The sequence below is a fragment of the Micropterus salmoides genome, unplaced genomic scaffold, assembly GCF_014851395.1.
Source record: "Micropterus salmoides isolate LMB-PRFRI ecotype aquatic unplaced genomic scaffold, ASM1485139v1 Ms_hic_scaffold_1, whole genome shotgun sequence".
NCBI lineage: Eukaryota > Metazoa > Chordata > Actinopteri > Centrarchiformes > Centrarchidae > Micropterus > Micropterus salmoides.
In genome coordinates, this window is record NW_024040040.1 from 26996327 (window position 1) to 27284684 (window position 288358).

General features: G+C 40.7%; 2 protein-coding genes and 4 long non-coding RNA genes across 7 annotated transcripts; 3 read left to right on the plus strand and 3 right to left on the minus strand.

Moving 5' to 3' along the window:
- Nucleotides 1-215: 215 nt before the first annotated feature.
- On the plus strand, nucleotides 216-830 carry LOC119905879. Of its 2 annotated transcripts, none has more exons than XR_005444899.1 (2): nucleotides 216-240; nucleotides 559-830. It is a non-coding gene; the product is annotated as an uncharacterized LOC119905879 (long non-coding RNA). The 2 variants fall into 2 exon arrangements; XR_005444901.1 differs by lacking the exon at nucleotides 216-240 and adding an exon at nucleotides 446-465.
- Nucleotides 831-23194: 22364 nt separating this feature from the next.
- LOC119905917 lies at nucleotides 23195-39424 on the minus strand. Its single transcript, XR_005444905.1, has 2 exons — nucleotides 39172-39424; nucleotides 23195-23251 (listed from the first exon to the last, which is right to left on the minus strand). It is a non-coding gene; the product is annotated as an uncharacterized LOC119905917 (long non-coding RNA).
- A 21525-nt stretch (nucleotides 39425-60949) lies between these two features.
- reck (reversion-inducing-cysteine-rich protein with kazal motifs) lies at nucleotides 60950-162977 on the minus strand. The gene is made up of 21 exons (XM_038723327.1): nucleotides 162794-162977; nucleotides 134887-134945; nucleotides 120619-120693; nucleotides 113463-113499; nucleotides 108804-108889; nucleotides 108643-108690; nucleotides 107972-108005; nucleotides 106174-106371; nucleotides 103703-103967; nucleotides 103390-103563; nucleotides 98396-98608; nucleotides 97103-97239; nucleotides 96546-96689; nucleotides 96266-96454; nucleotides 84464-84586; nucleotides 80302-80473; nucleotides 78042-78231; nucleotides 74609-74819; nucleotides 74421-74494; nucleotides 71240-71395; nucleotides 60950-63409 (listed from the first exon to the last, which is right to left on the minus strand). The coding sequence occupies exons 1-21, from the start codon at nucleotides 162864-162866 to the stop codon at nucleotides 63188-63190; spliced, it is 2880 nt and encodes a 959-aa protein (XP_038579255.1). The 5' UTR covers nucleotides 162867-162977; the 3' UTR covers nucleotides 60950-63187.
- Nucleotides 102759-124280, plus strand: LOC119905931. The gene is made up of 5 exons (XR_005444908.1): nucleotides 102759-103006; nucleotides 110354-110475; nucleotides 113023-113108; nucleotides 115573-115682; nucleotides 121511-124280. It is a non-coding gene; the product is annotated as an uncharacterized LOC119905931 (long non-coding RNA).
- Nucleotides 162978-176387: 13410 nt separating the features above from the next.
- On the minus strand, nucleotides 176388-176914 carry LOC119899689. The gene is made up of 2 exons (XR_005443891.1): nucleotides 176673-176914; nucleotides 176388-176578 (listed from the first exon to the last, which is right to left on the minus strand). It is a non-coding gene; the product is annotated as an uncharacterized LOC119899689 (long non-coding RNA).
- Nucleotides 176915-204266: 27352 nt separating this feature from the next.
- Nucleotides 204267-215094, plus strand: LOC119905933 (cytochrome c-type heme lyase). The gene is made up of 8 exons (XM_038723349.1): nucleotides 204267-204381; nucleotides 205417-205534; nucleotides 205650-205697; nucleotides 206016-206149; nucleotides 206499-206647; nucleotides 212075-212194; nucleotides 212416-212502; nucleotides 213697-215094. Exons 2-8 carry the CDS (start codon nucleotides 205426-205428, stop codon nucleotides 213893-213895), a joined length of 846 nt encoding a protein of 281 aa, XP_038579277.1. The 5' UTR covers nucleotides 204267-204381; nucleotides 205417-205425; the 3' UTR covers nucleotides 213896-215094.
- Nucleotides 215095-288358: the final 73264 nt, after the last annotated feature.

Sequence of the window (288358 nt, forward strand, 5' to 3'; positions counted from 1 at the left end):
TAGACGTTCTTTTGCCCCCTTCTCTGTTGTCACAAAACCTGGCTGAGGTCAGCCCCGAAAATACGTAGCAAACTGGTGCAAACTGTTGGATTGAACTCGCCCCATGTGCAAAGTAGTCGCCTTTGATCGGCTAATCAGAATTCAGCAAAAACGAGGACCAGTCCAAGTTGGGAGTTGCCACTCGTATCCCCCATCAATATTGAAAATAAGCTGATTGTCGCGGTGGCAGCCCGGCTGTTGGTGAGTGTCCTGTTTCTCCTTTCCCTCACTTTCTGGTTTCTCCTGTGCCCTCTCTCTCTCTCTCTGTGTGTGCTCTCTCCCTCCCTGCTCCGGAGCCCGGCTGGCTACCCACACCTGCACCTCGTTAACCTCCATCCCCAGCCGCCGCACCTGCCAGCCATCAGCCTCATCACAACCAGTATATCTACCCCGGCTTTCCACACCTTCCTCGCAGCTCCAGACCTGGTGTCGCCGCTTCGTTCTGGCTCTTTCTAAAATTCCCTCTTGCTTCACGTCCCCATTGCCTACTAACCCTGTCTCTCTGTTTCCCCCTTCCAGGTTCACTCACCTCTGCCTCCCAGCTCGGCCAGCCGGGCTCGCTCGCCTGCCTCCACGACGCCCTCCGGCTTCCCCTCTCGCACCCCGCCTGGACCCCCAGTCTCCGCGCCCTCTCCTATCCGTCTGCCAGCCTCCCTCAAGCCTCCAGCCTAAGTGCCCTCCGTTCCTCCAGCTTCTCGGTTCCCCGTGTCCTTGTCAGCCTCTCCCCCTCCTTCCACCCGCCCTCGCCTCGAACCCCCTTCTCCTCAATAAACCTCTTTTTCTAACCCTCAGCGTTGCGTTTGGGTCCGTTCTGTCTCCCACCGTTACACTGATTAGTTGGCCAGCGTGATCGCGGATCATTATAAAACATTAGAAACTGAAGAATGGCAGTATTTAGGGACATTAAACTCGTTTAATGTAAGAAAAGACATATGAAACTGTAGGGTAATTAGTTGTTCTTCTCTTACTTTTCCAAAATCTAACGTTAGGACAAAAAAAAAAAAATATATATATATATATATATATATATATTTTTTTTTTTTAAGAAAATAATAAATGATTGTAATATGTTTTAGGGGTGCTTAGATTAAATTTACTTCAGCACCCCTAAAAATGGTCTACAATTGCTCCTGGTTTGCAAAATTGTAGGGATCTAGGGTGACATGGAGCTGTAGACAAATGGCCGCACACAGTGAAATTTCCTCTACGCTGCCTTGGGACATCACAATGGCTCTCTGTCCTATTGTATTTTAGCTCCGACATCTGGTTTTAGCTAGCTTGAATCCAGCTTCATTGATGAACTTAAGAGGCTGTGCTGTTGCATCCATTGCCTCATTTATAAACGGTTCGTACGTACACAACAGGGCTGGAAACGTGTGTACGCAACTTCCCATGCAAAGGTTGTGATCTATAAAAAAAACAATCTTGACGAGAGACTATGCGGTCCTCCGGTGCTGATGTAGAGCTGGGTGAACCGAACTGCAACCCCTCCTCACCACGACTACGCCTTGATATCCTGTCCATGAATATCACAAACAGGACTGGTGACTGTTGTGGTGGCAGCCCGGCTGACGGTGAGTGTCCTGGTTTTTTCTCCTTTTTATCAGTTTTTCTGCTTTTTTCCTTGGTTTTCTGTTCCCTGCCTGCCTCCCTGTGTTTTCTACCCTGTGTGTGCTCTCTCTCCCTCTGCTCCTGAGCCCAGCCAACTACCTGCACCTGCATCTCATCAGCCACCTCGTCAGCCTGCCACACCTGCCAGTAGTCAACCTCATCCCAGCCTGTATTTCAACCCCGGTTCTCCACACCATCCTCGCTTCATCGTCGTTGCTCCATACCCGGTGCCACCCCCACGTTCAGGCTTCCATGTTTCTTGTTTTTTCACATTTACCCTGTGCCTTGTCGCTATCTTCCCTAACCTTGTCTCTCTGTCTGTTTCCCTCCCAGGCACACTCACCCTCGTCCTCCGTTCGTCTGGGCTCATCCACTGGCCCATTCCTCCTCGGACTTCCCTCACGGCGTCCTCCCTGTTCCCCCGCCTCTCCTCGCTTCCTCGGCCCCTGTGTTGCCCGGCTCCCTGGCCCCCTGTCTCCTTGGTTCCCCGTGCCTGTGCTTCCCCGACGTCCTCCTCTCCCTCCACTCCAGTCCCTCTCACCCTTTTTCCCTCAATAAACCTCCTTCCCTCAGAGTGCTGCATTTGGGTCCTCTCTGTCCACACACCACGCAATCTCACAACAGTGACCAAGCGCAGCCCTGGCAAAGGCCAACCCCCACCTGGAAAGAGTCCGAATACTCGGACACAGCTCTCGCTTTGGATGTACAGGGATTGGATTGCCCTGAGAAGGGCCCACCTCACCCCATACTCCCACAGCATCTCCCACAGTATTTCCCGGGGGACCCGGTCATACGCCTTCTCCAGATCTACAAAGCACAAGTAGACTGGATGGGCATACTCCCAAGCCCACTCCAGGATCCCTGAGAGAGTATAGAGCTGGTCCGTTGTTCCACGACCAGGACGAAAACTGCATTGTTCCTCTTCGATGTGAGGTTCAACTATCAGCCGAACCCTCCGTTCTAGCACCTTGGAGTAGACTTTACCGGGGAGGTGTGATGCCCCTGAAATTGGCACACACTCTCTGGTCCTCCTTTTTGAACAGGGGAACCACCACCCCAGTCTGCCACTGCTTGGGCACTGTACCCGACTTCCATGCAATGTTAAAGAGACGTGTTATCCAAGACAGCCCCTCCACACCCAAAGCTTTTAGCATTTCTGGGCGGAGCTCATCAATCCCTGGGGCTTTACCACTGTGGAGTTGTTTGACTACCTCAGTGACTTCCACCAGGGAAATTGACGCGAAAATTAGCCTCCAGCTCTGCCTCTACTAGAGAGGGCGTGTCAGTCAGTTGAGGTCAACAGAGTCCTATCCTTACTGTACACAGCTTGGACAGTTCCCCGCTTCCCCCTCCTGAGGTAGTGGACAGTTCTCCAGAAGCACTTTGGTGCCAACCGAAAGTCCTTCACCATGTCTTCTCTGAACTTCTCCCACACCTGCTGCTTTGCATCTGCCACAGCAGAGGCTGCAGCTCTTCGGGCCTGTTGGTACCTTGCAACCGCCTCCGTGGTACTCCACAGCAACAAATCCCGGAAGGCCTCCTTCTTCAGTCAGACGGCTTCCCTGACCACCAGTGTCCACCACAGTGTTCGAGGGTTACCGCCCCTTGAGGCACCTAAGACCTTGAGACCACAACTTCCCACTGTGGCTTTAGCAGTAGAAGCTTTAAAGATGAAGATCTCACAGACAGGGGCCTTCTCCAGACATTCCCAGTTCACCCACACTACCCGTTTGGGCTTACCGGGTCTGTCCAGAGTCTTCCCCCACCCCCTGACCCAACTCACCACCAGATGGTGATCAGTTCACAGCTCCACCCCTCTCTACACCCGAATGTCCATATCATGCGGACTCAAATCAGATGAAACGATTACAAAATCGATCTACGGCCTTGGGCGCTCTGGTACCACGTACACTTATGAGCATCCTTATGTTCGAACATGTTGTAGACAATCCATGAATGGCACAGAAGTCTAACAACAAACACCCACTCGGGTTTAGAACAGGGGGCCCTTCTTCCCAATCACGCCTTTCCAGGTATCTCCATCATTGCCCACATGCGCGTTGAAGTCTCCCAGCAGAACTATGGAGTCCCCTACTGGAGCCCCATACAAAACTCCAGTCAGGGTCTCCAAGAAGGCAGAATACTGAACTGCTATATGTACATATCCACTACCCCAAGGCATAGGGAGGCGACCCTCTTGTGCACCGGAGTGAACTTCAACGTAGCGGTGCTCAGCCGGGGGCTTGTGAGTATCCCCACACCCGCCCGGTGCCTCACACCCTGAGCAAATCCATAGAAGAATAGGGTCCATCCCCTATAAAGGAGTACGGTTCCAGAACCGAGACTGTGCGTGGAGGTTAGCCCCACCAGATCTAACTGGTAGCGCTCCATCTCACGCACAAGTTCCAGCTCCTTTCCCCACAGAGAGGTGACGTTCCACGTCCCCAGAGCCAGCCTCTGCCTCCCAGGTCTGGTCCGTCGAGGCCCCAGACCTTCACGGCCACCCATGTGGCAGCGCACCCGACCCCTGTGGATCTTCCTATGGATAGTGGGTTCAAATGATGGAGTGGGGGGTGCCATGTTGCTTTTTCAGGCTGTGCCCGGCCAGGCTCTGTGGCAAACCTGGCCACCAGGTGCTCGCTGGCGTGCCCTCCCTCTGGCCTGGCTCCAGACGGGGGCCCCAGGCTTCCTCCAGGCAGGGTCTCTCCTCCTCTTCCTCAGTTTTTCATCAGGCATCTTTTTGAACCATTCTCAGTCTGGCCCCTCACCTGGAACCACTTTGCCTTGGGAGACCCTACCAGGAGCACTAGGCTCCAGACAACACAGCCTCCAGGCTCACCGGGGCACGCAAACCTCTCCACTACGATAAGGTGATGGTTGCCGGAGAGGCAGGAGGACAAATTACATTTAAATATATGCCGTTTTTGTTTCCTCAGTCAAGCAAATACAAGTGAATAGTTTCACATATTGTTATCACATGTTCATTGCCTCACGGTATTTGGGCCAAATGCTGTACGCTGTGTGGATGTGATGCCAAAAACACGGTATGGAAAAATATATCACTGTTCATCCACCACGTCATTTCTCAGGAGAGATCCCCTTCCTGCAGATCCGTTATAAGGGGTGGAGCTCCGGTGCCCCCTTTCCTCTGGTGCAAGCGTTGCGTGAAAGTACGTTTTTTACCCACCAAACAACATGCTTCAGCTTCACCAAAACGAATGTCAGTGTCACACTGGGTTAAATTTATTTTTGTAGCTTTTCTATCTGAAAGTAGGCATTAATATTAATGAAGGGCGTTTCCTTGACCATTTATAAGCAACTATAGGCGTTTAAAGGGTCATCAAGAAACTTGCTCACATACGCCACATTTCAAGTTGATTGTGATTTATAAAGGGAAATCGGCATAGGATGTGTGGGCACACTGTTTTATAAATCAGAATATGTTTGTGTGAATGCACTTTCTGTATTTTGAACGTACGCAAACTTTAGGAGTCTTTTCTATGTACAGTTTTATAAATGAGACCCCAGGACTGTCTGTAAATAGGGGTTTGACAACACATTTAGCTCACGAGACAAGACTAGGTCCCTGATCCTCGGTGCCCCCAGTCAGAAAAGCGCTATGAGTGGTCGGAAAGACTATAAAGGCATTTTTGAAGTACAGACCATTTACCATATTGTAGAGTAATGCACAATGGCGTGCAACAATTACAGGTACTGTACAGTCTGTGCAGTGTAGAAAGTTGATGACACCTGTCTAAATGTCTGTATTATGCCGTGTAGCAACTTAGGGTGGGGATGTACTCTCTGCCCAGCCTCCCTCATTGTCAGGCCATGATGGATGACATCGTCCACCAAAGTGGCCCTAATTTCATGAGAAATGTCTGTCGATTCCTGTGGCCTGTACTACGAAGCGGGGTAACTGGCTTATCCAGGTAACTTCAGGAGTGACTTCGTGATGTCGGGTAGTAACTTAACCCATACTATGAAAGGTATTACCCGAGGTCTGTTGCCATGGCAATTTATGCTGCATCTCTAAACTGCTCCGAGCAGGTTTTGTTCATGGTTAACTCAAGGTTACCCTGCTCGTGGACTACAAAGCACATCTGTACTCAGTGTTCATGATGAGAAGTAGGATATTAATATACACCACTTCATAAAATATGTTTAGATTCCATCCTGATTTGTTCCACTGCGGTTGAAATGAAGTTACACAACAGCATTACGTTCAGACATCGAGCCCTGCAGCCTCTGTGATTTTAGAGAGGAATCTTAATCAATTAACGGGATACTTTCTTAGATGTAGCCCATCTGTAGACTATAATTAATTCTCCTGAGTGTTTTCACATATTTAGACTATTTTACGTGTCCAAAAATAGGGAGCCAGGGTCGGGATGAATGAGAAATTTACAAGAAGAAAAATTTCCCTGAAATTAATGTTGTTTTCTTCCAAATATGCCCAATCCACGGCAAAGTCTCTAAAGTGCTTTTTACTTGTAGATTAATCTCGGAAATTAAATTTTCTCTCGGATTATTACCCCTCTCCGCTGGCTCCTTTTTTCTATTACAATGGACCTTATGTGCAGTTGTACCTTTACATCTTACATCTCTCAATCATATTACATGTAAAAGAAGAGCCCATAAAATAGGCCTAAAGCTTCCCTGGCTTTGTTGCCCACCACGATATTAGATTTTGCCATTAACTTGTCTTTCCATTCATAATTTCCTGACACTACCAACATGCATTCCTCTGGAGAAATACGGAGCATGCGCCGTTGCGAAAAGCTCTGCCTGCACAGCTGAACACACCCCTTTTATGCCAACGTGCACCAATTCCAATTAAGTTAACACGGACTCAACTAACCAACATCTTATCCACCTTCGTTGTACCGTTTAACTCTAGTGTAGGCAGTCAGAGTTTCTGAACCCTGAGTTTGCCTGATAACCCCGAGTTAACTCTGTGTAGGTTGAACTCCGTAGTACAGGCCACTGGTCCCCTTCCTTTTGTTGTTGTTGTTTTTTTATGATTTATTTTTAAGTCATGGGCAGCATCAGTACAATGAGTACCAATAGGTATGGTTACAATATGATGGGACAAAATAATTCAAATGCCAGCCATGTAGTGTCCTTATTGAATACAAAAGAAACAACGAAAAAGGAAAAAAGAAAAAAATAGATATGCACATATGTCTGTGCACCCGAGCACATATGTGCTAATAATCATAAACATATTCATATGTACATAATTGCGCACATTCATAAGAACAAAACATGAGAGAACCATGGGGTTGCGAGTAGGTCGGCACTGATTACAGCAATATGGTCATTGTTGTTTCTTAACCATAATATACAAGGCATTAAGGTAGGCTATCACCTCTTCTTGTGATATAGGTGTTCCATTTTTCCCAGAGGGCATCATCTTTGTCCCTTTGTAATCTAAGACTTAAAGTCAGTAGTTCCATAGTTTGGATGTCTTTAATTAGGACCTTCCACTGATTAACTGTGGGAGGTTCTGTGTTGAGCCATCTTCTTATTATGGAATTTTTGCTTGCTGCCATGAAGATGTTTAGGAGGTACCTGTCTTTCATTGGTAGTTCAATGTCCCTATTACTCAGGTAGAATGATAAACAATTAAAATTAAAATAATACAATACTTCTCCAATTATGCTTTGAACTCCTCCCCAGAAGGATTTAAGAATGGGACAGCTCCTGAAAATATGTGTGTATGATCTGCCATACTGTGTCCACATCCTCTCCAGCATGTAGTTTGTAATCCTATCTGTTTAGACTTTTGCTTTGGTGTTTTGGTAATCTGTTACAATTTTTCCAGGAGAAATCTGTCTCAGTTGTGAGGCCGTAGTGGTGATTTGTTCAGAAGTAATTACAGTTCCCAATTCTTTTTAAATATAGTTTTTTGAGTGACCCCTTAATTCAGCTATATGTCTATATAGTTCTCCAATGATCTTTCTGGACAGTTTTGTATGAGTGAAGCCTCCATCACTCATACCTGGTTTGAAATCTGGATTGTGAGTTGGCCACATTAAAAATTTCTTTCTGAATGTTAAGTTGTTTGACCAGGCCAAACCAGATTTCTATAGAGAATCTAACCCGCTGGCCCTGGATATCATATTGTTTAGCCAACACTGGGCTTCCTAATAAACTCTGTTTAGGTCTGTGTGACAGTGATAACTCCACCGCTTTCCATTTTGCAAAGTAGTCTTTATTGCACCCGAGCAACAGAGGTCTTATTTGTGCCGCTAAATAGTAATCTTTGAGTCTTGGAAAGCCCATCCCCCCCACTACATTTTGGCAGATGTAAAGTTTTATATCTCACCCTGGGAGCTTTGCCATTCCAGATAAAAAGGGACATCATCTTAGTCCATTCTCTAAATTGACTGTCAGGGACACAAATGGGTAAGGACTGAAACAGATAAAGCAATCTGGGTAAAATATTATGTATTTAAAATTCTGTTGCCAAGTTCCAGGGGCAGGGAGGCCCATCTGTCTAGATCTTACTTTATCTGTGAATTAATACTTGCATAGTTTTTCAAGAATAACTGTGGTATGTCCTTTGTTTATTTAACACCCAAATATTTAATAGAGGTAGAGTCCCAGTTGAACTTGTGCTCTAATGATGGCACAAAATTGAGTGTCAAGGCGTGTGTTTTTAATCAACATCAAGGGTGTAGCCTGACAGGGTTCCATACATCTGCAGGAAATCCATTAATCTCAATATTCCTGAATCTGGATTCTTTTGGCTGACCAAGATGTCGTCCGCTTAAAGACATATTTTGTGTTGTGGGATTGCGTGGTGTGGGGACAGAGAGGACCCAAATGCAAAGTTCGGAGGGAAGGAGGTTTATTGAGGGAGAAAGGGGTAAAGGGACTGGAGTGGAGGAAGAGGTGGATGTCGGGGAAGCACAGGCATGGGGAACCAAGGAGACAGGGGGCCAGGGAGCCGGGCAACACAGGGGCCGAGGAAGCGAGGAGAGGCGGGGGAACAGGGAGGACGCCATGAGGGAAGTCCGAGGAGGAATGGGCCAGTGGATGAGTCCAGCCGAACGGAGGACGAGGGTGAGTGTACCTGGGAGGGAAACAGACAGAGAGACAAGGTTAGGGAAGACAGCGACAAGGCACAGGGTAAATGTGAAAAAACAAGAAACATGGAAGCCTGAACGTGGGGGTGGCACCGGGTATGGAGCAACGACGACAAAGCGAGGATGGTGTGGAGAACCGGGGTTGAAATACAGGCTGGGATGAGGTTGACTACTGGCAGGTGTGGCAGGCTGACGAGGTGGCTGATGGGATGCAGGTGCAGGTAGTTGGCTGGGCTCAGGAGCAGAGGGAGAGAGAGCACACACAGGGTAGAAAACACAGGGAGGCAGGCAGGGAACAGAAAACCAAGGAAAAAACAGAAAAACTGATAAAAAGGAGAAAAAACCAGGACACTCACCGTCAGCCGGGCTGCCACCACAACAATTTTGTATTCTATATCTTTTTATTGTGATGATTCTGTATCACGGCTTGAGCAAGAGGTTCAATAAAAAGATTAAAGAGCACTGGGCTGGCCGGGCAGCCCAGATGACAGCCGTGTTGCAAGTGAATGGTTCCTGACAGGCCTCCGTTTACCTTAATTCTGGCTATGGGGGACGTGTAAAGTGTTTTGATGCCTTTAATGAACTTCTCATGGAAACCAAATTTTTCCATAACTGTATGAAGAAATTCCCACCCCACCAAATCGAATTTTCCGCATCCATGCTAAGTAGGGTAGCTCCAATTTTCTCTTTACTTTAGTAAACCCAGTTTGATCTTCATCAATAAGAAAAAAGTATCACTTCCTCCATTCGTTTGGTTAAAATGGCTGCATATAATTTGTAATTTGTAAAACACTGATAGGTCTATAAGATCCGCATTGGTCTCCCTCCAAGATGAAGGGAGAATTCCTTCTCTCAGGGTTTAATTCAAGCTTCTATGTAGTATTGGTATTAATTGCTCCCTCAGTGATTTATGACATTCTCCTGGAAATCCGTCTGTCCCTGGAGATTTAAAGAACTTCCGGGAGGAGATCGCCTTATCAGTTTCTTCAGCTGATGTTTCTTTTATCAGTTTTCATTTTGAAGGATGGCAGGTCCAATTGGTACAGGAACTCAAATGGTGTGGGTTGGGTTTAAAGGGTCTGGTAAAATGTCTTTTAAATGCTTTTTTATACCCTCTAGTTTAAATGTAACTTTTTTAGTGGGAGGGTCCCTAATCTTGTAGACTGTGGCTGCGTCTGAAAAGTCTTTTTTGCTTTGGAAGGTTCCTAACTGAGTGAAGTGAACCGGAAGTATTTCAGTGGCAGCCATGATAAGAGCTGTTCAAATTCTCTAAAAGCTGAGGAAAGATGCCTCAATGCTTCCTTTCATATCTCCTTTACCATAGGGTACACCTGACCATCCTTTACGAAAGGAAAGGAGAGAATGCCGTCCCACAATTCCTTGCGGCGGCAACATTTAGTTGTGGCGCACATTCTCAAACTCAAACGATAAAATCCATCAACCACATTTAGCAAGATCCTTGCAATACAGACGCACATTATGATACTTTAATAAGACTCACAATTACCTTCTTTCTTTAGGTTTGTTTTCTTTTGGCTTTTTTGTAATCTAATACTGTTTCAACACCGTTTTATGTTTTGGTTTGTTGAAATAAGCCATTAAGTGTTTTCTACAATAAAAAAATAAATAAACCAACCATGACAGATAAAGGAGGTTGATCACCATGTAAGTTACCATTGGCTATTAAGCCTTTTCTCTCTTATACCATAACTTGCTAATATGCATATATCTTAAACTGTCAACAATAACTGAGACCCACGCAGCTGTCTTGTAACGTGATCAATGTGAGGATAATGTTGCAGCGTGTAGCCTCACGTTACTGCAGCCTTCAGCAAATTAATACTTCAGTCACAGATGCTGACACCCTCGCCTTAATAAAGGCAAAGATCAAGCTGGATAACCTCTACAGAAGGCGTTTCCCACACACTGATTTGTGGCGGCCTGCCACATTATCAATGCTGATTTTCGCTTGATTTAAAATGGGTAAAATCGTATTTGATGACAGAGCTCCGCGCAGCGCATATAATCTCTCAGCATCTCCTCTCACCCCCCCCCCCCCTTTCTCGGCACAGTTACGAGGTCATTCTGTGGGAAACACTGTATTTACATACAATTGGGATTCATGTTGATAAATACGCCTATGGGTGGGCAGCAGGGTGAGTGTGAGCATTCTCAATGTGACAACCCTGTCCATTATTTAGTGACTGGTACCTTATCTGCCTTTTTGCTATCTTGGTTATTAAGTAATATATTCCACCGTGTTGTCCACCTTTAGATGGCCTGCATTACAACAACATGGGGCGCAGTGTCAAAGATGCGCTTTTTCTTCAGAACATTGTAGTTTTATCATGGCAAACCACAACAGTAAAATCCGCCATTGCATAATTACGTCGCTTAGAACAGAAGAGTAGTCGGATTCTCTTAGACCCGCCAAAGTCCTTACGAATTTGCCTTCACATCTTTCCTTGACCTCATAACGTTTTCCATCATGGTCAAGGAAAGGTGGTTAGGAAAGGAGATTTTTTTGACTTTTCAGATGCAGCCTGTATTTTCTGATTGCAAGCTAGCAGCTTGGATGCTTTGGAGCCTGCCTCATAGTGTCTCTGTTTTGTAAACCTGAGATTTTTCTCCATTTTCTTCATCACAGTAAATCTTATTTGTTGTGGGTGTTAATTGTGGGTCTTTATTCTTAATATGTTGTTGTTCCAGTTCTGTTAGCTATTTATGCAGGTTTAAGAGTTTCTGAGTTTTAATTTTTTTAATGAATGCAGATTCTGATATAATTTTCCCTCACTGGACTGCTTTGAGTCCCACAGCATCATTGGATTCACATTCCCATCATCATTGTAATCCAAATATGTTTTTAATTCTTTCTTTATATTCCCCTTAAACACAGGGCTATTTAACATGCTTACATTTAATCTCCACGTTGTCATTTTGGGTCTAGTATCTAGATGTAATTTTAAGTGGACACTGGAGTGATCTGATATATCTCTCTGGTTTATCTTGCATTCCTTTAACCTGTGCCTCTCCGAGTTATGCATAAATAGATAGTCAGTTCTTGAATATGCATTGTGACGGTTTGAGTAGAAAGTAAACTGTCTATCTTGATGGTGGAAATCCCGCCAAACTTCTATAACACCTAGATCTTGAATTCTCTCTTTCAGTGGGGTGATTTTCCTTTTTTGATTAGTTGTGTCCAATTTTGGGTTCAAAATTATGTTGAGGTCTCCTGCACAGATTGAAACTCCAGGAGATTGGGATGCTATTAAATCAAATATTATCTTGTAAAATGTTTTGTTGCTGCCTAGGGGTGCATACATATTCAAAAAGGTCACGTCCTTGTCATCTAATTTGTCCTTTACCATAATAAACATTATGGTCTTTAATCTCTGACTGGAGTTCAAAATTAACCTTATTTGGCATCAAAACAGCCACACCCCTCTTGCGTCCTGTTTTAAGGGATGAATAATAAGTAGGTATAAACCTCATTTTCTTTATCTTGTCGTGTTTCTGATCTGTTAGATGGGTTTCTTGAAAGAATATAATAGGGCTGAAATGATTCATCGACTATTAATAAAATGCATCGACGCAAATTCTGTGCATTGATACTTCGTTCAATCCAACTATACAGCACAATGTTTTGCACGGACATTTGTTACTGTTGTGAACACAACGTGATTATGATGGTGCTGTTTGGCGCTGCCAAGCAAAAGGACTTCTTAAACAACGCATTGATGAATTGTTGAAATAATCTATCGAAGCTTCGAATACTAAAATGATCATTAGCTGCAGTCCTAGAATATAATTAGTGCCTTTTCTCTTTTTATTTTTGATAACACTTCTCTTGACAGGAGTCGACAAGCCATTGTCATTTAGGGTGATAACCTTAAATTCTTTGTTAGTCAGCTATAGACCAGCATTATCCTAGACACTCCCCTAAGAAAAGCAAATAAGAACCATGAACAATGATAACTGAACAGTAACAGCAATAAAACGTGACAGTAAACAAAAAATGTTCTTCCATGGAAAAGGTTATTCCTGGACCTCTTATATTGGGGGATGTTTCAGCCGCTGAGTGCAGGCCCCCTCAAGTTATTTTTGTGGGTGGCTGTTATTCAAACACTACTGACCGACTGCCTTATTCTGAAATTAAAGTGATATTAAAGTCTTGGGCTATGGAAATTAGCAAGTAGCCTACTGTATTATGATAAAGAACACCGCATGTAAAATAAACCTTTAAGGGGTGAAGTAGGTCCAACCCAACAATATTACTGATCACCAATGTGGTATTCAGTGGGTAACCTACTCTCATTGAAAAAAAAGGTGCTCAATAGTGTAGTTAATCAACTTACTATAAACTTTATGGCTTTGAAGTAATACAGGAGTACAGTTTAGGATGTATTGAAAGACACTAAATTGGAACACACCATTTAGAAGAGATAACGGAGTTAAAGTTATTCAGATGGTCTGAGAGATGCAGCCTACCGTCTTTATCCAGTGTCAAATAATAAAGATGGAAAGGTCACCAGTTGGGAGAAGGTTGTGCAAGAAGGTTGTGAGTTCAAACCCCGGTTGCCCCGGCCTTTCTGTGTGGAGTTTATATGTTCTCCCTGTGTCCGCGTGGGTTCTGTCCGGGTGCTCTTTCTCCCACCATCCAAAGACATGCAGGCTAGGGTGATTGGTGTTGATTGGTGTAGGTTGAAAATTGTCCTTAGGCATGAATGTGAGTGTGAGTGGTTGTCTGTCTATGTGTGGCCCTGCGATGGACTGGCGACCTGTCCAGGGTGTACCCTGCCTTTTGCCCAATGTATGTTGGGACTGACTCCAGTCCCCCACAACCCTGTACTCAGGATAAGTGGTTGACGATGGATTGATGGATGGAGGTCACCAGTTGTTCAGGGAAGTGAATCATGGAGGTGCCCCCTTCAGTTGGAGTTGAGTTCTCTGCATCTGGTTGAAAGTTTCATTCATTTCCATACTGAATGTCTCCACCTTTCCTACCCGTTGCTCGGCTTGGTTTCACTTATGCCGTTACGGATGGAGGCTAATGAGACCATCTCACCTAGCAAAGCCTAATTGCTGCAACCTGCGTTTTCTGTGTTGGTTTTCCTTTTTTTTGTGCCTCACACGACATACTGAGGCCGCATTCATCTCCCACCGACATTAGTATCTTAATTACTTAAGTATTTCAAGGCAAATCTCCTGCATTATATGGGGATTTATGGCAGTTCGGTCAGGAGCAAAGTTCTCACGCAGCCATCCCCAACCTCGTGCTACTGGAAGCCCCCTTCCTTTTGTTGTTGTCGTCCTCCTGTCCCTCTCTCTCCAGTTTCCTCTTCCTCTTTCTGCCTCCATTTTTGCAAATTTATCACAAAAGAGGTGAGCTTACCTGAGGTCTACCTGTAGTGCTACAGCTGTGACTAGTTGGTGTTCACTTACTGTTTAAGTGTTTCAATTTTGGTGTGTTGCCAATTAAGTGTGTGTTGCATTTTGAATGGGAATGTTTTCCCAATAACTGCAAGAGTTTTAATTCCTGAACAAAGTGTGTAATGTAGAAAACTGGTTGTAGTGTTTTGCATCGTGTGTGTTGCAGAATTGATTACAAAGTGTAAAGCTTGTACTTTTGGTGCTGTGTGTAAGGCATGGTTGCATAAGGTAAGGTTTTCATGCTTTGGTCTAAGAATTGACTTTTATTGTGTTAGCAATTGAGAAAAACAATTCAGTAGAACAGTTTACTGTATGTACAGAAATCACTACAAAAATGACTTCAATTGCTTAAACATATTTCTTGAAATTATGCTTCTTATTCTCGAAACTCTAAACACAAATCCACAACTTCTCACCCAATTCCCCAAACATCCTATTTTCAGGTCAAAAAGAAGCGCTCTACTCAAAGCCATTCATCCTTGCTTAAAAACCAAACTTTGCCTTCAGACAAGATACACAAGTCCTGAAAAACACACACACCACATAGCCTTACACACTACTGAGATGAATTCAAAACAATACTACAGAAACTAATAAATTAATGTCCCTTTCACATGATGAAACCAACAAAAGAAACAACAAATGTATACATTTGCACAGTTTGAGCCAAACGCTCAAAATGACCTGCAGGTTTTCATACCAAACATTGTATGGTGCCAACAAGTATGAGGAGGGATCTGCCACTGCATTCAGCTAGCATAGGGTTTTGGCACTAAACCTGCTGACTCATGGTTCTGTGTAGTACATAGCTGCCATGTGCATTGTTTTGCATTCCACAGTCTTTAATAAACTACCAACAAAAACTCAGATGAGAGAAAAAGGCTGAAATCCCAAAAGGGTTCAAGAGAGTCACACACATCCAGAGTCACACTGTAGCTCGCTGCCGGGACATGGGTGGAGGGGCATCCTCTTATCAGCCTCCCACGCTAAACAAAACCTTGCTGCTGGATACTCTCATTACCAACAGTGATCCTATCGACTTTTGTTCATTTGCTTTCAGATATAAAAGGAACACACTGTACCAGCACTTATAGGCCAAATAGACAAAGATGGTTCCACTTCAAGATAACAGAACCATGGTTAGCTGCTGAACTCCTACTGCTGGGTCTTTCCATGTGCTGTCTGCCATGTACTAACCACAATGAGCTCTGTCACTGTGATAATGAGCTGATGAGTGAAATAAATGGAAAAACTGCTGGTGTAGAAAAACACCACAAACTCCCTGTAAATGACAGAGAAGCTGTTTCCTTACTCTGACAGGGGCATTGTTATAGCTGACAAAAAATGAAAATGATTTAGAATCAAAATTAAAGTGTCTGCCGTCATGGCAACAGCTGCTCCATCCTCCTGTCTTCCATTTTCTGCCTCGAACTCCTCTGATTTATGTCTGTGTTGTGCATACTAACCTCTCCTGTCATTCCAGACCTTCACACCTGTCCACCAGTCACTATTTAATTTCCCACCTCATCTCATAACACACGTTTGGCGTAGTGACAGCGGAAGCTAATGTGATCAAATAAAATGGGCAACAGGTCAATGGCATGTCCCAACAAACTGCCATGTGTCGACATGCAATGTTGCACTATAGAACCGGAAACTTGGACTGGTTTTGTTGGCTGTACACAAACTGGTTTAGCAAGAACACATAAAAAATACTCACACACTCACACAGATACACACATAATAATTATTTTTTTGAACTTTGAATCATGCAAAGCTGCTGGGTCTCCTTTAAATGGGCCTTGCCTGGGTCCCAGGGCATCCGATAGGTTTTCTCTGGTGAAGCGATTGTCACGGTTTTAAAGTCCAAGATGTTACCCTGTTAACATTTATCATTGCCAGTGATTTTAATTTAAGTTGGATGTGCAAAAATATATACTTCATTACATGACATTACATTACAAGACATGAAATAATATAGTGGTGGTGGCACTTATTTTAGCAGTTCATTCAACCAGTTGCCAGAGATTCTACATTAACTGTCAAGACAAAGAATTTTTGACACTATTAATTAGTGGCCTATTATTAAACACAGTTTACTTTACATAATAATAATAATGATTGCACAATTGACCAACAAAAACATTGGTCTAAAGTCGATGGCACAGTGCTATTTAAAGGGCACATTGTTCAGAAACCTTATGTACACTCTTATCTACACTCTGGAAATCAGTCACAGTTGGGGGGTGCTGAGTCAGGGTATAAAATGATTTCATACTAAATGGTGCGCGCTATTCATGTTTTTAAACACAACACACTTAAATGGCCAGGATAACTTATATCTTGTAGTTTTGTAGTTAACAATTTGAGAACATTTTACACTGCAGCAGACTGAAAAACCTACATACTGAATGTCAAAGCAGCCACAGCAACTACATAGTCAACAACAGGAACTAATGCATGAGAACTGAAAGAGGTAAAGAGGGAGAGAGCACGTCAGCACGTATGGCACGTATCTCATATGGAAACCTTTACTGTTGAAAAGAGGGGAGCAAGCCACTTCAGGTCTGGAAGGTCAGTGAAGGACTTTATTCAAAACCCCATCGAAGATTCCACAAGGTGAGTGTTTGTGAATGTGGGGAGACAAGAATGTGACAATCACAGTTTTAGTATCTTTTATTTACTGTAACATCTAATGTGAATTCTCATATATTAAATGTGACCTACAGAGTCATGTCCTTGTATGTGAACTTCTGTTTGCCACTTTTCAAACTCAAACACACATTTACAGTGTGTCAGCAAAGCAGGTTTTTGATGAAACACCACAACAGTATGTGATGAATAATTTCAAAGTAACTGAGAACATATTAAACTTTCATTCATGTACACTGTAGCTCTGCACACTGCAGTGGCATGTGGATATGTCTTAACTTCAGCATTACTCTTGAGGCGCAATGCACCACAAACAAACTTTTTACATCAAAGACAAATATTACATGTTTTAGTTTGATGTTGCTTTTTGGAAATTATGGCATTAATCTGAGGCTCAGTGATGCAAAATGGATGATAACCACTGGAACAGGGCATAAATTTAGATAATTTCTGTTATTCCTTACCTGTCACCCCTCAATGTGTGTGTTGGATGGAAGAGAATTTATTAGGCAATAACAGGCTAGTCTTTAAGTACAGTTTTCTGTGAGCTGTGATCTCAGCAAACACAGTAGGATTTCTAAAGTGTTATTCATACAGAACAAACAGTAGAAAAAAGAAAATAGGCTTTCTGCATATACTGTAAAGAAAAAGTTTCGGTCTGGATTTTTCATTAGTTTTTATTTTTATTTGTTTTTGAACAATGCAGAGCACTGCCTTTCCCTGATTGTTCATCAAACATAATTAAATCCAAGAAAGGCTTTAAAAGATCTGAAAGCCTCAGAGCTAGAGAGAGATGCTTTTTAACTCACAATAATGCTCACCATGTTTCATACATAAGTAGGCCTACTTAACTAATGGGAATAACAGGCTGCATATAATATAAAATACATATATAAATATTTTATCTAATTAACTAACATTACACTGTATATTACACTAGCAAATTAAATGTCATAAAATTGCAAAAATAGAGTTTTGTTTTGACACAGAAGGGGTAACAGCAGATTGTGGAAGCTGAGAGAGTTTTTAACAGCAATAGTGCCAGAAGGCAGGTGCAAGTTCTGCACATAATATGGCTTCAACCCAGTTATTAGCTTCCTATAGCCGCTTTTCCATTACCAGAATCAGCTCAACTCGCCTCGCCTGGCCCCGACTCTACTCGACTCGGTTTGGCTGTGCTCCGTTTTCCACTGCAGATACTCAATGTAGCGGGTCGTCATAGCCACAAACAGCTTTCTCTTTATTTAAGTTAAAACTTTTCAACATTCCTCAGAATGCAAACACAGATAAGCGGTATGAAAACCTTACAGCTGTGTTTTCCTCTGCCGTTGTTGCTGCAGCGGTCTCAGTGACAGTGGGACCAGAGGGCTCAGTGAGCGGGCGGCTGGCCGGCTTCACAAGCACCTCCCGCGGGTTGCCGCAGGCTTGCCCTGCCGCCACTTGCGGAGCTCCTCAACTCTGAAAACTTTCAAGCACATTTTTGTTTCGCCATCACTGTTTGTAAAACTGTCAATATTTGAAATCTACACGGTTGATTTCTCACCTCAAAACTTTTCAGAAGTGAATTTAGTAATGAAATATAAAACTTTCTGTAGCTGACTTCTGTCAAGTGCCGGCAATGATGATGCAGTGAATAGTGTTCTCTCTCTGACCAGTCAGCAGTCTGCTGCGCTTTCACGTCACATTTTAGTATCGCCTCAGCTCGCTTGGAACCTCGACGGAGGTGATACAAAAAAAAGTACCTGGAAGCAGGTACAGGTACAACTTTTCCACAATAGAAAACCAAAGAAAGACGAGTAGAGTTGAGTCGAGCTGGTATTGTGCAGTGGAAAAGGGGCTTTTGGTAGCAGTGCGTGCCTACCCCTTTGATATAAACACAAGTCAGAACCGTATTGCCACTGGGTGCCTGTCAAATAGGTTGACATCCCAGCGCTTTAACAATCACGTCTCAAGGGACAGATATACAAACAATGACTCACAAAGCAATGGGACTGTAAGGTACTTTCCAACTGAGTTAACAAATGAGTAGAAAGTAAGGTAACTGAAAAATTGTTTAGAAGTACAGAATGTGATGTATTAAAAGTAACAAATATGATGTAATCAATTAATGTACGATTTTTATTAACTTTGAAATGGAATAAAGTAAACAGTGAAAGACAGTATAGATAAAGGTTGTATGAAGAATAAGAGTGGAAAAGAATCATACTGAGACATGTTGAAATTATTGTGAAATACTGAGCTGGGTGTGACGATCTTGTGACTATGAGTCATTGGGAGAAAAGGTTCAGCAAGGGGAATGAAACGGCCAAATAAGGACATCTTTGGCCTAACCAAGTTTGCAAAAGTAAAATCTATGTGGCAGTAGTTGTTATGATGTGGGGACAGAGTGGACCCAAACGCAACACTCAGGATGAACAGGTTTTATTGAAGGAAAAAAGGGGGTGAGGGAGTGGAGGTGAGGGAGAGTGAAGTAAGAAGGCACGGGGAGGAGCTGGGAGGACGCCGTGGAAGAGGTCCAAGGGGAGAGGGTAGGGTGGCGAGCCCAGCTGACGGAATGGAGGACGGAGGTGAGTGAACCTGGAGGGGAGACAGACAGACAGACTGGGTCAGACACTGGGGAAACAAAGTACAGGTAAACAGAAATGACACAGAATACTCAAGCGCTTGAGTGGTGAAGTGGCACCAGGTAAGGAGCAACGACGATCAAGCAGGGGTTGACTGGAGAACCGGGGTAGGATTGCTGGCATGTGTGGCAGGCAGAGGAGGTGGCTGACGAGATGCAGGTGCGGGTTGTTGGCTGGGCTCAGGAGCGGAGGGAGAGAGAGAGGGAGAGCACACGCAGGGGAGGAGACACAGGGAGGCAGGCAGAGTACATATTGTGTAATGAATGAAAATAAATAGGCCTACTAGGCTCCTCTCTACTTTGACATTTAAGATTAGCTTGTTTGATCCACCTTCATACACATGTGACATTACTGTACAACTTGAGAAAGGTGAGTTGTTTTCTGCTCCAGCCTGCCTAAAAGAAAAGCGTTTTTGGGATTAAATGGACTTTATTAGCTGCTGCAGTGCAGGATGAACTCAGAACAGACCCATTTCTCACCTTATTATTCTAAATCATGCAACGAAGAAAAAGAAATGCATAATAAATCCTGGGACAAAATCTGTCCACAAATACTGTACAGCATGTAGTCTGTAGTGAACAACGGTGTGGATTTGTGCATTTTACATTGAATACATTTGGAGCTACCCTAAATTCCTTTCTCCTCCCCAGAGAAGAAGGGGAGGGGTCAAAGTTGCTTTCTCTAAGTGCTATCCCGACCATAAAACTGGCACCTTTTTGATTCCGAAGCTGATAACGCGGGGCCTGACTGTTAAACTGACAAAGGGACACGAACCAGCCATTGGCATTTCCCTAAACAGCCTATCAAAACTGGCCCCCCACACGTTTCCGTGGCAACTGACCTTATTCTTTGTTTTATTACCACATCAAAAAAAAGGAAAACCCCTGTCTCACCCAAGTGTGACATGGTCCAGACACCGAACTTTGAATGGCTAAGGACTGCAGTCTCCAAAGACTCAAAGCATTTGATTAAGTTTAATTAAATCTTTAGTTACCTGATTACGTTTGCCTCTATTTGAGTAGTTATGTTAACTGTTGTTGCTATCTGTTGTTGATATTAGTGCTGAAAAGAAAGTTACTTGTGCAGTGTTTTTATTTTCAGCAAGACACTCCTTCATCTAATGTAATCAATGCTTGTTCATAATACTTTCCTACAAAATTCCTTTAGAAATGATGACTAAGGAATGTTATACTATACTCTTAATCGCCAGCTTGAATTTAAGGATGAATCAACAATATTTCCAGTTCCTAAGGAGAGATGATCTTTGATTTAATCTAAGCTTTCCTCATGTAAACTGAGCTCCCCCAAATGGACGAAATAAGTATTACATGCCCTCGTTGGAAATGCCGTTAAATGTATAAATATCCTGACCAATAATGTGACAATTGTTTCCTGTTACCAAATGCTTAGAACAGTACAACCGTTCAACCATTGAGGTTCGATAGTGGAAAATATTTGATTATAATACGCGCAAATAGATTTCTTTTAGACATTAAGTTTAGAAAGGCAGTCCCTCGGGAAACCTGAGACGCCCCCTGGGGAACCACGCCCCAGGCAACAAAAGAGCGACACGCGACCTCGCTCTCTTCTCTTCGCTGTTGGCTCTTCCACTCTGCTCAGCCCTCTGGATGCTTCGGCACGCGCATGGCGTGCCTCGCCAGGCAACGCCCAGACTCGGCCAGCGAAACAAACAGGCCTTTTGTTCGCCTGAAGCTACACACCTGAAGTGCCGCGACATCGATCTGCCTTCAGTTTGTTTTATTTTCTTTATTTCTTTTGTTTGTTAAAGTTATCAGTCCGTTAAGTTACACTGGACTAATTCAGGAACGACCAAGTTCCATTTTAAGCCTTTTTCGTCGAAGCCAACTTCACCGAGGTCAGACCAAGCCACGTGGTCTCGCCAGCTACAACGAAGGAAACCTGAAAACAGCCGAATTGCCAGACGGAGGAGGCGGTTTCAATCAGACACGGAGAACCCGGAGAATCCCTAGCAAAAAGCCAGGATTGGGCAGCTAGCGTGGGACCAGCAACAGGCCAAAAGCAGACTGTCGACAAGCAGTAAGACTCAACACACGTTCTGTGATCAGATGCCCATTTTAACTCCTAAATTATAGCATTAGTTTACTTTCATTAGCTCTTCTATGCCGCATGAGTCAAATGCTTCCCACAATCGAACCTCCAGGCTCTTTGTTCAGCAAATGTTTATGTTCCCTGTAACCAACCATCTTTTTATCACCTTAGTTAGAGAATAAATTCACTGTAATATAATCAAGAGCTGTGTGTGTTGCCTATTTCTACGTCCCTGCCGAGAGAATTGACCCTTTAGATATGAGACTGACTGACTGATTTAAGATAATTGAGCGAGTAATAATTGTACAATTATTCAAAACTACCTAGAGGTCCGGAGACTCTAGGATTATAACAACTCCGGTGGTGCCCTGAAACGAGGAATAAAATTTAGATTTTATGAATCTTCAATTATGAATTCATAATTGGGTATCAATTCTCATAAATTTATTAAATTGCATGACTAAAATTTAAGTCTGCTACAAGTCTAATGAACAAGACTTGTGTTATAGCTGACTTGGGCGTGAAATGTTTAATTTTTTTAATTCATGTGGTCATAGTTGTCCACAACTCAAATCAGAATATAAGAAGAAATGTTTTATACCACCTCAAGAAGGCTTCCTATCAGAAAGGTAGGAAGGTATTTCAAATGTACAACTGCAGTACTTAAATCTAAGTAAAGTAATTTCCCTGACATTTTTGTGTTACTTTACTTTTAATAGACGCATGTAACAGGTTTTATACTTCCTGTGAGTATAATCCAATCAATCTTATTTTCATACTGTATATCCGTTGTGTAATTTGATAAATTGTGTTGTATGTGGTGCTTGCATCGAGACTTCATTGCCCTCTTCAGAGAAGACTCTGACTGCAACATGCGTCTTTGTAAAGAGAGAAACAGACAGAAAAAGTCTCTAACTCTGCCTGTCAGCTCACTCTGCTCTGTTAAAACTGAATTTACCATACAGAATTGAATACGAGTGCACTCCACATTTAGCTGCAGCCAGCTGACCGTGTGCTTCTCCCTATACTGCAGTTCTGTGTCCATGCATGCAGCAAACTGAAAGCACTGTCTGTCGGAGCGTCTACGTGAAAAGAGAAGGAAGACATGGCTGGGTAGTATTGTCTTCAGAGTTGTTAAACACCTCAGCGCACTGAAGGAAGCCATCTGACTGTGTGAGGGGCAAGATCGTTGATGTCTGCAGGCAGAGTAGGCCTAGAGCTCTCCTGTCTGACTGGTCCACCAATAGCAGAGAAGATGACCCCTTGAGACACAGCCCCTCCCCATTTGCATAGTGAGGCAGAAATGCATACAGAAATTTAAAAAGGACAGGCAGAAATAAATACCATGGGTGAAAATAAATAAGGTAAATAAATACAAAGGAAGAATAAAACAGACAAATATTAAAACACACACATAAATAAATACATTAAAAAAATTAGTAATAAATAAATAAAGTTGAAGATTATAACGGAGAATAAATAAATAAGGTAATTATAACAAAGGTGAATAAGTAAAGGCACTAATTAAAATATATACATTTATGTCTCCTTGTATAATTTAATTACAACCTACATTTATTATTAGGGCCCGAGCACAACCGTGCGAGGTCCCTATTGAATTTGCCTTGAGATATATATATATATATATATATATATATATATATATATAAAATATTTTCTGCAAAGTAAGCTCCATTTTGGGGACCTGAGCATACTGGAAAACTCACCAAACTTTGCACACATGTCGGAACGTATTTTATGGGTTTCGCGCATGGGCGGGGCAAAATGACTCGCTAGCGCCACCTAGAAAATTGGAAAAAATTAGCCCCTCGTTCACGTTCAACCTACATGCACGAAATTTTCTGGGGACATGTATCATATCAAGACGCACAAAAAAGCCTCAAGAACCCATACCCTAAACTCAACAGGAAGTCGGCCATCTTGAATTTTATGGCCATTTTTGAATGATTTACACACTTCGTACTTTAACGAACTCCTCCTAGGGATTTAGTCGGATCTACGTCAAATCTCTGCTGTGCCTTCTAAAGGCATTGACGATGAAAAGTTGTGCTATTTGCGAGTTTTCATCAATGGGCGTGTCTGTGGCGTCGATGATTCGCCATGAAAAAGGAAGTTGTTGTAACTTCAGTGTACATGCTCACATCTGGTCCAAAGTGTACATGTAGGATGAGAGTCCTGCCCTGAACACATGTACATGCCGACATTCACCCACAGTCATAGCGCCACCTGCTGGCAACAGGAAGTGACCTTTAACGAAGCAGCCCCCGCCGCACGTTTCACCTACGTGCATGAATTTTCTGCGGTGCGTGTATCTTGTCCAGACGCACAAAAAAGTCTCTTGGAGGGAACTTTACGTGCTTGATAACTCTCCCACCCTGCTATGGAGGACCGATCCTGACACAGTCAGAAATAAATACAGAAATAAATAAATGCTCAATAAATAAATAAGCATCCAATTAAATACACAAAAAAATAAAGTAAATAAATAAATGTTGGTAGTAATTAAATTATACAAGGAGACATAAATGTATATATTTTAATTAGTGCCTTTACTTATTCACCTTTGTTATAATTACCTTATTTATTCTCCATTATAATCTTCAACTTTATTTATTACTAATTTTTAATTTTAAATGTATTTATTTATGTGTGTGTTTTAATATTTTTGTCTGTTTTATTCTTCCTTTGTATTTATTTACCTTATTTATTTTCTTTCTCTTTTATTTCTTCCTGTCCTTTTTAAATTTCTGTATGCATTTCTGCCTCATTATGCAAATGAGGAGGGGCTGTGTCTCAAGGGATCATCTTCTCTGCTATTGGTGGACCAGTCAGACAGGAGAGCTCTAGGCCTACTCTGCCTGCAGACATCAACGATCTTGCCCCTCACACAGTCAGATGGCTTCCTTCAGTGCGCTGAGGTGTTTAACAACTCTGAAGATAATACTACCAGCCATGTCTTCCTTCTCTTTTCACGTAGACGCTCCGACAGACAGTGCTTTCAGTTTGCTGCATGCATGGACACAGAACTGCAGTATAGGGAGAAGCACACGGTCAGCTGGCTGCAGCTAAATGTGGAGTGCACTCGTATTCAATTCTGTATGGTAAATTCAGTTTTAACAGAGCAGAGTGAGCTGACAGGCAGAGTTAGAGACTTTTTCTGTCTGTTTCTCTCTTTACAAAGACGCATGTCAGAGTCTTCTCTGAAGAGGGCAATGAAGTCTCAGTAGTACCCGATGCGAGCACCACATACAACACAATTTATCAAATTACACAACGGATATACAGTATGAAAATAAGATTGATTGGATTATACTCACAGGAATTACAAAACCTGTTACATGCGTAACACAGTAATGTCAGGGAAATTACTTTACTTAGATTTAAGTACTGCAGTTGTACATTTGAAATACCTTCCTACCTTTCTGATAGGAAGCCTTCTTGAGGTGGTATAAAACATTTCTTCTTATATTCTGATTTGAGTTGTGGACAACTATGACCACATGAATTAAAAAAATTAAACATTTCACTGCCCAAGTCAGCTATAACACAAGTCTTGTTGTTGCATGATTTAGAATAATAAGGTGAGAAATGGGTCTGTTCTGAGTTCATCCTGCACTGCAGCAGCTAATAAAGTCCATTTAATCCCAAAAACGCTTTTCTTTTAGGCAGGCTGGAGCAGAAAACAACTCACCTTTCTCAAGTTGTACAGTAATGTCACATGTGTATGAAGGTGGATCAAACAAGCTAATCTTAAATGTCAAAGTAGAGAGGAGCCTAGTAGGCCTATTTATTTTCATTCATTACACAATATGAATGAGCTATGCAGACAGTTGTAAAGAAAGAACATCTTTTTCTTCTGTTCTCTACTTGTTATAGTTACACAGTATTAGGGGTGTGGGCTGTATTAAAAGTATCCACTGTTCTCCATGCTCTAACACACAGTAACGATGAAATGTGTGCTGTTCTCACATTCTTCTCACATTATGTACACATAAACAACAAGGCAGGGAAATATAAAAGGAATTTATTTTATTGTTTGGGTACATTATTGTTCAGTGTACATGCTCACATCTGAAACAAACTTTACGTGCTTGATAACTCTCCCACCCCACAGACATCTACACACCAATACCGATTTATATTCATAGCGGCAAGTGCCATGTAGCTCCACACAGGGGACACAGGAAGTGACATATAACACCTTCATGCGGCATCAGAACCGCGTAGCAAATTCACAGCCGCACCGGCAGAGCTCCAGAATATGCAACTTGGCCGGCTCACACCCGGAAGCGCAGCAAGTGTGAGGGCCTGCCAACGCTGCTTGCAGCTTTAATTCTTCTTCTTTCTTCTTTTTCTCCGCTAAAAGTGTTTGGACAGCAAAAGCTGCTGGACAAAAACTCGCCAAAATTGGCACGTAAGTTGCAAATTCCACCCACTACTCAGGCAAAAAAAATGGCCCTTATAGACCTCATGGTGGCGCTATAACAATCAACTTTGCATTTTTGTAATTATCTCAAATACAGCGTCGATTAGAGTCAATCTTCTTTCATTATTTTAATCTCTGGATTCTTCTGCATCTTTGCTGTAATGGTCTTCTGCTCTAAAAATGTCAAATTATACAACTTTTTATTACTTTTTTCTAAAACTTATTTTTGCAAATTCGTCCCAGACGGTTTAGCCAATCGACCTAAAACTTTGGCGGGATCATCTACGGACATCGCTGATCAAATGATTTTTATTAACTTTGAAATGGAATAAAGTAAACAGTGAAAGACAGTATAGATAAAGGTTGTATGAAGAATAAGAGTGGAAAAGAATCATACTGAGACATGTTGAAATTATTGTGAAATACTGAGCTGGGTGTGACGATCTTGTGACTATGAGTCATTGGGAGAAAAGGTTCAGCAAGGGGAATGAAACGGCCAAATAAGGACATCTTTGGCCTAACCAAGTTTGCAAAAGTAAAATCTATGTGGCAGTAGTTGTTATGATGTGGGGACAGAGTGGACCCAAACGCAACACTCAGGATGAACAGGTTTTATTGAAGGAAAAAAGGGGGTGAGGGAGTGGAGGTGAGGGAGAGTGAAGTAAGAAGGCACGGGGAGGAGCTGGGAGGACGCCGTGGAAGAGGTCCAAGGGGAGAGGGTAGGGTGGCGAGCCCAGCTGACGGAATGGAGGACGGAGGTGAGTGAACCTGGAGGGGAGACAGACAGACAGACTGGGTCAGACACTGGGGAAACAAAGTACAGGTAAACAGAAATGACACAGAATACTCAAGCGCTTGAGTGGTGAAGTGGCACCAGGTAAGGAGCAACGACGATCAAGCAGGGGTTGACTGGAGAACCGGGGTAGGATTGCTGGCATGTGTGGCAGGCAGAGGAGGTGGCTGACGAGATGCAGGTGCGGGTTGTTGGCTGGGCTCAGGAGCGAAGGGAGAGAGAGAGGGAGAGCACACGCAGGGGAGGAGACACAGGGAGGCAGGCAGAGTACAGGAAAAACAAAACACAAGGGTAAAACAGAATCACAAGCAAAAACAAGGAGAAATTAAAGCTGCAAGCAGCGTTGGGCGGGCCCTCACACTTGTAGCGCGTCCGGGTGTGAGCCAGCCGAGTTGCACATTCTCGAGCTCTGCCGGTGCGGCTGTGAATTTGCTACGCGGTTCTGACGCCGCATGAAGGTGTTATATGTCACTTCCTGTGTCCCCTATGTGGAGCTACATAGCACTTGCCGCTATGAATATAAATCGGTATTGGCGTGTAGATGTCTGTGGGGTGGGAGAGTTATCAAGCACGTAAAGTTTGTTTCAGATGTGAGCATGTACACTGAACAATAATGTACCCAAACAATAAAATAAATTCCTTTTATATTTCCCTGCCTTGTTGTTTATGTGTACATAATGTGAGAAGAATGTGAGAACAGCACACATTTCATCGTTACTGTGTGTTAGAGCATGGGAGAACAGTGGATACTTTTAATACAGCCCACACCCCTAATACTGTGTAACTATAACAAGTAGAGAACAGAAGAAAAAGATGTTCTTTCTTTACAACTGTCTGCATAGCTTATTCATATTGTGTAATGAATGAAAATAAATAGGCCTACTAGGCTCCTCTCTACTTTGACATTTAAGATTAGCTTGTTTGATCCACCTTCATACACATGTGACATTACTGTACAACTTGAGAAAGGTGAGTTGTTTTCTGCTCCAGCCTGCCTAAAAGAAAAGCGTTTTTGGGATTAAATGGACTTTATTAGCTGCTGCAGTGCAGGATGAACTCAGAACAGACCCATTTCTCACCTTATTATTCTAAATCATGCAACGAAGAAAAAGAAATGCATAATAAATCCTGGGACAAAATCTGTCCACAAATACTGTACAGCATGTAGTCTGTAGTGAACAACGGTGTGGATTTGTGCATTTTACATTGAATACATTTGGAGCTACCCTAAATTCCTTTCTCCTCCCCAGAGAAGAAGGGGAGGGGTCAAAGTTGCTTTCTCTAAGTGCTATCCCGACCATAAAACTGGCACCTTTTTGATTCCGAAGCTGATAACGCGGGGCCTGACTGTTAAACTGACAAAGGGACACGAACCAGCCATTGGCATTTCCCTAAACAGCCTATCAAAACTGGCCCCCCACACGTTTCCGTGGCAACTGACCTTATTCTTTGTTTTATTACCACATCAAAAAAAAGGAAAACCCCTGTCTCACCCAAGTGTGACATGGTCCAGACACCGAACTTTGAATGGCTAAGGACTGCAGTCTCCAAAGACTCAAAGCATTTGATTAAGTTTAATTAAATCTTTAGTTACCTGATTACGTTTGCCTCTATTTGAGTAGTTATGTTAACTGTTGTTGCTATCTGTTGTTGATATTAGTGCTGAAAAGAAAGTTACTTGTGCAGTGTTTTTATTTTCAGCAAGACACTCCTTCATCTAATGTAATCAATGCTTGTTCATAATACTTTCCTACAAAATTCCTTTAGAAATGATGACTAAGGAATGTTATACTATACTCTTAATCGCCAGCTTGAATTTAAGGATGAATCAACAATATTTCCAGTTCCTAAGGAGAGATGATCTTTGATTTAATCTAAGCTTTCCTCATGTAAACTGAGCTCCCCCAAATGGACGAAATAAGTATTACATGCCCTTGTTGGAAATGCCGTTAAATGTATAAATATCCTGACCAATAATGTGACAATTGTTTCCTGTTACCAAATGCTTAGAACAGTACAACCGTTCAACCATTGAGGTTCGATAGTGGAAAATATTTGATTATAATACGCGCAAATAGATTTCTTTTAGACATTAAGTTTAGAAAGGCAGTCCCTCGGGAAACCTGAGACGCCCCCTGGGGAACCACGCCCCAGGCAACAAAAGAGCGACACGCGACCTCGCTCTCTTCTCTTCGCTGTTGGCTCTTCCACTCTGCTCAGCCCTCTGGACGCTTCGGCACGCGCATGGCGTGCCTCGCCAGGCAACGCCCAGACTCGGCCAGCGAAACAAACAGGCCTTTGTTCGCCTGAAGCTACACACCTGAAGTGCCGCGACATCGATCTGCCTTCAGTTTGTTTTATTTTCTTTATTTCTTTTGTTTGTTAAAGTTATCAGTCCGTTAAGTTACACTGGACTAATTCAGGAACGACCAAGTTCCATTTTAAGCCTTTTTCGTCGAAGCCAACTTCACCGAGGTCAGACCAAGCCACGTGGTCTCGCCAGCTACAACGAAGGAAACCTGAAAACAGCCGAATTGCCAGACGGAGGAGGCGGTTTCAATCAGACACGGAGAACCCGGAGAATCCCTAGCAAAAAGCCAGGATTGGGCAGCTAGCGTGGGACCAGCAACAGGCCAAAAGCAGACTGTCGACAAGCAGTAAGACTCAACACACGTTCTGTGATCAGATGCCCATTTTAACTCCTAAATTATAGCATTAGTTTACTTTCATTAGCTCTTCTATGCCGCATGAGTCAAATGCTTCCCACAATCGAACCTCCAGGCTCTTTGTTCAGCAAATGTTTATGTTCCCTGTAACCAACCATCTTTTTATCACCTTAGTTAGAGAATAAATTCACTGTAATATAATCAAGAGCTGTGTGTGTTGCCTATTTCTACGTCCCTGCCGAGAGAATTGACCCTTTAGATATGAGACTGACTGACTGATTTAAGATAATTGAGCGAGTAATAATTGTACAATTATTCAAAACTACCTAGAGGTCCGGAGACTCTAGGATTATAACAACTCCGGTGGTGCCCTGAAACGAGGAATAAAATTTAGATTTTATGAATCTTCAATTATGAATTCATAATTGGGTATCAATTCTCATAAATTTATTAAATTGCATGACTAAAATTTAAGTCTGCTACAAGTCTAATGAACAAGACTTGTGTTATAGCTGACTTGGGCGTGAAATGTTTAATTTTTTTAATTCATGTGGTCATAGTTGTCCACAACTCAAATCAGAATATAAGAAGAAATGTTTTATACCACCTCAAGAAGGCTTCCTATCAGAAAGGTAGGAAGGTATTTCAAATGTACAACTGCAGTACTTAAATCTAAGTAAAGTAATTTCCCTGACATTTTTGTGTTACTTTACTTTTAATAGACGCATGTAACAGGTTTTATACTTCCTGTGAGTATAATCCAATCAATCTTATTTTCATACTGTATATCCGTTGTGTAATTTGATAAATTGTGTTGTATGTGGTGCTTGCATCGAGACTTCATTGCCCTCTTCAGAGAAGACTCTGACTGCAACATGCGTCTTTGTAAAGAGAGAAACAGACAGAAAAAGTCTCTAACTCTGCCTGTCAGCTCACTCTGCTCTGTTAAAACTGAATTTACCATACAGAATTGAATACGAGTGCACTCCACATTTAGCTGCAGCCAGCTGACCGTGTGCTTCTCCCTATACTGCAGTTCTGTGTCCATGCATGCAGCAAACTGAAAGCACTGTCTGTCGGAGCGTCTACGTGAAAAGAGAAGGAAGACATGGCTGGGTAGTATTGTCTTCAGAGTTGTTAAACACCTCAGCGCACTGAAGGAAGCCATCTGACTGTGTGAGGGGCAAGATCGTTGATGTCTGCAGGCAGAGTAGGCCTAGAGCTCTCCTGTCTGACTGGTCCACCAATAGCAGAGAAGATGACCCCTTGAGACACAGCCCCTCCCCATTTGCATAGTGAGGCAGAAATGCATACAGAAATTTAAAAAGGACAGGCAGAAATAAATACCATGGGTGAAAATAAATAAGGTAAATAAATACAAAGGAAGAATAAAACAGACAAATATTAAACACACACATAAATAAATACATTAAAAAATTAGTAATAAATAAATAAAGTTGAAGATTATAACGGAGAATAAATAAATAAGGTAATTATAACAAAGGTGAATAAGTAAAGGCACTAATTAAAATATATACATTTATGTCTCCTTGTATAATTTAATTACAACCTACATTTATTTATTAGGGCCCGAGCACAACCGTGCGAGGTCCCTATTGAATTTGCCTTGATATATATATATATATATATATATATATATATATATATATATACTTATACTTTGCACACATGTCGGAACGTATTTTATGGGTTTCGCGCATGGGCGGGGCAAAATGACTCGCTAGCGCCACCTAGAAAATTGGAAAAAATTAGCCCCTCGTTCACGTTCAACCTACATGCACGAAATTTTCTGGGGACATGTATCATATCAAGACGCACAAAAAGCCTCAAGAACCCATACCCTAAACTCAACAGGAAGTCGGCCATCTTGAATTTTATGGCCATTTTTGAATGATTTACACACTTCGTACTTTAACGAACTCCTCCTAGGGATTTAGTCGGATCTACGTCAAATCTCTGCTGTGCCTTCTAAAGGCATTGACGATGAAAAGTTGTGCTATTTGCGAGTTTTCGTCAATGGGCGTGTCTGTGGCGTCGATGATTCGCCATGAAAAAGGAAGTTGTTGTAACTTCAGTGTACATGCTCACATCTGGTCCAAAGTGTACATGTAGGATGAGAGTCCTGCCCTGAACACATGTACATGCCGACATTCACCCACAGTCATAGAACATCTTTTTCTTCTGTTCTCTACTTGTTATAGTTACACAGTATTAGGGGTGTGGGCTGTATTAAAAGTATCCACTGTTCTCCCATGCTCTAACACACAGTAACGATGAAATGTGTGCTGTTCTCACATTCTTCCTCTGTATGTACACATAAACAACAAGGCAGGGAAATATAAAAGGAATTTATTTTATTGTTTGGGGACATTATTGTTCAGTGTACATGCTCACATCTGAAACAAACTTTACGTGCTTGATAACTCTCCCACCCCACAGACATCTACACACCAATACCGATTTATATTCATAGCGGCAAGTGCCATGTAGCTCCACACAGGGGACACAGGAAGTGACATATAACACCTTCATGCGGCATCAGAACCGCGTAGCAAATTCACAGCCGCACCGGCAGAGCTCGAGAATATGCAACTCGGCCGGCTCACACCCGGAAGCGCAGCAAGTGTGAGGGCCTGCCAACGCTGCTTGCAGCTTTAATTCTTCTTCTTTCTTCTTTTTCTCCACTAAAAGTGTTTGGACAGCAAAAGCTGCTGGACAAAAACTCGCCAAAATTGGCACGTAAGTTGCAAATTCCACCCACTACTCAGGCAAAAAAAATGGCCCTCATAGACCTCATGGTGGCGCTATAACAATCAACTTTGCATTTTTGTAATTATCTCAAATACAGCGTCGATTAGAGTCAATCTTCTTTCATTATTTTAATCTCTGGATTCTTCTGCATCTTTGCTGTAATGGTCTTCTACTCTAAAAATGTCAAATTATACAACTTTTTATTACTTTTTTCTAAAACTTATTTTTGCAAATTCGTCCCAGACGGTTTAGCCAATCGACCTAAAACTTTGGCGGGATCATCTACGGACATCGCTGATCAAATGTTATAAAAATAATTTTGATATGTAAAATCCTTTTTTTGTTTTTTTTCTCAAATTTTTTCTTTTGTGTGTTTACATACATAACTATAATTTTACATTAATGCCGTGATTCAAAATTGGCTTAAGCTATTGTAGCCAAACTTGACGCGTCCGTTCAGATGCTCGGCCCGAGCTTTGCTGAGCAGTCCTGGGATATTCTTCCACTAGGTGGCGATACACTTGCAAAAAGTTTATACCTCGTAATTCGCTGCATGGATTCGAACGAAATTCGATTTATACCATCTCAGTTGATGTATAAAAATTGGTAATGATTACGCAAAGTGGGCGTTGCTGATTACAAGAAATGTAAATTTCTAGACATTTCTCATTCCTAACTTCAAAAAATGTAAGAAAATCATCCGTACATCCTAGAGAGCTGTAATTTTTTCAGCACATCCACTGAAATGGGAATAACGTTTGTCTCACTGCAACCTATGGTCAATTCAGAAGTCAGTCACTCGACAAGAGTCATTCTCCACATTGCCAATATCAAGTGTTTCAAAGGGTTTTCATATCGGTCAAATGGTGAGTCTGCAGTGATATTCAGTATCTTGCTGTAACTTGTACAGTATGCACAACTCAGTTTTGGATCAAATGCCACCAAAATAATTCACAACACACCCAAAACCGGCAGAATGATGCATGATTTTTTTCACCAACTTGACAGTTGTAAGCATTTTAAGTTTAAACTGACAAAACTATCCAGGTCTGGCACATGTGACATCACTACCTGAATTTGTGACAAGGTGTGTAGAATCAGCCTTTAACCAGTAGCTCAGTCAGTAAGTCGCCTACTCTGGAGCTCTGCAGGTGTAGGGTTCAAATCCCCAGGTGAGCCAGTCAGATGTGCTGACAATGGGGGTGTTCAGATCATAGTGAGTTTAAAATTTCATATGTTGCATTTTTTGCGACTGGTTTGGATCCCGGTCATTGCTGCTCGTGGCTATATATCCTTATTTTAATAGCATATGTTGAACATGCAATAGTTATTTTGTTTTTGTAATAAAACCTTTGTTCAAAGAAAAAACACATCTCTGATTTTTTATGTGGGCTTGGACAAATTTAATTCCTTAACATTTGGGTGGAAGTCCCTATTGTCAATCCGTGGCCATTCATTCCTCTTTTCCATGTCACTTTCCTCTCTTCATTTCCCTGTTTTTCTCCTCTCTCTTGTCTCTTCTTCCTCCCCTCCAATGTGCCTGTCTGTGATGGTGAAGGATGGCGTCCAGGAGGCACAAACAGTTCCTGATGGGACAGATGGGGATGCTGGTCCCATTAACACTCACGGAAGGGCAGACCGCCTCCTCCCCCAGTCACCTGCATGGATATTGGGCACACAGGTGGGTAGAGGAGAGAGGAAAGACGATGATGATAGATGATGTAAGAAGAGGAAGAGTAGAGTGGTCATGAGATGAAACTATTATAACCCCAAAGGGAAGTTGATTCGTGGCCCCCTGATTGAGAGAGGGGAGGGGCCACTGAAGGTGTAGTGAGTCACTGACTTTCATTGTCCTCTACAGCAAAGCAACATAAATTCAACTTTATGCTTGGAGGTGTCTGGCACAGCCTTCTGTAGATAAAGCACATCTAGCCTTCTTGCCAAACCGTCATTGTCATGTGTACCACACAGGGTTCCAGAATTTGGTAACAACGGTAATAGTAATAATGGTGTACAGTATATCACTGTTTAGCTGCTTCTGAACCAACAGAGAGATTGGAGCACTTGTTTTCACAGTGCCTGAATAAAACAACTTTAGATGTGCAGTGTTGACATAGTAATTGTTCTGCTTTGTCACATTTGGTATCTAATGCATAAACATGCAGGATGCCATTGCTTTATTTCATGTCCCTCACATATATCAGCACTATGTCATCAGGACACCTGATTGGTTATTCACTTAATGCATAGAATACCATAACTAATTATAACACCACACCCATTAATCAGTGACATTAATATCTCCCACTATCACAAACTATGTTGAATCAAGTGAATTAAATCAGGAAGCACTATTATGCCTCCGTCTCCTTAAATTGTAATGATTGATGACCACCTTAAACTTACAAGATCATTTTCTAGTAATTATGAGATCTTTTGTCATTTGGTGAATGCATTGCACTTAATGTGTAAAGTGAATGCACATTTGTATTTTCTTACAACTGAACCCAGAGCAGAAAAAGTACAAATAAAGTACAACATGAAGTTATTGGGACCTCAGCGAATTTAAGTTGCCATTCTTGTCATCATATATGACATGTTCCCATAAGTCTCGGGAGAATGATAAAAAAAGAAATGTAGCTGTTGAGCCATAATTCTGTCACTTGGATTTCACATGGTTGGCTCAGTCAGAAGGCTCAGTCGCACAGGTGCTAAACTGACAGCCGCTGACTAGTGTGTGTGTGGGAGTTAAACATCCTATGATCTTACGATACATAAGATACAAACCTCCTCATATACAAACAGAAATTATATCCTCCTTCTATTACTAACTTACTTTTTAGAATTTACATATTTTATACCTAAACTTGGATATTTTGGAAGAATATCACTGGTGAAAAGTACTGTAGTTTTAGGTACCTGTGCTTTACTTAAAGTAAAGCCTTTTCTTTCAGTCACAGGAGACATTTTACTGCAGAACCAGTACTTTTGATACTAAGTACATTTTGCTGATAATACTTCTGTACTTTTACGTAGGATTACATAGGATTTTGAATGCAGAATTTTTACTTGTAGTTTTACATTGTTATATTGGTACTTTTACTTTTAAGTAAATGATGTGAATATTGCTTATAATCACTTTACACACTTTCACCATGGAAGAAAAAATGTGAATATATGATTTTTTTTTTAAAGAATATCTTTATTGCAGGTTATTATTGGCATCTATTGTTTGTCAAATGCTTCTGAGTAAAAATGAAATACAGAAATCCAGACTGAGAGGGAAAAAATGTCACAACTTTAACAAAAGGGCTACTGTATACAGTGAAATGTTATCATTCAGATTCTCCAATTTTCAATTTAAGACGAAGAAGAAAAAAATGTACAAAAGTTTTAATATATGGGCAGTGTGTGAGGACGTTTTTGTTTTGACGGAGAGAAAAGGACTTGCCAAGGATATAATTGTCACGATGATTGTTATAATTATTACAAAACTTGGCATCAATAGAACTGGTAAGCATAATTTACCAGTACCAGAGTGTGCCAGGGTGTTTAAATGTGCAGCCCAGTAGTCTGTAAGCCCGAAAACCTCCCCCCATTTTAGCTTTACACAGGTGTGTTATTTGCACAGATTTATACTGCCAGATAAAGGGTATTATAATAGAGCCTAATTTTGATACCCGATTCTAAAAGGACCCTGTTCCAAACTTTCTCAAAACCCAAAAATCAGTAAGGTCTGAGCTTATCAATACTGCTATCCAGATCAGCGGGTCCTGTAATGTAACGTTATGTCTCGAGCATCAAATCTGGTTTAACTTGAAATGTGATGGATAAGAAAGCAGTGTTTTTTAATGATGGCACCGAAACGCGGTATTAAAGAGGCCCTGGACTGTTTATCATCAGTCTGCAGCCTGCTGCTCTCTGTCGGCTCCTACATACACACACACACACAGCAGCCGGCAGAGACAGACGCCATGCCGTCGCAGGAGAAAAAGTGAAGTTACGTTAGCTCCAAACTACTCGAGTTGACAACAGCTACGCTCAGTTACTGCAAGTTACATGCAATAAAACCTTTGTGAGTAAAAAGAGAATACTTTATCGATACACCTGTCTGTAGAAAGGGTTCATTTAAACTGTTCTGTCCACAGTCTGTCATCCTGTATGTTTTATAGAAACACAGCTAACGTTAGTTTGGCAGTTAGCCAAATGTTACAAACAAGCTAAATGTCTGTCTGGAGCACAGACTGGTTTGGCACATTGTTGTAAACTCAGCTGCTGGCTGAGACAAACCAGCCGCTCCTTGGGAGGAGGAGGAGGATGAAGAGGAAGATGCGGACTGATGTCTGAGTTCTTCATTCTTTCTTAACATCACTCAGTATTGGGATGTCAGATATTGATAATTAATTAAAAACAACCAGAGCTAATATGCATACTTCAATATTTTTTTATTTATCACAAGTCATATGTCATCTCAATATATAACAATGTTATTGCACATTGAATAATTTCCTCATACTGTGCAGGCCTAACTCATGCCTGTTGGATTGCGTCTTACCAAAAAATTGTCACCAAATAATAGTGAAGTAGTGATAGTGGTATTGATAAAAACTCGATCGCTCAGCAGTCTCAATAATGGTCAATATAAACAAAATTTGACGATCCCAATCCCTACTAATTCTGAAAGTAGCTTTGTGGTATGCATGATGGGATTGACTGAAAGAGATATGCAAATCGTGGGAGAACCACCATCTTCATTGCATTTAATCTCTAACCAGTGCCTGTTTGTATGAAGGAGTGGGCGTTTCCCAGGTTAGGAAGTGGTTGGGTGTGTTGAAGGCGATGCAGCTGTTCCTCATCAGCTCATCCCGGAGGGGTTATCTACTATTAGATAACCTCAAACATTTTATATTCCCAGAAGTGATCATTTTATTTACAGTAGTCTGCAGTACACAGATAAAACAAACAAACAAAAGTACTTATGGAAAATAACTCACTGAAGGCTAACGAAAGGCACATGTTGGTAGCAGCACAGCCTCACCTCTTCATCCCCTTGGGAGCACAAATTTCACTGTTTATATAGAGTGTTCGATTCACATCCATAAACTGCTTCAGCCCATCCCATCCTGATGCAGGTTGATCTACTTTTTTTTGTTCTATTGAGGTCACTAAAGTAATTGACAAGCATGCTCCCTTTTAGAACAATTAGAGTCAAAGGTAGACATTTGCCATGGATCGGCTCACATCTGATTAGACTCTTTTAAACAAATGGATAAAGCCTGGGCTAAATATCACTCTTCTTCAAATGCCACAGATTGGGAAGCTTATAGATATCTCAGGAACTTATGTAAGACTAAGACAAGGAATGCAAAATCTACTTATTATAGAGATAGCTTTTCACAGGACTTTCGAAATCCCAGAAGATTCTGGAATCATTTGAACCGTGTACTCAATAAAAATAATAAAAACTCAAATTGATAATGTCATTATTTCGGATCCTTTACTCATTGCTACTGCTTTCAATCAGCATTTTTCTTTGATTAGTAGTTCTAAAATTGTAAATTTAAATTGTGATACAGCTAGTCCTTCCAGCATGATCTGCTCTACTGGTGCATTCAGTTTCAGGTCAATCATGCCTGTTGATGTTTTTCATGTCATTTGTGAGTTAAAAGAAAGTAGCAGTGCTGGTCCTGATGGCCTCGAAGCAAGATTTATTAAGCTTGCTGCTCATGTGCTAATGTACCCACTTGCTGATTTATTCATCCTGTCCTTTTCTACTTGTACTGTTCCCTCAACTTGGAAATGTGCACGAGTTACTCCTCTGCTCAAAGGTGGAGACCCATCTGATGTGAACAACTATCGACCAATTTCTATTATCTGTTCTATTGCCCAAATTTTTGAGAAATAAATTTTCAATCAATTATCACAATATCTAAAATCAGTACAATATCTAATCTCTAATCAATCTGGCTTTAGACCTGATTTTTCAACCACCACAGCTCTTTTAAAGTTCACTAATGATGTGTTCTCAGCATTTGACAAAGGCCAGCATAGTGGTGCTATCTTTATTGACCTTTCCAAGGCCTTCAATATGGTTGATCACTACCTGCTGCTTAATAAGCTTTATTCCATTGGTTTGCTTCAAAATGTTCTACTCTGGTTTAATGCTTATCTTCACGGGAGGCATCAGTGTGTTGTTTTCCACGGTTCCCAGTCAGATTATTTACTGCTTAATAAGGGAGTCCCCAAAGGATCCACTTTGGGACCCCTCCTTTTTTCTATTTTCATCAATGATTTATCAAAAATCGGTAAAAAAAAATTGCTCAGTGCATCTGTATGCTGATGATACAATTATTTACAACTCGGGCTCAGATATATAAAAAATACAGAATTCCTTACAAGCAGATTTCAATCTGATACAAAAGTGGCTTCACATGAATAAATTGGTAATAAATAAAAAAGTCTTGTAATATGTTGTTTGGAACAAGGCGTTATCGTCTTAGTACTTTCCATATGCATACTAACTTTGAGGATGGGTCTCTCATGGATGAAGTAGATTCTTTTAAATCTTGGCTTTTGGATAGACCCTGAACTCAATTTCAAATTGCATATTGACTCCATCCCCGCGACCCTGTATGCAGGATAAGCGGTTGACGATGGATGGATGGATGGATACTGACTCTATTACAAAGAAATCTGTGGCTGTTTAAGTTATATTTACTGATCTATACATTGTTTTACATTTCAAGTCAGGAAAATAATTATTACACAGTTGATACTGCTGATTATTGATTATGCTGATATCATCAATATGAACACTACTGACACCAATCTTAGGCCTCTCAATGTAGTTAGGGCCCGAGCACGACCGTGCGAGGTCCCTATTGTATTTGTAAAGATTTTTTTTTCTTTTTTTTTTTTTCTGCAAAGTAAGCTCCTTTTTGGGGACCTGAGCATAATCGAAAACTCACCAAACTTTGCACACATGTCAGAACTGGTGAAAAATTTCGTATTTTATGGGTTTCGCGCATGGGCGTGGCAAAATGACTCGCTAGCACCACATAAAAAATTGGAAAAAGTTAGCCCCTCATTCACGTTCAACCAACATGCACGAAATTTTCTGGGGACATGTATCATACCAAGACGCACAAAAAAGCCTCAAGAACCCGTACTCTAAACTCAACAGGAAGTCGGCCATTTTGAATTTTACAGCCATTTTTGGATGATTTACACACTTCGTACTTTAACGAACTCCTCCTAGGGATTTAGTCGGATCGACGTCAAATTTCTGCTGTGCCTTCTAAAGGCATTGACGATGAAAAGTTGTGCTATTTGCAAGTTTTCATCAATGGGCGTGTCTGTAGCGTTGATGATTCGCCATGAAACAGGAAGTTGTTGTAACTTCAGTGTACATGCTCACATCTGGACCAAAGTGTACATGTAGGATGAGAGTCCCGCCCTGTACACATGTACATGTGAATGTCATTAGTTCATATGGAGTAAACCCTGTTTCCTGATTAACAGAGCTCCTTACTGCCATGTTGATTCCTTCATGTGTGAAATTCAAATTAGGTGCCTCTAGCACTTTGCTGAGCTCTCTGTTGTCTCAATGATGTCATTGTAAATGTCTGAGAGTTCACATAGGCCACTATACTGTGAGATGTGAGTACGTGTAGAGGGTGACAGAGACAATGTGTGCCGTTTTCTGAATGATTTTTGCTACCCCTGCAGCGTGTTGAGTGCACTGTGGGAGTCTTTTTTCCATGTTGTCCAGCATTACACTTCACATCACTACATCAGCACCCTACGTTCTCCCCCTTTTTTCTGAAACAGTACCCCATTTACCACCCCCTCTGTTTCAGAAACATCTGTGATTTGGGGCCACATTGTTCAAAGCCACATAAGGGTGAGGCACAGGAATGGTGGGTGTGGTGGAGTTAACGCACCTCAAATCATGCATCCTACGGTACTTCCCTGTGCCTGCTTCCTCTACAGGTAAAATGGGAGTGTTCCAGGGTGACTGTGAGGGCTCCAGGACCTATCAAACCATCAATTGTCACTGCTATCCCTTCCTCCGCAGCTGGTTTGTGTGGATACTGCCTAAGCCAAAAAGGTGGCATAGATTGAATGGTAAAAGAGATTGGGTTACAATCAGTGAGACCCACGTCCGTGGGACCCTCACAGTGATTTGGGGAGAGTGTCTATCAAAGGTCCTGTACTAGGGTGATCCATCTTTTCCCTGCCATGATCTCTAGGCACCATCTCTTGTTGCAGTGTGACTATGTCTGTGCACTGCAAGTGAATGCAATAAGTTTTGCAGCTGGGGGAAAAAGACACTTGTGGGAACTGGGTTGGAACCCAGTCCCAGCAGGCCAACGACCTCTTGACCATGGGTCCTAAATCTTTGGCTTGATGTTTGGGGTGAAGTGCCAGAGAAACATGTGGCACAGCTTCCTCTGACATCTTATACCACTCAGCCTATTCTGCAGTTAGCATGGTAGCTGATGCAACCCCCTCCGGGCCCACATGCAAGTTCTGGGAGGTTATATCCCACTTTTTCCCGTCAGTTGTTTCTGCAAAATGTTGCTGGTACCACTGGGTATTGTGTCTGTCATAGAAGAGCGTCACATGGGGAGGGTCAGGGGGAGGAGTGTAGGGTTCAAGCAAGGAGATCCACAGTTTCCACATCAGTAATGAGCTCATGAGTCCACCTCCTGTTGGTGTTTCAGGTTCTAGGAGGCCCCAGTAAATGTCAGCAGATTCACACTGAAAGGGCTTCAACAACCACTGTCCAGGGCCCGTGTAGGAGTGACCACAGAGGAACAGAGTCTCATCTGACAGAGTAACTGCCAGTCCATCTGCACTACAAAGAATTGTGGCACCAAGTTTGATCAACAGGTCCCTCCCTAACAGGTTCACAGGAACAGTGGATGAGAGTACGAAGGGATGGAGTAAGCACTGTCTCCCCAACTTTGTCAGCAAAGGTTTAGTTAATGGCAGCTTCTGTCCTACCCCAGAGAAACCTACCACCTCTACAGTTTTTGCTGAAATGTCTTTCTTCGGTTGGCTTTTATTAATGGTGGAAAAGGTAGCCCCGGTGTCAACTAGGAATGGCATTTTTCTGTTGTTGACCTCTATGGACAGCATGGGGTCTGCCTTTCCCCCGCTGTCTAGGTCTCTCTGTGGGGTGTTTCATAACTGAGCTCTTTGGTCTGGGCTCTGTCCAGACCAGTCCCAGTTGGTCAGGTCCCCCTGAGGGTATTGTCCTCTGGGTGCGGCCAGTGGGTTTGGTGCCACTACTCCTCTTGGAGGCCCTCCTTTGCCCCGCCCTCTGGGTTGTGTTTGGTGGTGCTGTTGCTGTTGGTTGTTAGGGCATTCTCGAGCCCAGTGACCTTCCATGCCACAGATGAAGCAAGCTCCTCCCCACTGAGGTCACCATGGGGGTTCATCTGTCTCTCCCCCATCCTCTACCTCCCCTGGGAGGCCCCCACGGTTGTCGGTTCCACTGCCCCTGATGGGAGTGGTGTGGATCTCCGATGGTCTCCGAGGGCCAAATTCTGTCCTGCTGTGAGCTTATCTAGTTGTCCTAACCACAACCCCCTGCCCTCCATTGGTGGTGGCATTTTGTCTACCAAGGCTTGTACCTCCCCTAGTGTCAAAGGCTTGTACCTCTCTCCATATCCACCCCCTAGCTGTATCAGAGGGAAATTACTGTCTGCTGCCCTTGCCCCCTCTCCTGCTGTATGCCTCAGCTCCATTCCATACTTACCTGCACTCTTCTCCATCCCTTCAAGTAATTGTTCTGCTTCCGCCTGTTTCCTCGCAGATTCCTGCAGTAGTTTCTGCACTGTGATGTTCCCTTGTTCACTAGAACGTGGGGTCCGGACTGAGAGCAGTTGGCCCTGCTCCCCCTTTTTACTCCCTTGCCCCGTGTCCCGCTGGCTGTCCTGCGGTGGCCATTGATCCACTGCTGTCCACAACTCACTTACCTCTGGCTCCTCCTCTTCTTCTTCTTCTAGTTCACTATCCTCATCTTTCCACTGACCTGAGAGCTGACCCCACACTTCAACCTTTTTTATTCGAGTTCCGGGTTTCTTGGGCCCTTGTTCCTTTTTTGTTGTATTTTGTTCTCTCCTGGCTCGAGCTCGGAAAGGTTCATGATTTCCCTCTCCTTGGCCTGATATGATCCTACTGACTTACCATACATGGAGCTGGTTTCCTCCTCCTCCTTGTGTTTTTCATGTTTAGGGGTGATCCGTCTGGATCCTTTATTCTCAGGCTGTCTCCACCTGAAATGTGCCTCCTGTCACCTGTAATGTCGGATACATACTTACCGGAGGTGCACTGGGCGGTGCACTAGGCATTGCTCCATTTTTTTATAAGGGGGTGGTGCCCTTGGTGTCTGGTTTCCTTGTTCTGCCAAGATGTCTAACTGCTTGGCAATCTACTGCCAGCACGAACCATTTCTGTCTCTCCTCCTCCCATCTCTTTTCTTCTTTTCTCCACTTCCTCTTGTGCATCAGCCCTGCTGTTGCCTTCTGTTCGCGCGCTTCGTCCAACTTCCACTCACCTTCTCGTATCTTCTTTCATACTACACCGTGCAGCGCACCCACCCCTTCTGGTCCAGGTGCTTCCTCTGCAACTACACTCTCCAGTTTGCGCTTTGCTTCCTCCTTTTCTTTCTCTATCTTTTCTCTTATGTCTTATGCCTACCACCACTACTGCATTTGCAATTTGTTCTCCCCACGGCTTCCATGGCCCCCATCCCCCATCATCAATTTCTCTGTCAAACTCTCCATCCATCCTTACCCTGCCTGTATTGTGTACTAGCCAGTCAGTTTGTATGGAATTCACCCGAGCAACTGACCCAATCAAACACTACTTCTCACTCAACTTCCTTTATTCACTTCGTTGTCACCGTTAGGTATCCGTGAAATAAAGGGGAGGTTTTTCGTGTTTGAGACACTAGCACCCAATATTGCCCTGGAGAGTATCTTTCACACACTCATACAATTCATTCACTACCAACACTTCATGTAAATCACCTTTTATCCTTAGAATTCGGGGGTCCTGAATTCCCCGGGCCAGTAACCCCGCGCTCTAGGGACTTTAACCCTAAGGGACCTGAGCCTTCCCTCCCCGTCAAGAGAGAAGTGGATATGCCAAATCAAGGACACAATATTCACTTTTTAAACCCTTTTACCATAACCAATAATCTCCTCCAGTTAATGCACTTTCTCTTTTAAACGACGTCGCACTCAGACCGATTTAGCTCTAAATTTGGATCAATTCAGGTCAAATCTGCAGATTCGTTAAAACAGGTTCTGCTCACCTTTTTAAGATGACCGGTCCGAACTACTTCGTTCCTTTGTGCTCAGTCAAGGGCCAAATCGATGATTTCACTCTCATCCCGGACGAGCCCCCAAATTGTTGAAGTAAGTCGACTTCACCGGGTTGTTGATGAGAAGAGATCAGATGAGACAGTGCCTTAAGTTTCGAGACCTTTATTACCAAACCAAAAGCAATTGCAGATATGTATCTGGAGACTCCTCACACCACCACAGAGTCTACTCTGAAGCAGTAAGCAGAGGAGTCTGTCTCTTCCTATGCAGCCTGACAATTTATTTATTTATTTATTTATTTTTAAACCTGTCCTGCCCAGCAGCCTGGTATAGAGTATAATGACCTGGATACCATATTGTGCCAGACAGATTTTACTTTAACAGACACGGGGATGGGGGGGCACAAACTGACAGCACAGAGAAAGGACAACACCTGTAAGAGAAGGGGGAAAGGGGGATGGAATGTGGGGACAACAGGGAAAAGCAGTAGGAAACACCAATTGCAGAAAGCAACAAAACCTGGAATAAAACAGAGAGGGGGGCTTGGGGAGGAGAAAAACACAACAAACACAAACAAAAACAAACAATAAAAATAATAATAATAATAGTAAAAGACAACCAGCCGAACAGCAGCAATGAACAGCTGACATAGTAAGACAACTAAGAGAAAAATGAAAACAAGAAAAAGTCACACACACTAAATAAGCAACACAGCACAGCCACGAGAGCTGGAATAATAATTAATTTAAATAAGTAACTGAAAGAAAAGCATCAGGAATAATTCTATCAGGGACAACCTAAATTTGTTTGTGTCTATGTGTGAGACTGATTGTGTCTGTGTGCGTGTGGGTGAATGTGTCTGTATGTGTGTGTGTGTGTACATGTGTGTGCGCATAAGCCTGTTAAAGAATGTAGTTGTTAGTGAGAGTGGGATGCCACGACTGTGCCACACCTACCCCAGCAACAGGCAGGCAAGAACCCCAGTAGCCAATAGGGGTGGGAGAAAGAAAAATAATAAATCAAAAAAAAACCAAAGACTCCCAGACGCACCGCGATGCAAACGCGGAAGACCCCGAACCAAATGCCAGTTGACAGCGAGCAACCAAAATGCCCAAATGCCACGCAATCATCAACACCAATGCACAAGTGACGAGCCCAACGCGCACACTGCGGGAGCATGGCGACACCCAATGCCCAGCAGCCCCCGCGAATCCCGCGTGCGAGGTCGGGCAAACGAGAGAGAGCAAACTGTCACACTCTGCCTGTCTGCCATGCGGTGTTTTGCACTTTTGTGTTTAGTTATTTTGGTCTGTTGGGTTTTGGGGGTCTGTCTTGTCTTTCGTCTAGTGTTCGGTAACCCTTGTCATGTCTGTTACCCCAGTGATCCCTCTGCATGTCTGTCTCTGTTTTCTCTCTCACTCTCTCTCTCTCTCTCTCTCTCTGCCTCGTTAGCCTCATGTCTTTCACCTGTGTTGCTCCTGCCCTGCTCGTTAGTCCCTGTGTATATATACCTGGTGTTGCAGTTTGTTCTCGTGTCTCCAGCCTTACTCACTGTGTCTCCCTGTTACCCTGCTCAGTTTTGGATTCTGGTTTTCACCCTTTTGGATTTCTGTTGGACAGTCTTTGTTTTTGGACTCAGTCAATCAGCCACTCTGTTTGTAAGTGTGCTCGCCTTTGTTTGTTTATTAAAACCCCTTGAACTGTACCTCCTTTGCCTTGCGTCCTGCATTTGGGTCCTCCAACCTGCTCAACCCTGCCTTCACCTCAAAACTGTGACACAAACGGAACAACACGACAGCGAAAGCCAGCGGAGAGAAACACCAGCAGCAAGTCCCAGCCTGGCAGCAAACGCGCCGCACAGGTCACCGTGCACCCGCCAATAAAAGTCCGCCGTCCCCCCAACCGCCGGAAAAAACTAAAGCTGCCGGCACCAGCCCCCCGGCCGCCGTGCAAGACCACCCAACCCAGCAACGAGGCAAAATCAACTAGCTCAGCTGTATGCCAACAACCCACCCACCCGTCAAGCACCCACACTGCACATCCTGAAAACTAACTATATACCTCAGTATCCAGAGGGGTCCAACAACTGGCCGACAGAAATGGGGAAGCACGGATCCGAGGCCAACGAAGCAAAACAGGGACGCAAACAGGTCCCTCCAAGCCAACGAGGAAATGCTTCCCCCGGACTCCAATGCACAAACTAAACGCCCAGCAGCCATTCAGAGACCCTGCCCAGGGAAAAAGCACAATGCATCAAGATGCATCGACAATTGCCCCACAATCCCACCGCAGCCCACCAAACCGCAATCAGCCTGACAATTTATAGAGATAACTGTACCCAGAGTGGTGTGTCTGTGTAGTGATATGGATGTGTGTGCTTGTGATTGGGTGTGGATGATTGAATCACTATGTATGTGTTTGTGTCAACACAACTTCCTCTTATCTAAGACTCACTAAGTATTGCAACACAAGTTACATAAGATATACAGAGAGCATCATGTACCCTTCTCACACAAGGTACGACAGTTTTGGGAAACGGTCGTACTTCAGATGTTTGTTAGTTTAACGATGCATCGTACCAAGATAGTTCAATGCTACCTTCCGTGGTTGTACGGGAAACGCACCCATGCATGGTGGAACTGAACAAAGGAACAAACAATTGTAAGTATTAATTCAGGGAAACAATGAAACAGTGTTTAAACTTGACGTAATAAAATGGAACTGAAACTAACTAATGACTGTGTTTACTTTAACTTATCTTGCTTGGCTATAGACTGTAACATAATGCGAAAACACAATTACCCTGGGATAGTAAGTGGTGCACTTGCCATGGAAAAACAAAGACATGTATAAACTAGAAGTTGTAATGGAGATAATGACCTGTATGAGAAAAGTGGTGAGCAAACCCACTTTGTCACACACACGTTTACTGTGGTTTAACGTTTTAATTTTATCTATTTTTATTTACTCAAAAACACACGGGTGTTTACCCACAACCTTCTTGCTGTGAGGCAACAGTGCACCACCGTGCCACCCAACATTCATGACAATAAAGCAAATTTGAATTCAATTGAGAATGTTTTTTCTTTTTTTTTTTTCATTCTTGTCAATATTTTGGCATGACTGACGAAGATATAATGTGCACATTTTGTCTCTCCATCCATGCCAGATTGGAGCTGTTGGCTGACCCAAGGGCTGATTTGGAGCCAGTTACAAGAAGGAGTCACGCAATACCGTCCTGTCTGACACAAATTTTAAAAAACCTTTAACAAGGCGTTTTCAAATGTCCAGGTGCATACTCCTTAGCTGTTGCTAAATCTGATGTTGAGTGACATGGGAGTGTGATCGCTTATCAAGGTATTGTGATATTGTTTGGCCACAACTCTAGAGATCTGTTTAGAGTCCAACAGCTTGAGATCAATCCTAGAATAGGATTTATGAACCATTCAGGAAAAGGAATAATCCCTGGTTGTAGTGTTACGTAGCCTCGAGATGTCGACTAGATTTAGCTTGTGCATAGCCTTTTTTTTCCTTGTTTGCAAAGAGCAAAAAAATACACTGAACAAAATTATAAACGCAACACTTTTGTTTTTGCCCCCATTCATCATGAGCTGAACTCAAAGACTCTTCCATGTATACAAAAGGCCTATTGCTCTCAAATCTTGTTCACAAATCTAACAAAATTTGTGTTAGTGAGCACTTCCTCTTTGCCAAGATAATCCATCCACCTTAAAGGTGTGGCATATCATGATGCTGATCAGACAGCAGGGGAATTGCACAGGTGTGCCTGTGCAATTCCCCTGCTGTGCAATTCCCCTGCTGTGCAGGCATGTCGGCTGCAATAATAATGCATGCAATAATTTTGTTCAGTGTAGTTTTAGGGGCGAGAATTTAAGAAAGTCTGTTATCATTGGAGGTTGATCCAATTGGTTAAACTTTAATCCATAATTAAGGAGAGATTTAAGTTTTTGATATTCAAGAAAGCTGTTATTGCTAATTCCATATTGTGCCACTAGAGCCTGGAATGGTTTAAGTTACTGCCCTGGATGACATTCTCTAGATGTCTTATCCCTTTATCACACCACAATGAGGAATTTACCGTTTTCTTATTTTGGAGGATGTCAGGATGGTTCCAGATTGGAGTAAGTCTGCATGGGCGAATGATGAATGGCATGTTGGAAATTTTAATTTCCTTACAGAATGTTTGTTCCGATTGATCCATTTTGAGATATATTGTAGTCTGTTGGCCATGAAAGTAATGATGAAAATTTGGTAGTTCTAAAACACCACAATCTTTTGCTTTTAAAAGTTAGTTTGTCGCGGTGACAGCCCGGCTGTTGGTGAGTGTCCTGTTTCTCCTTTCCCTCGCATTCTGGTTTCTCCTGTGCCTTCTCTCTCTCTCTCTGTGTGCTCTCTCCCTCTCTGCTCCGGAGCCCGGCTGGCAACCCACACCTACACCTCGTTAACCTGCATCCCTGTTAACCTCCATTCCACTCCATCCTCGCTCGATCGCCGCAGCTCCTGACTTGGTGTCGCCGCTTTGTTCTGGCTCTTTTTTTTCCCTTTGCTTCACGTCCCAGTTACCTACTAACCCTGTGTCTGTTTCCTCCTGCCAGGTTCACTCACCTCTGCCTCCCAGTTCGGCCAGCCGGGCTTGCTTGCCAGCCTCCTCCTCTCACCGCCTCCACGACGCCCTCCGGCTTCCCCCTTTGCACCCAGCCTGGTCCCCAGTCACCGCGTCCTCTCCTCCCCGTCTGCCAGCCTGCCTCACACCTCCAGCCTAAGCACCTTCCGCTCCTCCAGCTACTCGGTCCCCCGCGTCCTCATCTGCCTCTCCCCGTCTTTCCTCCTCGTCCCCCTTTTTCCTCAATAAACCTCTTTTTCAAACCCTCAGTTTGGGTCAGTTCTGTCTCCTATCGTTACATAGTTTTTAAACTGATTTGTGGTGTTTTATTAATAAAAATTTTGAAAATTTTATAGGTTGAGTCCAGTGACTTAAACCAGATGCCTGAGGGGTGGTGGTGGGGGGGGTATCATTGAAAACAGGTAATTGATTTTGAGCAGGACCATCATTTTTATGGTGGCAGTTCTTCCCATGAGTGATATGAGCAATGTCGTCATCACACAAGGTCATCCTCTATTGATTTAAGTAGAGGTGTGTAGTTTAGCCATGACAGTTCTGACAGCCTGGAGGAAATAGTGACATCTAGATATTTATTATTCCCTGACTGTAGCTGTGTGGTAGATATAGTCATCACACATTACATGTAACACAGTGGATTTACTGAAATTAAGTAGTAGTCTGAGATGGATGAAAATGTATTTGTAAGTGTGAATTTCTCAGAAAGAGAAGTTTGTTTAGGAGGAAAGGTAATACATCATCTGCATAAAGGTTTATCTTGTGGTCACATTTTCTATTTGAATTTGTTTAATATTTTTATTTTGTCTGATTGTGGCTGCTAATGGCGACTAGCGAGGGAGAGAGTGGACAACCCTGCCTGGTGTCCCTTTGATCATTTATTCTGACAGAAACTCCTAGAGAACTATATAATGTTTTAAATCCAGTCTATGGAGGAGTTACCAAATCAAATTTATGTAAAGTAGCTAATATAAATTTACAATTTACCCTATCCAATACTTTCTCTGCATCTAAAGAAACAACTGTAGTTTCCAAGTTATAGTCTATTATATTAAGTAGTCTGCGTGTATTGTTGGTGTAGTTCCTGTCCTTAATTAAACCTTTTTGGTCAGGGTGTATTATACAAGGAGTGACCTTCTCTAGTCTTCTCTAAACTGTAATTGGTTTGCTAGGAATATGCTGGATTTATTGCCATGTTTATAGTTCTGCAAGCGTGGTCTTTGCAACTGGAATTGGAATCTTATTATCAAAAATTTAATTTAATTCAAGTTTTAATTTTCTCAGATTGTTCAACACATCTTCCTGCGGGGAGACAGTATGGGCAGTTTAATGTTTTTATATTTTTTTTATAGCTGTAATTCATGGAATCTCTCTTTCTTTTTTGTATGTATCCAGGTCTTTGAGCAATAATGTATTAGGTCTCCAATTTCTAGTTGGTGGTGACTCTTTTTTTAAATTCAGTGATAAAAACCGGCGAGTGATCGCGGATAGTGAAAGGATGAATCTGAGTCTGATGCTCAAAATTGAGCTGCTAACCATTGAATACGCCAAACATCACAAAGACCAAATTCACTCATGTATTTTTTTAGGGTGTCTGTGGATTTCCAAATACGGTGACTGCCTGCTGTATTGAAGTCCCCTCCTATTATAAGAGCTGTGTCAGAGTGAGCAGAGAGTGAGGTGAAGAAGGAATGAAAAAGGGCTGGCTTTTGACTCACAATCCACCAGTAGATCCATGGAAGAAAGCTAGTTTGATCCTTAGCATATAGGCTGTCACTATCATGCTTTCATATACATGACAGATGATTATTAGATACATTATCTGTGTTTGACTGTTTACCTAACAATTTGATCAAGCAACTGACTCAAAATAGAATTTAGAAACATCCAACTAGATTTGAAATTGAACTGAAGTATGTTACAGTTACTGCAATACAGCTGGACTTCAGCTGGACATCCTCACCAAATACTGTAGGTGTGTGGATTAGCTCTGCAAACATGGACTATGTTCTGTTTGCGCTATTGAAGTCCCATATGAGTTAAGCCAAACTCTTCTGCTAAACATTTCATGGCTTTTTAGGGCATGTGAAAAGAGTTCACTGACTCAGTCGCCCTGATTTCTTCAGGCAGGCTGTTCCAGAGCCTGGGGGCCAATTAGCAGAAAAACAACCTGCAGGTGTAATCACAACCTGCTGCATTATTTATTTAAGGAATAGCAGTTAAGGACCTGTGTCCACCAAAGTTTTCTTTCTTTGTCTTTTTTCAATTCATTGCAATGGGAGCACCGCATTTTACAACATGGTAAAAACGCCAGCAGCGTGATGAGGCGCTGAGTGTCTTTTCCGCGTTGAATGCTTTTTTCCGGTCGGAAAGGGCGGAATTGCATCACTCCTTGAGCAATAGTCTTTGAACAGGCTATTGAAATTTAAACTTTGTTCCAATATCACAGACATCTGGGGCAAGTACTAGTCTGCTCTGTGTTTGTGCGTTTTCGTGTTTGAGAGATGGAAATGTTCAATGACGTTATAAGCAATGAGTTATCTCTCTCTCTCTCTCTCTCTCTCTCTCTCTCTCTCTCTCTTTATTTATTTAATTATTTATCTCCGCTGGTAAAATGTGATCTGTATCAGATCACATTTTAATACCAGGTGTAATTGGGGCTTGAGAACCCTGTAGGTACCAAATCTGTGCTGCCCGCCGGTTCCCTATCTGCACACGTGCAAAAGTGGTCCTGTCTGTCAAAGAAGGTTACACAAACCAGAAAGGCTGACAAAGCGTTATTTGATCGTATTTAATGCAAAGGGTACCCTTCAGTGTGCATATGAGACACCCCCGGGCGCATCTGTTTGAGACTCCCTGTCTAGACTGGAAGCCCTAGCAGCTAGCAAGGTAGCTAGCTATGTTAGTGTGAAAGGTGTTGACAGCTTCCCAAAGCCCCTTACCCTAACCATGACAGGGGTGTGTGCCTAAACCACAGTTAGCGATTGTATGCATGTCGACCGGCTAACCCTACAGCTGTGCACATCGGCCTGCTAGCAGCTAGGGTTAGCCTCCTTTGTGTTGCAACTTTGTTAGATTGTTGTCATTATTAGAAATTACTGTTGAATAAGGTTTTTCATCTTGAGTTTACATACTATTACATCATAGTGAACACTTTATCTCCAGTGATTAAAAAACATTTTGTTATCTTGAATAGGCACATTTTCGTTAACCTTCTTTGACTGACAGAACCTTTCACACGTGCAGAACGGATCCGGCAGACGGTACAGATTTGGCACTGACAACCCCCACAAAACTCAGATTATAACTCGAACCCTCTTTGTTGCAGAGTGATACGGATTTGTGCAAAGGAATTCGATGTCATTGCATTGTATACGCTCATTATATCACTACTATGACCAATCAGATTGCTTGATTTGATCTACCCATTTTATAATAGTTGTTAGTATATAGGGTAACTCGCAATCTAGAAAACTCTTACATGTTTATATCCAACAAACGGAATATTTCTTGACATTATTTGCAGTGTAGAAGGTTGAAAATTTAGAGGCACAAGTTTTCCAAAGGATTATTTTTGTCAAGGTTTTCAGACAGTATGACTTTACAATTCAGTTATTCAGTTATAACTTTATTGTTTTTAAAATCCAGAATGTAAACATCCAAAAGAGTTAACAGTCCTCTGGAGACCATATATGTGTGCACCAAATGCCCTCTCAATCCATCCAGTAGTTTTTCAGATATTTCAGCCTGGAGCAAAGTGGTGGACTGATTATTCCAATACTCAACAATAGAGACACCCTGTTTAATGTATATGTGTGAAAATACTTTTCAAATGTGATGTTGAAATAGATCTCAGCTTGTATCTCTATCAAATTGTTCAGCAACAGATTAAACATTAGCTCTTTATACTCTCAAAAACATGTACAGCCAAAGACTGATACAATGGTCTTTTATATTACAGCAGCTATACCGACTGCTGAAGGCTGAGGGGAGAAGAGAAGAGAAACGATTATGAAGCGATCCTTGCCCTAAAGGACTGTGTGACACCAAGCACATGTTTTTTTTTAAATACAAGACATAAGATTATCTGCGGTCTCAGAGTTGAAATCTAATATTTATTGATAAAGCACTGGTTTGGCTGAAGGCCACACATTACATTATTTTTAACATAGTTATGGCAATGTTGGTCAGTTAGTCCGCCACTTGAAATATCTCATTAACCACTGGAGGGATTAAGATTAATTTTTGTACAATCATTCATGTAATGACTTGCTCCCACCACTTATCCTCTAGCGCCACCATCAGGCTTGCCATGAAATTTGTTACAGCCTGTCCAGATGACAAACATCAATGAATTGGTGATGAAATGAAAATTATTGACAACTATTGGATGGATTGTTGTGAAATTTAATACACACATTCAGGTTCTCCACAGGATAAATAATAACGTTGCTTATTTCTTAACCTTTTCTCTAGCGCCACCATCAGGTCAATATTTTGATTTGTCCAATACTTTGGTTTAAGACCAAATACTTGCTTGCCAAAAACTCACAATCTGTAATGTAGAGTGTGCTGCTATTAATTGCATTTCTTTACCTTGTGCTGTCACTCTCTATACACTTATGTAACATACTTTTCATCAAAATGTTATGCCAATAAAACTTAATTGACTTTAACACAGGTATTATTTTTCTTTCAGAAGAGACTAACAGCCCAAGTAGATATTAGATTCTCATATCTTTAGTGGTTAACGTTTGAATGACAAAACATTGGAAATACAAGGACAATTTAATGAACACTCAGTTTTTCTTTTGTACTTTAAATGTCAGAAAATATCTCCACTTAATGAGTACCATTTTTAGTGGAGGCACCTTACTTTCACCACTTTAATTAGTGAGCTTCACCCACTGCCTACTGAACGCTATACCCTAACTTCTGTCGTACTTTTCAGATTTGTGATGAGAATGACAGAGATTAGAGGTTTGAGATCAGAATAAATGACTAGACTGTGTGTCAGCACCAATACTCAGTGCAACTGCTCACATCCTAAATGGAATATTTGATTAAAGAAAACAAAAAGATACAAAACATTTCATCTTGAGAGTCAAACTAGAAGCCTTTGTGACAGCAGTCACAACATCCAACAGGGCAAGAAACTACATTAATGATATATGTTCTCTGTGTTCACTGACTTGGCACAACAACTAAATTCTCCTTCATATCATTGTCAAATGGGAACATCATTAGGCGCAAAGAAAATGCACTCATATACATGGACTCTGGACTCAATAACCAATACTAACAGCTGTGTTCGGCTGGTTTTAGGTCACTGGCAAATAAATCCATAAATGAAGAAAATGAAAAAGCCACAATAACAAGTAAATAATTAAGGCCAGGCTTAAACTCTGCTTGTAGAATAATGCACATTGCGTTCCCTGATTATTTTAAAACGGCTTGCGTGAACCCACTTTTAAAGAAACCTGGTTTAGATCCCTCCCTCCCACATAATTTTAGACCAATTTCAAAACTGCCTTTTATTGCAAAGATTCTAGAAAGAATTGTGTCCAAACAGCTGCTCACTGTGCTGGAAAATAACAAATTATTTGAAAAGTTTCAGTCTGGTTTTAGGAAGTACCACAGCACTGAGACTGCCCTGCTTAAAGTCACCAATGACCTTTTAATGTCTGCTGATGAAGGTATGTGCTCAGTCCTGGTACTCCTGGACCTTAGCGCTGCTTTTGACACCATTGATCACAACATCATGTTAGACAGACTGAGGCACTGGGTGGGGATCTCTGGTACTGCTCTAGAATGGTTTTCATCCTACCTGTCAAATAGGAAGTTTTGCGTGTCTGTAAACAACTATGTCTCTTCATTCTGTCCAGTTAAATATGGTGTGCCTCAGGGGTCGGTCTTAGGACCCATTTTGTTTTCCTTGTATCTGCTTCCCCTTGGACATATTATCCATAAACATGGCATTTCTTTTCATAGTTATGCTGATGACACACAAATATACTTGCCCGTCAGATCCACAGACCCTGGAATGCTGAGTTCACTTAACAACTGCCTTTGTGAAGTTAAAAAATGGATGTCAAATAATTTCCTCCAGCTGAACTCAGACAAAACAGAAATCCTGGTCATCGGGTCCCAGCAGATGGCAAATCAAATACTGCCATCTGCTGGTTCCCTAGTAAATCACATTAAGCCTGTGGCAAAGAACCTTGGTGTTTGGTTTGATAGTAATTTAAATTTCGAGCAGCACACCACAAAGCTTGTTCAATCATGTTTTTATCAACTTAGAAATATAGCAAAAATTCGATCTATGTTAACTTTTAAGGACACCGAGACCATTTTACACGCCTTCATCTCATCACGCCTGGATTATTGCAACAGCCTTTTCACCTGTTTAACCCAAAAATCTATTGATCGACTCCAGACTGTCCAGAACTCAGCTGCCAGGCTTTTAACCAGAACAAAGAAATATGACCACATTACTCCTATTTTAGCTTCATTACACTGGCTCCCAGTATGTTTTAGAATTGACTTTAAAATTCTATTGATCACTTTTAAAGCTCTTCATGGCCTCTCGCCTTGTTATATTTCTGACCTTTTAGTCCCATACGCACCAGCACGTACCTTGAGATCCTCGGGCAGAGGTCTGTTGTCTGTTCCAGAGTCTCGACTGAAAACTAAAGGGGACAAAGCGTTTGCTGTCAGGGCCCCGAGGCTCTGGAACAGCCTGCCCGAGGAAATCAGGTCGGCTGAGTCGGTGAACTCTTTTAAGTCCCTTCTTAAAACATACTTTTATAGGAGAGCTTTTCCCGATCTTATTTGACTTTTTTTTTTTTTATCCCTTTTATTTTATTGTATTTTACTAATTTTATATAAAATTTTCATGCTCTTATCTTTTTTGTATTATTCTTTACACTTGTTAAAGCACTTTGTAACTTGTTTTTGAAAAGTGCTCTACAAATAAGGATTATTATTATTATTATAAAGAAGCTAATTTCAGGGGTAAATTTCTACTCTCTTGTTAATGGGGCAATATGTAGTTTTCAGCGGCCACTAGCGGTGCGGTTTTAAGATGGCAACCAGGTGTGTGCTCATACACATTCTCGCTTGAGCATAATCCGAAACACAACTGCTTTCATACAGAGATCCCGCAATAGATGCTGACACACCGGCACGCCAGTGTGGCTTTTCACCTGACATGTTCAGGCTCTGTTACTTCAACGTTCACTGAGAGGCAGCTCAACACCAGTCCCGTACTTTTCATACAGTGCAGTGAGCCGCATATTGACACAATCGTCCCGGAAAAAAGGCAGTGAGAGCGGCTATAGACAGACATGGATACCGCTTCACACAACATGCTGGAAACTCCCACTGCAACGTTACAGTTAGATTTTTATCAGCTTGAGGTTGAACTAATCTATGCTTGTTCCATGAACGTTACATTTACAGCATTTAGCCAATGTGATAAATCGTTAGCTTGCCTGTCTGCTTTTCAGTAACTATCATTAGTAGTTGTGTCTTTCACTGGAGGCTCCGCAATGTGAACACAGCTAACTTACATTTATTGGATGATAACAAAACATTTAGTGAGCTAGACTGAATATTATAATTCAATTCAATTTTATTTATATAGCGCCAAATCACAACAACAGTTATCTCACAGCGCTTTTCATAAAAGAGCAGGTCTAGACCGTACTCTGTGATGTTATTTACAGAAGCCCAACAATGAGATAGTGTCACACTTTATAACAGTTACACAGTAAGTAACTTTCCTATAGTGGTAGAATAACATTAGTTCTTCCATTGTGTTGTTGTCCTGTGCGTTATGTTGCATTGTTGTATATTATGTGGGTCACGTTAGTTACAGTGTACCTGTGTACTGTGGATCGGTAAAACCAATAAATCTAAATTGAACGTTACGAAGCAAACAGCGGCAAGGACAAAGTCCTCATAGGCAAGTCACTCGGGCCACCATCTTGGCAACGCCTCCGGGCAGCTATTTCGGACTAACAAGACCAGGTTCCTATTTGAATGAATGGGGACAGAGCCAGAACTGCAGGTGCAGCTGGTCACCGGGACATAAAAACAACATGAATAGAATCAGCAGTAAAATCTAATAAAAATCGCTGAAAAAGTTTGACGACTTTGCCCCAAAATAAGGTTTAAAAAAGCATTTTTCCCAACCAGTTATACTTCTACTGCGCATATGTGGTAGTGGTAACGCATGTGCAGTAGAAGTATAACTGGTAACGTAAAACAGACCCTTAAGTCAGTGGAACCAGACGATTTGGCATAGCTCAACCTGTAGGGAATAAGCAGGGAGGTAGGGTCATGGGTGTCAATTACTCTGGGGACACTGGGGACATGTCCCCACTGCTTTTTGAAAGCATTTGTTAAAAATGTAAGAAATGTAAATTAACAAATGAAAATGCTTTGAGAAAGGTGCAGGCCCCAGGCCTGCCCTGCTGACACGTCTGTCACGTTCACCCTGAGAGGTAGCGAGAATCGTTCCACTTGAACAGTCTACTCACCAAAAAGAGAGTGTTGCCAGCCACCAGGTTCTTTGTGGATCACAGCGGTGAGGGAGCCTCAGACACTCAGGCGTCAGGCCCTCAACGTCTCACCCGTATTTTGGAGGGGAGGTTTGAAGTCTCAGAGTGTCAAACTCTGGCCGTACGGTTTTTCACCTGCAGCTCCGAGTGTCCGAGTCCTCTCACGCGTGTGACGAGCCGACAACGCCAAAATTGTGGTGGGAATTGCGTGTTTAAATAAACAGCTCAGGCAAACACTTGTCTTTCTGTGAATTTTATTCAATTCTTCTACAGAAGGAACTCACGGGGACACATACACATCAGAGAGTATCACCCGAGTGAGCTCCCATGTAACAGCTCATGCAGGTTTTATCTTAGTCTCAGGGTCGGAGTACTATCTCATCAAAGGAACATGGTGTCTCTCAGTGTTCCCTAGGGGACACTCAATTTGGAACTATAGGAGGACACTCCTGTCCAAAGCACATGTGGTGAACAACTTAAAGTCCTGACCCCTCTGGAAGCATCACTCACATTTACCTTCCATTGACCCCATACCCAAGAGGCAGGTGAGATTAGTTACATGGCAGTATCTTAAAGATGGAATCATGAAATTCCCGTCACAAAGGTTTATTACCACAATAAGAAAACCTGCAATGCAATGTAAAAATAGAAGAAACATCTGTGTTGTCCAAAAAAAGTTACTGAAGCTAAAAAAATAATAAGCTTCTGATTATTGCATTATATTCTGTTATATTTTTATATTCTGACTTGTCACCTGCCACCTGAATTTTGTGTTTCCCTCAATATAAATAAAGACATTTCCACCATAAATTGGTGCAGGAATACAGGAAATTAAGTGTTTAATCCTTGCTAGCTTCAGTTTTTGTAGCTAGCATAGTTTCAGTGTGCAGTCTTAACTTTGGCTAACTGTCCTAATGGCTGAGGTGAGATTATTTTGTGAAAATGACTTGTAGGCTACTTTTACTTGAGTATGAGTTGGTCACCTCTGATCACCATGAAGTCACTAAATGAATGCGAATGAGTACACTGATTCACTTGCACTGGTACACTTATCCACAGCACATACCACTCAGCTGGTTTGGTAGAATATTACAGTAGGTACACACATTATATGGAAGGATGGTGCATTGGTGAGGGGTGTCCGACTGATTATGGTGGCCCAAACTGGGCCTAAAATGCCAGGGCCAATTTTTTGTCCCAGTCAAGCCCTGTAAGTTCAGTGTTTAGTTATTGCTAACTTGTCAATAATCAAAGCGAGAAAACTACCAAAAACTTTAAAAAACGTATATTTGTATACAAATTTGGCTTGTTAGTCTGCCATCCTGGCAATTTTTCGTAAGATGCCGGAGCCGCGCTGGTTTATCTGTAATAGGCAGCATCAAGTCAGCATCGAGGCTGCCTTGGAGCAAAGTGGCATTTCGGTGTTTTCAGATGAAATGATATAATCCAATATTTACAAAAATGTGAGGGGTGTACTCACTTGTGAGATACTGTATATTAGTGCAAAAATACATTAACTTAAGATAAAAAGATGCTTTAGCAAAATGATATAATTCTTCCACCTTATGTTTGTGTTTGGAACTCCTGTACCATCCCTCTAATCTAACCGCGACACATAGCTTGATACAGTGTACAGCACAGACTGGATTTACACCTGATTGGTTTCATCATTGATCATTCACTTCAGGTGCTAATCTGAGAAAGTGTGTGTTAATGTAACATCCAGCTTGTTTTTGTATCTCAGTGGGTTAAAGATTAATGAATTGGTTCTCGGGCACATTTTGACTTTATTCAACTTATATTTACTTATTTGATTTTATTTATTATTATTTTATTTACTTGTTTTTTAAAAAGTTTGTCAGCTTCACACAGAAAAACACATTGTTGGTTGTGGTATTGCTTTTTTTTAATATTTCATGAAATATGCATCCTGCTGACTTTCTTCCAATTCTTTTTAAAAATTCATGGTGCTTTTACAGAGTCAAACATAGTGATGATGCAAAGAGGAACACACAATGAGCCAACACCATAGACAATTTGGTAAGAACAAATGAAACATGATATAACTGAAAAACACAGGATGAGTGACAACAGCCCTATGTGTTATCATCATAAAAACCATGTCAGCTGATTGGACAGACTCCTCTGGCCTGCCTGAGGGTTTACATGCTCAGGACAGCCGAATTGTTACATCCAGAATAATGCATTTACATCACATGGAAAGACAGGATAAATGAGCTCCCTGATAAAAATACTGTTCCGCTCAGCTTCCAGAAGGCTGCTAAGGAAATTTGTGGATTAACTTCCATTCTGAGAGTGAGGTGAGAAAATCGATATCAGTCTCGTGTTGGTGTATTAAATATGGAGCTGGAATCAAGGCGCAGCTTAGTTTAGCACTAAGACTGGACGTAGTGGGAAACAGCTAGTCTGGCTCTGTCCAAAGTTCAAAAACACACCTACCAACACCTCTTAAGCTCACTGATTGACTTTAACATTCTTGTCGTGTATAGATGAATAAAATAAACCAGATATTGGGTGTTAATTAATCAATTTTCTCAAATAAAAGTCGTTAGTCAAATAATGGCTGAAATGTGGTCATCACAAACAAATAAAGGCCGGTCCCAAATACAGGCTGGGGGGGCAAGGGTGGATAAACTCCCAGTGCCTGTTGTATAATTGTGCATGTATAATGTACATTTCCATCGCTTTAATTTAATAAATTCAACTGTTATTTTCAACACTTTGTTGTTCTGGATTGCTCATCTAAAGTGATATTGTCCTGTTTCAGTCACTGAACTTCCAGGGTTAAAGCTAACAATGTCTACCAGCTCTGCACTATACAGACAGTAAATCTGTATCAATCTTCTCATCTCTTGCTCAGACAAAAATGATTAAGGGCTTTTCTTATTATTTTGGGCTATTTAGACTTTTAGCTAAGAAAGAATTCACCCGGATACAGAAAAGTTTAGTCTTTACAATTTCTGCTAAGTTTGAAGGTGTGATCTTTCTTTTTTTAAAGTGACATAAAATCAAATGAAACACTGAAGAAAAAATCTACCGTAACAGTAACCGAATTCATGTTGGCTCCAGAAGACATCAACATAACAATAACTATATTCATAATAATAATAATAATAATAATACAAATAATAATAGACGGAGGAGCCATGGTGAGCAATCCCTGCTACAGAGCTGCCTAGCACAGTAATACTGTTAGAGACGAGGACATGTTGTGCTGTACAGGCAGACAAACACATAGAGACAGGACACACTATAATACATTCTGGAGTAAAAACACTTCATAATTGTCATCATGCAATAAAGGACAACATGTATTTGTTTAAAAAACATGGCACATAGGTGATCATTATCAGATACATATCAAATATAGACATTTCTTAACAAATATAATTATTGCAATTTCATTATTACTTCATATAAGACACTATATGCGAGGCATACTGTGGAAATCTTCTTTACCCAACGTGGATTGTGGGTAGTGACAAGCTGATTGTCCTTTGTTATTAAATGGCTTCTAGTTCATATGTACAGACAGGAAGCATCCCTTTAAATGCTTTTCAGAGCTACTGGCCTCACATAAAGGGAGTGGTGATCCAGGCTTTTCTGCTGTTTTATCAGAATGGACCATTCACCTGCTGCTGGGACATCCTGGTAGCACTTTATTAGAAGTTGTTTATAAGATACCCCAGTAAAGTATTTCCCTAAAGGCTTATGCAGACTACACGATTTTCATCGTCGGCTGATGGCCGTGCTGTTCACTCTACACAACTTGCCGTCTTGTGACAGGAGTCCTGAAGTCGTTGTGGCGTTCACACAACGTGACTGATCGGTGACAGGAGGTCACACACTACATGAGCTGACAGTGACTCTGTCACCCGACGCAGGTCTTCAAACCCATGTGAAACGGGAAATGACGCGAACCTACACACGAAACAGCTGTTGTTTGTTATTACAAAGATACCAATTAAAAAGTCAAAGAATCTGGGTGAAAGGATGGATTAGCACATGCAGGTAGCAGGGATTGTCTAGAGCTACAGAGAGAGCTGGAGGTGAGTAAAAAGCGTTTTGCTGTGAAAAAGTAGCTGCCTGCTGTCATTGGCTGGATGTGGATGTCGGCCGACTCTGCCAGATATTTGGCATGCTAGATATCAGGCGATGTGTCAGAAATGTGTCGGGGAGCCGTTTTGATGCGTCATTGAGTAGTTCACACATAACGACTGGCAACCGCCGTGGTTATGACGGTCGCCGAGCGGCAAATTGGGCTAAAAATCGTGTAGTGTGAACTAGACTTAACACTCACAACACAAGCACACATTCGTTGAGGTCAGTGTGATGCCTTTGCTGCAGATTCTAATCCTGTTTGAAACAAAGACGGTATAATATTCCAACAAGGTATGAAGAAAAATGGTTTATACAGGCATTACCATGTTTACACTTGATCACAGGGAGTACTACTCAGTCTGTGAAAACTGTTTTACTGGCTCTAAGAAAATAACGCTGATGATGTCAAGATATTTTCCTAATTTCCTTTCCCTATTTTCTATCTTGTTAATCATCTTATGGTCAGATTTATCTTGTGACCCTTTAGGAGGTGCCAACCCGAGGATGGGAACCACTGGTCTTAAACCACTATTTTCTGACTATTTAAAGACTACACTAAATTAGTTGACCAGTAATCAAAACATTTTAATCATTGTTAGTTGAAGCCCTGGTTGTGAAAGGAGCTGCAAAGTAGGAAATCCATCTAGACAGTGATGTTATGTTTTGGAAAATGCTCAGCAGAAATGTACAGAAAAGCACACATGACTTTTAGTTATCAGGCTACGGTGCAGAATAACAGTGGTATGGTCTTTAAACTGTTCTTTTGTCATAGAATTAATTATACAGTTCCACCATTAAGTGTTTCTATCTTTAAAGTTTCTGTAACACATTATTCACATTGTGAACAATACGTCATGTTCTGATATTTGTTTTCATGCACTTGGAACGTGCTCATAATATATTAATGATACTTAATGAACACACCTCACATAAAGTGTTACCAGGACTGTTTTGGAGAAAAGCTTCATGTTATCAGTAAAACTGACATATACTCAATATCTAAGATTGATTTAGATCCCAGATCACCATTTCAGCTCTGATCTGCTTCACTACACTGCAGTGTGAAACACACAGAACTTGGGCTCCCTTAATACTTTTTGATTGACTTTTGGGCACTTTATTTGGTCAGTAGTTACAACCAACTTTGGAGGCTAGATTAGTTTCATATGAGCTGGCTCAGTCCATGAGCATGGCACTAACACTGCTGAGGTTAGAGGTTCAAACACTAGGTCCATATATACCTCACATGTATATACATCATGCGCTCTGGTGCAAGCTGTGCATTCTCATTTACTGGAGGCTTGAAAAGTATCACTTCAATGCTGATGAGATTACACCTAATACGTGAGGCGTTTTTGGACTTAACAGTTCTGCGGAGCTCCCCTGACAACTGCATTACCTTCCAGGGTTTTTTTTCTGCTTGGATTCGCACTGCCAATAGGAATGAGTGATGTAAGTGGCTGGCGGTTGGTATGGCAACGTCCCTTCTGTGTGACTTCACTGTCGGTCCATTTGTCCTGTTTTGTAAAATTTTTCAAGCCTACTTTTCATGATCGTGTTATGCATCCATGCTATGATACGATATGAGCTTACGGCTACATTTTACACTTTTAAGGTTTTAAAAAAGGCGGTTGCTGGCGCTGCATCGGCTCATGTGTTTGACCAATCAACATATACTTTTGTCTGGACCAATGACCGTACACTTACATCACTCAAGGCTCTTATTGTGCTGGGAGAGTACCTACTCTGAAGTAGCGTCTCAAAACGGCGTTCTAAGAACTACAATCGATCCCAGTTCTTGCAGTGCGGACACAATAAACAGGGGGGTGGGTGTCCTTTGACTGTTGTTGGAACTATGAATAAAAGCTCCTCTGGTCCAAAGTGTGGATTTAGTGACACCACTCTTTGTGCGTGTGAAAGTGTGTGTGGCCGAGGGAATTTTAGGTAATTTGTCAGACAGATGTACTGCCACAAAGAGATGTTTTGTCCTCGTTTGTCTCCGAAATCCACACACGCACACGCCCGCACACACACACGCGCGCGCACACACACACACACACACACACACACACACACACACACACACTTCACTGAATAACACTGTTCATACAAAAGCTTTCCATAATAATAGCTTTTCCACCGCCTTGATTGTTTGACGCGCAGGTGAGTCAATAGGAATGATTGTCGGAAGACATCACCTCTGCTTCTTCCTGCTCCACGAACACACTCACCTCATGACACCTGCGTCCTCACATGGGGGGAGGGGGGTTACTTTGGAAAACTCAAGAGTTAGTGAGGGAGGGGCTGGGCGGAGATAATAAGCACTTAGAGCTGGTGGAGGACAGGGGCTGCGGTGATGAGGAGGCCTAGGAGGAGGCACAGGTCAGGGGGCAGAAATGAAAGCAGAGCGCACCCGGACGAGTGGATGGAGGAGGTCTTGATCTCGGAGGTGAGGAAGGCGGAGAGGGGGACGTGAGAGACCAGAGTTGGGCTGGCATAGTTGATGAGGGAATCGATCTTCTCTGCCTCCTTACTGCAGGCTTCGATCTGGAAAATACAAGAGCACGCTCAACATTTGGATTTCCAAACTCCATCTGAGTCAGCACAGGACCACTGCCAGCCTGTCTCTGTTTATTAGGGCCCGAGCACGACCGTGTGAGGTCCCTATTGAATTTGCTAAAATTATTTTATTTTTTTTACGTGCTTGATAACTCTCCCACCCCGCAGACATCTACACAACAATACCGATTTATATTCATAGCGGCAAGTGCTATGTAGCTCCACATAGGGGACACAGGAAGTGACATATAACACCTTCATGCGGCGTCAGAACCGCGTAGCAAATTCACAGCCGCACCGGCAGAGCTCCAGAATGTGCAACTCCGCCGGCTCACACCCGGACGCGCTACAAGTGCGAGGGCCCGCCCAACGCTGCTTGCAGCTTTAATTGATCTTGTTATTCATTTTTTAAATTCACCTTGGTTTTATATTTTCATTACAAACTGGATGTCCGCAAATAAACTAAAATATAGCCTTGGAAAACAGATCAAACTAATCTGACGATTTCAATACCTTTCATATTCAGGCATGCACACAGCTGGGAGCAAAGCAATCCAAGCCCACTGAAACCAATATGCTATGTTTATCTGGATAAGGATAGACTCATTACTGCAGGCATAAATTCAACAAATGCACACTGGATGTCATGGACACTAAATACAGTATGTCTAGTTATGTTTGCTTCATTTCCTTTGTCAAGACATTTTTTCAATGAGACACTTTGGATGGGAACTGAGAGATACAGCCAGGAAGACGTGGATGTTCATTTCAAGTCAATCATTTCTAATGCTCTTTAAAGTATATTTATACTTAACATCCACATATAAAATAATTTTCTTCTGTTAAAATACTGTTGCTATGAGGTCACAGGGTTTCTCTGACTGTTCACCAGGACAGAAGGACCTTCGTCTAAAATAAGACAGGACCACTAATATCTGTACATTCCTCCTACAAGCCAAGGTGATTTCACAATGTCCTCAGAAATGACACGACTGATACAGCCCTTCTTGGAGATACATTCCCCCTGTATGGATGTTGTGGACTTTCTGCCTTTCTAATGTTGTTCTGCTATAAGTGATGCTTTTAGATGCTGATTTTTTGAGAGGAGGTGCTACTGCATGTTACTCTGAAAGGTGCCAAATAAAAAAAAATTTTTCATGAGGGCTGATCGGATGCAGTTGGTTGAGATCTCTGATCACTTGTATTTTTGCTTTGTTTGAGGTGTTATAGAAGCATAACTTTGAAACTGACTGGACAGACTTTGACTGTACAACTATTCTAACTATTGTCTTTTCATTTAAGAAATTGTCTTGATGTTGGAATCGATATTGAGATTTTTTTCTGATAGCGGGAAGGAATTTTTATGATTTCTTCTTTCAAACTAATTTTCAGTTTATTGCTGTTTTATTCTCTCTCTTCACTCCCTTTTTTCCCACCCTTTAGTTCTTCCACAATGCAGTATCAGTCTATCAGCAGCTTTTTGTATGAAGCATGTTCAGTGCTTTTGGGCATGAACTGATTCTGGTCTAAGATTAGATAAGATTGCTAGCAGCAGCAGCAGTTAAACACCAGCCTGAAGACTCTCCAGATAGAGTGCAGCTGTACTTCAGTGTTTCTAACCCACTTATTAGGTGACACACATAAACCTCTTCCTTTTAGATGACTGGAGGGTACAATATGGGCCAAAATATTCTACTTTTTATGTCATTTACAATTATAATAAATTATGGGATCACTTCTCTAAGGCCATAGATATGGCATACACTAAAGAGCTTGAATAAAAACTGAGTGACGCTGTTAGTAGAGGATCCTGATGGAGCATTGCAAACCTTTGTAAAATTGATGCTGACGGCTGACTTTTGGAGAATATTCAAATCATGTTGAGTATTTTACAGCCTTGCACAAGGATGAACTGTCGGAAATTGCAAAGACCAATTTTAAATTATTAAAGGTAATATTGTACTATATTGTACTATATTGTACTATAATGCAATAATAATAATATAATATTAAAGCTGCGCACAGTGGCTGGAAGGCCCTGAATTGTCGTGCGTTTTGGACCAGTCACGAAGGACTTAAATGTCACTTGGTGGCGCTAGACAACACCCGCTAATTATATGTTGTGCAGCAGTAGGTGAAGTGTGGACCACGCTGTGAAAATGCCATGTAAATCAAATCAGAAATTGCTTTCTTCCTGTAACCAGTCGGTGGCGCTATGACGCTGAGTGAATATTTGCATGTAGATTTGTTGAGGGCTGGACTGTTATCAACCATGTAAAGTTTGGTACAGATCTGAGCATGTAGTCTGAAGTGATAATAACTTCCTGTTTTAAGGCGAACCGTCGATCTTTGACGCCACGGACACGCCCATTGACAAAAACTCACAGATAGCACAACATCATCAATGCCTTTTCAATGCACAGTAGAAAAGTTGATCCGATTAATTCCCTAGGAGGAGTTTGTTAAAGTACGGACCTTGTAAAAGGCCATAAATGGGTTGTAATCACACATTCAAATCAAAATGACTGACTTCCTGTCAGATTTCAGGTATGGCTCTAAGAGGTTTTTTTGTGCGTCTGGGGATGATACATTTACCACGAAAGTTTCGTGCATCTTGGTGATTCAGTGCGCGGGGGCTGCATTGTTGAAGGGACACTTCCTGTTGCCAGCAGGTGGAGCTATGACATTGAGTGTTTGTTGGAATATGGATGTGTTCAGGGTGGGACTCTCATCCTACATGTAAAGTGTGGTGCAGATGTGAGCATGTACACTGAAGTTATAACAACTTCCTGTTTCATGGCTAATCATCGAATTTGGACGCCACGCCACAGAAACGCCCATTGAAGAAAACTCACAGATAGCACAACTTTTCATCGTTAATGCCTTTAGAAGACACAGCAGAAAATAGAAGTCGATCCGATTAATTCTGTAGGACGAGTTCATTAAAGTACACATCCTGTTAAATGGCATTTTCAATTCAAAATGGAGTTTAGGGTATGGGTTCTTGAGGATTTTTTGTGTGTCTTGGTATGATACATGTTCCCCAAAAATTTTGTGCATGTAGGTTGAACTAGGCGCGGGGGCTAATTTTTTCCAACTTTGTAGGTGGCGCTATGGAGCCATTTTGCCACACCCATGTGCAGAACCCATAAAATACGTTATTTTTCGCCACGCCTGACATGTGTGCAAAGTTTGGTGAGTTTTCGGGGACATTTAGGCCGTCAAAAGTGCGATTCATTTGGGAAAAAGAAGAAAGAAAGAAAGAATAATCATTACAATTTCAATAGGGTCCTAATAATGCCATTACATTTTACAGAATTGCTACTGCAATTTCGTGATGTATTCAAGAGTTTTTTAGGCTCAGCAAAAAAAGGAATATATCAGGTTTGGTGAAGATTATATAGGATCAGAGGTGCACAAGGTGCAAAAAAACACAAAAGCAACATATTTAGTGATGTGCAACTAGTGACCTACATAGAGAGCTCAGCTCTCCTGAAGGGGACATTAGCTCCCCAGAAAGCCTCATTTGAGAAGTTTATGGGGAGCTGTAGGACCACTGGTGCCACTGGTTTATTTCTGTGTACCTTTCTAATTTCCTGTATATTTAGGTTCCTAAAATAAATAATGGGCTAATAGTAAGGTGTGTTTATTCTGACATAACAATCTATGATAAATGTAGGCACAATACTGTTACTGATGAGGCCGTTAATGCCTGGGGGTGTATGTTCATAATTGTAATTGGACGCAACCTGGCAGTCTGGTCTGTTTAACAAAGTAAAATTGCCTATCCACTGTGCGTTGCCATTGTCAATGTTACTCGGTGGAGAGCGATAAAAAAAACATTGCAACGGTCAATCATCTCTCTCTTTCTTTGTTGTCCCAGGCTAAATATTCATGGAATACATGGCACATACAGTGGGTACGGAAAGACCCCTTTAAATTTTTCACTCTTTGCAGCCATTTTCCAAAAATCTAAAAAGTTCATTTTATTTCTCAGTAATGTACACTCAGCACCCCATCTTGACAGAAAAAAACAGAAATGTAGAAATTTTTGCAAATTTATTAAAAAAGAAAAACTGAAATATCACATGGTCATAAGTATTCAGACGCTTTGCTCAGTATTTAGTAGAAGCACCCTTTTGATCTAATACAGCCATGAGTCGTTTTGGGAAAGATGCAACAAGTTTTTCACATCTGGATTTGGGTATCCTCTGCCATTCCTCCTTGCAGATCCTCTCCAGTTCTGTCAGGTTGGATGGTAAACGTTGGTGGACAGCCATTTTCAGGTCTCTCCAGAGATGCTCAATTGGGTTTAAGTCAGGGCTCTGGCTGGGCCATTCAAGAACAGCCACGGAGTTGTTGTGAAGCCACTCCTTCGTTATTTTAGCGGTGTGCTTAGGGTCATTGTCTTGTTGGAAGGTAAACCTTCGGCCCAGTCTGAGGTCCAGAGCACTCTGGAAAAGGTTTTCGTCCAGGATATCCCTGTACTTGGCCGCATTCATCTTTCCCTCGATTGCAACCAGTCGTCCTGTCCCTTCAGCTGAAAAACACCCCCACAGCATGATGCTGCCACCACCATGCTTCACTGTTGAGACTGTATTGGGCAGGTGATGAGCAGTGCCTGGTTTTCTCCACACATACCGCTTAGAATTAAGGCCAAAAAGTTCTATCTTGGTCTCATCAGACCAGAGGATCTTATTTATCACCATCTTGGAGTCCTTCAGGTGTTTTTTAGCAAACTCCATGCAGGCTTTCATGTGTCTTGCACTGAGGAGAGGCTTCCGTCGGGCCACTCTGCCATAAAGCCCCGACTGGTGGATTGCTGCAGTGATGGTTGACTTACTACAACTTTCTCCCTTCTCCCGACTGCATCTCTGGAGCTCAGCCACAGTGACCTTTGGGTTCTTCTTTACCTCTCTCACCAAGGCTCTTCTCCCCCGATAGCTCAGTTTGGCCGGACGGCCAGCTCTAGGAAGGGTTCTGGTCGTCCCAAACGTCTTCCATTTGAGGATTATGGAGGCCACTGTGCTCTTAGGAACCTTAAGTGCAGCAGAAATTTTTTTGTAACCTTGGCCAGATCTGTGCCTTGCCACAACTCTGTCTCTGAGCTCTTCAGGCAGTTCCTTTGACCTCATGATTCTCATTTGCTCTGACATGCACTGTGAGCTGTAAGGTCTTATATAGACAGGTGTATGGCTTTCCTAATCAAGTCCAATCAGTATAATCAAACACAGCTGGACTCAAATGAAGGTGTAGAACCATCTCAAGGATGATCAGAAGAAATAGACAGCACCTGAGTTAAATATGAGTGTCACGGCAAAGGGTCTGAATACTTATGACCATGTGATATTTCAGTTTTTCTTTTTTAATAAATTTGCAAAAATTTCTACATTTCTGTTTTTTTCTGTCAAGATGGGGTGCTGAGTGTACATTACTGAGAAATAAAATGAACTTTTTTGATTTTTGGAAAATGGCTGCAATGAAACAAAGAGTGAAAAATTTAAAGGGGTCTGAATACTTTCCGTACCCACTGTAGGTGGGTGCTTCATGTATGTGTACAGTACCCTCCCACCCCTGAATAAAGAAGAACAAAAAGCCACGATGAAATACGAACAATGCCTACACAGATAGATGTCAGTACTAGAAAAAAATAATCCACAAAAGTAATGGGGCTCCTGTACCTTCATGAGTTCGTGAGTTATATTCAAAGTCTTTTTAACTCACAACTAGTCACACGATGACACTACTGGTAAAATGTTTCAGTTTGTTAAGCCCAGGGGACACCTGTGTACTAAGTATGATTTATTTTAGCAGGGGTAATACTTACTTTTCTATACAGTCCCAAAGACCACTATTCAATATATGTTTTTAAATTTGATAAAAAATGGACGACACTGCTGCCACAATCACACTAATTAAATAGGTCATTGATGCTTTGGTGCATTATGGGTATTTTGGAATATTGACAATGATGAGCAGTACTTACTTTAACTACTCGCATACTTCTCTCTGATTTCTCCTCTGTTAGAGGTAACTAGATATCAGTCATACATAGACATTTTGCAAATTAGAATGTATAACAAGATAATGCAAGTGGAAAACGGTAAAGTGAGACCTTGAAGGAGACAGATGCGTCCTCCCCCTCAGTTTACCAGTGTACACATTGTGCATGAATATTTATATCCAGAAGGAGTGAGGTGGGTAATTAGCAGAGTTAAACTCTGCTGTGTCTGGGAGTTTCTTGAGCCTGTGTGTTTATGATGTCTGTGTAAAAAGAAATGGGACATGAAAGAGCTCCTGTTGTCAGGCAAAAACTGTGCAACCTGGAAAGTTAACTTCTTCTGTTATTATGGAAAATAGTTAAAATTAATGAATATTTATGATTAAGATGTATTTATCAATTCACACAGTAGAGTTTAGTGATATTTTCAAGAGGCTTAAGGCTTTGGCTCTCCCTCCACCAACACTTTAATGTTGCATGTAGTATGCATATGCAATGAAGGTTACAACTGCAATTGATCATAGCTGCGAACACCATCTTGTCTTATAAAATCAGTTATAAATCTCTCTCTGATATTAGTATAAAAGTGTTTTCAAAACTTGTAAGAATTTTTTTACTTTGCCATAATACTGGGTTGGAAAAAAATACATTTAGATAGTCAGTGATCCTACCTTTAGGCCACAGTCACATTATTATGCAACTGACATCCTCAATCTGATACAATTTGAAATTTGGTAGGGAGTAAATGGATATGAACATGTTTTAGCCTTGATCACGGTCACCAGTGTTGCTCCCGCCCCGCTCGTTAGTCCGTGTGTGTGTGTATATATGCTTGCTCTTGTCTTCAGTCTGGGTCACGTCCTGTGTGTATGTGCATCTAATGTTGAGTGTTCCTGCCTGTTCCTTCGTTTTTCCTGTTCTGGATTATTTCCCTGTGGTTTTGGATCGTTCCTTGTTTCTGGATTACCTTGGTTTAGACTTTGCCTCAAGCTCCTTGTAAGAATGTTTCAGTTTAGTTTTGAGTTAATAAATCTCCTTTTGAACTGCATCCTCCTCTCGCCTCGCCTTTGTCTGCATTTGGGTCCTTACCTCAGTCTGCACTCAGCACCCCGACCCGTGACAGGTGTTTTTCAATATTGTTCTTACTGTCAACAAATCCCATGAAAAGAACCAAACCAACAACATGTTAATCTCATGTACTCTCTGACTTCATCTATCCTGTCTGGTTTCATTTTCTTTTTAAAGGTTCAGTAATTTCCTACACAGCTGGACACTAGTTTCAGACGTGGCCCATCCAGGAGGAAAGGGTTCATCTGTTGGACTATTTTCAGCAGTGGATGAATCCACATGTGGTGCTCTAGTGAATATCAGGGGCAGCAGGACGGTGTATGAGGGACTGAGTCAGAATAAACTACAGTGCGTGTGTTCATGGTGATGAAGGAACATGTGACCCAGGTCAGCAGTGAGGCCCACTGATGGGTTTAACAGTTTCTGGACAACAGTGGAGCTCTACGGCTCAGACTGGCTGTGCTCAGGCTGTGATACCAGTGTTTCCCACATATAGACCGAACTTGAGTGAGCCGCTCAGGTATATTTGGCGGATCATTTTAGCATATTACAGAGAGAGAGAGAGAATGAAGTAGAATTAAAATTAGTGAAATAAGTGACTAGAAATAGAAAATATATCCCGCTAACACTAATGTTTAACACACTGCACTGAAAAGCTGAAAAATTTCATGAAAGATATGAATGTGCAATTAAATGGCCAAGTGACTGAGTTAACTGTGTGTGTGTGTGTGTGTGTGTGTGTGTATTACCTGCAGTGGTGTTGGCTGCTGGTCCACTGGAGCGATGAGGACCACCAGCTCGTGGTCGATGCTCAGGTAGCCAAAGACGTCGCACTGTGGCACTGAGACATGAAGCCGTAGGATCTGCAGGATGTCACGTACCGTCACCGGCTGGTTCTTATTCAGCTGCTCGCAGAGGTCAAAGGTCAAAAAGAAGGCGGGCCATCAGATACGGTTAAATTACTGTTGCTGTCCAACTCTCAAGCGAAACTTGAGTAAGGTTAAGTCAGTAAAGACATAATGCATGATGAGTGCATTTCAATCAAGCATAAACACAATAACCGTCTTCAGAACAAACATCTAACCTACAGGTAAAGGCTTGATCAATTATTGTGTCAACTACTGTTAGCCAATAAAAACAAACAAGGAATATTATAAATTACTTTTAAATATCAGTGATCTTTTATTGTATAGACATTTCCAAAAACATTTTTGAACACTGTTCAGAAAGAGAAATCAGACATTTTGAGGAAAAGCTGTAATGCTGTGAGAAAAAAAAGTCACTTGAAAAAAGTCTTAAAAAAGTAATATATTTAGATCTCATGTCTGCATCACAAATGAGAAAAAAGTCACAATGTTTTGAGAATTCAATCAAAATATTTTGAGTGATCAGACTCGTAAAATAACAACGTAAACCTTTTTCATAATATGACTTTTTAATGCAAGCCTTTCGTGTAGCTGCATCATTATTTGGCTCAGAAAGGTCTGTGTTGCTTTTTGAGTAATTTCTTTAATTTAAATGAAAAATGTCATTCAAACCAAACAAACTCAAAATGGCTTTTATTTTTTTTCAACCTCTGAGCTGACCTGATAAAGGATACAGGAGCCTCCATGTAAGAATCAAAAGGTGTGTGTAGTTAAAATATTTTAATGAAACATTTATCTCCTCAGACTGCTCGGGCTTTGATGCGTTTGAACTACTTTTGATATTTGGAGGTTGAAATTTCACTGAGCAGCGAGCATGACTAACTCTCCATAGTGGTTAGACACTAACTAGCCTGGCTCCAGACTCTAAATCTCTGAAAGCCCCATCTCTGAGGTTTTCCGTGGTAAAAAGGCTTCAAATCTAGAAGCAAGTAGTTGCTGTGAAACACGGCAAAAAACAACAAGGCAATGAATCGAGTGATTTTAACGACTTTCCCTTTTCCTCCACTCTCACTGCTGTGGTGCTGCAGTAATTTGTCTCCATCTCTGGTGCTGTTTCTACTTTGATTTGAATGTGGAGCCTATGGTTTTGTTGGAAATGTGGAAATTGGAACAATTTTTGTATTTTATGTGAATATTATGATTTCAGTATGTGTTTGTAGTTTCATCTTGTGTTCATTTAAGAAGAGCTGCTATAGGGAACCTATATGCCTGATTGTGTAAGCAGCATGTAAAAATGCTCCATTACAAGTGTCTATTCAACATTCTCACTTAAAGGTACTTGTTCAGAAGTAAAATGTCTACTGGGACTGATATATTATCATATCTGACATTACAGACTGTGTGACGGCCCCTCTGCTGTTCATATGCTTTCTGTCTCAGACCTGAAAGGCAGGATAATTAGCAGCATGGGACACATCTGAACCCGGTTTGCCCAGTGCATATAAGCCAGAGCAGCAGTCAGTCTTGGTTGGACCTCCTCATCTCACAGCTTGTTTTGTTGTTTGGTTCTTGTCTGCTTTTCACAACATCCATGCAGCACATTTTCACCCATCCACTCTCTATACTACTGACTTTACGGATTCTTCCCACTCATTGGTTTTGCTTATTTTCATATCAATAAATCATTTTGTTATTTCGTTTACTCGTGTGTCTTCTGTTTTTGTTACAGTCCAAGAGCCGGGCTGTGACAATTGTTAATACAGCTGCTCGCGGTGGAGCTAGTTTTAACTGATTTGTAGACAGTTAGTTTTGTCCAGTGGCTCCCAGCGTAAGGGGCCAGCTCTCTGAGAGGTTGTGAGATGAGGAAACGAGAAAAAAATAAGTTCTGCAACACATCTTTTGGGCTTTTCTCTAATCTTTACTTTTTGCAGGAGATATTAAAATATTATAATTTCCTTGTTGGGTCTCAACTATGTCAAGGTGTTAAAAAAAAGTTGTGTCGGACTGATTTAATCTTTAACACTGCACTGTATTCTATTAACATAGTTGTAGTGAAGTAGAATATTTCCCTCTGAAAGGTGTGGAGTTGAGCTATAAAGAAGGAAGAAATGGATATACTTGAGTAAATGTATTTAGTTACTTTCTACCCCTGGGCAACTTATCAAATGGACTCCTTTAGTTATGTCCCTTTCCAAGTAATGCCTGGAGAAAGCCTTAATTTGAACGCTGACATAATTTTGACTATTTAGTTAGCATTTTGTCACTTCTGCTCAACACTTAATAGTTTCCATTTGTACTGATCACCTGCAGAGAATATCTAATATATTGGTTATAATAGAACGTAGATATAGATAGATCTGTCAACATCTTGTGTGTGGAATACTGCCAGGCTACATTTAGTCAAGTCGAGACAGGACTAAGCCATTTTAAAAGGGGCTGCATTTCCTCCCCTATAGCAGACTTACCTCGGAAGTTAACAGAGTACATGATTTTATGAGGAAAGAAAGAAAAAACATTAAAATTATTTTAAGAAGGGTACACAGTGAAACACTGCTGCTGAAATTGTAGTAACACTAAGAGCACTGTGTTCTTTTGTGTAGGATATTTATTCAGTCCGCTGGTAGCTTCTTTAGGGCACTTGGACTTGGATTTATAGCTCTCCCAAGTGGCTAATACTAGTAATTACATCTAATACCACCAGCAGTTTCCAAACAGAGAACACTATCTCACCTCAGTTTAATCTAAATCTGCTTTTAGGTTACTCAAATCAGCTTTCTTTATTGTCAGTTTTCAAAAACATATTGTAGAATAATAATAGGTTTGACTATAGCTCCCAACATAGTTTTTTGTTGTTGTTTGTTGTTGAGCATTATGGTGCTGAAATAGTTCTTTGGGATTGTATCTGCATACAATTAAAACCTTACAACAACACTGATGATAGACTACAGCACTTCTGATATTCTCTTATATAACACTATACTATTTATGAATTTATGAAAGTACACAGTGAATAAGTGGCAGCTTTATGACATAAATGGCCCAGCACAACTGTGCCCATTCATACCAGAGAGAAAATGTTCATCTGCTCTTTGTTCCAGAGGATCTGCAGCATGCTGGCACATATGGGACAACAGGCTCCTGGAAAGAGGTCAGAGGTCATGGATTTGTAATTTCAATACAACCGCCAGAAACGCTATGTACATGTCAAAAGGAAAGACCAATCATGTGAGGTTGTCTGATTGTGTGACTCACCAGGTGGGGTGACAGGCAGGCAGCCTGGAGTGGACAGAGGGGGGCAGGGAATCACACTGCACGCAGAGTCTGGGGCCAAGTCAGACATGGCCCCCACAGCATGGCAGGGGCCCTCATAGTCCACAGCTACGCGGTCCGAGAAGGCATCACATACTGTATTGTAGGTCTCACCATTATGGCCACAAACTTGCTGAGGCTTCCTACAGGCATCCTGAACAGAACACACCAAACAAATATATTTCTTGAGTTTTCACCTCATGGTGGCTGGAAGGTTTACACCATTCGCTGATGAAAACCACGAGATGCTACTAAAAGCCTTGTGGCATATTAGATTAATAACTAATATGACAATGGTGAAACAAAGTAAAATTTGATTTAGTACCCTTCATACATCCAGGTTACATGTAAGCCTACAGATTTGCTTGCTCTGTAATTTAGTTGAGAAAATGAAAGTTATCAATGTGTATTTCAGCTGTTGCGAACGTTTTATTTATCCTACTATATTCTGCTTTTGCATTGAAGTGGTCTTGTTGTTAGCTAGCTTTCTGCTGTGTTATCATGATGAAATCATTTGATCAGTGACAGAATGTTGCAAATAAAATGTATTTTGAGACACGACAATTTCAGTTCTACCAAGGCTCGAGCAGACTACATGACTTTCAGTGTCGGCTAATGGCCATGCTGTTCACACTACACAACTTGCCGTCTTGTGACGGGAGTCTTGAAGTCGTTGTGGCGTGTGATCGGTGACAGGGGGTCACACACTACGAGAGCTGACAGCGACTCTGTCACCAGACGCTTGTCCCCAAACCACATTTTGTCAAGAAAACACACGTGAAATGTGAAACGGGAAATGACGCGAACCTAAACGAAATCGTGTAGTGTGAACTAGGCTTAAGTTTTAGGCTGGACACTGACTAACCACCATAACTGATTTTACCATATGATTCCTTTCTTTTCTCTTTTAACTACCCTTTTAACTGGCTAACCTAATTCTACCAAGACACTACTGAGTTGCATTATGGGAAATGTAGGGCCCAGTGTTTTTGGAACATGACCCATACTATGGACTGCAAGTCACAATATCTCAGCCTCTGCTGCTTCAAATTAATTTTTTATTTGTCTATAACGAGTCCCCCAACTTAATGAAGTGTAACATTAAGATTCCTAGATTACTATTTTAATCATGGCAATATGGTTGTAGTCAAGATGAGACAGGCAGTTGTGTGCACATGTCATCCTTCATGGGTGCAGGACAACAGATTCAATGACAACAATACAGGAAGAAAGTACAGCGTCCTCAGACTGGGCACACTGGACAACCTCTTTGACTGAAAATAGCAATTTTTCGACCCTACCCGCTCTTCACCAGGCAAATGGCCTACAAAACAAGGAGCAACGCTTAATGCCATTAAGTGTACAGTTAGAGATAGGTCCAATACATCATCAAGAAATATTCAAATAAGGTGAAAAACGAGGGCGCTATCCTGAAGTTGTCAAGATACCTTGTTCTGGGCCAAACAGACTGTTACACACTCCCCCTGCTGGTTATGATGTGCATTTAATTGTGACTCAAGGGGCCTTTCTCATTTTCTAAATTTGTGCCTTCACTCCTCAATCCTCAAGCCTGTGACCCTGAAATCAATCTCAGGGTGCCATCTTGAAGGACATCTCAATTCCTAAAATCCACCTCGAAAATCAAGGAGGCTTGTTGGTGGAGTTATAAGCGAGGATACACCATTGTATCTTTTGCGGAAGTCTTTTCAGCCGGTGTGATGTTTAAAAGAGGCGTGACTCTACAGGGTTCCTGTTGTATTCATAAGTGGTGCTCTGTCTGTTCTGTCAAGCTTATCTGACAGAAATCACAGCTCAAATAATGGACAGATGATGCAGCTGAGAAACATGCCATATTTAAATGACATTGCTTTAAAATGATGGATTTGAGACTAGGACATCTCATTTCGTTAAATGCCTGTTTCCTCAACTTTCCAGGCGTCTCCTCCTCAACTCCTCCAGCTCTCATCTCGGGTGGGAGGGACTAAGAAGCAATGCGAGGAGTTCAGGATTGAGGAGGCACAAATTTGGGAAATGAGAAAGACCCATGATGTCTTCTGTTCTTCCCTTGTATAGTGTATCAAGTCTGGACTGATTGAGGGAAAATACTATACATTGTACAAATTACTATACATGTCTTGCTCAGGGACACAGTGGTGAATGTGTCACAGTGGGGGATTAAACCCGGGTCTCTCACACCAAAGGCACGTGTCTTATCCACTGAGCCATCACTTCTCTCCCCCTTCTGGCCTTGGCAGCAGCAGTTTGACTGTGACCTGTGTTTTCTGTTTTATTTGTGTTCTGATGGGTCTGGTAGTCACTGGCGACCTGTCCAGGGTGTACCCGCCTTGCGCCCGATGTCAGCTGGGATTGGCTCCAGCCCCCCCTGCGAGCGGTTGACAATGGATGGATGGATGGATGGGTCTGGTAGTCTTGTTTCCATGGCTTTATGAAGGTTGGTTTATGGTAGAGGGAAGACTCCAGATCCTACTGTCCTTTGTGGGCTGGTCTGGATGGCTTGCCTTTCTTTTGTTAATTTTGGCCAGCTAATTTTTATAGTTCTGGGTTGTTATTTGTTGTTTAAGGTGTTTTGTCACTTTTCATTGTTAATTGTTAGGCTACTTCTGTTTATACTACTTTCTGGAGTCAGCTTGGCAGACGCCTTCCACACATGCGCAGTAGATCTGTTGGTGCCCTGGTAGCATTTGTGGGTCACAAAAATTGGAAGGCACGTGGATCTCCACACAGAGCTTACGTGTAAACCCTTTTGAAGTTTTTTATGTCACACGGACCCTAGCAGCCGCTCGCGGAACACTTGCTATAGACCTCTTTTATAATGAATCTTTCTGGGGGGTCGTTACATACAAATGGCTCTTCTGACAAAATTACCATCATTCCTCTGCACTTTTGCAAAACAAGAATAAACCTACTGATTTGATTTACAGCTTTCCTTTTAGTGGCACTAACAGGTTAATACTTTTGCTGTTCGTCTGTGACTGCTCTGTCCTCTACCTCATATCGTGTAGTACTGAAGGCATCAGCTAACTGAGAGGCAGAGATGCTCAAAAGTCTTTGCAGCCAGCTATAATAATTAACCTGGTGGCAGCCAGCAGGACATAATGATTATGACTACCACAAGTTTGGCAAGTAAACAAACGCTCATTTTCCATCTCAGATGAGAGGATTATTAAACTGTGATGGAGATCTGCACTTTGAGTGCTGAAAGCTGGACATGGTTTTGCTCCCAGGTCAGTACTGCATAGATTTTATCAAAAAAAATGACAGTAAGGTCTGCACTATGTACAGCAGTTAGTGTTTTTTCTAGATGAAGACAGCGGCCCCTGAACCCTGCTTCCTCCAGCTCTCCTGTGCAACTCACCTGGCAGTGGCCCATATAAGCCAGGGTTTTCCCAGCCTGCTGCAGATGGCAAAGGCTGGGGTGGACCAGGCCGTCAGTATCGCAGGCCAGGTCCACACTGTTCTTATCACAGGCTGCAGGCCGGCCAACACACTCATACTGCAGGCAGTCTGACGAGTCACTCAAACACACACGATACTTTGGGATGCACCTGGAAACACACACAATATGACTTTATATATTCATCCATACTACTCTTCTTTCCTGCCTTGCCTTATGTGAGGAGACCAGGTGAGAAGCTTCAGGCTACTAATAGTTTGTACAGATTACCCTACACTACATAGTATGCATTAGGTTCATATACACACCACCCACAATGTGTAAATCAAAAATAAATAAATGACTCAGTAAATAATGAATAATATAAAAATAAATGTGACATAAATTGAATACATTATATGTATGTATTATTTTCCCAACTTAATTATTTGCCGAGACTTTTTTCTGTTTACTTTTTACATTTCTTTATGAATTTCTGTTTCATTATGCAAATGAGGGGGCTGTCATTCAGGGTGTGTCATGGAGTCTACTTTTCTGCCTATTGGCTGATCAACATCAGAGTGCATGGATCAACTTTAAATGCCTTGCTTCCCACTGGACAGTGGTCTCTGATCATATTTTATGGAGAAAATATTAAGTTAATTTATATAGCACATTTCAACAACAAGGCAGTTCAAAGTACTTTACATAAAACATATAAGGAAGATAGGGATATAAAAAAAACACATATAAATAAAATTTTTAAAAAGCGGTAAATAGAAATAAAAACCTAATTTAACCGGTTTTGTAGAATGTTCATATTTTTTTGTGCATAATTTCTATAATGGCTGACAAATAATCAGGCTTTTCACCTTCCCTTGTTTTGTTTTTTGTAATTTTCCATCTGTCACATCCAGCAAACAATATTAATTTCCTCTTATTGTCACTGTAAATTCAGAATGTTTGCGCCACAATCTTAGTAAGAAGTAAAAATGTCCTTAGAATTCTTCTCTGCCCTCCTCAGACCTCAAATCAGTTTCAAGCTGATCACTGATATTTTAATCGTTCTTTCTTGGCTCCACAACAACAATTAGCGCTAACGCTACTGTCCACCGAAGGTTGAGGCAGAGCGGTTGGCAGTTGACATCAGAGGGACATCCATTAATGGCATATTAATTTAGAGTAATTGATTTATTTTTTGCATTTTTGATCCTCCATACCACAACACACATTCGCACAATGAAGGAGGTAAACAGCACCTATGAGTATATTTTGGCAAAAAGCTGCAATAAAAGATCATAGCAACAGGAGAAATCCTTTTCATACAAAGAAACCCTGCTCTGTCACCATAGCAACCACCAAGTCTCCACACATACCTCCACTCATTAGTGTGTGTGTGTTCAGTCTTTGAACAGAGAGCCAGGAAAAAGGTAATGAAAGTTTATGCTGTTGGATAACAGACGTCATCATAGGGTGTGGGTGAAGGTGGTAAATCTGCTTGTGTCTGCTCGCGTGTGTGTCAGATAAATGTCTTCCAGACTACATCACTTAGTGGAAAAATGAATCAGCACCACAGGGTAATCTCATGCTGCTGCTTTCACGTTGTCTTTTTAACTTGTAATTCTATTTTCATTCTTTAAATTATTCCAATTAAAAAAACACGGCAATACGCCAACAAAGGTGAGGGAGAATGTAAGCTAGCACACATGAATGCAAACAATGCATGTTTCAAATTATTTAAAACGTGTGCTTTGCAAATGTTACAAGGAAAGGAATGCATTAACCATGTATGTAAAGGATACAAAATACAAGAATACTCACGGTACACAGGGTACTCTTACTAGACCACCATACCCTTGAGGTGCTGGAAAGCTTTTAATGTGAAACATAAATGACAGGATGTTTTCATTCATCATTCCTTTATAACAATAAGTAATGATTAAGTTCCCTCAGACAAACATTCCAATCAGGGTGGAAAAGCCACTGAAACAGTATTTAGACCATGGGTGAGGGGTCAAAGCTTATGGGAGGAGTACAGGGAATGATGATTATTCTCGTGGCCTGTTAACCCCTCTTATCACAACCATAGCCACATGAAACAACAACTTGGCTGTCAGTCAGAAGGAGGGAGAAAGAGTAAATAAGAAAGGGAGGGAAAATGTTGTAATGAGTTTTTCCTTGCTCTTAATGAGTTGGTGCTCGTTGTTACCAGCAGCTACACTGACTTTACAGCTGAACTTACCTCTGGTTTCTCTGGCAGGGTTTGTTGGTGCAGGGGTTACTGAGGCGGCACAGGCCGAAGACAAACTGATGGTCCTTGAATCCCATACAGCGAGCCACACAGGCACTGGGATAGGTCCGCCCATTAGAGGCACACACTGGGACGAAGCGGTCCGGACAGCTACAGGGAAGACCTGGAGACGAACAGGGGGAGATGACAACTAGTATGAGGGAGGAAAGTATTCATGGTATCAGCTGTGATGGAATGAATTCTGGCCATTGATCCTATTGGTTACAACAGAGTCTTCACCAAAAAATCTTATCATAACTGAACAAATGACTAGAGCTATGAGCAAACTTTTTTTGCAGTGTCTTATTCAACAACCTGCATGTATCTGCCTCCCAAAATATATCTTGTTCGAAAGTTGATTCAGCTGCTTGATCTGTTGCACTGCTGTTAATGAGAAGCATTCTGCATTCTGAAACGTTCTGTCTGTCAGTAATGTTGTCTGATGTTACTGGTTCTCGAAAGACACAGATTTATGGACTAAGTTTATCTACAATCCACTTAAAATTATAATTAGACCAGAAGCAGCAACTAAACAGCTGAGACAAATTAGGATAACATGCAGGCAGCACACTGGCATTTTGGTTAGCTAACTTAACAGTGCTATGGATGTGGATGCTATCTTTAGTGTTGCTATCTCTCTAATAAAGACGGAAATCTGTGTGTGTGTGTGTTTGTATTTCAATTATGTCCATTCATCCAATCGACGTCAAACATGGTGGGTGTGTTGCTGCGGACCCAAGGGATTGCAGTGTTGTGTTTAGTGCAATTTAATCACGCAACACGTTCAGAATTAATAAATGCAGTAGAGCAGAGCACCAGCCGCTATCAAAGTATTATTAGTCTATTTATCTACTTGGCCAGTGTACTGCCTCTTGCTGACCACTGCTGTAGGTGAAACCAAAGTGAGCCACACATTTTGAACAAAAAGTGCATGAAGGTGTCACATCGGCCCCTGTGAACGGGCACTGCACTAGTCAGATGGAACAACATTTTTTAAAATTTATTTCATATTGGAAAACGAGGGGGGAGCGGGTCTGCACTGGGAGATTTCCTGGCGGCCTGAGGGCTGTTTTGGCCAGGCATTAATTGTCAACTTGACCAGCGGCAGCAATAATATAGCAAGGTTTTTTTTTAATATAGCAAGCAGGAGAATCCACCGTGTTCGCATCTCTCTCTCTCTCTCTCTTTTTCTGCCAAATATATTAGTGACTGTTAATCAGTAATAAATCGGTATTAAAAGCTTCCATGCAGCTGGCCACATTTTGTAGCGTTTGTGTGTGTCTCAAGGCCTCTGCAGACGGGTAACCATGACAATGGCTTCTGTGTGCTGCAGAATCTCTCCCGGCACAAATATAGTTTCTTTATAGACTAGAAAAACATTCAAATATCATAAAGCAAACCTACACAAAAATATACACATTCAGTTGAGTGTGTTTATTTTTGTGTTGTTTGCTAGATATATATTATATCTAGCTAGGTAGACTTATTTTGTCACAATATAACTCCCTTCTGCTACATAGCAGACACTATACATTTATGTAGAAGCAATTATGAAAAACAGAAATAAACTATAATCACTGGAGCAGTGCTGAGGATGAATTTGAGCTTAAAAGTCTTAGCTTGGGGGAAAAAGCTGCTCTGCAGTCTGGTGGGGTGGCAGCTGAAACTTATATATCTCTTCCCAGAAGGCAGCAGGGTGAACAGGCTGTGGCTGGGTCGGCACTGTCCTTTATTATCCTCTAGTAGAAATTATTAAAAGATGGATGTGTTTATTTTTGTGTTGTTTGCTTTATGGACACCAGCGAGTGAGCAATGTAATCAATAATTTGTTTGTAGGCTATATGTGCTTTTTGGACTTTTTCATTATAGGACTAATGTTACTTAGCCTGCTCTCATTGTTTTAGCTTATGTTCAAGTTCAGTGAAGGTGTGTGTGTGATGTTTTTTGATACTTTTCATATGATTGATGCTTGAATATGAAGATAATGATTTGAACATTTAAGCAAAGTCTTCTATATCTCATTATCTATGTGTAGGCTAATTATTTTAGTGTCTAGCCATGTACGTATGTGCTGTGATTGGTTTAGGCTATTTCTCAGGAATTTGCGGAGGGTGCACCCATAGCCACCCTGAAAACTCTCTTTATATAGGCTGCATTAATTGTCAGTCCTAAATGTTTGTATTTTGTAATGTAGATACCTTTTTTCCCAGTTGAACATAGTGGCCAAATCTATACCTAGTGTGGTATAAATCACCAAATAGGGTTAGTTTACAACATTAGCAGTCTGGTGGTTTCCATGAACAGGTTAGCCTGGGATGGAGTTAAATTCCTGGCCTGAATTATTGTGCCAGTCAGCCCTTGGCTGAGGGAGTTTACATGGAATAGATTTAGCAAAAACACCAACACCATGAGCTGCATCTGCTGCATTAGATTGTGGTCCACAACATGTGGGGAAACCGTGTTTGCTGAGGCAACTGGCACTGTGGAGATTAAACACGACACCTTAATGAAGCACAACAGCATCTTAAAACAAAAAATATAAAGAGACAGATACGCAAATGAAATTGCTACTTCCAGTATTTACATTTGTTTAAAGGTTAAGTACGATTTAGTGGCATCTAGCGGTGAGGTTGTAAATTGCAACCAACTGTCTAGTCTATAACCCCCCCCACCTTCAAAGAGGGTAAGATAGCTACTCAGAGAGTAGCCAGTCAAGAAATTAGGTTTCTTGAGGTATTCAGTTATTCAGTAAAACTAACATAGCATGGAAAATGTAAGAGTGTGTAATGTCTCTGTTTGTGCACCACATTCCATTATGAACCACATAATAGAAAAAGTTTATACAAACACTGACAAGGGAATCATATTCATTCTCTCTATGATTATGGACCCTCGCCAAAACTGCCCGCCGGCAATAATATCTGGCCCGCAGCCAGATTATGGTGCTTTGACAGCTGCTAATAATTTAAACTGATAAATACTTTGATAGTGCTGAAATAGGTCATGGCAGCAACAGTTACTCACATAATCACTTTAGTGATTTTGACTGCAAATTAAAAGCATGAGAACGATTCATGCAGCAATGCTTTATTTCCAGTTTAATTGAGAGCTTTTACTTTTAAAAATAGTCTGTAGTCTGCTTGACACACCTCTGAAAGAGCTGTCAGAAAACGTGATTCCCTCTGCCGGGAGATACTGGGGAAATGAAATTGGATAGTGGTTACAAATAATGATGCCCATGCAACGCTTTGTATGGCGTGCAGGCCGACAGCCTACGTCAGCTGGTTAATTTGCCTAATTTTCACAGGTCTTTAGACCATGATGGAAACGCACACAACAGTGTGCTGAAGGAACATTTTAGTTCCTTGAAAAGAGATCCAGGGACTTAAAGGTTTGATCGAAACGTGGCTATAATCAATTTGTTGAAGAGGGGAAAAAAAATTTCACCTGACGTGGGATCGAACACATAACCTTCGAGATGAGAGTCCTGCACTTTACCAACTAAACTAACAGAACACTGTAACATAAAGCTTAAAAGTTATATCTTATATTCTCATCCACCATCTAAGGCAAGGATTATACTTTCCGCATCCGCGAGGGACCGCACGATGAAAAAATCGTCATCAGAGCATAGGGTTCGACTAGGCACGAATAGCACTACCAGGGCAACAACCGATCTACTGCGCATGTGTGGAACGTGTCCGCCAAGCTGACAGCAGAAGGTAGTATAAAAAGAAGTAGTCCACGGGGTCCGCAGCTGTCCGCGTCCGCACCAGAGTATATTCGGGGCTTAATGGTTGAAAAAAATGCTCTGATGCAAAACTTATTTGCGGACCCCTGCTGTTTTTAGTACTTCTTCATTCAACATAGTGACGAGTGTCTACACTACCAGAATTCTACAAGAAGAAGACGAAGAAGAACGCACTGACGAACCGCACTCTGTAGCGCTGTTTCTCCATTTGGGCTCTTGTTCAGGGACAAAGCAACCCTCCATTTCCTAGACCCTTTAAGTGGTTAACCAACCTTATCTGAAATGGAAAAACCTGTTCAAACCATTACAGTGTTAAAAGACAGATGCAGATATGGCATGTAACAAACAAACACACAGACGGACCGGTAAAGTGTCGGCGGTCCTCATCGGAGCTGTCGAAGCCGAGACATTGTCTTGTGGAGCAAACGGTGTCACCAGCGAAGCAGGAACAAGTGTGGCAGTCAACCCTGAAAGATGTCCCATGGCCTGGTGGTAACACACAACAACACACAGCAAGACAGGAAAAGAACACGTGAACAACATGTTACTGTATGATTAGGATATAATGATTTACATTCCAAAATAACAACTGAAACAAGAGCAGGTTGGAAGGCATTTATGGTAATAACATATACAGCTAATTAACTAGTGAAACTACAGAAGAATGTTCAAGAAAACAATGTCTGATGACTTGGCTGCTGTTGGATGCATGACAGAGAAGAGGGTGAACACTGGCATTTTGTCGGTCAAATCACTGCACTTTTTTAGCTGTATCATTGTACACCAGGTTCCAGTTTGGGTTCCGGAGGCAGACACCGTCTCCACATTTAAGAATAGGCTTAAGACTTTCCTCTTTGATTTGATTTGATTTGATTTATAAGGATCCCCATTAGCTGATGCAAAGAAATGCATCCGCTACTTTTCTTGGGGTCCACACAAAACACATAACAAGAATAAATACACACTACACAATCAATACACAGATTAAGAAATTACAAGAAAAACATAACCAGTAGACAGAACAAATATCCAACATAATAAAACAACAAAAACAGCAAATTTTCAAGGAATACAAAGATAAAAGAATGTATGAGAGGCTCTATTTACTAATATAAGCAGACATGAAATATTCCTTTACTTGTTTTTTAAAACCAATATTATTTTGAGTTTTAACAAGATGACCTGGAAGAGAGTTCCATTCAACCAAAGCTCTATACAGCACTGTGCTTTGTTTTGAGTTTGTTTTGGATTTTGGAATAATATATCTACCAATTATGGCATGATTTCTAATATATGTACATTAGAACTCAGAGTAAGTTGCCTATACAGACAGTCAGGAGTTTTCCATACATTAATTTTGTTTATAAAGCCAATAAGTGATACTTTTAACCTCTCATCAATCTTTAACCAGAAGAGTTTACAGTGCATTTTGTTAACATTAGCCCTTATTGGACAACCAAGGGCTAAACGAGCAGCTCTATTCTGAACCCTTTGTGGATTCCCTAAGTTCATCTTTGTAGTTCCTGACCAAACCACAGAGCAATAATCTGTGATAAAACTAGGGTCTGCAAAACATGTTTAGTTAGATATGGGGTTAAAAACGAAGAACACCTTTTAACTACAGATATATTTCTCCCCATCTTTTTCACCACTTCATCTATATGTCTTGACCACGACAAATTATAGTCTAAGGTTACCCCAAAAAGCTTTGTTTCCTGTACCTGCTCAACAGCAACATTGTTTAGTACTAAATCCAACATGGACCTTATTTTTAATGAATGTTCAGTTCCAAATGGTCTTGGCTATATTCAGGACAAGTTTATTATCAGTAATCCAGTTAAATACCATCTGCAAATCGTTGTTGAGAGTTGCAGTGATTTTTTTCTAAAGCTGGTGCAGGCATATAAATATTATTCGCATACATAGACACAGATGCTCTTTTACAGACCAGTGGGAGATCATTCGTAAAGATAGAGAAAAGCAATGGTCCTAGTGATGACCCTTGTGGGATCCCACATGCTATAAGCTATAAGCTTTAATAAAGCTTAGAGCTTAGAGCTCTGGCTCTGGAGTCTAGATCTGTGGTTGTGGGTCACCTGCTGCCCCCATGTTCCTGCTCGACACCCTCTGCTAAAATTATTGTTACTAGTCCTATTGTTATTATAATTAACATTACGATTATTATCATAAACATTACTATAAATCTGCACCATTATTCATTCAGTGTGTACCAACATTACCTTCACTGTCTGTATTTCTGTGTGGATATTGGGTTGGCCGCTTCCCCTAACCCCCTGTTGGGCCTTGCAGTCTGGTAGAACACAGAATGGGCCTTGTGACATCCTACAGGCCTGACCCTGGCCTGTTGAATTCCACAAAGCCTGAATTGGAGTTATTTCAAACAAAGGACTGTAAAACAGGCGCCAAAGCCCGTTTCACACCTAGGTGCGAAATAGTGACTCAGACTTAGAAGCTTAGCCACTATTGGCTGCGCTTGTAATCTTGCAGGTCCCCCCGGTAACGCAGCCGGTGCGCCCCCCTCAGGTATAAGTAGACCTGAGCACAGACAGCACATTGTCTTTTCCACAACTGCGCGAGCGGTGATAGGAGACACAACTTTCTCAGCGCTGAACTTTCTTTGTTCCTGAATACAGACTTTACTCACTGGACGAGGTACTCTGTTTTCTTCTTTTTTCTACCTCTATTATTTTTTTGTTTGCGTTACCAACACAATTTTGGATCACTAAGGAAACTGTTATACACAAGATAACATTTCATGCCTGCAGAAGAAGACGGATAAACTCTTAACTGAGAGAAGATGACCTCTGTGTTCTACCTTCTCAACCAACGTCGACTTCACTGATTCCTGTTGCTGCTGCCGAAGAATCAGCAGTGCCGTTGAAACTACTGGCATTGTCAGAACCGAGCCGAGAGTCTTTTCAAGAAATCCAGCTGAGTTTTTCTGACGCATCTACTAGCTACCAAAGCGACACATAAGAGGCTTTAGTATGTCTGGGCAGCAGATAGTTCTCAACTTTGTTACTGTAACTTACTTGTAGAAGCTTCATGTGGTGAACTTCTGTTAAGAAACTCCAAGGGATATTTAAAGACCGCCGTGTCTTGTTTTATTGCTGTGTGTTTTCCGTGCTACGCACATTGTTTGTGTCCGGCACCACCCGCTAGGCCTGACTGTTTTGTTCCTATTACTGTGTGGAAACGTATCAGTATTTTTATCAAGCCAAGCCAACACAGTTGCTGAATGCAAGTTCACTACCGTCCCCTCTCATTGATAAAGTTGTAGCTGAGTCTTTACAACAGTAATTAGGATTCTTGGTGTTTGTTTCTGTTGTTGTTGTCTAATCCAAAGTCAGCAACTGCTGCTGAATGAATCATTCACTGCTGGTGGCTGCAGGATAGACTGTGGTATATTGTATATACAGGTACTGGTCATATAATTAGAATATCATCAAAAAGTTGATTTATTTCATTAATTCCATTCAAACAGTGAAACTTGGATGTTATATTCATTTATTACACACAGACTAATATATTTCAAATGTTTATTTCATTTAATTGTGATTAAAACTGACAACTAATGAAAATCCCAAAATCAGTATCTCTGAAAATTGTAAAATTACTGAAGACCAATACAAAAAAGGGATTTTTAGAAATGTTGGCCAACTGAAAAGTATGAGCACTCAATACTTAGTTGGGGCCCCTTTTGCCTGAATTACTGCAGCAATGCGGCGTGGCATGGAGTCGATCAGTCTGTGGCACTGCTCAGGTGTTATGAAAGCCCAGGTTGCTCTGATAGTGGCCTTCAGCTCTTCTGCATTGTTGGGTCTGGCGTATCGCATCTTCCTCTTCACAATACCCCATAGATTTTCTATAGGGTTAAGGTCAGGCAAATTTGCTGGCCAATTAAGAACAGGGATACCATGGTCCTTAAACCAGGTACTGGTAGCTTTGGCACTGTGTGCAGGTGCCAAGTCCTGTTGGAAAATGAAATCTGCATCTCCATAAAGTTGGTCAGCAGCAGCAAGCATGAAGTGCTCTAAAACTTCCTGGTAGATGGCTGCGTTGGCCTTGGACCTCAGAAAACACAGTGGACCAACACCAGCAGATGACATGGCACCCCAAACCATCACTGACTGTGGAAACTTTACACTGGACTTCAAGCAACGTGGATTCTGTGCCTCTCCTCTCTTTCTCCAGACTCTGGAACCTTGATTTCCAAAGGAAATGCAAAATTTACTTTCATCAGAGAACATAACTTTGGACCACTCAGCAGCAGTCCAGTCCTTTTTGTCTTTAGCCCAGGCGAGATGCTTCTGACGTTGTGTCTTGTTCAAGAGTGGCTTGACACAAGGAATGCGACAGCTGAAACCCACGTATTGCTGTGGCCGTCTGTGCGTGGTGGTTCTTGAAGCACTGACTCCAGCTGCAGTCCAATCTTTGTGAATCTCCCCCACATTTTTGAATGGGTTTTGTTTCACAATCCTCTCCAGGGTGCGGTTATCCCTATTGCTTGTACACTTTTTTCTACCACATCTTTTCCTTCCCTTCGCCTCTCTATTAATGTGCTTGGACACAGAGCTCTGTGAACAGCCAGCCTCTTTAGCAATGACCTTTTGTGTCTTGCCCTCCTTGTGCAAGGTGTCAATGGTCGTCTTTTGGACAGCTGTCAAGTCAGCAGTCTTCCCCATGATTGTGTAGCCTACAGAACTGGACTGAGAGACCATTTAAAGGCCTTTGCAGGTGTTTTGAGTTAATTAGCTGATTAGTGTGTGGCACCAGGTGTCTTCAATATTGAACCTTTTCACAATATTCTAATTTTCTGAGATACTGATTTTGGGGTTTTCATTAGTTGTCAGTTATAATCATCAAAATTAAAAGGAATGAACACTTGAAATATATCAGTCTGTGTGGAATGAATGTATAAATTATACAAGTTTCACTTTTTGAATGGAATTACTGAAATAAATCAACTTTTTGATGATATTCTAATTATATGACCAGCACCTGTATATAGCTTTTCCCTGTGCCTTTCTCTCCTCCTTCTGCTTACTAACCCTACATACACACACCACGTGATCTCTGAAGCTAACCAGACCTGTGACCCACAGCAGGCTAGCATCAGAGTGTGTCTCCAATTTTTGTAGTTCAGGGGAGAGATTTTCCGCCACCTTGATCCTGAAATCACATGGTTTGAACTGCCATCTTGATTCCAAAATCAGCTGGCCTCAAGCCCATTTTGAACCGGATCTGCGACCACCCACATGGTCGGATCCACCCCTCTCTCAGTCTCTCCCCCTCCTTTGTCTCTCACTCACACACACACCTACACACACACACACACACACACACATGCTTGCTGGATTGTTGTATCTTTTGTATGATTTGTTTATTGACTTTATTTCATTTTTGCTAAGAATAGTTAATAGTGATTTACTTGCTAAAGTTATTGATCATTGATCTTTGCTTGATTTGAATAAATCCTATTATAATTTTAAGAAGTCGTTGCCTGTGATTATTGGTGTATAATGTTGTAGTAAGAGTTGGTTGCCACAGCCAGTGTACGGACTCACCCTTCTCTGTTTGCCATCTATAGGTGGACAAACCCTCTACAAATATGAGCCAAATATGATCAGTCTAAAGACTGATCATATTTGGCTCATATTTGGTTATTGGGCCCTTGATTCCAGGGTGGTGCCCCGTATTTATTAATTATAATTAATAATTTTAAATATTAATAGTTTTATTAATATTTCTAGAATATCTTTGATATTCAGCTAATAACCAGACCTGACCATATGTTGAAAACCCCAACACCCCTCAACCCTCTCTCCCTCTTTATTTCTCTCTCTCTTTCTGTTTAGCTCTCTCTCTCACCCTCATCCCCATCCTGAACCATGGTTCTGCTCGAGATTTCTGCCTCTTAAAAGGAAGTTTTTCCTTGCCTCTGTCGCTCTTTTATGAAAAGCGCTATGAGATAACTGTTGTTGTGATTTGGCGCAATATAAATAAAATTTAATTGGATACACAGAGTGATGCAGGAGCGTCAGCAAGATAGGCTGTGACGTTAAACCTTACAAACCTAGTCTTACCTTCTCTGCAGCTGTGCTGAACATGGACTAACTGGGCAGGGGTGGGAATAATAAAGTTCTGATATTTGTAGTTATGGCGTACTAAAGAAAAAAAACGTCAGTAATCATTTTTACATTATCTTACCAGTAACCAACTTGTGTATATCTCTTGAACATGTATACTGATTGGCTACAGCATTAAACTTTGGTTAAAACTGTATACAGTACATACAGTAAGTCCCTGTCAAACCACACTGTGTTGTCTCTTCATTTCTGTTTGAGTACGGATTCACTAGCAAGGACCACAAAGAATGTGTGCGAGACTTGAACTAGCAGTACAGCTTTGGAGTGCTACTGCCTTTTGGGGAAGCTTCAATGATGTCAGTGATGTCAATGATGACGTTGGAATGACTGGGAACATGAGCTGTGCGAAGAAGGTACTGGTGAGTAACAGAGTGCCAGTTTAGGTGGGACATGAAGGGCATGATGGATGAGGCGTCGGAGCGACCTTTGTTGATTACGTCGATGGCTGCAAAGTTGTCAGGGTATGAGGATGGACTTTCGGGACCATTCGTTGCCCCACAGAATAGGTGTGGCTATTATGGGCAGATTTTGAGAGCGTGGAGGAAGTGACTTGGTGTTCACTTGCGAGCTCTTGAGGTCATTCTGCTGGCAAACCATCTTCCATTCCTGAAATCCCATAAACCATGTCGTGTGGGTGCGTCAGTTGTTCATCACAGAAGAAGTTGATCCAGTTCCGGTTTGGCAAGTAGGTTGAGCCAAAGATGGAGTGAAACAGTTTGCGTCAAGAGTCATTCCTAGCATTTAAAGAGTGGCTACAGTCCAGTAGGAAATAGGAAATTTTAGATGAAGGAGATGAGAGATGGAGAGAGAGGAGAGATGGAGTAAGTTAGAGCTGGACACCTGCTTCCTGTACGGCTTTGGGATTGTGGAAAGCAGGGTCTCAAGCATGGAGGCAGCAGAGAAGTTTCAGGCTTCTTATGCTGGGTCTGCTGACATGGGTTGAGGAAAACTTCCCCCCGCAGTCCTTTTTCGTCTAATGGGGATAGCATGATGGAGTCTATACTCAAGAGGTAAGTGGATGGATGAAGTTGCTTGTAGTAATTCACATTATGGAATGGTAGCTTACCATGGTCGAGGAAATGTTGCTTGGTCTTGGTTCTGGTACAGAATACAAGAGCGATGAAAAGGAGATGGGTTAGTTGGGTATTTACAGAAATGCCAAGAGTGGCATGATTGAGGTGTAGTACAGCTCCTGAAAATCTGCTAGAAGGCTCCAATTAAACAAATGATGTACAGCTTGGAAAGAGCCAGGCTAGCCCCTGATTCCAGTCTCTATGCTAAACTAAGCTAACCATGGCCTGACTCCAGATGATTGATTCAAGGTGATTCTTCAGCCTTATTATTAAGCACTATACAACTGCAGAGCAAATGTAGTGTGATGAAAGGCGGCGTGATCCAAACATCAGCATTCTTTATTTCAAAATGAAGCATATATGGTAGCATCTATGCAACATATCTCCATCCAAAATGAAACGTCAACTGTGTTTAAATGGGCTTGACTGTCAACTATTCAATGCCAATTACATGATAACATTTATTGGATGATAACGAAATCAGTTAGTGAGCTAGGCTGAATAAACACTTAGACCGTAGTAAGTAATATTACTGTAACTTACTTTTTGTATATTATGTGCGTCAAGTAAGTTACAGCAAATGAGACAAACTAAAGTGTAAAATCACAATATGTTTCACATGCTTTGCAGTAATGTTAGCTTACCTTTCCAATAGAATGAAAGCCAACTCTGGGTCGGTTTTTATATCCAAAACAAAACGGAGGTCTCTCCATGACACAAACACAATGTTAAACGGTGTTTTCGCCCGACGTTGATCTGATTCTCGTTTGGCCTGACAGGCTTCAGCAAATAAAACTTTGTTGGTGTTTTTATCCTTACGTTTCTGTTGGAGTCTGTGTTGTGCTGGGAGCCGGTCATTTTATGGTGTTAGCGGACTCCATTTTGTTAGCTGTTAGCAATTCAGAATCAGTAGGCAAGATTTTCGGGAGCGCACGTGCAGAAAATCTGACCCGATTTTTGCACATATGTAGCAGAATAGTGGCTGTTCCAAGCAACCAAGAAAACAGGCGTGTGGTTCATTTTTATGTGAAGGACCAACCTGTTCACAAATAGGCAATAGAAAAGTTATTAATTGATAAGTGATTTCATTAAAAAAAAACTACATATAGCACCTTTAAAGCGCTTAAGCCTGTTGTCTCAAGGTCCTCTTTCACTTTCCAGCAGCTTTCAACCACTTCTTACTGCCATTATCAGTGATTGGAGTTGGCTCAATTGTCATGGAGTTGGTTAAGTATTTATAAACTGGAAGTTTTTTAACTGATACCTTACAGGAAATGAGGGGAGAGAGAAATGACTAACTACATGAGACAAAAAAGCACGTAGTTGTTCTTTATGGTCAGCACCTTAACCCATCGGGGCACCCCCAAAAGAACATAACTTTTATAACATGATGTTCACAGTTATTTAGATCTACAGTTCAGCTGACAACACACCTCCACTAAGCACCTACTTTTTCAACAAATATTCTTTCTCACTTTCTGATGCCACCTACCACGGTGTGTGGAAAATGGCAGAATAAACTACAGAAACCTCTAAACGCTACAAGCAAAAATATGCTACTCACAACATGTCTTACCTTGCTGTCAAGAGACAACAAGATGACTACAGAATTCAAAAGATTTAATTCAGAGGAGAGAATAAAGAAAAAGCATGTAAAGTTCTCCCTTTTAAATGTCACCTCTTAGAATAAGTCATTCATTTTATTAATATAAACTGCTGAGAAATGTAAACATACTAAATTTAAGAGAGGCTCTTACGGATTTTGAAAGAGTTATTCTGCGATGTGTCTACCAGCTATTAGGCAAAAGCACATTAAATTGCTAGACTTTTGAACGGAGTTTGGCTCTACACAAAATAGAACAGCATGTGTCCAATTCAAACCAAACATCTGCCTTCAATAAGAGGAGAGCAGCTCCTTAGAAGTGCAGGCAAAAACAAACATAAAAGCACAATGCTTGAAAAGCAATAAACCTCTGTGGGTAAAGAACCTGAGTTGGTGAGGTGAGAGAGGAGGGGGTGAAGTGAAATTGGAGTATTTGTCTTTGTAAACAACAGAGAGGTTGATTATTATTTCAAGAGTTTTAGGCAGGTGTAGAAAAAATGCTGTAAAGTCAGTGTTAAGACAAAGGGTGGTCACACCAAATATTGACCTGTTTTAGATTTTTCTTCACTTCACTAACGTTTGTTAATTGCTAAATATAATATATTACAATGTCTATCTTTGAAAGCATTCTTTCTGTACAGCATTTTTTTCAGTACCTGCCTTTTGCACAGTACTATATACACACTAGGGCTGAACGATTTTGGAAAATAATGTAATTGCGATTTTTTTTTACCAATTTTGCGATTTAATATGCGATTAATTTGTAAGCTCTTTACCTCCTGTATTATTCAAAATGGACAAGCAGTAAATCAGTGTATACTAGGACCAACACAATATTAGCTAGATTAAACATACACTGTTCTTTCTTGTGGGTTAGGCCTGTGTTATGATGTAATTTGGTGATTCACAATGGATAAGACACATACCTTTGGTGTGAGAGTCCCGGGTTCAATTCCCCACTGTGACCCATCCACCAGTGTGTCCCTGAGCAAGACACTTAACCCCTTTTTGCTCCAGAGGCGTGTGACCTCTGACATGTATAGCAATTGTAAGTCACTTTGGATAAAAGCATCAACTAAATGAATAAATGTAATGTAAATACATGAATTGCAGGGATAATTATTATGAGCTATGGTGGAGAAGAAATATCAAATTTTAATAATATGAGAAAGATAATTTGAGAGTCAAGTCATGGCATTAAATTTATATAATATCATCAGCCTACCTACAGATCACAAGAACAACTAGGTTTACCACAGTGTGTTATACAAAACCCACAGTTCAACCACCAATTAATGAGTCCTTATCTCAGTTCAAATCTCTTAGTCCATCTTTCTGTATCCTAGTAAGCAAACAAAAAATACTCAGTTTGGGGTTCAATTCAAAAGTTGGCCAACGAAAATAAAACCAAGTGACGCCTCTCGTGTTTAGTAATTCTCCGACAACACCGGAGTCCCCCACCCCCGCAGCCTGCGATGCTGGTGGGCTGTAACTCGGGACAAACTGCGCCTCTTTCGGACGTGTGAGTTTGGTTTGAAACGCTGTTTCACAGATATTTCCTATCACCTCACTACACGTGTCTTTCTGTTGTGCATTTTTCCTGTCCGTCAAAACGGGGGATGGCCCGAAGATTTCACCCACCAACACCACCACCCAGTTACCCGCGGGTGGCGGCTGCTACTTTCATTCCCTGTATGACACCAAAGTTTCTGTCGTGTCAGCTTCTGTCAAGCGTAAGGCCATTGTACAAAAACAAGTCAAGGTACAGCATAAGGTGGGAAGTTGATGCTTTGTCTGCAGACTTCTTTACTCTTGGATGTCATGTGACCAGAGTGTAATCGCAGCCTTTGCGATTAGAAAATCTCGTTTTCTCACATCACAAATGCCATTAATCGTTCAGCCCTAACACACACACACACACACACACACACACAGAGTATATATATATATGTACATATATATTAAATACAGACTAGATCACTACGATTTATTGCATTATTGTGTGGATTGGAGGTTTTGAATTCAGTTTTATTCTACTTCAGTATTTGTTTAGCAGAAGCGCATACAATCTTAGTCTGGTAATAAGTATGACTGGGTAGATGGGTCATCTTTATGGTTAAGACAATAAGATTCAAGATTAAACACTGAGTTTACTGATCTAAAGAAGTGAGCTGAGTTCTGAACCTAGAAACCATCAGGTAAACGTTTGGTTTTCGTCCTACTTCTTAGTAACTTCAGACTAGTTAAGTTGTATAGGTAGCTAAGAAAATCAGTGAGAAATATTAATTCACAAAACCTAAACTGTTTGCTCATTTAGTCTGTTATTAATGTAATTAACATGTTTTGAATTTTCAGGTAAGCTGTGATATTTTTGCGAAATCATTATTTTAAAGTATCATGATCAAGTGTCAGGTTGGAAATATCAACATTTTAGACTCCCCAATCTAAACGAGTCATACCGTATGTTAACAAGTTTGTTTTACAGTAGTTTCAATCAGTTATGCAGCAGTTATACCTGGAAGCTAGTAGATGTAAATAAACAGAAACAACTTGTCTCTAGGTAGGAACTAGTTTGTGTGTTTGTGTAAATCTCCATTTAGTAAAAACTTACATTATAACACGGGTAAGTTAAAACTGGTGCATTCAACTGCTGGACCTGAACTGCTAGAGCCATGCTGCAATGTCTCTATTAATGTATAATGTATAATCAATATTATTACATGTCAAGCAAAAAAATAGACATATGGGTTCATGATGTGCTGCTATGCATGGTGTTAGTGTCTTTTAATTTTGTTGTTCTGTAAAGCACTTTGGTCAGTCATTGGCTGCTATAAAATGTGCTATATAAATAAAAATGAACTTGAACTTGAACTTGGGTTGATATTAATGTGACCAAAATAAGTCAACACTAGCTAAGCTCTATCCAAATATAGACAGACAGACAGAATTTTGAGAAAAACTGCAAAACAAAATGCAAATTAATACGTGTTTCCATCCATGACCGATATGTGATTATTAGGAATTGGTCAAATAAAGTGCTAGTAGCGCTAATTCCCTAGTGCTTGCCAGTAAACCACAGCAGAAGAAGAGGGAGCAGCAGTCTGTTTCCATTGCACTTTGTCACATTTAACTTAACCCACTTTTCAACCTCAGCCAAGCCTAAAAACTTTTTTGCAATAGTTTCAGATTCTTTCCAATTTTTCAGAGTTGCAGAGTGCTTACACGTTTATTTATGCACAAATTAAAGATGTGCATAAAACATGTTGGATGTACTCAGGAAACTCTTTGGACATGCAGACAGACAGCAAGGAGGTCTTACTCTTCCTCTGTCCTCCTACAATGCAGGGCTTGTTGGTGTCCACACAGGGCATCTCAAGACAGTTCTCCAGACGCCCACTGGGACCACAGCTGCAGACCTCGTAGCACCCAGCATGACCAGCACGAGTCGGCACCTGGATATGAGCGTCCTGCTGCACCAGAAACTCGGAGGCCTCACCCAGTTTACAGCCTGAAGACACACACAGACCCATTCAGAATTACTGCCACGCTGCAGGTTTTAGACTCTAAAGCAAGCAGAGTAAAGCTGTAGTTGGTCGTACCTGGCACACAGAGGTATGGCTGACAGTTGAGTTCATCAAGGCAGCCCTTCCTGTTGACCTGACATAAGTGGTTGCTGGGGCAGGGGTTGGGGTTGCATGGATGGATGACCTCCTCAACGATGGTGGTGCCTAGAGAACTGGGGGCTGGAGGGAGTGTGTGAAGAGGTAAAGGTGTAGGTGAGGGGTGGATATGGAAATGAAAAACATCTGTTCCATCTGCCAATTTACTTGCAAATAAAAACATCATAAAGCACTGGGGAAACATTTGCTAAAACTTATTAAATATCCATCCTATATCTTTCCTACAAAATAAATGTTTAAGTTGTCATATTTTTTGGACCAATTGCGACCTGAATCAATACGGAACATAACAGGCAGCTAGTGTAAGTTTTGGAATTTGTTTCTTTCCAGTTACAATATTGTTTCTTGTTGATATTTCCATTTGTAAGTGTGCCCCTCTACAGTACATCTCACTACAGGGAAGAGTGAGTGCTCTCAACGTTTGAAGTGTCTCAGACATTCCCCCTGAGGAATATGAACGGGTCGTTGTGACTCACTGAGGTATCTGTGGAGGGGGATGCAGCGTTCAGGGTCATCAATGGGCGACAGCAGCTCACAAATTCTCTCTGGAGTTTGTCCTTCATGGAAACGTTTCCTGTCTCCACACTGGGTCAGGATGTCCACACAATCTGACCTGAGGACAGGTAAGAGATAACATTACACTAAAAAAGCCAGTATAAATCTGCTGGAAACAAATCTATCATATTAAAGTGGTCATGTGTAACCTCTCTGTCTATAAATGTAGACATTTGGAGGTAAGGAGGGTTGTAAGCTGGGCTGGGTGCAGAGTGTGAGGCTCTGCCAACACACACAACCTGTAATGGCTTTTTGCAGAAACCTTTTCAATCTCATTTAAATGGGAAACTTATTCATCCGGACTGGGGGACCAGAGAAGCAAGATTTCCCCAGCTGGATTTCTCCTGGGGAAAGCTGATTTGTGGACCATCTATACACTTAGCTGGGTTTATAAGCATCTATGTGGAATAAAGTGTCCTCTACTACCAGAACTGACATGTTGCTAACACATCAATCTGTGCACTGCAGCTCTAGGGTTGTGTTTGAATCTCGGCCTGTGATAAAATATAGCTATAGATAATAGTTAAAAGTTATTGGTATTTTAGTGGTGAGGCAAAGATTCTGTGTGAGGTGAATTTAAGTCAGAAATCAAACTGATTTCATTCAGTGATCAACAGAGAATACCAGTACCCAACAGTAGTTAACATTACAGCATTTACAGTACCTTGCTTTTTTCGTAATTTAATTATTTCTGTCATTGTCTTGGTCCACAAATAGGCCTATATTTTGGTGTTAGCATGTTTCCAGATTTGCACAAACTGAGCTAATAAAACAAACATAACAATAAGCAGCTCTTTGTGCAGAAAAAACTCAGAGATCCACTTTAAAATACGACAATGTTGCTCCAGTTGTAATTTAAATGATAGGAGGATCAGCGACAGAGTTCACCAAAAAGTCAGTAGGCAATTGTGCCTATAATTATTACTGGTGTAGGGGTGAAAAATGATCCACATTACACCCACCGGATGGGATACAAATCACTGACTAGAATATGTAATGTTAAAATCCTGAATGGGGCTTATCTTGTACTTTACATTTTGTTTTGCTGTCTGAGTAAATCTTGATAATTATTTCAAAATATCAAAAAAAAAGTCAGTATTTCTAATCAGCCAACTTTAGTTTCCCTCCACATTTTTTCTCCTGGTCATGTGCGACCCTGTTGCTACTTCCTACTGGCTGGTAACTTGTCCCTTTAAAGATGGTAGTAGACCTACTTGCATATGACGCTCCCTCTGGACTTGCTGTGGCAGGGTTTGATCTGCAGGGAACAGGCCACGGCCTTCCACATGTCTGGCAGACACTTCCTGATGTCCAGCACAGGGATGTTCATGAACGGCATCTTGATCGTCCCATTGGACCACAGCTTGATGTCATTCATGGCGCCCTGGTCTGACTGGACGTTACAGCTGCGGAACAGCTCTGTGGGCCTGTGGACAGAGACAGACAGAGGTGAAGTCAAAGTGAAATAAAAGGTGGTTTGTACCTAAAACATAAAACATTAAAAAAATTAAAGCCGCAACTTCCTGTTGCCAGTAGGTGTAGTCCTAATTGCCATGTAGATGTCCTGAGGCCAGGAGTCTTACCAAAGCACCTTTAGGCTGCCAGTAATATAATTCATTTGGAAGAAAAAAGAAAAAAATAGGGTCCTGGCACATTTCATGCTTGTGTCCTACTAAGTGTGCTCAGAAAAAAAGCAACAATCATGTGGTTAATACTAGCACTAGAATATGGCTGATAGCAGAACAATGTGCCCTGAAACTGTGTAGAAAGAGTTATGAGGGTTGTTTTCCCCTTCCACTACACCAGAATCTTTGATGTCTGATTGGTGGGTTTGGTCTCAAGTTGAGTCAGCTAATTGATGGTTTAAAGGGAGAAGGTTCCAGGCAGAGGTTCTGGGTGTGGTTCCATCATTGCATTTGCTGCTGATGAGTGGATGCTTTGTTTATCTTGAAGCAACCGTGTGTGTGTGTGTGTGTGTAAAACCACAGACCAACTTGATGTAATCCCAAAATTGTTTTCATCTCAAATCAAAACTCAATACAGCCACCGGTTGATTTTTATTAAGAGCAACTTACTACACACTCAAAAAAATCAGGAGTCATCATCTTTTTTTCCCCCCAATCAAAGTACCAAAGCAGAAATATAATCTATTTTCAGGTTTAGAAGAACAAAACCCATCTTTCACAACTTTACTGTTCATAGGGTTAGGATCAGCCTAACAGTGTTATTCCATCAACCATTCTTTTATTAAAAGGGACCTGTTATGCTCGTTTCCAGCTCTAGAATTAAATTTTGCTCGATTATGGCTGTAATTATTACTGTGTTCGCCGTCATCTCCATTTGTACTGTTCATTGCATTAAGAAACATTTTTTTTTAAGCTATTGTTGTCCAATAGGGTATCCATTAGTTAAGTAAAGAATTAATGACTGAATGAACGAAAGAATGAATTAATGAATATGTTAGGGAGTTACTTTCTGGATCAGTACGGTAAGATGCGTTTAAAAACTATCCAGTTTTGGGATTTGTTTCTAATTTAAGGTTCACTGCCTTCCACCCACACAGGCACAGAAACATGCATGCACGCACTGTTATTAACTTCATGCTCCTTTGGCCTAAAACACCACCGCTAGACCAGTGTTTGTCTTCCATGCTGCTCCCGGCTACACAGCCCAGTGTTTGAACCCCTCAGGGGAGGACAAACCCATACAAGGCTCTCCTGGAGCCCATCAAAGGAAACTCAAAGGGTCTTAACCACAGTTTGTTTGCCTGAACTTCAAATCCCACAATGCCACAGCATGAGCTCCCTGCCATCATGATCTGAAACCACAATTTGTCACAACAAGCTTAAAATCCACTAATATGAATAACACACTCAAATACTTCAGAGGGGGTATCACTGCCTCAGCTCATAATGCTGTTCACTCTGAGAGAAGCTTCAGCCACTGGAATCTCATGTCCTTCCAAGTGTTGTACATTTCTCTGGTAGTCTGTTCTGGTAAGTACTGTGTTCTGTATGTGCTGAGGTAGTTTGGCATATCAGACTTGTATGGGCTGGGAGAAAATTGCAGTGTTTCATTCGTCCCGCGTTTCAATCGTCCCGGCTCTCCCCTAATATGATGTAACCTGAAGTTCTGGTGTGGCTTCTGTCACCATCAGAACCATTCCTCTGCTAAATAAAGAAATTTGGACCCAAAAGTCTGTGACTGTATTCCTCACAGATTACTCTAGTGCACAACTGTGTTTTAAGTGCAAACCTCACTCATAGTAATATCCTTATTTAAACGTCTGTATTTAAATAAGTGTAAACGTCAATGGACCCTTTCCAACAGACAAGATTAAAGGTACATTTCCCCTGTGCTGAGCAACATTTGTTTCAAGCCTCTAAATAAGAGGGAGTAAGAAGAGGAACCCAAGAAGTGTTTCTTAATATGTTTGGCACCTTCAGTGGTAATTATTATTAATAGTATAGAAATTTATTGGAGCAATTATAATAAACACAAATACCAAATGTTTCAAAAAACTATACAGCATTTTTAAAATAAATGACTTCTATTTAAACTGTTTGTTACTCCAATCCAATTGAATCTGTGTGATAAAACAAAGTCACATGCAAAACATGATCTAGGCTTTCCAGAATGCCCTCCAGAATCAAGTGGCTGTGAGCTTTTGTGGTTGCCTCACTCACTAGGTGACCTGCAGACCACTGTGTGTATGTATAAAGTATATCTGAGTTTGTTTTGATGTGTGTGTGTGTTAGTGTGACTTCCCAGTGCAGCCTTTGAAGCCGTTCCATTTAGCCTTTGCACCATCTGTAGACAGTGTGTAAAACATGCTGTGGTACTGATAACTCCAGGGTCACACTGGGTTCAATATAAATCCGTCTCTTGTTTTCCCTCTCTGCCTCTTATTTTTCTTCAGGCTCTAAATGATGCATTTTCAAACAGATGTTCAGAAGCACAGTTAAATGATTAAGAAGTGGGTTTTCTGAAGAAACTGTAAGTGTGCTAGCTTGTGCTGATTGCTAGTGTAAATACTGTAAAACGATTTAAGTTTGAATTCTTTGCATGTCAAATATTGTATGAGAGTGTCAGTTTTGGAGTTTAGAAAATTTCTGAATTTCCAGTTGAAATGTAAGCACTGAATGTGTCTAAAGTGTCAGCTGAAGTGTTTGAGCTGAAAGCAGTTGAAAGCAGTTAAAATGAGTTTAAGTGAAATGGCTGACAGCACAGTAATTTTGGTTTCAACTTCTACAGTAAAAAACTGATGATTCCTTGCAGCATCATCCAAACGTGAAGCATGAAATACTGTAATTTATAAAGTATAAAAAAAAATCTGATTACTCATCAAAACACACATGTTCACTTGCTTCTAAAAGCATCTGGTCAAACAAATCTGTCTGAGAAAAACAAGTTGTCAGACTGAGAAGTAGCTTCTGAAGGCAGTAAAATATTTTTGTAACCCTGAAGTGAACCTGTGTTGTTTTGAAGAGTGTTCAGATCACTAAGTACAGTTTTAGTAGGCGTTTTCACTGACATGAGAGTTAGTACATAATGTCAAAATATAATTTGTGGGTAAAATAGTCCTCGCAGATAAAGACAAGAACCGAGAAGGGTAGTGTTACTTTCGTCAGACAAAACTAAACGAAATATGTTCATCAACGACCTTTTTTCCCCTGACAAAAACGAGACAATGACAAGACGGCGACAATGTCCATAAACACTGACTGTGACTACGATAACGTGCAATATTGTTGATGAAAAATGACGAGACTAAAATGTAATTCATAAAATAATAAACGTTAATAAAATCTCTCTTTGTTTTTGTCAGTATAATGAGGACACAAAATATTAGAGGCCATATTTTCTCCCTCTACATTTTCACTTGAACAGTGTTCATTCAGCTGCTTTTCTGGAAAAATGTTACTGTGGAGGATGTGAGCTCTGGTGATGAACACAACATGCTAGGGTGAAAGAGGCGCTTCGATATTTGGTCCCATTTCAAATACAGTGGCGGACAAAAAAGCAGAGTGCCTAATTAGATCGGACAGCCAGCAATGTGGTTTTAAGATTCCTGGAAAAACACTACGAACTTGAAGCGGCATATCAAGGCTAACCACTCAGAAATTGAGATAAATTTTCTTCTTTGCAATAAAAATGAGAACAAAACTGTTATGACTTAAGGATTCTGGTCTTGTTTTGGTTCCATTTTGTGTGTTCTATTGTTTTGTCCATGTTTGTTCTGTGTTCTATTCATTCTGTTTAAGTCTGTTTTTGGTTCTGTGTTTCTCTGTGTTATTCATTTACATGTCCTAGTTTACTCCCGTATCTGGTTTCATGGTTTTGGGTTCTGTGTTTCTATAAGCTTTATTTGATCTTGTCATGTTTAGAGTTTTGTAGCAAAGTTAGTTCTTCTGTTTATCTGCATTTTTTTACCTACTCGACTCCCTAGTCCTAGGTTTCTATGTTTTAGTGTAGTCCTGTCTCCTGTTTGGTCCGGTCTCAGTCCATGCCCTGATTTTGCAGTCTTTCCATGTTTTGTGTTTTACTTTGGTAGATCTGTCCTAGTGTGTTCCTGTGTGTTTTACTTCCTGTTTTACTTTGTAGTATTCAGTACTCATGTGTCCTTGTCTAGCTTTGCTGCCTGTTTGATTACCTGATGTGCTTCAGCTTCCCTCCCTGCTCGTTTGTCTGTGTATACAAGCCCTTAGTTTAGTCCCTATCTGGTCCTTGTTGTTGTCCAGTGTTGAGTGTGCTGCTGTGCCTTGTTCCCTGTGTTCTGAGTTCCTGGTTTGGATTTCAGCCTTGTTTGGATTTTACCTGCATCTGTGAGTCAGCCTGAGTGTTTCTGTTTGAGAATAAATCTTTTGTTAAACTGCATCCTCTGCCGGTGTCTGTGTTTGGGTCCTCACCTAATTCTGCACTCAACGTACTCCATGACACAAAACTATACAAAAGAGTTAGAAAAGACTAAAATGATGGTTAATGAGTAAAACTCAAAAATCAGACTAAAACACCCAGACTTTTAGTCAACTAAAACTTGATTTAAAAAAATAGTATACAGTGGACTATATTGGACAAAAACTAACAAGGACATTTGACCCAGGACTAAGACTAAATTTGAAAAAGGCTGATAAAATTAACACTAGAGAAGGGAAGCAGACAACCATGAAAACTGAGTTCAACCCTGGTGAGTATCCAGAAGTCTGACCTATTGTTGAAGTTGGTGCAGTAGTTGAGGTCCTTGCAGCCCAACTGGCAGGGCTCCCTGACATCAGCCAGACAGTTGATCAGCTCCGTCTCCCCTGGGTTATACTCACAGAGCTGGTCAAAGTCCTGCCACGTCTGGCTGCCCCAGTTAGTACTGATCTCCTGACACATGTCCCTGTCAGAGTACAGACTGGGTTATAATAAGAAAAACAAACACATTTCACCTCAACCTGTACTCTGTTTCAGAATATAGGACATTAATGTACTGGCTTCCACTAAGCAGTGGATGTCATGTGCTAAACAATGTGCAGTACCTGCAGATTGAAGTGTTTGCCTTGGAGCAGCAGTGCAGCTTGGCACAGTCCATCTTGCCGGGATGGGGGGTCTCCTCTTCAGGTGGGGAAGGAGGGTGGGCGCTGCCCAGAAAGCACTGCCACATAGGGTCCTGAGGAAGAGGCTGGGATTTACACTCCTCAATCAAACCCTCCATGATCTCATTCTCTGTGCTCATGGTGCGAAGGATTCGCCGGCAAGCCATCTGGCAGTGAGTAGCCTCTGCCCGATCACAGCAGTATAAACCTGGAAGTGAGGGACAGAGGGACATAAGTGCTGTACTATATCATCATACATATCACAGTCCCACAATAGAAAATTATATATACTAGAAAATTTTATCCATAACGCCAAGCGGGAACCTGACAAGTGAAACCAACACTGTGCCTTAAACATGCATTACTTCTAACAGCCAGCAGGGGGAGATTCCACTGGCTGCAAAAATAAGTCCGATTGTATAGATGTCTACGAGACAATGAGGCTACTTCTCACCTGAATAATTACCTCAGTAAACACTTTCCTACTGAGTTTATGTTTTCAGTTGCTAGTTTCAAGTCTTCTTCAACGCAGCATGGTGTAAATGATGGTAAAAAAAAGCAGGGTATGCTTTAGGGTGCAGCTACCTTGTGATTTACAAGTTGCTCCCACGGGGACCTGTCAGGCGTAGCAATGTGTATCTTTCCCCAGCACCGCCCTCTCATCCAAATATTTTCATTTCATTTCACAAAACATTATGGCAACAGCCAAATTGTAAAAATTGAGGCTTCAAAACGGTAATCCACAAACCAACGGGTGACATCATGGCTACATCCACTTCTTTTATATAGTCTATGGTCACCCACTCCTGTTTCCATGTTGAAAATAACAATAATAATCCATCAAGAGTGTCTGTAGTTCAGTCTACTCTTGATCAACCTTTCACACTTTGGACTTAAGGAGCTGCCTTACATTTTCTAAGGTTAGTGGCTGACCTGATGATTGTCATAATTATTAAGTAACATCTTGCTTTTAATGTGCGTTTGAAGAAGTTACTAAGTTTGTGACTAATCGTTCCACTCTGACAGCCGAGGTTAACAGTATTTTCCAGAAGGAGGCTCCCATCCACTGTCTTTCCCAAGTGAAGTCAATCAATAATGGAAAATGTATAAAAGATACATTAAAGTAGTATGGATGGATTTAGAGAACATAACATCACAAATTAAATGGTATTTGTAGGACATCACAATGACTGTCCAAAGGTAATGCTGTAAGATTGAGTAATAACCACAGGGGATCAAATGCATGGGGAATAGCAGTAGTAGTTAAGAGCTGAAATGAAGCAGGCACTGGTTATAAAGTCTTATAAAGTGTTATTACTGAGTAAATAGGATTTGACTTATGACCAAGAAAATGAATCGAACATTGAAAAGGAAGAAAATATTTTACTGTAAATATGATCTTGGGATGTAAATATCTCCGCCACAACCCAAAAACATTAAGGGGCTTTTAAAAGATTTCTGCTGTTTTCATTGTCTTAAAGTAATCCTCCACTAAAGATCTATCTTTACGGGTACGTTCTCGTTTGAGTGGAAGAGCCCTCAGGTGCATGCACTACATGATGCATTACAGTCTTTCTGCTGATGACTGGTGACCCTGAAGTCAGAATGTAGAGAACTGGCAACTGGTCATTTTCATTGATTTACATATTGGTTTATTTATCTTTCATCTTGAAATGTATTTAATCTTTTCAATCTTTGCTATATTTTGCAATGTGATATTTATGACGTGCTGACTGTGTGTGGGTGACCGTGGGTGGGAGAATGTGGTTGCTGTCATAGGTATTCTGTACAGACAGACATGTACTTTATTTTTGCTCCCCGGGGGGGATTCTTATGTCACAACAGCAGTACACGCACAAACTACACAAGAACAGTGCGAAAGAACTAATATCAAAACACAAGTACTAACATAAGAGTTAAAATAAAGTAAAGAAGTATGCCGTTTGAACATGTGCATGCACATAGTGTGCAAACTGTTGTAAGGAATGCAAAATGAAAGTAATTACATATGTACCATTCTGTGTGATGAATAAGAAATATTGTTGTTTTTACCACAGCATAAAAATGCAGCACAGCGCAGGAGTCCAGGTCGCAGCAGTGCTGTGCCACCGGAAGCCGTGTTGTTTTATTCAATAAAACATACTAAAAAAATCCATCTTTTGAATATCAAACATACTGCACAATTCTCCCTATAAATTTTTCTACTTCTGGTAGAGAACTGCATCAACAGTTTTCAATGGAAGAAGTCGTCCCAATAAAATCTCATAATCCAGAGAGTCAGGGACGCTGTTACTGGAAAGAACTGTAGAATGTTTTGATGCTTAAAGCACCACAAGCAAAATTCCATTCACCTCTACTGTATGGGAACATACAGAGATGTGTACATCTGCAGTATAAAGTGGAGATGGACTTACTTTCTATAGGGCTGCGTATGGGGTAGGACTTGGTGAAGTTGCTGACACAGCTGAGCAGCTGAGTGCTGTGACTCTGACAGTACTCTTTGACAGCAGTGATCTGGGACACAGTGGGGGTCGAGTCAGTCCTGAAGATGGCTTGGCAGTACTCTCTACAGGTGGTGTGACGCCCTGCATAGCTGCAGCATGTGGAGCCCACTGGAGGAACAGACACAAACAAACACACACACATGTTAAATACCTAAATACACATCAGTGCTTTTGTGGGAAATCAGCTAAAGATAAGAGTTTACTTATCATTTTTCAAAGTATGTGTGAAAAAACATATGACTTTCTGAAAACATCCATCAAACCATCAATACATAGGGGGTGAACCTTTCATCACTGACCCATCATTGACTTTTGACATGATTGCAAAACCAAAATGTTGTTCACTGGTAAAAGGGCTCCCATTATAAAGACTACCAGGACATGGTAAAACCATCCAGCCTGACCCATCCACTACATCCTGCTCCTGCCAATCAACTTGCTTTTCAGTCACTATGAGGGGGTCCAGCTACCACTCAACCAATTCACGGCCATTAAGCGTATTTGATGTTGATGTTCTTACATGAATCTTGCTATTCTTGGGATGTATCCACATGGTTGAAATGTACTTGTACGTGGCTTTGGATAAAAGCATCAGCTAAATAAATTTAATGAAATGAAAGTGGCCATATGGTGTTGAGCTTATCAGCTAAAATGCTACTTCTTAATGGTGTTGAACACTAATATGTGTATAGAATTTTAACAGGTACAGAATTATTTCAGGTGCATAGGAAAGTTGGTACTAGGGCAAGCACGTGAAACTAGTAAATCCAGACAAATTGTGTGGCAAGGACGGGCATGAGCATTAAAATTAGTCTTTCGATTGAATGATTGACTGAATTGGAACAAAACAGTGTTCTCTGTCTGCAGATCAACATGCTAAGTCAGATGAGACAGTAGTGATGAAGGTTTCACTACTGTTCCTTGAAGAACCACCAGAAGCTTTTTTGAAAGGAGCATTGGAGACCTCTGTCAATTCTAGGACAGCACGGAAAATACACAACATCATGACAGTTCATTGTTGTCTCTCTTCGCTTGCATTGTACTGTAGCTGCCACAAAGCAAAGTTTGACGCAGAGCCGAATATTACACGGCATATAGAGTGAGAGTGGGTGTTGCCATAGTTTTGTTTCTCAGGGATTTCAGTATTTCTTTATTTTGAAGCATGTCTTAGGTTGCCAGCTGGTAAGACTATATATATTTGTCTGTTTATTGATTGTATTTTCTAATATGTATTTAACACTGCCACTGATGATTTATGATAAAAATTCACAATCTAAGTATTCATTTTCTTTCGGACCTGAATATTGTTTCATTGACAATGACTGGACCCATGTGCTGAACCCTCTGGCAGATAAACACACCTCAGCTTTCGTTATTCTGGCTATAGTTGACTGACATTAGACCTCTCAGCAGGAAGTCACTGACCTGACATCCTGCCAGGCAAATAACATGGCTCTGCTTTGTGTGTGCATCGCTGTATGTTGTGTATCTACAGTATGTGCGAGACAGTCCAAGAATGAGACAGTGAGAGAAACATAAACAGAGAAAGACCAAAACAAGCCCATCTATTGGTCTGAGAAGATAGTGGTGTGCTCAGGGGGTTTATTTATTTATGGAAGGAGAAATGAGCTCGAGGTTTACAAGGTTTGCAATTATTGGCATATTCTCTGTCCATCTTGAATATGTGTGTGTGTGAGTAACAACTTACTTTCATTTTTGGTGATGCAGCTGTAGAGTGAGTTCTAGGACGAGAAGAGAAAAGCTGTGGTGATACTGACTCGAGCTGTTCAGCTAACTCGCAATTTTAACACAGTATAAAACAAAAAGGATACTGAAGCTTTATCTCAGTGGCTACCTACGTTTTTGGTCAATGACTGCTTAAAATGTCTAAATGGACAGATGTGAGTGATGTTTCCATCTCAGACTGTTTCATCTAAGGCCTGACAATGTGTCAAAGTTCTCAGAAAAAACAAGACACACAAAATATCATTTTGAGCAGCACAAATCTGTTTGGTTTTATCTTTCTGATTCCTGAACTATCTTGTGATCCCTCAGATTGATTTTGGTAGGAATCCATTAATATTTCTCATCTTAATGAGAAAAGTCTTCGTTAATTTTGTATTCATTCTTTTTTTGAACGTATTTTGTTGTCTTTGAATTGTTTAAAATGTTAGTTTAGTTTTCACTTAAACATAAAATATGTAAAATAGAAACCATAAAATTTAGTATTAGTATCGTATTATGTTTCACAGTGGTATCAGAGGTAGTAGCAGCCACCTCAATTGGTGAAACGTGTAGTAGAAAAAGTACAGGTATTAGGAATAGTGGTAAATATATAGCTTAAGCTTAATTTTACTTCTCTGAAATGCTTGAACTTACCTCTGTGACTTTTTTGCATACTTTTGTTATGCCATTTTTAGATGATGCCTTCAAGGGAAAAGAAAAGAAATTCTTTAACACAGAACAGGAAACACAGTGTAGGTCGGCCTAACTTACACAACAATTAAGGTCTGAGTAAAACGTTATTTACGATATCTCACCTGTCTGCATTCCTTGCGACACTCAGGGGAGATAGCCAGCTCACAGCAGCCCAGCCCCACCCAGCCATCTGGCTTCCTGGATACTCCTGCAGACAAATCAAACACCACAGACTCAACTATATGTTATGGTCATCTATTTTATGGAGGTTAGCTTGATCCGTTTGTGGAGACTGATTTATTTATTGGGACAATACTGGCCTTTATCAAAAGCTTCATATATGTGTTATCTTTTGTTAATGTGGGGTTCAGGTTCACTTTTCTATCTTTTTGTTACCTGGGCCCAGTTGTTCAAAAGTAATCTGATCAGATTTTGGCTATTGGATTGTATCAAATCTTGAAAATGGGTGGTTCAAAAGAAAAAAGGATTTGTCCCTCATCCAAAAGACTTCTTCGCTTCTGACTGAGTGGTAGGGAACCTCAGTTATTTAACCTCTGTGGAGGACAGAGGAGGGGGTCTACGCCACCACTTATCCCCCACTTACAATGCTGTGCTTTTATCGCTTCCCAGGAAACTTAACAAACGTAACCTATTGGCCTCAGGTGAAGATGCCAACGATGGTCGTTCAGACTTCGCCAGGGGTGGTTCTAACGATCATAACGTCTGTCGTTACCACAGACAGGAGCACTAACAAACCAGTGGTATCAACGATCCTGGCAAACGATCCCACAGAGGTGAAATAGCTGAGTTTCCTTACCAGTCATTCAGAACTGAAGAAGTCTCTTAGATGAGAGATGAAATGTCTTCTAGTATCTTCCACCAATTCCAGTTGCCTTTGACTTTAACCTTCTTTGGAGAACTATGACCTGGATGACTGAGAATCTTCACAGATATCTGGATCAGGGTGATACAGCAGTGTTTCCCACAGAATGACAGTGTAACTGTGGGGCATGGGGTGGGGCACACACGTGCAGTGGATATTGACTACCAGCTATATACAGCGTGTTAGCCTTGAAAACCCAGCTGTAACATTAGCTTAGCTCTCCTTATTAGTTAGGCTCCTTACAGGCTTGCTAATAACTTTTTTAAAGCTGGGTCTCCGACATCGACAGCGTTGTCGGACAGATTTGTGCAGCTGTGTTCATGAGGGAGAGGGAGAGAGAGCGAGAGGATGTGCTGAACATGCGCTACGCCGCTCTGCAATCAAATCTGATTTTAATTGGGCTTGTAATAAAAATTAAAATCAATCTGATCCAGATTAAACTTTTCACTTATCACAGCTAAGAATGCACTCAAACAACCTCAATCATCTTCCCCCTCTAATGCTTCGGCAGCCCAGTAAGCTACAGTTGTTGCTGGAGTTTTGACCTCAGCTAAAACATGCTAGTCAGGCTCAATATGGCGCACACAGACAAATCAGAGCTGAAAGAGCCTCTAATGTAATTTAGATCTATTGTTTGGAATACTTATGGTTTCTTAGAAAGTTAAAGTTGTCTAAAGCTCTGTGTTGATCAGTGTAACTGAAGTTGGGTGATGTCATGGTTTGAACACACAATTAAACATGTAACTGTAAACCATTTGCAAAGGCATTAACTGAATACATCTGTTACAGCTGCTGTTCCTGCCCCATATAAATGAGCACCAGCTGCAGTAGTCCAGGAATTATCCACTACCCAGTGACACTCACTACTGATGATGCATGGACATCCAGGCCTACAGAGAGCTGCTAACTCTGTAAGACTTGTAGAGTGATTCTTGACTGACTTCAATGTTAAACATGTCAAAAAGATTTAACTCTAGTATTTGGTTTCAAGTAAGTAATTATATGTAATTGTAAATTTTACTTTATATTTGCTCATCTACAGTGGAGTTTTCTGTAATAACAATTAGGCAATACTGATAAACTGATTTCCTTTGTTCTTATTAGCCATATGCCAACTTTATAGTGTGTTCATTTTTACAGCAAGATTTAAATAGCTGCCATTTAATGTTATTTATATTATATATTATATATTTTTCAAGATAATTCACAAAAAAAATTCTCTTCTTATTTCTTTAGTTTTCCCTGCTGTGCCAAAAACATACAGAGAGGTGGATTGTGTGTACCATTACAGCCTTATTATTAAATGTGTTATATTATGTTGAGTTCCAAAAAGTTCCACTGCATTTTGCAAGAGTCGATGGAAGGCTCTCTGAGAAATGAAGGAAATCATTAATTGAAGTTGTCATGTTTAGGAGAAGCGGTTACACCCACAGAGTAAATCCATAAAAGCTGCAGGAATGCAGTAAACATCAGACAACTGATGATATCTCAGAGTCTGAGAGGATCTGAGGGCAGCTTGTTCCTTAACAGGTTAAATCATCACAGACTAGGCTGTCTTGATGCCACTGTTTGGTGGGTACAAAAAGGCAAGAATAACAGAACCTCCCAATCTGGAGGCTATTAGGCTTCTGACAGGTAGATTTGTTCCAAGCACAGGCAGCAGGATTTAAGCCTTTGATCCACTGCCTGCTTTCTGCTCTGGTCAGCCTCTGCTCTGCTTGCAGCTTTAACAACTTCACTTGTTACCATCTTCTCTCATGCAACCAGATTCACACAGTAGATACAGCTTTGGTTGAAAGTCTCCTTTTGATTTATAATAAAAATAAAAACAGTCAAGTAAATATGATGAGCTCTCAGTCGGGAATGCTGTGAAAAAAGTTTGTCTCCGCAGCCATTTTCTGTGACCCTTACAATAACAGACACATTAAAGTTTTATTATTGGAATAAATATGAGAATGAAATCTAAAAAAAAATCACGACAAAAATGTTTTTTTTAAAAACACACGTTAGTGTGTTTATATTTAAAACCCCTTGAGTAGATTTTTTTTATCTGATTATCATGTCTTTAAAGCTGCATTAATATATCTTGCCATAACAACACATGTTTGACACATGACAGCCTCATAAAGTTGAAATGGCTAACATGTTTGTTACCGCAAAATGCCAACTAGCTGATAAACCTGGCATACACATGTATTTATGTAATCATCCACTCGGCTTCAGATGTAAGTTGGTAAAATACACAGACTTTATTCTACAGATGCCCGCAATGTTTCTTATCTATCTATCTTAAATACAACTCAGGAAGTGTATCGTCTCGTCTCAGCTCGTCTCTTCCTCTTTCTCTGGTTTAACAGCTAACAACGCAACCTGAGAAAGCCTCTCTTAAAGTCGCGGTACTCAATTACCAGAACAAGCATAATGTAACAGCCTGCTCTACACCAATAACAGTAAAAATAAATAACTAAGTCAAATGCAATGCAAAACTAAAAAATTAACTTTTAAATATTTCTCTATTTTAATATATTTTAACTCAAAATATACATCTCACATAGTAAAACAAAAAACTATGTGAAAAATTATAAGCTCACTTGCCGCATACAATGTTAACAAAAAGTTTTCTATTTATACGCCCAACAGCCATCATTAACCAGTATTCAACCTCCTTTTATGGCGCTTTTCCATAACCAGTACCAGCTCAACTCTCCTCTACTCGACTCGGTTTGTCCGTGATCCGTTTTCCATTGCAGATAGTACTCAGAGATATAGTAGCCCTCAATGTAGCTGGTCGTCATAGCGACGCCACACACAACTGCCGCGACATAAGGTTCAATGTGACACCAGCGATCCACACAGCTTTCTCTTTATTTAAGTTAAAACATTTCAACATTACTCAGAATGTAAAGACAAGCTCAATGATGATGCAGTGAATAGAGACGATTCTCTCTGACCAATCAGTAGTCTGCCATGTTTTCACGTCACATTTTAGTATCGCCTCAGCTCGCTTAGAACCTCGACAGAATTGATACGAAAAAAATTACCTGGAAACAGGTCAAGGTACACCTTTTCCGCAATGGAAAACCAAACAAAGGTGAGGCGACCTGGTACTGTGCAGTGGAAAAGAGGCTTTAGCTCTGTTTTGGTCTGCACCAACTCCTGAAAAGAATATTGACTCTTTAGTTGCTAAATGCTCCACTGTGTTCACCAGTTAAGCAAAATAAAGTAACGCAATTACAGTAATGTATTGCTTTTTGCTGTAACACAGTAATATAATGCATTACCAAAAACAAACGTAATATTATACCCGTTACAATCTCAGTAGAGGCGTTACAATGCATTTTAACCCAAAATTAAGTGATGTTTTGTTTTTTTAATAAATCACCAACACACACACGAAACATTTTGGCACCAGTAAAACAAATCCATGAGTAAAAGAGTAACATTATTTCCTGTTGCAGGAATCCGATGGTTGAGATTGCAGGCAGGGTGCAAACTACGGGGGAGCTCCTCTTAACAAGACGGTAGATCACCTGATGGATCATGGGTAAATTTTCTATATGCCATGTGTTTTTGCTTTAACGAATTACTTCATGATTATAGAGGCTGCTGTCAGTTCTTCCTGACCGATCTTGTCGGAGTGTCGGGAGATTCAAATGATCAATGACGTTATGCTGCTGTACCTCCTGTGTAAATGTGCACAGCGTCTTTCTTAATGGGAAGACGATTCATCCTATTATAATAAATTAATATAGCAACAGGCTGAATCAAAACAGTAATGTTTAAACAGCTCAAACTGATTGATGTGGGGTCATTTATGATACTACTCCTAAGAGATGCCAAGGTCAGAAATTTTCAAAAGCTAAACATACAAGGTTTAATATTAGCACTCTTCTCTTACCTGGAAGTGTAGAGTTAATGCACGTCCAAAGTTCATTCTAGAAGACAAAGGAGAAAAAACATCAATGTCAGATGTCACTTATGGTTTAAAAATATGTCCTAACAGCTTTTACAGTTTTTGAAGCAAAACTCCCAAAAATAACCAAAAATTCCACATTTGTTTAAATTGGAGGAAGCCTGGTTGGAGCTGAAGTGAGACAAAGAAGTGATACCCACCACAGTTGACTTAGATAGGCAGAAACCTCTTCAATCAAGCAAACAAGCTCCAAAATGTTCTGTACCACTCTTTAAGCCACTATTTTCTTTTGAGAACCAGTATCATTTTAAATCCCAATGATGACACACAAAGAAGAAGAGACAGTAAAATGTCTCATACAATAAATAAATGATTGACTTTTTATTGTCGTCATACTCTCACGTGCATCCACAAACCTCTGCAATTATGTAATTGCAGCTGGTGAGCTCATCTGCCATGTAGCTCTCCAAATTTGAAATATTGCGGCCCGTGATGATCGGCTCATGGTTTGTGTGACCAACCATCGTAATCAGCTTGTGGTCACAGAAGAATTTTCTTTTGTCTAGGGAACATAACCTTAGACATGCTGTATATTTTTCTAACTGGGTGACAATTTGAGGGTTCTCTATAGCAGATATGTCAAACAAACATCCAGATGTATGCAGGTTAAATGGTGGTAACAGTCCAGACGCTGGTATATCCACCTTTACCAAACATAAGTATATCTTACAGTAAACTGTTGGTGCACTACTATATACCTAAAAATGTAACATCTAAGTACACATTTAATATATCTACTAGAGATTTGGGAAAGTAAACTGTTGACATGCTATTTAAAAACTGCTTGCCCACAACATACCTTTAGTTCACTTTTTAGCCCTTTTTCGGTTCAAATGTTCCAAGTATGGAACCACAGAAAATAAACTCAGGAACTTAACTAGGTACAAAATTTCGAACATTCATATTTTTGAGTTTCTACCGCTGCGGAGATTTGACAAATTAGATGTGTGATGGATTTATAAACAATGTTCAATGCATTTAAAATGCAATTATCCAGGAGGAAACAACAACACTGTGATTCTGTTCTTTGTATTTACTGTTGTGAGACTATTGTTTGAGTGGGATTTAATAAATGAATGAAAAGGAGATGTCTGTGAAGGTTCTCAGTCATCCAATTCATAGTTATCCAAAGAAGGTTAAAGTCAAGGGCAACTGGACTTGGACTTTAACCTTCTTTGGATAATGTAAATTATGTAATGGATAATGTAATGCCAAGCTGAGGTGGGAAAGGGCACTGAAAACTCCAGAAGGGCTGTCTCCAAAGCAGACAATCCGCTGCGTGTTTGAAAATAATGTATTTCTGCTTGAAAACTAAACCTCCATGAAACAATCAAGTTCTCTCATCACCGCACCCTCTCTTTCATTCACGCACTAGCTCTCTCCACCTCTACTCCTTCTCAGTTTATTCGCACTTCTTCTCACTTTCTCTCTGTCTCTCTCTTTCTTTCAGTATTTTTTTAATTGAGCTGGAAAGCCTAACTTTGTGTTTAACATTAATAAGCAACAATAAATGTCCACCCCTTGTCCTAGGTGCACCCAGTACTTCCTTGTTTCAGCTCCTGCAGTGTCTGTGTTTGACCAACAGTAAATTACTTTTTAAAGCTTAAGTTTCTGATCATGTACACACTAGAGTACATAGTAGTTTAGTGCTTTTTTGGCACAATATATACCTTCAGGATGCTATCACACTTGCAGTTGGGTTCATTTGGTCCAGACAAATCAAATTATGATGACTGACAGCAGCTCAGCCTGCACTTTATTTCTTCTAATGTGTATATGTATGTTCTCTGGTGTCAGAAAGAGCTCACACAGGAACACGACAAGCAGTCAATGTGAGTGACTTTGTGTTACTCAAGAGAAAAGGTCCATTTTTTTTCTGCGACTAACTGACCAATGAAAAAGACTCCTTTCATCGATTAACGGTTTAGTCAACTATTAGACGGCAGCCTAAATATTTACTAGGTTTTTGCAGGGGCAATTTTATGTCAACTTTTCAGGTGACTTTCCGGTCTGCTTGGTGTACATTTGTCTACAGCGCAAACTACAATGGGAATGCCTGAATCCATGGTTCTGGACAGTGGACACACTCCATTGGCTTTCGGCTTTCAGCAGTGGTCAGTCGACTCTTGGCTCCAGCTCTATTAAGTAAGTATCACATTAGTACTTTACTTTTACACATTAAGCACTAATGTCATTAAAAATGACTAATGTGCACATTTAGGGTTAGTGTTTGTGGCATTTCATTTTCTGGAATGTGGTGAGAAACCCTTTGGACTAGGGTAAGGGGCAGGCTCATTATCCTGTCAGTAATAAATTATACTCAACAATGGATTGAACTGTTAAGATGAAGAGAAGCTTCTCTAATTTCACAGAGAACAAACATTACATTCCTTGGATCAACAGTGTTGAAAAACAGGAAAACATATGAATGTTATGAAACTCCCGCTGGGTTTGTGGTGAAATGTTGTGGGATTAATCATCACAAACAAGCTCGCCTGTCTCCTCTGTCTAAGGGACACAGAGATACAGATAAAAGAAAGAAAGACACGGAAAGAGAAGTGTGGTAGAAAAATAAATTCTTTTATGCTTTTACAGGACAGTCATTTGGTAAAATTTCCACGTTACTGTTAACACTCCCCCGTGTTTCTTGGCTGGGGAACAAAGGTTCCTGTCAGCGGGCGTCAGCATCATTTACAAAGCAGGCTGAGGAGTAACAGTGTCTTTACATGAAGCATAAAAATGATTTGTGACGAAGCAAGGGCCAATAAGGCAAGGACGTGACAGGAACAATAATGTTGTTTATATGAGCCAAACCCCTCCAATCTACATCTACCCAGAGAGCCAGGGCCTTTGTGTCTGTAAAAAGTTTTTTCTCTCTCTTCCCTTTCAGGCTGATAGGATTGAAATTTCAATATCTTTACATTACACCAACTAAACAGTGTTTCTGTCACAGTCAGAAGATTATAAAAAAACTATGAATAAAGTTTAAACATTCAGTACATGTGCATAGTTACATGGACGTATGGAATGAAGTCTGGATGCCTTATTACCATGGCTAGATTAACCTGTTAGGGTTTTCAGCGTCTTCCTCCTCCTCAGTGTACAGTTTTCCGTATTCTTTTTAAAGTGCCAGTTTAACATTTTAAATACCTTGTTGAAACATGATTTAGCACTTTATTTTAGCACTAATAGTAGTATTTCCGGAGAGTTTGATGATTCTCATAACTTGAAGACTCTGGTTACTTGTTCTGTCAGTCCAGCCACTGTGATGCTTCTGGAGGTCCCTGTTGATTAATAAGTATCCATCCTAGTCTGAAATCAGGTCTGGATTCTCATCATCCACTCATTGTACCTGTTGTCCCTGAATTCCCCCAAGACCAGCAACAACTCTTCATCTTTATCCTCCTCCTCATTAACAAGGTTAGAGTTAATGTTAAGATACTGGTCAGTGGGTTTCCTGTACACCGTGCTCCTATCAGCCTGCACTCATGTCACATGATGACAATTAAATCATCTCCATGACAACTGAGCAAACTGAGCTATGATGTTTTCTTTTAGTCAAACTACTGTTTTTAGAAAGACTGAACTTTCCCGCTCATCACTATCTACGTCCTTTACCTCCTCTTAGGCCTGGACAATTAAACATCAACAATAATTATTGTGATATAATTTTTTTCAATAACAATTATATATTATAAATAATTTGTTTAATAAATATTCAATAAATGTTTGAATTTATTTACTTGAATCATACACAAATTATGTCTTACTCATGCATATTTGTTGACAAAGAGTTTATCATAATTGTTTTGAATGTTCTAACTCAGATTTGTGAAGTGATCCACTGTTTGGAATCAAGTGTTGACCATAAGGAAGAGTTTAACTTTTTATTGTTTTAACTAGGGCTGAACGATTAATTGCCTTTGCGATATTATCGCAATGTGATAAAACGAGATTTTCTAATCGCAAAAGCTGCGATTACACTCTGGTCACATGACACCCAAGAGTAAAGAAGTCTGCAGACAAAGCATCAACTTCCCACCTTATGCTGTACCTTGACTTGTTGTTGTACAATGGCCTTACGCTTGACAGAAGCTGACATGACAGAAACTTTGGTGTCATACAGGGAATGAAAGTAGCAGCCGCCACCCGCGGGTAACTGGGTGGTGGTGTTGGTGGGTGAAATCTTCGGGCCATCCCCCGTTTTGACGGACAGGAAAAATGCACAACAGAAAGACACGTGTAGTAAGGTAATAGGAAATATCTGTGAAATGGCGTTTCAAACCAAACGCACAAGTCTGAAAGAGGCGCAGTTTGTCCCGAGTTACAGCCAGTGCGCTGCTCACCAGCATCGCAGGCTGCGGGGGTGGAGGACTCCGGTGTTGTCGGAGAATTACTAAGCTTGTCTATTAAACACGAGAGGCGTCACTTGGTTTTACTTTTGTGGCCAACTTTTGAATTGAACCTCAAACTGAGTATTTTTTGTTTGCTTACTGGGATACAGAAAGATGGACTAAGAGATTTGAACTGAGATAAGGACTCATTAATTGGTGGTTGAACTGTGGGTTTTGTATAACACACTGTGGTAAACCTAGTTGTTCTTGTGATCTGTAGGTAGGCTGATGATATTATATAAAATTAATCGCATATTAAATCGCAATATTGGTAATATTGGATTATTTTCCAAAATCGTTTAGACCGAGTTTTAACATTTTTGGCCATATTGTCAAGCCCTACCTCGTCTTGTTATTAAAGCCTTCTCTAGTTTTCCATAACAGAAGCCATGTGTTGTGTGGCTCGGTTGGAAGAAAACAGCTTCAGGTAAATTCTTTGCCTTTCTTTACTTTGTTGGTCTTTCTGTTCTTCTCAGTGTGCTGACAGCAGTCTTTTTTATCACTGCTTCTGAGTGTTTCTGCTTTTTAGGATCAGTATCAAAACATATCCATTATTCATGACTAAGGACCAGATTTACTAAGAAAATGGTGCTCTGCAAATGTGCACTGCAATTTTCATTGAGTTATGGGCCACAATCTGCATGTAAATATTGGTACTGTGACAGCACTAAGCCCTATTTCTAAAACTGCAAATATAAACCTAACTATCAGTTACATCTTAGGAAATCATATTTCCATAGTTATATTAGAATATCATCTGAAATAAACTTTTACAGATGAATATTTGCATAATTTTAAGCACTATTTTTATTAAAGACGTTTAATGGGCAACATGTAAACAGCATATAATTCTACATGCATATGTGACTTTATCAGCATACATGTGCATCATGCATGTACTGTAAATGTGTGTAAATAGTTTACAGTGTTTTTGCAACAGTTCAGCTAAATGAGAACAGGACACATCTTTAAATGAGAGCAAACATTTAAGACTGCCTAAGTGTAATTACTAGTGTGGTTCTAATAGGCTGCTTGGAGAGAGACAAGACGAGCACCAAACCAGCCTCTCTGCTTTGTAATTACCATGGTGGGATGAAGGAATGAGCTTGTGTGTGTGTGTGTGTGTGTGTGTGTGTGTGTGTGTGTGTGGTGAGAGAGATTGTGTGGTTTAACCAGGTGCTCACAACCAGAAACCCACTTCCTTTATAAGTCTAATTAGAGAGTTGATACTAATTTTGTCTTAACACTGGCCAAGAGATTACCATCAGGAACACAACAAAACATCAGAACATTACATTTGCTCAAAGTTGAACCATTTTCCTTTCATTTCCCATTAATATCATAAATAATTACTCACTCTCAAAAATATGTTCAATGTTTTAAACAACAGATTAAGATTTTTGTAGTTTCAGTTATAATTTTTACAATATGCGGCAATGGATAAAACACACTTTGATCCAGCAAATTAAAGGTCTCTTTCCACCAATGCCCAACTAATGACTGAGCTCTTCTATGTTGGTTCCCTCTATTACTGAAAAGGCATGCAAATTGGGTGCAAATTCAGTTTTACAGAGAACTGCATTGAATTGAACTGTTTGAAGAAAATGTGTTACTGTTATCTAATGTTAGGTAATTGTTAATGCAAGTGAACAGCTATCTAACATTAGCTCAGATCAACAGCGTAACTGCCAACAACCTTTAAAATACTGTTTAATTTGTTTTTGCCATAACTGGCATTAGGTCCACTAACAGTGTCTAAATCTGTAGTATGGTGACAGGACAAGTTGGTATGTGCTGCCTAAATGCAGGAGTTGTATATTTACAAGGTCAATGGATTATGGATGGAATACATTTAAAAAACCTCTCTACAACACAGTGACTCAACATTTGGAAACGGACTATATTTATTGTATTTTCATTATGATTTCCTTTTCATTTATTTTTCAAAATAATCAGTTATTTGTTTTGTATATAAGTGGTGAAAAATCAGGATTTTATACAGTCCAAACTGACTTCAGAGCGCTTGTTTTGACTGAAAAAGATTCACTTTTAGATTACATAAGAGATGGTAAAAAGCAGCAAATCCCCATATAAGGGAAGTCTGAACCAGTAAATGCTTGCTATGTCTGGCTTGACAAATGACATAAAAGATAAAGTGATTATGAAAATACTTTTATATTATTATTTTTTAAATGATTAAATTAAGAGATTTCGTCTCTAAAGATCATTAAGAAAGGTCAGTGGTATCTTGTTGGTTTAGCCATCAGTAAATTGATAGACCAGTTAATTACCTATTGGGGTTTAGATCAGATTTTCTGAACATAACAGGATCCAAGGAGCAGGTCAGGAGTAAAGCCTTGGTAAGTTTGTGTACAGGCGAATACCCTTCTGAACACCGAACCACTACAGCATAACCAAGACACCAGAGGTAACCCCTTAATACATAATCTTTCATTCAGTACATCTAAGATTAATTTTATCATGCCAAAGGTTCTGTATGATTGCATTTAGACCTTTCTTGATGCAATACAAAGCAGCAAGATGCAATGCTATGAGTCCCAATTCAGGCTGTTTCATCTCACCACATCCATTTGAATTGGTAAATAATAGCACTCCAACCAGGTTAAGAAGGGAGTTGTCTGTGCATGTAAATATAGCTAGTATTGTAATATAGGTAGTGGACTCACCAAAGACTCTGGACAGTAACCTGGTAACCTCTGGAGGAGATGCTTTAGGCGAGACTCACTCTTTATAGTTGCAAGCTGAAAGACAGTAGCAAAATACAGAATTAATATAGCACATTCTACATCCATGGATGTGTGCCTATGCATGGCTTTTGAGCAGAAGATAGAAAGGTTTTACACGTCATTGTGCTATTTTCCATCAAGGGGTGGGATATTGGTGTCTTCAAATTCCAATTGGTTGAGTTGAGTTGTGCAGAACAGTATAAGATAGAATGTGAGCTACATAAAACTGAAATGGGGGTTCTACAAGTTAAAATTGTTCCTTTTCTGCATGGCCCTTCAGGGGCCTTAGGCAACCACATGTGAAAACAAATTCATTCTTAAATGGATGAATGATTGAATAGAATTTGTCACATTTAACAATTTTCTTGAATTTAGAATTTGGGAATATTCTAGTGGTCTTTGTTGAGCTTTTTCTGCAGGTAAAGAACACCTCACATACAAGCAAACCTCACAGAAAAAAAAGCTAAATAAATTCAGGATAATGATACAAATAAGTCAAAACGTAGGCAACTATAAGTAAACATCCAATCAAAATCCAAAGCAGAGAATGCATGTGAATGTTGAAATGTGGAAGTTGAAATGAATTGACTAAAAGGGCTGAAAGAAGAAATGCTTTGTGCTTTAAACAATTATAAAAAGTAGAAAAAGCAAATATAAATGTCCTTAAAGAGCATAACATTTTGACATTTGAACAGTTTCTGTAGTGCCTTCTACATACTCAATCAATATGTACTGCATACTACCTACTAAATGTACTATTAAGTATGCCATTAGACTGAAGTATACTCAAACAATAATGATGTAATGTAATATTTTTCATTATTATTTTAAGGCAAACGCCCAGTCCTCATCGCTGCTCAGCTCTACTAAGCTTCCATTTCCTCCTGGTTTCCTGTCAGTGGCCCAGCCAACACCTGTTCCTGCTTCACCAATCATCAGCCAGGCCATCTCCCGATCCTTGTTCCCAGTGGGAGCTACAGCAGTGACCAACTCCTGTGCCACAGCAGTCACCAGTTCCAGAGCTGCAGCAGTCTCCTGTTTCCCTGGCTCCGCTGGCTCACCTGTCAGACTCCCAGTTGTTGCCAAGGAGCTGAACAAACACAAAACAATCCCTGCTACCTGCGTGTGCTAATCCATTCTTTCACCCAGATTCTTTGTCTTTATAATTGGTATCTCTATAATAACAAACAACAGCTGTTTTGTGTGTAGGTTCACGTCATTTCCCGTTACACATTTCACAACCGTGATGTTTTAAAACGCGGTTAATAGTGAAATCCGGTAATCGCTGCACCCTTGGTTACAGGTTTATTGTTGATCATGTCACATCAGGTTGACTTACAGTAAGCTGTCATTAATTGCATTAATTGCAGCTGTAAAGCAGCCTGGTTTGAACGTAGCAGGTGATACAACATTCATGACTGACTTGAGACTTGACTTGACTCTAGCTCAAATACTTGTGAGCATCTCTAGGCCGATGCGATATGCATCTCGATGCATTGCCACGGTCCGGTACATTAAAGACACATATGAAGCAAGTACCACTGTGGTACAATACAATTTACCCCAGTGTGATTCTACACAAATTTATTCAACACAATGCGATAAAATGCCATATGACACGATGCAAAAGAATGAGCATAAGCTATGCAATTCAATATGGTACAGAGACTTTGATTTGATTTGACTATATTAATCATACATTTACTAAATCCTAAATTACATCACATATGTGTTTCTCTAGTACTGCAACAGTATAAGCATCTCACACAGTTTCTGACAAATAAAGCTGGGCCTGGACCTTGCCTCTAACAAGTCCTTCTTTCTTGTTCTCTCTGCTCAGTTACTATATCTGTAAAAAAAAAAACTTGGGGTTTGAAATCGTTTTTTTTTTATCTTAAAAGTGATTTTTTCTTTTCCCAATTGGTTTAGGGTCGAACCACATACCTTGCAGTTATGTGGTGCTCTGTCTACTCTGCCACTACTTGCCCAGGCTGTGAAACCAATAACCTGAATAGAACTTTAACAGTTCAAATTCAAGCAACCAATTTAAAGCTTAAATAAAATATGGTTGAAAGTATGCAGAGGTAGAACAACTTCAAAGTGGATTAGGTTGAACAGAATTTGAATATTTTCCCCATTTTTTTCCATTATAAAAAAAATACAAAAAAGGCAGAATACAAGCATAAACGTCCTTAAAGAGCATAATGTTTTAACATTTGAATGGTTTCTGTAGCTCAAAGCATGCAGAAGTAGTAGTAGTAACAATAACAAGAGGTCAAATTAAAGATGAACAATAGTCAGCATTCACACTAATTCTATCAAAAGACTAAACCATGTAGATACCCAATAAAACATTTACAAGTTTAACACAATAAAAAGCACACCCTGTCTCTGAGAGACTTAAAGCTTAACACACAGACATCATTAACATCACACCCTCCTGGAATCAGGGCGACTCATTCTTTCCAGCATCTCCAATGTCCATTATTGACACATGTCCATAAATCTTGGAACAAAAGACACTCCTTAGAACTTCAGATCTTACCTGAAGATCAAGGTGATTGTTGTCTGTAATGCAAACAGGAGCTGCTGGAGCTACAGCAATGACTTTTAGAGAGCAGATTCACCAAATGGCAAAAAAAATAAAAATAAAACTCTGCTCACTGTCTCCTTGGCAATATTATACTTTCTGTTTACATTACCAAAATCATGATTTGGACCCTGGTATGCAAATTCCAAAAAAAAGGGGCCCCCTAGGGCTGTGTGCTGACCTGTTTACAGCCTGTTCACCCTGTAGCTGTCTGGTAAGAGGTACAGAAGTATCTGCTGTCGCACCACCAGATATCAGAACAGCTTCTTTCCTCAGTTGAGACTCCTCAACTGTATGTTCTGTGTGTGTTCTGTAAAGAGGGCTACAATTTACATTTTTATTGTGCCGACCTGTGTTGTAGAATGCATTCTACATCATGTCATATGACAAGTAAATGTACCCTGAACCTGGAAAATAGCTAAATTAATTTTTCCAAAAGAAAAAGGATTTACAAAATCCATAAATTAAACTTCTTTTTGTTTTTCGCAATCAGCCCAATTTTTTTAAAGAACTAAATCTCATTTTGTCCCATCAACATGGTTCCTGTGTCACTGCACGTACTCTCCCCTATTCACTGACTTATATTGAAATTTGCCATTTTTTCAGCATATGGCAAAGATTTGTGCAAAGATTTAATCAAAATTATTTTAAATTGCATAATAACTATATAGTATAGTACAACTTACATGTTAACTGATGGCATTTAAATTTTTCTGGAAATAATCATAATATATATCATGTAACAATAAGACATGTCACTGCTGTAGAGTGAAAGTGAGCAAAAGAGAAAGAAAGCCTAGATTTAAAAGAGTAAAATCATAATGTGGACCCTGGTATGCAAGTGCCAACACAGGAACCCCCCAGGGCTGTGTGACCCTTCAGATTCTAGCTCAATTTTGGATGACTCAGGCCCCATCCACACACCACACTACTCGTATTCGTTTTATCTCCGCCCACACCAGCTTTTTAACTATGTATCAGAATTGATCTACGTTTATATTAAAACTAGGGCTGGGCACGTTAATGCGTTCACTCATTAACGCTGACAATTATTTTATCGCATGTTAACACAGTTTTAAATTATTATTAGGTTATTATTATTTTGAAAGTCTGTTGCTCACTGGCTCTGAATACACATACAGTCAAACCCTGGGTCACAGGAGGGGCGGAATGTTGATCAGCCTTCAAATCACCCACCCAAACAAGCAGCGGAGGGAGGCTTCGACAGACTACACTGGATGCAGCGTGTGGGAGAAGTAGATAAACATCTACGCGGGCGTGTGAGGCAAGCACTTCAACTCACTCTGACAGAGACAATTCCTACTGAACATAGACTGTTTATGCTGCTCCCTGATAAAAGAAAAATGTTTCCAATGTTTCTGTTTTTATATATATTAACCTGTTACTCAGAAGGTGGGGCCAGTTGCAAAAAAGTTTAACGTTGAGTCCTGACATTAATGTTTAAGTTGAGACTTACAAGAAATATTTTATTGCCACTGTATAAAGGGAATACTGCTGGTATAAAGCACCTTATTTGTTTAATGTGTTTACAAACCACATGTTGTTCCACTTTGGTGTAGATAGCAGTACATTTAAATTAAAAGTGCGCAATACACTACTTTAGAATTCATGATTCAATTTTTAACAAGTGTAAAGACAATAATACCCAAGAGACAATAATACAAAAACAATACAAGATAAAAGCATGAAAACATTGAAAAGACTAAAATACACGTTTAAGATAAATATAAAATTAGTAAAATACAATAAAATAAAAGGGATAAAATAAAGTCAAATAAGATCGGGAAAGGCTCTCCTATAAAAGTATGTTTTAAGAAGGTACTTCTTAAAGAGTTCACTGACTCAGCTGACCTGATTTCCTCCGGCAGGCTGTTCCAGAGGCTCGGGGCCCTGACAGCAAACGCTCTGTCCCCTTTAGTTTTCAGTCGAGACTCTGGAACAGATAGAAGACCTCTGCCCGAGGATCTCAAGGTACGTGCTGGTGTGTATGGGACTAAAAGTTCAGAAATATAATAATAATAATAATAATAATAATCCTTATTTGTAGAGCACTTTTCAAAAACAAGTTACAAAGTGCTTTAACAAGTGTAAAGAATAATACAAAAAAAAGATAAGAGCATGAAAATTTAATATAAAATTAGTAAAATACAATAAAATAAAAGGGATAAAATAAAGTCAAATAAGATCGGGAAAAGCTCTCCTATAAAAGTATGTTTTAAGAAGGGACTTAAAAGAGTTCACTGACTCAGCCGACCTGATTTCCTCGGGCAGGCTGTTCCAGAGCCTCGGGGCCCTGACAGCAAACGCTCTGTCCCCTTTAGTTTTCAGTCGAGACTCTGGAACAGACAACAGACCTCTGCCCGAGGATCTCAAGGTACGTGCTGGTGCGTATGGGACTAAAAGGTCAGAAATATAACAAGGCGAGAGGCCATGAAGAGCTTTAAAAGTGATCAATAGAATTTTAAAGTCAATTCTAAAACATACTGGGAGCCAGTGTAATGAAGCTAAAATAGGAGTAATGTGGTCATATTTCTTTGTTCTGGTTAAAAGCCTGGCAGCTGAGTTCTGGACAGTCTGGAGTCGATCAATAGATTTTTGGGTTAAACAGGTGAAAAGGCTGTTGCAATAATCCAGGCGTGATGAGATGAAGGCGTGTAAAATGGTCTCGGTGTCCTTAAAAGTTAACATAGATCGAATTTTAGCTATATTTCTAAGTTGATAAAAACATGATTGAACAAGCTTTGTGGTGTGCTGCTCGAAATTTAAATTACTATCAAACCAAACACCAAGGTTCTTTGCCACAGGCTTAATGTGATTTACTAGGGAACCAGCAGATGGCAGTATTTGATTTGCCATCTGCTGGGACCCGATGACCAGGATTTCTGTTTTGTCTGAGTTCAGCTGGAGGAAATTATTTGACATCCATTTTTTAACTTCACAAAGGCAGTTGTTAAGTGAACTCAGCATTCCAGGGTCTGTGGATCTGACGGGCAAGTATATTTGTGTGTCATCAGCATAAATATGAAAAGAAATGCCATGTTTATGGATAATATGTCCAAGGGGAAGCAGATACAAGGAAAACAAAATGGGTCCTAAGACCGACCCCTGAGGCACACCATATTTAACTGGACAGAATGAAGAGACATAGTTGTTTACAGACACAAAACTTCCTATTTGACAGGTAGGATGAAAACCATTCTAGGGCAGTACCAGAGATCCCCACCCAGTGCCTCAGTCTGTCTAACATGATTTTGTGATCAATGGTGTCAAAAGCAGCGCTAAGGTCCAGGAGTACAAGGACTGAGCACATACCTTCATCAGCAGACATTAAAAGGTCATTGGTGACTTTAAGCAGGGCAGTCTCAGTGCTGTGGTACTTCCTAAAACCAGACTGAAACTTTTCAAATATTTTGTTATTTTCCAGTACAGTGAGCAGCTGTTTGGACACAATTCTTTCTAGAATCTTTGCAATAAAAGGCAGTTTTGAAATTGGTCTAAAATTTGTGGGAGGGAGGGATCTAAACCAGGTTTCTTTAAAAGTGGGTTCACGCAAGCCGTTTTAAAATAATCAGGGACACAACCAGTAGATAGGGAGCTGTTGAAAACAGAGATCAAATGGGGCCCAACAGAATATATTACTTTAGTAAAAATTTTGTAGGTATTATATCAAGTGGGCTGGAGGACACTCTCATTTGTGATACTGTTTTTAAAAGCTCAGACAAGTCGATGGGATAAAACTGGTTAAAACTCTGTTGTTGCTGGTGAGGAACCTCTGAGTAAGAGGCCACGGGGGTAATAGAGGCTCTGATTGACACCACCTTATTGGTAAAATAAGATAAAAACAATTCACAGTCATCATTACTTCCAGCTGAGGCACAAGGAGGGGTTGGGTTTACCAGCTGATCCACAGTCTTAAACAGAAACCTGGGATTGTGTTTATGTGTAGTAATGAGTTCAGAAAAATAGGTGTTCTCGCATCCTTAACCATTTATTGTAGTTAATTAATAAATCCTTCAGACTGAGGTAATGGACTTGGAGATTGGATTTTTTCCATCTGCGCTCTGCTTTCCTGCATTCCCTTTTTAGACTGCGAATGCTGTCATTTATCCAGGGTTGCTTACTAGCTTTAGACGTAGGCCTAACCTTTAGAGGAGCAGTAATATTTAGTGACGACAAGCAGATATGATTGAAGTGATCAACCAGATTGTTGGTGTTGGAATCAGACAGGTGTTGGCTTTGGCTCTGAAAGAATGCGCAAAACTTTGAAACACTTTGTTCATTAAAGATGCGACAACACACGGAGCTTGGTGAGGCGGCATGAGTAACAGGCGAATCGCAGCTAAAAACAATACATCTGTGGTCAGATATGGTCATGTCCACTAATTCCACAGAGGAAATGCTGACACCCAGGGTAAAAACCAAGTCCAGTGTATGACCACGGTTATGTGTTTGCCCTTTGACATGTTGTTTGAAGTTAAAAGAAGTGGCCATATTTAAAAAGTCAGTTGCATTAACATTGGTGGGGTCATCAACATGAATATTAAAATCGCCACAAAGAACAATTCTGTCATAATTTAAAACCAGAGTAGATAAAAATTCAGGAAGTTCTGATAAAAATCCTCCAGGCGGTTTTGGGGGGCGATAAATTATAACAAATATGACAGGTTGCAGCCCTCCAACTTTAAGAGTGAGAACTTCAAAGGAGCTAAATTCATCACAGCGTACTTGACGACATTTAAAATTTTTCCTATACACGCTCACTAGCCCACCACCACGACCACTGACCCTCGGTTGACTAAAGCAATCATATTGAGGCGGACACAGTTCAGCTAGCTGGCTATAGTCATTCATTTGCAACCAGGATTCAGTTAAAAACATAAAATCTAGATTTGCAGACAAGATAAAATCATTTAAGATAAAAGTCTTACTTGACAGTGATCTCACATTGAAGAGAGCCATTTTAAATGAGTTTGTTCTGGGTGCTGGAGTTGGTGCAGTTGTCCTAATCCTTAAGAGATTACTAATATTTCTGTGTGGGATGTGCACATTTCGGTTTACTGGTCTATGCGTGATGATGACAGGAATAGAAGTCTTTGAAACAGCGCTGGAGCAGACGGCTTTACATGCCAGCAGGTGGAGACAGTTGTTTGTGGCAGTGAGGCAGAGATCTGTTCAGTGAGCGGTGGTGTGTCCAGGTGTGCTGCATGAATGATTAGTCATTCACGTAAGACATGTGTGGACCGCACCACATGCTGTATGTGCGCAGCTAACATTTCTGAGCCCCGTTTGTTTGGGTGAAGTCCGTCTGTCTTAAAAAGAGACATTCTTTGCCAGAAAATATTAAAATTATCCACATAAAACACACGGTGAGCCCTGCAGGCGGACTGGAGCCAGTTGTGGAGGCCAAGGAGTCTACTGAAGCGGCCAGCACCGCGACCGACTGTGGGAATGGGACCAGAGATAAAAACGGACTTTCCACACTGCTTTAAAAAGTTAAGAAGACGGTTAAAATCTGATTTTGTCAGCTCAGACTGCTGAAGAGCTGTGTCATTTGTTCCGACATGGACTATCACTCTTGTGATGGAGGACGGGAGCGACGGCATCAGGTCCTGGAGTTTTTTTAAAATGACAGCCGTGGTGGCACCGGGGAAGCAGCGAGTGGTAGCGTTAAAGAAACGGAGGTTTCTGGTTATTGAGTCACCAATTATTAGTGTGGTTGGGGAGAAAAGAGGACGAGGAGATGCTGGTTGTTGGGATCCAGAGCAGGACTGAGCAGAATCTGCTTCAACACTGCGTGCGGACTGAGGATGGATTGTGTGAGCTGTTGAGTGTTGTGTTGGAGTAGCAGTAACAGACCTGAGAGAAGGGCTACCTGACGGTGCAGGGTAGAGACGGCCTCCGGAGCGTCTGAGCACAGCCTCCTTCAGGATCCTACGTCGGGAAGCGGAGGTTTTTGACCGGGATGACGGCCGCCGATCAAGTCCGGCGGCAGACCGGCGGCCCAGTGCAGGAGATGCAGCCGGTGGCGGAGATGCAACAGTGTCGGCAGGCGCTGTGCGCCGAAAGAGATCCGTATCAGGGAGACTCGAAGCCGCAGGTGCATCCGCTGGATGGACCGGAGTGTCGTTAGACAAGGCTGCATAGCGGTTGGAGAGGCCGATGTGCGGAGGAGAGGCAGCCCCATCCGAGCCTCTCTTGCAGCCACGGACCACCACTTCAGCCCAGGTTGACTGATGCTTCGGAGTCGAGCAGGATGAAAGCCTGGGAAGGCTAGAGGGGTCCCAAAACACGGTGTCCTGGATGTTAGCGGTTGCGCTAAGAGAAACAATCTGTTTGGCTTGTACTGAAGCCACATCCATAAAGCCAGTCAGCAGGGAATCTTTCTCTTTGAGTTCCTCTGAAAGTCGTCGGATATCTTCCATAAGGTCAGCAATCTTCTTGTTCGCTTTCTTAAGGAGTGAGCAGTCCTCATGGGGCACAGTTATCTCGGCTTGCATAGTCACCGGAGCTTTGTTGCGATCAGCAGCGTTGATCGCGTTTTTACGGTCATCTATCTTAAGATCCATGTCGGATGACTAAAATCCTTAACCCACGTAAAACTTAAATAAAGTTAAGTTAAATAAAAGGATATAAAAAATGTAACGAAAAAAGTGGATTAAAACTGGATAAGAGTCCGGTTCAAGACAGAGCTTCCGACAGGTGGCTACAGACGCCAACGCATGCGCAGAGTGCAGGTTACGTCAGCAATTACGTCAGCAATACCATAACAAGGCGAGAGGCCATGAAGAGCTTTAAAAGTGATCAATAGAATTTTTAAGTCAATTCTAAAACACACTGGGAGCCAGTGTAATGAAGCTAAAATAGGAGTAATGTGGTCATATTTCTTTGTTCTGGTTAAAAGCCTGGCAGCTGAGTTCTGGACAGTCTGGAGTCGATCAATAGATTTTTGGGTTAAACAGGTGAAAAGGCTGTTGCACTAATCCAGGCGTGATGAGATGAAGGCATGTAAAATGGTCTCAGTGTCCTTAAAAGTTAACATAGATCGAATTTTTCTAAGTTGATAAAAACATGATTGAACAAGTTTTGTGGTGTGCCGCTCGAAATTTCAATCAAACCAAACACCAAGTTTTTTTGCCACAGGCTTAATGTGATTTACTAGGGAACCAGCAGATGGCAGTATTTGATTTGCCATCTGCTGGGACTCAATGACCAGGATTTCTGTTCAGTTGGAGGAAATTATTTGACATCCATTTTTTAACTTCACAAAGGCAGTTGTTAAGTGAACTCAGCATTCCAGGGTCTGTGGATCTGACAGACAAGTATATTTGTGTGTCATCAGCATAAATATGAAAAGAAATGCCATGTTTATGGATAATATGTCCAAGAGGAAGCAGATACAAGGAAAACAAAATGGGTCCTAAGACCGACCCCTGAGGCACACCACATTTAACTGGACAGAACGAAGAGACATAGTTGTTTACAGACACGCAAAACTTCCTATTTGACAGGTAGGATGAAAACCATTCTAGGGCAGTACCAGAGATCCCCACCCAGTGCCTCAGTCTGTCTAACATGATGTTGTGATCAATGGTGTCAAAAGCAGCGCTAAGGTCCAGGAGTACCAGGACTGAGCACATGCCTTCATCAGCAGACATTAAAAGGTCATTGGTGACTTTAAGTAGGGCAGTCTCAGTGCTTTGGTACTTCCTGAAACCAGAATCAAATATTTTGTTATTTTCCAGTACAGTGAGCAGCTGTTTGGACACAATTCTTTCTAGAATCTTTGCAATAAAAGGCAGTTTTGAAATTGGTCTAAAATTATGTGGGAGGGAGGGATCTAAACCAGGTTTCTTTAAAAGTGGGTTCACGCAAGCCGTTTTAAAATAATCAGGGACACAACCAGTAGATAGGGAGCTGTTGAAAACAGAGATCAAATGGGGCCCTACAGAATCTATTACTTTCAGTAAAAATATTGTAGGTATTATATCAAGTGGGCTGGAGGACACTCTCATTTGTGATACTGTTTTTAAAAGCTCAGACAAGTCGATGGGATAAAACTGGTTAAAACTCTCTTGTTGCTGGTGAGGAACCTCTGAGTAAGAGGCCGCGGGGGTAATGGAGGCTCTGATTGACACCACCTTATTGGTAAAATCAGATAAAAACAATTCACAGTCATCATTACTTCCAGCTGAGGCACAAGGACGGGTTGGGTTTACCAGCTGATCCACAGTCTTAAACAGAAAACTGGGATTGTGTTTATGTGTAGTAATGAGTTCCGAAAAATAGTGTGTTCTCGCATCCTTAACCATGTTATTGTAGTTAATTAATAAATCATTCAGACTGAGGTAATGGACTTGGAGACTGGTGCATAACTATGCGATTACCTCTGAACCTCTATGAACAATTCTAATCTGGTTTCCGTCCTTGCCATCACACCGAAACAGCTCTGGTAAAAATCACCTTCTTCTTATGGCAGCTGATTCCGGACTACTAACTATTCTCATCCTCCTTGATCTGAGTGCAGCCTTTGACACCATCTCTCATAACATCCTCCTTGACAGATTAGTCTCTATTGATACTGATACACCCTTGGACTGGTTTAAATCATATCTCTCTGGCCGCACACAGTTCATCCAACTCAAACATTTCAAATCAGAGCTATCCCCTGTCACTACTGGTGTTCCCCAGGGCTCTGTCCTGGGGCCCCTTCTGTTTATCATCTATCTACTCCCTCTTGGCCGTAACTTCCGTAGAATTTTACATTCATTGACACCCAGCTATACCTGTCCACCAAACCACATCGCGCCCACCTACCTCCCTCTCTGATTGCCTAACAGAAATCAAATCCTGGTTCGCTTGCAACTTCCTCAAGCTTAACAGAAACACAAAACCGAGGTTCTCCTCATTGGCACCAAATCCACTTTGACTAAATCTGACCATTGACAACTCCCGAGTTCCCCCCTACCCTCAGTTCAAGAGTCTGGGTGTGATCCTCGACAGCACACTTTCATTTCAAGCTCACATTAATAATGTCACTCGGTCTGCATACTTCCATTTGCGTAACATTAATCGCGTCCGACTGTCTCTCTCACCCACTAGTACAGCCATTCTCATTCACACACTGGTCACATCCCGCATTTATTATTCTATTCCTCTCAAATCCATACATAAACTTCAACTGGTTCAGAACTCTGCTACCCGTATCATCACCAGAACCCCTTCTATTAATCGTATTATTCCTGTCCTTCAGCAGCTTCATTGGCTCCCAGTTAAATACCGCATTGATTTCAAGACTCTGCTCCTGACCTTCAAGGCCATTCACAACCTCGCTCCTCTGTACCTCACTGATGTCCTTCATATTAACACCCACCTGTACTCTTAGGTCTTCTTCTTCTATTCACCTCACTGTACCTCCTGCTCGTTTGACCACTATGGGGTTCAGAGCCTTCGGCCGCTCAGGGCCTCAGGTAAATTTCAAAATGCTATAGCTCTGATTCACACCTCTGTGTAAATTCTAATAGAAACTTATACAGGAGACTGTGTTTCTAAAATGAGGAACATTGTAGATATCACTTTGATGTACGAGACAGTAAACTCTACTTGCTGCACCTTTAGCCCTGTATTATGATGTTTCCTAAACACAAGAATGTGCTTGGAACATGAGAAAGTGTTGGATGATGTAGGCAGTCCCAACACTTCTGAGATATGCTCACTTCAATAAGGCATCCAAGTTTGTGGTGTGTATCCACACACACACACACACACACACACTTAGCCATAACACGTCTAAGTGCTGTTTGAACATACAAGGCGAGAGCCTGGGAGAATGCAGCCACTGCCAACAGTCTCTGGCTGAAGTGTGAAGTCATGAAACCAAGTGAGTGAGATTTACAGCTTTGCACACTCAGACTGCTGGGAGGACTCAATGTTTTTGTGGATCATCTCTTGTCCTCCACAGCTATTAGACATTACAGTGACTTCAAACACTGCATGTGAAAATGAAAGACAAAGATACCAAAGATGCTTGATGGTCTGCAGTCACAGTGTCATGATTTTTTCTCCTCTAAGGAATGTGAAAGAACACCAGAGCTTCAACCAGGCCCCTGCTGATCTACTACAACCTTTATCAGTCCCTCAGGGGCCCTGGTCTCAAACATCTCCATTAGAGGGAGTGGAATGTCACTCCCGTCCCATTCCACTCTCCTAAAAAAAATATTCCTGTCCTATCCTATGCTGTTCTTGATTAAAAAAAACATCTGCAAATAAACTTTATTCATATTAGAACTGTCTCTCATCTCGCAGTCCCTCGTCCTGGTCCAAGCAATTGCTGTGGGTAACAATACTTTCCAATGCTCTGCCACTGGTCTCTCCCCCTTCCAGTGCTCACGGAAGTTATCAGCCTCCCCTCTTTACAGAGCAGGAACGGGAGGCTAGTGTTCATCTGTCAGCACCGCCACACCTGGTTGCAGACCCAGTCCAATCTTCTCTGCACTGCCACCTCCTACCAGAGGAGCGTCAATCAAGCTGCATTCCTGCCCCCCAATACATCCCTGGCTAGAAGGTCTGGCTGTCCACCCAGGACTTACCCTGAGGGTGGAGTCCAGGAAGTTGGCTTTGCGGTTTGTGGGACCCCTCCCCACCTCTGGTGAGTCAGAACTGAAAAACCTTCTTGGATGAGAGGTGAAATGTCTTCGAGTATCTTCAACCAATTTCAGTAGCCTTTCATTTTAACCTGGACTTTAATCTTACCTGCTGGTCTGTGATTCATGCTTTCCCTTCCATTTCCTTCAAACTTGCCTTTATTCTGAGCTGTTACTACTGATTTATTTTTTCAAAAAGAAAACGCTGATTCTTTGAGCCATTTTTGTTCTATAATGACCAGGATCTTTGAAGGACCACAAATTTTCTGGGTCTAACCAGGCACAAGGCAGCTTCCATTAGAGCTAAAATGGTCTTCATGTTTACATCATGAGCCACCATCATGACACCCATCCCCTACACCCCAACACCAAAAAACCCACACACTCAACACTTTAACCACAACCTCTGAAGGGTATTTTGATGCCATTACACTTCTAAGGCCATTTTACTTCCTTCTTATCTTATTTTAAAATGTCCATCCCATTTCTCTACATTTTCGTCTTTTATTTCATGTATTTTTATCTGTTTTTTTTTTTTTTTCTTTGGCTAGCAAAATGGTGACCAATAAGAGCACAATTGGACAAGCTCTGTCCAACCTCCCTCATCTTTATTGACCTCCACTTCAAAAGCGGGAGTACAGTTTGAACTCTCTGCCTATTTGCACAGACAAGCTTCTTTTAGGTCTCCTTTGTGTCGCTTTGCCATAAAGGAGGCCATGGGGGTTTCAGAGAGAGAGAGAAAGAGAGAAAGAGAGCAAGAGAGTAAGAGAGCAAGAGAGAGAGAGCATTACCTGCTCCCAAATGAAACTGGATGAGAAAGAACTTTTATTCTACACTTCAAAGAGCCAAGAGACAAAAAACTTTACACCACTCTTCTTCAAACACCTCTATTCATTGGCTGACTAAAACGGACTGAGGAATGGGCTTGTGTGTGCGCGTGTTTGTGTGTGTTTATACCTGGTCACAAGCTTCTTTGCAAGGCGACAAGTTGGCAACATGGTGGCAACAGGAGGGATCTGCAGACAGATGAACCACGTTAGTTGTGATGTAACAGTAAAGTATGTCTATAAGTTGCTGAGATACTTAACTTTTTAAACTTTAAAATGGATGAAAGCTTAATTATACCCTGATAATCATTTTATATCAATGTCTTCCTTCAGCCTGACATTGTGTTCTTGTCAGCAGGTTTCTGTTTGGGAAAGGGTCATTTTATTTCGTTTTACCCTAAACAGTAATGACGAGTGATGTGTCTATCCTGCCAACGTTACTATGGTAGCCGTTTCTAGGATCAGTTGACTTAAAAAATCAGCTCACCACTCATAACTGACCGCAAACCATGAGAGCAGGGTTATAAAGTAGATAGTGCAACACAACTAATCTGTCCAACAAGTTGGAAAAGTTCAGCAATGTTTGATAGTTTGGGAAACTATCAAACATTGGCCATTTCAATGTTGCCTGAAACGCTGTACCAGATTCTGTCTCCTCAGAGACGGCACCACAGGGAAACTTGGGAAAACCGTTGTAGTCTTCGTTCAGACACTGACTGACTGTTTGATAATTATGTCTTTGTGGCAAAGACATAATTATCCTCTGTACGCAGAGTTGCAAGGCGAGATTTAAATCATCCATATAAATAATATGAACTTGTCTCATGGCTAAACAGAATAATAAACACACACAGACAGGAGACATTGGCTGGCAGCACAGCTCCAAACCACAGCCCAGCCCAGGGTTCCAGTAAGTGACTTGGCTCAGTTTGTTGTGAAATTGCTTTCTCCTCCACATATGTGGACCTCACAACACTTTAACACAGTGATGCTGAGCTGGACTCTTTCAATAAGGAATAGAAAGCTTCTGGGGTAAACTGTATTTAAAAGAGTTTGCCAATGATTTAGCATTGCACTCCTATGTCTTTTCTCAACAAACAAACTGTTTTGACAGGTCATTACTGATGACACACTCCACTTGATCTCAGCAAGGTAAAGTGCCTCCGTCTCTATCTGATCACTGAAAAATAGCCTATACATATAATCCGAGTTTAACTTTGCTTACATGACCTATAAGTTGGTTTCTTGGAAATGCTATCTCTGTGCACGGATGGAGTGTGGTTTAACCGTGTCTAAGGCAAGACAAATGAGAACTAAAACCAGACAGAATGTTCCAGTAGCTGAGGACTTAACAGAACACACACAGCTACACTCAACGTTTCTGCCTAGAGACAGAGAGACAAATAAGTTGTACTCCAAATGCACTGAAGGTATTAAGGTCACACAGTGAGTTGTTCTTCTTTGCTTGATGATGCATTTGTGACTACTTGATCAAGCAAGATTTATCTAATAATCATTTATATTGTTTATACTCATTGACAGATCTAGAGTTTAGGAATGAATCATTTTGTCCAGTTCAGCTCAAAGATTCATATTAAGTAACGCTGTAGTTTGCTCATTCTTTTGAAAGCCACAGGATTGCATTACCATTTAACCTGCACCTGTGAAACTAATGCCTTTGCGTTTCTGTTGTCAGATAGCTGCACCAGAATAAAAGAGTGGTTGGACTGAGGGTAATAAATGCTACATGCTTACCAAGGTTAAGGGTAAATCCTCTGCACCCTTATTGAGCACCCATAAAGCTGGATAGTTAACACTGAACAGTTCAACATTTGATGTGATTAGTAAGGGTGGGAGTCTTTGGGAATGTGATGATTCGATTCCATTACGATTCTTGGTGTCATGATTGAGAACTGATTCTCGATAACATAAATACAAAGGGGAGAGCAGATTCAGGCTCTTACTCCAGCACTCCATGCACTACCAATAACTCCATACACTCTTGTTAAATGTTGTGTTTTTTTGTAAAATTGACGTAGCTCAGTGTGTACTGGAGTTTGGGGAAAAGAAAAGAAAGGAAAAGTCACTGTGCTGTTACTAATGTTGTCTCCAGGAGTGAAAAACACCAGTTTCCAGTTACTACCAGTGAAGCACATCAATATCCACAATACTCTACAGCCGCAGGGATTTTGAAATGAAACAGACTACTAGCTACTAAAGTTCTGTGAAGAGTTGCAATGTGTTGCTTGGGCCGCCTGTTTAATAGTGCTCAAATTCGATTATTCTCGGACTGATGGGGTATGAAAAGATTTAACATAATACTTCCTTTTTGTCATGCAAAGCTAATTATTAAGCTATTTAACCCAGAATGCATCCAGGGTTGAAAGTGTTCTAGTTTTCACGACTTCTAAAGACATTTTTAGTACCACACAGAATGCAATTAAATAGGCTAGCTGTTTCGTGGTAATACCAGCTAAAGAATGAAAAGTATGGTGAAAAACCAGTAGGCATGATATGATACTGGAACAGTAATTCATTTCTTAAAGATGTAATTAAGCAATAGCTCACAACAGGCCATGGTATACGCTTATTATATCACAGTCAAGGGGCGTCGTTCAAGACCTTAATAAATACAGTTTTTTGAGGAAACTGATTTAAATTCAGACACTCTGCTTTGACTATGAACTACAAAATAACTCTAGTAGGAGCACCCTGTAAACATCCAGGTGCTGCACTTTGATCTACCTGTTTGAGTGGCAGCTTTTTGTGTTTCGACGTAACTTAATGATGTGCATTAAATTATTGTTATCTTTGAAACAATTCAGAATCGTATACAGCAGGAATCGTGGTTCTTATGTGAAACATCAACATCTGTAAACATCACTAATCAAAACATTGTCCATCCATCGTCAACCGCTTATCCTGCGTTCTGGGTCGCGGCGGGCTGGAGCCAATCCCAGCTATACATCGTTATTGATATATAATTATATCCTTATTGTTATTATATTCTATTGTAATTATTTAAAACAAGTGTACAAAATGGATCTAGATGAGAGATTAATGAGTAGGCCTTAAATTCTGCTGTATCCATGTCGCTTCCAGTCCCTTCTGCCCCACCAACCAGCCTGCAGTCTCTTTGTTACCCTCTCCCCTATTGACCACTGCTGGCAGCAGCAGTGGTCAATAGGTTATGAGACTTAAGGGAAAGTGAGTGTACTTGACAGGCTTAGCACAGGCGATGAAAACCATAGCACCCACTTATCAGTATGTTCATGTGTGGGAAAGTGCACAAGTGACTGCATTTGTTTGTGTGTGTGTGTGTGTGTGTGTGTGAGAGAGCACACTCCGGTGCAGTGTCTTCAGCTGTTTCTGGATTCCATCACTGGGTCTGTTACACTCATCTTTGATGCTCTAATGATAAGCGGGCTTGCACTCTGATGTGATGTGGAGAATGGGCAAAATGAAATAATGATTGACATGAATAATTGACATGAAACCTGCTCTGTTTCTATCTGCAGATCATCTATCGTGCAGGCTGATTGATCTTTAAATCAGTATTTTGTTAGATATCATATTACTTTTCAAGATTTTTAAAGCTGCATTAAATAATGTTCGTGTCCACTGGGGGCATAACAGGTTGAAAACAACATCTGAGATTTGGTAAAAGTTTGATAGCCCAGGCTTTTATTTGCTAAAATCACTGAATTGACCCTGCCTATATTTGGGACAGGCCTTTAACTCCTTTCGCACCAAACTGAAATAGGCTACTATGAAACAGTTTATTTATTTCAAACAGAATATTACTATATAGTATAGTATAGTATAAAAATTATCAAATTATATCAAATACATGACATTCATTTGATCTAGCGCTGACAGACGGATTATGGGCTTTTATTTTGTAGGCAGCAACATAACAAAGACGACAACACGGTGCAGGATGAGAGAAGTGTAACAGAACTTAAAAAGCTGTTTTGATTATTTTGATCAGCGGACTTTTACAGACTAAAGGAATTGAAGCGCTTCAAAGTAGTACAAGATGGGATGACCCAAGTACTAATTTGGATTCCCTCGTTTGAAACGAGAGTAAGCCAAATTAATTCCGCTTGTGTTTAAACATTTATTTAGGCTACATAAACAGTCCACTCTATTAAAGAGGCTGCCGATGAGTGAAAAGTAATATGACATTTTGTAAATGACAATAGAGTTATTTTTCCATAACGTGTTTTTACAAGCAGCGCATCACATCCACACGCTGGCGCATAGTGTTTGGCTCGATAAGGCAACGAACATGTGATAACAATAAATGAAACTATGCACTCGTATTTGCTCGACTGACGCATTGAAAACGGCATCAGTTTAAATGTAATTTGTCCTCCTGTTCACCTTATTTATGAGAATAAATTTCAATGCATGCAAGTATTAATTAATATGATTCCGGATTAAACTTTCCAACATATTTGAGGTGTTCTTTTGCAGAAACAGATATCTCTCGTTTGTTTTTATTGTTTATGTTTAAATTTTTTTATTGCGCTCTTCATTGAAAATCAAGTGTATGATTATTTAGAAAGGCTTTAAGCCTATAATACTCAGAGGTAATATTTATTTTTCCCTCCTTTATTTTACACAATTCATTTCAAACAGTTTCATCCTTCTGCCATGTGAGTCACCGTTTCTCATTTCTCCTCTTTATGTGTGTACGCATGGTTCAGAGTTTACTTACAGGACCGCACATTGTCCCGTCAAGTTTGTTTTTTATAGATCACAACCTTTGCTTGGGAAGTGGCGTCCGCACGTTTACAGCCCTGTTTTGTATTTACGCATCAACTTATAAAGTTTTTATGAACATGCTTCAAATATTACTTATTTAGTCATCCAGCAGACACAAAACAACATTATCATTCATTTGCAGTCATGTTGGGTCATGTCCAGCTGATGAATGTACAGTAGGTCCAACATTCACTCTCTTTTACCTCTACCAGATGCTGAAAAAAATGTCTGTCTCTTTAGTCGCCAAATGCTCCACTGTGTTCATCAGCTAGTCGCTAACTGTATCTGTCTGCAGTTTGGTGCAGGGTAGGTAGTGTACGGTGGGTTTATCAGAGCTGTTTCACTGAAAACAGCTGCCGGATGAGAGCAAGGGGTATGCACTGTAAAACCAAAACTAATGCTCTGTAGAGCTCAGGGGAACTGCACAGTGGGGCGATAATCTTCTGTGGGTTTGTCACAATAAGCAACACCGGTCACATTATTCATTTAATCTATTTAAATATATAAACTGCAATATTATTATATTATTTAAATATTGACATCTTTGAATTACCATTATTCTGTATTTTGTAATTTCACATTTGTGTAAACATAACTATTATGTCAAATTGTGTTATTAAACTGCCATTTTAATGGCTTAAGGAGACTTAACCAGAAAAATCCCAATACTGGTCAAAAGACAAGGCAAATCAACATACAGCAATTATTTTAGCCTTGACACCTAGAAATCAGCACATATTGTAGGACAGATACAGCGACAACCCACTGGACAATAAGGAGACCATGATTCCAGTCGCATCAAGGCAACTACCAAAGCCTTGCAAGAATACAAAACTGCATGGCTTTAGGGATGGCAATGTTGGCGCCTCAGTTGCTCGGTCTACCACTTTGGTCCAGACTATAACATCTCAACAACTACTGGACAGTTTGAGATGAAATAGTGTAGACATATCCCCTGGCATGGAGAGAACTCTGTTGTGAAGTTTGCGGATGATAACCACATTATCGGCCGGATTTCAAACAGCGATGAGACTTCATATCAGGAGGAAATTGATAATCTTGCAGAGTGCTGCATGACATGGTCATCTCACATCTCCACGCTGGTCAAGAAAGCTCAGAAATGACTGGCTTTGTTGAGGAAGCTTAAGAAGGCCAAATTCCCGTGCCAAGTTCTTGTCAGCTTTTACAGAGGAGCAATAGAAAGCATCCTGACTGGGAACATCACAAACTGGCATGGGATGTGCACGGCCCAGGACCAGAGGGCTCTGCAGCGGGGTGATTAAAACTGCTCAGAAGATCATTGGGACCCATCTCCCGAGAATCAGTGATATCGGTGAGGTGAGGTGTCTGCAGAGCACAAAGGATACTAAAGGACAGTACACACCAGCCACAGCCCATTCACCCTGCTGCCTTCTGGGAAGAGATATACAAGTTTCTGCTGCCGCACCTGTGATGATAGTTCATTTCTGTTTACCATTAATCATTAATGTATATTGTATCTTTAATCTTGAGAAGCTGCAGAGCTGCAGTCTCTATTCATTGAACTTACACTGTAAATTTCCAGCTAAACTGAGGCTTTTAGAAGACTCTTTTCTCTCTCTCTCTCTCTATCTCCCCTGTAAATCACCGGTCTTGTCTGAGTTTTGCGTGCATGCTGTGCTGCCGACAAATGCGTGCAGGTTGCGTTTCCTCGCGGGTCTATTTCAATTAGCCGGCTATTTAAAAACAATATAATATTCTTTGTGTGGTTCATCAACGGTGATGAATTATTCGAAAGTCCCACGAGGTGCGGACACCTCGGCACAACACCAGTGAAGCCGGGGCTCGGTCTCTTCAGCAACTGTTCCTCTTCCGCCACCACACACACACACACACGCACGGTACGCCTACACATGCGCACTGACAACCCAGGGTTAGGGTTACAATTTTGGATTTATTCACGCACTTCAAAAACATTTATTGAAAGTTTTATTCTTTTTACAAATTTATTTACAACATTAAATGCTGAAATGTATATTGTAATAGGCAGTATATTAAGTTATTGGGAGAAAACTGGTAGTTCTATGTAAAATCAGACGTTGAGCACCCCCATTTCCCAAAATGGCATGATCCTTGTTTCGCTGCGAAGCTTCCACTATGAGATTGACAGCTGAATCAGGCTCTGCCCATCGAATCTTCAACTATTCGGGGTCAGCCTTATTGTCTACTATGTAGCAGAAGGGAGTTACAAACTCAGTTTCACTCTATAACCGGTTATATTGTGACTATAAACCTACCTCCCTATATATGGTCCACTGAGAATGAATCCTAATGACTTTGGTGATTCCCCGGCTTTCAGGTCAAGATTTAAATTTAAATCATAATCTCCTTGCCCCATCCCTCAGACCACTCCCTGAAAACCAGTGACATTGAAAGACAAAAGAGTTTAAAAATTAACTAAAGAAATTTTCTTTTTCAGCAGAACTTTCTAAGTCAAAATACCACCTTTTTCCATTACCAGTGTTTCAATGCCAGTGTTCCCTTTTTCACTTCATGTTTTGCTTTCAGTGCAAACAAAATCCTGGCGCCATGGCGGACCGACAAAGCCTAGTGCCAGCATGGCTAAAAATCAAGTGTTGTTGACCTTTATTGCTGATTTTGTAAATCTGTCTGTGTACTTCATGACCTGAATGAACTGAGAAACTGAGAACAAATGAACTATTCCTCTCTCTCTCTCTCTCTCTCTCACACACACACACACACACAGAAACAGCTTTTCCAAACAATGGCAGGTGACATAATAATTTGAGGGAGGGGGAGGGATTATGGAGGCCCATTCAGTCATGTACAGTATGAGGCCCCTGGCTGGCTGCTAACGAGCTCTGGCCCCATTCTGCCTCAGCATAGACACAGGAACCCCCCCCTCAGCTACACTGTTACATTCAGTCACTGGAACGAAGCACCGTTTGGCCTCTTAGCAATTGTTGAAGTTCATTCACTCATCTAAATTACTGTTTACAGTTTCTTGTATACAACTATACAAAACACTGTCTGGATACTGTCAGTCGAGAGTGCTACTCATCAGTGAGGACAGTAGGAATGCTTTCTATTGCTCTTCTAGAAGACACAGGAATTTAGCCTTCTTAAGCTTCCTTATCAAATACATCATTCATAACAGTGACATTTGAATTAATGTTTATTAATTCTGTTTAAACCCAATATTTTTGTTTTGTCCAAAACTTCTGTCAGTTATGTTGGGTCAAGAAACACAAGCAATCAGACGCTCAGACAGGATCATCATGCAGATCATACGTTGTACACACCAGAGATGCTCATAAGTCTTTGAGCTAGGGTCCAAGTCAAGTCTTGTGTGGTTTTAATGAATGTTGTATCACCTGCTGTGTTCAAGCCAGACTCTTTATAAAACTGCTTAGCTATAAGGGATTCTGTAACGTTAATCTGTTTTTCACTTACAGAGCACAACCAATGTACACAATGTAGCCTAATGCGTCTACAACTAATGCCAGCTTATAAACTACTGTAAGTCAACACATCCCCCAGACTCTCAAACTCAGTGTACCATTAACTAAATAAAACTGTAACGTTACATGATAATCAATAAACCTGTAACCTGTTTGCACCCAGCGATAATAATTAACCTGATGGCAGCCAGCAGGACGTAAATGGTTACGTTAATTGACCACCACAAGTTTGGCCTCTGTTTGTTGTCCTCTCTCACGTGTGGCCATGCGCAGCTGATACTACGTGTTACGTAGGAAGGTTATACGTAACGGAGGGAGGGGAATAACGGCAGGCTCATCAGACGTTTCTTAAAAATAAACATTGTTCACGAGTCCCGCACCTCAAGTCCGAGTCAAGTCTGTAGTCTTTTGAGTCCGAGTCTCTAATTCGAGTTCCCATCTCTGGTACACACAAGGTAAAACTATGAAACCTGTAAATAACAATTTACACACTGACTAAGTAGTTCCCCTTGTCCAGGGAAAAATGGTATGTCATTAAATGATGAAACTGATTATCAAAAATGTATCAGTGGATTCAATGTGACAAGTGGGGCCGGACAGGCCTCGCGCTCACAGTGGTGATTCATAAACGCTTCAGGGGTCAATGGCAGATGACTGATACACACCTGTTTTTATGTGCATTTTCAGTTTGCGTATAAAATATAAATATAAATGTGACAAAGTACAAACTGACTGGAAACTGATTTAGCAACTAAATCATGACACACATGAAACATGTGAATTTAACATCACTTGTCACTTCAAAACCTAAAAAAACACACACACCTTATTCCAGAGAGAGAGAGAGATAAGGCATTTGTCTGCAGGAGGTCTGAGAGCTCTGCAGGGAACATGTGGCCAAACTGTGGGCGGTTACTCTAATCACTAGGGGGTAAATGTGTCTTTTGTGTCTGCCCCATCTGCAAATTACATTAGCAGTATTTTTCCCCACCTGGTGGTCAAATTGAGTTTGCAGCTTCAGTATAAGCATCAGTCCCACCATTATCACAACACATGCATGCCAGCATCTGCACCATGTGTGTGAAGACATGTTAAGAATCCAAAACCAACATCACAACCAAACAATATTCCATCTAAGAGACAGCAGAGAGAAAGAAACAGAAAAAGCATTTTCTGACTGGCAGTAACATTCACAGTGCATGAGAAATCCACATTAAGCGAAGTGAGCGTTCGGGGCGGCGAGTTTACATACAAAGTCAATGCAAAGATGCGCAGAGCCGCGATTTTCTGTCGGGCAGCGCGAAGCGATGCAAAGGCAACGCGAAGGCCTTCGCGTGAGTTGAACATTTCCAACTCAAACGAATTTTCACGAGTTCTAATCGCCTTCTCGCGTTGTGTGTGAACACTTGCAGCGAATGTACTCGCGCGAGGAAAGCGTCGTGAGGATTAAATTCACGTTTGGTCTGAAAGCACCATAAGTCCTCAGTGGAGTTGATGGTGACGTGGATATGGTGTAAAATGGTGAACGCGGCCAGCTGGTGGCCATCTATAAGCCAAACTAGATGCAGGAGCATCACTCCAGTGTTGGGAGAGAGAAAAATCAGCTCTGTGTTGGTTCCTGTGGGGGAAGATGGGAATGCAACAGATTCTGTCTTTGTGAAATTGCATGAGATGTCAGATTCAGATTTTACATCAATAGATTATATCAGGTTAGTTCTTGGCTTCTTATACACTACCAGTAAATTAACCTAAGACAAATAAATAATATTTTAATATAGAAATAAATTAAAATTGTTTTTTGTGCATGTACTAGGTTTGCAAAGTGAAAAAGCCCAAAGTCCACCCCATGGGGATTTCCCATCTCCCACAGAAAACTCTGCTCTGAGCTGCTTGAAAACATCTCATTTGTAGTCCAACCTTTTCTTCCTCTTTCTGGTGAAGTCACTGCGAAACACGCATCATAATGCTCGCCTAGCGACTACTCCGACACACCCTCAAAAACAGATTAATAACTCACCACTCTGAAACTTGCTCCAGTCCTTGTTGCTACGCTGGTACGGGGAACATGCACAGCTTAACAAAAGCTACTCTGCTTCCAATTGGCTAGTAGTCCTTAACTAGGAACTAGGAACTTGCATGTGCAACTCACAACAAAGATCCTGTAGAGGCAAGATGTATCACTCCATAACTAAAACAAAGCGTTCAGCAAACAGGTTGAAAAGAGGAGCTGCAGCAATTTGCAGTATGACCAAAACTATGGTGTTTTTTGAAAATGAAACCATGTAAACCTGTTCTGGTCATCATCAATGACATCAAAGTAAAATTAATAATACAAAAAATCTTGAATCTAAACAATTCTATGGTAGCATTTGCATGCATTCCTGTTTGCTCATATTTGCTTGGCCTTTTGTTTGTGTTTGTCACACTTCTGGTTTTACCTCTGTCTTCTACAATGTAATGTGATGTGATGTAATGTTATAAATAAATACAAAAAAACTGAAACTTCTGAAGCGTCTAGAAATTCTTACAGCGTGTTAAGGCATTAATAATGTTGTTTAAACCAATGCTCTTGTGATTTCAAATTAATTGATTTAAAAATGTCCATTATTCTTACATGCAGGTCCTCTTTGCAAAAGCCTCCATAACTACAGAATAACTTTAATTAGTTAAATCCAGAAGACGCTGTCCACACAATTTGACATCAACATTTATAAAAAAAAATTTAAAAAAAGAACTACTACTTGACAACAGCTCTGATTTACAGCACATGTTGACAGTCAGCCACAGTCCAACTGATTTACTGAAAACTGAAAGGCTCCAAAAAAACATCCACAGCGCTGTTTGGCATTCCCTGCGTGTTGATTCCCACAGGAATAAACTGATATCTGGCTTCCTCCTCCTCTACCACAGTTTGTCTAGTAGGCTGGCCTGCCAACCTGGTGTGGCACCCTGGCTTTCCTGCAACAACGTTTCTGATGGACATCCATTGAGCAGGACAACAAGGAGTTTTTCCCCGCCTGCCATGTCTGCTTCCAGCACAAGAGCTCCTGTACTGTGCTCCAAGGTAACCAACCCCCTGTCTATTCAGACCAAAAACGGGAGGCCAACATCCCTTAGTTCTAGGCTTTCATTCGTGGCCGCATCTAGATGCTGGATAATGCCCCCCCGCCCCCCAACACAAACAACTTTCCAACTTCCAACTTGGGGGGGCTGTGTCTGACCGACAATCAGACATTCACACCCACTTCTTGGTCAGTTGTGTGGAGGTTGTTTCTCAGCTCTTTTTTATTTTATTTTTGATACTATTTGACCTGAATGAAATGATTGGCCGTGCTCATTACAGTCCTGCTACAGATACTGGATTTTTAAATGTATGTGTCTATAACATTTATTGACTGAAGAGAATGTAAAGATGTAAAGAGAATATAATAAAATAACTTCTGAAATAAATTGCCTACCTAAGCTTTAAACATTCAAAGCTATATCAACACTTTACTTTAAAGGCCACAAGCTAAATCACATTGCTCTCAAGTGCTTCTTTATATGTTTTTATATAAATGCTGCTGGCATTTGACCCTCTAATAAATGTATCTTCTCCAAACTGAGATTACTCAATAATGTCACTTCAGTGATTTTCTCACACTTGACAAAGCTACTCTATACAGACATTATACTATTTTCACATGATGAGTAGTACAGTACTTCTCATCAAGTGTAAACTGAATTTGAAACTGTGTCCCCACAGAGAAAGGCAAAATGGCAAAGAATTACAACTACACCAGGATAAAACAGGAAAGAAATCAGAGCAGAACAAAGAGATCAAACAATAAAACTGAGGCAATGTAGAATAAAACACAGAATTGAGAATATAGCAGATTTTAAATGCACTTTGGGTTTCTGCGTACTGTTACCAGGCTTATCAGAGCGTGTCCACTATTACAGAAAACTATTTTCTTCGGTTTTGTTTTCCCTCCCTGAAGTGCCACCCATCAGAGCCACTGGGCTGCCCACTTAAAATGGCCAGAATAAAAAGCACTATTCCAACTATGACAAACAATCTGGAAATAGCAGCCACGCTCATGACTGGGAGCCAGCTGCTGGGACGATAAGGAGAAGGATTTCAGTCCATCCCCCCTCTAGTTAAATGTAACATTACTCTGAGTTTCCTGCCAGCCAGTTTCCTGTGTATGTTTGAGTGGAAGGAGGGAGTGGACATAACCATGTGGCTTGGCACTCTTTTTCAGGGCATTTGCAAGTTTCAGAAAGCACTAAATTTAGCCTTTTTGAGATGAAAATGACTTTTTGTTCAACTCATTCATTTAATAGCCTTTTCTGATTGAACAGCCAAATAAAAATTGTTGTTGATGTATAAATGGGCCAGATGGTATATTAAAAGGACATCAGGAAATTAACAGCAGAGACTGGAGCAAATGTCTCTAATACTGTGTTTTATCATTCTCAGCCACACAAATATACAAAAATAAACCAGCTAAGAAAAATGGCCACAAGCTAAATCACAAAAGAAAAATTTTCAGGTTTAATATCTGGTTCCAATATGTGGCTTCATTATCCCCTTAAATACAGTACTCCAAAATGAATTTGAGCAGTTTCTCATCTGAAAGTACCACTGTGGTTTGCCCAGTTACTACACACTGGGTATATTTTACACCACTGTCAGCCATTTTCTATAGTATGGTGCATTGTTTCATGTTCTTAAATGTGTTTTTTTAAGTGTTTCGTTCCTTCCAGGCAGCTATTGGTTTAACTTCATTTCACCACAGGATTTAACAGAACTTGCAAAGACATGACACTCATCCCTCACAGTGTACATCATCTGCTAGTTGTTAAAATTGTGTCGTTGTCAAGTAGTGTGAAGAGCATCTTAAGTAAGCACTGAAATATCACACAACAGTGATTTATATTTGAATAGTCAAGGCTGGTTTACCGGCCAGTTAGTAATTTAAATGACTGCAAATCTGTTCTCTAAACCACTTCAGCCTGATATAAACTGACAAAGCCTAACTTTGAAAATACCATTGTACCAACCAGGTACTACTGGTTATTTAATGGGTCTCTAGGCAAAATATGTCATATGTGTAGGCTGCGGAGTACACTTAATGTGTATTTAGAGGTGACAAACTCAGTGCAGTGAGGGGCCCATGGCGTGGGGACCCATATAGCTTAATCTCCGCAATCTCTCTTAGTCTCTGCAAGTTGATTTGAGAAATAAATAAGCAACAGCGAGGCAGGAAAACACATCTACTAGCTTTAGCTGTCAGTCAGTACTCAACTACTATCTGGCTTGAACTGAAGCTAGATTCTTACACAATTCCCTCGCTATCTTTTAAAACACGAGAACAACACAGCAGCTTTTCTGTCCATAATAACCCATCTTAGCAAAATGCCAGCCGTTTTTATTTTTTATTTTGGCTAACATTAACTCACAAAATGAACTTTAATTGACTACAGATGCTATAATCTAAAACGCAGCATTGATTCTGCTCTTGATGTTATTGGGGACAACTGGCCACAGGCAGGTCTCAGTGAATGGACATTTTATATAAATGTCAGAAAGGATATGTTCACATCAGCCAGAAAGAGCAATGAGACTGAATAACAGAAAACAGTGAAAACAGTGAATATGGACTTTTTCACGCGTTGCACACTAACACGCAGAGCAGAGAAGCCTGCTACCACTTTCCTTCCTGCATTCCTCAGAGCCGCTGCAGACTCCGTGGGGGGAGAGTTTAATGGATAGAGGTCAAAGGTCACTTCCTGTGCATTGATTAATTGACATGTGCCACAAGCATCAAAAAATGGACGGAGCATGTTTGGTAGACAACAACATCTTTTTTATCTTTGCCAACATTATTAGCTCAGAGTTTTGTGGCACAAAAATGGTGGAAATATTTCTGAAGCTTTTCACAAGAACATCTGATGTTATTTGAGTAAAAACTGCACATTCACATAGTTTTAGACTATTATCATTACAGTGTTAATCTACATCTGTCCACTGCAGATGCTCTATCCACAACCTGGAGAGGAACTAGCAGCCTATAAATGTGTGTATTAGTATAATATAACAATAAATAAAAGGTATAATGTTCATTTAATAGTGTACTGTTAATATAATGTTAATATATAAATTATATATTGTATAGCTCTCCACTGACTAGTACAATTTTAAATCCAGGTGGACAAAACAGCAGTTTTATTTTAGTAGGTTGTTTTCATTCAGAAACACCAGCGTGCAGGCTGTGGCTTTTCACTCAGACATGTTCAGGCTCTGTTATTTCAACGTTCCCGTCTCAGAGGCAGATCAACACCAGCTCCGTAAGTTACTTCACTCAGCGCAGCGAGCCGCATATTTGCACAATCCTCCCGAAAAAAGGCAGAGTGACAGCGACTATAGACAGACAGAGCTGGAAACTCAGGTAAACTCCCACTGCAACATTACAGTAATAGTTTTATCAGCTGCAGGTTGAACTAATCCATGCTCGTTACATGATCACGTTACAGTTACTGCATTTAGCCGACGTGCTACATTGTTAGCTCGCGCGCTGCTTTTCAGTAACTATCTTTACTATCTGTGAATCTGACACCGGAGGCTCAGCAATGTCAGCACAGCTACATGTACTGGATGATAATGAAACAGTTAGACTGCAGTCAGTAACTTTACTGTAACTAGTGTTAGTGGATGGCTCTTCCTCCAGGTTGTTGTGACCGTTTTGTTGCAGTGTTTTATGTTATGTGGGTCACGTTGGTTACAGCGACTGAGAGGTGGAGAAGCTGTGTATCTGAGTATTGGTAAAACCACAATAAACATAAACTGAACGTTGAGAACGTGAAAACAGCTGCAGGTCTGAGCTACTGTAGCGTTAGCTGGCTGCTCCTGGCTGCATCACTATAGGATAACATTAGTAAACAAATCGCTCCACATTTGCTTTTTGCCGTTACATCCTTTATTGCAGGCTAAATCAACAGTGGGTACACAGGATAGTAACATGGTTGCCGTTAGTTGGCTTTACTAATGCTCACTTTGTTCTTACTCGACATCATCTGAACCTGTTTGGTCTGATGGGCTTCAGCACATAAACCTTTATCGTTGTTTTGGATCCTTACGAGGAGCCTGTGTTTTGCTGTGAGCCGGTTGTTTTATGGTGTTAGTGGGCTGCATGTCGTTAGCTGCCGTGTTGTCGCTGTAGTCTGAGAGAGGCTCGGGAGCGTGCGCAGAGCTGAATCCGACCCGGAGACCTCACATTAAAAGCAGAATAGTGGCAGATGCAAGCAACGGAGAAAACAGGCGTGTGCTTAATTTCTAAGTGAATTTTGAACCCACTGACAATAAGGCAACGACAATTTGATTTATTAAAATCAAAAACTTACATATAGCCCCTTTAAATCCTTCTGCAAGTAAATGGTCTCTAATTTGTTAATGCTAAGTACAAACTCATCACTAATCATCAAACTATCAAAGCAGAACAATAAGCTCAACACTTAAGGTTTGCTGTAGCACGTCAAACTTTTTATATTATTCGGCCTCATCCAGGCTGTGATTGGTCTGTTGGCGAAAGCTATATTGATGAGCACATCGACTTTAAAGTGGCCACTATTACAAAGAATTTATGGTTTACATAACTTCTGTTATCAACTGGCGTTTTATAAAAATAAATAAATGATAAGAGACGGCTTTTGTTTTAGCTTGTTCGGAACAATTTGCTATTAGCTTAATAGGACAAAGCAGGTGGAAACATCGCTTTACTACTTTTACCCTTCACTTCACTTGGTTCACTGTCTCCACCGCCGCCTCTGCTGTCGGCTGTGTACTTTTACAGGTTTTTCATGACTGTAGGAACCCTGATATTAGTAAGATCTGATAGTATCCACCATTACAAAAGTAATGTGAGAAATCAGAGTAAACAGAGTCAACATTTGATATTTGTTAACATATGAGACAATGAAAGACTTTTGTGCTTCTCTAAAGTTTCTCTCACTTCAAACAGCCTCTCTGACAGTGTTCGGTGGAAGACACTGACAAATGGAACATTTACTTGTTCCTGATACAGAACTTATATCATCTGCCAGACACAGAGACTAACATCTGTGAGAGAACCATGAACAGACTTCAGGGAGATGACAGCTGCCCTGCTCTGTTTAAATACTCTCCTGTGATGGACTTGGTGAAAATATGACTTTTACACGACCCAGAGACCTTGTCAGAGAATCTGTGTGTGTGCATGTGTATTGTTTGGGAATCTCACAAAAAGTTGGCTCAGTAGGACACAGCTATGAAAAACATGTACGACCTATTACAAGCCTTTACGCTGGTGGGTGTTAGGCACAGATCAGCGCAGCTGATGGTTGTCTTGGTCATGAAAACTTAATTATGTTTACGGTCCTCGTAATAATGTCTTTGAATAGCAGACTGCAGCATAAATGGGAATGGTTTGTTCAGTTTGATATCAGACGTTCAAATTTGCCAGCTCTCAGATTATGGAGTTTTGCCTAGCAACATAGTGCTAATAAAAATGTGCAAATGTTTTCATTGCATTTTACTTTCAGGACAACAGTATAGAGTGTGCCGTGTCTGGTGTGTGTATATATTATGTAAGGAGCTGGAGTCAGCCACATGCTCAGCAGGTGTGTACTAGGCAACATTCAGTCACACACTCCAGGCACACATCCACGAAACCTCCAGAACACCTGAATCCTATCAGAGAAAGAGCAGATGTCAAACACACACACACACACACACACACACCTCCAGCTGGTAGAGTATGTTCCGCCCCCTCATTTCATATTCAGTTAGCAGACTCAAAGGAGGATGCAGACCTGACCTACTGCATCCTGTGCGTGTAATGGGAACTGACATAATGGGGCGCATATGGTCACTCAGAGTGAGGTACAGCACAGAACAGAAAACAAAGAGCATTTCAGTTACTTACAGACCAGATTTTAAAGTGCTGCAGCTAGTTTGTAAATAACCTTGGGCCAAGATATGTTTCTAACCTCCTTGAAGAATATAAACCCAGTCGGCTCCTTAAATCTGTCAGAATACAACAGAGTGTAGCATGTTATTCTAATGCTTTACTTTGCCCATGTAAAGCACTTTGAATCGTCTTCTACTCTTCACAGCGAGTTGGTCCAGGCGGTGAAAAGCTACCTATTATACAGCAGCCTGAGCTCATCTACACACTTTATGGCTGACCAAAGTAATGGATCTACCCCTCAGACACCAGGAAAGACTCGCTTGCACAACAAACCCGCTAGACTCCATCACACACACACAGGCTACCCATAAGACCACCTTCCTTTACGGGGAAGGCTCAGCAGGTGCAGTTAGCTTTGGGTGTTCTAACCACAGGTGGGTGAAATATTCTGGTCCATTACTTAAGCAAAAGTGCTTGTACCAACCTCACTTTGAAAATCCTCCTCTACAAGTAAAAGTTCTGCATTCTAAACCTAACTACGGTAAAAATATACAAGTAATGTACTCAAAGTAGCCATTGTACAGTTGAATGGTTCCTGTCAGCGTTTTACTTTTATATCTGATGTTTCTGGATTTAATATTACTGCTGTCTTGATGTGTATGTTGTATTTTACTGTTGTTCATTTTACAGCAATGCATCATATTCTGCAAGATCATCATTTTTGTACTATTTGAGAATCTACGGTATGTGTGTATCAAGATATTTATCGTATATTGTGGCACAGCCATATCACCGAGCCCTACCTCAACTTGATTCCCATATCAACTCAGTAAAGGAAAGATGTAATGATAAATGATAGAAGGATTTATTTGGAGTTAATCCATAGAGGTGGAGGACAAATCAGTTTACATAAGAATCACAGTTCTTATCTTCTATGATTCTGGAATTGATTAATTTACTGTTTCTCAGGCAGAGCCATGTCATGAGTGAACAGTGTAACTCCCATCTGTTAATAACTAGCTTTTTATGACAGATGTAAAACTTTGGGTTAATACATCGTGGTCATCACTCACAGACTAACTTTAGCAAAGAGGAGCGCTGAACTCCAGTTCAAGCAAACCAACCAAAGCCCATCCTTTACAGAACTTTCAGCCAAGTCTGATCAGGCAACAAAAGTAGCTCTAATTAATGGACTGCTTCATTTCAAAAGACCTGCACTAGGGTTGGGCTGATAGACGATGCCATCGTCCATCCCGATGTTTCATTGTAGACATCGCCCAACACTAACCTGCACCTGTAGCACTGTGGATGCTCTGGTTTCCCTGTTATTAGCATTGCAGCAGAGAGGATGTTATAGCATCAGTAACAACACAGCAGAGCTGTCTGACTCTAGAAAAACAGTGGTTAGTAATTTAGATTTTATTTCATTATTCTCATACAGGCAGTAGACTGACATGTTTCCACATTGTTGCATTTTCAAATGCTATGTACTCTTTATTTCTGTTCCTGTCAGACAGTAACCGTTGTTTCAGTCAATAATGTCTTAATTTATTTAGGACAACGCACATGAATCAACATTTCTGTAAAGGTGCCAGTCTAAGTCAGATGGCTAATTTTCCACCGCAGTCCTTTGGCGAGACCTTTATCAACACCATTTAGCATAGCTGCAGGTAATTCAGTGGACTAAAAACATGAGAGAATGGTTTGGTACACACTTCACTGGAGTGAAAGCCTGACAATCATAATACCCCCTTTTCTAGTGATTGAATCGAAAATGGATTCTGAAAGAATACCAGCCCTAATGATCCTGGCAGTGGTAACAGCTACAGAAAATACTGCGTTTGCTCTGGGAATCTCAGATGTCAAAAACTAAAATATAGTGAGCATCCCAGGAATTGTAAATGTGGGTGGGCAAACTAACTGTCTCCCCTACTTCCACTGCTCCAGTGAAGACGCTGAATGGCCAACAGTAGGAGACTGTAGTCTGTGCAAATGTGTAACTGTGTGAATGTGGAGAAAGGTGTCACGGGAAAATAGAACAGATTTTAACTGGATAAACCAAAGAAAGAGGGGAAGAATGAGAGCTCTGCTAACATGAACAATGTTGTCTGCTCTATAGCACCAACATGCTCACCAGATTCAGACTGATGTGTCACTTTGCCAGTATATCAGACTGACTGTAGCCAATCAGTGTGGCTAATATAATAATGATAGAGGTTTCCTCTCTGACCACAGCTAACACTCACACAATAACTAAAGCATCTAAATCATACAACACCTGCTCCAAACTATTACCATTCAACTATTTTTTACAATCTAAAATGTATTTTGGAATTTTAAGATTTGAAGAAATTTCTTGTTGTTTCTTGTTCTAATATTTAATATCCACGTCTCCAAAACCAAACAGTCCACTGACTGACTTCATTCTCTGTGGATCTGCCTTCTGCCAGCCACAACCCAGTCAAGCCAACAGTCAGCCAACTGTAGCCCATTCAAATTAAACGGAAAATAAGTTTGCAGTCGATATTGACTACCATCTATATCCAGCGTGCTAACCATGACAACCCATCTGTATTCTAACATTATCTTACCTCTCCTTATTAGCTAGGCTCCTTACATGTGTACTAATAACTTTTCCAAGATGGGTCTCCGACATTGACAGCGTTGTGTTGGACAGATTTGTGCAGTGGTGTTAATGAGCGAGAGAAGGTGCTGCGCTTTTTAAATAAATAAATGTATGGGAAGCATGATAAGGGCAGCGGAAGAAGACTTTCAGGAAATGAGCAGAAAATGTAATTATACTGGAATAGCCCTTTAATTAGTTATAATATAATGAATAGCAACAGAGCCAACAATAATAACATCAGTCCCTTGCCTGTTGCAGCCTGAAGTCAAAATAGATATAAGCTTTTGTCATTAGGGAATATTTTGTGTAGGGTTCAGAAGTTGTCACTCCTACTGAAGTTATAGCAGGAATACTACAATGTAAAAAATACTCCTTTTACATTCACAAGTTATGCATTCAAAATGTTTGATTTAGTAAAAGTACTAGAGTATTGTAAGCCAAAATAAAAGTACTCATTAAGGCCTGTATACACCAGGAATTAAAGCCCCCCTCCAGTGTATTTTGACATTTCTATGATATTTCATATTTTTCATGGTCATTTCCTCACAATGTTGATTACCCACATAGTTCGGCAAATATTTTTTGACAAATGGCTTAATTTTGTGCTCAAAGTTGCAAAAGTTGCTTAGTTGTTAAAACGCGGTGGTGACGTATGACTATAGTAATTCCATAAGTCATACGTCATTCTCCAAGCTAGCGCAGGCGCACTGTCATGCCGTCACGCCTCGTTAAGTCAGAGCATTAAACCGATAAACATGGTTGTGAGCCAGCTAACCAATTTATCATGTCATTTACTTAGGACTTACAGTAGGAATGTCTCTCTGTGTCTGATGGTCGGGTTGTCTTTCTAGTTTAGTTAGCTAAGTTAAGTTAATTTAGTTTAGTTAGCCAGGTGTAGTTAGCTAGCATAGTTATTGCAGAAAGTTAGCTAACAGAGGGTCTTCATTTTATTTTTTATTTTCCTTGGTTTAGTGTGCTGTTCATTTTCATTTTGGCATTTGTGCGTGCGGTGTTGGAGGACAGATGACAGAAAACGCGTCGCATTTTCACCTGCCACCGTCTTATACACAGTCTGCAACATGCATTTACCAATGCATCGGCGGAGGCACCCACCACACCCCCGCAGTAAAGCGCACCATAAAACGTAGTGGGAGTTATCGTGTGCAGTGCGTGACAGGACCATCGACTGTATGATTGATAACAGCTGATACTCGCACATTAGTTTCTATCATAGGTAAGTAATAGCTACTCCTGCCAGACAGTAAAGTGTACTAAACTTTACAGTGTAGTGATGTTAACACAACATATTGTTCCCTCCAGCCGGTCAGTTTTTGGTTGTCATGATAATGTATTACGTCCGACTATTAACCACACCCCCATTCTCTGTTTGAGGAAGAACGTTCACCAAAAACGGCAGTTAAAACTGGCTGGAGGGGGGTTTTAATACGGCACAATTTCGGGATATGTATCGTTACTGGGATATGAAATAACCTACTGTTTAGGATTTGAATTTTTTGGCATATCGCACAGCTCTAATACAACTGCTGTGTGTTTAGCTATTTTTACATTTAAAATGATCCATAGCAATTCAGCCAAATTCACAAAATGGTAGTCCTTATTTACATATTTTTAAGATTCTGTCGTCAGAATGAAATGGTTATTAAATGTGTGGCCTGTAAACACTACATATTAACCGGCAGTCATTCTCAAACTGCTGTGCTGCTGTGCTGAGACTTCTATATTTCCGGTGGCGCTGCTCGGCTGGCGACACGGACTCATGCTGTTGCTGGTATCTCTTAAGTTTTTGAGAGGATTAGACACTTGATTTTTAATTTTCAAGATCAGTTAATTTCTAAAGTAAGTCGTCGACATGGCGATATTTATAAGGCTTTTTATTGGTTTGTTTATCGCGCATCTGGTAGCAGTCTGTTACTCGCACACAATGGCGTGCAGGTGGAGCAACGACCAAACACTAACATACACGAGAGAGGATCTGCTTCTGTACCGTTCAGTTGATTACAATCTGCCTGTGGACCTTCCGGATTGCCTGAAAGCTAGGAGAGTGGAAAGCAAACGCCGGCGGAAAAGAGGTCAAAGAGGTGGCGTCAGACAGCGTTTTCGACGACGCGGTTGCAGACCGCCGTTACCTGCAATTATCCTGAGCAACGTTAGATCGTTACAACAAAAGATGGAAGAACTACGCATCAAAGCTAAAGCATGCTTTGAGTTCCGGGACGCAGGCCTTCTGGTGCTCACTGAAACTTGGCTTCGCCCTGAGATGCCCAGCTCGCTGATAGAGGTACAAGGTTTCTCTCTTATTCAGGCGGATAGATCTGCCACCTCGGGGAAGAGCAAAGGCGGTGGCATCTGTGTGTTTGTAAATGACCGCTGGTGTAGTCATACGACAGTTAAATCCACGGTATGTAATCAAGACATTGAACTCTTATGTTTAAGTTTGAGACCCTTTTACCTACCCAGAGAGTTTGGGAACATTTTGATTTGTGTTGTGTACGTCCCTCCGTCGGGCAAAGCAGCAAATGCCGTGAGCATTATAAGAGACTGTATTCAGGTTCAACTTCAACATACACCTGGAGGTCCTGTCTTCATTCTCGGCGACTTTAATCATTGCAAAATGGAGTCTGCCCTCTCTGGGTATGAACAGTATGTTAAAGACAATACAAGACTTAATAGGATCTTAGACAAACGCTACGGGAACATAAAAGAAGCATACACTTCCAGATCTTTTCCTCCTCTGTCTAACTCTGACCACAACATTGTGTACTTAATCCCAACATATAAGACTCTGCTGAAAAGACACAAACCTGTGGTTAAGAGTGTTAATGTGTGGTCGAATGACACTGTTGAATCCTTGAAAGGTTGTTTCCTTTGTACTGATTGGGAAGTTTTTCATAGTGATGATATTGATGAAACCACAATGGTAACGACAGATTATATTAAATTTTGTACGGATAATGTAGTACCAAAAAAGGAGGTGATCATTTATGCAAACAATAAGCCCTACATAACTAAGAAAATTAAAAGCTGTATTAATAAAAAGAAACTAGCCTTTCATAACCAAGATCGCCTTGCAGTAAGATTAGTACAGAAGGAATTGAATGGTCTATTGAGGGAGGCCAGGAATAAACAAAAAGAACTTTTGGAGAACAAGCTAAATATGTCTAACCCTAAACAGCTTTGGGACTCTATGAAATCAATAACAAATATGCAGCCTTCACAGAAATATGTATCTACTTCAGATGATCTACAGAAAGCCAATGACCTAAATAATTTTTATTTAAGATTTGAGAAGTGCAGCCAAACTCCTGCAATCAGCCTTAGCGATATAGAGACTTCTGGTGTTCTTAGAGAAAGGTTGCTGATTGATGCTAATCAGATCAACTGATAACACATTTGTCCTAACAAATCGGCAGGCCCGGATGGAATTTCAGCCTACATCTTAAAAATTTTTGCTGATGAATTGACTCCAGTATGGCTTCCTATATTTCAACAATCTCTGGACATTGGTACTGTTCCTAGCCTCTGGAAAAGGGCTGCAATCATACCGGCCCCGAAGATAGCCAGGCCCGTAGTAAACAATGATTTTAGACCGATTGCGTTAACGTCTGTGATTATGAAATGTTTTGAAAAGTGTATTGTGTCAATGTTAAAAGCAGAGGTTGCTAACAACCTAGATCAAAGATGGAGCAGTTGAGTGTAAACCAAGCTATCATAAAGTGGTACTCATCTTTTTTAACTGACAGAATTCAGTGCGTTAAAGTAAACAATTGTCTTTCACAACAAAGAAAGACTAGCACAGGTGTCCCACAAGGCTGTGTCAGTTCTCCAATTCTTTTTACTTTATTTACAAATGATTGTTCAAGTAAGCATTCAAAAAACTATATTTTTAAATATTCAGACGACACAGCCATCTTAAGTCTTCTCGATGAAGACGATAATATTAGAGATGTATACCTGCCAGAAATAAGTCAGTTTGTTGAGTGGTGTGATAAAAATGATCTAATAATAAATATAAAGAAAACAGCGGAGTTCATATTCGATCCAAAAGGTATTGGGGACCATCATCAAGTGGTCATACATGACCAAAACATCACCCAAACGCAGACTTACAAGTATTTGGGTGTTTATATAGACAGCTCACTTACTTGGAAAACTCACTCGGAATGGGTTTGCACACAGCTGCACCAGAGGCTATATTTTTTACGTAGATTACGTTTTTATGGGGTGAATAAGAAAATTATGATGCTGTTCTACTAGGCTGTTTTAGAAAGTATTGTTAAGTATGGTGTTACAGTATGGTTTGGGAACCTATCTATACAGCTAAAATCCAAATTGTCACATCTGGTGTTGACAGCACTTAAAACAGTTGGAAATGAGGAATCTTTGAATCTCCAACAGTTATTTGAGAATAGCACTTTAAATCAGGTGCAGAAAATTGTGGGGGACCAAACTCACTTTCTGCACTCTCAGTATGAATTGCTCCCCTCCGGCAGAAGATATAGAGTTCCACTGTGCAAACTAAAACGGTATAAAAATTATTTTGTTCCTGTGTCTACACGTATGTTGAATAACAGTCTATCTTATTTATTTTAAATTTGTAAATTAATTGTCTTTCCTCTTTTTATACTTTTTATACTTGTATATTGTATATTTCTATGTACATGCAGCAACCATGCAGTCCAAAACAAATTTCCTTTCGAGGACAATAAAGTATACTACTACTACTAACATCGTCTGACAAAATCTACAAAATCCAGGTTAATGACAAAAGTTGTGCTGTGTTTTCGACTATGTTGGCATTTAAAATGATCAACCACAGAGAAAGTTAGAGGCAACTAAAGCTTGTCTTCTTAACTTTACTGTGGCACACAACCCTCACTGGGCAGCCTATGTTATCATTTTACAAAAGCTCTGTTGGCCCTGGGCAAATGAAACACCAAGCCAGGATTTATACACCCCTGGAGGACGTTTTGGAAAAGCTATGATATGTAGGGAGAAAAATGCTGTTTTAGTCTGGACGGAGGGCTGAAACAGAGAGAAAAAGACGCATAACATCTTTAATCTGCTTAATGTGGATGTACTGAAACTGACTGAAAACTAAAGGGGACAGAGCGTTTGCTGTCAGGGCCCTGAGGCTCTGGAACAGCCTGCCCGAGGAAATCAGGTCGGCTGAGTCAGTGAACTCTTTTAAGTCCCTTCTTAAAACATACTTTTATAGGAGAGCTTTTCCCGATCTTATTTGACTTTATTTTATCCCTTTTATTTTATTGTATTTTACTAATTTTATTTTTATCTATTTTAGTCTTTTCAATGTTTTCATGCTTTTATCTTGTATTGTTTTTGTATTATTGTCTCTTGGGTATTATTGTCTTTACACTTGTTAAAGCACTTTGTAACTTGTTTTTGAAAAGTGCTCTACAAATAAAGATTATTATTATTATTATTATTATTATTATTACTCTGAAATATGTACTACTGAAGTAAGTACTGCCTGTTTTAAGTGTGAACAGTTAACTTGACGTTTGTGAAATAAAAGCTGGTTACACAAGTGCTGAGAAAATAGAAACAAGTGCTTATAAATATCTATGACTGTGGCAGGCAATTGATAACTCCACTTGGATATGAAGTAGCCTATGTGATGTGTCTGCCCTCTGATAGTCGCCCTGTTGCTCTGCAGAGGTCTGTTTATTAGCATGTACATCTCAACTATGACGAGACTTTGTGCTTTGAACTCCAGCGAACATAGCCAGGTCGGCAGTCTCAGTCAAAAATCACTGTTGTGCTGAAATATTCTGAAACATTCCAGATTTGCATATAACTCATTTGCCCAAAACGATAAATCGTCAATCAAAAAAATGACCCTAATTATTGTCATAAATTCACTGAGTGTATTTCTCTTTCTTTCTATCTAGCTTTGACAAAACACTGGCAAAGGGTTGCTGGTTAGAAAAACATTGTATTTCAGTCAATTTAAGAATCACTATACCAAGGTATAGCCAAGAAACTCAACTCTTTATGCTGCACTTTAATCTTGTGTTCACAAAACTATAATTAGGTTTGCGGGACTCAGGCCCATGCCTGCTCACAGTGGACATGGAAAGAAAAGGGCTGCAGTTCACCTCCCTCCTTCCCCTTCTCTTCCCCTTCTGCTTTGAGGAGTCAAATTGGTTCCAGATGCATTCTCTCACGGCTAGCCTCCATAACCAAATTGCAACATGAAAGAAATGAGGGATAGAAGTTTAGCAAAACTCAGTAGAGGAAAAAAATGTATGGAATTTCTACAGAAAATAAGTGGTGGGAGCACGCTGGAGAAGAAGCCATTATCTGCCTAAGGTCAACACCGGCTGATCATTTCCCACATGGTGCTATTCATCACACCTTTTTGGATTTCCTGAGAGATGTTTTACTGTCACAAGCCTTTGGGAGACAATGTGCACCCCAAATGAGGATCTAAGAGCTGTGTTTCTTTCATGTTCCTGACAGATGTGTAAGAAAAAAAACTGTACAAAGTGATATTTAGCCAGAGCACATCCACATCCTGCACCCATGTGGACTGAACATCAAAGACCTATGCACCAGCATGTTAGACCAATTTATAACCCGGCCCATGGAACCCCTTAAAACACTTGCTAAAGGAGGCTAGTCTGCACCTTGGCAAAATGACATTAAAGACTGACATCAGCTGAAGGTCTCTTGAGAAGACCTCTTGCCAAATGGCTTGAAAATGTAGCAACAAAGTACAAAGTGGCAGCTCCTGTTGACTCAGCCAATTAACAAGTGAAAGCCATTTCAAGGCCAGTTGTCCAACAGCACCAACACAGACCTCTGTGTTTATCTAACTCCCTTAACAAGTCCCAATGAATTAATTAGCACCCCGAGATGCTAATACACCATTCATTCAAACACGTTTTACTTAGGGCACACAGTGTTGGCAATTATAGCGGCCAGACTCCATTCAAAACAGCAGGCAGTTTTATTTCCTGGTTTCCTTTCTTTCTCACCGAGGAAAGCTATTGAAACGTGATTTAGGAGGAAATCTTCGCTAAACACGTGGCATATAGCCTTTATAATCCATTAATACCCGGTATGAATTAAAATAACGTTCCGCTCGAAGCTTGCCAAAACTTACTGAGGTGTATTTGAAGACATAATGATTTTTGAACAACGCGCCAACCAGTTACATCATTTAGTATGTTATAGAAGTGAATGTGTTTTGGGTGTGTGAGGGTCCCGAATTACTGTTTAGTAAAATATCTTAAGAAGTCTTCATAGAAGCTGTGTGCTTTACGATAACTAAGGCGGCATAAAGTGCTTCTGCCATGTAAGTCCCTTCTGACTGTTTCCCGACCCGCTATATCAGCTCTGTTTCCTTCCTATCGCTGGCTATTCACACAAGGAGCCGAACACTTTCAAAACTGTTATAGCCTACAGGCAGCCAAATATTACAAGGAGCCCCAATGGGTAAATGTACATTAACGACGCCACACTCGTCCTTAAATCTTCAAAGGCTCATGTTCTCAGAAAACGCTACACAGGATGCTAACCCCATAACGTTTCATCACGTTCTCCGAGACGGATGGAGCGTCATGCTAACATTCATTCCAATAATGGATTAACTCCACATATCGTCGCTTTGCTTTTCGGGAAAAGGTAGAAACCTTAAAATCACAATGGGCAAACCTTTTGTGAATGTCAAGGATGTTACTCTTCAATTCTGCGTGCAAAAAAATACTCCACTAATGATTAAATTCCAACTTTTACACTTGTTTCCCCCGTTATTCCCACAGTCATTTCACACCTAACGATAGAAATTCGTGGTGGGCGGTAGCTAGCACTGTGAACTAGTTAAAAGGTATAGGTTTTATTGGAAAAAGCGCTGTCTGCTGGACCTTTCAATACCCGAATTCACCAGGGGAGTTTTACGATTCAGAATACATATTATTGACTAGTCTGCGGTTCACTCAATTTCACCAGAAAGCAAAATAATGTCATATTGAACGATTTTGAATGGGGTTTGGCGTGATGTTCTCACTACATGAGCTATATCTGTCGGCCCAACAGGATGCCAGCTGTCATTGAATCAATAAGTTAGTCCCGACCTGCAGCGTACTAAAATGGCTTTAATCTTGAATTTTACACTGTTCTGACATTTTTCAACAACTTTACCAAAACAGGAACGCAGAAACAGACGGCAATATGGACATGCAGAGGTACAGACAGAGACAGACTTACCCTGAGCTCGGAGCGGCTTGCTGTAAAAGTTTACGGCGAGGAAGAAACTGATTATCTGGAAACACACACGCATCTTATTGAAATCCTAAAGTGCATCGTGGACAAGAAGACATAGAAAACACTGGTGCTGTGACATGCTCCATGGATCCCTGGTCGCTCTCTCTCTCTCTCTCTCTCTCTCTCTCTCTCTCTCTTTCTCCGTCCACAGCCTCTGGTTTTGTGTGTGGACCGCAAGGGACATGCGCAGAACGGAGAACGAGACCAGTTAACGGTAACAAAAGCAGAAAGAAGTATGAAAATAATAGTAAAAAAGTACCTGTGGCGACATATAATTGTACTCCCGAAGTAACATTTATGTATGAAGGACTACGTTTGCCTACGTTAGTATCCTTTAAGGTTGATATAAATATTTTTGATACAGATTCACACTATAGGCTCCATTTTAGTAAGTATATTCAAACAGATGTAAGAATATCCGACAAACATCACAAATAGACTACTTTTATGCATACATATGATGGGACAGGTTTGCTTATCATGGTGGAAGTTTTCCCCATTCATTCACTAAATAGGCTACAGCATGTTAACTGTGAACACTCCTATTTACCACTATCACTGCTGATAATGTCTTGTCACGTTGTTCATAGCAATATAAGGCATCCAGAGCATACATATACAGATTCTGAGTGGGACAGCAGCAAAGTAAAGTGGATACGTAAGTAAACCTGGAACATTCTTTTTTGTAGACTCTCTTTATTAATTTTCCACAGACCAGGAATGTTCAAAAGGCACAAAAGAAGAAAAACATCATTATTATTATCATATATGATGAGCAAAAGAAACCCAAGACAGAGAGCAACATTTAATCTCATTGTCTTAAAGGAACTAATGCCACCTAACCCCCCCACCCAATACACTCGGTCCTCCTGTCGACCTGTGATATTACCCACAAGGCCAAAAGTGAAATGACAAAAACAAAGAAAGCAAGGTTGTGAAGCCAATGACTTGCTGCAGAAAGAAAGAAAGAAAACTAGCTGTGCTTTAGGCCCCAGCAAAGTGGATATTAATAAGAAAAGTATATCACAACTGCAACCTTGCAAAGGCAAATATGTTAAGATGTTGAGAGAAACAAAATGCCGCCACTTTTGTTATAACCATAATGAGGAAACATGTCTGATGAACGTATCTGCAAAGTAGCAAAATATTTAAGCAGAAAATATTTTTATAATGACACAATACCCACTATTAAGCTTTTTGATGATATTGTAAAGGCTCTTAAAGCACTAGGTTACGGTTAGGGGAAATTGTGGTCCTGGTTAAACATTGAAAAAGTACAATGACTTGAAACACAAGACAGGATATGTTTACTTTATTGACATGTAACAGAAATTGTGATCTCTCCTTAACCTTTAACTTTAAAATTCTAGCAGTCTCTTGCTAGTTTCTCCAGCTTTAAACGCAATGGTTAGGTTTCCCCAGTTAAGTGTACTTAAGTTGAAGATCTTAATGAACAACTACAAAGGAATGATAAAATTTTGTTTTTTTAGAAATAAAAATTGTGGCCATCAAATAAATGTTCGGGGAACACAGCCTGTAAGTACAAAAGAAGCAGAGTTTTTTAACAGACCACAAAAATATTTTAGTAAAAGAAGAGAGAGCTAAAATCGTGCTTGGTAACAAGTGCTATATCAAATGTGTAGCTCACTATAAATGTTGAAACATCTTAAAACAAAGGGGAAATCACTTCAAACAGGAATGTCTGAAATCAGTAATGGGAGTAATTCTAATTGCATTGCTTCAAAACTTGACTATAATAAATGTTGCCTGTGGTAAAGGTGAGTGTGACATTTATATTTTGATTATAACAGTTTGACAAAAAAAGAAAAAATTTCAATAAAGATCAACTAACTATATTTCTTTGAGCAGGAAGCCTACTGTACACTGCAGGCTGTTACCATAACAGACAGATGGTCGTCTCCTCTTTGAAATGTTTGGATCCTCACTGCGCTGCATTTTTAGAAACTACGATGACCTTGCCCCAAAAATTATGAAATTCCAGGCCTGCAATGAGCTATACTTTATATGCTGTATGCTCTACTCAGTGTCTGATACTACTATCACTTACAATAATCTGATTATCGAAGTTGCAAGTTTCAGCATAAAAAGATAACCAGTCAGGTAAGACAGATATGGTGATTTGCCAATATGCAGGGAAGTGTTGTTTTCCAGGGGGGCCTCCCAGTCTGTCCCTTCATTGTCCCTCTTAATGCCCGTGTCAACAGGGCCAGGCGGCTTTTTGTGCCACACAGTTGTCAAACAGCAGGGAAATCCCTGTCCAGGGAGACATCCTCTTTTGCAATGGGTCAAAGGTTGTGAATGAGGAGGATGTCAGGGGCTGGAGTCAGCACTTTGGCCCCATGTGGATACATCACGCTGTCAACAGACATGAATAGAGAGGGGCCAGCGAGAGAGGGCCCACTGGCAGCAAAGAGGAGGAGAATGAATCATTTATTCAAACAGATGTACTGAGGTCATCTGGGATGGATAGATCAGAAACATACAACATGGTACTCTGTACTACACTATGTTTTTATACACTGAAATAAAATATGCAAGATTATCTACTCTAATGTAACATCTTATTCCATTCCATTACAGTATACCGTGTAATGTATTACGTGTGTTGTTGCGCTTGCTTGATGTTCGGCTGTTAGCAAAGTTGGTGACTTGCTTGGTTTTTATCATAAGCAATGTAATCATAATACATATATTTGTACAGCTGTCCTAGGTAGGGGCACCAAATCACCAAACATTACATAATGTTAAACAGAAAACAGTTTATTGTAGCATAATGTCATTTTCCATTGCTTACTGTAATAGACCAGGTGACCATGTACTTGGTCCCCAAGCTCATAGAACTCAAATCATGGCAACCTAAGTGAACTAGCAACTTATGCTAAGCCCTTAGACAAGTTTGCTTGTTTATTTCAGCCACAGATCTGGGGAAACTATGTCTTGGCTAAAAACCCAAGGGGACAGGGCCTTTGCTGCCAGGGCCCCTACATTCTGAAACAGTCTACCAGAGGAGATCAGGCTCAGAGGCTGGTCCCGGTTTCATCTCACTTCTTAAGACACATTTCTACAAAAAAGCCTTCAATGTGTGATTTGTTTTATTTAGTAATTGTAAATCACTCAGTGTCACTCACTTTGTTACCTGTAATGAAATGTGCTATAAAGATATTATCATATTGTTATTATAATTATAAGATATTATTCCATTATATAAAAGAATAACCTACTACTGTATATATGTAATACATACTACTCAGATATAATAATTTTCCATAACTTCTGTTATCTATATGTCACTATTACCGAGCCTTCATCAGGTATCAATTTAGTACATATGTTACCTTTTAGGTATGTAAGTATATAGTTTCCAAAGTATTTCTCTTACATAGAGTACATGTAATTAAAAACAATAAATAAATAAAACAAATGACTGTTCTTAAACAATGCTAGAATAAACTAAAATTATTCATTTTTATAGTATTAGTCATGTAAATTAATTAATGTCGCATAAATTATAAATGTTGCATATATAATAAACTACTTCATTACAAATATTAGAATAGCTTATAATTCCATTAGTTATGAATTCTGTTGTCACCAATAAAACATACTGTAATAAACTGTCAACATGTCAAGTGTAGTGAATAAAACAGTGTAGCAAAAGTAGCTTCAGTCCTGTGTGTTAAGCCACAGTACTGCAGTGTGCAGTACTTGAAATGTGTGTAAAATATGCTTTGAGTCAACGTTACGCTCATAAAGTGGGAGAGAAGTGCAAGCTATGTAGAAAGCTGTACTGTTTGGACACATAGTATACATGCTTAACTTCTGAAATCCCTTGGTTCCATGTCTTGGTCCTGTCTGGAGTGTCTTGATCTTGATAGGGGTATCTCAGTAGCATAGAAGTGATTCCACTCTACAAACCCAAAGTCCACGACCTTTTCCTGATGCCCAGCCTGATGAAGCTTCCAGTCCACCATTGCTTTAAGCTTGCGTGGAGGGGGACATGGCTTATCCAAACCTTGCAGCACCCTCCTTGTTGTTCTACCACAACATTTTTAAGGTTTGGCAAGAGTTTTAAAATTGTTCTGAATAGGAATTCCCCTCTGTTGATGCTATACCACTACCACCAACACTCTGTCCTAACCAGCTCTGGTTATTTGCTCTGTGAATTTAAATTCATTCATTCCTTGAAAGTAGGATTTGGTTTTGTGCATTATATGGGCACTGTATTGATCTGTGAATATTTTGTGTTTCTCCCTGATTTAAACATTGTTAGAAACAGTATGCGAGCACATGTACCCATCTGCCCACAGCAGCAGCTCATTGACCAGCAGTCTGGAAGAATCAAGTGTCTGCTGAAGAGAGTCTCTTGTTTGCGGTCGGACCTACAGTACAAACCCTGAGGCCTCAGGCTACATCCACCACTGACTGGCCAACTGGCTCCCAGCTTCAGGATAAAGCTTCATTGTCATGGCAGATGTAGTTAGAAACCATGATAAATTCAGTGTTGTTGTTTTCCATTAGGTCTGTCTCTGTCTCCGCTTACCAGATGTTTCATTTCAGTTATTACACAGCTTTACAGATGTCTGTATGCACTGTGTGTGGGTCTGAATTAAACCCATATATGGAGCCTGTGATAACTGGCCTTTTTATTAAAATGTAAATGAGATCCAGTCAGTGATGCCCACCTTTGAAATAATGAATATCATATATTAGCTGGATGAAGTTTATATAGTCTAAGATGTGCAGTTTTGTACTGGACATGCTCACTCACACCATCACTATTTGCTTTGCTTTTGAGGAAGGTGGTAGAGCTACAAGTCAAGTCATAAATAATTCACAAAAAGGATGTGACGTAGGCTGATTGTTCCTCTAGGATAAAAAAAAGTTTAGAGTAAGGTAGACCCTGACAGATACATCAGCATGGCCGACGCTATCAGATGATTTTAGCCAATCACAGATTAATTAGTATCTCATACACGTTAGCCAAGAAATAACAATAAATTGCAGTACAGAAATACCATAGCTATTTTGGGGGTGATATAGAAAAGGTGTAACTCCATCACATAGTTTTTCAGCTGTAAAACAGCCCGCTCAGTATGTTCCTTGGACACAAACTAATAAAAAACTTAAGGGATAAATATAAAATACCCTTATTCATGTTATGTGTTTATGTTAAAATAAATAAATATGGGCCAATATATAACTCTCAAATAGTGAAAAATCCAGTATGGTTAAGTAGTGTTATCAAAGATTTTCCATATAAGTATAAAAATCAAGCAAAACAGTACATGTATGGCTGATGCTGGGGCAATGCTTAACATTTCTAGGTTCTATAAAAAGGAAAAAAAACTTCAGTTTTAATGTTCACTGAAGCATGGGAACAGGATTAATACATTTTATGGCCACTTGGCCGCAGCAGAAAGAAGTTGTGAATACTATATTCAGTGGTGGTAGTGGAAGGAAACCCACTGGACACGATAGTCACCCCCTAGTGGGGGCATTTTACAAAAGCTTCAACAGCTTCATTCCCATGGAAACGCTGGTACCGTGAGATATGACAGCTACGGTAACTTGGAAGCGTTGTGGTAGAGATAGTCATCTGTTCCTGTAAAAGGTACAGGATGGATCACCCCAGGAAGCCTCTGTCAAAAACAATGACTTTTAAGACTTTGACTTTTACGCAACACTAGCTAGCTAATTTTTGTCTCATTTGTAGGCTAATAAACAGTAAAATAATTTTTTTGCAGGACCTGCATGAGGTTTCCATAAAACACAGTGCTGCACAGTGAAGTGAAAGTTGTAGCCCCCTTCACACTCCACACACAGAACATATATACAAATATTAAAAATTTGAATAAAATAACAACATATACAGTTATTTTATTATACCAAGGTAGTGGTATGTAATGTCCAAAACCATTATATTTTGGCTGTAAACAAATGAAATATGTTATCAGTGAACAATTTACTGATACAGTATGTTCAGTATCAACATTCTGCCACTTCATTAACAGCATTTCTTTATTTATGTTACTAGAAATGTAATCTAGGTGGTGCTATTTTTCCTCCAACGTGTATTTTCTGTTGCAAATTAGTTATGAATAAATACATTTCCAGTAGACACGGTTGGGTGACCTGAAAATTTACAGATCTCAAATGAAGCTCTTTTAAACTGATGATATATGAGATGACAGAATGATATATCCATGCTGTTCTTCCTGCTGCTGCCCGGTAATTAGTTTCTTTAACTTTAACTACGTTGACGAGTGCCCTGAAACTACATCTGTTCACGTTCAAGTGACAAAGCCCTCTAGCGGGCATAGGAATTATGACGGGTGCAAAAGAGAGTCAGGTGACGTTGAAAAATAGGTTGAAAAAGAGGTGAGGGTGATGGACGAAAGTGAGGAAGCATGCCTGCCTCTTGCTCTCTTCTAAACAGCCACCACTTCTTAAGCTTGTTGGTCACCAAAGCGTTCTGTGTCTGCCTTGGGTCTGCCAACAGTACCCCTAACCTTAACAAATTATTTATTGTAACCCAAATCATGATCTTTCCCTAAACTTAGCGTCTCCACATCATAAACAGATTTATTTTTCAACAGTGATTTATAACAGTTTTGGAAAGCGGCTAGGCCAAATTACTTATTTTGTCTTTCAATTTGGAGGGCTTGTATGGAGTTGTCATTATATAAATTTACTTTAGTATGTGTGTTGTTAGAGATTAATGCAAATTCATTAACAAGATATTAAGGTTTAAAGAGAGTTAAGATTTCGGGTATTTTCTAATTTTGCTAAAGAAATAATAATTCCTGAGTCATACATAACATTTAACTTTGTGTTTTCACAGCCATGTTTCTCAAGAGCTGAGAAAGCTGAAAGTCCTCTATTACTACTGCTTGTAATGGGTAAAATAAAAACACAGTGCTATCCCTTAAGTACCTTACATGCAACTGGCTTGGCTTGAGTTTAGAGAAGGAAGCCAAATTCTCTTCCTTTCAACAGAGATACGCCATGTAACGTCTGGTGTGTGGGGTTTCCTTTTGCACCTATGCAGGAACCAGGGGGATTAAAAGTACAGCTGTGTGTGCGTGTGTATGCAGACAACCTCAGCGATAGTTTTTGTATATGTCCCTCAGCAATGTATGGTCTTTCACCACCTGTCAGTATGTAGTAATACACACACACACACACACGTAACAGGCTCAGGCCTGGGTTACAGTGAAGGTGTGAATGGAAACCTTACAGTTCCCAAAGCAAACACCACCTGTCAAGTTCACACTAGCTGCTCATGTGTAGTATGTGTTCATCTATGGTTAAAGTGGCGCACACACACACACACACACACACACACACAGTTAAACCTCTATGTAGTGCGTGTCACAGAGGGAGTAAAGGCAGAGAAAGAGAACAGAGGAGGCTCTGTCAGTGTGCTGGTGTCAGCAATGATGGATGGGAAACAGGAACATATGGTTTGCTATTGTTACGCAGTAAATCCCCCTTTACTATTACCGTACTTTAACTGTTTGCTTGGTTTCCAGGTGCTGAGTTTCAGATAGGCCATGACTCACAATGCTATTGAAGATAGAGTGAAGGAAAATAACATGAGCCACCTGTGGCCCACTATAGAGCCAAGACTGTCAGCAATAAACAATTGCTGGGCAGCAGTGGCTGTGAAAACCTGGTGCCATTTCTAGAATTACGGTAATGGAATTGAACTGAAACAGTTTATTTAAGTTTATGACTGGGGCTAACACATTGGTAATATGTCAAAGTCAAGTGGTCGTCTTATGTGCATGTGTTCACTAGCAGAGATTTCACTCGGTTAAAGACTTAGCCTATAACATTACAAGTCACGGTGGATATTTTACAAGCACAACCAAGTCAAGGTAAAGCAGCATTGAACACACAGGGTGCAGATGTTGGTTTCGGTTGTTTGATAGGCTGCGTCATTAACAAGCCCATAAGCGGCTCACTTGCTGCCGTGATAACAGATCAAAATATGGAATAAAAGACGAGTTCTGTGTCTTTTATGTGCTTTGTGTTTAGCGGAGGAATGTGCGAAGCATATTTAAAATTTATAATGACTATGTTTGTGGTGATTATAACCTGCTTTCACCTGGCGGTATAATGTGTGGGGTTTTACAATCACAATGTCTGTCAGCCATCGCCGATGAACGATTGCATCGTCTATTGGCCCAACCCTAATGATGAAGGCAAAATGCAAACAGAATATAACATTCTGTAAATGGGTGAAGTCTAGACCATAATATGGCCTCCGTATTTTGTGGTAACAGGATCCCAATAAATAAGACAGAACTCTGTGATAGAGTCTCATTTCATTTGATACCAATGAGTTCCAATGAGGTCCACTCACATATGCTACATCTTCCTCTTCCTGGTCTTATTTGAGACCCAAAGTAAACATTTTGCTGTGATTTAGTTGCAATAAACGGATCAAACTGATAACTACAATATGATGCAGATTTGACATACAACATATGAACTGATGCTTTGTCAGGTCTGTCAATTTGTATTCTGAATGGGGTTCGGATCGATCAGGGTTGTGATAACTTGTTCACAGTAAAGTACAACAATAGCTGGAAAAAGAGACATATAACAGACATATTTTCTGAAATCACCAGGTAGTTCAACTTTTATTTCTTTCATTTCTCCAAGCAATGTCATGTTGTGTCCGGTTTTTATATAAATATGAAGTAGTAATCCAACAGAGCTCTTGGTGCCAACTGACGCTAACAACAACAGTGGAAGCTGAAACATGTAGTGGCTTGCTGCCAAGAAGTGTGAGTGAATAAATCAATGTTTCAATCCCAAAAATTTAAGTGAAAAGTTAATTTAATAAAAGCAGTGATCACTGAGCTCCTCCTGCGAGTAAACGCCGCAGTTGTCAGAGCATAATCCAGTCCGACTACGGGTGTTCATATGTCCAAAAGCTGCAGCGCTACTCCCAGCTCTTTCTTCCCCAGCTGCCCGTAGCTAAGCAGCTGTCTATCGGCGAAAACAATGCTCTGAAGCTGTCGGTGAAGCTGGCAGGCTATCGCGACACAGAGTCATGCAACTTTCTCACTAAAGTTGAGAATTTCAACTTGTGTCGCAGACAGTGCCCCTTCTGCACCGCCTGACAGGAAATTGCGTCTCAAGTCTATTTGCGTTGACTTTGTACACAACTGTGCCGCCCAGAAACCCTCAATATTTGGTTTGTTTGGTCACAGTTAGAGTCTGTATTTGCTGACCATTAGAGGAACTGCAGCTAAAGCACTTGGCATCTCAACATCATAAAATACAGCACATTCAGTATAGTACACTCCAGAAGGCTCCTCGGCGGCAAGGCGCCAGTTGCAGATGAGATGCTAAAGGCTCTGTACATTGTTGGGCTGTCTTGACACCATGAAACATTACTTTTCATCCTGATGTTAAGTTACTCTTTAAGTTGTTTAAGTTGTTATTAACTGTGATCTCTTTTGACTCATTTTTAATACAGAGGAATGTTAGATAGTGACTCACAGACTTGGGACATTTTTAGATTGTTTATTCACCCACCATGCTTTGCACATTCCAATTAAGAACTGTTGTAATAATATTGTAATGTATAGTACACTTTTTAGATATGGTTGCCTTTCTTGTGTAAAGTTTTGTCTTAGTAGCCAGACAGCTCAGGTTGTTTTAACTTTACTTTTTGTTTGGTTACGTAATATCCCTTTATGTTCTACTAGTAAAGATGAACCTTTAGCTTCCACACAACTAAACAAAGACACAGCTCAGAGCCTGACTAGGTTTTAAGAGAAGTTTAATGGACTCTTTCTAAACCAAAAGCTAACTTATAAGATGCTGGTGAAACAAAAAACACCATTTTTCTCTTTGTTTGACTGTTACGAGCAGGTCCAAGGCATCACAACCCTCAGGAAACCTTCCAGCATGCTGAATATCGTGTAGAAGGATTGAATGTTCTGAGGCCCACATCTGCTAATGTGTGTGTGGTATGCATGCTTAGTAAATACCTCCTTACATGTGCGTGCAGCACTCCAAAACAGCGATGTGGACATATGTACATACACATGGCCTTGATTCATTCTGAGGCGACTGTTGGGATCAGAGGGTGACCATTGCTTTTTTCTATTTACAGAGAGCAAACTGCAAATTAATTCTCAACTGTTACACAATATGTCACAAGAGCTGAAGTGTGATAGCAGTAATTGAGCAACTACAGAGAGTATATGCTGACCATGTCCCTGACTAATGACACCCTTACTTCATTAACGTATTTCTGGAGTAAAGTTGTGGTTTTCCCCTTTTACTGCATGCAATTTATGTATGTATGCAAATTAAAGAGTGATTTATGTCTGACCAATTGCATCCCCTTATCTTTGTGAGAGCCATGGCTTCTAACAAATACATATCTGAATGTTTTGTTGCTTTAGTTTTTAGCCATGCGTGTGGCATGGCTCTATGGATGGTATTGTCCGTCAGTCTGTTGGTCTGTCAGTCCACCACTTTGATTCAGACTAAAATATCTTAATGACTATTGGATTGATTGCCATGAAATTTTGTACGGGCATTCATGTCTCTGGTCATGAATACTCCAAATATCAGAAACAATACTCTGTGTACTACTAAACACTGCACTTGTGCCATGTGCCACTGAGATACAAAAATTACTAAATATAAAAATATTGTAAAAAGAATATGATTTTCATATTTGGTAAACAGAATTGAAGAGTTATTTATTTGTGGACGGACATTTACAGTCACCATGATTATATAATTGATCAGTCCTCCAGTGGTTGTTGATAGGAGGCCGTTCCATATCTATTGTAATGTGAAATTTAGATCTGATTCCATGCAGGTTTGTGTGAGAATATTTTGCAATTGTTAATTTTACTATACCATGTTGCTTTTCCACTCAAATGGTAAAATTTCAGGGGAACCAACAGTTCCTTGGTATACAGATATACAGCAATGCCAGCAAGGTTAGAATACAGGCTGTTATTTCAAAAGTTCCTCTACATCCTCAAGTAATAAAAACTGTAAGCTACACTAAATCAATATTTTTTGTAACAATGTAACAAATGACTATGTGTAATGTCATAGAGGTCACTTGTGATGAATCCACACAGAATTAGCAACAGATTCTGCATCTCATTGCAATGGTCTTATAGCCTAAATTTTACTGTTTTTGTTCAGTCTAATCTTTTAGGTGAAAAGCTCTGATCAATCTACTGTTCATTACTTGTCCAGCATCAAACAGCAGACAGACACAGTTAAGAGACTAACTGGTGAACATAGTGGAGAATTCAGCAGCTAAAGAGCCTTGGCAAATTGGTAGAGACCAAAACTGATGCCATATTTGCACTGCATGCTACAGTGTTGCTCTACTGGACTCATTTGAAACCGTTCCTTTATAGTTTTCCAGTGTCAAAAGTTGTGAGTAGTACCTGGTACTTTTTTGGTACCACCTCGGTCGAGGTTCCAAGTGAGCTGAGGGAAAACTGAGTATAAAACAAAGCATACAAAGCATACCGCTTATGCTTTGTTTTGTGTACTTATGCATACCACTTATTGGTCAGAGAGAATCATCACTAGAATCATCACTCGTGCGATCCACACATTCTGCACAAACCTGCCAATTTCAAGTAACTTACCATCGTTGGCACCGGCAATTTTTTTATTCACTCAACCCCCAAATTTTTTTTAAATGCCAGCCTGTTAATTAATGAATTGCAGACATTTGTTTGCTGATGAAAGGATCCTGCAAGAGTTCCTGTGTTTGTGTGTTAAGTTAAGAATCCTACCTATATTGAGAGGTTACTATCTGCAATTCAAAACTTTAGAAAAGTACCTGGTACCAAAAGCAAGTCAAGATCATTGCTAATGTTGATCCATGTCTGCAGGATGGTATAATAGGTTGACTGTTTTCCGAACTAAAATGTAGATGTGTGTGTGTGGGTCGAGGCAGCTGGTGCCTCAGCCTTCAACCCCTACAAAACTGTTTCAGCTTTATCATAACAGATGACATCAGCAGCCTGTCTGTTATATGTATTCAGTGTAGCAAATCATTCATCTAGCCACAGAGACTTTACCCTGTGTTTGAAAAAGATTTATAGAAAGACACTTTAAAGGCCTCAATTACTAGTTATTTGTGTGTGGCTATATTTAACTCACTACATATAAATAGGGAGGGTACTGCTGACTGCATATCTCTGAGGAAACATTCTAACCTAACGTAGTGTGTAGATTGTGGATGGTTGTGTTGAATTTATTTCTTACTTCTGCACTTATGCCTTAAAATCAATGTTATGAGGGCTACACAGCAGCCTGAGACAAAACAAATGAGCATGAGACTTTGAGCAACAACCCACATTAACTTTGTCGCTAATGTCTCCTTCTTATCTACAAGCATTGGCTTGCTGAATAAGCTACCAAACAATGTATCAGTTACACATATCGTATAACTGACACATCCCCAAATACCCTTTTTCTTCACTTTAGTTAAAATAAAATAGACTGTTACACATGGTCATTTTACCCAGTGTTCATATAAGAATATTGATTAGTGCAGCGTTCAGTTCAGATTCTGCAGGCAGCCATATCTACATCCTAACAATGACAGCCTTTTGCTGTTGGTTTGTGGGCATCTTCTTTTTATTTTTTTGTATAATCAACAATATTTATGGTAAACAGCTGTGCCCATATTGCCGTACTTACGCAACTAAGTACAGTTGCTGTGATGCTGCACCATTCCTTCCCAGCCAAACCCTGGTCTTCAGGGCTGCCCTCCACTGACACCACATAAGCTGTAATTTCCAGCTAAAACTGGCATGATCTAAACCACAAAAAAAAAAATCACAGTCAGAAACAACATTCAGATTGTGGTGAGAAGCTGTTGCCAGACCGATTTAACCCAGAAATAAACTAAAGACTCAATTTAGACAAGTTGTTTTTTTCACTCTGCATTTTTCTTTAGTTTATACCCTGTGGAGATCAGTTAGGGGTATGCAGTTTGGATGAGCAGAGAGACTGTCAGAAACCTATAACTCATTTTCCAGTGAAATATAGTCCGACCTCTATTTGAAGAGAAAACAGTGGTTTCACTAACAAAGACCATTGCAATAACATTTTATTATATATGATGGATAGAGGATGTAGGAGGGATGGATTAAAGGTCTGGAAGGAAGGATGAAGGATGAAGTTGTGAGGGTAGAGGGATGATGGGATGTGGGGATGTAGGGATGAGGGGGTAACAATAGAGAAATGAAAGGATAAGGGGCGGGTGAGGGAGAAAAATCAGGGTAGTGGATAGATGATGGAAGAGAAAGATGGAATGAGGGAAGTCGAGAATCAGTGGGGAAGCTGTCTTGTCACGTGCTCTGCTTCGGACAAAGGCCCCAGAAACAAAGTTTAAATGGAAAGATTTGTGTGGGCATTTCTAATATCGTTCGGATCATTGCGGATGTAGGTAAAGTGTCACAACAAGTGTCAGACCCAGGAATAGACTGGACACTAGAGCTGGTTCTCAGAGATTTATTGAACTAAAGAGCTGGTGGCGGCTGCGGGGATCAGGGCAGGCAGAGCAGGCAGAGCAGGCAGGCGAAGGAAGCTGATGGGGTCCAGGCAGAGAGGCAAACAGGTAAAAGGCAGGAGAGTGAGATCCAGGAGGCGGGGAAGGTGAGTTGGTCTCGGACGGGTCCGGTAGAGATCCTGAGCACAGGAAACACAGGTTAGTAGTCAGCTTAACAAACGGGCATAGTACAGGTATAATTCCTAATCAAGTGAGCTGGTAACCAAGACGTACTGAAACGACTTAACAATCCGGCGAGGACAGGATGTCAGGCCGCTGCTTAAATAGGGCAGGAACCCGAGGGAGTGCAAATCATGTGCAGGTGTGTGTAATCAGCTCCCCTCGCAGCCGACACGCCTCCCGGCAACCTGCAGGTCTACGAGAGAAAGGGAAAAGGGCCCAAAACCAAAACTGCAGCCACACCCAGGGAACAAAAAAAACAAACACAAGGCAGTCTTCCACATGTCAAGGTTAGGTTGCAGCGGGGGGGTGACATAAAGGATGCAGGAGAATGCCTGCCTCTGAAACAGAGGGTCTTGGAGGAAGCGTACCTGGCTACACTTGAGATTGCCATGTATAGGGTTTTATGTGCTTAGATACAAGTCTAGTTGAAAGGGGTAGATGGGTCGAGGTAGACCAGACGGTGAGTCTTGTTTCATTTAAAGTGGTAGATTAGAGTGTCTGAAAAATGGATGGAAATGTCAAACATGACAGAGATGGATGGTAGCTGAGGGTAGAAACTCTGAGCAGCACAGAAAGCCGTGAGAATGTTGTAGAAACATGGATTGTAAGACTTTGTTGATGTACGGGAACAGCCTGTGCCGAGCATTCTAAGTTGGATAGATAAGATATTTGGTCTTACTAAATATATATAGTCCAACATGGATGTGATTGACCTTGTCATCCAGATGGTGAACAAAATAATGGCAAAAGGCTTAAACCACCGTCAGTTCTGTGCATTGCTAGATGAGGTCAACAGCACATATTCGGTACTCCTGCTCCATAACAAAGTCCGGTGGCTGTTCAGAGGGGAAGTCCTGATACAGTTTGCTGCTTGTGTTAAACATGTGAAAACCTTCCTGCAAAGCAAAGACCAGACCTATTCAGAACTGGAAGATCACGATCAGCTGGAGAAGTTACACTTCATGGTGGACATTTCACCTCAACACACTTAACAAAAGTCTCCAGGAAAAGGGGAACATGGCCCAGCAGCTGCTGGAAGATGTTTTAGCATTTGAGCGCAAACTGACAGTGTTGGTGACAGATCTACAGAGAGGCACGCTTTCGCAGTTCCCCTCTCTGAGAGAGTTCAGAGAACACAACCACATCAACTGTGATTATTTTCAACGTGCGATCATTGGAATGCAAACTGGATTCATCCATCGTCAGCCGCTTATCCTGCGTGCAGGGTCGCGAGGGGCTGGAGCCAATCCCAGCTTACATAGGGCGAAAGGCAGGTTACACCCTGGACAAGTCGCCAGTCCAGGACATAGACCCATCCCTGTTAAACATGTCTGCATTCACTGGAGTAAGTCTGCCGAACTTGACATGGAACAAGCCGACATAGCCGACGAAGACATATGGCTATTTAAGTTCAAAGGCCTGACAGCTGATCTTGAAGATGTTGCCTATTAGAAGGCTATTTTCGCTCAAAACCACGAATGGAGCGACATTGAGAAACTTCCAAAACCCGACAAACTTGTGTTTGGAACATGGAATGTTATTTCCGACAGCTATGTCAACATGAAGAAATATACATTTGGAGTCCTGTCCATCTTTGGATCAACGTACTTGTGAGCGCAAGTTTTGTTAAGCATGAACTACATAAAGTCAAAATATCACTCCTGCCTCACAGATGAGAGCCTGCAGCCTTGCGTCAAGATTTAAGTTACATCTTGCAGCCCTGGTATCGAGAAGATGTGCACTGATGTTCAGAAACAAAAATCCCATTCAACTGGTGAGAAAGGAATGCTTTATCAGGTTGTTATTTTGCAACACATTATCTCTATTAGCAAGTTGTGATATCATTGGGTTTTATGCTCATCAGGTCAAGATCCCTCGCTGAGGACTGAACTTGACATTGTACTGTTCCAAACTGGCCTATTTTTCTACTTAACTACTATGTTGTATTAATTTTTAAATAGGGTACTTTTTATTTTATGCCATGCATTTGGCCTAATCTTTTCATTTGCACAAACACGGGGGAGGACTCAAACTGCAGCGATATAACTGTAAATTCAGGAAGGAGGAGGAAAATAAGGAGGAGAAAGTAATTTTGCTTCATAATAACTAACAGGTATGTATTAGAGGACTGCATTGAGATTGGGGTTCTGCAGATCCCTTGGGACCAGTGCAAATCTCACAGGAGTGGACAGTTTAAACTTTGCTGCAGGCAGGAGCGGGCGGTCTGGAACACACATTGCTGGAACGGTCAGTAATGGCGAGTCATGTCCGCCAGGCTGGAGCCCAGCCCCTGACCAGCTCTGCACCCTGCCTGCCTAGCTGTGGCTGCTATAGTGGATTGATCCACGGCCTCTGCACCTGCATTCCTGCTCTTGAGTACTGTGTCTCCCCCTCCTCTTCCCTGCTCATCTCCATACCAATATCCAGCGACTACTGAATTGTCCTTAGAAATAATTTTGATATAACAATTACAGTTTTTTCCAACTGCTTACACACAAAATGTCTATATGTCACACGATTTTTGGAATCTCTCACTCAAAGAGCAAAACCTCACCTCAAATCTCCAAAACCAGAAGCTATTTCTCAGCCTTTCACTCAGTTTTAAATGACTGAAATAGTTTTTTTCTTTTCAAAAACACTACACACAATTCACTACCTAAGACACAAAAATCTAACAGGATGTGACCTGCTTTCCTTTTCCAAACCCAATCAATCAAAATGCTACACTTCTTCACCAGGTCAGAGACCCACTCCTCACATGTGCAAACACTAATGGCTTAACTGATCACTAACCAGTCACTGCTTTAGTATACAGTAGACCTATACATAGGTCAAAGGTCAGATTACCTGTTTGAACAGTGAATGCCAACAATGGACAGAGAGTAAGGGGAGTAGGAGGGAGAGGCCAGGGAAGACAACTAGGACAAGTTCAAGTACGAAGAGTTGGAAGAGGAAGAGGAAGTGGAATAGGACGAGGGAAAAGAAGAGAAGGAAGGAGAGCCATCACTGATGAAATTAGGGCCGCACTTATTGATCACTTGATCAACCAGAGGTTGACAATGAAAGAAGCTGCACTGAGAGTCCAGCCCAACTTGAGTCACTTTACAGTGGAGTCCATAATTTGAACCTTCAGAAATTAGGTTGCAGCAATCTAATGGTTATTTCAGCAGCACAGTGTTGTAAAATAAGTTTTACAGTTTTTCTCGATTGCTAAGACACATTTCTTGAAAGCTGATCTCCTTTTCTCTAAACTGTGAACACAAAACCCAATTTTCAAGCTACATTCACAAAACCTCAGACTCTTCTTGCAAAACCAAACTTTCACCTCAAAACAGTTCAATCTATGCTCAAAACTGAACTATGTTGTCAAATCGTGCCCCGAGTCAATCAAAATTAAAAACACTACTGAACAGTCACTAAACACTAGGTAGAAAAATAGAAAACACAATGCTCAGGACATGAAGCTGGAGAAATAAATGTTTATTGTTCACTGTAGGCTAAATGCATGTTGCAAAACAAAAAAAACCTGTGCATTTAGCACTTGTACAAAAAGACAAAACAGAAATCTTGTGCATTTACACGTAGCACTTGTAAAAACAATCTTATGCGTTTGCCACTTGTGTACAGTAAGCCCATGTAAAAATAAAGTACAAAAATATACAAATGAGTGCATTACTCAGCCACAGCATCATGTCGCCGTACTGGGTCAGGCCACAGGACTTCATCCACATCGCAGGCCACATTTTGTCTGGCCAGGCAATGGGGGAAAAAACCCCTGGCATGCTGTATCCAGGCTTGGCATGCCTCCACACCCATGTCACCACAGGCAAGTCCCATGGCTTGCAGGAGATTTACCCTGGTGTAAGGGTGGCTCAACGACACTGCAGTGCAAAGCATAATCTATGATCAATACAATATAGTGTCTATTGTATAAGGAGCAGACCTGACACATAAAATAATGCAGTTTCTGTAATTCCACCTGGTATTATTTGATTCTGGGACATATTTGCTGTGTTTTGGTAGATGTGGTAGATTTGGTAGTGTGCTATGTCAGTGCATTTTTGTATTTTGAATTAGTGTTAATAAATTAGTGTTGGAGTTGTTGTGTGATTTTGAGCATTTGTTTGTTGTAGGTGTGTTGGTGCGTTGAGTTCAGGAAAATTGATAAAAGTATTGAAAAAATTGTCATATAATTGTCAATAGTAAAAAACTGTAAAAGATACTTTGTGTAGTTATTTCTTGGAAAGTCCGGACAATGGATGCCACTGTGTCCCGGCTGAAGTTTGGCTGTACTTGTTCACCAGCCTCTCTGTATGATAGCCCATGGTTTCTGACATGGTCTATGTTAGTAGCTCTTATTTCATCAGTTCCCCAAGCTCTGGCCCTTCTTTGAGCACCACCACATATTCTGAGTCCTCTCCCTCTACCTTATCCTCGTCCGGGCATTCCTCTCCCTTGTCCTAGCACTCATCTTCCAGGTTGAGATGTACTGAAACATATATTTACTTACAGTATACTGTGGTACAGTATATAGTATGTCATACAGTAATTGCTATCAACATTTACACACTGTACTGTCAAAAAAAGGTAATTACCTGTTCTCTTCTCTAAATCTTCGGATTATGGTGGACACAGTGAATCTACTGATGTTTGGTTGTACCCTTTGTCCAGCCTCCCTCATGCTCATACCATGGACAAGGACATGGTCAATCACAGTAGCTCTGATTTCATCAGATATTACTGTTCTTTGTCTTCACTGACCACCTCGACCTCCTCTCACACGAACTCTTCCTCTCAGATTTCTATCCATTGTAGGGCCTCAAAAACCAGTGCTCTCTGAATTTGCTTACTGTATATGTTCCCTCACATCATTAGCCACAAGTGTGATCAATTTTGAGTTGTTGTGATCAAGTGGTGACACCTGTGCTGACCATTATGCAGCACGGGTGCATCACAATGAAAATGTGTTGGCAAGTTGTGTCTAAACAGGTGAAAAGTGCTTATGGTTTTGCCAAAAGAGTGATTGATTCAATCAGTGGGTTCAGGCAACTGAGCATTTGGTTCAGACAATAGGGTTTAGTGTTTTAGCAATTGAGAATAACTGTAATTTTTGGCAATATAAGTAAAAATGATACTTTTGGTTTACACATGTTTATGGTTTCATTTTCTTGTCTACTGTATACAACGCTGTGCTACTGTTACACTGTTTTGCCAAATAAATACTTGCTGTTTCAAGACTGAAAACACACATCTTGTGGCTGTTCACGTACATGAGTGCCGGTGTAAACAGGAAGCAGATTATCTACTCTGCAGTTGTGGAAGATTTGGCGAAAGAAAAAAGTATCACTACAGACAAAGAACCACACCAGAGATGTTTTTGCGTGGAGCAACAACGAGGTGGAACCATTACTGAAAATACAGTTTTTTTTACGATCGCTATGACAATCCTTTCAAGACTTTTAACAATTTTCGTAAACTCTTAACACAGTTTGCACAACATCCGCTGTGTAGGCTATACAATTAACTCATTTCTTGGTGCTTTGACACAAAATGCATACAGTTTGCACAAATTTAAAATGCTTGAACTTCTTTTACACACAAGCTCAACCAGCCAAATTTACAAATGCTTCTACACTGTATGTCAGAACAGATAACATTATGTCTAAATTGATACCAGATTTTGAGTGTGTTAAGAACCAATTGGTTTTTCAGTATATAGAGAGGGTTTTGTGGGTAAAGAGGAATAAAGAAGAGTAGGTACAGAGTAGTAGCAAAGTTTATGGATGTGAGTAGCCCAATAGTAAGTTAGAAAGTTAGGTAATGCAAGTCCTCCACTAAGTTATAACATTATGTTCTAAACCTAACTTATAGGCTAAAGTCAAAGTGAAAAGCTTTTCATCGTGTGACTTGAAACATACATATATCCCCCTTATTTTATTGCATTGCTACTGAGAAAGAGCTGATTGGAGGTATGCAAATAGATCAATCACAGCTGATTCCCATTTAGGAAACACACTGAGGTGTTGAGGTTCTTTCAATTGCATGACCATATGGTATAAAAGATGACCTCTTTGGGCTGATCTCGCATGGAAAAGAAACAATATAGAGCAACACACAGAAAGTAAGTAAAATGCCTGCATGAGGGAGAGGAAGATGAGGGCTAGGACAAGGGAGAGGAGTCGGACAAGGCGAAGGGAGAGGAATGCCCGGACGAGGATAAGGTAGAGGTAGAGGAGTCAGAATGCGTGGAGGTGCTCAAAGAAGGGCTAACTGAACAGAGCTATGGTAACTGATTAAATAAGAGCAACTATCATAGATCATGTCACAAACCATGGGCTATCATACAGAGAGGCGGGTGAACGAGTGCAGCCAAATCTCAGGCGGGACACAGTGGCATCTATTATCCAGACTTTTCGAGAAACCAACAGGTAGGATTTTGTCTAAGGGCTCCTCCTACTGCAAAGTTTAAATAACTTTACCATTTATGGTAGTGACTATATGCCTCCGGTCCTCATATGTAACTGTATTTTGTCTCTCTAAGGATAAGGAATGACGATAAATGTGAGATTGGCCCCTACAACACAGACTGCCTTGTCCTGTTTTTAGAAGACCTGTATGAAAGACAGGTGCTAGAGGCAGAAAGGGGACAGGTGGGAGACCACTTGCCAATATATGTGATCACATGGGACAATGTGGCATTCCACCATTCCCGTGCAGTCACAACCTGGTTTGACACCCATCCGAGGGTGATGTCCCTTTTCCTTGCCCCTTACTCCCCTTTCCTCAACCCCATTGAGGAGTTTTTCTCAACCTGGAGATAATAATAATAATAATCCTTATTTGTAGAGCACTTTTCAAAAACAAGTTACAAAGTGCTTTAACAAGTGTAAAGAATAATACAAAAAAAAAGATAAGAGCATGAAAATTTAATATAAAATTAGTAAAATATAATAAAATAAAAGGGATAAAATAAAGTCAAATAAGATCGGGAAAAGCTCTCCTATAAAAGTATGTTTTAAGAAGGGACTTAAAAGAGTTCACTGACTCAGCCGACCTGATTTCCTCGGGCAGGCTGTTCCAGAGCCTCAGGGCCCTGACAGCAAACGCTCTGTCCCCTTTAGTTTTCAGTCGAGACTCTGGAACAGACAACAGACCTCTGCCCGAGGATCTCAAGGTACGTGCTGGTGCGTATGGGACTAAAAGGTCAGAAATATAACAAGGCGAGAGGCCATGAAGAGCTTTAAAAGTGATCAATAGAATTTTAAAGTCAATTCTAAAACATACTGGGAGCCAGTGTAATGAAGCTAAAATAGGAGTAATGTGGTCATATTTCTTTGTTCTGGTTAAAAGCCTGGCAGCTGAGTTCTGGACAGTCTGGAGTCGATCAATAGATTTTTGGGTTAAACAGGTGAAAAGGCTGTTGCAATAATCCAGGCGTGATGAGATGAAGGCGTGTAAAATGGTCTCGGTGTCCTTAAAAGTTAACATAGATCGAATTTTTGCTATATTTCTAAGTTGATAAAAACATGATTGAACAAGCTTTGTGGTGTGCTGCTCAGAATTTAAATTACTATCAAACCAAACACCAAGGTTCTTTGCCACAGGCTTAATGTGATTTACTAGGGAACCAGCAGATGGCAGTATTTGCCATCTGCTGAGACCCGATGACCAGGATTTCTGTTTTGTCTGAGTTCAGCTGGAGGAAATTATTTGACATCCATTTTTTAACTTCACAAAGGCAGTTGTTAAGTGAACTCAGCATTCCAGGGTCTGTGGATCCGACGGGCAAGTATATTTGTGTGTCATCAGCATAAATATGAAAAGAAATGCCATGTTTATGGATAATATGTCCAAGGGGAAGCAGATACAAGGAAAACAAAATGGGTCCTAAGACCGACCCCTGAGGCACACCATATTTAACTGGACAGAATGAAGAGACATAGTTGTTTACAGACACGCAAAACTTCCTATTTGACAGGTAGGATGAAAACCATTCTAGGGCAGTACCAGAGATCCCCACCCAGTGCCTCAGTCTGTCTAACATGATGTTGTGATCAATGGTGTCAAAAGCAGCGCTAAGGTCCAGGAGTACAAGGACTGAGCACATACCTTCATCTGCAGACATTAAAAGGTCATTGGTGACTTTAAGCAGGGCAGTCTCAGTGCTGTGGTACTTCCTAAAACCAGACTGAAACTTTTCAAATAATTTGTTATTTTCCAGCACAGTGAGCAGCTGTTTGGACACAATTCTTTCTAGAATCTTTGCAATAAAAGGGAGTTTTGAAATTGGTCTAAAATTATGTGGGAGGGAGGGATCTAAACCAGGTTTCTTTAAAAGTGGGTTCACGCAAGCCATTTTAAAATAATCAGGGACACAACCAGTAGATAGGGAGCTGTTGAAAACAGAGATCAAATGGGGCCCAACAGAATCTATTACTTTCAGTAAAAATTTTGTAGGTATTATATCAAGTGGGCCGGAGGACACTCTCATTTGTGATACTGTTTTTAAAAGCTCAGACAAGTCGATGGGATAAAACTGGTTAAAACTCTGTTGTTGCTGGTGAGGGACCTCTGAGTAAGAGGCCACGGGGGTAATAGAGGCTCTGATTGACACCACCTTATTGGTAAAATAAGATAAAAACAATTCACAGTCATCATTACTTCCAGCTGAGGCACAAGGAGGGGTTGGGTTTACCAGCTGATCCACAGTCTTAAACAGAAACCTGGGATTGTGTTTATGTGTAGTAATGAGTTCAGGAAAATAGTGTGTTCTTGCATCCTTAACCATTTTATTGTAGTTAATTAATAAATCCTTCAGACTGAGGTAATGGACTTGGAGACTGGATTTTTTCCAGATGGAGGGTTTATGATCATCGTGCACAGGACCAAATGTCCCTCCTATATGCAATGGATGCTGCATGCCAAGACATCACAGCTGAACACTGCCAGGGGTGGATAAGGCATGCCAAGAGATTCTTCCCAAGATGCCTTGCCAGAGAAGATATCAGGTGTGATCTGCCAAATGCAGAAGGCCGGGCAGATTAGAATATGACTTTTTTTTCTGTGGCATATTCTGTTTGAATATTTGGTATTGTCTCATACTGCAATATAATAATACTGTAATTTTTGTCCTGTTGTAAAATAGAGCCTTTACTGCAACAATCCCGTCTTTGTCTTCTCTTTTTTTTGCATGCATTTACTAAACTCACCAAAACAAAAATTTTGAGAGGCTCAACGACACTGCAGTGCAAAGCATAATCTATGATCAATACAATATAGTGTCTATTGCATAAGGAGCAGACCTGACACATAAAATAATGCAGTTTCTGTAATTCCACCTGGTATTATTTGATTCTGGGACATATTTGCTGTGTTTTGGTAGATGTGGTAGATTTGGTAGTGTGCTATGTCAGTGCATTTTTGTATTTTGAATTAGTGTTAATAAATTAGTGTTGGAGTTGTTGTGTGATTTTGAGCATGAAATTAATTGTTTTACCAGTTGTTTGTTGTAGGTGTGTTGGTGCGTTGAGTTCAGGAAAATTGATAAAAGTATTGAAAAAATTGTCATATAATTGTCAATAGTAAAAAACTGTAAAAGATACTTTGTGTAGTTATTTCTTGGAAAGTCCGGACAATGGATGCCACTGTGTCCCGGCTGAAGTTTGGCTGTACTTGTTCACCAGCCTCTCTGTATGATAGCCCATGGTTTCTGACATGGTCTATGTTAGTAGCTCTTATTTCATCAGTTCCCCAAGCTCTGGCCCTTCTTTGAGCACCACCACATATTCTGAGTCCTCTACCTCAACCTTATCCTTGTCCCACTCCTCTCCCTTGTCCTGGTACTCGTGTTCCTCTCCCTCATGCAGGCATTTTCCTTTCCACACAAGATCAGCCCAAAGAGCTCCTCTTTTACTGTATACCATATGGTCACGCGACTGAAAGAACCTCAACACGTGAGTGTGTTTCCTAGATGGGAATGTCATTGATCTATTTGCATAACTCCAATCAGCTGTTTCTCAGTAGTAATGGGATAAAATAAAGGGGATATATTTGTATTTCAAGTCACAATATGAAAAGCACTTCACTTTGACTTTAGCCTATAAGTTAGGTTTAGAACATGATGTTTTCTGTTCTGACACAGTGTGAAAGTAAAAATCCATTGTTGTGATCTTGGTGAGCTTGTGTGTAAAAGAAATTCAAGCATTTTAAATTTGTGTTGACTGTATGCATTTTGTGTCAGAGCAACACGAAATGTGTTAATTAATTGAAAACTGTGTTAAGAGTTTAGGAAAATTGTTTAAAGTATTGAAAGTATTGTCAACGTACAGCATCAATGGGGTAAATACCTAGGGATGTGGTAGTTTGTTTCACCATTGTGTTGTTTGTTGGAGGAGAGAAGTGGCCAAGAAGGAACGTAAAAGTATTTGACAGTATTTTTACATATTTTGAACCAAAAGCCACATAGGTTGGATTATTTGTTGATCACTGGCTGCAATTTCATGTTGCTAATAAAGCTTTTACTTGCACATTCTATCAAATACAGATGACATTTTTACATAGTTTGTTGCCAAAAATGCACTCATTTGACCTTCAAGCCAAAAATATAGGGTGGTTTACAGTAAAAGGTAACTGAATCGATTCATTTTGATTGAACATTGTCTACTGTATGCAGGTAGAGCTGAAACATGAAAAGTAATGCAGTTTCAGTAATGCCATCAACTGTTAGTATTTAGAAAGTTGTTGTGCAATGATTGATTGATCTGTTCCTATTGGAAAGAAAACGTGCTAATGTAGAGAACGTTTTTTTGCATTTTAAAATGTCAAGTATGTGTTTAAAGAACAAAATGTGGTTTTGAGCAGAACATTTTCTTTTTGGCTAATTGTGTGAGGTAGGTGTCACGATGGGTGGTGTGGAGGCAGGTTGGAGGACCCAAATTCAGGACACAGAGCGGAGCAGGTATAGTTCAACGGGGGTTTATTGAGGGAAAACAAACAAAAGGTGAGCACACTTACTGACAGAGTGGCTGGTTAACAGAGTCCAAAAAAACAAGGTGATCCTAACAGAAATCCAAAGGTACAGGGTGACAAGACAAGCAAGGCTAGTTACAGGCAGGCAGAGAGTACACGCACGACAGACTGGGGGGTAACATGAACAATGACCGGACAAAGACAAGACAGAAACACCAGGTATATACACACAGGGACTAACGAGCAGGGCGGGAGCAACACAGGTGAGAGAGAGAGAGAGAGAGAGAGAGAGAGAGAGAGAGAGAGAGAGAGAGAGAGAGAGAGAGAGAGAGAGAGAGAGAGCGCAGGGGAAAACAGAGACTTGACATGAGAAGCTCATGAGATCTGGGGCAGAGTGAATAAGCAACAACACAGAAATGCACACGTTACAAAATATCAGAACACAGAACTAGAACACAGTACAGAGCTTAACAGAGAACACAAGACCCGGAGTAAACGCTAAAGACATGAACTAAAGTACAAGACTAAGAACATGACATGGAATCAAAGACCAACTAAATAACAGATAATGAACTGACCACACAATAACTCAGAGGACCTCAAAACACAACAGACTATATAACAGATACTGGACACTAGACAGGACAGAACCCAAAACTCAACATACTAAGGCAGATACTAAACTCAAAAGTGCAACACAAAGGATGGCCAACCGGCAGAGCGTGACAGTAGGTGTGTTGCTGTAGTACAGTCATCCATCCATCGTCAACCGCTTATCCTGCGTACAGGGTCGTGGGGGACTGGAGCCAATCCCAGCTGACATCGAGCGTCGCCAGGTAGAACAGTCAATAAAGTGAAAATATGTTATTTGTTTTTATATGTTTTTCTCAGTCGCTTAACATTTGCAAAACAGTAGGTGCATTTCTCTAATCAGATCATACAAACAGTACTACGCAGTGGATTGCCTGCAAAAGCCTGTAACTTGTTCAAAATCCTTAGTCTATCTCTCAAAATTAAATCTTTATATCAGTGAACATGTCAGTGCCATCAGAATGACAAGTCCTTGTGTCATTGTTTAAGAACAAGATAGTCAAAATGTTTAGCCATGTTGTGAATTTATCAGTGTACTGTAAAATGCACAAGGCTGCACCTTTTCTGTATGGCATGTATCAATGTCAACAGTACAAAGTTATACATTGCCAGAGAATGGACAAGATTCACATTTGCGCCTTTACTGTTTTTTAGGGCTGACCCCGAATAGTCGAAGATTCGATACTTCGATGGGCGGAGCCTGATTCGACTGTCAATCTCACAGTCCAACCTTCACAGTGAAACAAGGATCATGCCATTTTGGCGATATGGGGGTGCTCAACGTCTGATTTTACATAGAACTACCAGTTTTCTCCCAATAAATTAATATACTGCCTATTACAATATACATTTCAATGTTTAATGCTGTAAATAAACATGTAAAAAGAAAAAAACTTTCAATAAATGTTTTTAAAGTGCGTAAATAAATCCAAAATTGTAACCCTAACCCTGGGGCGTCAGTGCGCATGTGTAGGCGTAGCGTGTATGTGGTGGCGGAAGAGGTGTTGTGCCGAGGTATTCGCACCTCGCGGGACTTTCAGATAATTTATCACCGTTGATTAACCACACAAAGAATATTTTATCATTTTTAAATTGCTGGCTACTTGAAATAGACCCGCGAGGAAACGCGACATGCACGCAGTTGACGGCAGCACGGCATGCAGGCAAGACAGGTGAGAGAAAGAGAATAAGGGGTCATCAAAAAGCCTCAGTTTAGCAGGAAATTTAAAGTGTAAGTTGAATGAATGGAAACTGCAGATCTACAGCTTCTCAAGATTACAGTTTTTTTCAATTGCTAACCTGCATTGGTCAAAACTGAAGTCACATTGTCAAAACTCTTCACACACAATCAGCGCAACAGAACTGTATGTGGACCAAACTGTGAATCACTTGTCATTGCTTTCGCACAAAATGCATTCAATGACCCCTTTCTCCAAAATTCATGAACTCTTTTCTCATTACTACTTCACCGCCTGCAAAACACTGTATATCTGCAGCACATTTTTCAAATGCTAACACACTGTGTCCAAAACTGTTAAAAAACAAAATGTTTGCAAATTTCCTGCATTTTTGCTGTAGCTGGACAGATATATATAGAAAATCTTTGCAGAATTTACATCCATTTTATGTTTTATAGAAATATGTGGTTTTACTGTAAAACTGCAAGCTGAGTGTAAAGCAACAAATGTGCTTGTATTTTAGCAGAATTGGTTCAAGGGGATGGTGCATCAATTACAGACTGTGGTCATTGGTGATCACAACTGAAATAAAGTGTATTGCAGCACTGAAATGTCAGGAACTTCTTTTTTTCACAAGTAAATTACTGAATGTAGTTCTGATTCATTCTTGTAACATATACTATAGTACACTCAATAAAGTGAAAATATGTTACAGGTTTCTTCCATTTTTTCTCAGTCGCTTTTTTTTGTACATTTGGAAAACTATTTGTATTGGTAAACTATGGCTAAACTTTTGATGAATGATTGAAAATGCACAAGGCTGTACTTTTTCTGTATGGCATAGATATATTTCAATAGTACAGAGTTACAGCAAAACATTGCAAGAGACTGGACAGGATTCACAGTTACACTTTCTGTATGCACTGTAATTTGTTGACCGAGCATGTCATTGTGATGCAGAAAATAAAAAGACAAGACTATTTTACAGCACTGCATAGCACAACGGAAACAATTACAAAATAAGAAATGAAAACATGAAAACACCCCCTCCGGCTGATGTTCCTGTCTATTGGGCCACAGATTCTTATTCACAGCACAACAGATCAGAACTTCATCAATTTACTGTAGGACACATTTACAAAACAAGCCTAATAGACATATGTAGGAAAATGCAGATTATGACGTGTTCAACCATTTTGCATGTAGTGACTTACACAATGACATACAGTAAGCAATTGATAATGTAGGAAACAGCAGACAAAATGTACATAATAATTTGCATAAATGTGTCAAAATGTGCAATTTGCAATTTCTGAAGACTTAGAAATGCTTTTGCATATGATGTGCACAAGCGACTAGATGATGTGGAGGTTGAAAAAGTAGAATTTTAATTCTGATCGGAGAAATGTATCAAAGTGACTGAAAACAACTGTATTCTATAATGAAATACTGATTTATATGAAAATATCAGTGACATTTCAAGGATAAAAGTTCAACAAATTTACGTAATGCTTTCTATTGTTAGTGTTTTGTAGGTCAGTGTGTTATGAGTGACAATAGATGCTATCTGAGTGAGAATTGTTGCCAGTATTTTGGTTGAATGAGTTTATTTTGAGACTGGTATGAAGTGTTTTGGGGGGATTGAGTGACTTTTGGAGGTGAGATTAACTGTTTGGCCAAGATGCGTGTTAGTAATGCACACTGTGTGAAGAGTTTTGAAAAAGTGGCTTCAGTTTTGACCATTGCATCTTAGCAATTGAAAAAAACTGTAAACAGCTGACATAAGAAAACAACTGAGGGAGAATGAAAAGGAGAAACAGTCAAGCAAAACAAATAAACAATACAGCACAGCCCTCAGAGCTGGAATAATATCAATTCATTTAAATAAATAACTTAATGAAAAGAATAATGAAACTGCCTGTTGACAACCACAGACAACCTAAATTTGTCTGTGTGGGTGTTTGTGTGTGTGGATGAATGTAGCGAGAGTGGGAGGCCACAACAGCACCGCACCGATCCCAGCAGAAGGCAGGTAAGAGCGCAAAGTATCCAAGACCACATGCCCCATGGACAGCCACGCCTTGCCCCAAGGGAGAACAGCAGAGAGCCGTGCCGGCCGAACCAGGGCCGACAGCCCCTCCAAGTGCAGGCAGAGCCAGCGGCCCCCAGAGGCCAGCCCAGACGCTTGGACAAGGGCCCAGACACCCCCCTGGAAGAGGGCCAAAACCCATCCCCCGGTTATACAGCACACCCTCGTCGTGGCAGGGGGCAGCAGCCTGAGCCCCAACCCTTCTGAAGAGGGCCCTGGCGAGGAGAGGAGACAATGGATCCCAGGCCCATGGACACGGCACTCGCCCCAACCATGAGCAAAAGCCAGAGCACGGTGCAAATAAAAAAAGAAAATTTAGACTCACTATGATCACTCCCTGAACATCCCCCTTGTCAGCAAGTCTGACTTGGTCACCTTGGGATTTGAACCCTGGAACATCAGATCTCCAGTCAAAATGCTGGCGAGAAAATTCTGAAATAAATTACACATCATTCTGCCAGTTTTGTGAGGAAAAAAGAAAAGAAAATGTTGTGCATTCTGTACAGGTTACAGCAAGATACTGAATATCACTGCAGACTAACCCTTTGACTGATTTGAAAACCCTTTGAAACACGTGATACTGGCCATCTAGAGAATGTTTGTTGATTTAGCATATTCTGAAAAATATAGAGTGACAGACTTCTGAATTGAAATTTGACATTTTTAGAGCAGAAGACCTTTGGAGCGAAGATGCAGAGGAATCCAGAGATTAAAATGATGAAAGAAGTTTGACTTAAACGAAGCCGTTTTCGAGATAATTGCAGAAACGTAAAGTTGATTTTTATAGCACCACCATGAGTGGTTGGAATTTTCAACCCCCCCTGCCAATTTTGGTGAGTTTTCATGCAGCAGTTTTTGCTACCCAAACACTTTTAGCGGAGAAAAAGAAGAAAGAAAGAAGAATAATGAGAACAAAAACAATAGGGCTCCAGCAGCTCCGATGCTTGGATCCCTAAAAATCTGAAACTACCATAGATTCATATAAAAACTGCATAATCATAAATACAAACTGATCTATGATTCCCATCCTGCTCGCTCATGTTGACTTTTTCTCCCCTCTCGTCCCATTCCTTTGATGAATAGTGAAACTGACTCTAATCCTGTGGGTCACAGGATTCCTGTGGGATTCCCGTGACCCGTGTCATTAATGCATAGTCCTGGAGCCTGGCTTTTTAATTCCTATCTTTTTCACCACCCACAGCTTGAAATATATTTGAAAGAACAGCTCAACTTCTTCTTTACAGAAAATTTGTCTCCCGAGGCGTTTCCCAGCTTGATATGGGACACTGCTAAAGCAAATAAGCGGAATGATAATTTCATATTCCTCTAAGGAGAAACAGAAGAACCTACTTCTACCTACTTCTTCTTCTTCTTCTTCTACTTGAGCAAAGGAAATTAGAAGTGGAGTCATTCCATATCCAGGCAAGATATGATGCAAAACCCACAGAAGAATTAGTAAGTGAATTTTAAGCTGTGAAAATTGCCAGACTCTCAAACCCAGTGTAAGTTATAACTAAATAAAACTGTAAAGTTACATAGTCAACAATAAAGCTGTAACCTGTTTTTAACTTACAGAGCACAACCTGTGCAATGCAGTTAATGACAGCTTATAAACTACTAAGTCAACACATCCTCCTGACTCTCAAATCAATAAACTATAACCTGTTTTTATCTTACAGAGCACAACCATAATGTGCAATGCAATTACTGACAGCTTAAACTACTGTAAGTCAATAATCCACTAGAGTCTCAAACCAGTATAACGTTACTAACTAAAACTGTAAGGTTACATGATCAACAATAAACCTGTAACCTCTTTCTAGCCAACGGTAATAATTAACGTGATGGCAGCCAGCGGGACGTAATGATTACGTTAATCGACCACCACAAGTTTGGCAAGTAAACAAACGCTCATTCATCTTTTCATAAGGAATGACAGTCAGAGTAAACCTCTCGTCGGTCGTAGCTGAAGCAAGAAGCAAGCTAACGTTAGATGGCCAATGCTGAGCTAAACATGTTTACTCACCACAGCTTACTAACCTATTTGCGTTCAGCGCGTCTTTGTTTGGGTCTTGTTTTATTAAGTTTTAAAGCCAAAGTTTATGATGAATGGCGGAGCAGCTGCCGGTGTTTGTTGTCCTCTCTCACGTGTGGCCGCGCGCAGCTGATACTACGTGTTACGTATGCAGGTTATAGGGAACGGAGGGAGGGGAATAACGGCAAGCTCATCAGACGTTTCCTAAAAATAAACATTGTTCACGAGTCCCGCACCTCGAGTCTCAAGTCGAGTCTGAAGTCACTGTGTGTGCGACTTAATTCGCAGTCGAGTCCGAGTCTCAAACTTGAGTCCCCATCTCTGTTGCAAGGCAAAATGTCCATCAAACACTTATTGCTGCTTCTAAAGCTTAATGCTGTATGGATATGGTAACACTTGTATGGATGACCTCAATCATCTTTTTTAAGGCAGCTGGACAATGAGAGACTGTTTTTGGAGAGATTTTAATGAGCAAAAATGTTTTAAATATTAATTCTAATAACTGATTTCAACCAAGTCTGAAGGGCATACATGTAGAGGTAACATGTCCTGGAATCTTACCAGTGTATTTAAGCAAAGCCCAACCAAGTAGTTTTGGTACCTAACCCTCACCAGGCTTAGGAAAAAATCATGGTTTGGGTTAGAAACAGAGCTGTAGATTCACTTTCTCTGAAAATGTGACATATACAAAAGTATCAAAGTGCAAAACAAACTGATGTCACAAGCTGAGGGGCACATAACTGAAACATCACTGAATGTGACACACAAAGTTACATGTACACATACACGGTTTTGTTGTTATATACTGTATTTTATTTATGTTGTGTTATTGGTAATATAACTCTTTATGTGTATTTGTTTTTTAATAGGTCTATTTTGTACATTGTCCAAATATTTGATCTATTGGTTCTTGGATGCTTTAGGCAAAATGTTTTTCAAAACTTTTGTGCTTATGAAGCCATTGAATTAAAATAATTATTTGGAAAGTAGTGTGTGTGTGTGTTTGTAAGACAGAGACATCTGGTCAGTTTCTGTGCAGCGGGATATGCAGCAGGATGAGATGTGGTCTTAACAGATATACTTCCCACACTTGGCGCAAGTGGTGACAATATTCGTTCCAGTGCAGAAGTTGTACAGGTCTTTACACTGGTTTCCTGTCTGTTAAAGAATTGATTAAAAAAACATTTCAGATCTTCTGCTACATTGCGAACCATAAAGACCTCTCAGGCCTGCTTACTGTCCCCACAGTCAAAACTAAACATGGAGAAGCAGCATTCAGCTTTTACATCTGCTTTTTATTGAAGAGAATTCGAGGCTTTTGATTTATATTTTACACTGCACTGTAACTTTAACTCTCATATTTTACCTTGTTTTTATTTTAAGGCTTTTTAATTGTATTTAAATGTCTTTTTATATTGCCTTATGTTGCTTATATGTTTTTTGTAAAGCACTTTGAATTGCCTTGTTTTTGAAATGTGCTACATACAAATAAACTTGCCTACCTTTATAGAGAGCACTAATTGTACGTCGTGTTCCTGCAAGCTGCATGAATTAAAATGAAATGTAATTAATCCATACATCCATCGTCAACCTCTTATCCTGCATACAGGGGGGCTGGAGCCAATCCCAGCTGACATCGGGCGAAAGGCAGGGTACACCCTGGACAGGTCACCAATCCATTGCAGGGTGAATTGTAATTAATTAATTAACTGATTGTATGTTACGTTTAAGTACATGAAGTGTGGACTGTGACAATTTTGTGTTAATCAAATGATGATTGTCTGACCTGGCATACTTCCTGCTGCCAGTAGGTGGAGCAGTTACTATAACACCTAATTGGCACGAGGATGTGCTCAGACCAAGACAGTCAAACGTGTGAAATTTGGAAAAGATCTGACAATGTGGAGTCTGGTTACCACGGTTAATGTCAAACCAGTTAGCATTCGTACTAATTTCAGACCACTGAAATTCACTGCATCGTCATAGCAACGCCATTTGATGAAACTCAAAATGCTTCACAATTTTGCATCGCATCTGAATCATCCGTCAGTACTTGAAGGGGAAAGAAATAGTTGGCATTGTTACTGGCTGGTAGCTCAGCACACACAATCTTAGGCTTTTAGGTGGAGGCTGGCTTGAAGCATGAAGGAGCACATATTGGTACAATGGCATTCTGACTACTACATCTGTCCACTGCAGATGCACGATCCACAACCTGGAGTAACTAGTACAAATTAATGTGATGTAATATTTTATCATTAAGAAAGTATAATGTAATGTAATAATATATTTATGGGTTGCACTTGATTTGAATAGTCTGCCCACAGATTTGGCAGGTTGTTTTAATTAATTAAACCCATGTGTAAGAAAAATGGCGTACATGGTTAGTCTCTAATTTGCTTACGATAATGACTAACTTGTCAGTAATCATAACCATTTGTGCCTAAAAACGAGTTCAACATTTCAAAAGTTTGCCCGAGCACGTCAAACTCTGGCTTTGCCGACAAATCCATCAAGGAAAGGTTGCAGAGAAATGTGTTGACTTCTTTGATGCTTGATTTCTATGCTAAGACTTGCTAATGTTGCTTGCTGATGTTGGCGTTTCTGGCATGCAGTGATCCTAAAATGTACATATAATGCAGGTAATTTTCTCTCATTTCCCCTCCCTTCTAAAGGGCTAGTCTCTGTTTAAATACAGGCTCCAGTTGAGTTTATCCAGGAGAAACCGACGTGCTTGTCTCCTCATGTGTCTGATCAAAGCCAGAGTGAGGGGAAACAAAAACAGATTAAAAAGATTGACTGAGTGAAGGAAACATCTCTAAAACAGCAAGCTGAAAATAACACATTCATCATCATTTCAGTCCCAGCTGTGGATGCACTGGAATTAATCAGCAGTACAAAGCCATGCAGAACAAAGTCTGTGATGCAGGCCAAAAGAGGCCTGGAAAACTTCAACTAAATAACACTGTGTTTACCGACAAGTTTTAACCACTGTGACATTTCCCAAATACACCTGATCTCATTATAAACTACAATTCAATCACAGACTTAATTCACATTAACGATAATAATTTATTGACAAGTGTACAATGAAGATGATAAATGTGAAAAGTCTTTGGCAATTATACCCCATCGTGATGATATGGTATTAAATCAGACCCAGTGACAAGCCTAACATTGCAACCCCAGCTCAAAGAACTCAAATCATGGCAAACCTAGGTCAATTAGGAACTTATGCTAAGCCCTTGGCCAGAAATCTTGGTGTAGTTTTTGACCAGGACTTGTGTATAAAAGGAAGTTGTTTGGTCATGTTTTAAGAATTTAAGAAATGTAGCCAAAGTAAGTCTTTTTATTTCAGCCACAGATCTGGAGAACTCATCCATGCTTTTATCTCCTCCTGCCTCGACTATTGTAACTCCCTAGGTACCTGTCAGAAATCAATTCACTGCCTAAAGATAGTCCAAAACGCTACAGCTTGACTTTTAATTTGCTTAAAAAGGTGACCATAACATCCGAGAGATTATCTGCTTGTTTGTTTTAGGATTGATTTTAAAATTCTTCAAATTACTTTTAAGGTCAGGCATGGGCTGGCACCCTTCTATATCCCTGAGCTTTAATCCCCCTATGAGCTGGGACTGAGACTGAGACTGAGGTCCTCTGATAGGGCATAGCTAACTATTCCAAGGTCTAGGCTAAAAACCACAGAAGACAGGGGCTTTGCCGTCAGGGCCCCTACAATCTGGAACAGTCTACAGGCTCACAGAGTCTTTTCTGGGTTTCATCTCCCAGGTTCTACCCCTCCCATAACAGGAGTTGTTCGCGAGGGAGATGTGGCATAGGCGGAAAGACAAACTCTTAAATATCATCAAGTCATTGATGGGCCAGATACTGCCATAGTGACATAGTGAAAAGCATTTCATAAAAACATTCAAACATGGATTTTGATTTCATGGGACCGGAAGATTTTGTACATGTTTCTCTACAAATACAGACAACACATCATTGATACTCTCTTGTCTTCATTTGCCTATTTGGCATTGAAGTAATCCAAAAGTAAATATTGCCGCAAGCGGCAATTATCGGGATCCAAGCAAGTTGTGAAAAATCACAACATTTGACATTTTCAGAGGAGAATAACAGACGCAGATGACTTGAGAGATTAAAGTGATGAGAGAATTTGGACTTTAAGATAACTGTTACAGCATCACCTTGAGATCAGAGAGTGTCATTGTGTGTACCTGACTACTGGGTGAAATGTTCAACCCACCTGCTTTGTGTTTCCAAGATTTAAAGTTTAAGCTGCACAAACACTTTTAAGCAGAGAAAAATAAGAAGAAAGTGTCACGGGATCCAAATAAAACAGAGACCTCAGACTCACAATGATTTGAACACCCCCATTGTGAGCAAGTCTGACTCAGTCACATGGGGATTTGAACCCTGGACTTTCAGATCTCCAGAGTAGGTACTGACTGACTGAGCTACTGGTGAGAGGCTGTTTCCACACACCTTCTCAAAAGTTGAGGTAGTGACGTGTGCGACATGTGCCAGACCCAGATAGTTTTGTCAGTTTAAACTTAAAACAGTCAAGATGTTGGTGACAAAATTCTGAACAAAATTGTTTTTGGGTGTGTTGTCAATTATTTTGATGGCATTTGATCCAAAACTGAGCAAACAAGAAAATTTTGTGCATTCTGTACAAGTTACAGCAAGATACTGAATATCACTGCAGACTCACCGTTTGGCTGATTTAAAAACCCTTTGCAACACTTGGTATCGGCCATCTAGAGAATGTCTGTGTTAATTTTGGTAGCGTTTGAAGAAAGTCTTTTGGAGATGTTAATTGATTTAGCATATTCTGAAAAATATAGAGTGACAGACTTCAGAGTTGACCATAGGTTGCAGTGAGGCAAAGTTTGTCACAAATCAGTGGATGTGCTGAAAAAATTTCAGCTCTCTAGGACATACGGGTGATTTTCTTAGATTTTTTGAACTTTGGAATGAGAAATGTCAAGAAATTTACATTTGTTGTAATAAGCCACGCCCACTTTGAGCAACTATTACCAAATTTTATGCATTAACTGAGCAGTGACCCGTACAAACCGAATTTCGTATGAATCCATGCAGCGAATTATGAGGTGTAAACTTTTTGCAAGTGTAGCGCCCCCTAGTGGAAGAATATCCCAGGACTGCTCAGTAAAGCTTGGATCTCTAACTAAAATAAGAAGAAAGTGTCCACGGGGTCCTTTGGATGAGGGACGAAACATCTTCCAGTATCTTCAACCAAGTCCAGTTGCCCTTGATTTTAACCTTTGTTGGATCTCCAACTAAAGGTAATCAGGTTACATTACTTTTATTTTGTGGTACTTGGATTACATTACTGATTACATTTTTTGACAAGTAATTTGTAATTGTACCGGATTACACTGTTAAAGTGATCCTCCCAACCCTGACGGTTACACTCATCCAGATCCCCCTACAGGGGTTTGGTTTGAAACATGTCAACTTTTTCATCCCTTAGGATATGAGCGTTAGCCTTCACATGCACATGTATAGTAAGTATATTGATCTCTTAATGAAAAATTGAAAAGTAGTAAAATGGTCAATAGATCTATAAAATTCAATTGTTCTGTGAGGTGGGGAAAAGTCATTGTTTTGCAAGTCCGGTTCAGTCTAAGGTCTTGGCTATAAAGTCCAAAGTCGTGTCTCAAGTCAAGACCAACAAGTCACAAGTAAACACAGGTCAGCCCCAAGTCAAGTCTCAAATTAAGATCAACAAGTTCCACATCAAGACCAACAAGTACCAAGTCAAGAGCAACAAGTCCTAAGTCAACATGGGTAAGTCTCAATTCGAGACCAACAGCTTAAGTCACCAGATTTGTGACCTGAGTCAGACTGGAGTTCTAGTCATGTTACTTTAGTCCACATATCTGCTGTTTGACACCTCATATTTTCAACTTTATTCATGCTAGCGTGAATATGGCTTCACATTGTACTGTATCTGTCCCGTGACAGGTGCACTTTGGTTCATTTGGCGTGCACTAGTCTAGAATGCTGGTTTTGTGACTTATAGAATGCTTAAAAACACTGAATGAAACCCAAAGGGACAACACATATGCAGATGACAGATGTGTGTGAGTTAACACTATGTGTGTGTGTGGGTTGAGGGCAATTATACAACTTTTACTACAATAGCATCATAGTAATATGTATCACATCTGTGGGGAAATCACAGTCATTCATGGAAACACACACACACACACACACACACACACACACACATTATGGGGATTTCTGCAGATCTCACAGGGGTCTCTATAAGGCAAAGTGGCAGCATTAGATAATAGTCTCATTCCTTGCACTGACTTGCTGTGTGTCTTGTATATGTGTTGGAGTTCTGGAAGAAATTAGGAAACTCTTCTGCCTCAATATGTTCAACATGAATGAAGCAACCTGTGTGAAAAGCCAGGTTTTAATCAGTCAGACTGACGTTAAGTTTCACATATGTTTCATTAATCGTAGACTGGAGAGTTTCAGGGATTTGGTCTGTGATTGAAATGTTCAATCAGTCTTTTGAGGAGAGGAAAAATGCTTAGGTATTATGAAAACCTCAACTGTTGCTTGCTAGAAGGATGAAGGATTCGCATTTTACGATAGCAGATACCCCCTTATCTTAAGAACTAAAACCCTGAAACTTTATGCAAGATCAATGAATCCTCTTACAACAAAAAACATTACCACGTTCTACCAGGTCGCTTTGAGGAGACTGGTAAAGTGATTGGAGTTTGTGTTCTAATTCTAATCACAGCAAAAACTCTGATTAATTACACATGCAAAAATCTAATAAAGTCATAACCAAAACAATATCCATTGGCATCTGCGTAATGTCAAAATGTTAAGTCTGTTGTCAGTGAGGGTGTTTACAACCACAAGAGCACAAAAGCATAGCTGATATACTGCTTTGGGAAAATTCTTATAAAACTACAAAAAAAGAATCAAACAGTAGTGATTAAAGATTAACAAGGTGGTTTACTGTCTTGGATAAAACTCATGGAATGTGTTGATCAGTTCACTGTGTATTGTGGTTACCTGGTTAATCATAACAGAAGATGGAACACATGCAAAACATTTCCTTGAAATTGCAATGAGCTTTACCATCATGGAAACACTGTCATTAATCTGATCAGACCAAGACCATAAAGTATCTTATTTAACATGCAGTAATTTGGTTTTAGTGGCCTGCTCAACTGATAGACAAAGTTAGCAAGAACATTCATAATACAATACACAATACAATACATTTAAGCAATGTTCAGTACTAATTCTCACACATTTAAAATTGGTATACAACTCAACCTATAGATTCTCTCTCAGCTCCACTGATGTTGGTGGACTACAAAGTTGAGTCATCAGCATACATAAGAACATCGACATTTTTAAAAACATATGATAAGTCATTTATAAAAATAAAAAATAAATGTGGACCCACACTATTTCCTTATGGAACACCGCAAAATATTTTTTTGCTGTCAGAAAAAACTGCCATTGAAGCACACTTGTGGCGTTATGCCAGAGAGGTAACTCTTTATTCAAGCAAAATGTTATGGTCAGCGGTGCCGCTCTCTGTGTCTGGAACTGGGTTACGACTGCTACCTGAAGTGATATTTGCTTCTCTGGGACATTCTTGTTTCTGACTGTGATTTTTGCCTGTGCTCCTCACCTCCCCTGGAGAATTGTGCAAGTCTACCTCGGTGCCTATTCCTGTGTGCTTAGCCGCCTTCCCAGCTCTCATTACTTACCAGCCAACTACAAGAAAGATTCACTATTTTCGCACATTTTACGGTTTGTAACTATAACCTTTACTTCTGCTCACTGTCTGTGTTTTTGCACTTGGGTCCTAGAAATTATTACACTACAACACAACAACTAAAGGTGAAAAACCATTTCATTTGAACTTGGCAAGTAGCATACTAATAGGTCTACAGTTGAAGCCAATAAATCCTGCTTTTTCTCTGTTTATGATTTTAGACTCTTTCCATAGCCTGGTCCTGCTGAGTAAGCATCTATTACAAATATGATGTATTGGTTTGGTAAGCAGTCTATAGCAATTTTAAAAACATGTCAACTGTGTTTTGATTCCCTCTGTCATGCAAAACGACATGTTTTATCCCTCATGATACTCTTAACAATGTTGCATGTTAAAATGATTTCTAATGGCATGCAAGATCTTAAGCTGTCTGCTTTGTTGATAAAGAAGTTGTTACATTATTAGCTATCATCTGACCTGGGGATGGCCTGACCTGACATTCCACATACTTTTGAGAATTGCATGACTTCCCACTCATTATTTCCTTTAAAGTTTTTCCTGATCATTTACAGATTTGCAGTACACTTTTTTTGTTTAAAATAGTCTTTATTTTTGATCTAATAATAAGTAATAAGGTTCATGCAACAACAAAAAGAAAGAAGAAGAAAAAAAACGACCACACACTTTTAAATTGTCAACCAACTGGTTGAGATGTCCATCTTTGATGTGCATATTTGTCTCGATTTTTTCTTTTTAACAAACCATTGTTACCAAAGTGAACAATGTTTTTTCTGATTCCTTACACAGTATCAGCAGTATCATCATAGGTTAACAAGTAATTAGTGATTAGTATTTTTTCACTGAAAACGTTGAGAAATGTCAATGGCAATCCTCACCACCAACAACAAATTTTCTATCTTATGGCTCGCAATGTACAGCATAATTCTCCTACATTTACAGTGTAATTCATTTAGGTACAAGAGAACAAGATGTTAAACAGGTAATAAGGGGGTAACAATGTGGGAACTTTTGCTGTATGTATTTCTTAACTAACTAACCTGTTCTGTTACTACAGGGTACAGCATGACCTACTGAGCAATAATCTGTTGTTTGGGAGAAATTTAAACACAACTTACACTGTATGTATTTTTAACTACCTGGTTCCCATTCTAATGTGAACTTGACCAACCTTGAGAGCCACACACAGGTCTAGTGTGTGGCAGCTGAGACTGTCTTCCATGGAGATGTTCTTATGGGACGCTATAGAGATATTTTGTATACTGGACTGTTACAGGAAATCATAAAATCAATCATCTTCCACAACCACCTCATTATAAAAAAAGCATTTCTACTTATTGTATTCCACCTGCGTCAACAGCGTCAGTCCAATAAACCTGAACCACCTCAAGCTGCTGAAGTCCCCTGTGTCCCCTGCCTACTTTACAGTAACATATAGGTTATAGGCCTACAGTGTGTTCTTGATATACTCTTTTCATAACTGTTAGCTGTAAAACAGATTAATTTCATGACACAATCTAAAAATGGGTGGTTGTTTGGCGCCCTCTTGTGGCCAGACACCACCACTGCATTGTAACCCAAGGAGTAATTAATACATGAAATAGATGCGAATTTGGTGTTGTTTTAAAGTACCGTTGGTTAAAAATGGTATTGTACATTTAATTTCGGTTTCTATACTTTAAGTAATTGTTAAACTAACAATCTTGGCCCCAAATAGTGTCTAATATGATCTAATTGGTGTTACATCATAGGCAAAGGAGTTTCTTTTATTTGTTTCCATACGTATCCTTCACAAACTCCACTGTCTAAGAAACCAGTATTGAAAAATGGCAATTATCGGCTAACCTTCAATAAGGAAGAAGGTTATTTCATTGTTATTGTATTGGACTGCATTCTGAGTGGATAGGTTGAGTGGATTGGGCAGCAAGATGTGCCCCGTCTTCTTTTCCTAGGAGTATTTTTCATTTTGAGAACTCATTTAGCTATTTGAAATCTGAGGTTATAGAATTTTGTGTGATGGCGTATCTGGCTTACAAAGCTGTTAGACTCAATGGCTATACAAGCTCTGAAGCAGGACAGAATTATGGAGGTGGCTTTCAGTAAAGCTAAAGTAGTAATATGGAGCAATGTCATGACTGCTTGGCAAAAACATTGGGATGAAGGAAATAAAGGATGTCATCTTTTATGATGGCTAGAAAATAAAGAAAAAAGTGGTTGGAATGAAAACAATAGGGAAAATGTCCAGAGAGTAAACAGTCATATCAAGGCTGTGGTTAGGACACATATGGTTAAATAAAACAATGAGACGATAAATAAAACAATTAGACAATAAAACAATGGGGAAACATCCATCAGGACTGTGTGAATGTGGCTTAGATGAAGAAACACAATGATGTGTATAAAACATATAGAGAAAAGCTAAAGATGGAACTAAAGAAATGTTGGGATGGAGTACTGAATGTTAAGAATTTATTTAGCATTGAGGTTTTAAATGAAACTGGAGAGAATTTAAGTTTTTTTTCCTGAGGGAAACATAGTAGGCTGCAGTAATGCACCTTAAACGTTAGCTGCAACCCGCCAATAAAAAGAAGAAGAAGAAGAAAAAGAAGAAGAAGATGCACCACTGAGACAGTCGAACACATCATGTTACACTGTCAGAAGTATGAGAAAAAACTTTTTATATACAGTCTATGGGAAAAAAGGAGTGAACTATACTAAAACCTTAAAATAAAAGAATACTTTTTGATTTAATAGAAATTCTAAGAAAGAACTCAAGAGACAAGTGCAATAGAATTGTTTTTCATTATCTTAGAGTAAACAATATGATTGAGAGGATTTGTCCCCCCCCCCCTTTGTTTGTTTTGTTAAAATAAGTTGTTTTGTAAAATAAGTAGTCATTCTGATCCACACTCCATACCAGATGGTGGCGATAATGCACCATTTAGTTGTGTGCCAACCGCCAATAAAATTCCAAAAAGAAGAAGATTCCCCACTGTTGCACAACATGCGTCTGTCCCACGTTGACATTGGGATAGTAACCTGACCGAAGAACACCTCTCAGCTGACGTCTCTAACAGGTTAGTTAACATGAGTTAATATTTCTGCACCCTGCTGTAGATTATACGATTAGACATAAAGGAATAGAGGCGTCCTGAATTCATTATTAACCTGCCTTGCTAAAAAGATGTTAGTTCTAAAAGCTAAGAACATGTCAAAATGTCAGCTAACGTTAGCATCGCAGCTAGGTAGTGTGGCTAACGGTGAATGAAAGTAGCTAATGATAGTAGCTAGCTACTTAGCCAGTCGTCAGACTGTTTTGCCATTTCGTTTGTCTATTCTTTTAATTCTGTTTGGATCGCAACATAAATCGGAGACGGGACGTCGTCTGGAACCAGGATAATAGGTAAAGTTAGCGTTACAGTTAGCCAGGTGTAGATGTAAAGAAGCTTCGATGCTAACATTAACCGGGAGGTTAGTCAAGGAGAACTCCTCGAAGAATAAAGTATCAGCGACTCTGCCGGTTTACATAAAATGTTAAAGTGTTATGCCATAAGAGCTTATTTCAAATGTAAACTTTTGACTTAACGTTACACGTTCATCATCACGTTAGCTAACGTTACGCTCATGTTCTGTAACTGCTGTGTTGTTAACATAACGTCATTTCAGTGATGCTCCTGTTTGCCTTGTGCTAAGCCATCTGAGTTGTGACTGTCTTTGAGGTGTACACCCCCCTCAAACGGCTGCCTTTGCTAAGATAACTGGACTGATTCAGTAAACTAGAAAGTGTGTTGTCGAAGTGAGCTCTTAGATCTGTGAGGTGAGAATTTATTTCCATAAAGCAGTTTCATGTCTGCCTTCATGGATGTGGGCAGAGTATTATTTAGATATTTGTGCCCAATTAGTATTTAATACAGGGCTGTTGTTGTACAAGTACTCCAACCTGTGAGGCAGACCAAGCATTCAGGCCAGCCTTCAGTACTGACAGTTTTAGATTCTATTGAGGTTCAGTACCTCCTGGCTCCAGTGATCACCGCTAGTTATCCTTGCCCGTGCATCTGGCATAAACTCTAGTGACTGTCTTTATGTTTTATGTGTGTTTGTTTCCACATCAGACAGACAGGATGGGAGCCTCCTTGTCCACACCTACTGCTCCTACAGTTAACGCAGAGGCCATGATGGCCGCCCCTCCTCAGGGCTGCCCCATGCACCAAGAAGCCCAGGCCGTCAAAGGTGCTGCTGCGGGAGGGATTAGCTATTATATCATGCTATCTTATTTCATTTTTAATAATGGTTGTTAAAATTGTGTTGGCATGTTGTAATGTTTGTCTTTATGTGCCTTTCTTAGCGTCTCCACCTTCAGAGTGTCCCATGCATCAGGCTCAGCCTGTAAAAGGTATCACTGCCCTGCAGGCCTGTTAAATTATTTGTAGCATGCCTATACCGCTTAAGCAAATCTATTTCCTTGAAACACTGATGAATAAGTTACAGGTTATTAAGATTTGTTGACACAAACACAATTGTTGTAAAGCTTTCCTTTGTTGTATTTGCCAATTAAACATTATACAAGTGTAGCAGATTTTCTTTTCTTGACTGTTGTTTTGCATATTTTAAGGTACATAGTATTGTATTGTTGAAATCATCGAAAGTTATAGTACTGGCCAGGGTTTTGTAGCCTTTTTATGCCTCAATCAGGTGTTTTTGCTTCCTGTAGCGTCTCCTCCATCAGAGTGTCCCATGCACCAAGCAGAGGCAGGTCCAGCTCACCAGGAACGGGCCTATGAGTTCGTGGAGTGTCCCATGAAAGCTGCAGCCGGCATGAATAGTGACATCGACCCAGCAAATATGGTATGTGCACCACTTTAGTGTAGGAAGAGAGGGAGTGGTAGATGGGGAAGAGAGTGACTGTATGAAAGCCAAATATAAAATGTATAAATAACAAAAGTATCATGCAGTTTTTAAAATATTGTCTTTTGACTAAAGTATCATTTGCACAGGATTGCAATTTTCAAAACAAGAAAATAAAAATCATGCAGTACCTTACATTTTCTTCTGAGTCTGTTCTCTCCTGAATGAGTTATGTCCTTGAACTCTGTTGTCATAAACCATAAAACACCACAAATTCACTCTGTCACATTTTAAAGATGAAAGTGTGGATCGTGTTGATGAACTTGCTTACCTCCCTTTGTGTGTACAGATGCCTCCTCCTAATCAAATTCCAGCTCCAGACCAGCCCTTTGAGCTGTCCATCTCCAGAGAGGAGTCCACCATTCCTCGTCACAACACAGAGAAGAAATGGGTTTACCCGTCTGAGCAGATGTTCTGGAACGCCATGCTGCGGAAAGGGTCAGTCCATAACTGTATGGCTTTCTTCTGCCAGCTCACCAGATGTGTGTGCAGAAATATAGCACAGACTGTAGGTTTTCCAGTGTGTCCGCTAATAACTCTACCCACAAAATGTAAATCTAGCCCCCACTAGATTTACAGTACTTATTATCCCCCAATAATAAGTACTGTTAGGCCCGGATCAGACAGAACGTGTTTTTTGCAGTGAGAAGTGACAGCGCACTGTCTGATCGGAGCCTTAGCCTGCCAGTCTCCACGTCTAACTGTGCTTTCAGACCAAAAGCGAAGCGAGCGTTCGGGACGGTGAGTTTACATACAAAGTCAGTGCAAAGACGCGTAGAGCCACAATTTCCTGTCGGGCGGTGCGAAGGCCTTTGCGTGAGTTGAAAATTTCTGACTCGAGCGAATTTTCGCGGGTTCTAATCGTCTTCTCGCGTTGTGTGTGAACACTTGCAGTGAATGTACTCACGCAAGTAAAGCGCCGCGAGGATTAAATTCGCATTTGGTCTGAAAGCACTATAATCATACCTATGGCTGTACTATTAAGTAGAAAGAGAGGAAAGCATACATTCAAGATTATGGTCACTATGCACAGTTCCGGCTATATAAATACACCTAGGCTAAAGACTAGGGATGTGAGATTAAAATGTGGCGATATTTCTTCTGGGTAAAAGCTATCTCACGAGAGTCGTGCAGTTGACATTTTTCACTTAATTGACCTTTAGGGCCAGCTGTGCAATTGAAGGGTTATGGCATACATGACAGTTTTTGCTTTACTACATGTACAGTTACAGTGGCTCTGTGCACCGGTAGTGAGAGTGACAGCTTGTGGTGGTTGATACAGGGCTGGAACAGCAGACTGATGCTCATGGGAAGGAACACTGTAATAGACACATTTGGCTGATGCCATGGCAAATTGTACAGTGTGTTTGTTGAGTTGAACAAATTGGAAAACCAAAACACTTCCCTAACTCTTCCAAACAGAAAATGTAAATACTTGAAGATTTGTGAAAGATTTTTATGTCTGTATTTTAAGGTTCGGTGTGTAATATTTCTGAGCATCTATTGACAGAAATGTGATCCATAACTGTGTTTTCAGTGGTGTATTAAAGACCTTACATAATAAACTGCGGGCACTCCCTTCTATGGAGGTTGCTGTATTTTGTCGTCATGTTTCTACAGTAGCCGACAACGAACAAACAGCGCTACAGATCGCGTTTCGTCATCACGGCGTTCTTCTTCTGCTTGTGTAATTCTGGCAGTGTAGACGCCCGTCACTACATTGAATACGTACAAAGAAGAAGAAGAGGGAATAATAATAGTAATAAACAGTCTCCAAGTAGTCCTCTGGTTTATTGGAAGTAAGAAGAGAATTTGGGCAAACAAACGAGCACACATGTTATTTAGCACGAGAGCCGACAGCATGTGGATCTTTATACTGTGAAGCCAGAGGAGTCGGACAGATGCAGACAGCTGACGGAAAAAATCAGGAATGTTGTGGATTTTCCCAGATGGAAGGCTATATAATGTGGGACAGATGTTTTCAAAGCGGTGCTGAAGTTGTCTGTTTTCTGCTGGACAGGTAATTAACTTAAGTTTGTCAGACTTTAGCGATGCAAATGAAAGCTGTTGTTTGATAGCTTTAGCTAGAAGCTGGCCATAATCACCGAGAGATGTGAGGTGTCTCCCCTGTCAGTGGTGAGAAATATGTAGTTAGATTAATTTCATGTTGCCTACTTATTCTCCGGGCTGTGGTTTGGCTGATCAGTAATTGGCATTAAAATGTTAGCTTATAGCATGGAAGCAGTCAGCCAGCTAAACTTTTACTGCCCTGGAAGGAAAAACATGTAGCTGGATTAATTTAACGTCGCCTAGTTACTCTCCAGCCTGTGGTTTGGCATTGCCAGTTACGTTTGGCAGTAAAACGGCAGCTTCCAGTATCAAAGCTCAGATCAGCCAGCTAAACTTTTACTGCACTTTTAGAAAAAATACGTAGTTGGATTGTAATTTAATGTAGTTATTCTACAGCGCTCTGTTATGGCTTTGTTACGAGACTGAAATGTGCCGTTACCTTCCTGAGACAAACCGCTGATGAATATTAACATTATTGGCAATAAAGCTGTAACAGCAGGGAAGCTCAGATCAGCAGCTAAAATTGTTGAATACTGCCCTGGTGGAAAACATGTATTTATTTTACTGCTAATAGTGACATATAACGTGACCGTTTGCCTATCAATAATGAATACTTCACAAATTTGCATTATTAATATTTGATATTGCTTCCCCACTGTGCACACAAATGTGTAATTTGTACTTTGTGCTTGTCCTGTTTTCTGTCAGTGGTCATACTTGATGCACTAGATGTGATAGTGTTTGAGATGTTCTTCATTTACTTTGGTATGTTAGTCCAGATGAGCCAACCCTCCCAAGATGTAAAATACTGTATTACAGGAGTATGAGACATCATCTAGCACTTCATTTCTTCATGTGGCTGTTGATGATTTTACATGATTTATATAATTTCTCAACACATCTATCTAAAGAAACCTAATTTCTTGATTGGCAAAGTCTTCTATCTCATAGATGACATCTTTTGTCCTGTCTCAGGCACCGTAGCTATACAACGCGCTTGGATAGGGGAGGGGGAGTTGAAATTCTTGTAATTTGCAACCCTCACCACTAGATGTCACTAGAACTTACACACTCGACCTTTAACTGTTGCGTAGCAAGAATGTAGCTGTATATGTATGTGTACAGCTATAGGGAACCCTGTATTTTGTAATAAAAACATTTAAATAGATTGGTGGAGGAACGAGCACTGAGAAGATAGGTGTATTGGATGTTCTTTTTGCCTTTTTTGAAAGTTGTGCTTAGACATGGATACAGTTACCAGACGATGATTTCCGACTGAGGAAAGGGTGAGTAGATGATGCTTTTTTCCCACCGTTTGGACCTTTCAGATTAACGTGAGGGTTCACATTTATATAAGCGATTAGATTTGGTGTTCTTGTCTTTTCTTCACAACTCACAGACCACAGAAATACACAAGTCATCTTGATCTGATTTAAGAAACATACGAGCACTAATTAATGATACAACTAATATTGATAAGACTCAAACCAAATGAACCTGAAAATAAAGAGTGCACTTTACTTTTGTATTTGTTTTGCATAATTTGGTATTATTTGTTAATTGTAACAACTGTTATTGGGATATTTGGGACCAGCCCTAAAATACACATATACCTAAAGTACTTTGCTTCTAAGACTTAGAACTAGTTTGACTCTATTCTCATGTTCCTTGAATTAAAAATGGTGTGTTTTGAAATGAATGCATTTTTAATATCCGTCCCTCCATCCGTCGTCAACTGCTTATCCTGCGTACAGGGTTGTGGGGGGCTGGAGCCAATCCCAGCTGACATTGGGCGAACGGCGGGCTACACCCTGGAAAGGTCGCCAGTCCATTGCAGGGCCACACATTGACAAACAACCACTCACGCTCACACCAAAGGACAATTTAGAGTCACCAATCAACCTTGGCCGCATGTCTTTGGACTTGGGCTGAAATGATTCATCAATTAAATCGATTAATAAAATGCATCAACACAAATTCTTTGCATCAATGCTTCATTTAATCCATGTAATTTTACAGCACAGAAATTTATTACTGTCGCACATCGCGCTTTTCCTGTGAACAGGACGTATAATGCCGCTGTTTGCACAGTGGAGGAAAACAGCGAGGGACAAAAAAGAAAGTGTCCAAAGTATGGGATTATTTCAAGATAAAGAAAACAACTCTGTAATGTTACCATCCGTCCACCGTAAAACGAAACTTATGTCGCCTGGGCAACAGCACGAAAGCACCTTATCAGAAAGCGCCGCCGCCGCTGCTGCTATCGAAGCTTAGAATACTACAATCATCGTTAGCTTCAGCCCTACTTTGGACGGTGGGAGGAAGCTGGAGCACCCGGAGAGAACCCACACAGACACGAGGAGAACATGCAAACATTTTTAAAATATGAATCTTAAATGCTTAGCATATACCATGGACATTAAAAAGGCAATCACTTATTAATAAATTACTGTTTTACTTCCTTTTTGTCAGTGGGCTGTAGCCTCACTTAGAAAGAAGCCCACACCTGTTTTCTCTGTTGCTTGGAACAGCCACTATTCTGCTTTTTTTTTTTTTTTTTTTTAAACCTGTCCTGCCCAGCAGCCTGGTATAGAGTATAATGACCTGGATACCATATTGTGCCAGACAGATTTTACTTTAACAAGAGAGTATTAAAATACTCCTTTGTCTGTTTTATTATTTATTTAATTATGTATTGATTTGTCACCGGGCCGGACAGGGGGGCAGACACGGGGATGGGGGGGCACAAACAGACAGCACAGAGAAAGGACAACACCTGTAAGAGAAGGGGGAAAGGGGGATGGAGGGTGGGGACAACAGGGAAAAGCTGTGGGAAACACCAATTGCAGAAAGCAACGAAACCTGCTATAGAACAGAGAGGGGGGCTTGGGGAGGAGAAAAACACAACAAACAAACACAAACAAAAAAACAATAAAAATAATAATAATAGTAAAAGACAACCAGCCGAACAGCAGCAATAAACAGCTGACATATTAATGACATATTAAGACAACTAAGAGAACAATGAAAACAAGAAACAGTCACACACACTAAATAAGCAACACAACACAGCCACGAGAGCTGGAATAATAATTAATTTAAATAAGTAACTGAAAGAAAGGCATCAGGAATAATTCTACCAGGGACAACCTAAGTTTGTTTGTGTCTGTGTGTGTCTGTGTGCGTGTGGGTGAATGTGTCTGTATGTGTGTGTGTACGTGTGTGCGCATAAGCCTGTTAAAGAATGTAGTTGTTAGAGAGAGTGGGACGCCACGACTGTAACAGGCAGGCAAGAACCCCAGTAGCCAATAGGGGTGGAAGAAAGAAAAAGAATAAATCAAATTTTAAAAAAACAACAAAGACTCCCAGATGCACCGCGATGCAAACGCAGAAGACCCCGACCCAAATGCCAGTTGACAACGTAATGCTGACGGAACGCAAGAAGCATCACTATTCTGCTTTTAATGTGGAGGCACCGGGTCAGACAGGCGAGCTAACGCTGATGTATCACGTCAGCTAAATCCAGTAAATTTACCGTTATCATTTAACGAGCATGGATGAGTTCAACCTGCAGCTGATAAAAATGTAACAGTATCGTTGCAGTGGGAGTTTACCTGAGTTTCCAGCATGTTGTGTGAAGCGGTCTCCCGGTGAGTCTGTATGTAGTCTCTTTCATACTGCTTTATTTTCCGGAGGATTGTGCCAATATGCCAGCTCGCTGTGCTGGAGGAAAGTTACGGTTATGGAGCTGACAGGGGTGTTTGATTTGATTAACAGTCAGTCTTTGTGCTGCAGGTGGCGCTGGCGTGATGATGACCTTGCACCTAAAGATATGACCAACATTATTAAAATCCACAACACGAACAACGAGCAGGCCTGGCAGGAGATCCTGAAATGGGAGGCCCTGCATGCACGGTGAGTAAAAGAACAAAGCCTACAGCTTTCCATTCAGTTTCTAACCATTTTGAGACTAATGTAGAATTGTTACTTCTTCACTGAAAGGCAGATGTTTTTACAAATATACAATAACAAGCTTTCCATGGAAACAACAGTAGCATGAAATAGAAACCCATGTTCTCTACGTACTGACTGAAGTTTTGAGTGATTTGAGTGATTTATCTTGTGTCTGCTTGCAGTGAATGTCCATGTGGGCCCACCTTGAAGAGGTTTGGTGGTAAAGCCAAAGAGTACTCGCCGAGGGCTCGCGTCCGCCACTGGATGGGGTGAGCTTTATCTATAGACGAGAAGAAAGCGCTGTGAGTGACAGGAGGCGGTGCTGTGTGGGCACTGCAGCGGGGGGGTTTCAGCTCGCTGTCGGGGAGAATACTGTGGAAAAGGAATATTAAAACCTTTTGAAATATTCAGAATAGACAAGTATAAGAGAGTCAATATTTTTGACATGTACTGCAACAATGCATTCTTTGTGAACTGTTCCCATTAAATTGTATTATAGTATTTTAATAACTTGCTGTTGTAATAGGTAGGTAGATTTATTTTGTCATAATATATCAGGTTATATAGTGAAATTGAGTTTGTAACTCCCTTCTGCTACATAGCAGGCAATATACATTAATAAAGAATCAATTGTGAAAAATGGTAAACGGAAATAAACTATGATCAGTGGAGCAGAGCTGAGGATGAATTAGAGTTTAAGAGTCTGATAGCTTGGGGGGGGGGGCTGTTCTGCAGTCTGATGGTGTGGCAGCAGAAACTCTGTGCTTTGGTCGCTGTGATTGGTCGGTTCACGTAAAGTGAGATTGACAAGCTACTTTATTCACACAGCTGCATGAGACAGGTGAGCATCATGTAGCACTAGGGATGGGTATCACTACTCGATACTTTTATGGTATCGACCGAAACAGCCCAGTATCAAGTAGAATTGAAACGTCTCCAGTCAAACCAGTACTTCATTCAAAACTTTTTGTAACCAGATTGAGTCAAAAAAATGAGTTGTCTGTATGGTATTGCTTGCAGCCAAACACGCAAGCAACACACCAAAAGAAAGAGAACAGCACGCCTTTTTTTCCCTTATGTGGCTGCACCATAAACTGTATTAAAAAAAGGCCTGCAGGCGCTGTGTCCATGTGTGATTTTAACAGCTGCTCATCTTCGGCTGTGGTCTCAGGCATGTTCGTCGCTGTTGCAAGTTTAGTACTACCGAATCTGTGATTCCGAACTTGTTTTCTGCATCATGGAAATCATACAGCCCTACTTTATTTACCAACCTCTTTCTGCCATTTAATTGGTGGAAAGCATCACTCCTTGTGTACAGCCACATCTTGCTGCCATTAGTGACTTCCAGTGTGCAGAATTGCCCAATGCAGCTTTAAAGTACCAGATACCAGCTTCCCATATCTTTTTTTTTTTTAAATTAATTCATTTCTTTCATGCTTCTGCCTTCTACCTCTCCTCATTAGCTACGAGCTGCCTTTTGACCGCCACGACTGGATTGTTGACCGCTGTGGGAAGGAGGTCCGCTACGTCATCGATTACTATGACGGTGAAATCAACAAAGACACCTACCAGTTCTCGATCCTGGATGTACGCCCCGCGTACGACTCTTTAGAGGCTGTCTGGGACCGCATGAAGGTTGCCTGGTGGCGCTGGACCTCCTAAAGGACTCGGACACATACCCAGGTGACTGTGTGAATACAGTCCCACGCATACAAGGACTGTGAAACTGGCGTTCCCTGTTTCAGCTCTTTCCAAGATGTGTGCTGCTGTGAAAAGAAACCATAAACTCACGAAGAAAAAGAAATTGACTTAGACTGTGTTAGTTACAGCAGTACCTCACTCAGTTACGCTGTATGAAGCTTCATATGCTAATCAAATTGGTTTCAGTGGAAAATATCATTTTTGGGTTTGCGTTGAAATTCACAGGTGTTCACCGCATGTTTGTCACACGTGGCTCATACTGTCTCTGGGAATCTGTTCAGCTGTATTAACTCTGTTCCCACTTAAAAATATAAAGAAGAGCTTACTTAAAGGAACACTCCATCAATTTTACATTTACAATTTACAATTAAGTTCATCGTGAGGAATACTACTCAACTTGAAAAAAACGGTTGTATGTTTTCTTTGGTCAAGTCTGAGAAGCCAGAAGTTGTGTTTTTAAAATGCACGGTCATTCACCAGGCAGGGAGGGTTGAAAGAAAGATGCTTTTGTGTTGCATTAAGGGAAATGTAGAATCCAGCATTGTTGGCTCTTATACTAGAAATGTCAAGATACCTCAACCACGTTACATTTAAGGAAATGGAAACTAAATGGCTAGAGTACATGATTTGTCCACATATCTCAACTGTTTTTTTAATCTGCTGAGACTTAATGATGTTTCAGTACACCAATGTTGCTTCTGCTCATCTCATTTGGTCTTTGAATCAAGTCATCATTCTTTGGAAACAAAGATTTACCACAAACCCAAATTCCATGACGGAAACTTGTGGTTGTGATGTGTATCATAACCACTAGGCCTACTTAGACACCTCAGTTTAAATTTTTTTTCTGTGAGGTTCTTTTCTGTCATATTTTCCCTTTGAACTGCCAGCCTGGTAACTTTGGCTTACATATGTATGCACAGCCGACACACTTTGTGTTCCAAAAATGCTCCCAGTCTATAACCTATGATGTTGGTATGTAAGATTAGTTGTGCTTATATTCAGGTTTTAATTTATTTGTTTATGAATGAATGTAGACTTCTGTGTGCAGAATCTTGATGCTTTTGTTCCCAGAAAGTGTTCTTGTATCTAAAAATGATTTTACTAGCTTTAGTGGTCAATTAAATTATCAATAAAGATGGTCATCTTTTGCATCTGCATTTCTCTTGGAAATGTCAGTTTTTACGTGCACTACATGGCCAAAACCTGGCTGTACGGACTTGCTCCACATGTTCATTAGTGAGTTCTATCACTGATGGCTTTTCAGTTCATCCCAGAGGTGTTGGATGAAGTCAGGGCCCGTATTTGTCAAGCCTCTCAGAATTACTCATAAGAAAACTGCTAAGAACCGACTGAAGAGTAAAAAAATCTTGGCTCAAAGCTGTGCTTAAAAGTTAGTTATCAAGCATCTCAGTTCTAATTTTAGTGAAGTGTAGGACTAAATCTTAAGTGTCAGTCTTCACAACACTTTGCTGTGCTGCAAACAGGATTTTGGTGTAGGCGAGGACCAATCACTGAGTAGATATCCTTATTTAAGAATATTCTCAGATAAATTCACATTGAATGGTGAAATTCCTAAGAGGAGTTTATATTTAACAGACGTTGGACAATTAAGAACTTTTAAGAGAATACATTATGTACATAGGCTACGGACACATTGGAAATGAAAGATAAAAACACTGATCTTTCAATGAGTGCCATCAGTTGCACCTATGACTCCTGGAAAGCAGGCTATTTGCATGAATTGTGTTTGCTCCTGTTGATTAAGCAGGGTGTTGATAGGAAGTCGATACGCATGACAGTGTGTGGAGCTGTAGGTGCCATAATTGTTTTCATGACAGTTTGGCTTATTGATGGTTGTGATGGCTCTCAATCATCAGCATTGCTGCGTTTGTCCTGTGGCAAATAAACAAAGCAAACAACCTTCAATTTAGCTGAAAACTTGCTGCTGCGTAAAGTCAGATGACATCCCTCACCAACTCGCTGACAAAGATTATGCCTGCGCTGTCCGACCCCGTCTAATTAAGTGCACGTCGTCAAATAATTCAGAAACATTCTTCCTCTCCTGAAAGATGTGCGCATCACTCTGTCTCCACAGCGCCATCACAAGCCCTAACCACCTGAGAGACCTCTGGAACTGTCTTAAATAACTGGGAGAGTGAGAGTGCTTCTCCGCTTTAAGAAATTTGATAACTTGCTTTTATACTTAAGTTTGAAAGTAGGACTTAAGACTAAAACGGCACTTGAGAAGCTTGATCAATACCAGCCCTGAGATCTGTGCAGATCAGTCACAATGTGAAAAAGTGCGTTGTTAGCACCAGAACCAGACAGAGATTGAAGGCTCAGGAAACCTTTTGGAGGTGTTTTGAGTTAATCAGCTGATTAGAGCTCTTCTCGGGTCACATTTCTGTATTATAAATTCTTTACTCTAAAATTCGAATAGTTTTGAGATACTGGAGTTTTGATTTCCATGAGCTCTAATCATCAAGATTAAAATTAAAAAAATGTAACAGAATTTTTTTTTTAAACAAAATGTGCAAATGTGCTCTATAGATGATGGCTTTTTTTCATCCCCACGCACGCGCTTCCATCAGGCTCAACATACTCTTGAGTTGACTGAACTTATTCTGATCGGCCTTTCTGAAACGGAAATCTTTGACAAAGTTTGACAGCTCAGAGTTCAGGTTTACACTCAGAGTTTGTTGAACCTGCTTTCTGAAACAGGGCACTCTGTGGTGATATTTACAGAAACCCGACAGTTCCCACCAAGAGCAAGCACTAACAAATGCAATATACAATATGTCAGAGGTCACACGGGTTAAGTGTCTTGCTCAGGGACACATTAGTGTATTACAGTGGACGTGAACCCAGGTCTCTCAGACCAAAGCCATGCATCTTATCCACTACCCTATCACCACCCTTTAAGAACTTCTCACTCCTTCAAACATCAGATTCATTTATTTAATGCTCACCATGTTTCAAACATTGTTCTCAATTAGCTTTGTAAAGCAATGAAATGAAAAATCCATTCATGCCTTAAAAAGTGCTCCAATAGTGGTGAAAGACTGAATCTCAACCTTTACTGAAAATGCACCTCATTACCTGCCCAGATAGCAAAAGGTGGGCGCTATATAAGAAACAAATGAAACCCAAAGTTATAAGAAACAAATTCATAGTAAACTAATAAATACCAAAAATATGCTCATAATATTTTATATTAATATTATTTTAACTGCTGCAACAGGCAACAGACTTAGGAGTGTGGTAGGACTGCAAACCCTGAAGTTACATCGCTTATGTCAAATCCTGCTTTGTAGAACAGGCCCTTAAAATTGAACATAGGTGTGCTAGAGGCAACATGACATTAACATAAACAACCTTAAACTAAAAGTATCAAATATGACCCCTGAAAATGTCTTATTTCCAAGAAAATAACATTAACTAGAGCTCTCTCTAATTGTTGGATTGTGCTACTTGGTCTGTGTTTGCACTTAAATGGCCTAAAGCAACAAAACAAACAAACAAAAAAATAAAGATAATAAAGATATTTTGAGGCAGGTATGTGGAACACACTAGTCTGAATGGATAGTTTTCATTTATTTATTTAAAATAAACCTGATTTGCGAAGTTAACCTGGCTGAACTGATCGTTTTCCTTAATGAAACACATTTGGACAAAGCCTGAATGATGCAGTTTTGAAGCTGAACACAAGAGGGAGGTGTTTCACTAGAATTGGCGATCTTGGTTTGTAGTGGAAGAGCACAATAAAAACATCCCACATGAACAAAAAAAGCAAATTTTCTGTCATGAGTCCCCTGCTTTTATTTTTGTCATTTTGTTTGATGGATCACATTAGACTCCACACTCCCTCGCAGATAATTACGTCCTCTTCGTGACTTCATTCACTTCACAAATCTGAAGGAATATTCTTCTATCTTACCGTGTACACATTATTTCCCCTGTAAAATCTTTATTTTACAGACTTGGTGTAAGCACAGGCCTACATGTTTTGAATATATTGTGGTTTTGCAGCTTATGCTAATACTATGTGTATTATACATGATTCACGTATGCAAATGTATGTTGTATGTGTTGCACTCAGAAATGTAATTGATATATTATCCATGGAAAAAAATCAGTGGTAGTCAGGCTTAGTTATAGTTGAATGAAAGTACTGTTGTGGTTGCTGTTGATGCCTTCAGACATATTGAATGTCATCAGGATGTTGTTTCTTTGCCACCTATTTGTGCTTGTGAGACACACATTTGTTATTGTCATTGTTATTTCTCTTTTTTATCGTTCTGGTTAAGTTCATTTGACTTCATTTCAGTACCATGCATTGGTAAAATAGTCTGGTGCAAAATAAGGCAGAGTAACCTCCGTATGCATTCCTCACTTCACGTGGGCTAACAGTGTTAGAAGTTACAATGTCATGTTTATAAGGATTTACACAAGCCTCATATTGTTACAGTAGATTTATGAAAGATTATGCAAAGGCTTGAATGTAACGAATGAAGGTGAAAATGAATTTTTTGCTTGAGGGTTGTATTTGGCCCACAGGGCCCACCATTGCTTTATGGGTAAAAGTAAAAGCACTTAGCTATTTAGAAACTAGGGCAATCATTTAAATGCATTTGTTTGTTATTAAATCAAGGAATGTTTTAGTTTGACTGAGCCCTAACACCGGAGAGGACTGAACTGTTGACTGCTGTCAGAAAAAACACAGGGCCGTACAGAAAAGCCCTAATGTGTACAGTAGTTAATGAGTTTTTTAAAATATGTATTTTTTATCTCTTATTTACTACTTTCTTCAATTTATCACATGTGGTCATGGTCTGATTTATTTTCTCAGATACACCGCTAGTAGGTGAGACACATTACAGTGGGGGAAATGAGTATTTGACCCTTTGCTGATTTTGCAGGTTTGCCCACTTACAAAGAATGCAACAATCTACAATTTTAATCATATGTACATTCTAACAGTGAAAGACAGAATCCCAAAGAAAATTCCAGAAAATCACATCATATGAATTTATTAAAATTGATAACCATCTGATGAGGAAAAACAAGTATATGACCCCCTGGACAAACAGCAAGTATTCTGGCTCCTACAAGCCAGTTAGTCTTTCTTTAAGACACAGCCCCAATCCCAACCAATTATCTACATCAAATACACCTGCCTCACCTCGTTACCTGTATAAAAGACACCTGTCAACACCCAAACAACCAGCATCCAACATCACCACCATGGGCAAGACCAAAGAGCTTTCTACGGACATCAGGGACAAGATTGTTGATCTGCACAAGGCTGGGATGGGCTACAAGAGAATCGGAAAGCAACTTGGAGAGAAAAGATCAACTGTCGGTGCAGTTATCAGGAAATGGAAGAAGCACCACACCACCGCCAACCTCCCTCGGTCTGGGCCTCCACACAAGATCTCGCCTCGTGGGGTGTCCCTGATCATGCGAACGGTGAGGAATCATCAGAAAACCACAAGGGGGGAACTGATGAATCAACTGAAGGCAGCTGGGACCACAGTTACAAAAGAAACGGTTGGTAACACACTACGCCGTCATGGATTGAAATCCTGCAGCGCACGCAAGGTCCCCCTGCTCAAGAAGAAACATGTACAGGCCCGCATGAAGTTCGCCATTCACCACCTGGACGACTCAGAAGAGGCCTGGAAGAAGGTGATGTGGTCAGATGAGACCAAAATAGAACTTTTTGGCCTCAACTCAACTCGTCGTGTTTGGAGGGCAAAGAACACCGAGTACAACCCAAAGAACACCATCCCCACCGTCAAGCATGGTGGTGGCAACATCATGCTTTGGGGGTGCTTTTCAGCCAAGGGGACGGGACAACTCCATCGTATTGAGGGGAGGATGGACGGGGCCATGTATCGTGGAATTCTGGACCAACATCTCCTTCCCTCAGTGAGAGAGCTGAAGATGGGTCGAGGATGGGTGTTTCAGCACGACAACGACCCTAAGCACACCGCCAAAGCAACAAAAGAGTGGCTGAAGAAGAAGCACATCAAGGTTCTGGAGTGGTCTAGCCAGTCTCCAGACCTGAATCCAATTGAAAATCTTTGGAGGGAGCTTAAAATTCGAGTTGCCAGGCGACAACCTCGGAACCTGAATGATTTGGAGGCTGTCTGCAGGGAGGAGTGGGCCAACATCCCTGCCGAAATGTGCACAAACCTTGTCACCAACTATAAAAACCGTTTGACATCTGTGCTGGCCAATAATGGCTTTTCTACAAAATATTAACATGCTGTTTGTCCAGGGGGTCAAATACTTGTTTTTCCTCATCAGATGGTTATCAATTTTTATAAAATCATATGATGTGATTTTCTGGAATTTTCTTTGGGATTCTGTCTTTCACTGTTAGAATGTACATATGATTAAAATTATAGATCGTTGCATTCTTTGTAAGTGGGCAAACCTGCAAAATCAGCAAGGGGTCAAATACTTATTTCCCCCACTGTATGAGCTACTGCATGTCCTCATGTGCTATAGATCTCAGCCTCTAGTGGTTCAAGAACTTAATGACGTTTCTGTTGTCAATAAAATAAGCTGTATATGTGTTGGGATGTGCTCAGTTTACCTTTACAGAGGTAGATGGAATTGAAACTAGTGAGTCTGGGTTCACTGTGTGTTAAGACACCAGCTCTTTCTTCATCTTTCTCAATCTGCAATTTCGTCTATTCTTGCATTCCTTTGACTTGTAAAACATCATTCACGGCCCAAGTGCCGGACCGGATGTTTTTTTTTTTCCTCCAGCCCTTTTATCAGGGGTGCTGGGGGAGCTGACGTGTGAACTTAGGTAGACAAATATTTTTCACATCATCCAGTGGTGATGGTAATAATTATCATCCTGGAACTGCTGTTGTTTGAGAAAATGTAGATTTTGAATATGTGGTTAATTCATCAATATAATGCCAACATGAAAATTTGCTCTTTGTCCTCGAATTTCTGATTAGCTGTGGGTCATTCATGTAGGTAGATAGAGCAAGAGCTGAATGCACCATGAGGGTGGCAAACACAACATGTCTTGTGGCTGCTGCATTGCATTCTGGTCTATTCAGGCTCCTGCCAGTGGTGAAGCTGGTCTCTCTGTCCCTTGACTTATAGATTCCTGCCTGTATGATTGTTGAACGTCAGGGCAGGACAAAAACATCTCTCTTTAAATCTAAAGGAGCCTGACACCTGACATTTACCTTCCATGTTGAAGACAACATGATGTCTCAACATGACGTCTCACTGGCCAGTCATCCGTAGCAATAAGGACAAAATGGATCCAGGATGCATCATACATCGGCAGTTCTTCTGGCTGTATTTCTCCTTTAAATACATGTCTGTGTGGGTCGACCATGGAGAAATGCGTATGTTGCCTGAAATAATGTGCATGTTGATTTCCCATGTGTTTCAGGGAGGCCAGATAGCTGCATAGCACACAGCAGATGTCAAAACAGCCCCTGGCATTCTGTCTGAAAGTCAGATATTTTATCATATCTGCTCTCTGCAGTCCCCATTTCCATACCAAAGACGGGCCTTTCCAGCGCTGTGTCTGCCACCGGCCACCCACTACCCCAGCTCTGTCCACGTGTCCGCTCACTATCAGCATCAGAAATCATCTTGTTATAGGGGGAGGCCGCTCTGTTTGCGGTTTTACATCGACAGGGCGTGTTTGCTGGCTTATCTGCTAATCAGTGTGAACATGCAGTCATTCATGTGTGTGTGGGTGTTGGGACCCAATGTCAATTCTCAAATGTGACTGCTTGAGCTATTATGTCAGTTCTGTATCGATTTGCAACAGTTTGAAGTGGAGAGGCCTACGTTTGCTTTCAGGTAAATTATTATGATTTGGACATGCTCCTTTAAATGAAGCCATTAAAGTAAATCATGGAGCTGGTAAGATCTTGGAGCCAAAACTGTGCCTTAACTGCAAGTAGAGCAGGAGAAATGTAGTAAGGAGAACCTGGATCATTAATGGAACATGTACATGTAATAAATCGCTGTTTATTGAATATTGTTTCTATATTGCAGATGATACAATAATTTGAGATATTTGGAAGAATTGAATTTCCTTCATTTCCCATGTAAGACACGGCTTCAGCTGGGCCTGTGGAGCCTGATCAGCATGGATCACTGCACAATGCATGCTGGTTAGATTTCTGTGCGATTTGAACCTTGCCGTGATGTAAGCTCACAAGAGCTGCTATCCACGGACAGCAAGACCTCAGGGCAAGATGGGAAACGCTTGGCTGTCCCTTGATCTAAGAGCCCATTGGCTCATGTGTTTGACCATAAATGCATTTTTATACCCAATCAAACCCATCTTTAACAATAATTATTGGGGACGACCAGCTGAATGCATTGGTGTAACATTCTGATCTACTGGAAAGTAAATGTTGATGTGACTTCCTGCACAGACTGAGAGTAGAAACACAGAAAGCAGCAGGGCTGCAGGAACAACTACAAATAGGAGACCCACAGAGCTGTCAATCCAAATGCACTTCAGATCCCCTTCTGTTGCTATTTCAGCTGATCAAAGTGTTGTAAAATAATAGAGCTCAATTAAAATGTATGTATATCTCTCAGTTCTCTGGTGTCAGTGTTTACAACAATGGGGTTTTCCCACGCCTTTCAGGTGACAGTTAATTTATTTTAACTTTGAACTCTGGTTATCCCATCGTGCTCCTGCTCATACAAGACGAATGTGTGGCTGCCGCTCAAACCAGCTCATGCCTTCCTGTGTTTCCACTCTGACAGATGGAAAATGTCTTTCTTGACTGCAGCATTTTGTTACTTCCTCCTGCTGCACCACCTGCTCTAGTCCACTTTTCAGGCTAGGTGAAATTCATCTCAAACTAGCGTCCTGTTAAAGACCCTGCACACCTATGTAGGTCACTTCACGCCTAAAATCCTTCTAAGGATGATGTGTGTTAACACTGAATTACAACTTACTGTTTGTTTGTTTTTTACTCCTTTATCATTATTATTGGTTTTTGAGGTTTGCTGAACTCATGTAACAAAGCTCTGCCAAGTTTAACCTTTAACAATATGTTTGGTGGTCAATGAATGAAGTGACTTCCCATAATCAGTACTGTATCTATAAATATGACAAATTTTTATTGCCAACAAACAAACATAACCACGTTTATTTCTGTTTCTGTTATTATGTTGTAATATTTTCTGTTAAAAAAACTTTCAAAATAGAATGTAATGTTTAACAGAGTGTAACAGTTTCATGATGCCACCTACAGTAGGAAGGAGGTTTATTTCTCTACAGTCAATAATAGCTGATCAGAATATAGATGAGTAAATATCAATTTGATGAAGGGACCAGGATTATTCTTGAATCTTATGAAATGTGAAATAATGGTGATCAGCTAAAGCAGAGGCTTTAACACAATTGTCTGTTAGATTTCCAGCTTCACTTTTGAAACACAAGCTCATTTTATTTGAAGAATAACATTAAAAAAGGGCAGCGGTTACATTTAAGCTCAACACACAAATAAATGATTATTTCTAAGCTTCTAGATATAAAAGATAAAAAAATATTTGCCTATATAAATGAATGTGGAACAAAGTTAAACAATCATTATACAGTAATACATATATCTAAATCATCAAATCAGCTAAAAATCCCTGCCGCTATGTAAGTTGGCTTCTATTGAACAGTGTCAGAGGAAACAGTGTGTTTGAATGCATGGATACAGTTCATCTATTTTTCATTCACTTCTTACAAAACTATTTGGAACTACTGTTGGCATGAAGAGTGACTCTACAATGTGTTAAGTGTTTACTTGTCTATTCAGTATTTTCTTCCTTCTGACTCCCTTGGCTTGTATGTTTTTTTGAGTTTGTGTGTCCTCATACTTTTGGCTATATAATTATGTTCAACTTGGCATTAGTGTTAAGAAGCCTTTGTAAAAGCCCCCACCTTTCACATTTTGCCTGACTGCCTCAGCAGCCTTTTCAGCCTCTGCCGCTGGCTCCACATATGAGAGCTCCCTCCTTTTGTAGGACTCTATCTCCTCGTGATAAATGCTTTTTATCAAGACATACTATAACTGATCTGCAATCATGCAGAACAGAGTTTGAGTGCAGACTCTACTCAGATTTCTGATCTATTCCTCCCAAGAGCGGCAGTATCAGTTGGTTACAACAACATCTATTTAAGTTCAAATGACAAAGCCCTCTAATTGTAGAACTTGCGAAAGGCGAAAGGCGGGGTACACCCTGGACAGGTCGTCAGTCCATCGCAGGGCCATAGTAAATTTTATACTCTTTGTAATTTGTGTGCAAAACCAGACGTTGCATATTTATTGTTTGTAACTCTACCAGATATTGCATAGTTGTTGTTGCTAATGGTATGTTCCATTTGACATGGGAAGTTGGAATTTCCGTGTTCAAAGTCGGAAATTTCAAAGGGAACACCCCCTTAAGTTGGATTTCCGGCTTGGAACTTCGACTTCGTGATCCAAGATGGCTGCTCAGAGTATCAGCAGTTGCCAAAAGCTGTGGTTTATACTGTTTATTAGCACTTCTGTGTACTTGTGTCTCATATAAATTTTCGTACATAAAATGCTGTCCAACTGCTGTCTGTGGACATGTTGCTACAGTGTTTAGTATGAGTATATACTGCACAATGCGTTTTTTTAATCAAACGGCGTAACAATGGCTGACCTGGCTAGTTGTAAACAATGGCTGGCCGAGCGAGGTATTCAGGCCAACGTGCAAGGACGCACAGCGTACGCTGACTGACCAGATACTGTGTGTGGAGCAGACGAACCCAGACTCCCTTGTTATTGTTCTCGGTGATTTTAACAAAGTAAACCTCAGCCAAGAACTCCCCAAATACAGACAGTTTCCAACCAGTGTCCAAACGGAGAGGGGAACACTTTGGATAACTGTTACACCACAATAAGCAGTGCCTGTCACACCGTCACACGCGCTCGATTGGGACACTCTGATCATGTCATGGTCCACCCGATTCCTGCATACAGGCAGAAATTAAAGCTCTGTAAACCTGTGGTGAGGACATCAAAGCAGTGGACCAGTGAAGCTGTAGAGGATCTTCAGGTGTTTGGACTACACTGACTGGGATTTTTTCAGGACTGCTACCAACCATCTGGATGAGTTTACAGAGGCTGTGACGTCCTACATCAGCTTCTGTGAGGACACATGTACAGTATACCAACACACACCAGGGTGAGTTATAACAATGAAAAACCCTGGTTCACAGCCAAACTCAGACAGCTAAGGTTGGAAAAGGAGGAGGTATTTAGGGACCGAGCCGGGTGCAGGGCGTTAAAGTACTCGACTGTACTCAGAGAGGCTAAAAGACCAGTACTCTGCAAACGATGCCACTTCTGTCTGGAGGGGTTCAGACAGATCACTAAGTACAAACCCAAAGCCTCCCACTCCATCAACAACTCTCGCCTGGCAAATGAGCTGAACCAGCTCTACTGCCCCTTTGAGAGAAAAACAAGGACTACAGGACTAAAGACTTCAGACCCGTTGCCCTGACCTCTGTGGTAAGTCTTTTAAGAGCTTTGTGTTGTCCCACCTCCAAATCCATCACAGACCCACTCCTGGACCCCCTGCAGTTCACCTACAGAGCCTCAAGGCTGCGTTCTTTCCCCCCTTCTCTTCTCCTTTCATACCAACAGCTGCACCTCCAGTCACCAGTCTTACAAGCTCCTGAAGTTTGCGGATGACACCGCCCTCACTGGGTTCATCTCTGGTGGGGATGAGTACACCTACAGGTGGGAGATCGACCATCTGGTGACCTGGTGCAGCCAGAACCACCTGGAGGTCAACACTCTGAAGACAGTGGAGATGGCAGTGGACTTCAGAAAGAGCACAGCCCCACCCTCCCCCATCATCCTGTGTGACTCCTCAGTCACCACTGTGGACTCCTTCCACTTCCTGGGCACCATCATCTCCCAGGACCTCAAGTGGGAGGTGAACATCAACTCCATCATCAAGAAGGCCCAGCAGAGGATGTACTTCCTGCGGCAGCTGAAGAAGTTCAGCCTGCCAAAGACAATGATGGTGCACTTCTACACCGCCATCATTGAGTCCATCCTCACCTCCTCCATCACCATCTGGTACGCTGCTGCCACTGCCAGGGACAAGGGCAGGCTGCAGCGCATCATTCGCTCTGCGGATAAGGTGATTGGCTGCAATCTTCCATCACTTCAGGACCTGTACGCCTCCATGACTCTGAGGGGAGCAGGAAAGATTGCAGCTGATTCCTGCTATCCTGGACACAAACTGTTTCAGACTCTCCCCTCTGGCAGGAGGCTGCGGTCCATCAGGACCAAAACCTCTCGCCGCAAAAACAGCTTCTTCCCGTCTGCAGCTAGCCTCATTAAGGCCCGGGTCCCCTACTGACCTTTCAATAATACAAATGTTTCTGCACATGTAAATACTGTTTCATTTCATATCATGCACAAACCTGGCACATTGCACATATTTGTTGTTAATTATTAATCTTTATTGTTGCATATTTTTATATTGTCAATTTATATATTTATGTACATAATACTCTCTTCCGTTGCAATACGTCTGCACATGTAAATATCTACAACGTTGTTCTTTCTCTGCAAATAGTTGTATTATTTTTCTCTATTATTTTTATTATTCTTGTATAACTTGCATTGTCTCTTCCATATTTATATATTTCTACATTTATTTATGTCAAATGTATGTTTGTCTATGTGTAGCACCTTATCACCAAAGCCAATTCCTTGTATGTGTAAAACACTACATGGCAATAAAGCTGCTTCTGATTCTGCTTCTGATTCTGAACTCGGGTGTGATGTCAGTCCCAGCTCCCACCCCCAACGTCTGAGGTAAATGGAATGCACTATAAGCGCTGCTAACTTGACTGCGGAGCCTTTAACGTGTAAAAATGACACTGAAGGGTTACCCAGTGCGTTAAAAAGCGCCGCCAAAGGGCCTTGACCAAGCGTCAGTATGTGACAAGTCAGGAGTGAGAATGTGTTGGTGTAAAAGATAGCTCCCTAGGAGTCTACAGCCATGCAACATGCTCTGTGACACTGTACTGTACTCAGCGTTTTTTTGAGCTAACATGCTTACAATGACGATGCTAACACGCTGATGTTTAGCAGGTGTAATGTTTACAATATTCATCATCTTAGTGTAGCGTGTTAGGATGCTAACATTTAAAAATTATGACAAAACAGAAGTACAGCTGAGGCTGATGGAAATGTCATTCGTATTTGGTCATGTACTGGAAAGTAAAAATTGTTAATAATGTCTGAACATGAACATGAATAGTTGTTGAGACATTTCTCTTAAAACCGCAAATGTCAACCTCATGGTGGAGCTAGAGGAAAAGTCAGGGGAATCCAAAGTCATTGTCTGGGCACCATAAATGTCTGAAGAAAATTTTGTGCCAATCCATCCAATCCAGGTGTGTTAAGTAGGTGCTAAGGATGAATGAAGCATAATTACTGAAACCACCTAGGAGCAAGCCAGCCACCGGTGAGGGTACGACTTGTCACTCAAAACAGCCCACCCTTAATTATGCATAACCCTAAACCTTTATGGGTGAGTTACGTATAAATTCACTCCCCATACAGTTACGGTCATAAAAGGGAAATTAGCGATAGAGACTGTTTTTTGTAACAGGCTGTATACAAGTTTAGTTTTGCTGTAAAATTAGGTATTGTAACATGCAATCAAGATGATCATAACATCATTGTAGAGAAATGGTGTTATACAACAGTGCAACTTCAGATAAACAAGCACAGCACACATATTCCCTGGTTTGAGAGTCATTCTAGTTGTGGAGGAACTTCCTGCACCAGTGAAGATCAAGGGTTTGCATATGCACTTTCTATCTAATCTATCTAGAATATTAAAATTTGACTAATAATAATTTTCCACAATATAATTTTTTTTTGAGATGCACCTATATGTATATATACATTTGTGCAAGCCTGTTCTCCCTTTAGCTTGTAATATATGTACCTTTATATATATATTACAAGCTAGGGGGAGAACAGGCTTGCACAAAGAGGAAAACAAGTGTATCTGATTATTGTCTGGCACTTTGCTCATTAACTGAAATAAAGCACTTAGAGAGAGAAAACAGCTCTGTGGGAGGCAAATTCTCCCAAGAATACAGTGAACTGAGTGGATGACAGTTGAATTTTGGTAGGCTAATTGGTCCTCCACAAAGGAAAGAGCTTGTTGTTTTTTGTTAATTAGGGGGAGGAAAGTTAAGTTGGAGTAAGTTTTCTTTAGCAAACAAATACAGCCAAAGTTGTTATCATGGCTTTATTTTAAATAAACATGTGTTCCTATTAATTTATTCCTATTCTGTCATGTTGTACATTCTTTGGAATTTGTTGAGATGGCTGGTGTTCTTCTTTAAAGCCCTGGCTTGGTATCCTCTTGTAAGGACCTCCTCCACCTCACCTCCTTGGCCTCCATAACTGCATGTAGCTGCATACTTGTGGCCATATCTCTGTATTAAAGCTTTGCTACAAAAGCCACGAGAATTCATCCTTTTTTAATTGATGCTATTTCCTCAAGTGCCCTGAGGTTTTATCTGTGTTTTTTTTTTTTGCCAGCTGAGGAGTGGGACCACACTCAGCACTGTACAGTAAGTGGTGCAGTTTGTTTTTTCTGCTCCAAAAGACAAAAAAAGTCAGGTTGCAGTAAATGAGGACAGCTCAGAAAATACCAGTAACATAAAGTGAAGAGAAAAATAGAACAAATGCCCTCGGACCGCCAGTCTGCACTGCAAAAACTAAAATCGAAGTAACATTAATTATCTTAATTCAAGGCAAAATGTACTTGTTTTTTGTCTGACAAGATATTTCTTCTTACCAGGCGGCTTTTATGTTTTCACTTCTTTCAAGTTTTTTGTCCTTAAGTAGCAAGTGAAATGTTCTTGTTCGGTTGGCAGATAATTTAATTTACTGTATTTTAAATAATATTTCCCCCATTTTATTGCTTTTTCTCTTTGATTCTGAGAGCTCAGTTTTTGCAGTGTGAGCTACGATTTTGGACCTTGTGTATGTTGTCAGTGTGTGTCCACTGCGTGGCACAGATCCTATTCAAATGAGAAAGTTTTTACATCTGGGCTTTCTGTATGGGAAGATTTGAAACCATAGTATCAACAGCTACCTTCAGTAAATGGGGCTAATACAGTCAACCCAATCAAAAGGTGGCATTTATCCTCCTGGTTTAAAGCCAAGAGATTAATTAAAAAACTTGTCAGTGTAAGACAGTGAGAAGATGGATGTCCAAACACAGCCTCAGACAGAGTGAAGGCAGAGTTAAATGAGCAGTGATAGAGGCAGGCTAAAAGAGATGGAGTGCTGGATGAAATAGAAGTAGACAGCTAGGATGTAGCTGAGAGCTTCATCCCATATCTCCTCAGGATCGTAATCAGTCCTCCTCCAATTTGGCCCACGCCGCTTATCGCACTACCGGGAGCCATGACCCACAGACTTTTACGGTGTGGTTGACTGGCAAATGGAGAGATAGGCCAAGTCTGCCTGCCAATGTCTTTTAATGAGTGTGCCGATAAACAGCGAGGAGGACCGGAGCTGAGGCCCTTTATAATTACTTCTCCAATGATCACCCTATTTCACCCTGTATACCAGATCAATATTTCAACACATGGCCTTGATGACTTACAAAGTCACTTAATCTCACTTGATATTGCCTTTACCGAGGGAGGTTGGGAGGAGGCCTTTATACATAGAGGAATAGCTGAACGGGTGGGATTCATCTCAGGATATACTGGCTTTGAGGAAGGAACTAAGACAAACTTTGAGGAGGGACAGAAAGAAAGATAGCAAGCAAAAACAACAAGGAAAGCGTGAGTGCACTAATGACAGCAAGAGAAGAGCGGGCTAACTGAGTTCTGTCAGGACATTTTGAATAGTTCTCATTGGAGAACTAACAAAGATTCAGCCATGTTAACAGGATATCAAGGCTATGCTTTTACCTATTCTGTAAACCACCCTGACGAAGACTCTAATTACAACACACTGATTACTCTTCTAGTAAATCAGCCAAGTGGCCTATTTATATATACACATAAGTCTACATACATATTTGTCTGTAGACACATTTAATATTTTCAGCTACACTATAAACTTAACTGGATATGTACCAATTGAACTCCAAAGGTTTTTTCCAGGAAACTACTAAAATTATGGCCAAAACATGCCTTTCCAAGTCTGTGCACAGCATGTCGGCTGTGCATGCACAAATGGGAAGTGTGCCTACAGACAAGCTTACAGTCAATTTAACCTATAATGAGTACCACATTACATATTATTTTATTTATTATTGTTATTTCCATGAGACGTGTCACACAAACCTAACCTGGGATCTGGGAATGTGTCCCCACATAAACTGTGTATGAACCCAGAGACTGCTGTTTTCTTGCATTGTAGAGAATTTATTTAGAATTTATTTTATCTTGAAATGCAAGAGCACTGGTTTAATTTTAACGGTGGGGAGGGGACAATTAAAGAGGAGGGTCTGGGGGTCCTCCCCCAGAAAATTTTAAGCATTAAAGACTTCATGTCCTGCATTTTGGTGAAAGATTCTGCACCAATTTATGGTGGAAATTTCTTTATCTACATAAAAGGAAACACAATATTCAGGCGGGAGGTGACAGTTCAAAATATAAACAATTAATAGAATATAATGCAGTATGGCTTTCAGGCATTCTGTAGCTGTTGCTTTCAAATATGTTTTCTCCTGTAGATCAACGTTTCAGATTAAATAAAATCCCTGTTGAGTCAGCACACATGATTTAGTCTTCCCTCTTCTTTGTGACTTTGTTTGGGGAAATAACCTCTTTTAATGTGACTATGGCACCTTTTAACCTCAATGAGAAATGAATTGATTTTAATTCAATTAGAAACTCCTGGACTTTAATAGCTCCTGTGTTTCAGCAGATTTTCTTCTCATGTTCAAAACTTTCTGCCCATTCAGAATCTTTCCCAAATATCTGTGTTCTCTGACATGTCCGTTTGACCGACACAATTTGGGGCTGCATGTGAAACTGAAATTAACTGAAATACTTCATTAGTGATCAGGCAGAAATCTCACCACAAATCCACACACACACTTCAGCAGCTCTGATAAAGTTCAGCTCACAGTCCCAAGCAGAGCAAGGATGCACTTCAGTTTTTTAGATATATTGCAAAACTCTATCAGTTATGTTACTACTCGGTCACAACTGTCTAGATTCACAGTGCGAGGTGCACTTCAGTCGGAAACTCTCTCTTGCAGCGCCCCCTGAGTGCCCTAGGCAACCGCCTATGCCGCCTATGCCGCCTATGCCAGGGGCTGGCCCTAATCATCATCATCATCATCATCAATGGGGGTATAATTGTCCTCTTGATGTGTCTTGATTGTGGGTCTTGACCTGGCTGAAGAAACTGATCCTGGAATGTAAATCATTGTGCTTGTAGTGGTTGGAGGTAGATGGCTCTCTTTTCCAAGAATGGCCGGATGTGTTCTCCCCGTGGCGCGGGCCCTGCGGCCACTGAGGCGGCCCGGCGGCTTCACTCATGGGGTTCACAGCGTGATCTGTCGGAGGATTTCGGGACGGCTGAGGCTTTTTTTCCGACCTTCATCCGCTGGCTCCGACACTTCCTTTCCTCGTTCGGGAGCCCGTTCTCGGCTTCCCCCGCTCGCGGTTTGGATCCGGAGACGCTGCAGCAATCCGACTCCGAGGAGGTGGACGTGCTCAGCGTAGTGGACGATGACTTCCGGGTGTCGGGGCGGCGTCCAACTATGACGTGCTGCTGGAGGTGGTGACTAGAGCTGTGGCTAAGCTCAACATCAACTGGCCACAGGAGGAGCAGACACCACAGGCTAGTGGTAAGCTTGATGAAAGGTTTCTTAAGCACCACGCGCCACCTCCACGCCGGTCTCTGCCATTCTTTCCTGATTTACATGATGAACTGAGTAATCATGGTGCAGACCATTCTCTACACGGCTTTCCACACCCCTATCACTGAATTACAGTAATGTGATGGGGGTTAGGGACCGTGGTTATGGGAGGATGCCTCGGGTGGAGGATGCGCTTGCGAGCTATCTCTCCCCTCAAATTGCGTCCTCCCTGGAGAAGCTGGTGTTACCCTCCAAGCCATGTCGCACCACATCTACGCTCGTGGGGAAGGCGTACATGGCAGCGGGTCAGGCAGGTGCGAGCTTGCACACTATGGCGGTGCTTCAAGCCTACCAAGCCGACCTGCTACAGGAGATGGTTCAGAGGGGGGGTCCCTCTGAGGAAGATCTGGCGGAGCTTCGTAGAACCATGGAGCGTTAGACGCAGGGCAAAGCGTTCCGCCAGTACCTCCCTCGCCAGTCTGGACCCAAGGCAGCTGAGGCTGCCAGGTGTAGGTCCCTTCCCTCTACGAGCTCCTACGGAGAGGAGAGGAAGCAGAGTGTCGCTTCTCCGGGGCCCCCCCGAGGAGCTGGGGTAGCGAGACGGCGCTCTCACCCTCAGCCTTCTGAGAGACGCGATCTGAGGACCGTCATCCAGTCCCGACGGAGCTCAGGGAAGACCGGGGTAGGGGAGTCTTTCTCCCCTCCCGCACCCTCAGACTCACTCACCGTGGATCTTCAGCGGCTCTCCCCTGCCGTTCTGGGGCTTCAGGGGTCCACCAGAAGATCACACGAGACACCGACCACCAGCCCCGAGGGGCTGGTTCCGTTGGCAGACTTTGCAGAGGCTTGGCGGAGCCTGACAAACATTTCTCCGTGGGTCCTGCGCACTGCCATACATGGGTTTCGACTACAGTTCAAAACCCGCCCTACAAAATTCAACGGGGTGGTTTGGACTGTGGTCCGCCCGGAGCAAGGTCCGGTGTTGGGACAGGAAGTTCGTACTCTGCTGAGGAAAGGGGCCGTGGAACGTATCCCCCCCCCCAGACAGAGACGCCGGTTCTACAGCCGGTACTTCATAGTCCCCAAGAAGGACGGAGGGCTGCGCCCTATTTTAGATCTGCGGGTTCTAACCGGTCTCTGAGGAGATTCAGGTTCAAGATGCTCATCATCCCTGCCATCGTGACGCACATCCAATCCGAGGATTGGTTCGTCACGATAGATCTAAAGGACGCCTATTTCCACGTCTCCATCCGTCCTTCTCACAGGAAGTTCCTGAGGTTCGCCTTCGGGGGTGTGGCTTACCAGTATCGGGTTCTTCCATTCGGCCTGGCACTTTCCCCTCGCACATTCACCAAGTGTATGGATGCAGCACTGGCCCCGCTGAGGCTCCAGGGCGTCCGGATTTCAACTACATCGACGACTGGCTCATCCTAGCCCAGTCTCGAGAGTTGGCGGTTCGGCATCAAGATGTCGTTCTGGCTCATCTGCGGCGTTTAGGGCTGAGGCTCAACGCAAAGAAGAGTGTGCTGGCGCCCACCCAACGGACTACGTTCCTAGGGGTAGTATGGGATTCGACAACGATGCGGGCACAATTGTCTCCGGCACATGTCGACACCATATTGGCTGCCGTGAAAGGGGTGAAGTTAGGCCACGCCATCACTATAAAACACTTTCAACGAGTGTTGGGTCTCCTGGCGGCTGCGTCCAGCGTAATACCATCTGGACTGCTGCACATGAGACCCCTGCAGTGGTGGCTAAGGACCAAGGGTTTTTCCCCGAGGGGAAATCCTCTCCGTCTGATTTGGGTTACGCGCAAGTGTCTTCGTTCCCTATCAGTTTGGAAGGAAACTTGGTCGTAGCCCCGTTCTGGCCAACCCGGGTGTGGTTCTCGGACATCATGATCGCTCCTGGACGGCCCGCCGTGGCGGGTCCCTCTGAGGAGAGACCTGCTGTCCCAGGCGCAGGGCCGGGTTCTTCACCCTTGCCCCGCCATATGGCGACTGTGGGTCTGGCCCCTGAGGGGGCACAGTACCTAGAGGCGGGTCTAACAGCCGGAGCAGTCGAGACATTCCTCAGCTCCAGGGCCCCGTCCACACGGATCCTCAAAATGGCCTTTCTCCTTGCTATCACCTCTCTGAGGAGGGTGGGGGATCTCCAAGCGCTTTCGGTTTCCCCGCAAGCCTGGAGTTTGCCCCGGGGAATATTAAGGCTATCCTGCACCCTCGTCCAGGATTCATCCCTAAAGTGCCTTCTTGTGCGGCAGGGTCCACAATGCTGCAGGCATTCATCCTCCACCTCATGTGACGGCGGAGGACGGGAGACTTCATCTGCTCTGCTCTGTCAGAGCACTGAGTATTTACACTCTGAGGTCCTCCCGTTGGAGGAAGGCTGACCAGCTGCTAGTGTGTTTTGGGTCCTCCAGGGCTAGGCTCCCTGCATCCAAACTATACTATTAGCAACTGGATTGTTCAGACTATTTCCCTGGCCTATCAGGTGCGCGGTTTGCCTTCACCTGTGGCTGTGAGGGCTCATTCTACCAGAGGCATGGCAGCCTCTCAAGCCCTCCTTTCCGGGGCCTCTTTGCAGGATGTTTGTTTAGCGGCTGGCTGGGCCACTCCGCACACATTCATTCGGTTTTACAGTCTTGACCTTCCTTCGGCACCTGGCACTCATGCGCTCTCCTCTTAGTCGTGCCACTTTATTGCACACTGGGGCAGGCGGTTTCGGCACGGTTTAGTGGGTATCTCGTTCCCATAGTGTCGTAACCGACGCAGTTCGAGTTCCCTCGAAGGGGAACGTCTCGGGTTACGTATGTAACCCTGGTTCCCCGAGAAGGGGAACGAGACACTGCGTCGGCCCGCCGCACCTCTCTCCCCGCCTGAAGCGCCTGCTTCATAGTTTAAGCTAATGATGAGTGTGTACAGGTGTGCTTTATACTCCTCCGGTTATTCCGTCACACCTTACCGTTCTAGCAACAAGCCAATAGGATTGGAGCGATTTCATTCACGTTCAGACCTGCTACGTCTAGAGGCGTTCCCATAGTGTCGTAACCGACGCAGTGTCTCGTTCTCCTTCTCGGGGAATCGAGACGATTTTAGATTACCTCAGACATCAAAGACCCCCTTCTTCAGTCTTGATTCCCTACCCCACCAAAGAGCCATTAATTTGGACTCTTAACATGCCCTCTCCCTTTTCACACCCAGTTGTGAAACTGGTGATAAAAGCCAGACTCTACCCCGAATTCCTTTGTGTGGACAAATTAATATTGTTTCCTTATAAACTTGCCTCATTACTCTATTTAGCTAAATAATCTTTAAAAGTTAATTAGTAGTTCTCACCACTTCAATTTGAGTAGTTCTATTACCATGTTCTTGTTAAAAACTTTGTTGGAAAGAAGGAAATTTTGCAGTGCTTTTTAATCTTCATCAATGCTCGCTGTCCTTTCTGCATTTAATTTGTGTAACTAATTCTTTGTTCCCAGCACCTTTTATATACTCTTTTAGAAATGATATGATACAGAAATATTATCATGTGTTGAATAACCAATTTTCCTAGCTCCTGAACCAAGGATTGAGTAATTGTAAGTAAATAATCAGAGGATCCTTTGTCCCCTCATGGATCCAGTGCCCCCCCTAGAGGACAAAATAAGTAGTACATGTCATTGTTTTAATGCCTCTCCCTGTGCTTTTAATGTATCACTCTGTATTTTATTGTTCGTAATCTGATGCCATGTTCGTATTACTTGCTTATATATTCTCTAAGTAAAAACGTTTAACAGCCAATATTATCCAGGAAGTATTTAATTAAGATGCTCTTTCATCTGCTGTTATCCCTACGAAATGTTTTAACTATTATAATGTTTAACAATTGACAATATCTTCCTTTCCTCTTTTCAAATGCTTAAAAACTAAGAACGTTATAACTGTTCATAACATTTAAGGTTTGATTGTGGAAGGTATTTGATTAAAAACACGCAAATAGAACATATTAAAGTAAGGCACAAAAGCCTCAGAGGAAACAAGGCCCTCCCACTGGGATATGCCCCAGAAGACAAAACACAGGGCCAGGGTGTCGACAACGCCCAAGAGTCTGGCCCGGCATTGTCCGTGAATTTTCTTTGTCTTCCAGCAACGTACTTAGCCATATTCACGCGAACCTTCATTGAATTTACTTTATTTTGTTTGTTAAGAGTTATCAGACAGTTAAGCCAACCAACTTTGAATTCAGGAACAACCAAGTTCCCAAAGCCAAAGAACTTGGGATAATCCATCGGCCCAAAACCCACTTGAGAAGCCGTGTGGCGTGCCAAGCCACGGAGGCACTGACCACACGAACGAGCCAAGCCGACAGTGAGCCTTTGTTAGACGGCTGAGAAAGCAACAAGCAGTAAGGCTAAAACAAACTACATTCTGTGGTCGAGGGTGATGTCCTTTATTTCAACCCTTCAGCCTAAACTCCTAACCATATTGAAGTGATCATAACCTGGGTTCATTCATTCCCTTGTTCTCTTACTAAAATTCTTTCCACAATAGACCACTAAATTCACATTGAATTCCATCATTTTCATTGATTGCATGCTGTTCAAGGAGTCCTAAAACCTTGGGCGGACAGCAAATTTTAGGTGGTGCCCCAAAATGAGAGTTTATGAATTAATATTTCCAAATATTCACATTCATAATTATATTAACCAATAAATACGTAGGTTCACTACAATATGGAATTTCTACATGGCCAGTCCAACTGAAGTATTGCAGTTGATGTTTGCTTTCTCTAGCACACTGATGTTTGTGTGTTTAACTTTCAAGCTGATGCTCCAGCTGATGGGTTTTAGGACACTTAATGTGTGCAGTTTGGTTCTCACTCATATGTCTCGGTTCTCAAACAGTATTTCTTGTCAATGTCAGTGGGGGAGAGGAGGCTGCCATGGTGGGAAAAGTGATCCACATTTTTGAGATTGGTCAGTGTCTATTCCTGTTAAGGAAGCGCTGCAGATGGAGAACTTATGTCTTCCTTATGTTAAGGGTCGATTTCAGGAGCCTATATACTTGAGCAAATGCATCATGACTGAGTCATTGACATGTTGGTGATTTGACCTTCCTTCGGCACCTGGCACTCATGCGCTCTCCCCTTAGTCGTGCCACTTTATTGCACTTTATTGGCAGATTTTCCCCCTGTACAACCATGCATCTCTTTAAACACAAGTGTATATACAACAGTGAAAAAGCAGCACACACCTCCAAACAAGTATAGTTCACCTCACGGGAGAGAAGCTCTACTCTAGCAGTGGTCCTTGGCCCAGTAATTAGACAGCACTGTTCCAGTTAACAATACCAGCAGTGTTAGACAAGGCCTAACATATTCTAAACCCCCTTCACACATGACTAGTTATTATTCTACTGTATTTTTCTTCATATTCCAATTTGTTGTCACTATGACCCATATTCTCTGCCTATGCATGCATGATGAGTGGTGCATTCACCCAGCGTCCATTCACATCACTGTTAGCCATTGTTTCTGCTCAAGCAGAAACTGCCTGTCTGGCAAGCACTAATTACATCCCTGATTAGGAGGAGAAGCAATGAAAGAAATAGAGCACTCAGTAAGAGATCGGAGAGGTAACCCCAAACCTCTGCCTCTTTGTTTGGAGGGACGAAGACACTGGCAGGTGTGTGTGTGTATGTGTGTGTGTGTGTGTGTGTGTGTGTGTGTGTGTGTGTGTGTGCGAGACACAGAAAACAAGAATTTATGTTTGTCTGCCTATAGATGAACATATACTATGATGTGCCATTTTGTTGTACCAGAACCAATGTGTGTGTGGGTTGATGATCTGTTTGTTCTGCAAAGCCAAAATATGCTGCTAAATGCAAGGCACAAAAATAAAAATACACGTTTGTGGATAGTGAAATATGTGCGGATCATAGTACACCTGTATGGATTGTCTTTGGTAGGTTACAAATAATAAAGTTCAATAAAAATATATTATAGTAGTATGGAAGCAATCAACCAGATCCAAAAACAACAACTGCTAATTCATTGATTTTTCGTGATTCAGTTACTCATTGGGGCCATTTTCCCCTATGACCACCTAAAAAAAATTATAGGTAAAAAAAATTATAGGTATGTGACCAAGCGGGAAGCTTCCAGTCAGCAAACTGATGCAGACGCGGAAGTCCCTTAAACCTGCATTCTATCAAACGGCCAGCAGGAGGCGACTCTTCTGGTTGCAAAAAGAAGTCCAGCTCCATTAGAACTAATGGTAAAATGACCCTACTTCTCAGCTGAATAATTACCTCAGTAAACACTTTCCCAATGAGTGTATGGTCTCAATCACTAATTTCATGTCTTCTTCAATACAAAATGATGTTCATTTAGTAAATTATGGTCCCATTTAGAGGAAAATAGACCATAAAGCAGAGTATGCTTCAGGGCGGGATTATCTGTGATTGACAAGTCGCAATTGACATGGCAACCTGTCAATCAGGCTAGAGGCGACCCGTACCCACGGCACTGTGTAAATTTGACCAGGGCCGTTGAAAAAGCTTATTAGGAGTTGGCTGCTCACTGTCGCTGGTGAATTCATTTAGTTTTAAGCATGTTGTTTGCTAGACAAAGGTGTCAGCCCTGTTAAAATGACAGTTAACATGAATTACAGATGTAATAGCAAGCTCAACACATGGCCGTTAGCTCCACCGTCTCATCCAAATATGGTCACGTCCAGTGCTGCTGGTTGCAAAAAATCAACATGGCGGCACCCTATCGGCCAAACTCGAGGCTTCAAAATGGCAGTCCACAAACCTGGTCCACTTTTTATATACAGTCTATGTATGTGACACTGTACTGTCCGAACCGAGTCTCCAGGAATGGCATAGTGGCCACACAGGGTATTACACCTTCTGCATTCATCATTTGATGCACACTGGCCATTTTCCTCAAACACAATCATTGGAAAAGGAGCGGCTGTAACCCCCTGAAATGATCAATCAATATAATTTGGAAAGTCTAGAAGAGCTGTAGGATGACCTTATTTAATTCCATTCATGTGTGCAGAGAGCCGATGGGAGTCATTCATACATTCTCCCATCTGGCTTGGCTGGTGAAGGACTCTACTGAATATGCTCTGTGGGCCTAAAAAAAGCAACTTTCAATAAAACCTCAGCTCAACTTTGGCCACTTCTGAATCTACCTGGGGACCAATTCTCCCTACAATACACAATTAAAAAAATAACTAATTCATAAGGGGCTACTGGTCATATCGATATGAGTTCAAGTTCACCCACTCAACAAACCTCATTTGTTACTTTGCTAACTTGACTAATGTTACGGCAAATTCCACATATTGCTAATAGACTGAATAAAAGAAGTGGACATAGCCACCCTGACGTCACCCATTGGTTTGTGGACTACCGTATTGAAGCCTTGAGTTTGGCATTTTGGCCGTCGTCCTCTTGGTTTTTTGGAACCAGAAGTGACCATATTTAGACCAGAGGGTGGAGCTGGGGAATGATACACATTGCTGCACCTGATAGGTCACTGTAGTAGCGACTTGTCAATCACAAGGTAGCCACGTCTATTTCATCATTCTGTATTGAAGAAGACTTGAAACTGAGACCATATTAGGAAAGTGTTTACCGAGGTAATAAATCAGCTGAGAAGTAGCCTCATATTCAAAACGTCAATACAATCAGACTTAATTTTGCAACATCAAGTGCTTTGATAAAAACAATCATCAGAAATTGTTCAGTGAAGCCGTTTATATGACAACAGCATTTTCTTCTTAATGCATTTGAAGAATCAAATATGAGCTACTGATTTTTTTGAAGTTGGAAAGGAGACTGCACAGAATTAATGAGCTCTAGTAATCAGACATTTCTCACATAAGCAGGACACCGAGTTATAACTGCTTTGTCTGATGTGTGTATGTGTATGTGTGTGTGTGGTTATTCTGTGGCAACATGGTGTGTGTTACATGTGATTTAATGAAGGTAAACTCAGTGGACAGCCATGTGTAATGGCACTATGCTCTGATGCAGATTCATCAACATATGTGTCCCGATGCCTTCAGGTGGCTGCAGGGATTTAATGAACTGAAGGAGAGACTGTTCGTACAGTATAAAGCAGCTGTGGACAACAGATGACTCTCTACCTGTGCTACTATTACGCTACATTATAGCATTTAAAAGCACTCTCATCCCATTATTGGCTTTAGTGGCTGCTGTTTTGCAAAAGTTACATAGGCTTGCTTCAGCTGATTCCCTTACAAGTTACAATAGTACTCTTCAGGAGGAGCCTTAGTGCCCCAACTTTTACTGATATTACATTGTCTATCATTAAATTAAAAATTATTATTAACTCTGCAGGCTCCAGGTTTAAACACAACATTGGTTGTTTTCTCTCCCACCATACTCCTTTTATTGCTGATATCCATAAATTCTATATTTAAACCATACAGTCTATGGTGTGTCTCATTATTAATGCATTTACAGGCTTCAACAGGATCACAGGATCAACAATAGCATGCTTTTTGCCTGCTATTACAGATTGGGCACTTTTCTTTATTCCTCCTGTGGAATCATGTGTAAGTACAAGATAAGAGCAGTTACTTAAGTAAATGTCCCTTTCTTCACTATATGAAGTGCACCAAAAGGACTTTATAATTATTTCTGGTGGGTTAGCAGTGAGAAGTCTTTTTTGTTTAGGAAGAGTGAATGAATTGATTCATAAGTATCTAAGGTTCAGCCATGAACATGCAGGTAATAAGGAAACTGTCTGTAATGCCTCCTTTAATATCTCCTAGGTAACACAGGGGCACACAAAAAAATCAACATAAATTTCCATATTCATTTTGAACAGCAAGAGACATAACATGAGAGCTATACTTTTTATGTCCCCAAAAATGTTCAAATGTTTCAATTACTTAAAGAAACCAATCTAAATTTAAGGGCTGTGGACCTTGCTTTGATAACCTATGGCTTTATGGGCGCTGACTATTGCTTTTTATGTATTCAAAAGTGTACGTTGTAAATGGTCTGCAGTTCACACACTGATGACAGAGGCTAAGGTCATGCTCATCAGAAACAGAAAGTAATCATTCACACACACTCACACATGACACAGCCATTGGGAGCAATTTGGGGTTCAGTCTCTTGACACTTAAACATGCACACTGGGGGAGCTGGGAATCAAACCGCCAAGATTCCAATTAGCGGTCGACCCGCTGTACCTCCTGAGGCACAGACGATATAGGTGTTGATTCAACTTGATCATTTTGAAAACTGTAGTTTGTGGTGTGATATTGTGGATATTCATTCCTGAAGCATTTTTGCTTTGTGGCAGGGCACATTACCCTGTTGAAAGAGGCCACTGCCATCAGTGAATACAGATTCCATGAAAGGGTGTACATGGTCTGCAACAATGTTTAGGTGGGTGGTGCGTGGCAAAGTAACATTCACATGGCTGGCAGGACCCAAGGTGTCCCTGCAGAACATTGCACAAAGAATTACACTGCCTCCGCTAGCTTGCCTTCCTCCCATAGTGCATCCTGGTGCCATGTGTTCCCCAAGTAAGCGACACACATGCACCTGGCCGTCCACGTAACAGAAAATGTGATTCATCAGACCAGGCCACCTTCTTCTATTGCTCCTTGGTCCAGTTCTGATGCTCAAGTACCCATTATAGGCGCTTTTGGCACTGGACAAGAGTCAGCATGGACACCCTGAGTGATCTGCGGCTTCGCAGCCCCATACGTAATAAACTGCGATGCACTCTGTGCACTGTGTGTTCTGACACCTTTCTGTTAGAACCAGCATGAACTTTTTCAGCAGTTTGACCTATAGTAGCTCGTCTGTTGGACACGGGAAAGCCTTCGCTCCCCACATGCATCAATGAGCCTTGGCTGCCCATTATCCTGTCGCCGGTTCACCGTTCTTCCTTCCTTGGACCACTTTTGATACGTACTGGCCACTGCAGAATGTTTTGGAGATGCTCTGACCCAGTCGTTGTCAAAGGTGCTCAGATCCTTACACTTGCCCATTTTTTCGGCTTTTAACTTTGAGGACAAAATGTTCACTTGATGCCTAATATATCCCACCCACTGACAGGTGCCATGATAACAAGATAATCAGTGTTATTCACACCAACAGTCAGTGGTCATGAGGTTATGGCTGATTGGTGTACTTTCATGCATTTATTGTACAGAGGACTTTTTGTGAAGCGCTAACAGGGCACACAAGGGTAACATATCTGTGTGCTTTATGAGCGTCGTTTGCAATTCACATGCAGACCACTTGGCTTTTACAGTGGGGGAAATAAGTATTTGACCCCTTGCTGATTTTGCAGGTTTGCCCACTTACAAAGAATGCAACGATCTATAATTTTAATCATATGTACATTCTAACAGTGAAAGACAGAATCCCAAAGAAAATTCCAGAAAATCACATCATATGAATTTATAAAAATTGATAACCATCTGATGAGGAAAAACAAGTATTTGACCCCCTGGACAAACAGCATGTTAATATTTTGTAGAAAAGCCATTATTGGCCAGCACAGATGTCAAACGGTTTTTATAGTTGGTGACAAGGTTTGTGCACATTTCGGCAGGGATGTTGGCCCACTCCTCCCTGCAGACAGCCTCCAAATCATTCAGGTTCCGAGGTTGTCGCCTGGCAACTCGAATTTTAAGCTCCCTCCAAAGATTTTCAATTGGATTCAGGTCTGGAGACTGGCTAGGCCACTCCAGAACCTTGATGTGCTTCTTCTTCAGCCACTCTTTTGTTGCTTTGGCGGTGTGCTTAGGGTCGTTGTCGTGCTGAAACACCCATCCTCGACCCATCTTCAGCTCTCTCACTGAGGGAAGGAGATGTTGGTCCAGAATTCCACGATACATGGCCCCGTCCATCCTCCCCTCAATACGATGGAGTTGTCCCGTCCCCTTGGCTGAAAAGCACCCCCAAAGCATGATGTTGCCACCACCATGCTTGACGGTGGGGATGGTGTTCTTTGGGTTGTACTCGGTGTTCTTTGCCCTCCAAACACGACGAGTTGAGTTGAGGCCAAAAAGTTCTATTTTGGTCTCATCTGACCATATCACCTTCTTCCAGGCCTCTTCTGAGTCGTCCAGGTGGTGAATGGCGAACTTCATGCGGGCCTGTACATGTTTCTTCTTGAGCAGGGGGACCTTGCGTGCGCTGCAGGATTTCAATCCATGACGGCGTAGTGTGTTACCAACCGTTTCTTTTGTAACTGTGGTCCCAGCTGCCTTCAGTTGATTCATCAGTTCCCCCCTTGTGGTTTTGGGATGATTCCTCACCGTTCGCATGATCAGGGACACCCCACGAGGCGAGATCTTGTGTGGAGGCCCAGACCGAGGGAGGTTGGCGGTGGTGTGGTGCTTCTTCCATTTCCTGATAACTGCACCGACAGTTGATCTTTTCTCTCCAAGTTGCTTTCCGATTCTCTTGTAGCCCATCCCAGCCTTGTGCAGATCAACAATCTTGTCCCTGATGTCCGTAGAAAGCTCTTTGGTCTTGCCCATGGTGGTGATGTTGGATGCTGGTTGTTTGGGTGTTGACAGGTGTCTTTTATACAGGTAACGAGGTGAGGCAGGTGTATTTGATGTAGATAATTGGTTGGGATTGGGGCTGTGTCTTAAAGAAAGACTAACTGGCTTGTAGGAGCCAGAATACTTGCTGTTTGGTAGGGGGTCATATACTTGTTTTTCCTCATCAGATGGTTATCAATTTTAATAAATTCATATGATGTGATTTTCTGGAATTTTCTTTGGGATTCTGTCTTTCACTGTTAGAATGTACATATGATTAAAATTGTAGATTGTTGCATTCTTTGTAAGTGGGCAAACCTGCAAAATCAGCAAAGGGTCAAATACTCATTTCCCCCACTGTATCTTGTCACAACAGACTACTGCAGAGCAAGACGTTTGGTGAAGGGTCTTGAAAGGATCTGCAACAATAGCAGCTCCCTATTCAGTTCAACTTTACATGCTTCAAATGTTAGATGCTCCCCACACTATCAGTGACATGAGAGGAAATGGCAAAGGCACTTGCCCAGTATGCTAATCAAATTCTAGCAATTTAGTATTCCCTGCTGCGGCTTGAGGGATTTTCCCTAGATTAAAAAATAAAAATAAAACATGATTGTGCCCCCACACCAGATTTGCTGAAAACTTTCAACTCCTAATCAAATCCTGCATCACCTGATGCAGCATCTCCAGCACGCTCCAAGTATTAATTCCACTAATATAGAGGGATGGTGGAATATCATGGGAGGATATTGGAAAATAATTTCTTGCATGGTTATTCATTGCAGAATTCATTAAAATCCAATTTTGTGAAATTGAAATAAAAACAGCCATTTGCTGTGATAGACTGGCATGCTACAGCAGCAAATATGAGAACGTGGGGGGAAAAGATGCAGGGTGATGGGGTGAAGGAGTGGGGGGGCCGGGAATGTGTTAATAAAAGAAGATGGAGAAGAGAAGGGAAGAGAGGACAACAGAACAAAAGATAGAAAGAGTAAAACAAAGATATACAAATATATTTATCTTGCATTTTCTAAAGCAAAGAGCTGACAAGGACATTTCCTGATTTTTTTTGCAATGCATTCTGGGATAAGATTCAGACTCCAGATAGTGTTTCTTTGTTAGAATCACTACATCCTCCCTGCCTCGTACAGAGAGCAACACCACCAGACACCTATTTGCCTTTAATGCTAGCCACCGCTTCCCCACATTAGCCAGTGTACACACTCCTAATTATGGTAACACTGGGACTGCATTAGCTGATTAGCATGCTGCACCATGCGCAAAAATAAAGAAGAGAAAGAAAGAGAGAGAAACACACAAATCTGTTGTGATTAAGCCAGAATGGTTGTTTCATGGTAAATGCACAGCCTTCAAATTAAATCACAGAGGTTGGCTGTACTGTCAGAGATTAGTGTTTCACCGATATAAGGTAGTGAAATCAGAGAGCAGTACAGATAGATTTGAAACTTTGATGTGTGATGCTAGTGTTTAATGCTAATGCCAGTGATTTTCATCTATAAATGTGCCCATTTTGTAATGAAAATTCTATACATGACAGTCAGAAATGTATTCTTTACAGCATCAAAAATGAAAAGCATCACCATAAGGCAGCAACAAAAATCCCCCACAAAATATATTGATTTGCATGAAAGATGACACAGAGTGATTGCACTCAGTGTTGATTATCAGAAATGATCAGTGTTTATACTGAGAATGGAATTTAACTTATATAATATTCACATCGGGGGCACTTAATCAGTCTCAATCTGGGGGTTGCATAAATTCTTGACTTGAAGAACTGTCCGTTGATTAGCACCAATTTTTGAATGCAGAATTGTGGTCTAGGGTATTTAGTGTTTAGACAGTATCTTGCACAAGGGCACTTTGACATGCAGACTGGAGGAGCCAGGGAATCAAACTGCTGATCATCCAATTAGTGGGCAACCCACTCTACCTCCTAAGCCACAGCCACCATAAAATGGTTTAGATGATCTAACTAATGGCTTTATAATCTTCTTGTAGTGCCACCATCAGGTCAAAATTGACCAATTCTTTAGTTGATGGAGATATACCTGACAAAACAAATGTCATTCCCATCAGCCTCAGCTGTACTTTTTGGTCGGTGTTAATGTTGGCATGCTAATGTGCTAAACTAAGATGGTGAACATGGTAAACATTATAGCTAACATCACCATGTTAACATTGTCATTGTGATCGTATTAGCATGCTGATGTTAGCATTTAGCTTGAAGCAATGTTGTGCAAAGCTTGTTTTGTGCTGCATTTTCAAAACACAAGAGATGTCTCATTGCCATGCTAAGATTTACCAGGCCGGCGATCACCATGCATTCTAACCTCAAATTTGTTATCATATTTGATTTGATAGACTCATCATGCAGTTTGACATGCAGTGAACCTGCGAGGTCATCACAGTGTGTACCATCTGTCTGATAATCTGACTGCTTGTGCTTTTTGCCTGTCACACTTATTCCCACATACTATGTATCCATGTTTTGTGTTGGACCCCCTTGAAAATGAGATGGTTCATCTTAAGGGGTTATCCTTAAAAAAACGTACTCAACATATTCTCAGATGTCACTAATTAATTTGGTGAGTATGATGTTATGATAACAATTAAAATTATGACCAAAGCTACAAATATAAGACCCATGTTGTAATAAATCAGTGCCATGTAGATGTGGAGTTGTATGAATACAGAGAACAGCACAAAGCTCATTTGAATGGCTGCCACACAGCCACCACCTCCTCAATCCTGTGTTGTTGAGGATGTTGTGTGCTGATAGCACTGAAGCACTTCAGGTCCTCAGCCAACTTCCAGCAGGGTCAGTCAGAGTGAACTGACACAGGGTCAGCATCACGCTCACACGGGGCTTTCTCAGGCCTTCATTAATATTATTTTCCTGCCGAGCCCTGTTTTTGGCTTAGTGCTCTCTTCCACGTTTCACATTTCAATGAGGGCTACCTTGTTGTATTTTTAGTTGTATCTTTTTGAGAGGGGAGTCATTCATTTTTGATGAAGAGCTTTGATATGCACATGAAAGCTTGGATGGAAAATGAAGCTGGACTGTTACAGAGTCACCACAAGCCTTGTGCTAGGTCTGCATACCTGCAGGATTGGAAGGATTTGGGTCCAGGAAAACATAAAGAGACATCACAATCATCGCTGTAGCCAGTGTTCACATGAAATATTTGGTAGTGGGGGTTTTTCCAAAGCATACAGTCGTGTTATATATTGCTGAATGTGTGTTTCTACTTTCCGGACAGATTTCCACCAAGTAGGAAAGTGGTATATAAGAGGGAATGAAAGAGAAGAGGAGGTATTAAAGCTGTTCATTTGTTAAGATGTGTTGAGTGTTTGTTATAAAATTGGTTGAGACTACACTTCAATCATTTCAAGCTACACTTTTAATTTCATTTTTTTCCTGAAATTAAGCACTTTATTTTAGTTGCTTGAATTTATAATTTATTATTAGAGTAGTTAATATTTATTATCCCTCCAGTTTGATGTGAAAACTTTATAGTTGAAATATTATTTGATTTGACAGTTGTTGACTAAAAACATATGTTGATACAACTATAGGTTATGGTACTGAATGATAACGCAAGTTAGACGTTATGATGTTCCGGACCTTTGCTTCAGGATATTTTCTCTAACTGGACCTCTGTGAATTTTAATTGAATACCCCTTAGGATAAAAAAAGAGACATTGAAGCATATAGGTGTCAGGTGCCCTGTGGTAAATCAGTGCTGTGGGTCATAGTTTCCTGCTGGAGATATTTTTATTATTAGGTAATGCAGACCAGTAACAGAATTATAAACACAATTGTTTTTGCTAATGCCTTCCTTAATGTGCTTCCTTAAGTGTTTAAAGTAATACATTGCACTGTTAGATGCAGCTGGTTAAATGTTAAATATGAAATGTAAAGCCACTTTTTATGCTCCAAATTGCAGCCTTGCTAGAAAATGGCTGCTCTAAAATAAAAGACTGTGTTAAAGTCATGTGTATATGCATATTCAACAGGTTGTTACATGCCTTACAGGTATACAGTACAACAATTATACTGTCTGCATAGGTCATCCTTTGTCACACCTGGTAGTGTCAGTGCTTGGCTCTACTGTGTGAAGTTATTTGTGGAGTAGATTGTTCCTTCCTGACACCTGAAAAGCATAAAAAAATCCAGTTTGACTGGAGTGAAATTAACCTTTGACACAGTGTTACATGTTGGACCCCTGATTCAAGATGAATCCAGCTTAATTTCAGGATCTGCAACCTGAGAGCTTAGTGCTGCCACTAGAGGCTGCTGTTGCACTGTGCAGAGGCTGTGATTGACCAGCACTATCAGAGGCGTGGGAGGTCCCTGTCAGCGCTCATCTCGCCTACCTTTCTACAGAAATGCAAGTTAATGAAAGTGGAGAGAGAGATTATGTTGAGCATTACGTTTAATTGGACTTCTTTAAATAACACTAGAACATTTACGTTCCACTGACAGTGTGTGGTTTGTGTGCATGGTAGTGTTCGCTCACCAGCTGAACCGACAGTGTACTTCTTGCACCAGTGTATAATAAGGGTGTCGCCATATGTTTGTCATCTCACAAATGTAAGCTACGTCCACTTCTTACATACAGTCTGTGGTTCAGAAAGAGGGTGAAAAGAGGTGCTGAAGCAGTGGACAGTTTGAGAAAGATGCAACCATTTTCTAGTAGAAACCCTAAATACAAGTATGAACCTGAAAATGAGCATTCTACGGCACCTTTAAGACACGTAAAAGGTTCAAAATTCAAGACTAGGATATTTATTGACGTATTTTTGAATTAGTATTAATAATACATGTGAGATCCTTGTGCAAAGCAATCTCTTTAGACACAATGTGAGCTCAGAATTAGACTGCGCTTCTGATTGTTCTGTTACCTTAATGTGCTTTCCATCTTTTCAAACATTTAACCCCTTGAGATGCTTCCCTTGTCTCAGTTTATGTATGTATTTGATCAATTATTTTAAGTGTAATTGTCTACAGCTGTTTCTGATTTGACTCCTTTGTTGACTGGTTGTTCCGGCTTGTGAATCAAGTACAAAAGATGTTCACATTGTGAGTTTACAGCAAAAAATGAAAAAATAACAGATGAATCTAAATTCAGTTAGTAACATTTTCATCCTCAAATTTTAGCACAAACTAATGCATGTTAGCAAATGTAGCCCACAGGTGCAACTGTTCAGCTATCATTTCTCAAACACATGTACACAGTTACAGAATATGGACGAGACAGACGTAAGAGAGGGACAACAGGCTGCTCATACAGACGGAAGAAGTGTCAGTGCTGTAAGAGGGTGTGCTTGGTCAGGAGAGGTGGACAGAGAGAGGATCGAGCAAACATGCTTTCTGTGAGAACATTACAGCAGAGACGTGTAGTGGAGGGCTGTACCAGCTACACGGGGAATGGGAGGGACCCCTTAGGGGTAGCAAGATACATCTGAAGAGTCGCAAGAAGATTACCAAGAAAGGAAGCAGATAAAATGATTGATAGATGAAACAAAATACAATATGCAAGCTATATGCAATACAAGTTATACTAATTTAAAATTAGATTGATATAATAGGCTAAATGTAATTTTATGACAACTGAGCATACTAAAGGACCTCATGATGAGACTGTTTAAAAGAACTGCTTGTAATTCCCAGGCGTATGCAACGTGTGGCAGTAGGGTGCTAGTACATATTGTGTTGCTCTAAAGGGTCAGAAGCCAGAAAGTTTGGTCACCACTGCATTGCACAAAATTCAATTTGGGGTTAAATATTTGACACATTCAAGACCACATAAGATGGAAATAATTGATAAAGAAATGTAAATATGCATAACTTAAATGATTGACTCAGTTAGTCAGTTAGTACAAATGCTGGATTGAGGTTGTTGTTCTCAACCAAACTGAAAGACATATTGGTTCACACTGTCTTTCTTATTAAACCCTCCACTCTACACACATCCCTATGTGACACTTCCAAAGAGAGGTCATTGTGTACCAGCTGTTTGAAAGAGGACTCTTTTCTGTCTGTGTATGTGTGTGTTGTTGTTGTTGTGTGTGTGTGTGTGTGTGTATGAGTAAGTGGAAGAATATTGTGTTTGTTTTTGGCATTTGGGAAGCTCTGACTTGTGGCTCGAGGGCTCGCAGATCAATTCTGTCTCTTCCTTTTCCTCTAAACAGACAAAAGTCTTAGCTTTAATTGCTACAGCAATGAGGCACACACACTGACTGAACCTTTAATGTCACTGCCTGTCAGGGTCTCTCTCTGTTGTTTTTTTTCCTTTTACCATTAATCTCATTCCATCTCGCACTCTCTCCGTCTCTCTCTCCATTTTACCTCCTTTCCCTCTCCAGGGTATCTGCAGGTCTGAAAATGCCATAAAGGGTAATTCCAGTTAGTCATATTTTTCTACTTTTTTGCCATCATGAAGACTGCATTTGAAACTTCATAATTTCCCCTCACTACAGAGCTTTATGTATTTGCAGCTCGGTGAGAGCACTAATCTCCAATATACACCCACAGGGCATACACAGTCTGCTACATCTGAAGCCAAAAAGCAATTAAAACACAGCCTTTAACACAGTAACAATTCTAAAGCCAACCTGTTTACTATTCTCTTCAAGTAGAATGAGACTGCATTTAGGTAATATCAGATGGTAAATACAAATAACAAACTGCAGAAGCCTGTTAAGGTGAACTTTCTCCTGGTGATTACAATAGGGGATGTGGGACTGTGTTTGCTCTCCCACTAGGTGACACAATTAGTGAATGTGTGAGGAATAAATTTTTTAGGCATGCCATAACAATTAGCAGTTTGCTATTAAAAATCACGGCGTGTATTTTTTTAAAAAGTGAGTCTAAGGCTTATTGTATTTTTTCTTGAACCTGTGGAACCCCAGCAAGTGAAATGCACCACCATCAATTCTGACAAGTTTCTCAACAGCTTCAGTAATATTGACACCCACAGGTGGTCATTTGAGTGGCTCCCAGGGAAATGGAGTGGATTCCCATTAAAATGCGTTATTTTGACGAATTCTAGTTGTGTTTTGGGATGGGTATCATTAGGATTTTATCAATACTGCGATTATTGATTCTTCATCAATATTCTTTTGGTTCTTTTTTCATGACTAAAAGTGCTTTTAAAAAATATATTAATTTAAAAAAAGAATACATTCAGAACAAGATTAGACGTGAATATTTTATTGTTCACAATGTTACGTTAGCATAATCACAGGGACAGTGAGGTGCATCTGTAGTGAGTTTACTGCGACACAGGACACATACCTTTAAACATCATTGCAGCTTTCAGCATTAATAAAATTATTATTAATAATATTAATAATAATAATAATTATTATTATATATTGTATTATTAATACTAATTCAAAAATACGTCAGTAAATATCCTAGTCTTGAATTTTGAACCTTTTACGTGTCTTAAAGGTGCTGTAGAATGCTCATTTTCAGGTTCATACTTGTATTTAGGGTTTCTACTAGAAAATGGTTACATCTTTCTCAAACTGTCCACTGCTTCAGCACCTCTTTTCACCCTCTTTCTGAACTACAGACTGTATGTAAGAAGTGGACGTAGTCATCGTGACGTCACCCATTGGTTTGTGGACTTCTGTTTTAAAGCCTCGAGTTTGGTTGATAGGGTGCCGCCATGTTGATTTTTTGCAACCAGTGGCATCGGACATGACCATATTTGGATGAGACGGTGGAGCTAACGGCCATGTGTGGAGCTTGCTAGCTTGCTTGGCTAGGTGCATCTGTAATTCACGTTAACTGTCATTTTAACAGGGCTGACACCTTTGTCTAGCGAACAACAGTCTTAAAACTAGATATACTCACCAGAGACAGTGAGCAGCCAACTCCTAATAAGCTTTTTCAACGGCGCTGGTCAAATTTACACAGTGCTGTGGGTACGAGTCGCCTCTAGCCTGATTGACAGGTCGCCATGTCAATCGCGACTTGTCAATCACAGATAATCCCACCCTGAAACATACTCTGCTTTACGGTCTATTTTTCTATAAATGGGACCATAATTTACTAAATGAACATAATTTTGTATTGAAGAAGACATGAAATTAGCAACTGAGACCATAAACTCATTAGGAAAGTGTTTACTGAGTTAATAAATCTGGTGACAAGTAGGGTCATTTTACCATTATTTCTAATGGAGCCGGACTTCTTTTTGCAACCAGAAGAGTCGCCCCCTGCTGGCTGTTCGAGGAACTTCTGCGTTCGCATCAGTTTGCTGACCAGAAGCTTCCCACTTGGTCTGAACACTCTGTTTAGCTCCTGTCTCTTTAAGGTCCCCCCTCCCTGAAAGCCCATTTGCTTCTGATTGGCCAACTTCCCCAAGCACAGAAGAGGACTGGTCTATGTAACTTTCAGGGTGTAAACATCCCAGATGTTATGTGACATCTAGCTATTTTGGATGCACAAGATTTACATATGAAGGAGGAAATAATGGAGACTGAGGCTCACGGTCTGTCAGTTAAATGTACTGAACTCTTTTTATTCAACTATGTCAAAGGAAATACAGTTTTCCATTCTATGTCACCTTTAGAAAATGCAGTTGCTAACAAGTGGCTAAATGAGACTATAGAGGTTGTCGGACACATTAAAGGTCCTCATGCTGAACAGCGCAAATTCAAAATGAAAGCTTAATGGTTTTGTAATTGAAGTAATACGACTGTGGTGTAGTTTTTTAATACGTTATGTTAGCTTTTCACTTTTAGTGATTGCTTTTATTCCCCAAATCATAAAAGTGGTGTTTATTTGTCAAGATTATTTTGCTAAACAAAACGTGAAACATTTTTTTGGTCAGCGTTGATGTATACAAATAAATCAATGTACTGGAAACACTGTATAAGGAGGTACCGTAGCTGGTTTAGAGGAGGTCTTTTTCCAATGTGCCCCAAAATCAGCCAAAATAACTGAAAACACCAGTTTGGGTGTGATGGGCCTTTGCCCTGGCCTCAAAGCTTTGATTGGCTTTCCAACAGAAACAGCCATCAATGACCACAGCACCTAAACTATTTGAAATAGTGAAGAAATCAAAGATGTGGCTGATGAATTAGAGGTCTGGAACCAGGAAGCCTATTTTGTGTTATATTATGTTATACGCTTGTTAGTACAATGTTCTTCATCTCTGTTGATGTCTTCTCATTGAATAGTTGTATAAGATTGTGTTTTGGGAAGCAACTTTTTTTGTGGCAGATTTTATTTGTAGAGCCTTAGAGTATTTTGTCTGCATTTTAATGTTACATGGAGCACAATTTAACTGGACAACTACTACATCTACTACTGATAATAATAATCAAAATAATTAATATTACTAATAAAGTCTTCCCCGCACAACAAATGAGCTATGAAAAGCTTTACAGACTCATGGCCAGCACCCTGCAGGAGGCTGTCTGGGCCTCCCAGCAGGATTCTTTAGTCATCTGGTGAGAGGAGGAGCTGTAGCCTGCATCACAAGCAAAACACAAAATATAGAAAGAAAAGTTAATCAGTGAGGAAAGAAATTATAGTTGGTCCAAAACTCAAGGACTGATTGGATCATCCATCGTCAACCGCTTATCCTGCGTACAGGGTCGCAGGGGGCTGGAGCCAATCCCAGCTGACATCGAGCGAAAGGTGGGCTACACCCTGGACAGTGGATTGATGGTTTTGTTTTTTCCTAAAATTTTAAAATCGAAAATTTGTTTTCAAAAAATGACCAACAGAAAAGCAATTACTATTAAAACTATACTAATGAGCCCAACATTCATTCCCCAACAAAATGTGCTTTTTCCTGCAGTCACCAACAATTTAAGGAAATTAGATGTACTTCTTCATAAGGAACCAATGTGCTTTGAGCAGAGAGCCACAGACATGGTATAGAAGTCAGAAAGTATTGAGAGAGACTAACACATCTTTGTTTTTGTTCTTTTTATGGGATTTAAGGGATTTAGCAAAATATAGTATAGTCCCAGGTGCTGTCTTGTAAAAATGTTGAATGACTTCAGTATAATTTGACTTTAAACAAAAAGGTGCGCATTGTTTCATCCCTCCCTACTGTGCAGGACAGATGAAACACAGGGGTGGGACGGAACACAACGATATACATTTAAATTGGTTATGTTATTCTTGTTTTTTATTTAAAATGCTTGACAGTGTCCTTTTTAATCCGTTATTGCAAACATATTATGTCCTATTTAAAAAAGCGTTTCAATCGTCCCAACAGTGACTCCTGATGTTTAAACTTCACTAGCTTCTAAACTTTGACATTTAAAACTACAGGATGTGTTAAAGTACTAACTAATCTGTCATGTGGTCATGACCATGGCACATGAAACACTAAACACAAATCGTCATTACAAAAAAATTACAGCTTGAGTGAGTTTACTTTCTGTGATTGAAAACAGCTTCTTCTGTATAACTCTGTGAAAGTGTGCTGTTTTTCATTTGTCACAAGGAATAGGAAAACAAGGAAACAGTGTGCACATTTTGATTAACAAAACATTGTGTAATGTGTTTTTTTTATTTTTTGGAAGCATTTTTCAGTCAAAGGTAAAACATAACAGATACGCTGGATTATAGTGGGACTTGCCATGCCTGCCCCATAACCTTTAATTCAGTGGCACCAAAGTCTGGCACCAATGCAAAGCACATCACATCTGTTACAGCTTTACAATCTGGAGTGTGTTGTCATTGAAATTCTAAGATGTTACAAGTTTTCAGAGCAACACTTCCTAAGTACAACTATTAAACATATATTCAGCTTTCCACAGAGGCCAATACTTATACATTCATAAAGTCAAAAGTCTATAGGCACTGTATTTCAAGGAACAGCCTGGCTTGACCAGGGCAAACCCCCTGAGCTACAACCAGCAACCTTTAGCAACCATTTAGTCTCATTTAAAGATAATTTTCTTTTCAATCCCCCACTCTCCGCCTGAACCCACACTCCTCTTGTCTCACTGAGGTTTTTCTCTCTGCAAAGATTACTGGGCCGGCCTTTAAAAGCACACCTCTGCTCTTTCTACTTCTAGTCCCATTCCCTTCCATTAAGCCCTGAGAGTCTGGGGCTCTGCTCGTCTTCTCTGCAGGCTATTGATCAGCATCAGTGTTGGCCGGCTGGGACTCTCTCCTACAGATAGATCCGGAATGGGTCCAGCCGCCGGCTTTTCATTAAGAAAACACAACAGACGAATGGCAGGGAAGAGGTAAAGGGCATCAGGGCTAAGAGTCTGATAATCAAACTTGATGGTTCTCTGCCAGCCGATCCTCTGTCCTTTCTGTTGGTTTATTAGTCAGGCTGTTTGTCTGCTTTCTTGACCCGTCCAACTAGTTTTGATTGAGGGAAGTTGTGAGAAAAAGGTGCTGAAAATAATCACCCATCAACCTTAGGGAAGGTGTTGAGAACATGTTAGCAACAGCAAGAAATAAATACTTTATTTTCATTCTGTTTGAAGGTTTATCTATTCCCATGTGACTTTAGCAAATATTTCAGTCCAGATGGGATTTTGATACAAGCAGATCAACTTGTTGGCAATTCTATTTGAAGTCCTAAAACATTGTGCTGAAAGGAAAAACCTAATTTTACTCCAGGGCTAATCCTTAATAACTTTGCCAATATCTGATTCTCCATTTTATCACATCCGTGATGTCAGTCAGTGCTAAAGTGTTAAATAAGAATCAGCAAAAGTCACACATCAGTCTGATGGATTCAAGGTGGAATCTGAACCTGGAGAAGATGAATGTTCAATGGTAACATCAGACAGGAGATGTTGACAGCAGGGAAATGGACATGATGTCTGTTTGAGCTCTATAATAAATTCCTTTCAGTGAGAGTTAAGCTGTTTTGGATTACTTTGAATCACACGTTCTATTCAAATTAGACCAAATGTAGCGTATTACCTTTGTAGTTGCTTATTTCCCTTGACTTTCTGCTTTTCCCCCTTTTCATTGGGTCAGGTTATCGCTATCACTCCTGTCATCTTTTTGCATTCACACTGACCATCACTTTTGTATTAGTCCTTCCTCCCCATTCCTTTCTCCCTTACACTTTTTATTGGGAATAAGGTCAGTCCTTCAGGTTAACAAGATTAGAATAGGTGAAATTTGGGACAGGGGAGTTGGGAGTGGGCGTGAAAGTCAAAACTCAAAGCAAAAATTATTTTTGTCCAGCTATCTGTCCTTAGGAAAAAACACAAAGACTGTGTGTAGATCATGATCTGTACCTCTGAACCATTCTCTTCTGTCTGTCTGTACACTTCCTCTGTCCTCACAATTTTAACTTCCACTATCTAGACAAAAAACAAAAAGGGGAAAAGTGGGCGCACACATTATTTTGTGGCTATGACATCCCCGTAGCAGGAAAAGTACCCATCTGTGGGCAACACCAAAAAAATATTTCACAAGCATCATTATTTAATTTGATCAACTTTTTTTTATTATATTAGGCAATAACTAATAAAAACTCATGTTTAGTCTCATTTTCGAGAAAAATCAGGACAGGAGTCGGGACAGCTGCTCATAACTCAGGACTGTCCCAAATTTTTCAGGATGTCTGGTCACCCTTTCAGACCACTTTAAACCCCAAAGTCCACTGGACTGCGGCTGTGTGCAAATCATTTACGACATATGTCGCATTTACCATTCACAATCTGTGTAAGCAGTTTTGCATCTCTGAAGAAAGAAATTCATTTCATTTTTAAATGTATAATAATGTCACATTGTTTTCTCCTTTGCTCCCCACAGACAAGACTCATAATTACTACAGCTGCTAGAGGGCTTTGTTGTGGTACATTTTTTCTTCTGCTAATATCCACTCTCCCAAAAATACATATACCAAATTTATTAGAAAAAATCTGCAAACATGTATTCAATATGCTTCAGTAAAACACAAAAAAATGTCATGACTAATGACTATAAATTTGTCTTTGGCACACAACTACATCTGCTTTCATATAGAGTTATATAGATACAGTATAGTTTTATAGAAAATGAGAAAACTTCCAATTTTGTTGTACCAAAACTACACTGGGCCATATGCCATTTAAATAAGGGATAATACCTGACAAATTTTGCATTCTAATGGATGACATTAAGCAAAACCTTTGCAGTTTTTTGCATGGTTTTCCTCACATTTCCACTTACCTTTCTACTGTATCTGTATTTTAAACCTGCAGGCTGCAGCTTTGCCATAGCTAATGTCAGCTCTCCCTCCTACGTGTGTGATCCTCTTTATTTTTTTCATTGGTTACACAAATTACAGAAGCTCATTAAGCTGAGACCATGTAAAAAAAACTTTAGATTATCAGACATTTTCTTTATAAGACTGTGACAGCTGAAGAAAGACAAGAAAGGTGTGAGAGAGAGAAGGGATGTGATCTGACTCAGAAACTGAGAAAGACATTAACTATGTACAGACTCTGTGACCACAGCTTGGCCATAGAGACCGGCCAACACAGGCTGTGTCAGCTCTGTCCACAGACACAGGTGGAGACAGAGCAACATTTCCTGCTACACTGTAACACATATGAAGATATCAGAACAAAGTTATTTACAAAAATTAAATGTTAATTCTAAGATTTTGATGCGCTCTCTGACCAGAATAAAATGCACCATCTACTAGGAGTAAATAGTTTCAGCACTATAGAAGCAGTAAGATATGTCAGTGCATGTCACAGCCTAAGAGAAAACTAGCCAAGCCCATGATAGCTGTAGTTAGTCTGCCCTCAACTCACTCTGCCTTTTACTGTCTACTTAATGGGTCTGTTTGTTTGTTTTTACATTTCATATTTGATACTTATGATTTTTCATTAATATATTGTTGTTTCTTTATTGATTGTAAACATAAAATTATTTATATATACTACTGACCTATGGTACACACACACACACATACTGTTTTATTTATTTAATCTTAGTTATTTAATGAACTGTATGTGATTTTTTTTTTGTATTATCCTTGCCTGGTAATATTGTTCTTTTGACAATAATGCCAATAAAGAAAATTTAAATTAAAACTGAAAAGGGATGACATGCAGCAAAGGGCGCTGCGGTTAGGACTTAGCATTAATACATGCTCCACCAGGTGAGCTAGCTGGGTGCCACGGTGATGCAGTGGTTAGCACTGTCACCTCACAACAAGAAGGTTGTGGATTCAAACCCCAGTTGCACCGGCCTTTCTGTGTGGAGTTTGCATGTTCTCCCAGTGTCTGCGTGGGTTCTCTCCAGGTTCTCCGGCTTCCTCCCACCATCCAAAGACATGCAGGCTAGGTTGATTGATGTCTCTAAAATTGCACTTAGGTGTGGATGTGATTGGTTGTCTGTCTATGTGTGTCCCTGCGATGGACTGGCGACCTGTCCAGGGTGTACCCCGCCTTTCGCCCAATGTAAACTGGGATTGGCTCGAGCCCCCTGTAAGCAGAATAAGTGGTTGAGGATGGATGGACTATTGCATTTTAGTTCTGGTCCGGTTCATGTTCACACTGCAATTTTACAAACGAACCAAGAGAAGTAACCATGACGTTACACAGACTTACAGGTAACTTGTTGATCGGACAGCTTTGGCGATTGTCATCCTGGATCATCAGAAATCAAACTCCGGGGAATGACAGAAGTTAATGCAGCACTTTAATGCTTCTAATCTGTATCGCAAATAGCTCATGAAGTGCTAATTTATTATAAGCATGATTCGTAATGTTAGAAAGCAGATCAACCGCATAGCCTATTATGATTAATGTAAAAACAGTAATAATTTGGGGCGTAGTAGCCAATAGTATACTGTGGTATCACTGTCATAAAGGTTTTATGGACTTAATGAACTGATAGGGTAAACAGAGTGCTAGTTGCCCTCCTTTTTAAACAGATACAATACCTGTACATGTTACACTTTACCAAATGATTTTCAGAAACATAGCATGGCTTATAGATCAATTATAAGATGGATTTATGAGCTGTTTAACCTTCTAATGTGACACACTGCAACTGGCTTTACTGGAGGGGAACATATCAAACATTTCAAATATGCCCCGTGTTTTTTTTTTTTTTGAAAGGTTAAAAATATAGGAGAATCCTGGGCCAAACGGGAGGGTTGACCGATATGTTCATTCTGCTACCAGGTGTGTACTGGTACTGAAATTCAGCCCGGGACTTTGAGATGGAGAGGAGTTTTCTATGAGTTTGCAGTTATTTTAATACTAATTGTGTTTTGCTGTATAAAATTAATCAGATTATGCCGAAGACCTTTAAGAAACTTTAGGATGACACCTGCCTCTTCAGTTTGTATAAGGAAGGCACCACTGCACTGAACAAGACTAGGTCAGGCAAACTTGAGGTGGAATACTTAAGTTACAGTTTACCAACATGTCATGTGTACAGTCAGTCAGTGCTAAAATAGTTAAATATAATCAAAAACTACAACACAGTCCCATAAAATAGAGCAGTCTGTGTGTGCATAAAAATCTAATCCATCATCTTCAGCTCTGAGTAGGCCTATATCTGGCTCAGCTTCCCCTGTGCTGGACCCTCTGATTGTACAGCTACATATGCAGGAGAAGAACATCAGTTATAAATATGACTAACATCTAATCTATCTACACATATGAGTGCCTACTCAGCCCTGCACACTCCCCTGTACCTGTCACTGTTTTTTTCTGGTTCCATTATCCTCCTCCTCCTGCTGCCCCTCCTGTTCCTTCTGTCTCTCCTCATCAACTTCACTGGGGTCTAGGAATGCAACGATTACAGATTTTGTTGGTACGATTATTGTCAGAGAAATAATCACGGTTTCACGATTATTATGCATTAATTAATTTCACAACACTAGTAATGACTTAAGTTGAGTTTTAATATTTAATTACCTTAAAAATTATATTTCTATAATATGTAACTATTGTTAATATAAGGGGAATATTAACTTTTATCCTCCAGGGGAAATTGTTAAAAAGGAGGGGAATTGAGTGCAGTGTTAACTGAAATGCATTTCATTGGTAGCCTATGGTCCTGAAAGTCTATAATGTGTGTTAGTGTTTTACACCTGGCAACATTTTCTCAACACAGACAGGAGAAGACAACATGATGTAGTTAAATGTTCAGTGACTGAAGGTCTTGAGAGGACTACCTTCTGTCTTCTATAAAGGCCCTTTCAGAAAAGGCGCGATTTGAACTGCATGGAAGTTCAACTGCTTTGACCGCGGTGTGCGCGAGCTCGCCGTGCGGTGCATGTTGCTCGACGCCGCAACAAACCACCCTGGCACGGCGCAAGCCATTGGAAATGGGCCTCATAGCGCAGCGGGTGGGTCTGAAAGGTTACACCTGCTTTGTTTGTTTACGTTGCACTGTCTCTCGAGCCCGACTCTCGCCACTACGACATCGATTGTAAGTGACACGTTTATATTTAATTCCCTACCAACTTGCTACGTTATTTAATATAATGTATTAGGCCTACCTTTACTTGAGCGTGCAAAGCTGGGTGGTGATCCCGCATGTGCTGCATCAAGTTTAATGTAGTTATTCTCTCCTTTAGCAGGAACCTTTTAAGAGTTTTTGAACAAGTGATCTATCATCTTCAGTAACGCCCTGGTCAGACTTGGTGTATCCGAAATGCTCCCATACTGCTGACTTCAGCCGTTCCTCTGGTGGAGCAAAAGCTTCACAGTTTGGTCCCTCTGCCATAGTTTAGCCAGTGTACAGTAGCCTCTGATAAACACCACACTTAAGCTGGTGTATCCGCTCCTCGTTTTGTGCAAGTTGCCACAGTTTCGTGTATGTAAGTTCCATGTAACAGAAACACTTGGTGTAGGGAGCTTTCATGATTAATTAACCGTGATGTTTTAAAGCGCGGTTAATAGTGAAATCCGGTAATCGCTGCATCCCTATGGGGTCATCATCACCCTGTCCCTCTGCATCACCTCCACTGACCTTAACAGCTAATATACATAGGCTACAGACACACACATATTCCTCGCTTATAGAAGGATGTTGTCTATATTATATATTTATGCCTATATATAGCCTAAATACATATATAAATAATTTCAGTATATAATAAATGCTTTACTAATTGTGCACCTATTTCTTCTGCTGCTGGGTCCTGCCTCCTCTGCGCCTGCCACAGCAACTTTTCCACCAAGGAAGCGGTCGGTTAATTTGGCGCACTCAGCCACCTTTTGTACCGACATCTTTTTCTTCTTCATTCTTGTTTTTTCGGCACCAGTTCTTTTTACTCTTTCCTTCTTTTCGCCATATTTACCGTCTCTGTTGCACTTGTCACACAATCCTGGGCTGAGTTCAGCTCCGACAAAACTGGTGCAAAAGGTTTTGGATTAAATCCCCAGATGGAAAGTAAATTCCTTTGATCCATTGAGCCAATCAGAATTCAGCAACAACGAGAATCAGTTCAAGTTGGGAGGGGCCGCTTCCCCCCTCCATATCGAAAGTATTGGTTTGGCCCAGACTGAAGGACACACAAACAGTGTTCCGCTGCAGCCGACCGGTTAGCGAGGGCGGTCGCGGGTGCTTCAGCGCCCCTAAAAATGGTATGCAATCGCCCCTGGTTCATTCCATGATCCATGAAGTGGTAGCATGAGTTGCCCGAGACCATGTCACTTTTGAAAGGATAAATAACACAAATGAAAAGTTAAATTAATAAGCAATAAAATTCATCCTTGCTCAGTTTAATACATTCAGGGGTTTTGCTGTTACAGCTTTACTTGGTCTGGTAGGACAATAGCTTATGCTAGCTAATGTTTGCAAATTTAAATAGTCCAGATATCGCTGTATAACTGAGATTATTTAGTCTATTTGCAACCATAACTGCGACATGTGGCCACATTGACTCCTGTTCAACACACCTGCAAACCAATCAGAATAAAGAAGTGTATTATTGATGCTTAAATTAATCTAAGCTCCATGTCTAAACCCCAAGTATGATAATTAAAACAAGCCGTGTTTGTGATTTTTGTACACTATGCAAAGCAGAATACACGCTGACTTCCAGATTATTACTGCAGAGAGGCTTGGAGACCATCACATATACAGGTTTCTACATGACAAATAAAAAAGAGAAAATAAATCAAATATCCATAAATGACGATATTTGTGGTATTGCAGGAAATTATTTTCAATGAAGAGAAAATAGAACCGAAAAGTAGAGACTGCAGTCAAGTACTTCAGCCCCGCATTTCACCCTCTCCTACCTCCCCCCTCCTTCATCCCTCCTTCAGGCCAAATTGCTTTTTGCCTTTTCCCTGCCATCGCTCGGTGTAATCCTCCCTGTTGTCTTAATATCAAGTGGAGAGAGGGCGAGATAATGGAGCAACAAGGGAGGAGGAGGAGGGGTCAGCGTGGCCCTGAAGACCATCCTCCAGGGAAATACCCCTCCCATGTGTCAAACACATACAAGAATATTATTAACCTCCCCCCCCCCCCCCGTGCACCCCCCACCACCCCTTTACTCTCCATCCAATAGATTTACTTCTTATACATAATAGCACTCATATACATAACATAAGCCAACACATGGGAGGAGAAATCCAAATGCTTGTGTAATGGATGTGCAGCGAGGTATTACGTGGCACTCAAGCAGCCCGCCACTGCACTTTTACATAAGGCAGCGCTTGGACCATACTGCTGACTGATGCTGTTGTCAAAGTGAATGACTGTGACTGTCATTGTTGTCCTGATTGGTGCTTGTGTTCAATGTAAAGTTCTTATAAGAAGACAACAAAGTCAGCAGTGATATCAGTCTGCTGTATAGGAGATTGTTTGGGTTTTTTCTACTCTATTCTCCTATTGTAACATTATTGCAATTGTTATAACTGTCCAATTTAACATCTATTACAGTTAACAGACCAGCTCCCTGCTTCAGCTTTGACCTACCATACATTTTTATTTTTGTTTATCAACCGATGTATTCTGAAATACCAATATGTCTGGGATAAACAACAACAGGCCAATATCCTCCACAGTGATATCAGTATGGTTCTAGCTCCAGGAACTTAGCTGTAGGGACTAAATGGAACTGAACTGTATGAACTATACAAAGACAATCAAGTGTGTGACCATAGTCTGTGAATTATTCCGTATTACATAGTATAAGTATTTTACATGTCCTTGTGAAAGGTATCTTGTTATATGTATAAGTACAGTTGTTCCTGTTTTAGTGTATTTTATGTAGTTGTGATAACACCTGCCCAGGGACATTACAGTCGCCAAGCTGGCTAAACTGGCACATTTACAGAAATGTTTATCAATGTGCACTGTCTCTGTAAACTTAAACTCTATAAATAAAAATAAATACCCACAAGGGTCTACTGTTCATGTTCTGATCAGGGCTTTTACTCCTATTTTTCCTGTCATGTTCAATTGAAAGCACACTCTAGCATTCCCTAACCTTAACCACGGATTTATTACTGTAACTATGACGACGCAGCTCCCCCGACCTTAATGATGTAGTTAATGAAGTCATGTTAACACAAACCATGATCTCTGCCTGAATCGATCAAAGCCTTGTCATAAAACAGATTTATTTTTCCACTGATTGTAATGGGACAGAAAAATGATGTCATCCACCTGCCCTTTTCTTGATAACATTGCTTGTCTAATTTTATAGATATATTTGATCCATTATTGATTATTTGATATCTTGTTTGCAGTCTGTGGCTCCAGAATAAATATGTTTCATTTTGTTAGTGTCATGTTTGGCGTACATCAGTGACTGACATGTAAATGGGAAAGTGTTCAATGTTGGACTGCAGCAGCGTAGCGTAGTTATGCTGGCCCCCGGTGCAAATACTTTCCTCGGGCCCTGACAAACCAGCCTTTGATCAAAAATCAATGGACAGCGACTGCCTGAACGCCAAATTAATCAAAGCTATGGCCAAAAAATTCCCCCAACGGCCAAAATATTTTTTACCACCATACACTAACAAATGAAAACACAGACAGACACTGTGACGAAAAGCATAGAACTATAGCCATTCGGATAAGCACAGCAACGCAATGATCACACAAATAGGCCTATTCATCATTTATCAACACAGCGACAAAGCAGGCAGAGATGTTACACAAACAGCATACAGGAAGGGCGCATTTTCCAACATACAAGACGTAACAATCACAACTTCCATCCCTGATCCTACTCTAAACAGAAAGAAACCTGTAACTCACCATCAGAAGTTCACTCTACAGGCCTTTTCCTAACAAAGTCAAACTGTCGCAAGAAAGATGACGTGAGGATATCCAATCACGTTATCGTGCATGACAGGGAAAAGATCTTTGCACACACAGAATTCCCAAGTTCCTGTAAGCCTTTTTACTTCCTAACTTTAACAAAACAAACAACCAAAGAACTAAACAACCAAATGAAATTAGTTGCATGTAAAAAAAAAAATTATTTTGATGAAACATTCATTTTTGGAACATTCAATAACAATAAAAACATAATAATAAAAATGTATTATAAATTTAAATAGGGTAACCATGAACATTATATATGAGATAGGAGTGGGGTATAAATAGCAATCATTCAATAAGTGAACTAATAGTGGAGTGACGTGCTGGTGTGAGTTTTTATTAACATTGCGAACGGCAGGTGTGAGGACCTATGGCTGAACGCTCAGGCCCGTGGGGCACCCCGGCCCTGGTGTATGCACTGCCTGCACATTTTCGTAGGTACGCGTGTGGACTGCAGACTGTCTGGCTCTGGTTAATGTGTCCTAAGAGATCAGTAGTCAGTATATCTTCAAGTTTCCATCCTGGTACATGTGCTTGTGTGTGTCACTGTGACCCAGCAGTCACCTAGAGAACAGTGTGGGTGCTGCTGACCTGCAGCTCACACTCAAGTCTTCACAAAGATATACACACACACACTCAGCTGGACCACAGTGCTGCCGGCTAAGGTCTCAAGGATAGCGAGTGAAACCCCTGCTTAATGTGAGATCCACAGTCTGCATACCAATAGAATGGCCTCAGGGCTCACTCTGTGTTCTTACTTTACAATGTAACAGACTGCCCAAAGAGCAGAGAAAACTATTGATGGTGTGATTTAGAAGAAGTCAGTAGATACCTGTGGTTAAAGTGGCATCCAGTGTCCCTCAGGGGGCCTTAAGGGTGTCAGAGATGGGTGAAGGTGGGGTTGCTGGAGGTTGTGCTGTGGTTATTGGTCAGGACACATGCCATGGCTAATGGTAGCATAGTTTGACCTAAAGTGATCAAAATACAGACTTTAGGCTGTATTTTAAAGTCATAGTCAGTCCTGTCAAAATCGTCACTGATTCCACCGATGGCCAGTTCATTAAAATACTTCCTTTTTGCTTAACCCAGACTTGACATGCCCAAAAGTCACATTCCTTTCATTCGTGATGAATCAAGAATCCGCTGCAGTGGGCTGCCTCAGTGTTTTGGTACGCACTGTTTTGTCTTGTTTGTTTGTAAATTGAGTTTTCTGCTGTGATTCGCGGAGCTCTCTCAACAGAGAAGAGCTCATGAACATCAGGGAGACAGCGGACTAACCCAGTCTCATTAGTTAATGTCCTCTGTGACTTTAATAAAGGTAATCTCAGCCACTAACTCCAGCTTGCCCCTGGCCAATGAACTGAATCAGAATCAAAATCAGAATCAGCTTTATTGTATGTGTACACATACGAGGAATTTGACTCCGGATTGTACATTGCTCATGATGTGCTTACTCATACAAAAATACAAAATCACAATAACAAAAATAAAATAAAATCAGACAGACTTCAGTGTAGACCATACAAATATACACACTATGAACAAAAACAATATAGACATATTGACAAATAGTTCAGTGAGCAGAGTGCAAAGGATGCAGGAGAATGTACATGTCGGAGGTGGATGGAGGTATACAGGTACATATACATGCATACATTTACACATGTACACAGTGCAATAAAGCATAGTGCAAAGGATGCTGGAAAAAATAAGTATAGTGCAGGAGTAATGACTTGAGGTAGGTGGATTTGGTATACAGTATCTACAATATGACTATATAACAGTATGAACAGCACTGAAATAGAGAATGTTGAACAAATAATAAGTTGTAACCAGTAAACAGGTGGCTGATTAGAGGCAGAGTTATTGCACAAGAATTGTTCCTGACACCGTGAGTCAGAAATCAGCTGTTCATCAGAGTGATGGCTTGTGGAAAGAAACTGTTCCTGAGCCTGTTGGTTTTGGCGTACAGTGCTCTGTAGCACCTACCAGATGGGAGAAACTGGAACAGGTTGTGTCTGGGGTGAGATGGATCTGCAGTGATGTTTCCAGCCCGTTTCATGACTCTGGAAATGTATAAGTCCTGAATGGAGGGCAGGTTGGCACAGATGATCTTTTCTGCAGTCTTGACTGTCCGTTGTAGTCTGCTCCTGTCCTTTTTGGTGGCAGATCCAAACCAGACAGTGATGGAGGTGCAGAGGACAGACTGGATGATGGCTGTGTAGAACTGGATCAGGAGCTCCTTAGGCAGGTTGAGCTTCCTGAGCTGTAGGAAGTACATCCTCTGCTGGGCCTTCTTGATGATAGTGACAGTGTTGGGCTCCCACTTCAGGTCCTGGGATATAGTGGAACCCAGAAACCTGAAGGATTCCACAGCAGACACAGGGCTGTTGAGTATGGTGATGGGGGGTAGAGTGGGGGGGCTCCTCCTGAAGTCCACGATCATCTCCACAGTTTTGAGCGTGTTAAGCTCCAGGTTGTTCTGACCGCACCAGAGAGCAAGCTGATCAACCTCCCGTCTGTAGGTTGACTCATCACCATCCTGTGACGATGAGGCCGATGACTGTTGTGTCGTCAGCGAACTTCAGGAGTTTGACAGATGGGTCTCCTGAGGTGCAGTCGTTGGTGTAGAGGGAGAAGAGCAGTGGGGAGAGCACACACAGCACGCCTGGGGGGCGCCAGTGCTAATAGTCTGGGTGCTGGATGTGATGTTTCGCAGCCTCAGCTGCTGACTCCTGTCAGTCAGGAAGTTTGTGATCCACTGACAGGTGGAGGCTGGCACAGTGAGCTGGGTGAGTTTGGTGCTGAGGATGTTCGGGATGATGGTGTTGAACGCCGAGCTTAATTCCACAAACAGGATCCTTGCATATGTCCCCAGAGAGTCGAGGTGTTTCAGGATGTAATGCATTCCAAAGTTGACTGCATCAATGAATGAATGAATTAATTAATGAGTTCTACTGATGCTTTGAAAGACAATGGTACAGTTCTGACACCCATGACTCCATCACCCAGCTCCACCACCTCAGCAGGGACCTGGGCCCTTAAACAACTGCCCACCCCAGAGCAGGGTATATACAGGAATCCTATACAGGAATAAGTAAAATTCAATACTTTTTAAAACCTTTTTCAAGACCTTTTCAACACATTTTAAGACTGCTGCGCCACTTTGAGCTGTAACCGGTTAAGTCCGAAACACACCTTTAAAAGGGTTTTATGTAAATTTTTATAACAATAACTTTAGTAAAACATAAAATAACATCTTTTAGGGGCGTATGACAGTGAAACACTCGCATGGTAGATCCCTGCACCTAACGTTACACAGAATAATCGCACAGCCGCAAAAGTTACGTCCTGCCTATCAAGTGTTTTGGGCTATGCAATATAAATAAATTTGTACACCCACACTTTTAGCAGACAAACTCTCAACAATATCTACAAAATTGAATACCTTGTTAAATGGCGATGAAGACTTTTTAACACTTTTTAAAAGCCTTCATTTTCACAAAATTGATTTATTACCTTTTAAGACTTTTTAAGACCCCGCAGACACCCTGCCAGAGACACCACCCCCCCCTGCAACAAGAGGGACATCAACAGACTCTTCAGGAGGCAGAACCCCCACTAAGCAGCTGAGCCAGATTCTCTCTCCATCCACCCTAAAGCGCTGTGCCTGCTGTCTCCAGTGTTTACGGACGTCTTTAACACTTCACTGCAGACATGCCACGTGCCATCCCACTTCAGGCCCCTTAAAACTTAAAATACGATCTCCGTCCACACCAGCGTTTTAGCTGCATATCAGAGGTGATCCCCGTCTACACTAAAACGCACATCTTGTGCCTGTTCAGGTACACTGGGCATGTGTGTGCCGGTGTAAACATGAAGCAGATGGTCTATTCCGTAGTTACAGAAGATTTGATGAAAGAATAAATAAATGCAGATGAAGAATCAGACCAGATTTTTTTTTGCATGCACCAAAAACGAGTTGGGACTATTACTGAATGTAACACGGGACTGTGGCGGCGGAAAACAGAATGGGAGTCGTTGCAAAGTAAACGGCGTCATGCACAGTAGCCTACAAGTGTAGGCAGATAGGCCTAAGTGTTATTTGCACGTACAGAATATTTTAATAAAAATACCAAACTAAAACTCTGTCAGTAGGATCGGGTTTCTGCTTTGCATGACTTACAAGACCCAATCAGAGAGCAGAGCGTCTGCGTCATTCTTTCTAAAGTCCTCCATTTTGGCCCGTCTTCACTAAAACGCCCTCTGGAGTTTCGAAACGCAAAACGGGGTCAGCAGCGTTTCCAAACTTCTCCGTTTTAGGTCTTTGTTTTCACCGTTTTAGTCTGGACGGCAGCATTGGTCTGCAGTTCGCGTCGAAAGTTTTGCATCGGTACAATTTCTTTTAAGCCATTAGGGGGCGGGCCAAGAACATAATAAATGATAAATTAAAGCATTGTTAGTGTGTTTGATTAGCTTAGTTGGTAGAGTGCAAGCCTCTGATTTGGAAGCTTGTATCTTCAATTTCCACTTTAGGTGAATATATTTTTTCTTCCTCTTCAACAATTTAATTACACAACAGAGCATGTTCTGCAATGTGTGTGCCTGCGTTTGATCCGCATCCATCAACCTACAGATTCTTATTTTCATTTCCCCAGGATTCCCAGGCAGAGGAAATTCCTGCACTTGTCATTTAGGGGAATCCAATCTCAAATTTCCTAACGCTTATATCAGATGTGTGTAAAGTGCTGATTATTTTAGAACATAACAGCCTAAATTGTTATCATTAATTGCTAGAGCGAAGGTGGTCTGCATTGGCATCATTTAGAGCATTATTTTAGAGTGTAAAGTTAAGATCACAACGCTGAAACTGTGTGGTCCTCTCTGTGTCTAGCTGCCCGGAGGCAGTAACAGTAGCACATCTGTGTGTAAGCAGGCATGCGTGCTCTGGGAACAGAATGAGCACAGCAAGGCCTCATCCAAAACCCCAGCAGAGGAAAATGTGGAAGCACAATTAGTGAAAATTGTGGTACAAAACATACATCAATACAGTAAGTTATTATTAATCATTTTCTTTTTACCTAGATGTGCTTCAGTTTTTACTAAGTTAAGTTTATTAAGTAGTGAACTGTAGTCATGAACACAGAAACAAGCTCAATGTGGTTAGATCCTTGAGTTGGAGGAATGACTGCAGGAAGTGGCTGCAGATGGGTTGCCTTGTCCAACTGTCATCTACTGTGGATTTTGACCATAGGAGAGGCTGCAGGTGTGCAAGATCTGCGGACACTGTGACAGTGCATGCTTCGTTCTGCTGTTATCTACTGTTGTGATTACATGAGGAACTGCTGATGTGTTAATCTGCTAATATTAAGACTACATGCTTAATTACTGATCAAGGGGTTTGATTGTCAACTTCCAACCTCTGGTTATTATAGCTAGTGTGAACTTTGAGTGAACTTGCTGAAGGAATTCTTGCTTTGCAAAAAACCATCAGATACTTTGCAAAAACACGACAAAGAGATCAGAAAGCAGCCAGCATAACATCAAGAATGCTGTAAGAAACCAAGCATTAATGAAAAATGCAACTTTACTTATGTTAATTGTTTAAAAAATACAATTGTGTGTCAAATTAAGCATGCGTAACCTTTAAAAAATACGGTGAGACTTAAGTTTAAATGTAAATGATGAACTTCTTATCCAGTATTATAAAGATGTAGAAAGTCAACAATACAGTAATAAATGACAGCTGGGGAACAGTGTTAATTGGTAAAAACAACACAACAACAGAGGAAAAGTTCATCATGAGGAAAGGAGGGGGCAAACCAGCCCAGAAGAGATATATATAAGACTGTCTGCAGACCATAGGATTGACTTCATCCTCCGACCTGTTGGGATGTTGTACAGGTTTATGTGTCCTGTTTTGGAATAAACTCTTTTGCACCGACTCTTGACCATCTCCAGAGAAGTTTCTGTCTGCAGAGTTATTGACTATCGTAGAAAGCTAATTGAGTATTTTTGACAACGTTTATTAAGTTGGTGAAGGTGGGGACTAGGCTTAACTGGCCCAGCCTGGTCGCACATCTGACCCAACACAAGCAAGCCACAGACTCTTTTGAATGTCCTTCAGAATTTTAAAAAGTAAAAGCTCTCATTCAACTTGAAATCAAGCATGGCTATCTATTTCAGCACCAATCACTATCAAAGTATTCTTTTTTCTTGCCGCTATGAAAATACTTTAATCTAGTCAGATGTTATTGCCAGCAGGCCAGTTCTGGCGATGGGCCATAAACACCAAGAAAAGTAACATGTTTCCCTTGTCAGTGTTGTAAAATATGTAGCTGGATTGTAATTTCATGTAATGTTATTTTTCCAATGTTGTTTTTTTGGCTTTGCTAAGTGGACAGAAAAATGTACCAGTTAGGTTTGCGTGACAAAAAGCTGATGAATATTATTGGTAATAAAACTGTACCGCATGGACGCTCAGATCCGCCACCTAAACTTCACATTTTCCTGCCCTGATGGAAAACAGTTATTTATTTTTACTGCTAACAGCGTTACGATAACAAACCGTGCGCCTATCAAATAACGCTAATAATAATAATGCTTTCTTTCAGAATATGCATTAAAATTATTATATAATATAAATTAAAATTTATTTGTTTGTGTTGCCCCTCTACTTTGCACCAAGGGTGCAATTTGATAATTCACTGGATAAATACCCATTGCAAATGTTGCACCGTTTTACCTAAAGCTCAAATGATCTATTATTATCTATACTACTTTGTGTTTCTATAGTATTTTTAAAAAACATTGTTTTATCATGCACTGGTCAATTTTGAGATTTTGGGCTACTTTGCTTCTTTAACATGTCTTTTTTCATACTAGTGGGAAAAAATGAATTCAATGAATCATTTTCAATGAAATTGTGTAGAATTTTACAATACTTATCTTTACAGGCTGTTTTTTCAAAATGAGTTTATCCTCATACTCTGAGCCTAAAATCTCCACTTGACCAACTCTTATATACACCAAACTTTCCAGTTGCCTTCCTGACTTTATTCTGAAGGTTTTTACAGAGAGTTTTGTTCATGTATCATTCATAGCCTGAATTATGGAACAATTTATTCCCAAAAACAGGTCGAAAATATTTATTTTGAAGATGTTTGACATCACAGCCACTAAGTAACACAAAGCCGCAATCTGTATCAGCTTATTTCACAAATATATTTATATGTAATATATATGTGTATCTGTATCTAAAAATACTACATAATGTAATAATACTACATAATGTAATACTACTACTACTACTACTAATAATAATAACAAGATATAGGTCTAAATGTAGTCTAAGCAAAAGCTGTTTAAATGTTAATGGTCTAGGTGTAGTAATGAGCGGGCAGACATACAAACACACACAAACATGCATAGGATGTACTGTATATTTAATTAATATATATCAGTCTTAATGGTGTGTTGATGTTTAGATTACTCAATAGTACTGGAGTGCTGTCCAAATTTTTAGGATAAATTATACTTTAATGCTTTGACGACATTAAAACTTTTTAGTTTGGGGGTTTTAACATTGGGACTGGATCTGGAGGCTGGCTACATAATTGGAGAAGGACCAGATTATAAGTATATTATTTTGAAATGTCTCTGGAAAAACAAAATCTGAAAAGCTGTCTTGGTCATTTTGTATCGAGACGGTCCCTAACTGCTGCTCATCAGTTTCCCGTCTACTATGTATATAATATTATATAGTATTTGGACGCTGTTCATTTCTGTTCAGAATACATTATCTGTTCATATCTGGATATTGTATTTGCATTAATTTACATGCCTGTTATCCTGACAGAATCAGGAAGATTATGTGAAGGTTCAACATTTTTTGTCGTTTTCTGACCTTTCTTTAAGCAACAGGAGGTAGTGATACACACACATAGGAAAAGGTCAGTCATGTCAGTCTCACCTGGTCATTTCCTCCAACACTAGGTAGCAACACTGAGTGGTAAGCATGCAGCAGCCCGTCCCTTCATCACTCTCTGTTCCTGTTACAGGCTGTGTGGTATTGAGGATGAATTCGGTATTAAAAGGAAAAAAAAAAGTTCCTTTCTAGCCAAATATTTCCAATACTATATACAATACTAGCCAAATATTTCTAATACTATATTAATAAAATACCTCTTACTCTTTCTTTTCCATCTGAAAAGCCTTGTAAGTTGTGTTACCTTGAAAAACGTTCTCACATAGACCAAACATTAGAATGTGACTACAGTGTTTAGAGTATTGTGGTGATATTTCAGTGTTTGAGGTCTTAATATGCCCCGTCTGTCCTGCCTGCTGCTGATTGAGAGCAGCTCTCTGGTGCTTTAAAGCTAAATAACCGCTCTGCTGAGGTCACAGTATGTATTTTTGAAATTCGGCAAGAGCATGATTTGGAGTGTTTCACAGTGATTATCTCTGACCTTCCTGGTTTTAACCTCTCCAGGATTTAGATTGGTGGAAAAGCCTCCAAGTCACAGCACACCAGGATGTTGATTTTACACCTCAGACTTATTTCATACTTACTGGAAATTTTATCAAAATGTCTTCTGTGGATAACTTCAGTCACAAAGACAATATATTCTGCTATCCACGGTAGCTTCTCTGCATTTTTTCAAGTTGCATTCACCATCAAATATTAAACTTTATTTCAGGTTTTGTACTTAGATGATGTAATATATGATGCAGTCCTGATAGATGTGGATCAAATCATAAAGCTTTACTTTTATTGTGATTTCTGAATTCACCATCAATAAAGCTGCACTGAAAATAGTTTTTTCGATGAAAATCATTTTCAATCTTCTTACTGTTCTTGAAAACATGCACATAATCAGTTGTTCCAAGCTGTCAATAATCAGATCAAGCTTGGTACATACAAGCTTGGTACATATAAGTTTTTATGTATCCATTCATATCATCTGTGATTAATAATCTTAAAAGCCAAATGTTTTATTTACAAATGAATTACTCAGCGATGGATACACGACATGCTTTTAACTTTAAGTATCATTTATCACTTCCTACTTAGTATTGATGCTACAACACTGAACAGTAGTCTATGATGAGTCTATCATTGCCAGCTCTTACAGTTTTTTGACCCTCCAATGCCCGTTGACTTTAGTGGTCTTTCCTAGAATCTTTGCTGCTCGTAGACGTAAGGGTGTGTGTTTGCTTTCAGTGGGGGAACACAATGTAATAAAACAAAAACACAAAGCAACAAAAAAAACACACATAAATAGATACAATAGTAAATTCACTATAATTTGTTATTGTTTTAATGGTAAAAAAATAGACATGCTATGTAAACCTCTATATTGTAACCCTACTTAAAAGAGACCTGATACTTTCTAATTGATAATTGTTGTATTTGTATCTTTACAATAAAGATAACTGTGCTTTACTGTCTCATTTTTGATGGCATATGCTACCTGTGCAGACTGCTGGGTCCCAAGATCCAGCACCACACAAAACTGAGCCATATGCCCTGACCATCACAGAAGTTCTGTATTGGGCTATGATGTTTTGTGAGTGGTATGTTGTTACATCCAGTTGAAGATGATGAAAACCTGAGAAAAGCCTCTATTTTCCGTTCCATTAGAAAGCTTTATTTGGCATTAAAGGCTATTCCTCTCTCTATTAGATAAGTTGCAGGTCCAAAGAATGTTATTTAATTACAGTAATTACTGTTACTGCACTGTAGATTGGTTCAGTGTGATTTTGCTCTGTAGTTAGCCTTGCATACATTACATTCTTTATCATGTAAGTTGTTGATAAGGATCCTATTTAAAGTTGCTACTGTCTGAAATTAATAACATGTTGGTGGAAGGAATAAAAGATTTGGAGAAACTATAGTTAATTACTACATGTATGATACATGCATTTATTTATGATTGCTTTCCTTTCATCATATTTTCATTTGTGTATATCTGTGAATATATGGTCACATATATTCTAGTCTACAATTAGGGAACATCTACATATTTATTTAATTTATTACAGCCAATGAATACAGAAGGTTAAGTGGGTCAGAATATTAGCAAATATAATAAATATCATGAAGTAGTTTAGTTCAAGAGAAAGAAGCGGCTGCAATAAAAATGTTGTGCTAATAAGTAGCTTTTTCTAAAAAGCAAGAAAGGAAGAGGAGGATGTCAAGCTAGCCAATGTTAGCTTGGAAGCATCGTCTGCACTACCAGCTATGCTCAGCCTCAGTAAGTTAACTGTCGCTAACTTTAGGAAAGAAACAGAAAAAGACAGAGATGATCAGCAAACAGAACGAGGTAACGTTAACTCCATGTCAAGCTCATCGGCAGTGGCAGGTATCATCATCTCTTAAAACCCTAGGATTTCAGCCTTTCAGAATCTGGCGGCCAAAATTCCACCATCACGGAGGGGGAACGAGGCCGGTGGAAACACACTATTATTATATAAATATTATATTGTCACAGTCCACCAGAAAAATATATTGCTTTGCTTGTTGCAAGCTGGACTTTGAGGACTTGATTGGCTGCTTTGCGAAGAAAAAGACAAGAAAATAAGAACTTCTAAAGGTGAGAGCTATTATGTGAATCAGGAAACTTAGGCTAATATCAGCTCACTTAGTGGCTGTACTTTTGCAAACTGCACTCAGCAGTGTTGTGTTATGGAATTATTGTTGTATCTTCAATCAGTCATGTTTCAGAATTACTTGTGTGCTTTCTGCTTCGGCGATTTTCAGTGAACAATATTTTGCTATAGTCTTGATCCATACACTGCCTTGGGATGATTTAATTCATTGTATAATTGTATTGTGTTTTGTGAATGAGATGGCAGTACTTGGTTTATTGAACTAGACAGGCATACTTGCTGCTTGCTCAGCTGGACTGGCCATCAAGATTTCACCAGTGTGTGTATTTGACATGCCAGCTTGGCTGGAAGTTCAATTAGCCTAATTAAGGTGGGCTTTACCATCGTGTGTGCATGTTTGTGGAGTCTGTCTGGTGGGGCCTGTTGTTTGCTGGTTGTCAGTAGCTTTGTTATCAAGAGTGTGGTTGTTATTGTGCTTTCAGACCAAACACGAATTTTCGCCTCACGACGATGTCCTCGCGTGAGGACATTCGCTGAAAGTGTATAGAACGCTAAAAGGCTCACAATACGCCACTTTCCTACCTCGTTTTGTTAAAAAAACAGCGTAAAAAGCGCCGTTTGAACGGCCAGGACGCCGCTTTTTACGGCGTTTTGCTTTTTGGCGGCCATGGAATTGTGTAAACAACGATGCATTTTTCGTCGGTTTGGAGGCGGCGAAAAAAACCGTTGCTCTATGTGCTCATGTAACGCAGCTTTTTACGGGACTCAGTGCCCCCAATGATGCGCATCATAAAGCGTTACAAGACGTGTAGTGTTAAATGATAATGAGCTCCACCCTGTCTTTATAGCTCATAAAGTGACTCAATACCTTCAAGAATTACCCAGACACTTTAGCTCACTGCTTATGATGCTGCCTTGCAAGTAGAGTTTCTGTGGGTCGCAGGTTCACGCCCCATTTGCATCTTGTTTATTGCGGGAGGTTTTTCTGTTTTCTGTTACAATGGCAATCGTAACAGAAATCGTAAGGTTCGTAATGCAATCGTAACAGAAATCATAAGGTTTGTGTGCTTACAACTGAAGTTGTAAGCACACAAACCTTACTGTTTTTTCCTCTATTTTATTAACCTAATAGAACCAATCCAATATTAATGTACCGACTTACTATAAAGTGCAACGTCTGCAGGCTTGAGAAAGGAGGATGGTTGGTGTGTGCAACTGACTGTTCAGCAAATGCACAACAAATACAAGCTTTGAATTTGCAGGTCATGGCAGACAGCAAAACGGGCATGGTTTTTTTAACTGTAGAAATTGTTTCAGTGTATATTATATTTAGTATAGGCCTAAAATTTATTATGTTGTGTGTTGAAGGAACTACAAAACCTCTCTGTTGTCTGTAAGCAAGCCTCAGACAGAAGACTCCCGTCGTCATAAGAAAACCACTCCAGACCTTTTGAGTTGCCTATAGTTAGAGAGATGGGATCTTACTTTGGTCCTAATTAAATCACGCCAATGTAAGATTTGACCTGCAAAATTGTTGCACCCATTAAGCTATACGAAACTACCTATTATTGCGTTATATCGTTTATCTAAAGAAACGCCTATCATGACCACTTAATTTTCCACTCAGAATCCAGAATGCTGCAGATTTTCTTATCCTTTAGGCATATTTTATTTATTTTTATAGTAGGCCCACTTTAATCTTTTATTTCTCTATGTTCTTTTAACGCACATTCTTGGTATTCTTTCATCAGATTTTTTCTAAAGCACTTTGAATTTCCACTTTGTATGCATTGTGCTTTATAAATAAACTAGCCTTGCCACTATTCCCTTTACAAATTTGTTAGACAATGTCATTGTTTGGAAATATTGAAGGTAGACAGATAAATTGTAGCTTATACAGTCATAGTGAGAAGTTTGCTCTATGAGGCAGGTTGCAGGTTCATGACTCCATTGAACAGGTTATCATTTGTGGAAGGTCCTAACTCGCTCCTGGTAAAATGAGTGTACTAACCTCCAAAAATTAAAACCAAGGACTTTCATTTTGCAAAATGAAACACTGTGTTGTAGCTACATTTTAAGTAAATAACGTCTGTGTTTCCCCCTACTTTTATTAATGATTTAGAACTAATCCAGCACAATCCAAACATAATGAAAGTCCGCGTTGGCACACATTCATTTGATCAACGAAAGACTTAATGCGTATACATCCGAACCAACAATTTATTTATGTATCAAGTCACCAACATGCTTAGGCCTGCTTCCTTCAGGAAATTCTTGGTTTGGATGCAGCAGCACAGACGATCAGACCACTGGAGGCAGGTGCGTTCCTACATGATGCACCTTGAAACCTGGTGTGGTACAACTTTCGCAGAGCATATCTGATTATCTTTTCAGTAATCTTCATGACATTGGGACTTCCTGTCCCATGGAAAGACGCAGCCCTACCACAGCTGGGTCTCCATCCACTTTCATAATTTTAAGCACATATTTGAAAATTTGGCTAAAAGAAATGAGTCTGTGCTCATTCCCACCTGCTGTGTTACAAAAATAAAGAAGGGCACTCTCCTAATCAAGGATGGAGTTGTGAACTGCTGAAGGTTCAAAACTTGCCACCTAAAATGTCAAGTACTCTACAGGTGCATCTCATAAAATAATAATATAGTGGAAATTTCATTTAGTTTTACATTTTTTTAAAAAGGTGAAACTTCTATATATTCTAGATTCATTACACATGAAATTAAATATTTCAGGCTTGAAATGATAAACTTGATGAAAAAGGTCAACAGAAGAACATCTTAACAGTTAATTAAACAGTTAAAGGAAGTGAAACTCTGTGTTTATTCTTTGAAATTCATTTTGGTGGTTTTCTGTTCATTAATTTCTACAACAAGGAGGTTTATTTTTTACCAGTTTTTAGAGAATGTTTAAAGATATGTTGGCTACTGAAATCACCTTTCTAAAGATGGAGGACTTTTTCAGAACAAGCCCAGACACTTAGTTACCAGTTTAGGAAAACTACATTTAAAAATAAATTCAGTATGATAGGCCTAACCAATCTAAAATGAATCCTTGCTGGTTCATTAAGTGTAGATGCAGCAACTGTTAATTGATTTGAAGAGCTGGTGAGTCAACTGTGTTCATATGTGAGATGTCAGATATATGCATCATGTAGGAACACACTTTTCTGCCTCCTTGGTCTGGTCGCCCGTTCTACTGTGCTGCCAAGACCTGGGCCCTGTTTCAGAAAGCGGGTTCAACAAACTGAGTTGTAAACCTGAACTCAGGGTTGACGAACTCTGAGCTGTTAAACTCCGAGTTTTACATTTCAGATAGGCCGATCAGAATAAGTTCAGTCAACTCTGAGTATGTTGAGCCTGATGGAAGCGCGTGCGTGGGGATGGAAAAAAGCCATCAATGGAGCTCCGATACTACAATTCACCATGGCAACGGGGAAAAAAAGGCAGAGCCTCTATTTTAATTGGGTGGAACTAGAAAAATGAATGTGTGCCAACGCGGACCATGATTGGCTATAAAACGCATGATTGATACATTAACAATATTACATTTTATACAGCGTTGCTGATTCATCATTTAGCAGACTGGAATTTCCTTAATGAATAATAAAGTGCTCTAATTCTCTTCCAGCCTGTTATTCATTTTAAACAGCTACAGGCCTGTATATTCAGCTGGAACCTGACGGGACTAAATGCCGGTGGCAATAACTGAAGATAAAAATATTAATCGAACAGATTAGACACATTTTAGGCTCTTCATGGACCTGTGATTGTAAAGCCACAGTCCGACTCAGTAGGCCTATACCTATTAATGATTTATTGCAATTTAAAATGTGTCTAAGTTCAAACTGAGTGGGAAGTTTTAGACGTCTATGTTCCATTAATAAAATCTTGCTCATTTCGTATTTTGTCAGACGCTTTTTAAAAAAAGGCTGTTTGAACGGCGTCCTGGCCCTGGCTTTTTACGCTGTTTTTTTAACAAAACGAGGTAGGAAAGTGGTGTATTGTGAGCCTTTTAGCGTTCCATACAAGTGTTCACACACAACACGGGGCGGCGATTTTAACGCGATAACATGAAAAAAACACAACTTGCCATTACTACAGCTGTATGAACCCAAAGTAAACATTTTGTTGTGATTAAATAGCAATAAACGGATCAAACTGATGCCGAAATAACTACAATATGATGCAGTTTTGTTAAACATATGAATTCATGCTTTCACAACAACTTATAAAATGTTTGTTTTCTGGATCGATCAGGGCTATGCTATGCTAACTTGGTCACAGTAAAGTACAACGATAGCTGGAATAAAGTTACATACACATGTTTTCTGAACTCACCAGGTAGTTCAACCTCCTCGCTTTCTTTTCTCCCAGCAATGTCTAGTTTTGTCCGATTTTTATATAAATATGAAGCAGTGCCAAATGACGCTAACAACACTGGAACCGGATGTGCACGGAATCTAGCTGCTGAGAAGCTCGAGTGAAGATAAATCAATGTTGTAATCCTTAAAACTAAAGTAAAAAGCTAATTAAGTAAAAGCAATTTACTCCGAGCTCCTCCCTCGAGTAAACGGCGTAGTTGCAAGCAAAGTCCAGTCCGACCACAAATTCCTTCGCGTTGCCTTCGCTTCTCGTCGCCAGCACCATCCCCTTTGCATCGCTTCGTGCCACCCGACAGGAAATCGCGGCTCTACGCATCTTTGCATTGACTTTGTATGTAAACTCACCGCCCCGAACGCTCACTTCGCTTTTGGGCCCTTGGGGGTACTAATCCGGCCTTGTGTATGTGTCTCTGCTCTTTCTCTATAAGCAGTATGTTTTAAGTCGGCTCGTTCAATAAACTCACTCACTATAATTTTACTTTGAACGAAAGGTGCGCAACGATATACATTTAAATAGTTTAAGTTATTCTTGTTTTTATTGAGAAAGCTTGACACTGCCCTTCTTAATGCGTAATTGCACACTCATTATGTCCTTTTTCTTAATAAAAAATAGTATAAATATAACTTAGCTAACTAACTACAGTAGAATATTAAACAGCTAATGCACTTTTGGATTGGATATTGGCATCCCTTTTTATGCACATCTGCAGCCTGTTTTTATCCTGGTGGTCCAGCCTGCAGCCTAGTGGACTCTGCCCCCCCCCTATCTAAATAATGTAGAATGGCACGCAGCCATACTACAGTGACTCCGGATTTTTAAACTTCACTAGCTTCTAAACTGTAAAGCTTTGACATTTAAAACTTCAGGATGTGTTAAAGTACTAACTAATCTTTTATGTGATCATGACCATGACACACGGAACAATAAACACAACTCGTCATTAAAAAAAAAAGCACATTGCACATTGTTTTACATTTTAATTCTTTATGGTTAGGTAGCCAAATGTTATTACGAAGATTTTGCTGATATATCCTCCTGTTCCCAGACAGCCACAGCGTCCCATGTCTCCCTCATTAACTTTGTTGAAGTGCGTGTCAAAGGGGATGGGGAGGGGTGACAGCTGTTAATCGTAACAACATATAGCTCATAGCTCACGTTATTGGTTGCATTTTAAGCAGTATGTTTCACATCCAATCAAAGTTAGGATGTTAACAAATAAATTAGACAATCCACAGGTGATTTATTGATATCCCCATAGTTGGGGTGGTAATCTTGACTAGTGGTCTTGACTGGTCTTGAAATAAAACCCTGAGTCCTCTATGTTCAAGACCAAGTACAAATGCAGTCTATTCCGAGATGAGACCGAGACCATTAAAAAGTAGTCTCGAGATCGAGATCGGTCTCAAGTTCTACAAAACTAGTGTGTGTGTGTGTGTGTGTGTGTGTGTGTGTGTGTGTGTGTGTGTGTGTGTGTGTGTGTGTGAGTTTAGTAAGGCTAACTTCTCTTGGCAGAGAAGCAATGAAATGCAGCCACCCTCAGGGTCCTAGTGCCCGACCACAGTAGGCATTTAAATTGTGAAGCAGAGGAAACAACCAGAGCGATTATTTTAATCCAGTCAATACAAATTATATTTGTATTATTCTATCATATTTATCAATATTCTCGCTTCTCTCTGTTGAGTACATGTCTGCACTGTAAAGAAAAAATCTATAAATCTAATTATAATTATTTGGGAGGAGTTAGGACCATTTTATGGGCCTAACAACGTCCATATCTATGATGCTGACTACATCTTCAGTAATATTGAGGCAAGGTGGCCTGGCTCAGTCCATGACTCTCAAATCTTTCAGACATGTACATTTAACCATCATCACAAGGTAAGCCACACAAATTTTATTGAACATCTTGACACTGCCAAAAGTTACTCAACTAGTTATGTAGTTGTAACGATTGAACTCCTGTGTGTTCTTGGGTGAACTCTAGCGTGTTGCTGTGAGACATGGATTATGCCATTTCTACTTACTCCCTTTGCAGACACTAGCACAGAGCACATACAATCTTGCTAGAAATGGCAATCAGCCTTTTCACGTCCCGTTTCCAGTGCCTTCACCACCCATGGGCATTGCACAAAAATCTGGCATCTGTATATAAGCATTGTTTTTGGGCCCCTCCCCATCCACTGCAATTCATTTTAGCATCTTTGTTGGCCCTCCTCACATGAGGGCCCAGTCCCCTTTTTTCATGTCTGCCAACTCTATTTGATTTTTCAAATGGGTGCTGTACAGACATCTGACAGTTTGTGAATTCTGTAAAACACATTTCAGTTAGCACAGCAGGAATTGTGCATGGTGTGATGTCCTTCAGGTAATACTTACTATGTTGCCAGACTGGCTCTCAGGCTGTACAGCTTCTGTGTCCTGTTATAAAGATGATATTTTCTATTAGCATCACATCACTGACTTCTTATTCATTATGGACTAAAAAAGTATTTCCACTAGGCTGACATGACACCTCTGGCCTTCTTGAGTCCGTAAGAGTCTCCTCATTGTCTGCTGCAGAAGTGCCTTCACCCTGCCACATTCAATAGAACTTGTTCTGACCTAGTGTTGACAGGTGCCAAGCCTATGCCTTTGTCTTTGTCTGGTGTAGTAAGTGTATTACCAAACACCGCAAGACAATGTCAGTCAGTCCACATCACACCATATAAATGGTTACTGGAACGTACCTTGGAAGAAGGGGGTAGTTTCTATAGGTGGGACAGAGTCAGTGGCTGTACCCCCACTGCATCCCCTCAAACACAGGCCTCCCTTGGTTTAAGTGAAGGGCCACCACCTCTGCTGATGTGAATTCTTTGGATGGTGGGCCAATCCACCATGCTAGACACACTAGCCTTTTTTTAACTGCTAAAATCAGTAAAGACAAAAAAAAGTAGTTTATACAAATCATTTCTACATTGTAATCAACATTTTATTGAGGCAGTTACCAGTCTGCAAAAAGGCTCATTTTTATCTTGACTTGTTGCCAGGTCCTCTTTTGTCCAGTCATGTTTGTTCTGTATGAACATTAATTTAAGTTTCATAATTTATTGCCTATTAAATACAAGTGTGCTCACTTCTTTACGTTTACCTGAGGAAGATCATTTATGGTTGAAACATTACATCAGTAACATCCACATGAAATGAGAGTAGTTTGTCTTTTTGTGTCTGCATAATCTGATCTGCCTTCATCAGGAACACGCTGACTAAAGAGGTCAAAGCTGCAAAGAGGTCCTATGCTGAAAAGCTAAATAACAGCTTTGCAGCCAACAACCCTGCGTCAGTGTGGAGAAGCCTATGGTCACTCACAAACTACAAGAGACCATCCCCCAACACTGCTGGTACTCAATGACTGGCAGACGAGCTGAATGGTTTCTACTGTATTTTTGAAAAGCCCAGAGTCACACCTCTCCCCCACTCCAACACCATCGTCAAACAGTCACCTTCCCCCTCTGACCTCTCACCTGCACTCAAGATCTGTGAAGAGGATGTGAGCCACCTCTTCCAAAGGCAGAAGATCAGGAAGGCTCCTGGACCTGACGGTGTCTCACTATCGTGCCTGAAAATCTGTGCGGACCAGCTGGCCCCCATCTTCACTAAGATCTTCAACAGATCACTGGAGCTGTGTGAAGTTCCCTCCTGCTTCAAACGCTCCACAGTCATCCCGGTCCCAAAAAACCCCTCCATCTCTGGATTAAATGACTACAGGCCTGTAGTCACAAAGTCCTTTGAAAGACTGGTGTTGGCCCACCTGAAGGACATTACAGGCCCCCTGCTGGACCCCAGCCCCTACAGGGCTAACAGGTCAGTGGATGATGCTGTCAACTTGGGTCTGCATCACATCCTGCAACACATCGACTCTCCAGGGACATATGCAAGGATCCTGTTCGTGGACTTCAGCTTGGCGTTCAACACCATCAACCTGGACATCCTCAGCACCAAACTCACTCAGCTCACTGTGCCAGCCTCCACCTGTCAGTGGATCAAAGACTTCCTGACTGACAGGAGTCAGCAGGTGAAGCTGGGAAACATTACATCCAGCACCCGGACTATCAGCACTGGTGCCCCCCAGGGGTGTGTGCTCTCCACACTGTTCTTCTCCCTCTACCCCAACGACTGCACATCAGGAGACCCATCTGTCAAACTCCTGAAGTTCGTTGACGACACAACGGTCATCGGCTTCATCCGGGACGGTGATGAGTCGGCCTACAGATGGGAGGTTGATCAGCTTGCTCTCTGGTGCGGTCAGAACAACCTGGAGCTTAACACGCTCAAAACTGTGGAGATGACCGTGGACTTCAGGAGGAGCCCCCCCACTCTACCCCCCATCACCATACTCAACAGCCCTGTGTCTGCTGTGGAATCCTTCAGGTTTCTGGGATCCACTATATCCCAGAACCTGAAGTAGGAGCCCAACACTGACACTATCATCAAGAAGGCCCAGCAGAGGACGTACTTCCTGCGTCAGCTCAGGAAGCTCAACCTGCCTAAGAAGCTCCTGATCCAGTTCTACACAGCCATCATCCAGTCTGTCCTCTGCACCTCCATCACTGTCTGGTTTGGATCTGCCACCAAAAAGGACAGGAGCAGACTACAACGGACAGTCAAGACTGCAGAAAAAATAATCGGTGCCAACCTGCCCTCCATTCAGGACATTTCCAGAGTCAGGAAACGGGCAGGATACATCACTGCAGATCCATCTCACCCCGGACACAACCTGTGCTACAGAGCACTGTACGCCAAAACAGACACAGAAGCAGTTTCTTCCCACAAGCCATCACTCTGATGAACAGCTGATTTTTGTGACTCACAGTGTCAGGAACAATTCCTGTACAATAACCCAGTAACTCTGTCTCTAATCAGCCACCTGTTTACTGGTTTCCACTTATTTATTTATTCACCATTCTCTATTTCAGTGCAGTTCACACTATGTCATTGTATATACGTCTTATTTATTTTTCCAGCATCCTTTGCACTATGCTCCATCACACTGTGTACATGTATGTGTACCTCTATATCATATCCACCTTCTACATGTACATAATGAGAATAATAGTTTACTCCTGCATCCTTTGCACTCTGATCACTGCACTGTGCACTGCACTCTGTCAATATGTCTATATTGTTTTGTTCATAGTATGTATATTAGTGTTGTCTATACTGTAGTTTGTGTCTGATTTTATTTTATTATTATTTTATTATTGTGTTATGGTATTTTTGTATGAGTAAGCACATCATGAGCAATGTACAATCCTGAGTCAAATTCCTCGTGTGTGTACACATACCTGGCAATAAAGCTGATTCTGATTCTGATTCTGATCAGGCTACACCATTGAGCATGACTAGTTAAATGCAGACTGCTTGTACACTGATAGCTTGAATATTTACATTAAGGCGTTTTCAAGCATGATAAACTGTGTGCAGCTATTTATTATTAAACGTATTAGCATTAACACAACAGACACTGCACTCTGTCAGCTCAGTGTCAGCACGGTGTAGCCTACTGACTTCACAACCGAAACCCGCTGCACCAACACGGTCTCATGCCAGGGGGTCAGATACCAATGCTTTGAGAAAGCCTGACAAAGCGTTGGTATCATATGCCCTGGGATGAGACAGGGCTGGCTGCACGGTGCTCTAAATTTTAATCTGTAGCCTAAATATTAGCTGCTTGTGCCATTTAAAAGCCATCCAACCCTGCTGTAGCTTCAGCCATTATTCTGTTTCAACAGAGTCATGTGGATGCTTTACTGTGGTAAATAAAAAAATAATTAGCAAAGTAGTGCAATGAATGTATCCAAATGTAGCAGAGTAAAAGTAATGATTTTTCTCTTAAAAACTATTCAAGTATGAGTAAAAGTATGATGCATTAATACTACTCTGACAAGTACCATTTACTCAAAAAAGTTGTACATATAACGGATTAAATGTAACTCGTTACTACCCACCTCTGGCCCCAACCTGCTCGCCTACAACTTTAGCTATTACTTTGTTTGCCAAAACATAACGTAAGCTGACAAAAATACTCACTGTTATCTGCACTCTGCTGGTCATGGTTGTCATATCCAGTTGATCTTGAGGATCCTAAAGAAGGTCTCCAGCAAACCTTTGTCCAAATGAGGAGTAAAACTTTTTCGGGCTCTCTCATGGTTGGTGTCTGCAACAGCATCCAACAAAAACTGGCCACTCTGGAAATTCATTGCAGCAGAATGATTCCCTTTCTGTTAGCATCAGGAGGCAATCTGAGCAAAGGATGAGACAAAACTAAAATATCTCATCGCTCACAAGCTTCACAACATAGTATCATGAATGTGTTAAACATTTCTGAAACAGTTGTGAGGTGGGTGTGGCCAACCTGCCAAGAGAAATTCCTCACAGCATAAAAGTTGTCATTTCTTGTAGCCCGTAGGTGCCGCTATGACTTTAAGTGAATATTGGCAGGGCAGGACTGTTTTCAAACAGGTCAAATTTGGGACAAATGTGAGCATGTACAAGTTTTTTGCCACAAAAGTGCATTTTGGTGAACGGGGTCCAGGGGCTGCTCTTTAGGGGGCGCTGGTGAACCATATGACATGTACATTTTCACCACATTTGACTTTTCTGCAGAGGAAGGGCCTTAAAAATATCCTTCAGTTAAAAGGAATATTCTGAAATTCCAACAGGCTACAATTAACACTGAATGTCAATCTATCAACACTTGTGGAACATTAAGCCAACAAGCCCTGATGTCCAAACCAACAATAAATTACATTTTTATAGACTGATTTTGCAGCCTGTGCACACCACTGGTTATCCATTATAAATATACAATGGCCTTCCTCTGTATAGCCTCAATACAATTAACCAGAAAAGAGAGAAAATACCACGTTGCTAGGCAACACAGTGGTCGGACTCACCTGCCTAAACATCATTCTGTGAGTCTTGTGCACCGCTAAGTCCTCAACAATCTGCTCTTAGTTCAACATCTTTGATTGACCATTATCAGTTTATATTATAACCAGTTCTCTCAGTTGTCTGTCCCACTATAAGCAGTCCACTTAACCTCTTTGTCTCAATAGAACCAGTCCACCTCTCTGTCCCACAGCACTCCTTTTCAAAATATTGTGTGCTCCACAGTGACAGAAATGAAATTAAATAGCAGTGTGCGAGAGGACCTGAAGGCTGATTTGGCCCAGCTGAAGGTTGTTTTGACATAGTTCCCCTAGTACCAGTACACTGCATGACTTGGGAGAGAGTATAGGCACCAACTCTGTATATCTTTCCAAAAAGTAGCCAATCATCTTTTGGTGAATCCGTTCCATTTGTGTATTTCTATTTAGTCCCTCCTCACCACCAAAACCCAAGTCATCCTCACTTTCTGCTATTATTTTTAAGGAAGGAAGTCTTTTGGGAAAAAGCATATATTGCTAGTGACTAAATATGAAACTAAATGTTACTACTTTACAAACAAGCATCACACGCAAACACAACATACAAGGAAAAAAATTATAAAGTGTAACTTTTAACATTGAAGCTGAGGTTATCTCATTATATTGCAATGCTTGGCCTATATTAGCCTATACCTCTAGAAATTTTGAGTCTTGTAATCGCAGTCTCGTAATGCAGGCTACAGGTCATCTGTGAACACTGGTAAACTGAATAGTAAGGACTAATATCTGCCATAAACAAAATATCTCCTCAAAAATCAGTAAAAGATCTTCCACTTTTTCACTGTGTAAGGTCCTATGAGGTCACTTGAAGAAAAAGAAAAGTCAAAAATCTATCAGGTGGGTGGGTGTGGCTCATTCACTAATCAGAATGTCGGCGGTTCACTTCCTGGCTCCTCCAGTCTGCATGTTGAAATGTCTTTGGGAAAGATACTGAACCCTAAATTGCTCCTAGAGGCTGTGTCATTAGTGTATGTGTGTGTGTGAATTATTAGTTCCTTTCTGATGCACGGTAGCCTCTGTCATCAGTGAATGCAGGGAATGTGACATGTAGTGTGAAGCGCTTTGAGTGGTCGGAAGACTAGAAAAGGTGCTATACAAGCACAGTCAATTTACCTTTTAATCACATCTCAAAAAATATAAAAAATAGGAAAACACAGTCGTGCCCATAAACAACTGAAAAATGTAATTTTGACTCGGATTCTGTTTTCTTGTTTTCCGGATTGAATGAAATAATTGAATAAACGGATGATACATGGACTACAATGACTTCATGAGTCAATGTCCTCTGGAAACACTAACGTCTGTGCAGCCAGGTTCTCTCTCCCTCAGCTGCTGCGTGGAGACGTGGTGGGAGAGAGAGAGGGGGAGGGAGGAAGAAAGAGTGGGAGAGAGAGAGAGGGAAGGAGTGCATCGGAAGTGGACAAAGTCTCATCTCCCAAACTGATATTTAAATTTTTTTTAAATATATATGGTTGCAGGACTAGTGGGCAGTACTGCTGTTCATACGCTTGCTGCTTTGAGAACACTGTAATAAATGAAAGTGACTCGAATCTTTACGCATCTGGACTGTGGTAGGAGAACAGTGATAGAATAATGTTCAGAATGAAGTTAGGGGGACCAAAATAGGATTTTTAAAAGTGATGTGGAGATGTTCCCTCCATCCCAGTGGAAATTAAAGAGAAGAGAAGAGAAGCTAGCTCACTCCATAACAGATGCACACAGGTATAACAAAAATGAATTCAACATAGTTGAACTGACTTCCTGCTTGAACTATGACCTGCTGTACTTGCTGTAGTTGTGCACACAGATTTCCTGTGCACTGAAGTTCTTAACAACATTTCAGGGGTCTTCACTTCCAGTTTTATATAATCTGGGTAAACTGTTGCTTTGTTTCAAACCTGTGTGATCATCTGACTGCCTGGGCTTCTTGACCCATTTGACTTACATACAATAAATCAACAATGATACCCCCACTGTATCCCTGTAAATCCCGTATAGTTTTACTGTGAGTTATAGAGTATTAAGTCTTGAGACACTTTAACAGCAGAACAGTGGTTGTGTTACACAGCGTTGGACCATCCACACAACACAACTTCAGTGGGGCTACAGATTGAAGCCATTGATCACAGTACTTTACTTTTCTTCCTTCCATTCTTCTTCTTCCTCTCTCTGCTGTTTGAACAGAAGCAGTGAATTAAGAGCTGCTTTTATCTCATGTGTCCACTGGTTCCCCAGACCCAGCCTCCAGACACCCACCTCCAGTGATTAGCAGTAAATTGATTTCACACTCCAGTAATGCCCAGACTGGGCTATAACAGGAACTGGAAGCAACTGTAGGTCACACAAATTAATTACTGCAATTAGCTTCCAGACAGTTAGGGATGTGAAGGACATGGAGATGGAGGAAGGCAGAGATGGTGAACACACTAGAACTTCCTCTCACACACCGTTTGCATCCAACAGAACTGCATTCAATTTGACTCTTACAGCATGTACCAAAGAGTTAGCTTAAAAGCTTTCAGAATGGCCTCTTTTGTGTACAGGATATAGGTAGCACACCAGTAATCTGGTGAAGACTGATGAACTAAGCTTGTAGATAGGTAATTTAACGCCAAGAAAAAATATTATTCTTAAAATCATATAACCTATACACAACTAAGACAGATGCATAGCAGAGTAAAATGATTAAATGTGTTAGCAACATAAAATGTAGTTGCT

Excerpts from the sequence above, each read along its gene's own strand:
- reck (XM_038723327.1), bottom strand. The coding sequence starts at position 162,866 with ATGCGTGTGTGTTTCCAGATAATCAGTTTCTTCCTCGCCGTAAACTTT. Across the intron at positions 106,372-107,971 it reads CTGCATCACCAAAAATGAAA|TGGGCTCCACATGCTGCAGC; the intron begins GTAAGTTGTTAC and ends CTGTTCCTCCAG. Across the intron at positions 74,820-78,041 it reads CTTATATGGGCCACTGCCAG|GATGCCTGTAGGAAGCCTCA; the intron begins GTGAGTTGCACA and ends TGTTCTGTTCAG.
- LOC119905933 (XM_038723349.1), top strand. The coding sequence starts at position 205,426 with ATGGGAGCCTCCTTGTCCACACCTACTGCTCCTACAGTTAACGCAGAG. Across the intron at positions 205,698-206,015 it reads TCAGGCTCAGCCTGTAAAAG|CGTCTCCTCCATCAGAGTGT; the intron begins GTATCACTGCCC and ends TGCTTCCTGTAG. Across the intron at positions 206,648-212,074 it reads AACGCCATGCTGCGGAAAGG|GTGGCGCTGGCGTGATGATG; the intron begins GTCAGTCCATAA and ends TTTGTGCTGCAG.